Source organism: Agelaius phoeniceus, chromosome 10 (assembly GCF_051311805.1).
Source record: "Agelaius phoeniceus isolate bAgePho1 chromosome 10, bAgePho1.hap1, whole genome shotgun sequence".
NCBI classification, from domain to species: Eukaryota; Metazoa; Chordata; class Aves; order Passeriformes; family Icteridae; genus Agelaius; species Agelaius phoeniceus.
In genome coordinates, this window is record NC_135274.1 from 22,812,376 (window position 1) to 23,096,319 (window position 283,944).

Consider the following 283,944-nt stretch of genomic DNA (forward strand, 5'->3'; position numbering starts at 1 on the left):
TCCAAGCTCTCTTGCAAACTGAAAACATATTAACTTCTCCATTTCTTAGGTTTCATCTCCTTCCTCAGATGCCAGAGGGCTCTCTGCATCTTCAGAACTTCCAAATTCAATCTGTGTCCTCGACAGACACAATAAACCAAGACAGCAGAGCCAGAGGGTGAGGTAGGGCTTGGGAAGGGACATCAGGCACTGATGAGTGCCACTCCTGAGTGACACTGTCAGCTTCTGCTGCCACTCCAGCATCCCCCTGCTGATATGTGCCTGCTGAATCCCACTTTTGGGCTCCTGAAGAGGAGATAGCAGCAAGCAGGAGCCATGTGGGAGCTGACAGTCACTGCTGGGTGCACGGTGCTGAGCCCAGGCGTGCTGGGTGGCAGCAGGGTCCCTGTGGGGTCACACAGGGCAGCCACAGCTGAGGCTGGCAGTGTCCTGCTGGCATTGCTTGCTTTCCCTGCCAGCAGCAGGAGAGCCCTGGGATCACAGCTGAGACTATCTTGGTGTGAAATTAATGTGAGACTGGTCCTGAACCTAGGGAGTTCAGGTATGGGTTTGTAGGAAGGATCCTTTCCCTCCTCTCCGTGGTTGTCCAGGTTTGGGGGGATAGAGTTCATTTCCCTCAGTAGCTGGTGGGATCTGTTTTGGATTCAAGTAGGGGCCCAGCTCAAGGGCACTGTTGCTGCCTTTGTTGTTTTCCCTCTCCTACAGGACCTGCCTTCATTCCCATCCATCCCTGGAAGCAGAAGTGGATGGCAGCCCATGGCTCTGGCTGGCACTGACTGAGGGGGAGGCAGGAACGCGATGGCAAAGCTGCCCCTGCCCAGAATGTTCCTGTTTGCACAGCCCCATTTGATGGCTCCTTGCTGAGCAGCCCACACCTACCCTGTACACAAAGTGCCCTTGCCAGAGTCTTTAACAACCTGTTCTTCCCAGGCTGGATTTCTCCAGCCATTTTTTGTGCCGAGGCTGTTCCTGCCTCCTCCCACAGGTCAGCTCCTCCATTGTGGATGTGTCCATAGGAATCCCATTCCAGGGGCAGGATTCTCTCTCTCTCTCATGCACCCCAGCACCCACACATCTGCTCTCTGGCCCTTTGCTGGCATTTATGCACTGAGCTCTCAATAACACATCAACTTTAATGAGTGCCAGCCCTTTGCGTGCATGAAATCATTAATATGCTGTAGTTATTTTTGTTCTGAGGAGGAAAACAGGGAAGAAAGGAAAAAAGAAAAGGTTTTGTGACTCTGGTCTAAGGGTACATGAAGAAACAGGTTTCTCCTCACTGCTAAAAATCAATTTATTTTCGTTTCTCTGCAATTGTGCCGGCTCTTCACATTTTCAAGTACAGCTCTGAAGCGCTGATGCAGTGGAGCAAAGGTTTGGAGAGCTTGAATCACAACAGCACTGTGAGTGAAATGCTAGATTTTTTTCTTATTGGAAAAATTAAAAGTGACAGCCTCAAAATTGGTTCCACTGCTTTGATTGATTAGACAGAATATTTAGCTCAAAATGATTATGGCAAGATTTTCTACAGAGGCTCATGGCTGGGATGGAAATTAATTTGGAGAAAAGGGGAGGGGGAGTTGTTAAAAAGAAATTATTCTGCAAAGGAAACCATTTATCCCTGGAATCTGAGATGAGTAATCTCTCCATATTCAGCCTGATCTCAATAATTAGATACTCTGTGAGTTCCTATTTGAGGACAAAGGAAAGGGGGACAGGGAGATAGTGTCAGTGAGGCTTCACAGGTGTGTATGCCCTGGAGATGCTGCCAGTGTGCAGCTCAGTGCCCAGCAGGGAATATCCTGACTGGGAAACCTGCCCTGGGTGAGGGCTGGTGTTGAGCTGAGGGCCACTGAAGGTGCTGTGGCACAAGGGAAGTTCAGGTAAGAGCTGGAGCCACCTCTCCAGCTGGAGAGCCAGGGCCAATCACAGCTTAAAGCAGACTCACACAAGGCTGCTCCCGTGTCTCCAGCTGCTCCCTTGCTCTGGATCCATCCTGGAATGGGAGAGCTGGGCACACCTGGGAGGGAGGGGACAGGCAGGCTGGGCTGTCACCCCCGGAGACACCAACAGGAGAATCCCAGAATGGTTTGGGTTGGAAGGGACCATAAAGCTCATCTTGTTCCACCCCCTGCCATGGGCAGGGACACCTTCCACTATCCCAGGTCACTCCAAGCCCATCCAGCCTGGCCTTGGGCACTTCCAGGGCTGGGGCAGCCACAGCTCCTCTGGGCACCTTGTGCCAGAGCCTTAACCCTGCACAGGGAAGAAATTTTCCCCCATATCCAGTCTAAACCAACTCTCAGTTAGAAGAGATTCCCCCTTGTCCTGTAACTCCAGGCCCTTTTAAAAAGTTTCTCTCCATCTTTGTTACAGGCTCCCTTTTCAGGTACTGAAATGCCATAATTAGGTGACTCCAAAGCCTTCTCCTTTCCAGGCTGAACATTCCCAATTCTCCAGCTTTATAGCAGAGGTGCTCCATACCTCTGTTCCATCTCGTGGCTCTGTCCTGCTGCTGGTGTCCTGCCTTTGGCATTTACCTGATTCCTCCTTGTTCCTTTCACTAAACAGGCAGAAGAGTGTTTCTACTCTCTTCATTGGGTTATCTTCCTTATTCCATTCTTTATCAGACAAATGCACATTAAAGAGCCCAGCCAAGCCCAGCAGACTCACAGGCTGGGCATTGTGCACATTGTGCATCCAAGACAGAAACAGAAAATGGGTCCTTCAGGAGAGGACTCAGGCTGCTGGCCGAGCATTTTAAAATTTCAACTTGAAAAACAGATTGGAGACTTTGGGTAGTGCTTTTTCGGTTTTGGGTTTTTTTACATTTTAGGTTTTCACATTTCAGACATGCTTCCTCTTGAAATAGGTACATGATTTATGAAATAAAATATAAAAGGACTGTAACTGCAGAAATATGAAGTAGGTACTGTATATGGAAGTAATTTAAAGTAGAGTTAATGGTTTTCTTTATACAGAAAAGCTCCATTTTGACCAGAATCAGATATGCAACAAGGAAACTCCAGAAGCAAAGACAGTTGTAGCCACAAGCCACAGCTGTAGCCACAGACCAGCACAGCACTTAGAGGATGTTTTTCCATGGTGTCTCCTGTCTCATGCACAGTGAATCCCAGATAATCCCCACATCCTGGCTGGAAAGAGTCATGCAGATGTAACCTGGGCATTTAATCACATGTAGGAATTTAGGCTGTGCTGGGGCCACGTTACAGCAGCCCCAAGGTCACTTTTAGGTAATAATCCACCTAATCCACAATTTTCACAGATGGGTCACTCTAAGGTAACAATCCACCTGACTCCTCCAGGCCTGGCAGCTGCTCTGCCCAGGTGTAGGGGGGGACAGAGCCCATGGCTGAGGGAGGCCATCCCTACAGCTCTGGGCTAAACTGAGCTGCATCTTACAGGGATCACATGTTGTGAGTGACACGTTCATCTCTTCACCTGCACCTCCAGTTTGGGTCAAACCTGCCACCGAGACAATGCTGACTGCAGCTGGGGACACGCCTGGAGCCCTGCAGGGAAGGACCCTGGAGGATTTGCCCACGGTGCTGCTTCCCGGGCTGCTGGGGAGCCTCTGCTCCACCTCGCCCTGTCCTGCAGCTCTGCTCGCCTCCATCCCCTCCAGCACCAGGGAGGATCACCGGGAATGCTGGTGCTGCTCGGGCTCAGCACTGCCGGGGCTCGGTATTGCGCTGCTGCACAGCGATGGGTTAAACATACCCAAGGAAATAAAAAAATCCTTTTTGGAGAGATTCCTTCCAGTGGATAAGCCCTCCCTGCAGCCGCGGGCTGGGTTCCTCTAGAGGGTGCTGCGGGCTCAGCCTGCGCTGCCCCGGGAGGGATGCGGGGTGCGGGGAGCCTGCGAGCCCCATCCCGCTCTGCCCGGTCCCTGCAGATCCCCGCAGGTGCCCAGGGCCACAGCCCAGCTGCGGATAACCCACAGAGCCCCGCCGGGCTCCCTGCTCCAGCCTGGTCCTGCCGGCTGTCCCCACATCTGGCCTTGCTGCAGGGCAGCATCTCCCCCTCCCTCTGAGCACGGTCACGCTGAGACATTTTTAAATGAAGCACTACGTGTACCGTGACTGTTCGGGCTTAAATGCATTCCCTGCCTGCCATGTCCTTCCCAGAAGGCTGCCTCGGCTCTCCAGCGACTCGCTGCAATGTGTATCTCCACTTTGTTTCCTTGCAGACCATATCTGTACGACATCGATTGTACCGGCTAAGAATGCTTACAAACCTATTTCCTGCTGCAGGATGATCACATTATACACAATTACACACTCTAGGAATTTCTCCTGAGATCCAGCTGGGTACAGGCTGGAGTGGCGGAGGAGCCGGAGCGTGTGTGGAATAATGAATCACTCATTCAAGCTGACTCCAAGCTCTTGGGTTGTGCTAGCATGCAGTGAGCTGATCTAGCTGCTTACTGCCCCCCCAAAAAGAAGCCTGAATCACCTAAATCGTCCCAAATTTGGTTTCCACTGTGTGTGCACTTTCTGCGTCTTGCCACTTCATTATTATTATTTTTACCCTACCAGAAAGGTTTGTGCAGAATTTATTCTGAATGTCTCAGCAGGAGAAGTCTCCATGAGCTGAGACATGCTGTTCCAAACAGAGACTTTCTCAGCAGGAGCAAAATCCACGTCCACAAGGTTCCTACCCTCAGGAGAGACACAGTATTGCTTGTCCTGTGTTACTGGTGGTGATGGCAGCAGCAGCACTGTGATGATGCATTTGCATTGCAGCTCCATGGGGCACCTTCCTAGGATCCTGGGATGCCAAGGGATCTAAAACCTCAGCATTTCCCTGGCCTGGAAATCTCACAGCCTAAGATGGGACAGAGCTGCCTGGAAATCATGGAGATGCTCTTTGCCCTCGAGAAGGGCAGGGATATCTCATGCAGAGTTTTTCTATAAACAAGGAAGCTGATGCTTTTTTTGACCCACTGTTGGATCTGTCTAGCAAAGCCATGTGCTGTAGTGCCAGGGGAGGGACATTGGGATGACCATGATGAAGTCCCCAGTGAGCAGCACAGAGCCCATCAAGCTGTGCTGGCTGTCCCTGAGAGCAGCACTGGCACAGCCACAGTGCCGGGGCTGCAGGACTGCAACACCCAAATGCCTGACCCTCCACCTTCCTCTTCCTCTTCCTGGCCAAGCTGCCCCAGGAGCAGCTCCACACTGTTTCCTCTGGCCTGGTGAAACACCTCCCTGCACAGTGCCACCTCCCTGGTATCCAGCTATGTTTTATCCACTGTTCCATCGTTATCTGCCAGCTCAAAAGGCTGCAGTATGTTTGTTAGCTAAAGATTTCCTTTTAGGGAGTTGGAGGCAGATTATCCTGGCTGTTTCTAACGATGTGTAATCTAAGCTGTCACCCACATTTCCAATATTTTACTCCTGGCAAGGCTACAGCAAGGCTGGAGTGGAGCTGAGGGGCTGGAGAGCCGTCCTCACACTGGATGGATGATCTCTTTGACCTAGGACCTCACCAATCCCATCACCTCCACCCTCAGGTCACCTGAACCTCAGTTTCTTTAACCCTCTCAGGGATCATACTCTATTGCTTTCCTAAGGCTACGACTTCCAGTTGTTTATTTTAAAATAAGAGCTAAAATTCATATATGGAGGTTCCAAGCCCTGCAAAAGTACTGAATCTTGTGAGAGCTGGGAGAAGAATCAAGCAAAATGTCTCCACAGAAACACTTCAGACACGCTGTTTGGAAGACCCACCCTTGCCAAACAGGCTTGTGTACTCCCCTTTTGTTCATCATAACTTTTGTTTATATCAACCTCTGCAAAGAGAATTTAGCAGAGGATTTACTGGCTCACAGAATTTCTTTACAGTTTTCCGACGTGGCACATCCGCCCACCCGGCTGTGTTTTAGAAAGTGCCCAGCCTCTTGTGAGGATCTGAAGGGACATTTCCCTCCAGTGCCATGTGAGATAATGTCACCTTGACCCCATATGCTTCTTTCTTTCTGACTAAATGGCTGCTGCACTGGTGGTTTTGCTGTGCTCAATCTGAGCTCAGTATAAGGCTGATGTGCTCGTTATGTTCTCACATTCCTTTATCTACAGAGCCAGGACCTGAAACAAAACCCAGGCAGTTCTGTAAGGGCAAACACAACTGTTTTGCATGCCTGGAAGAAATTGTTGTCTTACAGTTGTCTTACAGGTTTTTTCATTATTTTAATGGGTAATCCCAGGCCAGCTGCATCTCAGCTCTAACACTAGATCAAGTTAGAGACTGAAAAGTAATGAAAAACCAGGCTGAAAGAGGGCCTGCATGTTTCAGGAGCTCAAGTCCTATTTTTCACAAGCAACCTGGGCTTTTAGCAGCCTAATTGCCATTTACTAGCAGCTGGACTAGCTCTTAATGCTCAGTTTTGCAGAGGAAAAGGCTAATTCTCTTTCAGTGAACAGCGTGTGTCAGCTACAGCAAATGCAAAACTCAGCCTTGCTGTGTGTGTCATCTGGTGCTTCTGAGAGCTCACAAAGGGCTGAACCCACCACCTGCCTGTGCGGAGGATGGTGGATTTTCTGTCAGGATATGGCTAACTTGCTTCTTAAGATGTTGTGTAAAGCACTGAAAGCTTCTATAGCAACTAAATAATTCAGAGAAATTTTGCAGAGAGGTCTCTTGTGGGGCTGTCAGCACCTCCCCTCTGTGCATTTTGGTGGGATGATGTGGTACAGAATGGCTTTATCCCCTCTGTCCAAGCATGTGGTGGAAGGGAACCAACAGGACACAACTCACCTCAACCAGCTTTGGTCAAGTAGGATTTGAAAGTGGGCTGGACCACTAGCTCATTTTTACATCTCCCCTGGCAGGCACCAGGGAGGAGGATTCTTACTGTCAGGACAGGTTGGAGCTCTTCCAGTGTCCAAGGGCACAAAACCACCTCCTGCCTTTGCCACTACCCCAAGCCTTTCAGCTGACTCACCGGCAAAGAGGGTTAGAGAAGCACCAGTAACAAAGCAGCAGTACCAGAGCAGTGCATGTAACAAACGATGTGTTTGGTATGTGGAGATGACTCAGCTTGCCAGAGCCCTGCACTGAACGGGGCTGGAGCACCACTCTGACAGCCTCAGACAGCAGTGATGGACAAAGAAGTCAGTCTTCAATCTCTGTCATCTGTGCTGTGCCTCTTCCCAGTCATCTCCATGTGCTTTTGAGAGGCTTGTAACTCTTGGGGGTGACAAAGGTCTTGGCAACCTCTGTGCAGGCTGCAGTACTGCATGTGCTAGGAGCCACAAACTGAGAAACACAAGTTTCTGAGTTAATTAAATATATAATGACACTTTTTAAAGTCTCTCTAATACTGTGGTTGCTTTGAGCCTGTAGGGGACAGAATTTCAAAGGAAATTTTCCGGTTTATCCCTCCCACTCAGAACTGGTGCACAGAGGAACCGGGTCTCAGGCATGTCTTTGTCGTTTGGGGTTGATGTAATTTTCTTACCAAGGTTCTCCTGAGTGTCCTGCCTATTCCCAGCTGATGGTTCCCTTGTAGTAACCTACTCATGAGAGCCCAGACTGCAGGCTCAGATGTGGGCAGGGTTTCCCCCTGCTCCGAGGATCAGCCCACTCTTTTCTGCTTTCTTAACTGAAGATGGAGGCACTCCAGTGAACATGCAGAACGCCTTCATCAGATATTTTCAAAACCACACGGTTTCCTGCCTGGTGTTTTGGTAGTTATTCAGAAATCACATGTTAACACTAAAGTCATCAGCTTGTTTAAATGTACCCGTTTTATTTTGATCTGTATATCCTTGTGCTGACAGGATATATAGATCACACAAGTGTGACAGTGCTTTTCCCATCTCAGATGCTCCTTCATTCCCAGCTTCCTGCTGACCAGGAGAAGGTCCCCTTGTCCTTCCTCCTGGGTTTGCCTCCCATGGGTACAGATGTGTCAATCAGTGTATATAAACTCTACAGGACCTCCTGGGCCCAGAGCCAGCCTCCATCCACATCCCTGCAGCAGAAGGCCTTCCATATATAAATCCAGACTCGAGTGCCTCCTCTCTGAGATGGTGAAGTGGTATTTTTGGGTGCTCTGGTTATGATTTTCTCTTTCAGCAAGTCAGAAAGCCCATGCCTTGATATTCTCCACCCGTTTCCAAAGCGTACAGCATGTCTTACCTTTGGTGAATATTTGGGTGAGCTTTTTAAAGCTTTTCCTTGTTATGACATGACCTAGAACATCCCCCTCCTTCTTTTATTTTTTTTTTTAAACCATTTTCATCTAATTCCAGGAGGAGTGCTTTCATAGACTGCCACATCTCCATGAAGGCATGAGGAAGTAAACACCTCTGAGCGAAGCCTCCCCAGAAAGGCAACAGCAGTTGGCTCAAACGCCGTCTTCCTACTCAAACCTCACACTTTACTCAGACGATTTCTTTGAGTTCCTTTAAGTACCTCCAGTTGTTTTCTGACTTGCTTCTGCTTTGGGCATTGATGATGAGTGGGAAGCCTGAAAACACGAAGTCTATTCTGTAGTTTAACTCTTTTAAATTTAATTTAATTTAATTTTATTTTATTTTATTTTATTTGTGTGTGTGTGTGTGTGTGTGTGTGTGTAAAAGACTTATGCCTTTTGCAGGGGAAAGTGGCAAGTATTCAACGTGCTCCCAACAAGGCAGAAGCATCATGTATTTGTGGCCCTATCTTTGCAGAACAACAAATCTCACAAGCCATGGTGAAGACACAGATAATTTTAAAAAAAAGGGGGAATCTGGAAAAATAAATGTGCCCAGGAGGTTTTGGACTGTATTGCCTCCAGTCTCATGGGTCTCAGAGAGCCCTCTATGCCCGGCTGCCACGGAAGCCCTTGGGACCTTTGTTATCAGCACGTTTGCCAACTGCAGTTCCAGTTTTGTAACCCCTTTCCCGAGGAGAGATGTTGAACCCTACCCACACCTCAGGATAGATTATAATTTAAAAAAAACCAAACCTCACTGTTCCTGAAATGTGTCTTAATTAACTCTCAGCAATTTGCATTTGACAAAAGATAGAAGCCAGTTTCTCTTGTTCTACTGATCTGTGCTTCATGCCAGATGGGGGTGGCTTCGGGTCAGGTGTTTCCCAGACCTGGGGCTGTCTTTGGGATGCAAGGCAACCCAGGAGAGAAAAGGGAAAGAGAGAAAACAAATACTGGTTGGCTTAGGGTAGCTCAGCTCCAGACTGAGCCGCATTAAAAAAACCATATTGGGATGATAAATAATTTTGATAAAAGGCCCTTGACAAATGGAGCAGCTGTTCCACCCCGTGGATGGGGCTGTAAATCCAGTATTTACAGGCAGGGGCTCCCAAAGGACTTCCCTGCTGTGGCAGGTGGGTCCTGGGGAACGTCCCTATTCTGGCAGCTCATGCATTGTGGATCTTACACATAGTGGTACCATCCCTGAGATGCAGGCAAAGAAAGGAGACATTAGTATTCCTCAGCAGGACTGTGGGGACATGGTTTGCTGGGGGCAAGGCCACGTTAGGTTTTCTGCAAGCAGTGCAAAAATGAGGTTTTGATTGGTTTCTAACCAGTCACAATTGGCACATTTTAAATGACTTTAAAAGACCTGACACCCTCCTGAAGAATAGGGTCACCCTTTAATGTATTTTTTTCTTTGTAGAGGAGGCACAAAGGAAAGAGGTTAATTGACAAACCAAAGTCCCGCATCTCTAGTGTATAGTGTTCTCCAAGAGCAGCATAAAAACATATTGCCAAAATGACATGTTAAAGCCCTGATCCTATAGCCAGGCTGAGGGGAGAGACCTCAGCTCCTGCTGCATCTGCTGGGGAGGCACACACATTATTACATACAGCTCTGCTTTAGCTAAAACCTGAAAATTTACATTTAAATTTTAGCATTCTGGTAAATGATACAGAGGTGCCTCAAAGGATGTGGGTGCTTGCTACCCTGGAGAAGCCTCCTTGAGCTCAGGCCAGACACAGAGTGAGTCTGAGCTACACCAACCAGGCACGGGCACAGCAAGCACTGCTGCTGCTTCTGGCAACATGCTGGGGGTGGCTTTGGCCCACAGTGGCAGCTCTCAAGAGAAGACAAATGCAATGGCAACAGAAGGGGCATAAAGAAAACCCTGTGCTGGTTCTCAGTGTCAGGTATTTCGGGGAAGAACAGCAGCCTGGAGGGGTGCTGTGGGTGAGTTAACCTCCTGGTAGTGAACCATCCCCTGTCTCTTTCCCCGTGGTGCCCCAGGAATTTGCTGTTTGAGTGTACCACTCTGTTCCCTGGGATGAATCTGTAGAGGAAGGGTTTTCCAAAGAGCTCCTGCTGATTTTCCATTTACTCCCCCATCACAGTGATTACAGAGGTTTGTACTTCACAATGCTTAAGTAAGGGAGTGATGAACTATTTACAGGGGGTTTTTCTTTTGTATAGAGCTATAGGAAAAAATCCTGACAGCAGGGTTCACTCACATAGTCCTGCTCTGCTCCAAGGATGCAATGGAAAAACACTTCTGTCCCTGGAGAGGAACCCACATCAGCAGGAGGACGAGCAATCAGTAAGTGATAATGAATCAGTTAAAGTGCATTTGAGATCAATAGATGTAGGTTAGGACACATGTAGCCAGTCATTTCTGAGTCTCTTTTAACACAGCTGCATGTTAGCCTAAACCCCAATTATTATGCATTTTACAGAGTATAAATTTTTCAGCGTTCTCTGTTCAGTTTGTTCAGTACTGTCTTACATGGGCTAACAGTGGGGTAAACCAACCTGGATTTGGAAAAATTGGGGCCACATGGTCACAGAATTATTGTGGAATAAATCATATGTTGGGGCCCAAATGTGCTTCCTTGTTTGCTTCATTCCTCTTCTTGATGATCTTTTGAAGAATGATCCAAAGCCCAAAGCACCTGAAGCTGTTGCTAATTGGGCAATGGCTTATGTGTCACTTAGATTTACTCATTCTACAATATAATTAACAGTGATGGCACTGTTAGATAATTAAATTTAGTTTAAGGCAGAGGTCAAATGACCTGGATAGTTTATATGGGGGCTGATGCCCTTCAATGAGTAAATCAAAAATAGTGATTTCAGGGTCCCCCACTCAGGGCTGACAGCAGAGCTTTGGGTCACTAAGGTGCTCATTGCTCACCAAGGCCTGTGGGAAATATGGAATTTTCACATTTCCCCACTTTCCAAATGGAAATTAAATAGGAAAAACAATGACCTGTCATAGAATGATCCCAGTGTGTGGCAGAAGAAATGGAAATGGAGCTGATGAGGGATGTGGGGACTGAGCTGGGAGGGCTGTGTGCTTCTTCCATGGTTACTGTTGAATGAAGGATGGGATGTGGTAACTCCATTCCTTTATCTGGCTTGGTGGTGCCCTGCCCGTGCTGCATCTCAGCCATAGCTGTGCCAGGGCTGGCTGGAGCTGCTGTGACACAGCAGGGTCTGGCTGCCATGCCCAGGGGGGACCTGCCAGGTGGAAACTCAATCTTGTGCTGAAATGACTCACAGCAAAATATTTTGAGCCAGTTCAACTGAGTACTTTGTTTGGAGTCATGGTGACTGTAACTTCAAGGTTTGTTTAGATGCTCCTGGCAGAAAAAAAAACCCAGTGTACAGAGAGACACAGATAGATTGGTAAATGTATAACTAAAATATTAACATATTGGAAACATTTTTGTAATGGAAAAAGCTTCCTGCAAAAAATGACTGCTCAGTTTAAGCTTTTCCTGCAGCCTGGCTGGGCAGTAGCACAGCCCACGTAGCAGCCCTGGCATCTCCGGAGGTCACCGGGTGTTCATCTGCCCTCAAGGCTCTGAATTTGCTCCAAGCAGCCTGGAAACAGCAGCCCTCTCTGGGATTTTCCTGTCACTTCCCCCTATCACTTTATGCATTTCTTATTTCAGTGATAACAGGAGGGTCCTCTACATTTTTCGCATCTCTATAGGCAGTGGATAGATCGTAATTAAATCACAGCTTAGTTTAGGAGTTGGCACTCATGCTGAGGATCAGGGCAATCTGCCTATTTGCAGGATTAGACACACATAGATATATCTATATATGCATATATTAATCCTTATGTTTTTCACTAATAATCCTGTGTATTCTTGGATGGAAAGCACATTAGAGCAAGCCAGCATCCTCTCTCATCCTGTTTGTTCCTCCCTTCTCTGCCTGAGAACAATGACAGCAGGAGGAAGTCTCGCATTGGTTTGTTACCAGTTTCCAGGCAGTTTTGCTTCCAGCTCCCCAACTACAAGCGCAACATTGCAATCCCTGGGCTGGAACAGACACAGACAACATCTGGTCTAGAAAAACACCACGAAAGACTGGGGAGTTTGTTGAATTTAGCATTTAGATCAAATTTACCTCTTTATACGTGACTGAGGGCTATTGACTGGGCACGACATTAAGGAGGGATGATGTGTAGCTTGGGAAAAGGGGTTAAATCCAGGCAGGCTGCCGTCACTGCGGGTGATGCGCAGCCCCGTGCGCCTTCCGCTACCTGCCACTTGGGCAGTTCATTACCAAAAAAATCACATTCTGCTGCACCCTCGCAGCCCTGCAAGCTGAAACACACACAGCCAGCGCTGCAATCGGGATTAGTAAGTGATAAGGCAGGGATGCAGCCCCCCGGGCAGAGCCGGGGGCAGAGGCAGCACCAACCCTGCTGTTTCTGGGGAGGTTTCAGCAGCTCCTTCTGGCCCTTGGTCCATCCGTGTCCCGCAGCCCTGCCTGGTGATGCTGCACCTCCCGCACCAGCAGCAGCCTCCCCACAACTGCACGACCGTTTGTCATACCATTTATTATTACTTTTTTGGAGCACATCTCCAATCAGAGAGTGTAAGAAAATCCCATCCGCCTGCCAGTTGACTCATGTGTAGGGTTTCCGCTTCCCAGATCTGCATATTGTAAGCTCCTGACACAAGTTGATGTTGTAAGTACAGCTTCCATACGGTTCTCTCAAAGGCAACAGATTTTTTTATACATATATATTTATATACGGCACCTGGTTTGGCAGGAACCACATCCGAAAAGGGGAAATAAGGAAAACTAAAAGCTGACTCTACCTAGCTATTGCTGGCTTGGGAGGCGGTTTGGCCAATTCCAAACACAGCATCCATCCCTTATTCCTACTGAGGATCAGCCTGGGAGTTGGTAGGGCTGGGAGTGCTGAGGGAACGGGTCGACAACCGGTCAGCAGAGCCAGCTGTGACATCTGGATCCAGCTGCAGAAGGGCCAAACCTCACTGAGCATCTCGAGGAACACCAAGCAGGTTCCTCTGGCCTTGGTGCTCCCACCTCCTGCCTGCAGGATTTGGGTTCAGCACCTGAAACTGGGCAGCTTTCCCACCGCACCTGACAGGCACCGCTGCCGGGTCCTTGCGTGAGGGAACCCACGCGGCCTGGAGCCCTGCGCCTTTCCGCCCAGCCCCAGCCCGGATTCCGGGACCTTTCCGCATCGGGGGGGATCTGCGCGCTGAACGAGCCCGTCTGTGCACCCCGGAGGGTCCCGACGCCCGTTCCCTCCGCGGGTGCCGCTGCCCCACACGCCGCGTCCCCCTCCGTGCCCTCGCTCGCCACCGCGGCGCTCCCGGCGCAGCCCCCGCCCGCCCCTGAGGGGGCTCTGCCCGCCCCCGCGCGGCGCCGCCCCCTGGCGGCGGGTCGGGCGCCGCCCCCGCGGTGACAGACAGGGGCGGCGCGGGGCCGTGCGGGCGCGGTGCGGGGCGGGCGCGGCGATGCGCCGCCGCCGCCGCCATCCCGGCGCAGCCCGCGGCGAGCCCTGCCTGCCTGGCCGCCCCTAGGCAGCCGCGCTGCGGGCGGAAGGACAGGGGCGGCGGCGGCGGCTTCTCCTTCCCGGCGCCCCGCATGAGGAGAGGCGTTAAATAGCGCCAGCGCCGCGGCGGCCGCCACTGCCCGGTCGGTGGCGGCGGGGCCGCCTGGCCGGCGGCGGAAATATGGCGAGCGACTCCCCGGCGCGGAGCCTGGACGAGATAGACCTCTCGGCGCTGCGGGTGAGGCGCAGGGCCGGGGATGGCGGGGAGGCATGCGGGAGCGGCACCCCTCCCATCCATCTATCCATCCATCCGTCCATCCATCCACCCATCCACCTATGCATCCATCCATCCATCCATCCTTTCCCCGGTGGCGGGGAGATGGGGCTGGGGGTCCGCGGGGCTCGGTGTGTGTGTGTGTGTGTGTGTGTAATGTGCGCCTGCACGTATGTAAATGCGGGTAAGATAACCGTGTGCGCGTGCATGTGCGCGCCCGCCGCCGCGCGTGTGCGCGCATCCACACGTGTGTGCATCCGCACATGTGTGCGCGTATCCGCGCGTGTGCGCATCCGCACATGTGTGTGTCTGTGTGTGTGTATGTGTGAGTGTGCCCGCCCCGCAGGTGTGTGCGTGTCCGTGTGTGCGTGTCCGTGTGTGCGCACCCGCGCAGCGCCGCGGGGACGCGGGTGCGGGCGGCCGGGCGGGTCCCCGCGGCGGGGAGCGGGGCCGGTCCCACCCGGACACCCCCGCGCACCGATCCCCCGCGGGCAGCACGCGTGGGCACGCAGGGATGGCGGGGCCGGGCACCGCCGGGGTGCGGAGCTGAGCCCCAGACCCCGCTTTCCCCGCCCCGGCCCCGCAGCCTCTCTCCATCCCTCTCTCCATCCCTCTCTCCATCCCTCTCTCCATCCCTCTCTCCATCCCTCTCCCGCTGTGTTCCTGCGCGCTGCCTCCTCCTCGCCCCCCTGGAAAATGAAGCCCAGCATGTACCCTTGAAATGTCAGGCTCGTCAGACGTGTCAGCCTCGGCGTGGGCTGTGGCCTGATGTCCCCCCTGGTCCATTTCTCTTGTAACTTTCTTCCTTTTCCCCATCTTCCTGGCCGTAAGAACGGCTCGTTGGAAACGAGCATGGGGAGTCATTGAGAGAAACAGCATTTATGCGGGAGGCAGCAGCCAGGCTGCTCCACACAACCCGCTGCATAGACAAATAAATAAAATCAAGCAGAATCTGCTGAAGACTTGAACAAGTGTATTTTTAGAAATATTATTTGCTTCAGCGCAAGAAAAAAAAAAAAGAGAAGTCTATCTTTATTCACTTGCCCTACTTTCTTTCTGGTGAGTTTCTGGTTGATTAATAGTGTAAATGATTGCTCAGCAATACACAGTGTAGATGAGATTAGAATGGGGGAACCATCTGCCTTAAAAACAGACCTGGAGCTGGTTTCCCCTCTTAGGTGGAAGGTGCCTTGGGAGAAAGGTTGCTGAAGCTGGTGGAGTTAATCCAGGAGAACAGTATAATTTGGGGGGGAGGGGGCTGTCTCCTTCTCCACCCTCTGTTGTTTTTTTTTTTTTTAATTTTTTGTTTTAACATCTGTGCTGGGAAATGTATTTGAACTAGGATATAATGTCTTTTTAAAACCATATCCACACGTGCTTAGGTTGGGGTTTTTTTGGTTTTTTTTCTGTTTGTGGCTTTTTAATAGCAACGCACAGCAGCCTCAGTCAGGGTTTTGTTTTCGCTTTGGGAGGAAATGTATATTCCCTCCCTCCCCCTGAGACGCAGCGGCAGCGCCTGGCTGGTGAGCAGAGCAGTGCTGGCATTTCAGGGTAACCGGAGACAAGGGGACCCAAAATCCTGCCTGTCACCAGGGTGGGACAGCAAAACCCTGCCCTCCTGCCCAGCAGTGTCCACTCCCTGCTCTCCTGCCCAGCAGTGGCCACTCTGCCAGCACAGGGCTGCTGCCACTCAGCTCTCTGTCCCCTCTCAGAGGGACAGACCTGCTGTGGCACTTTCCTGTAAATGATGGGAGATGTGGTGGTTTGCAAGCGAGACAAGAATAGGAGCTTAATTTGCCAAGGAATAGATCTTCTTCTAAACTGAGCTCCTCCAGCACTTAGAATAATTGTTAAAGGTCGTAAATTCAGCAGATAGGGCACGAGGCGTGAATCATTCCATGGGGTCTGAATCAGAAATCGATAGTAAATTTGCTGCCTGAGCACAAAACATGGCAGGGAGGAGTAATTCCCCAAGCCTTGCAAAATTTTTATGTATCAGAAAAGAGGTGTCACATTGCAGTGGGTTTGTGGATGAGTCTGGGTGGAGGAGTTGTTGCTCTTGTGCTGCTTGTGCGTTTAAAGGGGGGAGAGGTGACTCTGTGAAATGCTGGGAGCAGGTAGTGACTCAAAAATCTGGCGATTTGTTCCCAGCAGCGGGGAAAGGAAGTGCTCCGGACACTTATCTCTGAGTTTGAGTCACTGAAATGTTCCAGGAGGCTGGGGCTTATGAGCCACGGGCAAATGTGTGTGAGAAAGGTGGAATTCTGACTGCCAGTTTGCCCAGTGCTTTGCTTTGGCTTGCCTCCTGCTGTCCCAAGGAAGGGAGGTGTATTTGCAGGATGGCAGCGTGCTGTTGAAGGCTGAGCACAAGCAGAACCCTGCACACCATCATTCAGTTCAGTTTGCCACTGCCCACGGCCTTGTGGGGTGGGATTTATAGATCTGGGCTGGAAGGTGACATAGGAGGTGGCAGGAGCTCTGGTTTTTGCCACACTGTGGAGTTTATTTTGGCCCCACAGTCGGGCTCCACCGCAGCAGTGCATCTGCTTGATGTGCTGGAGGCTGGGCAGGAACAAAGCACTGAATTCTGATTAAAATGCACGGCCTGGTGCACTTGGGGTTGGCTCCTGCCTTCTCTGTGACATGTTTCTATCCATCACTGGGCACCGTGCTCATTGCCCTGGTACCCAGGAGTGCCCCTGTGGGGCACTGAGTGTGCCAGGATAGGAAGGATTCTCAAACCAGAGATCCTCCAGTGGTGGTGCTGGTAATGAGGATCGTTAATGTTGCAGAAAACTGTAATTTAAAACAATGAGGCCATGGAAACAGGTAGCACTGCATATTATACGGACAAGGGGATAAGATAAACTACATTATAATGTTCTTTTGTGTGGGCAAGGTGATATTTTTGCTAGTCCACTCAACATGTTTAATAGCCAGATGACCTGGCAGTGTTATTAACAGAATAATGATTGACACTGGGATTCACACAGGCTGTTGACAGGCATGTTGGAGAAGCAGATTTTTGCAATAAAATGAAAAAGTGTGAGAAGGGATGCAGTGGGCCATGGTCTGTGGTGGGAAATGCACAGCTGATCCCAATAGGAGAGAGCAGGAAGATAGGGCTGGATTTGGTGTTTTTCCCCCCCTTTTTTTGTCTCAGCGAATGCAAGAGCCTGTCATCTCTTGCTGAAGGCAGTGGCCTTGATCTTTCTCAAATATTCAGGTCAGTAGCTTTTCCTCTGCTGCATCCATCTGCAGGGCTGGGCCTCTGGCTGATGCACTCAGCAGTGGTGCTGGGCTCTTCTGCAGTAGCTGCCACAGCTGGATTCATCTCAGTTGCTTTGCAAGGTGTGTGGGAGGTTATGAAAGATCTCGGGGAGGAAAAACCTTTCCCAGGGAGCTGATAACCCCTGGGCTGGGTCTGGCTTGGGGCCAGCAATCCCCCCTGCTCACAGCTGCTCCTTGGCTTGCGGGCAGGGGCTTGCCCTGGGCATAGGGCACCAGGGATGTACAGCTTGGCTGGGGGTTTCCTGCAAGGCAGGGAGTTTAAAAAGAGCCTTTCTGGGGAAGAAGCAATTGTATTCTTCATGTACCTGGATGTTGCTTTTGTTTTGAGCTCATTAAGGAACCCCAGGCTTTTGTTGTTTACTTTAGTGAAGTGCTGACCGTGTGGTCTTTGGAAACTGTACCCTAAAATCGTTTATTGTTTTGGAAAAGCCTGGCCTTTAATGCTCAGGCTTGGAGAGGAGACAGCACAGAATTTAAGGAGCCGGTGAGTATTAGCTGTTGCTGGGAAGAATTGGATGAAACCCAAAAATGTCACTACTCTTCCTTTAGCTTGCTTTGTGTAGAAGTGAAGTTTCAGTGGCCCTTTGTTTGCATTTGTTGATCACTGTCAATGAAGATAAAAGCTGACATGTTAAAAACCCACAAAACTCAAACATGCTGGCATTGTCCTGTTTCTAGAACTTTGTCAGTTTATGGCATATTTCAGCATCATTAAAGATTTAGGAGAAGCTCTATTGTGGGATAAGCACTGCAAGCCACCACTCAGGAGCATCACTCTGGCAGCATTATTTTAGGTTTCTTCTTCCAGTATACCTTTTAAAAAAAAATTCTGTAGCTCAACAGAATTTGGGCAGTGTTTGTAAAGGTCACCTTCCTAAATAGAAAGAGGAACAAACTTGACTGGAGATGACTTCTAGAGATTAAAAAAAAAAAAACAAACAAAAAGACATGAAAAGCTTATTTTGCTGTATTTACATGATAATTCTATATTTGCAAATAACTTTGCAAATTAATATATAATTTAAAACTAAAATAATTTAATATTATTTTTGCAAATATATTTGCAGAATTTGGGGCAGATGTTCAACAAATAAATATATATATTACCAGTTCCTGAGGAAGGACACTCTCAAGAGTATTCCATCAGGGACTTAATCTGTCCTCTTCCACTGTCATTCAGTGCACATGTAAGCTGTGGAACATGACAGTATCCATGTGCTTTGTCTATTTTGGAGTCCTTTGAGTTCTAAACCATAAAACTGCAGCAGAATACTGGTCTCTGAATCACAGAATCATGGAATGGTTTGAGTTTGAAGGGACCTCAGAGCTTATCTAGTTCTAAAACCCCTTCCCTTAGACCAGGTTGCTCCAAGCACTGTCCAACCTGGCCTTGAACAATTCCAGGGATGAGGCATCCACAGCTTCTCTGGGTTTTGTGTTGCAGTGCCTTACTATTCTCTAAGAAAATAATTTATTCCAAACACCTCATCTAAATCTTTCCTCTAATTTAAATCATCCCAAAGGGATGGCAATGTCCAGCCCTATTCCTTGAGCCATTGGTGCAGATGTATCCTCTATGCAGCTATGCACGTTCTTGTGTGTACTCATGAAAAGTTACCATGGAAAAGGGTCTGTCTTCTGCCAGATCTTTCTCTGGGGTTGATTGTGTTCTTTTCTCTGCCCTTTGGACTTGTGCAGCCCAGCTGCTGCTCCTCTGCAGTTACTCTTCAGCAATGGTCTTCCTCATTGTTGCAGTTCTTCCACAGCACAGCAGTGTATGGCCTTTTTGAAGGCATGGAGAGTTCTCTGTTCTCACTAATGCTCTTTTGCTGGGCAGCCATAAAAATTAATAATTTGGAGTGAATTTATGGCAAAATATATGCTTGAGCAGGCTGAGGTTTGAGTGCAAGGTTGTGAGGTTGAAACAAGCTTTGAAGCAACAAAGAACATTTTGTTGGTGTGCATATTTAAAATAAAGGGTCTGTTTTTAATCCATGTGACAAGGAGGAGTTAGAGGAGGTTTTTAACCTTGCTACCTGAAGGTAGTTTTTATATGCCAGGCTTGTAGATGTAGTGGCACAGTCTGTATGGGATGAGTTTCCATTTGATCTGTGTGTAAATCCCCATGGATGAATCACCCAGCTGTGGAAGAGGTGTCCTTGGAAATCATCATTCAAGTGAGGCCAGGTCAGGGGAAAGCTCCTGGGCTCAGGCTCTGAGCTGCTCCCTGCAGCCCCTTGCCTGACTCCTCCTGATGCACCCTCACCCTTGGCAAGGGTAATTACAGACACCAGTGGGAGTTGTGTGACTCTGACCTGCAAACCAAGGACAGGCTATTGATCCCTGTCTCGTTTCTTCATGCCTCATCTGTAAAGGGGTAGAATCCTGCTGGATTTCCCATGCTTCCCCAGGGAAAGCTACCAGCAGGCAAAAGGGTGCTTGGTGTGGAGAAACAGCTTTGGCAAAAACTCTTGTGCCTCGGGGTGTGGAGGATGGCTGAGGGTTCAGGACCTACCCCCTGAAGGCAGCTGGCTGCCAGGGGAGCACACATATTGTTTTCCCTTGCTGCCAGCTACAGACGAGACCAGGAGCCTCATGGAGTGAAGGGCATCCTGCATCTGCTCTCCCAGGATTTTGGCTGATCCTTTCTCCCTTCTGGTGGCCTTTTTGGCCCTGACTGCTCTGCAGGTGTAGAGCCTCTATCACATGAGGTTTCTGTTTGCTGATGCTCAGGTGCCTTCTTTGTTACCTTTCACACAGCCATTAAAGCAGGGTGCAGACTGAATCCCACAAGCCTAAGTCATGGGTAGCTCCATTGGGTGAGAGGTTGTGTTTCCCACTGAGAAAGCCAGTTGCTTTAATTTCCTTCTCCCCAGCCCCCTTCCCCTGTCCTGTTTTGTCACTTTGAAATGTGGCTGCACATTGAAAGTGATGGTCAGTCTGCTCTGGGCTCAGGAATACAACTTATGTAAGTGAGATTTGATGTTTTCCATGTAAATAGTTTATGATTTCTAAAGGAGTGCTGGCCAAGGAACATGGTCCTTGGAAAATGGATACTCCCCCTCTCCCTGTGTTCCTCCTCCATGGCTGTTTCTACATGAGCCCTGCAAAGGGCTGAGCATCCCCTTCCTGCCCTGGGATGAGGATGCCCAGCACATCAGCCCCCAGCCCTGGGGAGCTCCTGCAGTGGCTCATTAGTGAAAGGAGAGGAAAAGCCACCAAGGTTGGGAAGCACTGATAAGAAGTTTAGTTGGCACTCAGATCTATCTCTCTGCATGCTTGATTTTTATTTTGTAATGTCCAATCAAAAAACCTTCCCTGTCACTTTTCTGTGTTAATTTGCTGCGGTGCTTGCCAGAAGTTCAAGGTTGTGTGTTGGTAATAAATGATGGTAATCAGGCAGGCAGCACTGGAATGGCCAGGTTGGATAGCAGCTCCTGCTTCCATCCAAGGGCAGCCAGCAGCCTGTCCTGCTTCCCACTCAGAAACTGAGTTACCCTGGCCAGCAGAAGGTGTTCCCTTTGCTCTGCTGTGGGTAACCAGCTCTGCTCTGCCACAGGAGCTCTGTCAGATGTTCATGGCTTTGTGCAAACACCATCCACTGCCAGTCAGTGAGGTGCCACCTGGGTGGGTGACACGGTCCCATCCTTCCTATAGATGCACTCAGGTGAAAACAGCCCTACCCTGTGGCAGGCACTGTCCCTGCCTGGTTTGTGCTGCTGTGAGCAGTGAGCTGCTCCTCTGAGCAAAGCCTGAGCAGTGCAAGCTCAACATCCTCCTGGTTCTGAGTGCTCCTGCTGCAGCGAGGGTGGGTGTTTCTGCTTGCCTGAGTACACGTGTGGTTTTCAGCCTCAGAGTGCACACAACCTTTTGTTACAGATTTTGCTTGTTCCCGCCAGCAGTGGCATTTCAGGGTGCAGAAAGTGTTGCTTTCAGAACAGCAAATTGTTCTAAAAGCAGTGCTCTTTAAAAGCCAGGGATATTGGGATATTGCCTCACATGCATATTCCTTTATAAGCTAACAAGAAAAGTAAAAAATTTATATGGCTGACAGTTTTCCCTCCCCTTCCTTTTAAAAATTCCTTTTTCTCCTAATTTTGAAACTCAGCAGGAAAAAGCCTACTGCCAGCTGAGTCATGTGTTTAGTGCATGACAGAAGTGACTGTTTGGGATCATGCCCTTAATCTGCTGGATGGTGACTTTAGGATGCATTGGAGGTGGTAGAGCCTTTGCTGAGGAAAAGATCGCACAGCTTGAGCCTAATAAAATGTGTCTAATAACTGCTGTAGCATGCTATAGAAATACAAGAGATCAAAGCTTCAGAGGCATTTATTTTCATAATTTGTGGGTCAGATCCTTGCAGGACTAATTGGGTACTGTTTGATGTCCAGGCAACAATAGAAATCTCCCTGTACATCAGAATATATTTGTCTCTTCCTCTTTCTTTCATACAAAAGCATAAAAGCTTTTTGTGTGATTTTGAGATAAACTGGCAAAAGGGAAAGAGCAGATCTCCTCCCTACCTCACTGCAGTCTTTCTTAGCAGTATTAGGAGGGTAGTGAGGCAGTGGGACAAGTGCCCAGAGAAATGACAGATAATCCATGCATGGAAGTGTTCAAGGCCAGGTTGGATGGGGCTTGGAGCAGCCTGGTTTAGTGGGTGGCATCTCTGCCCATGGTGGAGGATGAGCTTAAGGGTCACTTCCAACCCAAACCATTCTATACTTCTATTACACTGGGGCCATACAGCTCATACAGTGACCAAACCAAATGTGTCTACTTGCCAGATGTTGATTGTTTTAATTACCATCAGTGCTTCAGGAGCACTAAGCCTCATGGCTGTTGCTTACCAGGCTTCTACTCCCCAGAACATGAGCCCAGATGAAACCAGAGAATGAGATTTTGCTGGTGCAGCTCAGTGCATTTCCCCAGCTGTGGCTCACTAGTTGTGAATCTCTGGTGGTTTCTCAGCATGGTGGGTGGTCAACCCCAAAACACAGCAGGTCAGATGTGCTTTGGGCTTTGCAGGGCACTTACAAAGCTCTTTTATTTATATATATTAACAGAAAGTATACAAATATAAATAAAAATAAGCGTGGGTCTAACTGTTCCCTCTTGAGTGGAACAGGACAGCACAGCTTGTGTCCCTGTACCTGGCAAAGAGACCTTCTTCAAAACAGGCCAGGATTTTCCAGGCTACTCACTCAGATGGGAGATCCCAAAACAGTCATGAAACATGGCTGGAAAGGAAGGTGCAGTGCCCTTAAACTTGTGGGTTTGTGTTTTATATTCCCACTGAATACTCATGGTAGGTGTTTGAGGAAGGGGCATCTCTCAGGTGTCTGCAGGTGCCACCATCTGGGGAGGAAAGAAAGATGGCAAATGCAAGGCAAATGTTTCTGGAGAAGAACCAGAGGCCAAAGCAACAAAATGAAAAGGACTTTAAATGCATTTTCTGGCCATGCAGACAGGCTGTCTTCAGTGCAATAAATCTTCAGCCTTTATGTATTGATTAGCTTCAGTAAATAGTGTGATGACTCTGCTCTTCCCATTGCTATTCTGTGGGGATCTGTGTGTTAGTATGGCTGAAGAGGCTATAATAGCTAAATGGGATTCCAGTAGTGAGAGCAGTTTACAAATGCTCTCCAAAGTGATCCTCACAGCCAGTGGGACTGTGTTTGACTGCTGTAAATGTAAACAGAATGCTCCACTGGCGACCAGGCTCGTAATGGCTGTGATTTCTAATGGGCAAAACTCTGTTCTCTGAGCCAAGTGTCCTCCAGTGGCTGTGTCCTGCCCTGGCAGGGATGCTGTCTGCCCCTGGTCCCCTGGCTGGGGACCTGTGATGGACACATTCTGAAGAGGAGGCTGAAATATGGGTCTGCCTGGTTAGAAAACAGAAAATGGCTGAAAATGCCCCTTTTTACACTAGCCATGTAGTAACTTCTTCAATATTTGTATGATGCTGGGCATGGTTTGAAGTGATTTTGCTTGTTGAGCTTTTCCCCTGCTCTTGGAGCCAGGTATGTGATGTGGCAGCCTGAAGGTGGTTGTGTTTGAGCTCTGGGCAAGCCCAAGGGCCCTGGGGATTTGCTACAAAAAAGCATGAACAGAGCAGGAAGATGGCAGGAACAGCAGCTCATTGTCCTTGTGGAGCAGGGATGGATGGATGGATGGATGGATGGATGGATGGATGGATGGATGGATGGATGGATGGATGGATGGATGGAGAGCTGCTTTACCTCTTAGTTGCCATAGCTGGAAGCCCATCCAGAAGTCTTTCCATTGGCATCCCCCTGTTTTGTGAACACCTGTAACAGCAGCCTGGTGAAAGAGCTCTTCCAGAGGTAGTTTGGACCATGAGCTGAAATCCCAGGTTGCTCTGGAGACAGTTGAAGGAAAGATAGGATAGAGCAGATATAAAATTAGCATAACAATACACCTTTAATTCAGCTTGAAGGAAATAATTGAAGACTAGTTGTCACTTACGTTTGTGACCTCTACCAAGATGACTCACACTGCAATATAATATGAGTCACTTGTTAATGATGGCCTGTTAAGGAGAAAGTGCCAAATCCCTGTAACTTCTTCGCTGTGCTCTGTAAAAGCCAGGATGGGTGTTCAGGATGTTATTGCCTAGAAGTAACTGATACTCAAGAGCATTGAACACCTTTACTTGGCTCTGGGTGACTTGGGCGTGAAAAGGCAAAGGTCCTGGGCAGAAATGCTGCTTCTTCTTTGGCCTTGGTTTAAAAGAGCCACAAAACACCACGTAGCTCTCCTCCCCAGTGCTGCCTTGACATGCTGTTTGTTACATGAGGGTGGGGACCCTGATAACTTTCCTTCCTGCCAGATGGCCCAGCTGGCCAGAGGGCAAGTGCCTGCTGGTGGGACAGAGGGTGGGAGGAAGGGGAGGGGGTTAATGGGTGCTCAGCTGTGCGTAGGTCTTTTATTTATATGTATTATGACTTGAAACCTCTACAGAGCATGGGGAGGGAGGTCTTGGAGGCATCCTGGCTGATGGGAGAATGTGAAAGGAGCAATAAAACACTCTGTGGGAAGGTCCCTGGGTACCACTGATGTAGAGACCTGCAGCCAGGAGGCTGGGGGAGGAAGGTGAGGAGCTGCAGGCTGGGGTCCCATGCAGTGAGGGCTTGGCCAGGCACAGCTTCCCCGTGAACTCCTCGCCTCTGACGTGTGAGAAGTTTTTTATGGCCTTAGGAACTCGCGGTGCTCCTGCAGCAATTGACTTGAGCACTCACTTGTTAATCATCTACTAGCTGTATTAAATGCTTCCTCTTACTGAGCTAGTGTTTTTCCTCAATAAATGAGATTTCACAATCCACAGAAGAAGTGAGAGGCTGGTGTGGAGGTGTTTGTGACCAGGGGCAGGAGCTCACCAAGAAGTGACCAGCTCCTGTGCTTGGGAGGGGGTTTCTCAATTGACAGAAGCCTCATGATTTTTGTCTGTAGTCAGGAAATTCTATGAAGTGCTGACACCAGAAGTTAACTTGGAAGGGGGAGTATTTTTCCCTAGATCTCATAATTGTAGAGAAGCGTGGAGAAAGGTCTTCTTGAAAGACTATAATCCAAAGGGCAAATAGAGGACTTCAAGTAGCTTATTGAAAATTCAGAAGAAAAAATGAAGATAAATGTGTGAGGCTTTGCCTGCCTTCTTCTCTGAGTGATAAAACAGAGATCCCTGAGCTGCTTGTGCCATGCTTTCATCTTCCAGGTGAGAAGCTGCCTTCCCTCTCTTCTGCCACCTGTTCCAAGGTGTATCTTGCCCTCTGGACTTTGCCTCTTGGCAGTCCAGACAGGACTGGTGTCCATACAGGATCTTGCTGCCTTAGGCAGCACCAGTGTGGGCACAAGGAGACAGGAGGGTGGTGGTGAAGGGCTGTGGAGGAAGGGGATGAGGAGGAATGCACCTGAAGGAAGAGAACTTTACTCTTGGATGTTCCTATCAAGGCAGTCTGAGGCAAGCAAAGGACCTTGAATGTACAAATTGGTTGCATGGCAGAAAATTGTGTGTAGTACCTTAGGAATAGCTCTCTCTGAGGGGTGGAGGAATGAGACTTCCTGAAGAGAAGCTGCCAGCACAGTGGAACCCAGATCTTGAGCACATCTGTTTTTGGCTTGCTCGTTTGATAATGATCACCCAGTTCTTTATTAGTTCCTGCTTTAGCATAGTGCTCCTGCTGCTGTGGGAGCTCTCAGGAGCTCTCATTGTGCCTCTTGAATAGGCAAAAGTTTATCATCTGATGGAACTGGAGGCACACCTTGCAGGTGGGCAGACCCTACCCCCCCAAAAATGGAGCAGTGTGGTTGGCCAGCGAGAAAGGGCAGAAGTTCAAAGCTGAAGTTGGTTTCTCAAGGCCCTTTCACAATAAATGGTGGGTTTGTTTTTTGCCCGTTGATGTGACCTCTTCCATGCTGCCAGTGTACAGCAAAGAGCCTGCACAGATGAAATGTCCTCGAGAGAAGATGCAAAAGCTCTGCTCATTATCAGAAACGAGTAAAACTGCTCCAAGCTAATATGGCTGCCTAAAAATAGAAGTGGTGTTAGGGGGAGGGGCTGTCTTCTGTGTTCATTTGCCCTTGATTTTCATGACATTTTGCTGCTCTATATTGTGTGTCTTGTTCAGGAGACTGTGTGTCCTGGTCACGCTGGAGTAATTCACAAGAATGTGGTGCTTGTGTCAAAAAGACATCATGAAGAGGCTGAAGAGCTTGTTGGGGGTTTAGCAGTTAACTGGCAGAATGCAGTTATTCAGGTTTATTCCCTGTCCTCCTGCCCCTCTCAGGTTCACAGCGTGAACCTTGCTGTGATCTTGAAGCCTCTCCTACAGGAGTGGGAGGCCTGAAGAAAGGATGTGACTGGCAGGGAGGCTCTGGGATGGGATGGATCCCTGGTGCTGTGAGGTGGTGGGAGCAGAGGACATCCATCATGTGCAAACCTTGCCAGAGAGGACAGTCATGCCTCAGTTGAAGGTTGCAGCATCTACTTTGCAGTTAAGGGAAAAAAAAAAGAAGAAAAAATTACTTATGAGACTTAATTACTGAGTTATTGTTATTCAGTATTTAAAGCCCAAGTTTCATAACTGCCTTGTGATATCAGCATTCATGTTCTTTGTCAGTATTATGCAAGCAGCTCACCTTGTGATCATGAAATACTGAAAAGTGCTTTCTAATGCTCACCCTCATTTCTCAACGAGTCCATAAAACCTCTTCTGCTTTCCATTAATTATGGAACAATGGAACATTTTCCTCTTAAAGAGAGCTGAGCCTTTTTTGTTTTTTCTTCAAGTTCTTGAGCCAGCTGCTCCTCTGAGACCTGTCTGTTCCACATGGCTAGACCAGAGTGGACATACCTTCTGTCCTTCACTGCATTGTCTTTTGCCACTTGGGAGAGAGCAGGAGGTTTGTGCACCAATCTTAGGGGCAGAGGTCTTGCTCTACTGAAGCAGTTCCAGCTGGTGCTTGGCTGTTTCTGGCACTGCTGTGGTTGGTCTGATCTGCCTTCAAGGTTAACCGAGGCAGCTGGCAAAGATGGGAGCAAATCCAATGGGGATAACTCCATTTCCTTCCTAAAAAGAGCTGAAATACTAGCTTGCTTGTTGATATTCAGTTGTTTTCCAAGTGGGAGTTTGTTTAAAACCAGAAGAAGCCCTTTCTGGCCCCCAGCAGGAGCTGTGCTGTGAGACCCTGGCAGTGCAGCTCTGGTTTCACCTGTGCCAGGTCTGGATTTTCCCCACCCTCCAGACTTTGCAGAGCACTGAGAGTAGACCTCTAGTCTTCCTCCTGATCAGTCCAGTTCTGCCACTCAGTGGCATCCAGAGAAAGGCTGGGACAGGGAGGGTTGTCCTGTTCTCTGGGGGTTGCCTGTGAGGTGGTTCTGCAGGTGGCTCTCCAGAGGTAGTGGGGGTCTCTTGATATTCTTGGGAGAATCTTGAATGATTTCCTTGACTTAAGAGATGCAAAATTTAATCTTTCCTCTGAGCTTTCTCAAGAAAAAGGAAATGATTGTTTTTTTCCTTCCCTATAGGGGGAAAGGGTTCAGATGTTTCTCTGAGCACAGATGTGGAGTGCTGAAGGGGATGTGTCTCCAGGCTCCCTGGCCAGTGCTGCTTCTCCACTCCTCCAGACTTTTCCTTAAGTACACATCTGGAGATCCATAACTCTTTTCACATGCTAATGAGGACTTTATAGATAAGATCCCCTGTGAGGAAAGGAATGCTAGGAGAGTCTCATAGCAGGCGAAATCAAGGTGAGGAGTGGTCAAGCATCTTCCTTAGATTCACTTATGAGCCATGCAGCCCCAGCACAGCTCAGACTAAAGTCAGACCCTTTGGCCTCTCATGTTGTGGCCATTAAACTATGCTCTCCTAAGATTAGATAACCTGTGGTTTTACTGTCTGCAAGTCTTGATGAGCAAATTCCTTTGGATAAATGCTTTTCTTGTATACTTGCCAACTCTGAGTGATGTTTGGGACATGAGGGAAGGGAAATAACTTGCAGGCGTCAATTTTCAGGAGATGAATCAGATGAAGAGATAATACCCAACAGGTTAGAGCTGTTGGAGTGGCTCAGTGGTGAGGATCACATTCTGTGTCTCTGGTTTAGACTAAGTGATATGGGAAACCCAGGGTGCAACTGTGCTGCCAGCAGCTTACCATGAGTTTGGATATTGCTGAACAATCTGGGTCTCTGGCAGGGATGAGAAATGGCACTGGAGTTTGAGCCTTGGGATGGATGCTAAGGGATTGGAGTTGCATACTTGGTGTTTCCCTCAACAAAAAGCCCATCCTGGCTTTGCATCACTTGCAGTTTGGGAAAGCTGATAGTTGAGTTGGTTTCCCTACATAATGAATATTCCTTTTCAACATAGGTCTTCAGAGAAGCTTTGCAAAAACGTCTTGGTGCTGTGGTAGTTTGTCTTTCTTGCTGTAGCCTGAGGCTGTAAGGTGGAGCATAGCTCAGCTGAGCACATGCTGCTTTTGGCTTACAATGAAACTGCAGCATCTCCCCTCCCTTCTGACCAGGAGAGACAGTGATGGGCCAGCTGGGTCTGCAAGGAGGGATGAAGTGATGCTTTCTGAGGATTTAGGGTGGCCTGGCAGAGTTTGTTGTACTGTGTATTTTGCTTTCTGTGGCGGTGTGTTCTTGCTGGAACACGTGGGTTTGATTTCTGGTTATGAGCATCCTTATCTGCCTCTGTAGCCATTAGCTCTCTGTCTTGCCCATGTGGGAAGCTGTGAGCTGCTTCATCCGATAAGGCTTTTCTTATCTGTTCTGCTGTTTATTGTGTAGAATTGAAATTACTCTAGGAACTATAAAAAAGAGGATGGAGCCTGGGAATTGCAGCTGAGGAGTTGTTTTTCTCTTCCCTGCACAGACCAACAAGATGTCAATAGAAAGTATCAATGTCTCCAAGCATCAGCCGAAGCTGAGTTCTTGGTCATGTATTATGTTAAGAACAAAACATATGTCCTGAGATTTCCTCTCCTTACTTTGTGCAGCATCATCAGAACACCCCGTTTGGCCTTCTAAACTCATCAGCCTGCTTGTGAAATACTCAGTATTTGTATCGCTGTCAGTGGGCTGCATCTTTTCGGAGTGACTTTGATCTTGTTTACTCCGTGCTGAGTAATTTACAGTCCTCTCCCTCTGAGAGTCTGGCCCTTGCAGGCTCTCTTGTTTCTCCTAATCGTAAGCATTTAAGTGGTATTAAAGCTGCTTATCCCCGTCTTGTTCTCTTTTAGAGTCATTAACACCTCTGCAAAGAAAGTGCCAAACTCTAGTAAAGTCAGCTGGTGGCACTTTGCAGTGGTTCGAGTGGTTCCAGAGGGAGCAGAGGGCTGAGCAGGGTGTTTGGGGGGGATGCTGGTGGTGGGGAGCGCCCAGGCATGGTGGGTTCACCCTTGGGAGGTGGTGTTCCCCTTCAGCCTGGGGTCAGGGCTCCTTTTGGGGTATGAGAACAGCCACCTCAAGCTTTTTTTGAGTTCTTCCCCCAGCCCAATTCCCTAGAGGCCAGAAACATCCATCTCTCTGTGTTAGCTGTGCCTCATTCAAGGGCATGTCTCTCATGATGTCAGCAATTTTCTTTTCTATTCTGTTACCTCTACAAAGAGATGTTCAAGGGTGATCCCACCAGGAAGTCATCTAAGAAAACCCAAAGCTGGTTTTGTTCTTCACCTTGTTTGTGTTCCTGTGCAGCAGCTGTGCCAGAGTGGTCTGATCTGCCTCATGGCCACGGACAAGTCCCACTCATTGCTTGGTCCTTCGAGCCAGTTGAGCTCTGCACTAATTAATAGGAAATTGTCATGACTTAGGCTGGCAGGAAAAAATAATGGGGGTGAATAATAGCACAAGATACATGGGAATCAACGTTTTTCTCCTTGGAGGCTGTAGATGTAATCCACTTAATATTCTGTGGAACACAAGATTAATATTCTTCAGCAAAATATATTTGAGGGCTTTTCTTTTGAGTTTGCTGGCAGAGGCATTGCTGCATTGCTAAAGCTGAGGGCAGGGGATTAGGAGGGAGGGGAAGGATGCTGACCCAACTTCCAGAGGATTCAGAAACAGAGAAATCTGGCTAGAGCAGATTAAACTTCTTCCTTGCTAGCAGGACTTTTATGCAAGAAGTGTGCCTCACACTGGGACAGCCCCTGTTGAAACCTGGTAGGGTGCCTTTCAACTCTTTGGATGCCTGCATTATTGGGGAATAGATCTGATTTGCTTGGACTGTGTGGTGTGACTCTGCTGGTGGGCTCCCAGTGCAAAGCTGGTGCCTGCAGAGTATGGAAACCAGCTCCAGCCTTGCACTTGTCCTCCTTCACAACATAGTTTTGCCATGATTTAAACTCATAGAACTACTGAGCTTCGTAGAGGTTCCTTTAAAATAATAATAAAGCAAAGCTCCTGTTCTTTTTCTTTCACAGGATGGAAAGAATGCAATGAGTTGCCAAGCTTAAAGAGGAGTAGATACAGCAGAAATAAATAAATCAAGACCATTTATTTTAAGTTGATTAATCTGATATGTTCATAGTTTTCTAAAATAAAATCTAGCCCCAGAGAGTTTAGCAAATCAAATAACAATAACGGCAATTAATTTAGAAGCAGTTACTAATGTTTCTCATCCCCTTTTCAGATCCTTTAACACTCATGATTAATCTCACATCTTATGACAGTGGGCCAAACCCTCGTGGGGAAGTGCAGTGTCTCTCTTGGTTGAAGGAGGTGGGCCTGAAGAGCTGACCCCATTCCTGATTATGGGGAAGGACTATGGGCAGGGCTGAGATGAGTGGCTGCTGGTTGCTGGCACCTTGTGCCTCCAGGAGGAATAGGTCTGATTTTTCAGTTGAAATTCTAATTATTATGGGCTTCCCCACTGCTTTGTTTTCCTGTCTTGTACTGGTCTTCAGCAGGCTGGTCCCTGTGGTCTTACAGGGCTTGCTTAGCTGCTGTGTGTGTGTTTATATTAATGTTTCCAGCCTGCTTGTGTGAACTAATAAAAAATTGTGGAGCTCTGCAAAAAGCCAGATAATGCCACAGCTGGTTCCAGGGACCAGAGCTAGCAGAGAGCTCCCAAGGCAGGGAGGTGTCACAGGGCTCCAGTTTGACAGGGAGCACAATGGGTCCCATAAAGCAAAATGTGGTGATTGGATTTATGGGACATCAAGATGATTTGCAAAGCAGAACCTGCACATCTTCTGGGATGTCTGGGAGAATGGTCCCTCACCTTGTCTCATCCAAAGAGTTGTAATGCAGATATCAAATGAACTAAACTAAATAATCTGTGTGCCCCTGCCAAGTTTAGTAGTTCAGGGCATTGGGGTTTGAAATAAAAAGCATCTCCCTCAATTTCTGAGAGTGTTTCACAATGTAGGAAGCCACCAAGAAATGCAGAAGACTTGCTATAGGAAATACTTCACACCCTGGCAAAAAAAAAAAAAAAATCTTGCAAATCGTTTCAGCAACTGTGGACCAACCCTGATTTTAGACTTTTTTTTTGGCATGGATCAGGCAGGAGCTTGCTTTTTGCTGTGGAACCTTGTTTTCCACCCAGTTTGAGTGTCTGTCATAACCAACCTTTGGGACTTCCTTCTGGGTCATTTCACAGCCTGTGAAATGTAGGAAAAAAGGTGAGAAGCCTTCCTTTGCCCTTCCCCACATCTTGTTAACTCTTGGGTGAGCCATGTATTTCTAAATTGAAACATGCAAATTAGTATATATTTGATAATATTTTAAATAATTCTGCCGATTTGTCAAGACAATTCAATGTAAAAGTGAGTTTATAATACAAGGTTTTGGCATCTTGTTGGTATAGTTGTGGAGCTTGGGATTTTTCTACAGTCTATCCTGCAGAGTTCTGCTCCATAATTTAAAGTGATTTGTTCCCTGTATTGTCCTCGCTTGAAACTGCTGCCACTGGAGAGTTATCTGCCTTTCTTGCTAGCCAGCCCTTGTAGAGCCAAGTGTGAGGAGCTGATGACAAGTGACAGGCTGTGGGTAAACTCTTTGAAAAGCACAAAACCAGCAGATAACTCCATCTCCAGATGATCTGTGAAAACTGGGCTGATGTGAGAAACTCCCGACTGAATCCAGCAGGGAGGTGGTGTTTCTCCAGACATGTGGATAGGGACAGGAAAATGTTGAAAAGTAATGGCAGCTGCTTTAATCTGGGATTCAGGGATTTCTGGAATGCTTGCCTACATGCCTGGCTGTGTGTTGGTTGTTGCACAGATCCCTGCTGTTGAAGGCTGTAGTCCATGGGTTGTTGATGCTACAGCCCTTTCATCTCTGACAGGTTTTCTGGTCAGCTCAGCCCACAACCATGACTGAAAAATAGACATTGGAGGTGCAAAACCATCCTGGTTTAAAAAAGCAAAATGTTTTAACATTGCTTTTCTTTTCTTGCTCCAAAATGCATCTGTGAGCGAGACATTCTCCTGTTTTACACCATCCCTCTGGCCACAACTCTCACTGCAAGGAGGGAGCAAGGCTGTCATTTCTTGGCAAAGCTGGTCCCAGAGGGTGACCCCAGCCCTCCTGTGAGGGCTGCAGGAGCTGGAGTGTCCAGCAGTGCCTCAGGAAGGGGCAGACTGGCTTCTGTCACCCCTGCAGACTCACACAGACGGAGCCACAAGCGTGACCTGCTGTTGGAGGCTGAATGTTTGGTTGCCTGTGTGTGTGAGAGGGTGCTCCCTTCTCTTGGCACGAGCTTGGCAGCAGCCATGCTTTACACAGTGCATCTCCAGGAGTGGGATGTTAAGAGGCTACAGCTCCCAAAACAGCTGCCTTGGTAAGTAATTAAACCAACTCCTCCAAGAGCCCATAAACCTTTGACAGCGTTTAGTGGCAGGTAATGACTTCAGCTTGATGCAAACATTTGCTGGCCAAGGTTGAAACTCTCTTTCTCAGAGGGGTGAGATCTAACCATTTAGGAATAATATCTTATTGGTCTGAAACTACATGAATGACTTCCAGTGAGGAGAGTGTCCAGCTGCTGTGCTCTAATTGATGTGTGCATCTGAAGAAGCGTGGTACAATACTGGTAGTGACTTCAGATCTTCTGGGGGCTATAGATGTGATTTATAATTGGCACTGCAGCTTTTTAGAGACACTGAGCTCAGCCAAGCCTTTTATATATTGCCTTGTTGAAGTTGTGTGCTTGAATTAGGCATATGTTGAAGGGGTTGATGGCGCTGAGGCTGCATTCATCTAGCAAGGCATTGAGAACCTTGGGGTTCACTTAGCAGTTGTGCTTTTGCTGATGCTTCTGGTGTGATTGGTTTCTGGCTCTTCTGGATGAACAGTCTGCTGTGAACTGGAAGGTGGGCTTGTCATGCAGCTGCAGACAATTCATGGAGTCTGTCCTGGTGATCTGTGGAATGTGCTGTAGAGCTTTAAAAGGGGTGAAAGGAATGGCTGCCTTGGAGGGAAACTAACTTCAAATGAAGAAGAAGTGTAATTGTGTTGTCTTGAGGGTTATTGAATATCTCAGCATTTCCTTACTGTGCTGAGGCTCACAGAGGCCACATGTTCATTTTCATTAGCCTCAAGTCAAAACTCACTGCCTTTTGCTCAAATGACATCAGGAGAGTTGAACTCACCATGTTGCTAGCCATGCCTTTGAAGGATGGGAAGGAGGCTTGGACCCTTGTTTTGATTAGTGTAAATGTGTAGCTTGTGGGTGGCTTTTCCTTAGCCTGGACTGCTCTGACATGCTGGAGGAAGGTTAGTTTTATATGCGTCATTGTTGTCCTCTCCTGGTATCACTAGTGCATCTTGGTCTGTGGGACCCACCATTTGCAGTGCTATAACTGCATCATTTTGGTTGGAGAAAACCATTTTTTTCCAGGTCAGTATATGTGTTCCTTACAGGCTTAGAGCTCCCACATTTCATATTTGTGGAGAGGGTACAGAATGGCTGCTTTTTCTTTTGACGTGCTAGAAAGGAGAAACTAGGTCAGAAGAACTCTAATTTTGTGTGTGCAAGTTTGAGTCTGTGAGCAGGAAATCTGGAATACTCAGTTTATTGTAGCTTCAGTGGCTTGGCCTCTGCAGAACCAAGTGGGAATGAACTGTCTATGTGCATAAGGGATTTTGTATTTTTCTTCCCTAAGCACTGATGTTGGCTATTCCTTTACTGGCTGGGGGCTACAAATCTACACTTACATCCTAAATTGAACAGGTAATAGTTGAAGAAGTAATACAGTTTTATTGACTGAAAAGCCCAATGTGGTGATTAGTTCTTATTTAATTTTGCTGCTGCCAGCTATTGGCAGGTCTTAACATTCTGGAAAGGAAAGAGACGCTCACATGGTGGCTGGAGCTTTATTGCAGTGAGAAGCTGGAGAGGAGAGTGCTGGAGACCTGGGAGAGTGGATTTATGGTTCAGAAAGGGGGAATGGACAGAGCACAGACGTGGCTCTCAGTAGGGCCTGGAAGAGCATCTCCTGGTAAGATGCTGCAGAGGAGTGGCTCAAATAGATTTGTAAACAGGCTTCTCAGCTGTCCAGGGGAGAAATGTTTCTTCTGTTAATAACTTAGCCTTGAGAGCAGTTTTTCTTACGCTGTGTAGTAATGCTGTTTCTTGACTAACATCTTCTTTTAAGTTACGGAGCTGGTGTTTGGGGGTGAGAGAGGACAAACTGCTTCTCCAAAACGAAAACAAAGCCCTTGGGGAGTTCATTATTACTCTTCCAAGTAGAGCAGCTTGTATTGCTTGAGTAGGCAGGAGGTGCAGTGGTAGATGGCATTGATGATAGCTTGTTTTGTGAGTCTCTGGATGGGTGGGCGAAGGAGGGGAAGGTACCAGAGCTAGCAGGAGAAGGCGTGAGATTAAACAATCCCTCTGAGGGCTGAGTAACATCCAGTAGTCCAGCATGGTTCTGCTTCACTGCTTGGCTTTTATCTCAAAAATACCTGTGCAGCCTTTTGAGGTTTTTTGCACTGCTTTAATTAATGGGCAGCCTTAGGGCTATGTCTCTGTGATTGAAACTTGAAAACGTCATGTCCCCAGCATCTTTTTTAGAAAGTTCCCAGTGACTCAGTCAGTATTTTGTTGCCTTGGCCTTTGCCTTCCTGCTTTGTTTGCGGCTGTATTAACAATCCTCTCCTGGCTTGTGCAGTCCATCTTCACATTACTCACAGGGCTGTTAACTAGAAGTGCCTTGGAGATGGAGACAGCCAGCTGATTACTAAAAAGCAGCTGTGTCTTCAAGTGCTCTTCAAACCCCTCCATTTTTCTGTGAACTGCGTGTCATTTGGGGTAACTTCCCCAAGGTGATCCAGACCTTGTTTTGTCACACTGCACAAGTGCTTCAGTTCTGCTGTAGAAGCCAGTGCAGAAAGTGCTGCAAAAGGAGTGAACTGATGCCCCTTCAGAAGGAATAGCAGGGGACTTTGGAGAGCTTGAGGTTACTCAGGTCCTGATGGCTGGGAGATTTATGGCTGTTTACAGAGCTTCTAGAGCTTCCTGCTAACATGAGAGTTGGCCTCACAGAGTATGGCCCAGCCACCATTTGGCCTTGGGGAAATGAAATCTGGGCAGGTATACAGTGTGAGAACAAAAGGCTTCATCCTTGTACTCATTCCTTGCAGTGGTGCTTTGCATAATCAGGAATTTTACTCTGATGACAGTTTTGCCTATTGAGCTCAACTGCTGAAAGGCTTTTCTGTCTCCTCTGCACTCCTTGCAAAACCTTTCTCACATTCTGAATCAATGATCTTTCACTTCTGGTTGGAGCTTGGTAGGGTTGGAAAACCCAACTTTCTCCAGGCAATTGACACCTCAAGGCAACTTGGGTTGGAAAACCCAACTTTCTCCAGGCAATTGACACCTGACTACCTCTTGGGTTGGCAGTGCTGCCATGCCAAGCTGTGTGATGCCAGGTGGGATTATGGCTTTCCCATAATGGGCTGTCTGGCATTGCCATTGGTTTACAAGAGCCAGCTTTTTGGGAAGAACGACCCTCTGGTGCTTCCCAGTGCCAAAATTTCTCTTTGTAACTCCCAGGACTTGTCTAGGCAGAGGCACCTGCACACACACAGAGCTCCCTGGGTCTTGTGTTGAGGATGATCAGTAAATGGCTTTGTAAGCCTGCTTTGTTTTTTGTGGGATCTCCTGTTGAGGCTGTTTTAATATGGAGATGTAAGGCAGAGGCTCACAATATCCTGATGCTTGGGAGCATTAGTGCACAGGCTTTACATTTTGGTGGAGATTAAAAAAACTCTTCTGATGCCACAGAGCTGCTTTAGCTGATTGGAGCCTGGGGACACTCCTCAGTTACTGACCCAGAACTGTGCTGCCTCTGGTTACACAGTGCTTTTTCCTTCTCTAGGGCTGTAACATTTGCTTAATGACTGGGTAGCTCCATGATTTTTGGCTGGAAGTTGTCATTAGCTGCTAGAATTGGGGGACTAAGTGCACAACGATTACAGAGGCTCCAATCTCTGATTTCCCCTCCTGTGCATCCACAGCAATCGTGGTTTAATTGGCGTGCCCCTGGGTTCCCCTCTCCTGAGCATCTTTCCACTGTCTCCTCATGTAACCCTTCCTGTTACATCCCTTTTGTGTGGGCTAGAAGGGAGAGAAATGAGTCTCCTTCAAGGAAAACAAGTAGATTTGGTGTACAGGCTGTGTATAAATATTTCTCGTGTTTATGGACACCTGCATAGTGGTATTTAAAGATGGCAAACTTGTGTTCTGCTCACTAAGAGCACTCGTGTTCTGTTCACCATAGGCAGCACTGATACACACCTGCAGCCCTTGGCCCTCAGGTGACTCAGCCCTGGCTGTGGATGTTGCTCTCTGAATAGTCTCCTCCAGCAAAGTGTTGGCTCTTTTGTGCCTTGGACTTGTTGAGGCATTGTGGTGTGGGCAAGGACATCTTTCAGCTTTAGTTCTGTGGGTTAGGCAGAAGGGAGGGAGCAGTTTTAACCAGGAGCCTGCCAGCCCCACTGTGTGCTCTGTGCTGATAAGTCTTCAAAAGGGAGGCCTGTTTTGTTACTGAAATTTTAATATATCCTGCTTTATCATCCACACCCAGAAGTCCCTTTTCTGATAATGCACCAGTTTCAAATACACTGTTTTCTGAAATAAAGTGGCCTTTTTGTCCTTACCCATGATATTGCTGGAAAGGATGATGCCTCTGTGTTCTTCTGTGTCTCAGACTGGTTTTAGCCACTGAAACGTTAGTACCACTGATTTTCTTGAGGGGTTAGGAGAAACATAACAATTTCCCACTTGAATTTGAGTCTGTCCTGGCTTTACCTGTGGCAGCATGGTCATATCCTGGCACAAGAGGCAGGTCCAGGCAGGTCCCAACCCCTGTCTGCCTGGAGGAACACTGGCTCTGCACAGCCCTCGCTGCAGGTGCTACTCTGTGAACATTTCCCATCCCATGGGCAGATGAAAAGTCCTCTTGAGTGTTTTGTTGCTTTACAGAGAGAATACTTTATGGAGAGCCTGAGCTTGCTCCTGTGTTTTCGTGCACAAGCTCTGAGTAGCAGGGAGAAGGGAGGGACCCTACCTTAGTTCAAGGGATCTTGGCAAAGTCCCGGTGCTACTACAGCTGTAAAAATCCTTTTCTAGTTAGAGTGAAGCTAATGTAGAGCTGAGAATTATTTGTGGGCTTGTCTCAAATGCTGTCTCTCTCCCCCTGTTTTAAACAATGCACCTTCTTTGCCTAAACTAACAACTCACCTCATTTTTTCCTTGTGTTTGTGGGCTTGTTATTCAGTGCAGCTGTTTGCAGTTACACGAGGTACAGTAGCTCTTGTGAAGGCATTCTGGGCTGTGGGAAGAGCAGGCTGCAGCAGCCTTATCACCTGTGTGTCCCTCCTGGACTGAGGAGAGGGCATCAGCAGGCTGGAAGCAGCTGTGTGGGATGAGCTTTGCAGCCACCCCCAGCCAAGTGCAGCCCGGCGCTGCTGTGAGCCCTGATCTGCAGCACAGGCTATATTTGGTCTGAGATTATTCCCTGCTTGGCCTGGATTGGTCCTGGCTGGGGCTCTGCAGAGTGGATTTCTTTTTTCCCTGGCTAACATCACCCATGCTGTGTGCCTCTCTGTTTTTCTCCCTCTCTGCCCACCCCAGCCTGCCCGAGCTGCTCTGGTCCCTCCTGCAGCCTCTCAGCAGGGGCTTTGTGGGGTGTGCAGGATGTGCCCCTGCTACCGGGGACAGCCTATTCCCCAGCAGCCATTAAGATGCAAATCTCTTTTCTGTGTATCAGTCGGTCCAGGGGAGGCCAGTGGGAAATAGGGCTATTTTTTTTTCCTTGCCCACACCATCTTTGCTGTGTGTTTTCTGGAAAGGCCATTAATAGCCTATTATTCCTGTTTCTTGGGGAGAAGCTTTTCCCTTCGACTGCCTGCTGCATGGGAGGAGGGCAAGCCAAGGAGGGCAGTGGGTCTGGGAGGAGAGATCCAGCCCCCTGTGCTCCCTGACAGTGCTGGTGCTCCCAGAGTGTTGGCTGTGCTGAGGTGGAGCAGTGTCACTCCTGGCTGTGCTGAGAGATGCCCAGTTACCTTGGCAATGCTTCTGGAAAAATGCAGGGAGAAAACAGGATGGAACAGCAGAGAAGCTGCCTGGCTGGTGGGAGACAGGATGGGATGGCAGGAGCGGAAGGTGTGGGTGATGGGAGCGATGGGGAAAAGCCCTCCTGGCACAGAGCTGCCCTGGGCACAGCAACAGCTGAGGCAGTTGTGGGACTGGCATCACAAACAAGTGATGGATGGACTCAGGCAAACCTGTTGGAGCCACACATGTGACATTTACACACATAAGACCAGTGAACCTGGGATGGTGGGATGGGGTGCTCTTGGGTTTTAGGATTTGTAGAAAGCAGTTGGAAAACATATTGCAAAAAAGAGTTTTTTATCAGAAATGGCCAGATGCATCCCTGGATGTTTCTCCAAACCTCCTAAGCATATGCCCTAGGCACGGCTTTCTTCTGCCTTAATCTCCTAGTGAATATTCAAAAATAGATATACTTGTAGCACTGGAAAAGCCTCTTTCAGAGTTGTTTCAGCACTGCAGAGAACAACCCTTAGGAAAGAAACTGAAAAAATAAACAGCAGCTGCTGCCATGTTTCCCTCTCCCCCACCTCCTCACCCAGTGTGGAGCCCTGGTGTCAGTTCCCTTTCCCATCCATTCCTGGCATTTCCCTGCCTGGTACCAAGGCAGCAAAACCCACAGGCTATCCACACCCAGCTGAGATGCTGCATGCTGGAAACCTGTTGTGCTGCAGCTTCACCTGGGTCCAGCCCAAGTGTGTGCATGCAGATGTGTTTTTACCAGGGCAGATGTGTTCTCAGTGGTCTCCTCCAGCACAGCTTCCCTGCCCTTTGCTGCAGATTTGCTGCAGCTTCTGAAGGCTGAGTGTTGTTCCCACCCTGGAGTACCCCAGGGTTTCCCAGGCAGCCCGAGGAAGCTGCTGATACATGATGGAGGAGCAGGCAGGAGGGGGATGTGGCATTTCTGAATGATCAGAGTCATTCTGTCACCCTGTCCTGGAGCTGTGCCAAACCCTGGCTGCACGAGTTCCTGGCTGGGTGGAAACTGCCCCAGCCACGTCAGGACTCACATTAATTTACTTTTGTGGCACTGTTAACTGGATGAACCTTGCTTCTCAGCTTCTCACAAAGATCCAGTGTTTGACTTTTGGATCCACAAGCATCTTGAGTTCATGCAGCTTCATAATGAATGAAACCTCTGTGTCTGTAACGGGGTGGTGGGTGTCCATCTCCTCCTCAGGAGTGCTGCTGGCTGATCCTCCGTGGGAAGTATCCCTGGGAGCTGGTATCCCTGGGCTCAATGGGATGCCAAGTCATCCAGCAGCTCAAGTAAACCCAGCAGGGAGGATGAGGATGGGTGGTGGTGTGGGAGACAAGGTCAGCCCTTGGCTGGGTGGGCTCAGGGACACACAGACCCCTGGGATGTCAGGATGCCTCCACATCTGCCAGCTTCCAGGGGGACTGTGCTCTCCAGAATTGGAGTGATGAGTACAGGAAAAGGAAGAGGAGCAGGAGAGTATAAATAAAGCTTCTGGAAGGGGAAAACCCACCCAGAGGAGAAAATAGCAGCACTGGTTATTCCTTCTTTCTTTCTTTCCCCACCCTCCCTCGTACCTCACTGCTCGTATCATCTCTGGGTTGTGCTGGTGGGTGCACGTGTGTGTGTCAGTGCACTTCCCCTGGCTGGGCACATGTCAAGTGCAGGGGGACCTGGGGACAGGATTTTGTGCTTTGTTGCCACTTTTACAAGCTATTGTGTCCTCATATAGTAGTGGCTTGGAGCTGCTCATCTCAACTGGCAAACTGGGGTATCAACAGCCAAAAATGGCCTTTAGACCAAGTAACACTAATGCCTCAGGAACAGACCTGGAAACCCCTTTGAGCCCCAGAATGGCATCCTGCCAGTTGGATTGTTTTATTCCAAAGCTGATGCATAAGAAAAAAATCTAACTTCAAATAGCAAATGTTTGCTGTTGCATTTAAAGCATGCCCTGAGTGTTCGTAGATGGAGCAGATGACATTCAAACGGATGGATGCTCACTCTCAGGCACCTGCCTGGCATCTCCCAGCCCAGGTGCTGGAGGTGGGCAGCACCTGGCAGGTCTGTGCTGCCCAAAGTGCTGGGGCTGCCCACACAGAGCTGTCACCTGGACAGTGCCACGCTTCTGCTCATTGTCCCTGTAATTCCCATCCCTGGTCTGCCTGAAAACCTTAAACCACTCAAACCCCTTGTCAGAGAAATGCTGATCTTCATCAAACATTTATTTTTTCAGAAGTCTATAAATAGTGCTTATTTAACATTCTTTTTCTTTTCTCCTAGGATCCTGCAGGAATCTTTGAATTGGTAGAGCTCGTTGGCAATGGTACCTACGGGCAGGTCTATAAGGTAAGAGTTCCAGCTGAAGTGATGCTGTTTGCCTTGGCTGTGTGTTGAACATGGAGCATCCCAGCACATCACCTTGACTAGGCCTTGACCATTTCCAACCTGACAAGAAGCCTTGCTGAACTCTGACCCTTTGGTCTTGTGTGCAAGTACCGTGTAGCACACAGAGCTCTTACTATAAGCAATTCACATTAGCTCTGAAACTGTCATAAGAAAACGAATTGCTTTTTTTTCTCCCCCTTTCCCCCCAGTTGCTTTTTATTGATTAGATGATGAGGAGGGAGTGAGAAGTCTGTGCTTTAATAGCTGAATCTCGGTCTCGTCTAAGAGCTGAGTTTACGGCTGCGATAGGCTGCCAAATGAGTTTGCTACAGTCTAGTGCTCTGCTTGCACACAGGCTGGCTGCCATCCTTTCCACTGGCAGCAACCTGCTACAGGATTAAAAACACTATTAAAATGTTTTTATTAAAGTGCCTGTTACAGTCAGTAGGATTGCTTTAAATTTTTCTAAACATCTAGAAGCAGCATTCCAGATGAGAATAGTGAAGGGACTGTGGAGGGCAGGATTTTAAAAGCATGAACTTCTTTACAAGAATATTTAAAATGCCCTTCTTCTGTATTATATCACCTGTCCCAAACACTTCTTAGCTTGGGGGATTTCCAGATTTTATTATCTTGGTGGGGTCTTTTTATGGACTGTTCTTGTGCATTTGGGGTGGGACTGAATTATTTCAAAGTCTGGGGTTATCTGTGTTTGTACGTGGTGGGGAGATGTTTCTTGTCATGGTTGCATGAGGAATTTGCCAACTTTTATGGTTCTGCTGGGAGTCAGTTCCTCCCCTGGGCCTCATTCTCCAAGAAACTCCTGTGTGTGTGGGCACAAGTGCTGTGTACACGTGTACTCATGCGTGTGTGGGCACACACAGATCCTGTTTACCCGTCGTGCCCGTCTTTCATTTTGACTATAGAAAAGAATATACTCGTGTGCTCTTACTCTGTGGTTTTGGAGACACAGCTCTTGCTTGTCATGCTCTAAAAGACAGCGAGCTGCCCCTGCTGAAGAGAATGGTGTTCAAAGAGCCAAGATTCCCCCATCCTCCTGCTGCTGTAGACTAATCCTGTCAGCAGAAGGATCAAGGGATTGAAGTGAACCGAAGATGAACTGGAACTTCTGGAGTTTTAAATGTGTGAATTTTTGAACTGAAACAGATTTTTAAAAAATAACAAAAACAAAGGAAAAGCTGCCCCACCCCAAAGTTGTTCTTATCAAGGTTATATTCCAGGGAGCCTTCCCCTCTGGTATTCATTGTTTTCCCACTATGTGCTCCCTGCCACGGGAGCTCCCATCTGAACTGTTTTTCTTCTCAGCTGCTAAAATAACGGTGGAAGGTGACCTAATTTTAACTGGTTCATATTTCTAACAATCCGTGGAAACTATGTGCCTGTAACAGCCTTTTCAAAGCGTCGTGTGTTTTTGTGGAGAGCAAAAAAAGGAAATAAGCTGGTGCTGCTGGTTGTGTGGCTCAGCTGATCGGGTTTCCTCTTGCTGGGTTCAGTTCTTTCTGTATGTTACCTCAAAGGGGAAAAAAACCACCCAGAAATGTCCCAAGTGTAGGCTGAACGTTTCTGTGTTCCTTTTTCCCGTGCTGTACAAGGGGAAAATCCTCCTCCTAACTGTTTTTAACGTGCTGGAGTAACTGGATTGTCCTCAGTGTGATTCACGTGGTGCCGGTGCCAGACGGGATGGTGCTGGGGGTGGAGGGGAAAACGTGGCTGTCCAAACCAAATTAGTAAGTATTGAGGTATGAGCTCAGGCTAAGCCTGGCTTCACAGCTCTCTTAAACTGGAGTCCTGGAGTAGCACACACGCTCTATAAACAAAAGGAGACTTTGATATAAAACATACATAACTGTTTATGGTGTCCCACCCTAAAACCCAGTGTGGAAATAAGATCTCTGCCATTCTTTTTCTCCAGATACCACCGCTGTATTTATCTCTTGCAGCAAAACAAATGGATCAACTTTCAAGACACACAGACCTTCTGGCTCCATTCTAAATCAGCCCTTAGAAGTGATCCATACCTAGGAGCAGCGTCCTCTGTAATTAGATGGTTGTTCCATTGCCATTTCCCAACCCCTCTCAGGCAGGGCTGGACTGTTCACAGAACCATTCAGTTTGGAAAAGGTCTTTAAGATTGAGTTCAGACAATAACCCACACTGCCAAGCCCACCATGTCCCTAAGTGCCACATCTACACATCTGTTAAGTCCCTGCAGGGGTGGTGACCTCCCCCTCTGTGCTGTGTTACCTGAGGTGCTCCATTGCTGCTCTCCTAGAGGCTGCTGCACCTCTGGTTGTGTTTTGGGGTTCTGGTGCTGGCTGCCAGCCCGAGCTCTGCAGGTCCAACCCCTTTGCTCTCAGCCAGGAGCAGTCACCTGGTGAGCATCACCCCTCCCTTCTCATGGCTGGTCCCTCTCTGGAGCAAGAAAAGCAGCTTTGCTGTTGGAAAGAGGCAGAAGTGAGATATTTATTCCAGGCAGGGGATGATGTTTTATGTCTCTGTGCTGCAGCCTTGATGTTTCCCCTAGAAAATCTGATATGGCAGCAATGTCTGACACTGCTGCATGGCCACGTTTGTGCTGGAGACTGCAGGTGTCCTGGTGAGAACCAGCTGGCCTGCACAGGACCTGGGGGGAAAACGTGCAAGATGCAAACTTCCCATTGATCCCATGGGATAAAGGGCATGGTTATGTTCTTACAGCTGAATAATCTCACAGCCCAGAAGGTTGAGGAGCCTTGAGAAGTGCCTGGGAGTAGCACAGTAACAGGAGGCCTCAGAGAGCAGGGATTCATGGAGCCATCCTCAGCATCTGCTGTGTTGGAGAGGCTGGGGAGCCCCTGGCACAGCACATGCCTTCTTCTTGCTGGTGGGAGGAGAGTCAGGTTGGCCAAGCCTGGAGCACCCTGAGAGCTCCCAGAAGGAGGGCACCACTGCCAGAGCCTGTGCATTGGGATGCAGCTGCTGCTGCTGCTTTGATCCTGCTTTCTGGATCATGGTTTGAAGATCCCTTTCAGGTGGTTCACTGTGCTCCTGTGAATCAAAGCCTTGTTTTCTGAGCCTTGGGCTCAAGGCAAAGGCCACAGGTTCTGTTTGACATCTGTATTTTCAAGTAAAGGTCTTCCTTTGCTCAGAGCAGCAGGTTATAATATCCCTTTGGTTCTTCGCAGCTCTGGCCATACCCCAGTGACACCTGGGCACTGCAGGAGCCTCAGCACAGTCCTGCTCTACTCTCACTTCTCTAACCCCAACCACAAGCTCCTCACTTTGGAAAATTGCAGAGAGAAATAACATTCCTTGTTCGCTGCTTAACAATCTCTTGTGAATAGCTCAATTTTTATTTTAATGAGGGACTGCACTGGTGATGATTTATCTCTCTAATTGAATCGGAAGCTTTTCTTTATTTTCTAATAATCCTGCATCTAATGTTACAGATTGTAAACTGGTTTTGATGAAAGACTGAGAACTTGCTAGCTTCTGTGCCAGACATTGTTGCAGTAGTGAATTTTTGTGTCCTTGGATTTTATTTCTGTTATAGGTATTTAAGGAAATGACTATCAGGAATACAATGAGTTGGACTTGGGGAATTAAGCCTTTGCCTCACTGGTTTTTAGCTGATGGCTGAAAGCAACTCTAAACACAAAACTCACTAGGACTCTTCAGAGCATTATATAAACTGTGAGGAAATGCTGCTTTTATGTCCCAGAACATTATTATTGCTGTTTATTTCTGCTCTGCATGAGAGCAAACAAATACTCCTTAAAATACTGCGTGTGCTTAGATTGCCTGGATAGATCAGGTCCATAACCAGTGGGGTGCACCAATAAATAGAGGGGTTCAAAGGAAAAGGACACTGGGCTACTCAGAAATACCTGTCCAGTAGATGGGTGCAGAGCTTGGGGACACATGCAGTGGGCTACTTACTGTGCACTAAGTGGAAAACCAGAGCAACCCCCCAGTGTTTTTATGGGCTTAGCCATGGCTATTCACACAGTAGCCCATGGATGGTATGGGGAAGGATTTTGATGCAAACCTTCACAGTAGTGAGAAAAAACAATCAGGAAATAGATCAGATGGTAACCTTTGTGCCTCTCATCTCGTGTGTTTTACAACATGGAAGTAAATGATGTTGAGATTACATATTCACGTGCTTCTTCCCCACTGTGCCAGGAGGACAGTGGTCATTAATGCCAAGTGCTGCTTTGCCTGGTGCCCTGGGGATGTGGCTCTCCATTAACAGCTCCAGCAAGGTTTTATTTTACACGGCACAAGATAGAGTATGTGGGCACCTCTGTAACTGCACAATAACTATTGATTGCTTAATTATCTGGTAAATGCCATATAATCAGCGAGCTATTACCCAGCAATAGTCTGTGCTCTAATTTAGAGCATGTGGGATCCATGTGCCGCCCGTGTCAGCTGTGCCCCTCCAAGAAGCTCCTTTACCATCACCACCTGATGGGGCAGGGCAGGGGAATCACCCCTGGGAGCCACCCCAGGGCAGGTGGAGCCCCTTTACAGCCCTCTGCCAGCCCAAGTGAGGCAGCTGTTTGAAGGGAATGTGGTTTTTGCAATTTCTTTTTGTTGTACTATGTTTGTCTGTCTGTCTGGGGTTCAATACACGTGGGAAAATACTGAAGAAATGCATCCCAGAGTCTTTAGTCAGGACTTACTTATTGCCCAGCTGGTATTTGCCAGAAGTCAGGGCCAATCCACCTGGAGGCAAATGCCCAGGTTTGACCTAGTAGGTGGGGATGTTGAGGTGTGTGGGTATTAGAAATTAATAAAATATTTGAAATCCAAGTCACCTGTTGCTGGAGAGCTGGGAGCAGCAGGACTGCTGGGACAATTTGGTTGCTGAGACAAACCTGTGGGAATGTCCCAGGCACAAGCCTGTGTTTGATAATGTTATCTTGGAGTTTGCAGGTGCCAGAGGAGGAGGGATAATGCATGTCCTGTACTCCTGGGTGCTGTTTGTGCACTTCATGCACAGTGGCATCCTTCCTCCTGGCATCCCTGGGCATTCCACCAGTGCAGGCTGGTGGGGTAGCAGGTAAATATCCTAAAGAAAAACTTTTAGAAGACTCCTTTTTCCTTTAACTATTTTTGAGGGTGGATATGAGATAATAGAGTGGAGTCTGTGGCGTGTTTAACTTGCCTGACATCTGTCTCAGTCTGGCTGCTGCTGATGAAGTGCTGGGCCCTTGCATCAGCCCTGGTGAGAACAGAAACTCTACAGGTTCCTGGGTCATTAATAGGAGTTCAGATAATTAGCCTGAGTGAAGAATGACAGTAATTGTTTTTAATCATCAGTTGGTTTATTGTCTCCCTTTCTGAAAGGCTGATGGTCAATAGCTCGATAATTAATCACTGCTGCTTTATCTGTGTGGAAGAAGCTACCATGCTGCACACAATTAATATTTCCTGGGGATTGTTGCTGTAAAGAATTAACTGTAGTTTACATACACAGCTTTTATAGCTGCAGACTGACTGCTGTGCCTTGCTTGAGAGGCCAGACTGAAGTGTGCACACCAGTGCCTGCAGAGCAGGTCATGCTGCCACACACCCTTGTCCCAACACCTGGGCTGCTGTGCTGGTCCTGAGCGTACCAAGGGCACCTGGTGCCCCCATTCACAGGCTGCTGAAGGAATTCAGAGCCCCATCATCTTGCAGTCTGAACAAGCAGCTCTAACCCTAGACAGCTGTTGTATCTGAGGGAGCACTGTGAGCATTTATCTTTTCCCACCTTCATGTTAATAAAATGAACTGTGATGTTGCAAGGTTGGGTGTGACTTGGGCATTGGTGGTTCTGGTGTTGTATCCTCAGCTTTGGGTCTTTTTTTTTTATGATTTCAAGCTCTTCAGAGGTTGCTTTTGGTGCAGGGCAGGCTGAGTGTAACCACACGTGTGTGAATGTGTGTAGCCATCCCTCCTCATGCTCTGATGGTCCCTCTGGTTTGGGAAACTTCTGGCTTTCCCCATGGTTTGGTGCTGCTCTCAGAGCCTGCTCCGGGGGACTGAGGCAGGGAAGCACTTTGTGTCTGTCCATCCTGCCCTGTCCCAGGCTCTTCCTTCCACTGGGATGGTTTTGGTGTTGGCTGGAATGCTCACATCCACGTCCAGACACACACCCTTGTGGCCAGGCCCTGGCTGCTCATCACCTTCAAGGTCAGGGATGGCCTGAGTGTGGAATGGATTTACAAGATTTACAAGCTGCTTTATAATCCTTCTGTATGACAAGCACAGTATTAAATATTAAGCCATTGTTTCTGCTGGGATGGCTCCATGTGCTGGCAGAGAGGATGGTGCTGCTGTGTGGGGATGCTTGCCAGGGCTGGGGTCTCACTGCTTCCACAGGCACCACCTCACTGGTGGTGCTGGGCTTTTACCAGCTCTTTCTGGCTTGCAGGAAGGTGCTGGGCTGGAGTACTGGTGTGTGATAACTCCTGTAGCCTTATCAGAAGGAAAATGGGCAACCTCAATGTATCAGCTTCCCCACGATGTTATAGTAGCTCTGGAGGAGAAGGTCCTTTCCATGCTGACTCAAATGGAGTGTGTGTGTTTCTGAAATGCAGATTTGTTTTTGCCATGCAGGCAAGGAAGTCTAAACTGAAAAATGCTTAAAATTATGCTTCATTCTTATTTAAAAAAAAAAAAAAAGGCAAAAGCTTTGTTACCAGAGCAACTGGTACATCTTGTGCTGCTTCATTTCTCTGAAACACAGAGCGAGCCCTCAGCCCTCCCTCCCCCCCGACAAGAAACCAGCCCCCACACACCTACACACCAATATGTCACATTAGCTTTGCTGCTTTCTGAATAATGTAAGGGAAAGGTGCTTTTTCAGGCCTGGAGAATGCAGGTTATAAAAGGTGATTAAAAATGTCTCTGTATTGCCTCCCTTTAAATCTCTGTTCCCTTTCCCTCCCTGCTGAGTTTGTGAAGGGAAAGGGCAGGGTGAAGGTCAGGAGCAGATTGATGTGTCTGTGGAGTGACATTTGTCCACTCTGCCTTGCATTGCTGGATGCTCTGATTCTGGAAATACTGCACAGCTTTGCAGGACCAAAAAAAAATATATCTGCTATGTCTTAGGGTTAAAAAAGCTGCTTTTGAAGATGCCAAGTAAAGTCAGTGGTGCTGCAGAGCGTGGGGAATGTGGTGGTTGGGTCTGCAGTGCCATTTGTGTGGGTGCCAGGCATGGATAGGGACAGAGGAGAGCCCTCTCCCTGGCTTGTGGCATTAGAAGATGCTCTGTGCAAGCAGCTGCTTTGCTGATAATTGGAGCAAGCACCATGTCCAGTGCCACATTCTCCTGTCCCAGAGGAATGGCTGGGCTGGGAACTCAGACTTGGCTTTTGTCAGATCTTTTGTGAGGGCACTGAGAGTCAGAGGTGAGGGTGCAGTGTGTGAGAGAGGTGTTTAGAAAAGAACCAGCTTTCAGAATTGGGGTTACTGTGTGTGAAAGCTGCACTCTCTGTTTTGGGAGGGGTGGCTTCTCCTCTGCTGAAGCTCCCATTGCTCTGCTCACTGTAGTATCTCACCAGCAGTGTTGTACAGGGGTGTGGCTGTGGCTGATGGGTGCTGTAAGGCTTGGGTGGGTTACAAAACACATTTCCTTTTGGGTTATATCCCTCTAATGGGAACCTTGGGCTGTAGGGCACAGGTTACCCTTCTCGCAGAAGCTGGTGCCTGCTGTTTTTTGCAGTTGTAAACTTGGATATTGTATTTAGGAAGTAACAGGCTCTTCTGGTGAATTGGAGCCTGGTGCAGTGCACAGGGAGCTGGGGGCCAGGACCTCTCTGCTGTGGACCTCTCCAGTGACCTTTGCTAAGTGCCTCCTCTCTTCTCCTTTCCCATCTTTCTTTCCCATCCCTCTCCTTACCCCTTTCCCAATACAATCAGAAACAGAGCAACGCTGGGGTGGTTTGGGGGGCAGAGCTGGGAGCTGCTGGGTGGGATCAGCATTGGAAATCCATCTCTGAGGCCATGGGGAGCCTGGGTGCCCCTGCACCAGCATTTTGGAAACGAAATGCTGGGAGCAAGGCTGATTCCCAGAGGAGCAAGTAGAGCAGCTGCTGCTAGGTCAGCTGAGGAAAACAACCGAGAGAAGCACTGGAAAATAGGTTTTGGAGCTGGGAGGTGTTTTGTTCCTCCCAGCTCTGGAGGTGCCACTCTCAGCTAGGAAGACACTTTTCAGAGAAGGGGATGGGAGGAGCAGCAAGCTGTAAACGCTGGTCCAGGCTGTGGATTTGAAGCTTTTGCAAATGCTGTGGTGTTTGTCTTCAGAGACGTTTCGCGCTTGTCACTTTTTTGTGTCGCTCCCAGTTTTGATGCAGCTTGACTCATGGCTGACCCTGAGGACTGGGAGGCAAGTGATGCCTACAGGGAGCTGGCTGGAGCTCTGCAGCTTCTCCTGGTTCTGCTTTGAAGGCTCACTGCAGAGAGAATGGTGCCTCTCTTCAAATCTGCTCTTTATTCTTAGGTTTACCTGGGAAGCCCTTTACACTAATTACCTAAAGATGGAAAGTGCCAAGCAAACACAGCCTGCTTCCAAATGTTGTGGGGTTTTTTTTCCTCTTCTTGCATAAGAATGGCAGATTGGTGTAATTTTTGTTTTGTTTTGTTTAAGTCTTCATATTTTTTGTGTGTATCTTTAGGTGTCTTAAATTCTTGTGTTGAAATGTGCACAAGGAAGTGTGTGGCTAGAAGCCCATCTCCATCCCCACATGCCCTTGTCTCCAGCCCATCTCAGCCTGTGTGTAGGTGGCTGGGAAGGAGGTCAGTTTGGGCTGCAGACAGAGCTGCAATTAGCTGGAGAGGGCTGTGGGGGAACCTGAGCCTTTGTTAGCACCAGCTGAGGTGATCCAGCCCAGAGAGTCCCGTCAGGTGCCACAGACTGGGCACCCTGGGGTGTGCAGCATCCCAGCCCACATTCACCTGCCTTGGGCTGGGCTCCAGACCTGTGCACTGATGTCCCACTCATTGCTGGAATTCTCTGACTCCCCTCCCCAAGCTTTTTTTGCTCTCCACTGGAGCAGGGCAGTGCTTTTAAAGAAGCGTAGGTAAATGCTCCTTTTTCTTTTTTCTCTGGCTGGTGGGGCTTTGTGCCTGCATTCAGGTCAGGGTCTCGTGTGGCAGTGTTGATTTGCATTTAAAAGCCCCAAACTTGTGGTGGGTGTTGCTGAGGAAAGGTTGAAGGTGTCAGCCTCAGTGGCAAAGGAAACAGAGGTAAGCAGATGTGCTGGGAGAGATGACCATCTCTCCTGCCCTGGTCTCTGGGGCCAGCAGAGTGAGATGTGGACAGGGAGCCATTTCATCCTTCCAGCTTAACTCTTTTCTTCTTGCTTTGCATCCCCCTTTGAAAAGATGGGAGATTTCCAGCATATCTTGCTGTTTATAAGGCTTTCCTTGGTGTTGTAATTTCTCCCTGAGCAAAACCATTATTTGAGGATAAGATGCCTCATTCAGTAACTTGAGCATTCAGAAGTCTCCAGCCAACCTCTCCTGTCCCCACCTGGGACATAAAAAGAGTTGGAAGCTCTCACAGACAACAGAAAAGGCTAGAAATGCATCTTTGTTTTCCAGAGGTAGAAATTCAATATAGGCAGTCATCAGGGCTTAGGAAAAATTGCAGATTCCACTGGACTTGCCATTAGTCTCTTGTTTTTTTAGAGCAGTTATGGCTGTAGTTGAAGTGGGCAGCACCAGTGGAAATGCCTCTGCATTCCTGGACTCCAGAGATTTTCCCTTTCACACTTTAATTCAGCAGGTCCAGGATCAAGGCCAAACCTTTTCTACGTAACTAATAGAAAGACAGCCAGTTCAGCAGAATTTCTGTAAATAGCCTGTTCCAGATGAGTTGTGAATTGTGTATGTGAATGCCAATAAGGCTAACACAAGGGGTAGTTTGCCAAAGAAGATGGAAATCTTGTGTTAGAGAAACAGGCTTCTGAAACACAATGTCAGATTACATTTTTGGACTCTGCAGAAACATTGTTTGCTCTAGTCGTGAAACTGCCCAAAATGCAGCAGAGTTTTTGACCTGTGCCACTGAAGGACAGCATCCAGGGGGTGAGCCCTGGTCACACAGAAAACACTCAGCATCAGCTGAAAATCCTGCAGCAGCCCAGCAGTGAGCTGGGCCCTTGAACACCTGCTGAAAGAACTCCTCCAGTATTTTTAATGTTTTTTTTTAACTGACAAAAGCCAGCATCTTTTGGGATAGTCATGGTGTGGTTTGGAGGTACTCTGCCTTTAGCATCCACACCGATTTGGGGGCTGGAGGGAGGAGTGGTGGGCATCTCAGGGAGGTCACTCACCTAGGCAGTGGTCCAGGGCATGGCTGTCCCTCAGCAGTGATGCTGTCCATGGAGTTCAGCCCCCACAGGAGCAGCTGGATTCAAGGTCTGTCACTGTTCAACCATTGAAACTCACCATGGATTGAGGGGGAGGGTACATTGTTCCTCCATGCTGGCTGCTTTGTAACTCCTTGCACTGCAGATGGATTTGCTGTGCTGGCTTGCTGGATTGTGCTGTCCCAGGAGAGCCAGGTTAGAGCTCTTTGCTTGAGGAAGAGGCTGGTTCTCAAGCCATTCGTGTGTCTTTGGCCTGGGCTGACTTGGGCTCTGTCAATCATTGGCATTTATCCTTGTGCAGAGAAAGCACAACACATCTGCTCACCCAAGTTAAGCACTACAGCACCACCTCCATCTTCCATCCTTTTTCTCCCTTGTGGCAATCTTGGGGATATGGTTTGGTTTAGGTCTTTTTTACTTGCATCTGCCCACAGTAGCTAAAACTTGGCATGGCCAAGGAAATTCAGTGCTATTCCCATGCTGTTCCACAGCAGCTACAGGATTGCAGAGTGGTGCCAACAGCTCCAGAGGGCACCTAGCAGGGGATTAGCCAAAGGGCTCACAGCGAGCACAATTTTGGGCTATGCCATGTGTCGCAGACATCTTTTCATTAAAAATCCTTTCCTTAGGATTTTTCCCTTCTGAGAAGCTGAGAGGCCTCAGAAACAAAATGCAAACAATGGTTATCTGCTGCTGTGGAATGCAGCAGGTGCATCTGTGATTGGTCTCATGTGGATGTTTGGAATTAATGGCCAATCACGGCAGACCTGGCTCTCTCTCTGTCCGAGCCACAGACCTTTGTTGATTCTTTTCTTTTCTATTCTTAGCTTAGCTAGCCTTCTGAGATGAAACCTTTCCTTCTATTCTTTAGGATAGTTTTAATGTAATATATATCATAAAATAATAAATCAAGCCTTCTGAAACATGGAGTCAGATCTACATCTCTTCCCTCATCCTAAGACCCCTGTGACCACCGTCACAGCCATGTGTCTAAGATCACTCTTCTTCCTCCAAATCTGTCATCTTCCTTCTAGAAAGAGTCCTAAACGTGTGTGTTACGGTGCCTGGGGTTGTGTTTAGAGGACTCTGCATCAGCAGTTGGGTTTAAACCCAGTGGGGGCAGTGTGTGAGCCCCAGCCTCAGCTGGCTGAGCCCCTGGCAGTGCAGTGAGCCTGCCTGTGAGGGTGCAAGAGGCCCCAGCCAGCTGTGAGAGCATCCCTCATCCCTGGGGAGGGGATGCAGCTCCTGGCACAGCCACAGCAGTGTGTGCCTTTGCCTCTGCTGGGTACTGCCTGCAGCACTATCCCAGGGCTAGGGAATGTTCCTTGGGCTCGGGGAGCCCACAGCTGAGCTGGCATGGGGAGAAATCCAGTGGCAGGCAGCAGCAAATGCTCTTGAAAGCTCCAACAGATGCTCCCAGTATTGAGTTTTCTTCCTCCCTCACTGGTGACTGTCTACAACCTGCTTGGGAAGGCACTTGAGAAGAAATAAGGTAATTGCATAATTTAATAACAGGTGTGAGAGTGGCATTCTGAGCACAGCAGCAGCGTGGAGGAGCTGGGGCTGTGGAACGTGACTCGTCTTGCATGGCAGAGATTAATCACGTTGGCTCCTGGGAGACAGGTCTGCCAGAGAGGTGCTTGTGCTGGATGCACTGTTCATATCACTCAAATTAGGCTGTGTACAAGAACGAAGAAAAACAGGAGGAGAGAATTCCAGCAGAAGGGGTCAATGACTTGAAAGTGTTTTAATTCAAAACTAGAAAAATGAGAGAGGTTATGGGCAAGGAGAGTGTGTTAATAAAGGAAAATGAGTATTTGTTATTGCTGGTGTGAAATGAGATAATTTAAGAGATGTTCTAAGTGCCTTTTGTCACAGTTAATGCCTTTTGTTAGGTTTCCAAGCAAAATGGAGCCTGCGACTTTCAATTTCAGGGTTCTCAGATGATCAAAATACCGTGGGGCAGCTTGATCATCTCATGCTTTACTGGAATGAGGTCATCAATAACTTTTGCCTGGGTGTGATTTACACAGTTGTCAGTGTCTGAATTGCCATAATATGTCTCTGCCCAGGAAAAATGCTGCATTTGGAGGGGGGGGAAAAAAACAACAAAGCAGAAGCTCTCTGGGTAGTTGGTTCATTGCTAATAATGGATACAGAAAAGTGATTACTTGTGATCCATTCAAATAGGAAGGCTCAGCCTCCAAAGCTGGAGGCATGGAAGCTGTTACAAGGTCAAGCAGTGTCCTTTAAGGAGAAGTAGGTGGAAAATACTGTCAGTGGCAGATAACACATCTGCAGCATCATGAGAAGTACATCTGAAATTAAGATTAAAGGTGCTTTGCACTCGTATGGAGAGGGGGAAAAGAGAAGATAGAGATGAAATCAGAAAAAAGAGGATTAGCTTTTGGTGGGTGACAGGCAATAGCTCTGGCCAGGGAGAGATTTAAGCAGCAAAGTGCTCAGTAACCCAGGGAATTATCAAAGGTTTCTGCAGCTGCTTCCAACTGATGGTCTTCAAGAGCCCGAAATTCTTTGTGTTTGAACCTTTCTCTCACCCTAAGCTTGTGTGTGTGTGTGTGTGTGCATATGCAAAATCTCATCTGCAGCCCCGTATGTCGAGCTGGGAATGCAAAGCCCAGAGGCCCTGGTCATCCTCACTTGCAGGAGTCTGCTTTAATTTTAGAGGCCTTATTTACACTGAGGCACAAGGGGACCTGACCTGCAGCTATGGTGGCAGACCTCATTCTTTTCTTGACTTACACTGCAGGTTAGGGCACCAAGAGCTTCTAAAAATGAAGTCATTGTGTCTGGGCAGATGTTTTCAAGTCTCTCCTTTCATAAATGGGGCTGGGAGGCTTTGCTGAAGGTCCTGCAGGAGAAAGTGGATCTGTTGACTGATGGGTAGGAGGTAAAATTAGCTTAATTGAGGTGTTGAAGAGGGTGGCACTAATTTTTGTCAGTCTCACAATGCTGAGAAACCCTAATATTTGAAGATAGGTTTTGGCTGTAACCTCTTTGAGAAGTAGAAATACTTTGACCCTTAATAACTATGGTATGGCAGTGGCTTCACAGGTGGGAAATTTGGATTTATGTTCCCAAAGGAAAACACCTTCCTTGAAGCAGAAGGAGAAAGATCCAAGGCATCAAATGTGCTTCTCCTGCACCTTGGGAAAACACCACAGCCCACCAAAACCTATGAGGTTTTCATTCAAATTGAACCCCTTGGTGCAAATCTTGTTTTTGCAAAAACTTAGGAATGTTTGGGGTTTATTCCATTGTGGGGAAAAAAGAGTGTTTGAAGATCTCAGACATTTGGGGGAATGTTGTTGGTTTCCTGGTGGTGATCAGTGGTGCCCAGGGCTGCTGGCCTGCAGTTCTGCTTGTTTCCTCTGTGGCAAGATGCTCACTGACATCCAGATTATCAGGTCCATAAATACCCAGGCATCTGGGAGGCCTTGCTGGTGTCTGGTCTGTAGCTGACCTTTCATTTTGCTGGCAGAAAACGAAGATTAGCCTTGAGATCAGCAGACTACAGTGGAGATTGCACATCCATGCTGTCAGATAAAAATAGAAACAGAAACTGGAAAGGGGAAATATCATATCTGTTAAAGATCATCTGTGTGCTATTAATGTACCAGTGACCAGGCCTCTCCCTGAGCTTGTGAGAGCTTTACCTGCATAAAAACGTTGTGTCTGAACTACAACAACCTCCCAAGTTTGTGTCCTTCTTGTACATATGTGGACCTTGCCTCCTCCATTTTCTCATGTGTCCAGCCCAGTCCTATCAAAGGAGCATAGTGTTTAATCCAAGGCAAGCCTCAGAAGAATAAACTGCTTTGGTTTTCATAGTCTGGTACAAAATTCTTTCTGCATTTCTTGGCACTTAGTTATTAATGAGGCATTTGTTCTGTTTGCTTGAAAACCTCCCAGCAGCCAGCACGTGTGTGCTATGCAAATTATTTGTGGTTTGGTTAAATACTGTTTTACCAGGAAGGGGAATAACTGAAATTAGTAGAGGAAAAATAAGTAATATTAACCCTCTGTAGGCTGTTCCCTTGTTAATTGTTTTGGTGATTTGGCTCTTGAACTGAGTGTGCCACTGTTGTTAATGGCAATTTGGGATGTGGGCTTGAATAGTCACGTACCCCTGAGTGCTTATTTTGTGTGGCAGTAGTCCAAAAAACTGCCAGCATCCTAATTAACACACTTTTTCAATGGACAATATTAATATTCATACTATTATAATGTAAAATGAGTAATTTGAATAGACAGAATACCTTGCACTCTCTTGCTCTCTTGTGGATTAACCTACAAAAGGCCACTGGCACTCATCCTTTCAGGCCTTAATGGGTACAAAGGCTTCTAATAAAACTGTTTGGAGCAGAGGTGCCTAGAAATGTGTAGCAGATATAGTGCATGTGGTCGGGATGGTGATAATTTGTTAGAGTGGTGAAGGGAAATGTGAAGGGAAATGGTTGTAATAGATGAGCACCTCCAAATGATGGAGGAGTGAGGCAGCTCTCGGGGGTGACTGGCCCCACAACATCCATCTAAATGGTGTCAGCCTGGCAGCAGTGATGCAGGAGTCCCTCAGCTGAGCTGGTGCTTAGAGGAAAATAGTACTGAGGGGGAGAAAGCAGATATATGTCTGACTGGAAAACAAAGGACTCGCAAGGCTGCTCTGTTTTATTGATGCCCACCATTAGAGGCTACCACAAGATCTACTGCTGAGTGTAGAAAAAGGAATGGAAGTGCAGAGAATGCTGTGAAAGAAAAGGGGATTCACCCAGGGGAAAAAGCAGAAGTGCAACTGAAGCAGGAAACAATGGATTTAGCCAAGAGGTTCAGCTGTGAGGATTGTGGGGTGTGTTTGGGTAAGCCCAAGTCAGTTACTGGAGGATCCAGGTTACTCCATCCACCTGAGATATGTGCCCTGTATCTGCACAAACCATCCTATAGCAGACACCCTCTGCCTCTCCCAAGGTCTGACTCACCTTGAATCCTCAAAGAAAAACTGGCTTTGGGGTCAGTATTGAGGGAAACTGCTGCTGAAAAACCCAGAGAGGTCTCAGCACATCTTCAGCACTCGGTGCAGAGAAGGCTGTTAGCTGGGGGAATGAGCTTTGCAGATGCTCCATCCTCTAAAGAGCCCTTGCTGGTGCAAAGGAAGCTTTGGTAGCTGCAGGTTTGGCTGTGGTCCCTGCAGGCCTTGGGATCCTGCAGAGAAGCTGGTCTGTCTTCAGCAGCAGAGGAGAAAACCTGTGTGAGTGCAGAATTGATGACAACAAATTCGAGTGGCGCGGTGCGGGAACGAGATCACTTTTAGAAGCATCAGGGGAGACTTTGAAGAATGGATGAAAGGGAGCTGAGTGAGCAGGCAGCTGTGGACACAGATTACCTGGACCCAGGGTAGTTTTTGGTGGCGTCACACACAATCTGTGCATTCCCAGGGCCTGACACTGCTCATGGTCTCTTATGGAGGATGCAGACACACTTTAGAGCTCAACAAGCCGAAGGCATCTGTGAGGAGCAGTGTTTTCAGCAGAGGAAGGAGACTCTGTAGTGCCACAGGGTTCAGTGTTGTAGCTGATTTAGTTCACTTTGTGTATGGGTAGCTTTGGCTTCTGAATGAAAACAACCATGGAAACTGTAGCTGCTCAGTCAGAGCAGGAAACCCCTTTCTGCAGAGCCTGGCCTGATTCTGCTCTGCTGGTGGCATCCTTGTGTCTGTCTCTTGGCCTTCCAAGTTGTTGGAATGGGGCAAACCACTTTTCCTGAAGGTTACTTATCAGCCCCTCTGCCAGCAGCCAAGATGGGGAGACAAGACTGAATTACCCAGCTGACTTCAGGTGCTGCCTTCTGCCTGGGGGTAGGACCTAAAGCCTTTGTGTGTGCCTGCCCAGGCTGCATTTCTTGACTGGTCAAAGATGGGTGGCATCTCCTCTTCTCAAACAGCTTCAAATACCTCTGTCTATGGTGTGTTCAGGATGAGCTCTTACCTTTGGTACCACCTGTGGGCTCTTCCCATAACCTGGGATTTGGTGCATCCCATGCAAACCCTGAACATGGGTGATTTACACTCCATTGCACTTTCAAACCCCAGCACGTTTGTGCATCCAACCAACACCAGTGGCCACGTTAGTGATCACTTGGTGCATCGTGTTCCAGTGGAGCACATCCCCATCTTCATTAAATAATCATCCTGACAAATGGACTCAGCCCAAAGATCTGCACTGAGCTCTGGTACCTGGAGAGCAGCTCTGTGGGTCTGTTCCCATCAACTTCTGGGTAGGCACATTCCCATGGATATCAGCAGGACTGCCACTTGGTCCTCCCCACTCTGTTAACTCAGTTTAATATTAATTATTATAGATCTTAGGGTTTTTTAAAGGTGAAAGGAGACAAGAAGCATGCTTTCAGGCTGTGACAGAGATTTCTTGAGTCTCTAAACAAAGAACCCACTGGAAAGGTTGGAGAAATCCCATTAGCCAGGAGCTCATGGAAAAACTAGAAGCTTTTAGAGCCCAGGTTAGTGTTGTGAATTAAACACAGGTGAAAACCTGGTTTGTTATTGCAGCGTTACGTGAACTAGCAAACCTCCTACAAGGAGTTTGTGATTTAATGATGCAAAATAAAAGTCCACATCCCAGATGCTTCTCCAGGGTGGCTGTGGGGGCTGGCTGGGGCTGGGGCTGGCAGGCTCCCTGTCAGCCCCAGCTTTCACCCTCTGCAGTTCCCTCCCTTGAGCAGAAGATATTTTGGTGAGCAGTGAAACAGCCAGTGAGGCAAAAAAAAAAAAAACCCAAAGAAAGGAGAAGGGAATAATAATACATCTAATAGTGAAGCCAGTTGGGAGGGGAGGGAAGCAGGGCCGAGTGGTGCAGAGCTGTGAGTCACAGGCAGCTCCGCTCCCGGGCGAGCGCAATCCTGCAGCAGCGCTGCTGCCAGCCTTGGCAGCTCCCCTGCCACGGGGCTGCCCTCTTCCCACACCCCTCATCCTCCTCCACGCTCCTTTCCAGCCCCGTCTCTCCCACCACGGGCACTGGGATGCTCATGCCAGTGCCCTTTGCTCCAGTGAGCTCCAGGAATGGGAATTGTGTGTGTGGAGCGAGGTGCCCGGTGCTGGTGGCACTGCTGGGCATCCTCCTGCTGGGCACAGGCTCTGCTCAGCTGAGCTCCCTCGCTGCTGCTTCCATCTGCCCGTGTCTTTGCTGCCAGAGTTCATAGAAGTACCGAAATCTATTTTCCTGCCCACACTTGCTTGTCCTTAGGTGTCCTCTTTTCGTAGAGCAGTTTCATTTAATTGATTATTTTTCGGAACTTTTGGGAAGAAGCCTCAGAGAAGGCCTTAAAATAGAGAAATCATGTAAGTTTAAATCTTTTTGAGGAAGGCTGGGAAAATATTCTGCAGCCTGCTCTGTGACCTTTCCGTATCTCCTAGGAGGCTGAGATCAACTTATTTTTGAATAATCTCCTATTTGCATTGAAAATATGGAAAAACTCATTTGTATAGCTGCATGTTTTGCTTCAAGGTGAACAGAAATCCCAGATGTACTGACTGGTGGCAAGCCAGGGCTGATGCCAGGAGGGTGTGTCCATCAGAACACCAAAGCACAGGGCATGATATTTTTATTTTTATTTAATCTCAAGAGAAGGCTACAGTTAGCCAGGCCAGGCTTAAGGTCAGGCTCAGCTCCACCTAAAAGCTCTCATGGTATTTTATTCAGTTGAGCTTTAGAGGGTTTATTTCTTCATTTTTTAGCCTCAAGCCAGAAATTGTTTTCCCCCTTTTTTGCAGGAAGGACGTTTTCTCACAGATCCTTTGCTTTTCTGATGACGGAAGGAAATTCTTCTGAGCCAAAATATTCAAATGATGGTTTCCTTCTAGAAAAACATAATATCCCTTTTTCTTTTTTTTTTTTTTCCTCTCCACTGTAAAATGTGTGTATAACACAATACCTGTCTGGGAAATGTGCTGCATTTTTAAGCTTTGGTTCCCATTCTGGGGTTTTGCTTTGTTTTTAACACATCTTTGCAGCATGAGCAGCTGCTGTTTCAGCTAGCTCTGCTCACTCCACATAGAGAAATTTAATGAGAGGTCTTCCAAGGCTCCCCTTTCTTAGTCACATGCCTTTTCCTGCCCTGGCCCGAGGTGAAGCGTGGCTGCTCCTGGAGGAGCCCAGAGTGCCCTTTGTGGGAGCAGCTCGTGGCAGTGGCTGCTGAGGTGACAGTGCCCTCCATTCCAGCTGCAGCAAAGCTGCCAGCCAGCAGCCTGAGAGGAGCACAGGAATGAACTCTTTATTTCCTAATTACTGTTATTTTGGCAGATTGTTCTGAAGGGTCTGTAACTGATCTCTGCTGCGGTGACTTTGGCAAGGGGTGGCTCGCTCCAGCCTCGCCTGCAGAGCTGTGTTGTCCTGGTACAGCATTCTCAGCCTTTGTCAAAGCACTGTTCCTTGCTAATTTTCTGTAATGGTGGGGGTACTTCAAGCTGGGGCTGAGCAGGCAGTGAGAACTGCAGTGGAGGGATCTGTATGTTCATCCATCCTTCCTTGCCCCCAGGCTCCCTGGCTGCCCCATAGGGATGCTGTTCTGGAATGGCCACCCTGATGTCAGGACACATATTGTTTTGAACAGAATGAGGTATCTGCTTACAAAGCAAATGACTTCTCTTGGTTAGGTTGAGATCCTCACAAATTTGCAAATTCTGGGCTGTGTAGGGATGAGGCACCCAGCTTGCTTGGTGTTGCAATGAGGAGAGGAGATCACCTCTGTGGTTATTTAAGGATAAATCAATCAATGCTCATTCTCATCCATATTTGCTCCTAATGTGTTTATTTACGTGCTCAGCCCAGGCCTATGAACAGCCCTTTTAAAATCAGGGGGGAGAAGATGCTCCAGTCAAAATGGAAAATTACTTTCTGCAGCATTTTATCTTAAATCCCATCTCAGTTATTGCTCCAGGACTAGCTGGGTGTGATGAAGAGCCAGGAGCCAGCAGATTACTTCAAATTCTTTTTTTTTTTTTTCTCCCAGGAGACAGAGGAGGGGGAAAAAGCTATCAGGGTTCTTAGACCAAGAGGGAAGGGAAGGGTAAGAGGGAAGCCCCAAGGGGTTTGCTGCTGCCAGGGTGGAGGCACAGGGGTCCCAGCCCTGCACCTTGGGGTCACATCCTGGCCTGTCAGAGGAAGCAGTCGCTGTTCCTTCCTAGGGACAGGGGGATGCATGGTGGCAGGACACATTGAGGCAGGCAGCTGAGTCATGGCTGCAGCAAGGGGATGCTTGGGGAGCAGGGACCATCACCCTGGTGCCCCCAGAACATCCCTGCTGCCCTGCAGGGCTTCACATGGGCCCCAGCACAGTGGAGCAGGCATCACCTCCAGCAATTAAGTTTTTCTTCATTCCCATCATCTTTCAGTTCTGAAGCAGCATTTACATTCATATCCATTTTTTCCCTGGCTGCTGCTGCTGCGTTTGTGCCGGGGGAACCTTTTTGGAGAATGCCTTTGACAGAAATGTGTTTTCTTATCCCTTGAAGCTGAAAGCCATAAAGAAAGAATGAGTTTAATGAACAGACCTTGCCGAATCACCACCTTGAAGCTCTAGCTGCTCATGTGAATCAAAACTGGCTGAAAGTAGGTCATATAGTAAAAATGAATTAGGCTTACTTCACATTTTATTGACTCTGCCAGTTTTTCATTCATAGAGGTCTATAGTTTGGATTGTATCTTGTCTTTTTCATGCTAGGCTGAGGTAAAAGGGGAGAGCACTGTTCCTTATTCCCTCCTTTTTGCATTGCATGTTTCTGGTGGTTGATTTTATGATGGCTGGACTTTCTCTTTCCTATTTATTCTTTTGTTCTCCTGCACTCAAGAACTGCTTAAATTATGACCATAATATATTCACAAGTGGGAATTCAGCCTGGTCCCAAAAGTTTGTGAAACATCCAAATTAGTCTTAAAGCTTCTGAGAAGGGTTGAAGAGGTGAGGTGGTGGTGGGGGCAGAGGGGTTACACTGGCATCTTCTCCTTGGGGCTGGGCTCGGCAGCAGGATGGCACAGGGAGGAGCCAGTGCTCTGCTGCCAGCCTCTGCCCTGTGAGAAATCCTGGATTTCAGGGTAGGTCAGACCTACCTCACCATCTGGCAGGTGATGGGCTCCACCTGTTAATTCATGCAGTGTGGCTCAGCTGCATCTTGGGCAGCTTATTCGGATCAAACTTTTAATTTTGGTGTAAATCCTTCAAATATCAGTGGTTCCACTGCTCGTCCATCCATCCCTGCTCGTGACTAATTACTCTCACTCATAAATGGTGCTCTTTATTTCCCATTAGTCTTTGTCTATTTTCAGTTTCAGCAAGGAGTCATTTGGTCTTGTGGTCTTTGTCTGCAATTTTCTGCCTCTGTCTGGAATTGTGATTTTTCCTGAAGTTTCTGCTGGAGTTAAACAATCTGGTCTTGGCTTTAACAAGAAGCTGGGAGAAAGAGAATGGAGAGAAGGCAGAAACATTGCAGTGATGGGATCCCTGACTCTATGCATGCAGTGTTCATTTAAAAGACATTTTTAAAGGGAGACACATAATACACAGTGCTGAGATCTTGTGTTCAGGATTTCTGTTGTGGCTGATGGCAAAACAGGGAATGAGGGCAGCTTCTGTAATGATGGATGATTTTTTCCTGCCTTCCTGTCTCTGTTGCCTACTCTAGATGGCACCTACTTTAAGGAGGTGAAAAATCCCTACTGATAAATTAGGATTTGTTTTGCACCCTTTTCTCTGCAATTACAGCTAAGTGCTTTGATCTCAGCTGAAGACCTTTATCCAATGACAGAATATAAATCTTCTCTACCTGTGGTTTCATAACTTAAAGAAATATAGCCAGAAACTGTCTGGCTAGGAAGAGAAAGTCCCTGCTGGTAGCCCTGTACCAGCTGACTGGGGAGGGCACAGCAGATTGTACAAGTACCCTCTGTCCTTATAATTACTGCTGGACAATCCACACATTACCTAAAATCCCAGCTTGAAAAAATTAAACCATTTAATCTTGTATAATACAATGTGAGACATAGATGAAGGCCTGTAAGTAAGCCACTATTCTACTCCAGAAAAGACCTTCATTGACTATTATGTGAACAATAAATCTTCCATTTTCTGTTAAGAAACAGTAATTACAGAATCTTCAGCTGCGATGGGTATCTCCTGCTGACAATAAAAGTCTGTCCTCCAGCACATCATCAGCATCTTGGTGATGGATGCTGTGGACTACACTGTAAAGATAATATAAAATACTGTCTGTAGTATGTGCTGGCAGCCCTTTTTTAAGCCTTGTGAGTACAGATTGGGAAGGTGCTCTGTGTATCCAGGAACACTTCTTGTTTGTCACACTTTTCTGTTTTTAACGGTTCCAGGATATTTTTGCTGTTTGGCTCGGTTGCTAGCAAGGAGCTCCAAGGAGGTAAGCTCTGCTCTTTGGTGGGTAGGAAGCTGCCTCAGCAGACAGGGGCAGAGAGAGATGACCTCTTTCACTGCTTCACCAGCAAAATCGAAGTGGAAAGCTGAGTGGATCAATGGAGCCATAATCCAGTTTCCCAGCATGGAACTGGGTCATGGGAGGCATTGGCTGTGACCAGGAACCTGCCTGTGGGCGCAGCTCCAGCACTCAGGGGCACCTCAAGGTGACATCCAGCTGTTGTTCCTGTTCAATCTGATGGGCACTGGCTGCCCTACAACAGGTATTGGTATGGGAACCAGGTGAGGGGATCAAAAGGAATTGTCTTCTATATCCATCATCATTAGGCTGATGTGGGCACTGCTGGAAGGCAGAGGTGGAGTCTCTGGCTCAGGATCTACAGCTGGAGGCAGCTCTGCTGCCCAGGCTGTCCCTGGAAGGTTCTGCTGCACCTTGTCATGACTGGTTGCAGGGGATCTTGGCTCCACATATCACAGACCCAGCAGGACCATGGAGCTCCTGGTAGAAGCTGTTGTGATGAGTTGGGCAGAAATGGAAGAATAATTGCGACGAGGTCAACATGAAAAAGGAAATGCTGCCAAAACCTTGCAAAGAGCGCATTTTAAAAGTACACTCAGCACTAGCTTGATGACCACCAGGCTTTGGCTCTGCTTCCAGGCCATCCATAGCCACTGAGGGCTCTCTAGCTTTAAAAGTGGATTCTATTTTTTTGGTATTGAGGAAGACAAGAGCTAGATGGACTCTGAGCTATTTTTAATTCTCAAACTGTTTCTTGAAAAATATTTCTTAAAAAGAGTTGCAATCTTATTAAATGGCTGTACATCTAAATTTATGGACAATTTTGAGATTTTTTAGTTTACTTCTCTTTTCATGGCCTAATGTTTTATAATCTTGCAGGAGTTGGGTGGCAGCAGAGACTTGGCCTCTGTTTTGGAGAATGCTGAGGTAGATCTGATTTTCCAGGAGTCTCATTACAGAGCCTCTTTGATTCCCCTGGAATTCAGAGTGAATCAGGTGTCAGGCTGTTGCCTGCTTTGGCTGTCATGTCACAGCATAGACTTTTTCCATGCAGGGTTCACATGCTTGAGACTTGAAATGATCTCCATAAACATTGGGAGGTACGTGTGTGCCTCCAGCAGTGCTGCTGGGGGCTTTGGCCAAGTCCTAGCTGGGGTTCTTTTAAAAAGACTTCAATTAGACAAGCAGGTGCTGTGCTCTGACCCTCAATTTTCTCTCTTTTCTTCCCCCTACCAGTCTGTTCTTAAGCCATTGTGCATCAGGCATGGGAGAAACAAATAATGGTTTGAAGAGAGCATTAAATAGACAAATAGCCAACTTTCGTCTTTAGTAGCTTCATTTCTTTTTCCCCCTTTCCCTCCTGTAATGTATTGTTTCTCTGTTATTTCTTTTTTTCCCCATTTCCTCATTTATTTATATCTTTCCCTGACTGAAATTGCCCTAGTTACAGCTGTCACATCCTCACTTTGTGGTGGTCTGATTTGGCAGCCCTGTTCCCTCGTAAAACTTACAGACAAATGACGGCGTTTAACTCGCGGCATCCTCTGGTTGCTCTGCACTGTCACAACAAGATTAGAGCAATTCACATAAAAGTAGAAAAACCCAGCTGTCTCCTAGGAGGAAAGTCTATTCCTCCATTCCTTCACAGGGTGTGAAGATGGAGCAGTTTTTTGTGGAGAGCTGCGGGCCCTGTAGTTGCATTTCTGTGTTTAAGCCACGTTAAGCGTGTGCTGCATCCTCCTCTGTTGGTGGTGGTTTTGTGGTGTTCTCTGTCCATCCTCTGCTTGTTTTCTGGACTTGGAGTCAACTGGGCACCATTTCATTGCTGATGGTTTAAATCCCAGGCTGAGGCGTATTGTTCCTCAGAAATGAGCAGAAATAACTGGCTGAGATGACTGCCTAAATAATTCACTCTTGGAGGAGCATTCTTTGTGGGCTCTCTGAAGCAGTGATGAGGAAGGAAGTAGAATGCTTCTCCTGCACAGCAGCACATTGAAAAACATCTCCACTTCTTTTCCAGTGACATGAACAGATTTTGCAGGCCATCCTAATGTTCTGCTACCTCCTGTCCGGTGACTGATGTGATCCATTTCAGATTATACAGTATTTTTCTTCCCGTCAGGCGCAAAAATTGGCCTTGCTTTGTGGCTGGTGACAGAGGAGCTCCTGGCATTTCCTGGGATGACTCATCTCTCGCCATGTTGATACATTTGGAATTACTTTGAACTCTGTGGTGCTTGGTAATTAATTTGGCATCTTCCTGAAAGGGCTTTCAACAGTGACTCCTTGTGACTTCTTTTGCTGTGTAAGTCATTGAGAAACTTTGTGGAAAGGGGAACTTTTTTGGGTTTCCTTGCTGCAGGATTAGTCAGATAACGCCCAGTGGGCTACAGCCTGGAAAGGATCAGATGTGTGTGGTCAAAGCACAGGACTAGGATTGAAGAGCTGAATGTTTCTGCTGTGAGAGTGGTTTTGGTATTTTGAGGGCTGTCGACCTTTCTGTGCGTCACTTGGCTCATCAGTGCCATCAGCCCAATGGGGATATTCCTCACTTTGTTGCAGTTCTTGGGTAACTGATGCCAAAACCACATTTTCTAGCCAGTCCTTCTGACTCCTAGGGCATGCTGAATGGGTTTGTCAGCCTTGAGAAGCTCTAGGGGGGTCCTTGGTGTGGTCTGTGGGTTAGGAGAGGGGTCATGGGGGACCCAGGTCCTGTGCTGCAGGAGGGCTCCCAAGCCATGGATCTGGGTTTTTTGACCAAATACCAGGGATCTAGCTGTGATCTTCACAGAATGACTTTTGTACAGACAGTTTGATAAGAGCCTCGGCTGTGCCACTATGAAAAAGCTGGGATTTTTACAAAGGCTGCTGTTCATGGAAATAATGTAAAAATTTCATTTGTTGTCAATACATGAAAGCCCACGCTGAAGATGAAAACTCATCTTACAAACTGCTCTCTAAATTATACCCATGTGGTGTTTGGAACATTCTGCTCAACCCTTTTAATTAAAGACTAAACTCTATGAGACAATTGCTTTGCATCCCTCCCCTCATCCCCCTTTGCTTTTTTGGCTGTTTCCTTAAAACATATTCCCTCTGTTGGGAGGAATGACTGAATTCTGTTGCTCCCTCTTCTCCCAAATGTCCAAAGGTATGTTACTTTCTGATTATATGCAGTGGGATGGGCTTGCTGTGGGAGCAGCAGGACTTGTGGTCCCTTTTTCCCAGCGAGCAGCAAAGCCCAGTGGATACCATGCCCTGACCCCAACCTGTGGGTGAGCTGCCATGGCCAGATAATGTGTCACCCAAAAAGCCTTGGCTGTTACACACCCTGCTTTTCTGCTTTTACTGGCAAAGTGGTCCCTTTTGGTCCATGGAGAGCTGATGGTCACCTCAGGGAGAACCATCACAGCATTTTAGTGCCCTGTTGTGCCAGAAACCTCCTCTTCGGTGAGTGTCACTTTTGGTGGTTTCTTTTGCCTTCCCATCTGTGATGTGGGGTTGTTAGTGGTATTGTACATCCTGGTGCTTCTGCAAGTGCTGTCAGTGCTGGGAAAGCAGTCAGAGGCTTTGATGTGTCAGGTCAGCTGAGCTCAGCCTAGCGTGAGGCTTCGATTGTGCCACCTAAATAAACAGCATTTCACCCAGTCAGCTCTGCCCTTCCTGCCTGCTTTGAGAACAGCCAGAGGTGGGGTATCTGAGAACAAAAAGGCAGCAGGGATGTGAAGAGATGAGTGAGGGACTTCTCTGATAGACAAGTGACCATCACAAAAGGGCCTGGTGCTGGACCTTGCTGGTTCCCGCTGCCTGTGCAAGGAGCAAGGCTCTCTCTGTAATCTGTTCTTGTTCCTCTTAATCTCTTAATGTCTATTTTCTTCTTGACACCTTGTGAATAAATGGCATCAGTCCTGGGATTAAAGTTCAGATAAGAATCTCCTGTAAGATTGAGACCATTTTCTCTTGTGAAGTCTGTGCATCAACACTAAATGGCTTAGGAGTCAGGGAGCAAACGACTGTAATGAAAAAATTGCTCTTATGAACCACTGTGTTCTCACACCCTGTTATAGGAGAATCCCAGAGCGTGTTCAGTGGTGTATTTGCAAGAAATAGATGGGCAGAAGGGACTGTAAGTGGGACAGGTGCTCTTATATCACACAGAAGGAGAGAGCAATCTCATTCTTGCTGTTCAGAGGAGCAGAATGCACCTATATCACAGCAGCAAATTGAAAAGTCGTGGGTAGAAGATTAGGTTTACTAGCTGTAGAATGCCTCCTGGAATTCAAATGGAGCTGTGCCATTAATAGAGCATTAAAATTTGATAGCTCTTGGCTTTGTTGGAAGTCTGAATTTACAGCTAGTTACTGGGGTGCGCTGTGGACCTGGAGGAGGTGGTGGAGGTTGACCATGGTGGCTGATGGAGTGTCCATCAGCATTTCTGTGCTGTGGCCCTGTACCCTCCTGTGAGTCAGCCCCAGCACCTGGGTGGTCATCATCTGTGGTGGCCCTGCCTTGGACAGGGCTTGGACCAGATGGAGGTCACTTCCAAGCCATACCTTTGCACGTTCAAAAAAGTCAGGGTGCTGTTTTTGTCTGTGAGGAACTGGCTGAGCTGAGCAAGTCTTGGTTTAGCTGTGCTGCTTCCTGACTGTCCCCTCACGTGAAGTGTGGGGACATCCCCACCAACAGGCCAGATTAATGTCTGATTTCTGCACCATCAGTACCGGGATGTGGCGCATGTTCCTTTTGCCTGTGGAAAATGGCTATCACTGGGAAGCCAAGGGAACATCCCACTGAGCACCATCACCTTTTTCTGGCAGCACTGGCTGGACACCACTCCTGGTTGAAGGCACTGGTGTTTCCCAGGCAGGCAGGGCTGGGGGTGGGAGCAGCAGGGCTGGCTGGGCACACTGCATGCCTGAGCACAGCACACATCATCCCCACTGCTCGCTTCGCAAGGTTTATTATTTTTAGACGAAGCAGGAGATGGGAATGTGCTGAGCTGGCTCATAAGACCTGCCAAAAAAAGAACATCTTTCAGGACTTAAACTTCCATCCCTGTGTTGCCAGAAGAGCAATCTACCTGGAATTGATAAGTGATATTGCTTAGAGTCAGTAAGACTTTTGTAACACCTCCATAAGGTATGAAATCTTTTACACGGCTGTTGGAGGAAATCTGTCAGGGTAAACATTAGGCTTTAAAAATAAAGCAGGTGTTTTTCACCCAGAAAAATTTAATTACTAGATTTTTAATACTAGTGCTAAGAAAGGCTGAAGTACTTTGTGGGACAAATCATGGCAGCCCTGTCTGCACTGGGGCTGTTGGTGCTCATGGCATGCTGTCAGGCACACAGCCCTCTGCTTGAGAAAAGCAGTGGAAAACGCCAGAGTCCTGATGCAAGGACAGGCAGAGCTGCTGGCTCTGACATCCATGGGGTCAGGCTTTTTTCCATCTGTACTTCCCCAGTTTCATGAGTTGCAGCTTTTGAGTTTCTTCATGAGTTTGTAAGTGATCCTCTCAGCTTTCGGAGGGCTGTGATGCTCTGAGGTGGTGCCAGTCCTGCTGGGCAGTGTGAGCTCCTGGGGACACCCTGGCTGTGGGGTTTGCCCCTGTCCCAGCGTGTGCCACAGCCCAGCAGCAACTGCAGAGCAGTTTGTGTGACGGGAGGAATGCGAGGCCTCCCGCATGACGTGCACCTTCAAATATGCTCCTTTATTCTTGGCCCTTGCAGCCAGCAGATAAACCCGTGACTTATAGGGTAAAGACAAACAGCAGAAGCACACCCTTGAGTTATCTTGGGTGACATTATTACTGTGATGAAGTACCTTGCAAGGACACTATCACATTGTTTTGCTCCATTATAAGGTCAGCAATCGAGGGCTGAGTCAAGGAGGGATATGGCATTTTTGTTTTGCACACTGAGCTTGATAGGGATAACTCGTTTTTTTTCCCAGACTGATGAAATGCATTAAAAGTTTTCGAGACCTGTAAAATTAGGAGTAAATTTAAACTGTATGGAGTAGAGGTAGCTTTTTTATTTAAATCTTTTTGTGAACTTAGTCAGCAAAACATTTAGAGCTAGTGTTGGCTGTAGCTTCAGTGAGCCAGGGACAGAAGGACCCCAGGTTTGTAGTGAGAGGGTAATGTCTTTTATTAGAACAGCAGTTTTTAGCCAGCCTGGAGGAGCTGCCTGAGCCTTGGGGCATGCTCAGCCTGGGAAAAGACGATGGAAATATTTTCAGCAGTCTGTTGACTGTGTTAATCAGGATCTAAATCAGCTTCCTGGGGCAGTGATTCAGGTAGGGTGGGAAAGGCTGGTCCATCTCCATGCAGAATGGATGAGATTTGTCTGCTGCCATAAGGAGATCCAAGATCCTTGGGTCAGTGGCTGATGTGAAACCCACTGAGATCGATTGGAAGGCATTAGGGATCACTTGTGTTTGGGGCCAGGGCCCAGGCAGCCTTATTTATGTCCCCATCCAGCTGCTCCCACAGAAGACAACTTGCAGGTGTCCCCAGGAGCGGGAGAGCTGGCTCAGCCAGCTCAGCTTTCTCCTTGGCTATCAGTGCTTTGCTTCCATAAGTGAATGTTTTCTGCCAGAAAAATGTTCCCAGCTATATTTTTTTTTTCCACTGGCTTTATTGAAACACTGTGCCTTTCTTCTCCTGGCGTCCCAGCTGGTGCCTGCCCTTCCTTTGGTGCATACCAAGTCCTCCCTTCGTCACAGAGAGGGGATGCCCAGACACTCTTGCTCAAAACTGGTTTACATTAGGAAAAAAAACCCCAAAAACTTTTCTGCAGATTAAAAGTTTGTTTTCCATGTAGAGGCTTGGATTTATTTTCACATAGTATCTTGGCAGTTTTGGGGGTATTTCTTTTCTTTTGTTATGGGGTTTTGGGGGTTTTTAAACTATCTTTACTTGGTGCCAGCCTGGAATTGAGCATGGAAGCAATGGTATGCTTTTCAGCTGAATTTCCCAAAGAAATGAAGCTGCTGCCAATGGCATGCTTATCAGTGAGTCTCCTCTGTCTCAGAGTCAGGGAAATTTCCAACCTCCCAACTCATCCCAGCCAGATTTAGCAAGAGTAGAGGTCCCTGGGACCAGTGAGTGTCCCTAAGACAGGTAGTTGGAATAAACAAGAGACCCTCCATGCTGCTGAGGGAACAGCTGCAAACACTGACATTACTGAGCATCCAAGAATTTATATTTATGAGTGGCAAAAAATAGTTTTCATAAACTGCAGTGCTTGTTTCTCTTCTCCTTTTTTTAATGAACAGAATGGCTCGTTTATACAAGATGCTTAAAGGGCCTTGTGTGCACCACTTATTTAACGGCTTGTAGTGGAGCCTTCCTGGGAAAGTGACCTAGTTCAAGTCCCTGGAGGCTACTGCAATAAAAATGATTATGAATAAAACTGCTCTTATCACCATATGGCAGTTTCAGGCATTGCACATCCAGAGTCTGCAGTGGTTTTGTCCAGAAATGGTGAGCCTTTTCTGAAATAAATCTCTCCAGCAAAGGCAGCAGAGGAGGGGTTGCCATTATTATTCGTGTTCCTCCCTGTGAACCGGCAGCAAAATCCTCGGTGGCCGGAGAGGGGAGGATGGGTTTTGTTCTGCAGGCTGCCCTGGATAATGTGCTTTGGGGAGCTGAAATCCTCCCATGGAACAGAATCTGTTCTGCAGGTGCAGAGCACTTTACTTTTTCCTTATAAGCCCAAGCAGAGATTTAATTGCTGCTCTTCAGAAGTGCAAAACAAGAGAATGTAATAATTAGAGCTGTCAGGGTGTCCTTTCTTTCATGCTGATGCTGACATTAGCTGGTTTAAAGCCTATTTTTAACCTCTGCAACATTGAAGACTGACTGTGTATTTTCAGTCTGGCTTTATTTGTTTCAAACTTTGTAAATTTTAAGGAGTGTAAACTAAAAGAGGTGAGGAGAAAGAGGAAAAACTGGATGAAAAAAGGAAGGAAAGAGGAAAAACAAATAGAATGAAAAATGCATTGGTAAATTATGTTCATCTTACAGTGACTTTTTTTCTTTTTATGATCCTGCAAAATTCCTTCTAACTGGAAGTTGAAAAATCTCAAAACATAAAACCACAAGTGCCTGGTAAGATAAATATTGTGTTTAATGTACCTTGAGGCAGTGCCCTGGATACAGCAGGCAGCACAGGGACTGTTTTTCTTCTTCAGTAGTCATGGCTTTATCCAGCTTCATCCCTGACTCCTCTGGGGGTTATCCTGATGAGCCAACAGCAACAATAGGAAACCATGATGTGCTGATGCAGCACTTTGCATATCTTGTATATAGGTATATACATGTGAGTGGATATCTATGTACATGTATTTAAAAAAAAAAAAAATTATATATATATATATATATGATAAGTGTTAAAAGTGAGCCACTGCTCCCCGACAGCTTTGCTGGGGCAATGGGGATCCACTGGATTTTACTGGAGGCTTAGAAAAGGTTGAGCTGATGGAGATGCCCCCATGCAGGGCACTGAAGACTTTGCCATTTTGTACTAAAGGGTCTCTCCTTATCCTGGAGGAACGAACCCAAAGGACCCATTGAAACTGGGACTTGTTGGGATGTCAGAAAGGTCACGGTCCTCTGGTGCTGGTTAAATACCTCATTTAAAGTGAGTCAGGGATGGAAGAAGAGCAGTGTGGTTGTGTGGTCTCAGTCTTGCTAAATTAGTGCCAGAATGGGATGTTCAGACAGTCTCACCACATGGCTTCCCATATATGTTCTCATATATTTTTCTCTGTCTGGCATTTAATTATCATTTTTTTTGGTACCTGTCAGTGCTGCCAGCAGTAACTGGGGGCTGTTGGGAGAGGTGGGGATGGTTGTGTGGTGGAGGACTCCTCTTGGATCCATTTGATGGTGGCATGAACTTTGTCACATTATTGATTAGGCACTGAAATCTTGTGGCTGTAGCTGGACAGTCCCAGTGAAGACAGTGGATGCCTGCAGAGGTATATGTTACCCCCTTGTTGTTACAGGAGAGCACAGAACGTGGTGTTGGCAGTGGATTTATTGTATTTTTTTGGTGACTCTTGGCATGGATGGCTCATTCCTTGCTTGCCCTCTTGGTTCCCTGCAGATGGATTAGAGCATCATCATGCCACTGCCTCTGGCCTCTTGTCATGCAAAGTATTGACATCCAAAATACAGATTCCTAATCCTAAATTTACAACCTGCTCTTTCATAACATGAAATCAGTTAGTTAACCTCCAAATAGTTCCCCAGCCCCTTGTTAGTCACTTTGCACTTTTGAACTCTGAGGCATTAAAGCACAAATGTTACACACACCCACTGGCTCTGAACCTGCCAGCCCCACATCAGGATGGGGTAGCAAAGGATGGAGCTTTCCAGCTCGAGTGGGCTCAGTGCTGCCCTGGGAGTTGGTGTCCTCACCTTTCCCTCTCAAAGCCTCTTGGAGTGCATTGTGACACCCAGTGATCCTGACTTTGCTCTTACACTGGGGAAAGTGAGATACTGGAATTGCTGGGAAGCACTGATTAAATCCGACCTGAGAACTGGGGTTGAAAACTTCTTCCCATAAGGCTGGTCCAGCTGTAGTTTGTGTTCTGTAACCAGAGTTCAGCCAGAACCTGATTCCCTCCATAATGAGCTCAGTCACTTGCCCATGAGCACCATGGTTCTAGAAGCTCTTGAGTTTTGGTTGGTTTTGTAATTAACTTTTTCTGAAAGATCAAACCAGGACTGTGCTGTTAAGATTACTGATCTGTTTTATCCCTCCCCCAGTAATCAGGAACAAAATGGGCATTTCTGCCAGCACCAGAAGTAATAAACCTGGTTTCCTTTGTATTTATGTCTCTTGGTTGATTGAGTACTTCCCTAATTAAATTAGGATTCTATTATGTCTGCTTATACCTATAGTCTCTCACTCCCATTACTTTTTTGGCAACACTGAGGCTGCTATAATTGACTGGAGAAAGGGGCCAGCAGGATTAAAAGCTGTTGGAGATAAACCTCGTGAAAGGCTGCATCCAGCATCGTTTGCCACCCAGCTGCCTGTTGCCATGAAGTTGGTAGAAAATAATTATCTTTGATGTCTTTGAAGTTAGCTAATATTGTTAAAGCTCCCAGGTGCACACATGCGTGCACCCACGTGAGTCGAATCCCAGCTTTTCCTGAGGAAGCTGGGATAAAATGGAGGAGGGATGGTGTCTTTTCCAAGCTGAGCTTGGAGGGTTTTGCTCTGGAAGGTGAGGAATGTGTGTGGCCAGCATGTTCAAGTGTGGTTTGGCAGGCGTGGAATGGCACGATGAGTTGTGCACTTGTGCCGTGGTAGCACAGTGTGAGAGGGAGAATTGGGCTTGCAAGTGAGCACTGAGGAGGTTTTGTGTAAGCAACAGCTATTGCCAAATGTGGTCTGTACTCAGAAAACCAGGCTGTACCTAGGAAATCATGTGCCAGAGCGTTGGGGTAACTCTTACTGGTTTTGGGACAGGTGGGAAATGGTTGAGCGTGTCTGAAAGTGTTTCTCTGGGAGTGTCACAGTGCAGACATCAGTAGGAATAACTGGAGTGGAATAGCCCCTGGAAGGCTCACTGCCCTCATTCCTGCCTGGGAAGGGGTGACATGACACCCTCTGAGCAGGAGACCCTCCAGGCTGGGTCCTTCCTCACAGGATCCCTGCAGGATCCTGGGATGCATTTCAGGAGTGCTGCAAGAGCTTCCCATTGAAATGTGCCTGAGATGTGACAGTGGGACCTCTGTCCTGTGGCAAGGTTGAGAAAACAAGTTAGTAGGTTGAAAGGTGGTGTGATAGCTTCCTCCATATGTTATGAAAATCATGGAATGATGGTAATCCTTGCTGGAAATCCGTCTTTAGGCTGAAATGTTTATGTCAGGTTTAGTAGTGTAGAAAATATGTGAAAATCAAGGCCTTGCATGGCAGGTACCCATTTGTGAATAATTACATGGCAGCAGAGCTCAATTAACAGGGTTTTTTTTAAAAAGAAACAAAACAAATTTGCAGAAATACAACCTTAAGACTGCAGTAAAAAAGTGAGTTACCTGAGAAATGTGAATCTTTTTGTTTTCCTGTATGACGAGAAGGGGGAAATGCTAAATACTGGCGTGGCATCACAGCCAGGTCTTACAAAAGTAATTACATAAATGTTCTCGGCCCACCTTCCCACCTTTTTTTGCCCTTTTTGAAAAGTATGTATATTCTTTTACAACATGGAACACTTTTGCATCCTTGGAATTGCCATTTATTCATTTACCCGTAACTAAATTAGATGTACTTCTGCTTTTCTGAATTAGCCTGTTTCATTTTCCATGCTTTTAGGTGCTTTTAGCTCTAATTTGTATGGTGTCCAGGTACCACAGTCAGAGAAGAATGGATGGGGGAAGGAGAAACCCTCCCATCAGTCCTGTCCCTGCACCCTTCTCCAGATGAAGCTGTGGGGTCAGTGGCTTTTTTACCAAGTCCTCCAACTTCTTTTTCAGATGGATGCCAGGTACCAGGGGAATAGCTGGTGTCAGTTGGATGCCTTGCCAACCTTAGCAGGACTGTAGTGGAAATGAAAGAGAGAAAAGCAGAGTGTGAAAACCAGAGGAAAATGGAAAGACTGAAAATAAAGGGGTAAGAGGAGGAAGGCAGTGAGGAGGCAGTAGAGGCTCGTAGGACTTGGATAAGCTGCTGTCAGACGATGCCACAGAAAGCCTGAACTTGTATTTTTAGGGACACTTGGGTTTATACTTTACTGTAAATAATGGGTTTGGGGGAGAAGAAGAGAAATGACTGTTCTTCCTGCCATCTGCCCCACTAGGCTTTGTTTCACTTCTGCTTTCCTTCCTTGGAACCACAGCATTTGCAGAGAGAGAGGTGTTGGCATCCTCCCACCCATTGCTCCTGGGACTTGCCCCAGCACAGCAGAGAATTTCCAGGTGGCACATGGGCCAGGGAACCACCATGTGCCACCCACCTCCTGGAAATCTTTGCCCACTCATTCAATAGCAATTTACCACCTCTTGCCATCCAGGACCAGGTTTGCTGTATGTTGGAAGATTTCCCCTAAGTGTTTGTATTTCAAGTGGCTCTGGGCTCAGAGCAGAAAAGCAAGGGCTGGGTAATCTAATTTGCATAAAATCATCGAGGAGAATGGGATGCTTGTTTTGGAAAGACAGGTATATTTTTGACCTGTTTACTGAGCTTTCAGAAAGAGGAAATGATTTGAGATTTCCTCAAAGGGATTTCAAGCTGTCCAGGAATTTCAGGGGAGAGCAAGATCTGCTTTTCTGTTGTCACATGGGGTGTTTTTCACTTCTTCTTTCTGCTTTGTATTTTCACAGAAATGGGGCACATTTCTGCTAAATCACAACATTGTGCATCACTGATAGTTCAGGCAGGTTTTATGAGCACTTTTAAAAGACTCTTCCCCCATCATCATTTAAGACAGAGAATTACTTTTATTTATCATCAGCATAAACCCTTTCAGGAGGGAAAGGACCATGGTTTTGTAGCACATTAATAGGCTGCTACAGATGGTGTCCTGAGCAGGTGTAAGGAGCTTTTCCCAGGCTGCGAGTGCTGCTGAAATCCCTCACTCTTAACAACTGTCCACGACCACAAAACCCAGCTTGCTATTAGGGGACAGCTTGGCTTGGCCATCATTCAGGGCAACTAGTGGTGACTGATCTCCTTGCATGGCTTTACATCTACATCAAGGCAGTTTATCCCCTCTATATTTACATTTATCTTCAGGGTAGGTTTTATTTGCTGAATTCCATTTCTTTCTGGTCCAGCACATAAGTGCTTTGAGAGCCTGAAAAGACAAGGAAAAATACTGCAACAGAAATTTATGGGGTGCTTGTGCGTGAAAAGAAATAAGATTTATTGAATTCTCTGGTTCTTCTTGATCTGGAAAGTACTGGGAACAGCAGCCTTCAGGGAATACTTCAGCTCAGCTCTTTCAGAGACAGGAATTTGGAGATCTGGAGGAAGGAAACAAAATGTTAAAAGCTTAAAAAAGATTAATAGAAAAAAGAAAGAGACTTGTAGCACAGGTACCTAATCCAATTGAGATACTTGTGTCAGAAGTTTTGATGATGGCTCATTCTTTTGTCTGAAATTACTCATCTTCCTCCTTTGTTTGAAGCACTGGAGGCTCATGGCTTGTAGGCAGCAAGGATGAGTTGTGGCTTCTGCAGTCACCTCCTGTGCAGTCCTGATGCTGCTGCCAGTGACTTCTCAATCACATCACTGCTGTGAGCATTAATAATCACAGTTATTCACTTGCAGTTAAATAGCCAGGATGGATTTCAGTGGCCTTGCAGGCTCCCTGGAGTGAGCTTGGTTGGAGGCACCATCTAGAGAAGTGATGCTGGGGGTCAGCAAACCTGCTCAAGTGAGAGGCAGGAGCAGGGTGCTGGAAAGGAGGGTCTGAGCTAGGGGGAGCATCTGTCCAACTGTGCTTTTTCCCAGTAAAAAGATTTCTCTCCACACTTGTTGTTTCATTAGTGAGAACTGGCTCATGCAGCTTCTAAACCCCCAAATAGTGGGAAGGGGAGGGAGGAGGATTAAAGGCCAGACTGATGGGTGGGTGCTGAGGAGCACTTCCATCTCTCCTGGAGGGACTTTGAATGTGTTTTGTTTAAGGGCAGTGCTGCTGGGACTGTAAACATCTGTAGGGAAGGAAAACAGCCACATCAGCCACACAGAGTGCCCAAAGTGTTGCAGTGGTGTTCATCTAATCTTTACTGACCTGAGAGCTTTGGCTCTGAGGGAGAGGTGTAAATACCAGTGCTCAGCTGGTGGCTGGTCGCTCCATCCCACCTGCTTTCTGCTTGCAGTTACCCTGATTTCCACCAGGGAACACCTCATTGGGAACTCTTGCTCCTGGTGTCTTGCTTCTAAAGGGTGGTGATTTGATGGAGACAAGTTGGGCATTGGGAGGGAGCAAAAATGGTCTGCCACATTTGTTGTCCCACTGTCTAATCTTCCATTTTTGTATGACTGATTGAATGGGAGAGGACTTCAGGGGAGCAGGGATCTTCTCTATCACACCCTGAACACAGGTTTTCCATCTCAAGACTGATGCTTGAGTGGCCCTTGGTCTGGCTCTGGGTGCAGCTCTGCAGCACTTGTGGCAGAAATCTTCCACCCGTTTCCCTGTGCTGCCCTTTCCATGTTAGTAACGCATCTTCCTGTTCAGCCAGCACTTCCTTTTGTGATACAAAACAAGCTCTTCTCCTAAGGAGCTTTTTTTGTTCAAAGGGATCTGTGTGTGCTTTTGTGAGGTGAGGGAAGGAAAATCTTTTCTCTCTGGAGAGGAGCCAGGTGGCAAACATGCACCCAGGAGAAGAACAGCACAAAGCAGAGACACATCCAGAGGTTTAAGTTCATGGCCCCGTGGTGCCTTTGCTGTAAAAACCCTCTGCTTCTCACAGTGCTGCTCCTGTCTGAGCAGATGCAGCCCTGGCATTCCATTATCCTCTGGGAGTCTCCCAGGTTCACCTCTTGCAGAATGTGAGGAGCACCAGGACATCTCTGCCTCATCTCAGCCCATCACCTGCATCGTTAGGGACAAGAGGAAATGGCTTCAAGCTGCATCAGGAGAAGTTTAGATTGGCTATTAGGGAAAATTTCTTCACAGAAAGAGTTGTCAGGCACTGGAACAGGCTGCCTAAGGAAGCAGTTGAGTCACCCCCCCCAAGGGATTTAAAGGATGAGTAGATGTGGTGCTCGGGGATGTGGTTTAGTGCTGGCCTTGGCAGTGAAAGGTTTACAGTTGGGCTTGTTCATCCTAAAGGTCTTTTCCAACCTAAACGATGCTGTGATTACTGAAACAACAACATCAACAACAAAAGAAGAGCCAAGCACATCTTGTAGCTCCCTCTGGGAAATGTGGTGTCCGTGGAAATATTAGAAACTGAATCCCAGGGTGATATTTCTGCAGCCAGTGTGTCCTGCTGAGCTACAGCTGCAGGAGGGATGAGAAATACCAGGCAATCTGATTTCAGTGTTCTGCTCCAAAGGCAAAGGAGCAGGTTACATTTATGATGGCATTTGTACAGAAAAACACATCTGTCCAAGGGCTTTGTGTTGTCTTTTTTGGGCATTAGAAAAAGGGGTTGATCTTTTGCTCTCACAGGCTGCTCGTTTCCCCTCTGATGCTGGTCAGAAATTGGGTGATAGTAACTGAATTTTATCTTTTACCCTTCACATTTAAGGAAACCCTGTGTTCTCTCCTAAATGCTGGCAGCTCACTGTGTGCTGATTGGAAACAGTCAGTGCTGCACTGGCAGAGCTGGCTGAGGCCAGGGTTGAAGCTGCAGAAGCCTGAGTCATCTCGTGAAGCAGATCAGCTTTTAATTACAATTTCTAGTGCACTTTTTAAGCAGTCTTGTGGAAATGCTGCGTAGAAGCATTTGAATTAAAAATGTAAAGAAATTTTGTTGACTTTTTTTTCCTTGTTAAGTCTTCTGGGAAAACAAAAGCCCTTTGCTTTAGGAAAAAATAATTAAGAATTTATAGACCGCTGTTGTTTGAAGGTGTGAATGCAGGGTATGGCTGTGTGAGGAACAATTCCTGATATTCTCTAACATGTCACTACACTTAAGCAAGGCTTTGGAGGCTTTTTGCAATATGGCATCACCCACTGCATCATCTTTATGGGGTAACTGTAGTACTATTTTGCCCATTTTTACCAGGGGAAACCATTGAACAGCAAAGAGCCCAGACTCTCACCCAAGGTTGAGAGCACTTGGTGGGGATCCAGGAATAGCACCCAGCTGCTTGCCTTGGCCTTGGTCTTGCATCCCAGGAAATTGTCTCACACCACACATCACTGGCTGTGCTTTCTATCTTCCTTGGAGTTTAAGACTCCACAGTGCACTAAAAAATCAGCATTAACTCAATCAATGCTCCAATGTAAAGGGTATTTATACACCCTAGTAAGTGTATACAAAACTTACCCCTGAATGTGAGTGTTTGAAGGATTGGGCAAACTGACAGGTTGGGGTTTTTTTCTCCCCTGGAAAATGCAGGGAGGTCCTTCCCTGTTCTTGCATGTTGGTGGCTTCTACAAATGATCTTTGCCCAGGTGAGCAGTCCCTGAATACCAAGCAGCATCACCAAACCAGCATTTTGTCTGACAGCCAGCTCTTGCTGAGGGGAAAGACCTTGAATATGAAAGAGCTTTTTAATATGAATCTGCCTGTAACTATTGGTGATTTCTAGTGCTTAGCAAACATTGCTCCTGCTGGGCAAGGGTTAAAAAAAAAAGGGTTAACAGCCTGAGGTGGGCTGGGAGGAATGGCATGTTGTCCTGGCTCTAGGAAATGGGATTTCTGGGTGGCCTGAGCTGCCTTTAGGTAGGAGCAGGGTGCAGCTGGTCCAGAGTGGTGCTTCTAAAGCTGTACCTTACCAATTTCTTTCTCTTAGTACAGCTGAAATTGCAGGTTTGTGGCGTGACTCAGTGCAGTCCCTGGCCTTGGTTCCTTCCTGGCGTGCCTGCAGCACGGCATAGTCTGTGTGGATTAGCTGTGGATAAGGTCTCACACTGAGCTTTTCAGATTTTCACTAAGATCTTTATCCACTGGAATAAAAGGCCATCACCCCCTGCCCATATGTGTTCTCCCTGCAAAGCTGCAGGCAGCCTTCGTGAGCTGCCCACGTTCCTGCAGGCAGCTTTTTGGGCTGCTTTGAGAGCTTTTTGTCTGCTTTGTTTCACTTTGCAAATAACTCTGAGTAAAATCCATAGCCTTCAGTCGGTTCCTTCAAACTGTACAGCATTGATTTGTGTCTGTACATGTTACTGCTCTCTAATGGCTGCAGAGCCCTCCTGCCTTGATAACCACATCAGGCAGTGGCTGCAGTCCCAGAATTGCCAAACAGTGACCTGCTGTGCCAGTGCTGGGCTCAGCCCTCCTGTCCCCAAGTGCTGAAGGTGGCAGGGACACACGGTCCTTTCTGGCTTCCTCCCACTCATTCCTGAGCTGTACTGTTCCCATGCAATCCCTGGTACTGATTTAACCTTCCCCTGCTAATCCCAAGTCCTCCTCCTCCTCTTCTCCCTGCTTTCAAATCCCTGGCTAAAGCCCCTCTCTGCTGTGCTGCCTTGTGGCAAGGCTGGATGGGGGGGTTGTGTGCAGGGCTGGGGAGGGTCTTCTGGTTGGTGGGGTCTTTAGGGCTCACTCCTTTCCTAGAGGAGGCCTTGTACCCCAGTTTAATTAGCAGAGAAATGAGGACCAGTGAGGAGCCCTAGGTGTCCTGGGAGAAGGGTCCATTGGCACGCAAGGGCACCCTGTAGTGGCATCAGGTCTGTTTTGGAGTGACCTGGCTGCCTTACTGCTTCACAGAAAAGCTTTTCCTTGCCAGTGTGAGGGTAGGAAATTCCTGCTTGAGAGAGGAGACTTGGAGATGGAGAAGCTGTAGGAGCAGAGTAGTTTAATCTGCTGATCGACGCTGTTGATCCCAACCCGCAAGGCTGGCTTAGAGGGTGAGCCACAGAGGGGCTGTTCTGCAGCACAGTCAGAAATCCCATCTTTATCCCACACAAAGCAGCAAGTGCCCGTGTGACAGACACAAAGCAAATACAAGAGTGAAGGGGTCTGCATGTCATTCATCAGCCTCCCTTTTCCAATAAGCAGTTCTAAAATTTTGCTGCTCGATACCTGACTTGCCTGAAACATTGGACAACACGAAAGCTTTGATGCCTCCCCGTGCAGCCAGATTAGTATGTATATCACAGAGGATTGCTCTAGGCATGGCTGGGTCTTTTAAATCAGTAAAACACAGGCACTGCAAAACGTTTATTGACTCCTGACAGTAAGTGACTCAGGGTAGGATGGGATGGACAATAAGTTGTCAAGGCTGCTCAAGGCAGACAAAGAGCCTGGAGGCAAGTCTGGATGAAAGGGAGTGTGATGTCCATCTGCCTTCAACTGTGTGAGGTCTAAAATTGATATTTGAGCTGACATAGATAGAGAAATGTGCAACACAGGGTCTGCAGTATCTTGAGTTACAGAGTCATTGGGATTAGGGGAGCACCTCAGCCCTCCACAGAAGATGATCTGGGGTTATTTATGTCATTGTTACACTCATTTTCCTCATGCTATGACCTCAGTCACCCAAGAGATATAAGTGAGACTTTCTGGCAGCTGTGGCATTTTCTCCTAAGCCCCATAAAGTGTAAGTACCTTTATCAGCTTGTTCTTGTTACTTCTGCCACCCTGAGACAGGGACTTGGAGTCAGCTCAGGACTGATGAATGAGTGAAGCCTGAGTGTGTGAATTGGCTCAGGTGCCAGTCAGCCTTGCCACGTGGGCAGGAATCAAGGGGGTTAGATCTGTGCTGATCCAAGGGTTTGCAGGACTGGAAAGGCTCAAAAAGAGAGGCAGTGGAAGGGTTGGAAGGATGGCTTGCTGAGAAGGTGGTTCAGGGTGACTGGACGTGAATCCTGGCTTGTGATGGGCATGTTCAGCTGTTACCAGCATTGGGACTGGACCTCAGAAGTCCCCAAATTTCTGCTGGATTTGGAGCGTTAGGGTTGGTGCACAAATGAACCTGGTGGATTTGTGTTCAGGCTCCTTTCTACAAGCAGAGAGCCGTGGAGCGGGTGGGGGTGACAGAGATAAGAGCCTGTGTGATAACCTCTGCTGAGGTGTCCAGAGAGATCCATGGTGGGATCTCATCCTGGGCCATTGTGTCTGCAGAGAAACAGGGCCATGGGGGCATGGGGGGCAGCTGTGCTATGCTGTGAGCTGAGATAAAAGAGCACTGCCCTGCAGTCACATGGAGAAACACAGGGAACAGGACAGACATGGCTGGGAGAGCAGGCTGGGCTGCTCAGTCAGCTGTGGTGATTCATGGGAACATGGACACGCTTGGTTTGTGCCATTGGCAAGTCAATGAAATGCAGTGGAATCCCTTCATGAAAAGCCATTGACAGCCATAGACTTAAATTTCCTGAATTAAATGGCCGGGGAAACACCACAAATATTGGGCTTTCCTTCTTACTCAGTTTTCTTTACACAGCCACAAAAAAAAGAGCACAAAACCCTCAAGCAGCTTTGGATAACAGATGCCTCTGTGTTACCTGGTTCTCCTGTTGCTGTCTCCTGCCACCAGTGCTGTCCATCCCTGCTGCCAGAGAGGATGCCAAGCACTCAGGGTCACAGAAGGTGGTTCTGCCTTGCTGTTGTTGGTTGAAAAATCACCTTGCACTTCACATACCACCTCCAAAATTGGATCTTGCTACTACGAAACTAGAGCCGAAGTCAAGCAGATGGCACTGCAGAGGTGTTTCCAGAAACTCCATTTCCATCACTGTGTGTAGTGTTTTTTTCCAGAAGGGCCATTTTTAAAACTCAGTTTGCAAGACAGTTACTGATTTGGGGAATGGCTTAAAGAGCAGGTGACAGTTTGGATGTTGAAAAGCAGCTGTTTAATGTGGGGCACAAATAACTGGGGTACCTGTGTCCTTCGGTGTTCTGGGATGGATTGTCATGGGAGGCAGCAGCACACGCTTGCAGGCATTAAGCCCTGTCTGCCCTGCAGCAGGGAGCAGGTTAGGAACAATCTCTTTTGAAGGGAATTGTTTTTCTTACAAGTACAGAAGACATAGCAGCAACTGCCAGAGCACACAGTGTTGTAGAGACCACGCTGGTGCCCCTGAGCTCTGGACACAGCAGCTCATTCTCATGCTGAGCTTTTGGTCTGAAGTCATGAGCAGCCCCAGTCATTAAATTACATCCCTGGTGCCCTGGGATTCCTTTTCCTGTGTCCTGCACAGAGCCTGCTTCATCTGTGATGGGAGCTGGTGCCTAAAGCTGCTGGGTTCGTGCTGGAGTTTGAATGTTGAAGCGGTTCTGGCCCCAGTAAAGCCAAGGTGCCCTGGGGCCAGGCAGGAATGGGTGGCTGTGGGTTGCAGACAGCAAAAGCCTGTGGAGATGGGGATGTGTGTGGCATTCAGCAGATGTGACAGCTCCCTGCTGCAGCCCAGGCCTGGCCAGGTCTGTGGTGGCACCCTGTCCCATGCCAGGCAGCAGTGCTCTGGTGGAAGGACCCAGCTGGGGGACAGCCTGGCTCCTTCTTGGGCCACCCTTGAGAGCCAGGGGTCTCCTTGGGAATGCTGGCTGGTCACTGCTTCCCGCTGGGAGGAAACCTGGTGCTGCTGTCAGGACATGGCCTCTGTGGAAGGGTGCCTTGTGGGTCTCCTAAAGGCAGATTTAATTTTAGTTGTGAGCACTGCAGCGTTGAATAGGCAGCGACGTGGAACAGAAGCACAGTGGGGGTGTTAAGGGGTGGTAATAACATGGCTGTCATGAACTAATGCTGTTGGGAACAGGCTGTGCTGCCTCCTTTTAGCTGTGAAAATGTGCACTTGCAGAGGAGCTGGGGCAAAGGGAGGACAGGCTGTGTGGGAGGGGAAGGAGCACCCCAAGGCCTGGCTGCTGCCCTCCTTGCTGCTCCCCTTGGCAGGGACCTGTGGGGATTGCCCCATGATGGATCTGGGAATGCTGGGGAAGGCAGCAAAGCTCCCAGAGGGCCTGGGGAGGCTGCATGGGGTTCAGTGATAAATGGTGGCATCCCTTTCCTTCATCCCACTGATATGTTCTTGAATCTTGCTGCCTTCAGTGTGGGATCAACTCAGTGAACATTGTCCTGAGACACTGCTTGTCCTTCTGCTTTTTCTTATATATACATTACTCTTTGTCAGGAACAGCTCTCCTTAGTCCTTTGGTGCCTCAGGTTTCCATAGGCTGCTCCTAAAATCCACTTTTGGGGTATATTCTGTCTGTTGATGATCTCCATCTCTCTCTGCTTCCTGCTGTGGTGCTCAGCCCACTCCTCTTCCTGCCCAGACCTGCTCTTGTTGTGGCTTTGACTTCCCTTTACCAGAGCAAGGTTTGTTCCTGGGCCCTGACAAATGCAGAAACACCTTGAAATCTGCTCTGTTGCAGGTTTTGCTGTGACCATGAAGTGCAGACCTTCAAAACCTGCATCTTCAAACACTTGTGGGCAAAACCTGTCACAGTCCTTGGTGTGACCATGGAGGAGATGCACAGCCTGACTTGCCCAGTGGGCTGGTGCTGAGTGGTGCCACAGAGAGGGGGGACAGTGTTCCAACCAGTGTTCTTCCCTGGGTGGAAATTAAAAATGGGGCAGGCCATATCTAGAGGAACCATCTGCAGAAGCTTCTGGAAGGATTCAGCTCTCTGATGCTGATTTTGGACTATTTAAGGCAATGGTTTTATCCATGGAAGAAGGAAACCTGGTTCCTCCTGAGCTGGAGGTGGGAGTCTCCAGCCTCATTTGAACTACAGGAGGGACAGAGGATGGAATAAGTACAAGCCTGAGAGATGTGTTTCTATTATATTGGGAATATAAAACTGTAGTCTTGCTCACCTATAGGCTGCAGTGCATGTTATTTCTGGAGATGAATAATATGCTAATTTAACAATTTAGTTTGTTAATCTAATAATCCTGCCTTCTTTACTTAACGTCAGAGCTATTGTGGAGCTGCAGTAATGGAATTGCAGCTCTCAGAGCTGCAGGGTCCTGATCAGAGCTTGGATTGATACAGAGGGCTGGAAAACACTTCAGTCCAAAGGCCAGCTCTGTTGGGTCAGCACAGAGCATTAGCTTGGCTCTGTGCAATTAGAGGTGTCTGTGCTGGGAGCAGATTTAGGCTTTTCCAAGGGGAAGCTCTGGTTGTTCAGTCCAAACTGAAGTATTAATAAAAATGCCCAACTGAGCACCAAAAGAGAAAAAAAAATCCATTATGTTTAGTTTCTCTTTGAGTTTTTTAATGTTTTTCAATATTTTACTCTTTAAAACCTTGGAAAAGATGAGAGGTGTAAGGAGAGGATTGGCTGTGAATGAAATTTGTGTTTGTCCCTCCCAGTGAAAGGTGTGCTCTCCAGAAATAGCCCAAAGGAAGGCAGCAAGTTGGGCAGAGGTGCAGGTCTGTGCTCAAGTGAGCAACCAGTGTTCTGAGAGCTCAGGAGAGAGAGGAGAGCCTCACCTGGCCACCCAGTGAGATGTCAAACACTGGATCCAGCTCTTTTTGTTTTTCCTTGGTTTTCCATTTCTTGGAGTTTCAGGTGTGCCATGTTCATTGGAGGATGCCATTTGCAGTGTTGAAGTCTGGGGAAACAGGGGCTGGTTTAAGTGGGGTTTGCCCCAAATGGAAAGGAACTGCAGCAAGTCAGTCACGTTCCTTTGGTGCCTCGAGGCAGTGGGATCGCTCTGAAGCTCTGCAAATCTGTTTATGTGAGCCCAGGAAAGGATGGAGAGATGGAAGGGTGTGGAGGGAAGGAAGGACACTGCCATTGTGGCCAGCTCCTGCTGTAGGAAAGCAGAGAGATGGGACTGAACCCCTGGGCAGGGTGAGGGCTTGGTCCCCAGCCTGCCCTGGCTTGAAATCCCTCTCCCATACTGGAGTTAAGCGCAGGCAGCAACAATTAGGTTTGGCCCATGATGGTTCTGTTTTAATCAAAGAGATCTGTTACTCCTTGTTAAAATAAGCATTTTCCCCATCCTGTTACATGACTCAGTTTTTCTTATGCTGGCCTCCAGTGTTTTAACTGCCTTCTCAGATACATGGATTTATTTCAGATGTATTTGAAGAGATCTGTAAACCAAGTGCAAAGCTTGGGTACGTCATTTTTAGCCAGCTTGTTTTGGAGATTGCTGAATTTTCACACTAAAATAAGCCTATTTTTTACATCAGTAAGTATTTTAGCCCCTCAGACTAGCTGGAGAGGGGATTTTGGCACCCTCAAGATTGCTTTCAATAGGAAACCTAGTACATAAATGTGCCTGTACTCTGTAAAAGCTGAGAATAAATCATGCCAGGTGCTATAAAATGGTCTAATGTACAGCAGGATGGCAGTTCAGCTTCACAGCTCCTGTCGGAAGTCAAAGCTCCTTCTCCCAGGAAAAATTGGATGCAGTTTTCAGTGCATTAGTGCTGAAGTGCCTGCATGCTAAAAATCTTGGACTGAGTCCCTGGATTGGAGCTACAGGAAAAGAAAGAACTGGCAGGGCCTAGACCATGGAGCTGTGAGAGGTTCTGGCCCATCCCAGGAGATCTTAACTGCAGAAGGTCTTGGATGCTGAAGCAGAATCTGGAGGAGATGAGACTCACCAGTGGCACCTTGAATGGTGTGTGTGCAGAAGTGGGGCTGGGCAAACAGGTTTTTTGTAGCACTTGGCAAAAATTATGTGTGGACACAGAAAAGTGAACTGGTGGCTTCTAACCTGGTAAAATCTCTGGTGAGATTCTTTTAGGAAGAACATGCAGGATGTGGTGGAGCTGAGGATGTGCTGGGTTTGGAGGCAGGGGTTGGACAGTAGAAAGGGTGGTGGTTGGGCTGCTGGCACCAGGGTTAGGGTTAGGGTTTGAAGAAATTGAAGAAATTTCTATGGGAGGCTTCTCTGCTGCCAAAGTGGTGATATTTGGACTTTTATGAGAGTTTTTGTTGTTTGTCTCACTGAGATTTCTGTATGAGACACAGTGTTCCTCAGCATTGTGGCCTGGTCCCAGCAGGGCTGTGCATGTTGAAATCTCAGCAGTGCTTTGCAAGAGCACTCTAATCCCACTCAATTGAATATTTACATGCCTCATTACTAAGGGCAGTGCAAAATGGTTGGATTTTAAGTGTTTTGCTGTAAAGCATCAGGCATACAACATGGTTACTCCATTGAGTGGCTGCAGTGGGGATTTTGTATGCATGGGGCATTGGAGGCTGCATGTCCAGGCTGGGAAGTGTGAAAGATGTTGCTCTGCCTGGCAGAAGGAAATAGGAGCTCTGCATTTCCCAGCAAAGTGACAATTCTGGCTGTGTCCCACTGGCTGCAGCAGGTGGTGGGTCATTTATTTTGCTGGATGAATAAAAGCCGACAGCACAAGTTAAGTAAATATGATGGAATTCATTTCTGGGTACAGAAACTGCAGTTTTTGCTTAGAGGTGAAATTCATGCTTGTGCAAGGAAAAAATTTAAAAAGCAACAATCAATCATCCTCTTTCTGTCCTTAAAATGTGGACTTCAATTTTGGGCCAGGATATGCAGTTGTTGTCTGCAAAGGCTGGTATTGAGGCCAGGGTTTATTTGTTTAGTAAACATAATGCCTGAATGCATCAATTGATGTTTGAAAGCATTTACCAATGTTCTGATTGTGTGCTGGTCCATTACACTTTATGGAGTGTGAGGACCACAACCTTTGAAGAAAAAACTTGTGGTGCTTGCTTCATTTGTAGAAATTAGTCTTAATACTTGACATTATCAAGTTAGTGATAGTTGATATAACATTTTGAGAGTAATTAGGAGCATGAATTTATGCTCAGATGGATGTTCAATTAAAAACTGTGGCAGCTTTGAAGATCATGCTTGAATAATCCTGAGGCTGAAATGTGGGTTTGTGCCCAAGTGAACCTTGACAGCAAATCTGGAGAGGGGGAAATGCTTTAGTAGCTCAGTTTTCCTCCTGTATGTTTTATGCCTTTGTAGCCCTCTCCAGCATGCCCATGGGGGCACCAAAATGGAGACTGTTGAAAAAGTGGAGATTTTCTGTTGAACCACAACACTTCTTGCCCGTTTTGAGCCACATCTTTGGTGTCAAGAAGGCAAAATTGAGCAAGGGAGCAGGAGTAGGGCTCAGTCTTAATGTGGTTTTTGGACAGATGATGGCTGATGGTGTGTGATGGTTTAAAGGAAAAAAACACTGCTGTGGTGATGGTTTAAAGGAAAAAACCAACAAGTTTTGGTGGGCGGAGAACACGCAGGAGGTAGAAGCATCACAACAAAGCTTTTTGGTGCTTTTCTTGTATTGATACCCCAGTCCTCTTTTGTAGCTTCCTTACAGCAGCACAGATTAACACTGGACAACTTAACACTTGACATTAATTAATTAATTCCCAATTTCAGCTTGCCTTGGCTTTGGCAGAGGTGGTTCTACTTTCTGGTCCAACTGGATACTTTGGAGAGACTGCAGGGGCATGGGTGCTTCTGGACTTGCTTCCAGGCTTTGGGCACAGGCACTGGAATCTGCATGGCCAAGGTATCAGAGGTGGCTGATGCTGTGAGAGGGGTTTATTGCTGCCGTGGCATCTTTTGATGGGTACAGGTTGGATGTTGATTTATTTCCTCTGTTACATCTCCCACTTCCAGTTCTTGGCGTCTTCCTCCAGCCTGTCTGTATCTTTATTGCAAATTCAAGGACATCTGCAGTAGGGTAAAAATCAACTGGGTTTTCTAAACTGTTTATGAAGGTTTCACAGCAAGCCTCAGTGCTGAGCAGTAGGTTGAATTAAAAGGGATGGTTGACTGCTGAGGAGATGCCTGTTTTCCCTGGATGGCTTCATCTGCCAGGGTGAAGCTCTGCAATCCATTGTTGTGAACAAACTTCAGAAAAAGCAAACCTTTGCTACAATATCCCAGGGTGAGCACTTACTGGTTCTACTCCACCTGATTTTTGCGTGACTAAGTGCCCCTCATGGCTTACATTAACATATGTTTCCAAGTGGTTTATTTTGTTTTGGTAAATGTTTACACGATATTAAGTTCTTACCATTGTCTGTGAATGTTTGGGAGGCGTGCAAGGAGGCAGCAGATTCCTGGGAGAAGGATGCTGTGGGCACACAGGGATCTTTTTCCCCTTGGCTGGTACTGAGGGAAGCAGGAGCACTTCACCACGGCAAAGCTGGGGCATTTCTTTAAAATACAAAATGAGGTGGTGGTGCATCACATGAAGGAGGTATAACTCCTAAACCCATGGTTTGGAATGCCCCAGCTTGCTTCCCCCTCCTCCTCCTCCAGCTCATGGGAGATGGGGCGTGCCATGGTCCAAGTGTGTTTACCCTGCTGGTGCTCTGTGGGCTTTAATTAAAGTGTCAGTACACATGGGGACTTCCTAGGCAAGCCAACAAGGACAAATTTAGGAAGAGGAGGGTTTGTTTCTACAGATCATGCTGTCTAAATAGATGGTGTCTAGTGATGTGCCCCTCCTTCCCCACGGCCACATCCAGGGGATGCTTCAACCACAGCCTGGGGCTGCTGGGCTGTGCTTGCTTTTATTACTTTTTATGTTGCACACTCCTTAAAGTAAAGCTCTTTTTCTGCTGCTAGAACATGGGCTTGCTCAGGACGTATAAATTGTGTTAATAAATGAGCGAGGAGCCCTGGTGGGTGAATTGGCTTCCTGGTGAAGTCATAAATTTGGAGAGGATGATGCTGCCTTGCTCCACAGCCGGCGCGTGGGTTTGCTTCCCAGCGCCGTGCCTGGAAACCTCAGGGACCAGGGAGAGGTTCCCATGTCTGGTAATTTAGGGCTCTTGAGCTGAGATGGTGTGAAAGATCATCTCCAGTCTGCAGGAGGGCTGGGAGACCTGACACAAACCCCAGCTCATCAACACACACACTGCTGTGGGGGCAGGAGGAGCCTCCCATTTAGGAAAAGCTTCTATTTTTCCCTGTTTCTGCCACACTGCAGCTTGACCCCTCTTTGCTTCTATTGCTGGTTCTGTCCTAGGTGTGTTAATTATCAATGCTGCAGGGCAGGAGCTGCCACTGCCTCTGTGTCTTCCACACCACATCTACAAGATGGGGCCTTGGGCAGCTCCCACAGTAAATGGATATGTAAACTGGGAAATGAGAATGCTTCCCTTTGCCTCCTGTCAGGATCAGCATTTGCTGGCTTTCCTGGAGGAAAAACATCTTTTCCTCAGGCTGCCTGGTTTGGAAGCAGAGCACATGTCCTGCAGTTGGGGGTGGGAATGATTTGATACGAGCAATTTGGATGTGATGTTGGGTGATCAGTTTCTCAGGAAAGGAGGAAAGGCTGAGAATTGCCTTGCTTGATAGCAGTTGTGTTGGTTTTAAGACCTCATAAATAGTTGGAGCTCTTTTATATTTTCACCATCTCTCCCAGGCATTTTCCCATTAGGATTAATGTAGTCAAGCTCTGTGCAACAAACAGTTCATTGCAATGATTTGCTGGTTTTTTCAGTGGCTGAAAACTGTAAAAACCTCTCTGGCCTGCTCACCAAGTCTTTCTGAAAAGAAATAAATTACTGGGCAGAGTGAATATGGTGCCCTGGTGTGTGCCCAGGGAGCTGGGATGGGACCCAGGTGGGCTGAAGGCAGTGTGGGTACCCAGCCAGCACATTCCCATCATCTCAGCTCCAGCAGCCCCTTTCCAGCAGAGTCATGCTCTGTGCTCAGGAGAGGCCCCAAGCTGGTTTTTTGTGCATGGCTGAGCATTAAAGGGTAATTCCAGCACTTGTTTGCCAGGCAAATACAGCACTGAAGGCCCTGTACTAATTAATTGTAGTGGCAGGAGGAAGGGGAGGGAATTGCTTTCTCATCATGGCTGCTGTGAAGATGCTCTTGAAAAAGCAACAAATAACGTGTGGATGCTGCCAGGGCGAGGAGATTGTTTAAGGATATTGTTCACTTTGAGGAAAACATTGTCACTGAGCAAAACCAAACAAATTTCTCCCTTTTCTTTTGCAGGGTCGTCATGTTAAAACAGGCCAGCTTGCTGCTATTAAGGTTATGGACGTCACCGGGGTAATGTATCCTCCTCCTCCTCCTGCATCCCTAAATTACAGATAAGAGGGGAAAGGGGATGGGGTGTGATAGTGTGTGGGGGTGGGTGGAAGGCTGATGTTTCCTGGGATGTAAATTGCCTTTGTCTTAATGTGATGTGTGCCATTAAGAGGTTTTAGTTTTAATAAATATGTGAGGAAAAAATACATCTGGAAGAGTTTTGGAGATTAAGTACTTCATGCTGAAACAAAGCAGCATCCAGTTCCAGCAGTGGCTCTTATAAATACCCTACTAAATTCTGAAGAAAATCATAGAATTATTTGGGTTGGAAGGGACCTTAAAGATCATCCAGTTCCAATCCCTGCCATGGGACACCTTCCATTGTCCCAGGCTGCTCCAAGCCCCATCCAGCCTGGCCTTGGACACTTCCAGGGATGGGGCAGTCACAGCTTCTCTGGGCAACCTGTGCCAGGCCCTCAGGACCCTCACAGGGAAGAATTTCCTCCCAATATCCCATTTTACCCTGCCCCCTTCAGTTTGAAGCCATTCCCTCTTGTCCTATTGTACATGACTTTGTCAAAAGTAGCAACAGGATCGTGTGTTCATAATTCATTTCTGTTTCTCTGCATCCATGATTTTCACTGAAGAGCTTTTGTTCACCAAAAATATGTTGCAATTATTGTAATGAGTAACTTCACGAGGCAAGTCAAATAATTCCTGTGCATCCTACTGATAAAGAGGAAAAAACCCACACCACCCTGGTCTCAAAGGTGGCTCTTTTGAAACTTGTGTCAGACTGAGAACCACGAATTTACAAATCATTAAATTAATAACAAAATTATGGGGAAAGGATGCTTTCACCATTTCCCTGTTGCCACAAAAGAAAAAATTATTTAAAAACAGAGATTCATTTAGGAGCGTGGCATAAAGATCCTTTTTCTTGAGTATTTTTTTTTTCTAAGTGCAGTACTATCCCTCCCAAAGTTCCTGCACTAGAAACAATGCCAGGCTTGGAAGTAAGAATGTGTTTTGTTGTGTTTTTGGTTTTTTTTTTTTTTTTTTTTTTGACTGGAATAACACATTTCAAAATTAGGACTCGATCACAATCTACCCACCCTAATTTTTGAGTTAATGTAGCTTTCAGGAGCTCAGCACATGCAGAAATGACTCCCCATGAAAGCAGTCAGCTGGCCTTGGGAATCTGTTTTGAAATACCTTAGATAATGTGGTGTGGTATTAATATCTATGGGACCTTCATCCAAGTTATTTTTGGTGCTAACAGGTGAAATGGTGTGTGGAAATAAGTCTGTAAATGTGAATGAGATTTGTTCCTGTTTACTTGTAGTATGTACAAGTGCCATTTATCTTGTTCTCGTGGGAAGCAGGCTCCAAGGGAATAGGCAAACTCACCAAGCATAAACCCATGGCATAAATAGCAGTGAAATTCCCATGGGATGAAGCCTGATGTTAGAATGAATTTTAGCTGAGAAATCAAAATATAACTCTGAGGCCAAACACAGGTTTAGATTTGAATCCACCCTTAATTCAGTTGTTTTAAAATACTCCCAAGGAAAGATATTGGAGAAGAGTACCTGAAATCTGATACTGCCCAGTAATAATTTCATACACATCTTTAAGTAGATGTCCCTGATGTAAGACTTTGCCTTGTAAAGCTGGGCCTCATGTCTGAATGTACAGGGTGTAAATCAGGTATTTGTCATGGGATGTGGCTTTTGGATATTCAGGTATTTTTCCCTTAGGCTGCTTTTAGATGGGGAAGGCTCGTTCAGGGCAGGAGCAGGCTCAGGCAGGATGGGCAGTGACCACAATGCAGGCAGTGCTGACCTGTGCTCTGCCAAGGGCTGTCTGGGCTTCATAGCTCTTGGTGCTGAAGGCACTTCTAGAGCCTGCAGGAGTGGTCCTGGGCATTGCTTCTGGAGGAGTTTCTAAAGCTGGTCCCTGCATTGTGCCTGCAGCCATGCTTGGCACCTGCTCCAGGCTCAGTGCTGCTGAAAACCCAAACTCAGTCCTTGGCCTCCTCCTCACACACAGTGTCAGAGCTGCCACTGCTCCATTTGATCCTGACCTTCCATCCCACCTGTTTTTGCAGGAAGAACATCCCTGGTGACAGTGTGTCTTTCAGAAGTCAGCAGAGAGCAGAATTAGTGGGGTCATCCCAGCCTTAGCCATCTGCAGCTTTGGAGTGTGAAGCCCAGGCTGGATGGGGCTCTGAGCAACCTGGTCTGGTGGAAGGTGTTCCTGTCCATGGTGGGGGGGTGGAACCAGGTGATCTTTAAGGTCTCTTCCAGCCCCCAAACCACGGTGATTCTGTGTTCAGTGAGCTCCCAGGCAGCATTTCATCCTGGCCATGTGCTTTGCGCTGAACCCCAACAGGCTCCTGACAATGATGCTTTGTTTAACTCATCTCTGCTCTTACTAATTATCTCTTTGGGAAGATTGCAGAATAGAGGTCCTCAAGTTGCAGCACTTCATCAGTTTGGGCAGCTGCTCTCTCTGAATTAAGGTTCAGATTCATTTTCCAGGGGCTGGTCCTGCTGTGTGCTGCATGACCTACATCCAGCAATGGATGTCACAGAATCAGCTGATGGAGGCAAAGTGAGGCAGCAAAGCCTGGGCTGTGGCTTTTGTTGGGTTTGGGATTGGAGTAGTTGCAGCAGCTTGCTGTAATGATTCCATCTTCTTCCCTACTGGAAGGAATTTGCTGAGGATTTGCTGCATTTGCTGAGGATGACTGCTCTCAGTACTCCTGCTTGGACCAGGAGTTTGGGCTGGAGCCCCCAAGCCTGGCCGTGCAGACACCTGGCATCCCCAGGTGCCATCCACAGTTCTTATGCTTTGGAGGCTTTTCCCACCCATTTTGAGTTCTTCAGCTTGAAGATGGAGTCAAAATACAACTTTAGACCAAGTGTCCCTCTGGCTTGCCTCCATGTATTTCCTAGAGAGCCAGGCATGAATGGAGGGATGAGTGAAAAGCTGGATGGGTGCTCAGAGCTGGAGGGATTTTGTGCTGAGTGCTGCTTCTTGCTCTCAGCACTGCTGAGCATCCAGCTGCCTTTTAGTTCTTGTTGCAAAGGGCTTCAATTAATAGAACCATCTCTGATAACCTTCATGTTATATGCCCTGGTTTCCTGGACAAATGAAAACAAGCAAAGTTGTGTTGACTGCTTGAAGAGAGGTGATAAAGGTTCTTCCAGGATGGTCCCCTGGTTTCCTTTGTAATGTTTGAACCTGTTCCTCCTCCTCTTTGGTGCTTATACCCTCCGTGTTCTTACCAAAAATAAAACTGGAGGTTGTTTATGCAAGCTCCATCCAGATATTTCTTGTACTTGTTCTTCCTGTCTTCACCTTTGCTGTTCTTCCCTGAATGGTATTTTGGGAAGAGAGATGTGTTTCTGTCCGTGTTAGGTGACACCTGGTCAGGGGGCACTGCTCCTTGAGAAAAGCTGCTCCTGCAGCTCTCTGCTCTCTGGGTGCCTTGTCCTTTGCCCATTTGTAAAACTGAGGTCAGGAGAGGCAGGTGAGGGACACGGGAATAAAGGAAAATAAAGAACAAGCAGCCCTTTCTGGTCCTTTATAACAAAGCTTGCTGACATCAAGGTGCTGAGTGCTTCCTGTGGAAATACGGGGGGCTGGAATTCAGTCAGCTTAAAATAAAACCAGGGCACCTTTGATGGGTGTGAGAACAAAGAGGTGGGACATCAAAACAGGTATTGGTGTGGCTCCTCTGCCCCTGCTGCTTCAGCTAAAGCCACTCTGCAGGTGGGACAGAGAGGGGCTGGGACAGCCCATGGGAATGGTGCATGTCACCAGGACTGAGTTATTCTGATGGAGTTTGTGGGCCTGCAGCCCCTGCCTGCTCCCCATGTGGTGCCACCCCACCATCAGCAGCTCCTGGTGTCTCCAGAGGGCTTCAGGGTGGGCAGGAGTGATGTGCCAGAGAGCTGGGAGCACAGGAGCCCTTCTGCCATGCAGTGGTTTGTAGAAAAACGCCTTCTCTGGTGTGTCTGTGAGGGTGTGTTAATGCATCACTGGGGTAACACAGGTGTGGTTGAGCCTCAGAGCAACATGAGTCTCCAGAGCAGCTCTCATGCTCCCAGGATCTGCTGCAAAAGTGGCTGTAAAAAATGGTGCAAAAAAACCTGGGAGGTCAGTCAGGAATGGGGTGCTTGGAAGTTCACCCATGTACAAAGACAGCTCAGACCCTGTGAAGTGCAGTCTCCTAATGCCTCTGGTTTTGTCTTTCTTTTCTTTTCTTTTCACCTCATCCCAGGATGAAGAGGAAGAGATCAAACAAGAAATTAACATGCTGAAGAAGTATTCTCATCACCGAAATATTGCTACATATTATGGTGCTTTTATTAAAAAGAACCCACCAGGAATGGATGATCAGCTCTGGGTAAGTTGCTTTCTTTTCTTCAAAATAACTGGGATCTAATAGAGATTTTTTTTACTCTGAATTGTCCTCTTACCAGCACCCAGCTTACACAGAACCCCTTATTTTGCATTCATCTTCTTTAAAGCCATGGCTTTGATCAGGCTCTTACTGCACTGCAAAACACATCTCCATTTTGCCATCAAATCTTTGCAGGCTGATTGTAAACCCATTTTTATCCTGAAGTGTCATTAGCAATATCTTTATTACAATAGTCAGTTGGAAATCATTCCATCTTCTGGCAGCTGGAGGGAGCTGGGAACATCTCTGGGAAGATGGAGGCTGAGGGTGATTCCTGCCAGCTCTTGGTGGTACCTCTTGTGCTTCACGTTTCATGGAGCCTGTGCAGGCACATAAAGAGGAGGGGACAGTGAGGTCAGGGGGCTCTGTGGCTGCTCAGCCACTTTGGTGGAGATGCCTGATGTTGCTGAAGGGCACCGAGCTGCTCTGCATCTCCACAAATCCTTGGCTGCCTCCTCCTGCTGCTTCCCTTGTCAGGGACTTCTTGGTTATTAATTCAGCATTCCCAGAGCAGGGAGGATGGAGTTTAAATCTGCTCTATCCCTGGGGAGAGACAGAGCATCAGAGCCCACTCCCACAGCAGCAGCTGGTGCTCAGGGCAGGGCAGTGGCACCACAAGTCAGGACTCCAGTCGTTGCTGTAAAATTAATTAAAGTTGTTGTGCTGTGTTCTGAGCTTGGCTGTGCTGGTTGGAGTCTCTGGAGCAGCAGCCTGCAGTGCCTCTGGCCATCAGAGCAGCAGTGTAGGACCCTGCTTTCCTTAGAGGTCTCTTGGAGAGAAGGCTGCGTTATCAGTACAAGGACCTGCATGTTGTCCTGTGGTTGAAAAAGTCTTTATTTCCTCCCAGTCTTGTAAATCCAGTAAATTCTGCCTTACCCATGTGAGGGGCTTTTTTAAGTCTGTGCCCAGTGTTGGGACTGGTGGAGGCATTCCTGGGAAAGCTCCCCAGCTGTCGTGGTGTGACAGGAAGTAGGTTTCCTGGGATATGCTGTGGTCACCAATAGGTATTCAGATTTTAATACTGGCACCTGGTGTGGCCACTGGGGACAATGGATACCCCTCTGAGAACACAGGGGTTAAAAATCATGTCCTGGCAGCACATGAGAAGCGGGGGGTGCAGGGAGAAGGTGTCCAGCCACTTGTGGGAGTCTCCAGGCGGGCAGAGCCTGAGTTTTTAACCCCTTTTTGGACAATGAAAACTTTACAGAACATTAACCTTTCCCAGAAGAGAGATAGAGTGGAAAATTAAGAAGGAAACAGGCAAGTGTGATGAAGTCTGGGCAAGTGAAAGATGTCGGGAGAGAAGAATCTTAGGTGGGAAGAGATGATGGAGTAGCTTAACTGGACTCTTCTTGTTATAGCCATGGACAGAACCATGTTTCCTGTGACATAAAGACTGCATCCAGGGGGAGGCAATGGCTCAGAGCCAAGAGGGTTCAGTGTTGGTGCCCCTCGGCCCCAGGGGGTGAAATATGGGGGGACAGGTGTCCCAAAAGTGAGACTGTGCTCTTTTTGGAACGGGACAAAGCATCCTTAAAAGACAACCCTAGAAGCAGCTCTGGTCCATGTGCAGTGATGAGAGCACTGGACATGGAAGGAAGAGGTCAGAATAGCAAATGTTCTCCAGGCAGTGCCATGAGTGACATGGAAACACACGAGGTTTCAACAGTGTTTCCAGGGGAAGCCCATGGCACAAGAAGGACTCCTCTTGATGAATTGAGAATTGATTGTCTGAAGAGTGGTGATGGACCGAGAGTTGAAATTTGGGGGATAGACATATTGGAAATTTGCTGAGGGGAGGAGGAAATACATTTGTAAGGTTTTCATTTTTCCTGTGTGTTCCTTTTTACATAGAGTTGTAGTGTAGTTAATAAAGTTTTCTTTTCTTTATTTCTAAGTAGGATCCTGCTTTGCTTATTCCTGGTCACATCTCACAGCAGAAACCAGGGAGAGGGTATTTTCATGGAGCACTGGCATTGCACCAGCATCAAACCATGACACCAGCCATGGAGGAGAGGTGTGCTGGTGCCACTGTGTTAAATAGCTGTTGTTTCAGGATCTGATTGAATTAGGACTCGTGTGAACTCTATCAGTCTTGCCTCACAGATAAAGGCTTGTTTATTTTTCATTGGCTCTTTGTTGGAATAAAACGGTTTCTGATAATGCCCAAGTAATTCTTTTTATCGACACTCGGGAGGCTGATACGGAAATAAAAAATAGGGAACTCTTTCAGTGGAGATTAAAATCTCTCAGAAACGTGGCAGGCTTCCGACATGAGGTATTGTCAGTGCTGCTGCTCCGTTCCACAGCAGCCACTTGCCCTGAAAGATGAGCTCAAGCTCACTAAACAACCCTGTTGTCAGAAATTAGGGAGCTGTGCAGAAGGTGTTATAGCAGATGCATCACAAATCTGCTATGTTAGGCAAAAAAAAAAAAAAAGGAAGCAAAAGTCATAGGGACAACCTTTATGGAACATTTAAAAAGAAATTTTAAGATATGAGGTAGGTTTATTCTTGTGTTGGATAATGTGTTGCATTCTGGGGTGCTGTGGGTTTTCAGGAGGGTTTGTGCATCTCTAACTGAGGCGAGGGAATCCTCCTCTGGTGCAAAGGGACAGGGTGAGGGTGTGCTGCAGAAACTGGGGAAATTCCCGGGGATGTGAGGATCCAGATAATCAGTAAACTGCTGCTTCTCAGAGTTAAACTCATTAAATTCCCCTTGCTCTTCTCAAATCTGAGCTATGGGATACCAGGCTATGCATAACCCAGAAAGGTTGTTGAGATATTTTGGAGTGGGTGATTTTTAAATGGTGGGGGATGAGGCATTCATTTAGAAGTGAACTTAGCATTTATTTTAGAGCTGGATGGGGGAGGTGACCCCATCCCAAAGGACCCCTGCCCTGAGCACTGCTGGAAGCTGCAGGCACTGTGACCCCTGTGCCCCTGTGCAGGGTCGTGGAGGTGCCACTCAGCTGGACACTTGTCATCTGCCCTTGCTGTCCCCTGTGCACTGAGGCCAGGGACAGAGCAGCCCCCCCACCACGTGCAGCAGGCCCAGGGTCTGTGCAGAGTGTGGGGGCTGAGCAAAGGCTGGCACAACCCAGAGCCCACCCAGGGCAGGGCAGAGCCTGCATGGTCCCCAGGGCCAGCGCTGGCTCCAATGGATGGGCTGCCATGGCAACCCTGCCCGCAGCTGCATCTGTCACCAAGGGGGACAAATTGCTAATAGGCAGGTTGCCAGATAGCCACGTGGTGGGGTGTCCTCTGCAGCAGATAATCTGGGCCAGTGTGGGGGAGAAAGGAGTGAGGGTGATGTGGGAGCAGCCCCTGGGTCAGGGTGGCACTGCTGCAGCTGTGCAGTGCTCAGGGCTGTGATTGTGTGATTGCAATGTGTTTTTTCACTCTGTTGAGCTCTAGGGGCCCATTGAATTGCTTTAGGGTGATGTGAGCAGAGTCACACCAGGGATCAGCAGAGCAGAAATGGGGGCAGCCAGGCTCTGTTGAAAACTGAGCATGAGCTGTCAAAGCACTGGGTTACACCTGTGCAGCTCTGAGCAAGATTGCTCTTAATATGTTTATATACCCTGAAAAATATTTTTGGGCAGTTGCTGATTCTTTGCATTACAGAAATTAGATCATGAAACATTTGAGAGGGGTCAGTTTTGGGTTGAGCTGTATCTCTCTTTAGTCTCTCCGAGCTCTGCAGTCCCAGGGGAGTGTGAGAGGATCAGGGCTGCTCCTCTGGCCCCTGACTGAGAGCTCAGGGTTACCAGAGCAGATTTCTTCTGCTGTCTGGCAGAGTAATCCAGCACTATTTAACTCTCACTGCTCTTCAGAGCAATGTCAGTGCTGTAAACACTGCAGGACTGTGAGCACAGCTCCTTCTGCTGCCATCCCTAACCCAAAGACATCAGCCTGCTCAGGACCCCTGATGGTGTCAACTGCCTCCCTAAGGGGCATGGCTTGCTTGGCTGCCTTGACATCCAGGGAGATGCAGGCAAGTCATTTATTGAGGAACTCATGTGGGAGCACTTGGATGCTGCAGCTGGAGAGGAGAGAGCAGAGCAGTGCTGGCCCCGTGCTCCCACCTGGGTGTGTGGCTGCAGTGTCAGCCTGCTCCCACCCCAGCACCAATAGAAACAATGAAAACCTGGCCATGTCTCACTGCTGAATATTTTAGTTGCTGCTCAACACCAATTTGATTGCTATTTCTGTTTCTGAAAGGGGCATCAGCTTTTCTGCTGATCCCCCAAGGGAAGTTCTCTGTGTTTTTAATGCTCCATCCCTGCCTCCAGGTGCCACCATGTGGGGCATGAGGGACTCCTTTGCATGGGAGCCAGGCTGAGGAATTTGAGTGGCCTGGGCATATGGGACCATGTTGCACCCAAGTTCTGTTTACACACACAGCAGAAGGATTGATTTCCAGCAGCATTTAGCCTGAGGGTGTTGTGTGCTTGTTTTCTGTAACTTCAAAGAAGTCAAATTGTTCCTGAGCTGAGGCATAGGAGCACAGGAGGATTTGTCTTGTGTAGTAAAATATTTAATTTGGGGAGTTTCTCTGGACAAGCTGGAGCAGTTCACTGCAGGATGAATTGGGGTTGGTGTTCTGGAGATGCTTGGGTTTGAGCTTTTCCAGGTAATACACAGCAGTGATTGGAACAGAGGTCTTGCCATTCCCAAACTGAGGAAAGTAGTGGTTGATTTGAAAGCTGAAAAGGCTCTTTAAACAAAAAATTCATGAGACAGCAGGACACAGAGATTTACAGCTGCAGCTTCTGAATTTGCCTTGCTTATGAAGTTTGCTGTCACTCTGGTATGAAGAGCTAAGTAAATGCTAAATGAACTGTATTTAAAAATACTTCTTCAATAAATGTCCTTGCAAATTAAATTTCAGAAGATGATCTTACCTTTAGCCCATCTTGATAATTTTAATTATGGTTAATATAAATTCAATATGTATTTCCAGTTTATTGTCTTACTCCATCATGGCTTCATCCCTTAAGAAAATTGGTAATGATGCAGGTGTGTGAGGGCAAAGCACTCACCCAGAGCTATGAGATTTGTGAGAAAGTATTTTAGTATCCAAGTGCCCTTTGAAGCCTTTTCTGAGTGTATTAAGCTCTGCCCTAAAATCAGCAAGAACTTCTGCTCATTTTAATTTTTCTCCTGTAAGACTGTTGGTTTCCAACCTAAACATACCCATAGTGTTCATAAATTAATATTATGGTAATATCTGCATTGTTCTTCTCCCTCTCTGGTGCTTACCTGTCCTTATTGTTGGCAATATACACAGGTAGCCCATAGCCATCCATTCTCTGCATGGCTGAACAAGCCCTCAGCTCCTCTGAGAAGACCTGGTCATGTTCCTGTACCCACTCCAGTGTGCATTTCTTGTTCTTGGGCTCCATCACCCAGCAGGACATCAGTGCCTGGCCTGTTGGGTGTCCCCTTGGCCTGCCAGCATCTGTGGTTCCTCTCCTTGGAGGCTGCACTGTTTGAACTGTGGGTGGCAATTCTGTAGCATCCTTCCTTCCACCTGAGGAGCGTGAGAAGCCATGAAAGCAAAAGGGGATCCCAGTGCTGCACACAGCAGCCACCCACACATGGGAATGGGGCTGTTCACATGAGGTGTCCATCAAGGACAAGGGTACTCAGCCTTGTCTCCTTTCTGCTGTTGGATTTCTTAGAGAACTCATGGCAGAGCTTTCAGGCTGTTCATGGTGCTCAGCCCCCTTGGATCTGGAGCCTGTTGGTGCTGGCAGAGATCTGCCAGTGCTGGATATTTCCCTGTGGATGTTACGGGAATATGCACCTCTTAAAGAAATTCATTAGAAACACCCCTTCTTGACTTTCTCTTTTTCTCTCTGTTAATTTAATCTCCAGCAGGTTCCACAGTTACAGATTTGGGATACATCAGCAGGTGGCTGTATGATTCCCCTCCTGATGCAAAGTTAATCTTTGCTCTGTGGAAATCAAGGGCAGGGTAGATGGCCAAGCAGACTGCCAGCTCCATTAAGATAATCTGGCAAATGGATGTACTGTGTACTTTTAATGGGATTTCTTCCATATTCTTTTAAGCATTTTGTTTGCCATGCACAGCATAGCAAGCCCTTCCTCTTCCTCTTGCTCCAAACTCTGGTTAGAGCCTGTGGAGGAGTTTCCCTGGAAGAAGACTGGCAAGGGCAGCATTTTGTATTGCAAGATGTTTGTGGCTGGCTCAGCTATCAGGATTTTGCTTTCCAAATTTGCTGCTGTGGTATCCCAGATGTTAGTTTAATCAGACACACATGAAGACACTTATATGCACCATGTATCGATGGTCCAAAGGGAAGAGAAGAAAAACAACTTTGAAACCAGTTGCTCCATTATTCCCCATTCAGTGAGCCATGAGTAACCAGGACTTAGGCCATGTCAGTGACCCAACTGGATGGCTTGGTTGCTGCTGGGGGGGGAAGAGCTGTAGGTGCATTCCTTGCTTTTGCATGGGGCAGATTTTAGCCAGTGACCCATCCATTTCTGCCATTTTTTCCATTTCTTGAAGCCACTTTCATGACTTAACAGGGATATTCAAAGAATTTTTCAGCAGCAGTTCAGGAAGAAAAGAGAAACTTAACATCAAAACCAAAGATAGCAGCGTGGTCAAAGCCAAGTAAGGTATAGTCTGCTCAAGTATTTTATTTAGCCTGAAGGTTTATGGCAGTCCTGTGTCTGGATTTTATGATCATTATAATTTATGATAGTCTTAAATCAATGCATTTGTGCAATTTGGTCAGGAGTAACCCTTCTGCTGTTTTAATTCTCTTCTTGGCCTGTGCTTTTAATCATGATGTCACTGGCTTGGAGAACGTTAAATGCCATGTAAGCCTCATGTGATAAGAAACTTGAAACATGCACATTGAAGAATCTGGCAAAGGAATATCTTCAAGTAGGAAGCAGATCTAATTGGAAAAGATGGTTTCACATCAGAGAGGAAGGCACTTGCCCAGGCCTTGGAGGAGGCTTGTTGCACACACGGGCTGTGCTCACTTTCTGGAGCACGCTGATGGCTCCTGCACACCCTGGGATCTGCGAAATCCCAGGGAGGCAGACTCACATCCCGTGCTATTTTTGTAATGTTTATTTCACAGTTGTTCAATGACAAGATAAGGTTGGGCTGGGTTAGATCATTACACTTCTATATTTGATATTCTGAAACTTTGGAAGGTGTACAAGTGGTGGTGGCCAGTCATGTTGGAACCAGCCTGAGCAGTGGGACAGCAGCTCTCTCCTGGGAAGTGTGACACTGCTTGGTAACCTTCCCCTCAAAGGAGGTTTCCTGCTCAAAGACATGGTCGGAACCAAAGTTTGTCTGGTTAAATAAAAAATAAAAATTGAAAAGTTCACCTGGTTTCTAAATCATAGGAGGCTTTCAAATATCTGCCTCAGTGCCTTTGTATTTTCAGGTTTGAAGAACTTGCATGCGAGAGGCAGAGTTTTGTTTTATGGCTGTTGATACTAAACATTGATCAGAAGTAGAAAGTAGGGTGTGTAGAGGTAGGGTTTGAGATTCTGATCTCCTCCACTGATTTATAGCAGTGGACTGATTCCTGTTTCTTGCTCCCAATCTTCTGGAGGGCCACAAGCCTTCCAGCCTTTTACTGTTTCATTTTCTCTCAAACCCCAAATCGATTATAAGCTGATAGGTCCAGGATGACATTCCAATGGCTCTGTGTAGCACTGGGGGGTCCCCACAGAAGCAGTGCCAGTGTCAGGATGCTGCTGCTGGTGTCACTGCACGACATTGATGGCATTAATGACACTCCTGTTCCCTCTGGCAGCTGGTGATGGAGTTCTGCGGCGCGGGCTCCGTCACCGACCTCATCAAGAACACCAAGGGGAACACCTTGAAGGAGGAGTGGATTGCCTACATCTGCAGAGAGATTTTGCGGGTACGTGTCCAGGGGGAGCTGGATGTGGTTGGGAATGTGGCTGTTCAGGGCTCAGGGGACACAGGAAGCCTTTGGCTCCACAGATTTCGTGGATGCTGTGCTGCCATGGGCTGGAGCCTCTGTGCTGCCAGCGGGCATGAATGATTCATGTGCCTGTATGATGCATAATAAATAAGCCCTGCTTAATGCCCTTTAGCTCTGTTAGCTGCCTGAATTTTAACCCTCTTTTTCCTTCAACAAAAATATAATCTCCTATTAGTATTAAAAGGGCAAAGATTTATTTCTGTTTAAATTATGTTTTTATTTAACAGAAAGGTGAGGACTAATAAAGTCTGTGGAAAGAAGAGTCTTCATGATTAAAAAGCATCCTCTGTTTTATTAAATCCACATGTCTGATTTTAATGAGGATGCTGTAGCTTTTATACTCACAATATAAATGTTTGACTGAAATGTCATAAAATGGGCCATGCCAGAGTTTCATGTACTGAGAGCTGGCAGAGTCTTCAGCAAAGACTTTCCTGCATTTTGCATTGCTGAGCTTAGAGGATGGGGTTGTAATGGTTGCCCTACATTAAAATCTATTGCTCTGTGAGCCAAAGACTTGTTCAAGAGGAAACAGGAATATTTGGCATGTGAAGAAAATCTGCACAAGAGCTATCAAGTGATAGGATGAGAGGAAAGGCCTCAAGTCACACTAGGGGAGATTTAGGAAAAATTTCTTCATAAAGGGGTTGTTAAGCACTGGAACAGGCTGTCTAGGGAGGAATGGATCCCCATTCCTGGGGGGATTTAAAAGAGATGTGGCTGTGCCACTTAGGGACATGGTTTTGTGGTGGCCTTGGCAGCTGTCAGGGTTGGACTCTGTGGTCTTAAAAGTATTTTCCAACCTGGACAATTGTTTGATTCTATGAATGAAAATGAGGCAGAATGATCACTCCAAATGGATGTGGCTGACACTGAGGCTGCCACGGGTGTCCAGAGGTGACACAGCATTTCTGCATTGACCCTGAATGCCACTGCCCACACCACAGTGATGTGCAGAACATGCTTGGCACTGTAGCTCATCAGCTTTTGTATGGACACTGCTTTCAGTGCCAGGAGGGCACAGTTACATGGGCTTATTTTTAGTGTATGAGCTCCATGGGCCTGCTCCTTAAAATAGTCCCTGGCAGTGAGTCAAAACCCAGCCTCTGACTCATGTCCCAGGGCCAGCATGGGGTAGTGTCACCTACTGCATTTTGGCCACACATTGGGGTGGTGGTGGGTGACCTCTGTGGGGTTTGGGGTGAGGAAAGGCTCCCAGCTTCACACTGCAGAACGTGGCTCAGGCTTGGTTCAGACAGTGATGGACAGTTGGAATTCTAACACGAGGCTCAATCCCACATTGTTAAAGGATTTATTGAAATCATGTGGAATTTTTGTTTTGCCTCAAATGCTCAAAGGTGCCTGTAATCAAGTATAATATGGCTAAAAAAAGGACTCCTATACAGATATAATCTGTTCCACAGTTTTCCCAAGGTAATGAGCATAAAATGACTAATAACTACCAGAAACGATAGCAGAAATCCTTTTCTTCCTCAAATATGAATGTTTAATGTGAAATGCAAACCTAGTGCAAAATTAGTTTTTGAAGTAATCCATATTTTTCCTAAGCTGGCAATCTGGGTGGATTTTGCTTTAAAACTGAAATAATAAACAAATGAAATAAAAATGTGGGTTGCAAAAAGAAATTAATGAGCTAATAAACCAGCACAACAGCAAAGTTAGTTTACCTTTAGCCTTTGAGACAGGCTTTTCACTTGAGCTATATCTCTATTAGGGATATGTGCAAGTTATAATATTTGTATTTTCATGGTAGCTTTTTTAATACAAGTTTCTCAGTGTACTGAAATCCAGTTTATTGGACCGATATAACAAGAGAATTGTTTTCTTCAGTTTCTGGATGATGGAAATGGAGAAAGGAGACAAACCCATTCTATTATTTCTGCCACAGAAATGGCTCCCTGAGGCAAGGAAGCACATGGGGGAAATCATGTCTGGAGTGACAGAAGAATTTGGGTTAATACAGGCTCCTGCTGGAATGGGAAAGATTGGGTTAAAACCCCTCAGAATGGGCAGGCTCCTTGCCAGGCATGTCCTCCCAGCATGGGACATGGGACATGGGACAGTGTTTGGAGCATGTGATAAACAAAAGCATTCTCAAGTGCTTAACTCCAACTGTGAACCTTTCATTTCTGGAGCATAATTGGTTGAGGAGGAATGTCAGAAAATAACATGCTTTGAACTTGGGTTCCTCTAACCTTTCTCTGAATTCTCCAGGGCTTGAGTCATCTACACCAGCACAAAGTAATTCACCGAGACATCAAGGGACAGAATGTGTTGCTGACAGAAAATGCAGAAGTGAAACTAGGTAAGAGTGGGTTAGAGCTCCTGGAAACTGCAGTTGGGCTGGCTGGGGAGAAGCAGCAAAACTGGCTTGCACATGACCTGAAGAAAGAGGATGGGTACCAAGAGCTGCTCTCTGGGTTTTGTTATCTTGCTTTGATGCATGACCTTGGGTGCTGACCAAGTGCTGTGCCTCAGACTGCCAGGGGTTGATGGCCAGGTTCTGCTTGCAGAGATGCACCTGCAGTGGTGTTTCTGCTCAGACAGCTCTGCCACCAGGTACAGGTTAAGCAACCAACACCAATTTTTCATGCCCTGGATTGAAAATTGCCCTATGATCACCGCCAGAAGTTGTCAGTGGCTGTTCCCCCACAGCTGCATAGCAGTGTCCTAGAGAATAATCCATTTTCAGTTTAGCATGACATAATCCAGACTCCTTTTCCAAGCTAACCTGATGGAGGGGTTTAATTTGCAAGAACTACTCTGAATTTTGTGCACTCTGTTAGTCACCCTGGAGAGGAGGAGGCATTGGTGTGGAGATCAGCAGATCAGTGCAGATGATGTGCTCACATCCTCACTTGTCCAGTACTGATGTTATTGAGGCTGTCTTTGCACAATTAATTTATGTTGGTGATGTAAGGTCCCTTACACTGGTCATGTGTGGTGCAGGTCTGGTTTTCCCAAGCCTCCTCTCTCCCTCTACAGCAGAATAAACCCCTGGCTTAACAGATGGCACCACCAGCTCGTTGGGCTTTATGCTGGTGAGGATTCCTCTCCAAGGGGAAATTCTCCAGGGCAAATCTCTAGCCATTGTGTTGTGCAAAGTGCAGTTAGTGGACCATAGAGTATTCTCTCATTGGTTTGATTTCATCATTTTTTGCTTCATTTTGCAGCTCTCTGCCTGACATTTCCCATGGGCCTTTGTCCTTGGTCCTTAGCTCCTTAAGTCTTTTGCATTTCTGCCATTTGCAGCAAGAATTTAGGTAGAAAAATGAGGCTTCCACCAGTATTTGGCAGGCTTCAATTCAAATGAGCAAGCATAGAACAAAGGCTGCTGCTTATTCATGTAGCTAACCCTGTTTCTCATTAGTATGAGGAGCTGTGATTTCTTTTCATTGCCTCCTGGCAAGGAGGAGAAGGCACAGGGTTTTGTACAAAACCTGGACATCAGATGATGAGGTTTGTCCTTGGCTGACCTCTGTTGATGCCAGCAGAGATCAAACAGGAATGTCTTCAGCCACGTCCCCCTTTCCTGGCAGTGCAGGGCTGTTCGGAATGAGCACAATGTTTTACATGGAGCAGCAGAGCATTGCTCAGGTTTGTCTCTGACCTTACCATGCCCTGCTGTCTCCCTGCTGCAGTGGATTTTGGTGTCAGTGCCCAGCTGGACAGGACTGTGGGCAGGAGGAACACCTTCATTGGCACGCCTTACTGGATGGCCCCCGAGGTCATCGCCTGCGACGAAAACCCCGATGCCACCTACGACTTCAAGGTACCTAAACCAGCATCTCCCTGCTCAGGGAATCATTGCAGCACTGAAAAACACATTGGCAGGCAGCACAGGCTCCTCCTGCTTTCTTTCTGGCTGTGGGATTTTGGGATGCCAGTTCAGGTCCAACCTGAATCTTGGTTGTGCTGTTCACGTATCCAAATTTACTGTGAGGAGTCCTTCCCCGTGTGGAGAAAGGTGTCAGACTCAGGCTTCCTACCTGCTACCCTGCTTTTTGGTGCTTTGTGTTTAAATACTCCAGTCAAACAAGCTGTATTTGCTCTATTTACTCTGGAGAGGAGTCAGGTCAGGTTTAGAAAGGGTAAAATCACATCCTCTGGCCTGCAGGCTGATATTCACAGGGAGATGTGAAGGCTGCCACACAATCAGACATTTAGGGGACTGACCTACTTTTCACATGTCTCTCCAGCCTGTTTGAAGTTTATTTTTGGATCAGTGGCAGCACAACATCGCTGCTGAGTTATAATGTGGCACATAGCCCTGTGCCATGCAGCAGATCCACAGCAAGGTTAGGAGTCCCACCTGCCCATTCAAACTACAGTGAGGTCTGATGTTTAAAGCAAGGAGAGCTTATTATAGTTTATCTATTATAGTTTATCCTGTTTCTGCCTTACTACAAGTTTCTGGACACACATCTGTAGAAATATCCCTTGGTTTTTTGTCCCTTGGTTTTTTGAAGTGTCCCAGAACTTGAATTTCTAGCTCCAAACCTCCTGAGGTCCACTGAGTGTGTCCAGAGAGGAGGGCAGGGCATTGCCTCATGAACTCTGGGGGGGAAGCTCAGGCATATGTGAAGCTTGCTGTACTTCTGTTCATGTGCCTGCTGAGAGGTCACTTCACAAGGTGATGTTTAAAAAGGACTTTGAGACCCTCTGGTGTGAGCTGCTTTCTAAAAGTAGAACACTCCAATGTAACAGAGCCACAGCCCACCATTGTGATACAATTTTGGCTGCAATTACTGATTATTCAGAGAAATTTTTGAGAAATGAATGATTTTAAAGAAGCCAAATGATGCTTTGCTCTTGCAGCCATTTAAGTGCATCAGTCAACTTCTGAACTGAGGCTTTTCCAGAGAGCAGCTCTCCAGTCTGAGTTCAGACTCTGGGTTACAGAAATTGTTAATGATGGGGACATGTAGAAATAGTTTAATCTCCAATTACTTATTACTCTTTGATTAAGCAATTACAACAAGCATTTCCTCAGCTCTGCTGAGGGCAATGCTTCATGACAGGGCTGCACCCTGCACTGGCTGCTCTCACCACTGCTCCACCGACAGCTGCCTGTGCAAGGCTCTCATTAATCACAGCTTTTTGTTATTATTTCTTTTTAAAAGGGCTGATATCTTCATAGGCTACTTCTACCCTCTGAAATCCCTGAGGATTTTCCTCCTGCCAGAATAACTGGGGCACTTAATATGCCATGGACTGATGCACAGGCTCCAGGAGCAGAATCCCTCTATTGTCCCCGAGGATCAGATGCTCACAGCGAGCCTCTGAAGTTGGCTCTGGCCATTTTCCCGTGGCTGGGGGTGTGGAACAGGAGCTGATTGCTGCTGACACGCTCCTTGCAGGGTGCTTTCAGAGCTCCTGGTGATGGGGGAGCCACTGGACATGAGTCCACACCCCGGATCACAGCCTTGCACCTGATGCTCCTGCTTTGAAGTAGGGTGGGGAGGATGTAAATGGTAATTATTTCTTTTAAAAAGGATGCAAATCAGATGCTCTCAGGTTTGGCTGACTGGCTTAAAATACTGAATACAAAAAATGAGATTTATAGGGTGAGAAAAGCAATCCTCACAGGCTTAATCTCTTGGACAAAAAGCCTCTGATCTCACTGTTTTCTTAGCCAGAAAGAGATGCCTGTGTAATCTATGGAAGGAGGCAGTAAATACCTCCTCACATAAATAAACCACTTTAAAAAAGAACAAATAGAACCCCCCCCAGCTGTTGAGGTTATTTGTTGTTTTTTTCCCCAGCCAGTCTTCCTTTTTTCTTTAGAGATATCTTGTCAATAAGCTTAGAATCAAAAGGAGGAGGAGAAGGGAGCCTGCTTCCCTTCCCAAGTCAAGGCAATGCAAATACATTAGCACAGCATCCCTTTGCTGGATGGACTGAAAGGCTTTTCAGTCTTAAAAATAAAAAAAAAACATTCAAAAAAAATCCTGAATTCCAGATCATTATAAAATGTGTGCTTCCTGCTGAGCTTTCTGCTTTCTCTGGGAGACTTAGAGAGATGATAATCCCTCTCTGTATTCCTCCAGCTTTAAGATCACTTGGCATCTTGCATATAATACTGGGCACCTCAATATGGAAAGGAGGAGTGGATGGAATTTGGAAGGAGTTCAGTGGCAACCCAGAGGGAAGGGGTCATGTGTGCTGAATCATGTGGAAAGACTGTGATAATTAGGTATGCAGCAGAAATCCCAGCTGACCAGAAACAAAGAATGGATGAGACTGTGCTGTGAAAGGGCTGAAAATAAGATTTGAGAGAGAATTTTTAAGCAGGTTCAGAGATGTGTAACAAGGACAGCAGTTGTTGAGGGACAACTTGAGCTAAAAAAGAGGAAAAGTGCCCTGAAATTGGAAATCCAAGTTGCCTTTCCTGGAGGGTGTATGTGAAAAGGTGCTTGTGGCTCCTGGAGGCTCTCTCTGGCTCTGGCTGGGCTTTTGGGACTCTGTAGTGGGAAAAACAACCTGTCTGGGATTTATTCACTAAATGGTAGATTTAGAGGCTTGAGGCAGTTTAGAAAGAGCAGCTCTTGAACTGGAGAGGAGAAAAGTGAAGCGGGACTGCAGGGACATGGCAGAAAGCAGGACAAGGGAGAGCTGGGTGTACAAGAGGAGGGGTGGAAGGCAGAGTCCATCCCTTCCAGCCTTGGTGGAAGCAGCAGCATTGGTCTGAGTCCCAGTCCAGCAGATGGGTTCTGCTCATTTTCTCTCCCTGGGCACGTCCAGCCTCTGCCTCCTGCACTGCCAGGAGAGCCAGTCCCTCCCCTGGGGCTCCTTCCAGGGCTGGGGGTGCAGCCACAGCTCAGTAGTGATGGTGGGGTGGGGAGGAGGCACTGGAGGGCAGAGAGCTGGGGCTTTGGGTGATCCTGCTGGCAAGGGAGAGGATGGAAGGAAGAGTGTTAGAGGCATGAAATCAGAGTTTCCCAGATAGGTGCATCGTCTCTGCTCTGATCCTTCTGGAGACTCAGGGCTGAGCTAGGCTTGGGAACAGGGGGGTAAATAAATGTGTGCATTCCTCCTTGCACTGGCAATGTCCCTCTGCTTTCTTCCACAGAGTGACTTGTGGTCTCTGGGGATAACAGCCATCGAGATGGCCGAAGGTGCTCCCCGTGAGTACATCATGGCTCTCTTCTTTACCCCTGGGTTAAGGTGACTGCTGGGCTTTGCTGAGCACCAGCCAGAGCTCAGCTCTGTGCAGGGAACACCACCCCAAGGATTCCCCTGGGATTGCTGAGGTGGAGCTCACAGCACCCATGGGGACAAAGCTGCCAGGGCAGCATGGCCCAGGGGCAGGGTGGGCAGGGAGCAAAGGCACCTGTGTGACACCTGATACATCTTGGAGCACTCTGGGACATGGTTTCCTCAAATAAAACACAGATGAAGAAGGGGTGGAGGACTGGAAGCAGGTAAAACACCTCAGAGCTGGTGTGACACTGGTAGTGACACCCTGGTTCACCTGGGTGCAGCTGCACAGGTCACACTGCCACAGTTTCAGTGTTGTCCTCAAACTGTCATTGCTGGAAAATGCAAGTCAATAAAGCAGAGCATCATGCCATGTGGTGTGGCTGTCCCATGCTGTGGCCCACTGATGTCAGCACCTGTTGGGTGCTGAGGACCTGGAACTGCAGGAGCAGAGATGTCCCCAGCCAACCCCTGCAGTGACCCTGGCAGTGCTGGGGACACTCATAGCCCTGGGATGGGGACCCCAGACCCTGAACTCAGAGCCCTGGGATGGGGACACCAGCCCCTGAACTCAGAGCCCATGGATGGGGACACCAGACCCTGAACTCAGACCCCTGGGATGGGGACACCAGACCCTGAACTCAGAGCCCTGGGATGGGGACACCAGACCCTGAACTCAGAGCCCTGGGATGGGGACACCAGACCCTGAACTCAGAGCCCTGGGATGGGGACACCAGCCCTCACCTGAGCCCTGGGATGGGGACACCAGCCCTCACCTGAGCCCCAGGGCTGGGGGTGTCTCTGGGGGGTTGTTGCTGCACTCATCCAGCCACAAGGGTCTGGCAGGCTCAGAGGAAGCTGGGATCTCCCAGTTGGATCTCCCAGCTGGATGTGTGTGCTGTATTTAATGCCTCCTCTTACAAATTGCAGCTCTGTGTGACATGCATCCCATGAGAGCCCTCTTCCTCATCCCCCGCAACCCGGCCCCGAGGTTGAAATCAAAGAAGTGGTGAGTTTCTTTCTCCATCTTTAGGGACTGTAAAAACATTGCTGGAGCAGTCTTTTTCTGCAGCTGGGCACGCTGGGGACATGGTGTTGATATTTATGTAGTTTTGGGGGTTGGTGGTGGTCTCCAGCATCTCGCTGGTGAGTGCAGGTTTGGGTTTTGGTCTTCCATGGAGAGGAAGTTTGTTCTGGAGGATCCACAAGGGGATGGAGGCCTTCCTTGGTATGCAGAGAGAGCAACACACTCACCCTGCCATTTCACAGTGCAGAATTGGCTTTTCCTGGGCAGTTTGTGCAGCCTGAAGTCTGATGACACTTTGCTTGGCTCCCCTTTCATTCCAGTCAGGTTCTTTTCTCAAGTGGAAACATTTATCCAGGCCAAAGAAAAAAAAAAGAGGATGGTTTATCTTGAAGGCCCAGGAATGCAGAGATTTGTACTTTGTTTGGGCTTTATTTTAAAATTTTGCAGGAAAAGATACATCACTGTTTTGGAAAAAAAAAAAAAAGCCAAAAAGGAAAGAAAGTGAGGCATGCCAGTAAAAACCCACAGGAAAAATATTCCTGAAGCTCAGCCAGATGTTGTTTTGTTACTGTATGTTCTGTATTGATGGAAGTGGAGTCCTTAAAAACACTTGTATTTGGTTTGTGCTGTTTTCCTGCCCCATGTTCAGCAGTGTTTTAGTCAGGAAAGATCTGCCACATGTTGGAGAGACAGCACTGCCCCCTGTTCCCAGATGGGCTGAGCTCACAGAGGGAAGCTTTGCCTTAATCCTTTAAATTTTGCTTAATATCTTATTGATTGTACACCCCTAAAAAGGAGAAGAGCCCGTGGTATGTACTGACAGCACTTGGGGAAGGAGCAGCAAATATTTAATTGCTGACAGAGGAGTGAGAGGGAATTGGAGACCTCTGTTTTGGATGCATGGTGTTGGGCTCTTAGGACCAGCCTAAAAACTCACCCAGGCTTTGGCAGGAGGCATCTCACTTTGGTCAGCCTGATCAGCTGCTCCAGTACCAAACCAGGAGGAGAAGGGACCATTCCCAGCTGGCTCTGCAGAGGGTGTCAGATATTCTTGCTCTCTTTGCATGACCTTTTGAGGATACAATTAGTCAGCTGAGAAAATAGTGTAGGTGCTTGTTTTCTGCCAGATCACCAGTCTGCTCCTTTGTTATCCTCACTCCTACAGCACAAAGAGGGTTGTGAGACTTGAGAGTTTATTTTTCATACAAAAGTGCTGTTTATTCAGCAAAGACTCCCTCAGCCTCCAGGCAGAGGGGAGCTGATGAAAGCAGATTTTGAGCATGATGTTTCCCCATGTCCTTAAGGTAAAAATGGAGCTGGGATGGAATTTGTATTATAGTCCCTGCCCTGCCACTGCAGGATGTGCTCAGTGCAAGGTGGCATGTTCCTGGGCACCCCCTTGCCACACACATGTGGCAGCTGTGCCAGGTTTGCACATCCTGTGGGGTCTGCCTGGGGTCCTTTGGTCTGCCCAGAGTTGTGCCAGGGGTGGCATCCTGGGTGCTTTGATGGAAGATCTCCTGGGAAACCACGGTGTAATGAAACTCCAGCTTCCAGAGGCAGCTTGGTGCTCCCTTTCCATGCTCAAGCTGGCATCCCTGGTGTTCATCAGAGCTGGGACATGCTTGCTAGCTCAGACCTCTGTTCATCTTCCAGGCTGTCATTGCAGTGGAAAGCTCCAAAGGGATCCAGATAAAGCTCCACCAGCTCCTTGAAAGCAAATTCTTGCAGCATTTTCAGTGTGGCCCTGGGCAGATTTGCTGTCCTTGGCTCATCTCTCAGCTGGAGGTGTTTGGGCCTTGCCAGGATGAGTCCTGGAATTCTGCAAGCCCATCCCAGGAAGAGTGGAGATGTTTGACCAGGCTTTTGGGCTGGTTTTCACAAGCACAGATCACAAGAACAAAGCAAAATGGAGAAAGGTTCAACTTGGGTTTGTCCTTGCTTTTGTGCACAGCAACACATAAATAAAAGCACACTACATGGGCAGACCATCTTCTTCCTTGCATGCAAAAGTAGTGGAGGGACTCCAGTCCCTTTGAGGGTAAGCAGGAAAGCCAAGAGAGAACACTGGCATGGGAGCCTGCCCTCAATTAAAAATTGCAGAGAGGAAAATAATTTTGTTGCTTGCTAAATCCTCAAACTAGCTTTTGAAACAGCGCTGTGTTCCAATGAAATTAAAGTCTTTGGTGTATCATTTTCTTTCCCAATTAAAGGCAGCCAGCAATGAAGCTTTATTTTCCTCCTCCCCTGTTTGCAGGCAAAATGAACTCAAACTTTAGTGATTTTGTTCCCATAAACCTTCTCTAGCCCTGCATTGTAAAAGACATGAAACCTCTTTGTTAATGAGGTGATATTTGCACTGTGGTACCACTTTTCATCCAAGCAGCTGCAAAAGCTTTGCAAACATTGATTTAAGCTTTACAAAGCCCAGGAGCTGGAGGAAAGTGTGTTTCTCCAGGAAGGTGGGCTGGCCCGGGCCTGGGAGGGGGTGAAATGTGTGCTGGAGTCCTCCTGGATCAGAGCCAGGGAGAAAGCCCTGCTCCTCAGCCCCAGTGAGGGCTGAACTGTGCCACTGGAAAGGCTGGCTTTGAGAGAGGAAGATTTTGGGAAATGCAGCAGCCTGAGCTGGAAAATGGATGGGAAATCCCTGTCCATAGCTGCTCAGGCAGCAAAGGTGTCTTAGGGCATCACAGGGCACAGGGACCCCCATCCCATCACTTCCAGGAGGACAACTTTTCAGCTGCATCACCTGTACTCTATTTGCCCATGCTCTGGACCACACATCCAGGACTGGAGTCTCTCCAGCTTCACACCAGCAAAGGAGAATCGTATTTTAAAAGTGTATTTGTTTTTTTTTTTTTTGAGACTCACATTGATTGTGCGTTCTAGGTACACTGAAACACTGAGTTTCTCAAGGCAAGGTGGGGAAGGCAGATTTGCTCATTAGCAGAGCTGGAGGGAAGATTTAATTGGATCCAGTAGGATATTTTATTTTTGCATCTCAATTTGTATGGATTAGCACTTGAAAGATAAATCACTTTTAGTCTGACAGCTTAAAAGTAAAATCCCTGAAAGCTTATTGTTTTACTTCTAATGTAATTCTGTAGTATCTGTTGGCTTCTGACATTAATTTATATTCATTTTCTTATTTGCTAAAGCAACATAGACTACAGTAGCCTGTCAACATTTTCCTTTCTTGTAAATCCCTGTTCTCTTGAGTTTATAATGTGGTGAAATTAGTTCCAGGAAAACTTTGGATATGCAGCACTTGAGACTAAGACAAATTTGTTTATTAAAGATCTGGCTGAAACTGTTTTAGCTGAGATTGAATGTGACTTTGTGGGCAAGGAGGAGGGCAGGGCTCTGTTCCCATCTCTATCAAAAGAGCATGTCCCAGTTCCAGTCTCCCAGTCCTCCTGTCCCAGTCTGTTGGATCAGGGGGCCTGGGGCTTGCTGCCCCCCCAGCCCTGGTGGGTTGTGATGCTGAGAGAGCAGGGAGGGGCTGTAGGCAGCAGGATCATCCAAAAGTTGTCTGAGATCTACCAAGCCCTGCAATGTTGACACTTAAATCCAAAAAAAAAAAAAAAAAAAAAAATTTACCTAGCTTGTCCCACTCAGCTTCACAAAGATTCATCTCTTGAAACACTGCCTGGGAGCTATAAAATATGAGAAACAATCCACTCAGGCACTGTGCTTATATCTGTGTGTGTTGTATCTCGTTTCTACCTGCAGTTTCACAGGTTCAGAGGGAAGGGAGCAGGAGCTTTTTCTTGGGTGCCATTGGTGACATCTTGCTTTGGTGATTCTCTGGTCATACTGATGGTTCCCAGCTTTCTGGGATAACGAGCGAGACCTGGGAAAAATCATCTCAAACTTTCTAACATGAGAATCAATATATTAACCTATTATTTCTGTACCTTCCTTCCCTGTTCTTGACCAGGTCTAAAAAGTTTCAGTCCTTCATTGAGAGCTGCCTAGTGAAGAACCACAGCCAGAGACCAACCACGGAGCAGCTGATGAAGCATCCCTTCATCCGGGACCAGCCCAACGAGAGGCAGGTCCGCATCCAGCTCAAGGACCACATCGACAGGACTAAAAAGAAGCGAGGAGAGAAAGGTCAGTGGGCAAGAGAGGAGGGTTACTGGAGAAGAAACAGCACTCTGAGCAATCCTTGACCTCTGCCATGTGCTCAAATATCTCTGTCTGGGCAACCTGTGACCTCTGCTTGGGGATCCCTAGTGCAGACCAGGGCACGTCCAGGCAGGTGAAGCTTATGGGTAAAGGAGGGAACACAAACAGGACTGGGTTGCCCAGTACTGGTTCCCCTTACTCAGATGGCTGAGATTGTTTGCAATCTCATTAAATTCAATAGATGTGAGCCTTCATGTGGTTTTGGGGACAGATTGTTTTGTGTGGTTTGGTTCCTCTCAGTCGTTGAAACGAAAATAAATACCTGTAACTAAACAATGCGTGTTCATGCAAAGCAGACAGGTGACTGTCATTAGAGTTAATCAGTGTTTTTAAATATATTTCTTTTCCTAATGAAAAATGATGCCATTTTTTAGGCCAGGTGGTAATTTCCACATGGAACATCTAAGCCTTGATTCATTAAAGCGTGTGTATAAAATTTACGTTTGCATAGATCCGTGCTGGCGTGTGGGAGGGTGAAGCTGTTAAGCTGAATTTTCCCCAGCTCACGTATTTCATGCCAAGTGTGTTGATCTACGTGACATCCCTGCAGCACCAGCGATGAGCAGAGCTGTGCAAACCAACATCCAGATAAGACCCTTGCCCCAAAGCAATTCTGCTGACTAGGAATAACCCATTAAACTGAATGTTTTCAGTGAACTCTCCAGGCCCTATCAAAGCCCTCTGCAAGAAAGATCAGATAGCAGAAGAAACTTGTTAAAGTATTCAGCTGCTTGTGAACTGAATTTTAATTTGAAAGCTCATTTGTAGGATCCAGCAAATTAATATGTTGCTATTTCTCTTCTTATTGGTAGCGGAATTAATTTTTCATGCGTACCTTCCAGCCCCTTGTAATAGATTTCACTACAATCAAAACAATAAAATGGGATCCCAGTGAAGTATTAAATGTGTTTAGTCTGGCAAATGAAGGTTGGACCCTAGAGATGGAGAGTAATTGGATAAATGCAAGCCTTTCTTTGACTATAATTCCCTTCATCCGATAAAGATGATATCCCAGCAGAAATTGCAGTATGTAACACAACATTGCAGTGAGCTTTTATGTAGATATCTTCATTGCCTGGAAATTACATGGATTTGCATAGGAAAAGCATATGTTTAGGGAAAGAAGAGCTGGTGCCTTCAGAGCCTTGGTTAAATCCCACCTTCCTGTGGCTGTGGCTCCAGTGGCTGGTGGTGCACCTCCTGTTGCAGAGCCATCCTGAAGAAGGGGGTCTCTCGCTGTCCTATAGAGATAAATTCTTATTTTGTGGACGCCCCCATCTTTACATCAAGGGGCTGTGGTTGTCAGGGCTGTTGCCCACTGTGCTGGTGCTTCCCTGGCCTTGTGGCCCCCATAAAACCACAAAATGCAGAGCAGTAATGCTGCTTATTCTTGGTCATGCAAGGTAAAGAGAATTGGCTGTTCTGCCTTCAGAGCTCTTGGGTTTTCAGCCACTGGAAAAACAAATGAGTCCAGCAAAGGGCACTGATGAGCAATTCTGTTCCTAGATGAGACAGAGTACGAGTACAGTGGAAGTGAGGAGGAGGAGGAGGAAAATGACTCTGGAGAGCCAAGGTAAGAATCAGCATTTCATTTGTGCCCTTACATCCCTTTAGCTGGGTATAAAATCAGCTTGGATCGTGGGCTCATGTGAACTGGAAATGGAAAAAGGACATTCTGAGCACAGAGTCCTGTTCCCTGGCAGAACAGAGGGAATTCTTGCTGCCGGGTGGTGCGTGGGTATGAACTGATGCTCTGGATCACCTTAACCAAAAGCTGGGGAAGAAAAACCCCATTGCCTGTGGGATCTGCAGCACAACATGGTACTGTCATGGGAATGTGGATATTGAGATGTGGAAAAATGTGAGGTGAAATAAAAAAATTCTTTAAAATGTGGTTCCTTCCATCCAAGTGTAACTAACTCCCTATTTCCATGTAATTTTTCACCATGAAACCTCCCAGGTGCTGCTGCAAGCACCGTGGGGCTGGAACTTTCTTTGCTGACATTTTTCAGAGCCGTTGTAATTAGTATCAGGTTATTCCATTATTTCTCTGAGATAATGTAGTATTTTAATAGCTGGCAATGATTCATGCTAAATGTGCTTTGTGCACAGCTAAATATAGTGCGTGCCAGCCGCTGCAGCACCAGAGGCTTTGGTTAGAAACTTAATGTAAAGGAAACCTTGCCATTCCCAGTGAGTAAATGACCGATGAGCCAAGAGCAAAGAAAAACTAATTGCCATCCTCCACCTACACAACCTGCCCTGACACCTGCAGGTCCCCATCCCTCCACCCCTGCTGCCCGAGCTCTGTCGGATGCTCGGATGCTGCTGGGATGGAGGGGAGAAGGGCCACGCTGGAAAACCCTACAGGGACAAGAGCTTCAAGTCCGCAGGGAGGGGATCTTTAATGCTTTTCCTGCGTGCAGCTCCATCCTGAACCTGCCCGGGGAGTCGACGCTGCGGCGGGATTTCCTGCGGCTGCAGCTGGCCAACAAGGAGCGCTCGGAGGCGCTGCGGCGGCAGCAGCTGGAGCAGCAGCAGCGCGAGAACGAGGAGCACAAGCGGCAGCTCCTGGCCGAGCGGCAGAAGCGCATCGAGGAGCAGAAGGAGCAGAGGAGAAGGCTGGAGGAGGTAATAACTGGCCAGGGCCGAGCTTGGCTTTGGGTGGAGCAGCAGGGTTTCTGCTGGCAGATCCCAAAGGACTGTTGGTAATAGTTTGCCTCCTTGAGCCGCGTCTCATAAGTTCTTGGAGGTGTATTACTCACCCAAGTTAGCTCAGCTGCCTTTGGAGGCATGAAATCAGCAGGATGGCTTCTGGTGCAGTGTTGGAAACACAAAAGTTTAATAAAAGGCAAAATAACAAATAGAGAAAAACCGAGCCAGGTGCAAGAGGTTCTTGCTCCTGGTAAAACACATCACAAAAGCCATTAGGTTCTTTGTTCACTTCTTTTTTTAGTAAATTGACTTTTTGGCTCCTGTCCAATTAGCTGTCCTTAAGTTTGAGGTGAAGTCCCCTAGGCCTGTGAAGTGGTTTTTTCACCTAATGGAGGAGAGAAACTTCTGGGCTTCTTTCCTTTTTGAGGGGACAAAGGATAATTTTGTCACTCTGTCAGCAAGGGGCACATTCCTGTGACTGTTCTCAGGTGGTTTAATGTCACGTGCTGACCTCTCCAGTCAGTAACCCCAAACATTTTGTCACACTGGTCAAGTCCCTCTGCTCATCCTTTTGGTGTAGCCACCTCCAGCCACTCTCCCCACCATAGCCAAGTGTTGCCAACTTTTGTGAAGGTAATAGAACTGGTTTGTTGTAAATAAACCTTTGGAATTCCAAACCTAAAGGGGTCCCTGGAACTACTGAGCAGAGTTAGCCCATGACTGGGGTGACAGCTGTGTTCAGTCAAGGTGTGCAATCCAGCATCTGTCAAGTTCATTATCATTATTTGCTCCTGTGGACTGTTACAGTTGAAAAGAAGCTGAAAAGCTCAATTTGCCCTGTCCCTGGATCCATGTGCCATTTGTGTCCCATTTAATCCATAATTTCAACTGCAGTCTTACAGTCCCTGCCAATTACAATTTCTCTTGCAGGGGAGGGGCAGATGCCTGCCTGACTTGTGCAATGATCCATATGTGCCCTGAAGGATAAGATTTCATTACCCTTGTCTTAACATACCAGCCACAAATGCAATTGGTCTTAAAATTATCCACCCCATTTAAAATCCAGCTGCAGGATTTGACCTTGTGACTTTGGGTGTCCCTGAGCTGCTCAGCCTGGCCATGTGCTCTGGAGGAAGTGCTTGCTTTTGTTTTAGCTCCTGGTTCTTGTATTGAAGAAGTTCACCAAAAAATAAAGGGTTTTTTCCCCATCTCTTGGGGTTTTGATGGGGTTTTTCAAAAAGGCTCCCATTGCCTTGCTCTGAACTCAGCCCAAGTGACTCATTGTAGGGCTCATACAGTTGAGGGTCATTAAATTAGCTTTCTGAAGAGGTCACCATGTGTCTGATAAAAGGGTTTGCAGTAAATGGACTATTAAAGCATCCACCCCCTTAATTTGCACAAGCAAGAGGTCTCCAGTCTCTCCCTGTACTGGGTAATGCCTCAGGCCAGGGGCACAGACAGGAAGGAATTTCAGGCAGCTGATGGTGATGATGGTGATGGTGTGGCCCCTCTTCGAGGTGGTCCTCCGAGCCCCTCCAGGGCAAAAATCAACACAGGCAAATCCCAGGCAAAGCATTTTTTCAGTCTGGTAAATATGTAGGTCTGTGGTGTTGTGAGAGCACAGAGTGTTCAATACTTTGTAGGTCAGGCTTTGCTAGAGCCCTGCACCCATCCCAAGGCTGGCAAGCTGCTTTGGGAGAGGACAAGGTTGGCACATAGATGCACCCCAAAATCCCCTGCCCCAGTGGGTGTTTGTGAGGACTGCTGTAAGGAAGCCTGGTTCTGCCTTTGTCTCAGCCTGCTTGCTGCAAGCAGTACAGGAGCAGAACAACAGCAGAATAAAAGCAGACACCAGATTAGCTGCAATCCTGTAATGAATACAATGCTTGCTGCTGTATTAATATGTTCTCTTCACATAGAAGAAAATTGTTCTCTCTTTGCTGCTTCCCAGGCAGGTTTTGAATGGAGGACTAATCCCTTTGCTAAGCAGGAGAGCTCTGCCCTGAGCTACAGAGTTGCTGCCTTGCTGGGCTGGGCTGTGCTCAGTCCCCTGGGCTCTGCAGTTCCCTTCTGTTGTGTCCCCAAGTCATTAAAAGTTAATGCCACCATAGCCAGGATTTAAACCCAATGCCTTTTTTAATGGCTTGAAACAGCCCCTTCACCCACTGCCTTCTTCCCAGCTGCCTCACAGCTTTTGGACCTCAGCTGAAAGGGGAATGTGCTGTGGCAAAGCTGGCCAAGAGGTGTTGGCAAGCTCGTGCCACGTCAGAGGAGTGGGGAAAGGCAGGGGGGCTGTGGCTGAAGAGCATCCTCTGCCCCCTTGATGTGACTTGTCCCACAGGCTCAGCCAGGATCAGGGCAGATGCTGGGGCCAGCTGGCAGCCGTGGTAGCCCCAGCACCTTCTCAGGTGCCCATTTCCTCAGGTCCAGCTGGCCAGGTTTAGCTTCACCTGCGTCCAGCCACAGAGTGAAATGAGCTCTGCTCTCTATTAGACACTGTTTGTGTGGTGAGCAAGGAGCAGCTGAGTTGCTATGGTGAGGATTAAAGCTGGAGTCCTTGAAAGAGGCACAGACCTTCTGTTGCAAACGTGGTGGGCTGTGGCAGTGGTGAGGACAGATGCTCCCCAGCATGGCTGGCTGTGGCTTTGCCAGCTGCAAGGTGCCCTGAATCTGCAAAACCAGAAAATCTGGGAGTGCAGAGATGAGCAACTTAAGTTTCATGGCTACTGCAGGGATATAGTTTGGATATAGTTTGGTCTTTGCCCTTGCTGGGTATTTAGGGGCAGGAAGCCTCTGATGGGCAGCCACCAGCAGCTGTCACAGTTGTGCTGAGTTTGGTGTGGCTGAGGCTCCCAGCACACTGCATGGCTGTGGAGTGCTGCTCCAGCCAGGCTGCTGCTGTTGGGCCTCTCTGCTTTTTCCTACACCAGCTTTGCACTAGCTTTCATTAATGACTCTTGGCCAGAGATTTATTTTGGTTAATGGGAGCAGGATTTCTTCCATGCTCCTTTATGGTTTGAGTAAGATGGGGTGTGCCTCCAGCAGGCAGCAGTGGTACCAGCAGATCTCTGGGGGAACAGACCAGTGGAAGACTCAGATTACTGTGTTTTCAAAATAAATTTGACCTTTAAAACACAGCAGAGCAGCCGGGACAAATAAACCCTTGGAGCTGGTGGCTTTTGGGTCTCCAAAGTCAGCCTGTTGAAGCTGCCAAACACATTACTGTGTTTACAGAAAGAGCTCCTACTCATCATAAGATGCCGTGGAGGTGTCCAGGCTGAGGGAGTGAGTTGGCATTTGGGACCAAGTGCAGCTCCAAAAAGATTGATGTAGAAGGATGCCAAGCTCAGAAATGCCTGGAGTTAATTTGTACTGGAGATGCACAGCAAAAGAGCTGAAGAAAGGCCTTAGTGGGATAGCTGGCCCATTCCCCCGTCAGTGAAGACCTTCAGGAGGTTTGCTTGGTGGTTTTCCAGTGCTATCTTTAAATACTGGCAGAGGTAGAGCTCCTACCCTTTCTCATGTCTCATTTAACAGAGCTCAAAATGAAAGAATCACAATTTTTCTGTCACCTTGATCTTCCTAAATGGGGATTTCTGAACCTCTCACAAAGTACCTCCCACGTCAGGGCTTTTTTGGGGAAATCCACCATCTCCTGATGTTGCTCTGACAATACCATCAAATGCATATAGAAAAAAAGTCAAGTGAGGAAGTCTGGTGGTGTCTTTATGGCCTTCTGGGTGCCCTTGAGACCTTGCTGCCATCCTTTGCGTGTCTCCTTGCATCTGTTGGACACTTGGGTCTCCTTTTTCAGGAGCTGACCAATTTCCTTCTCTGAGGCTGAATCTTCTTCCAGGCAGCCAAAGAGATTTAGATTTGCAGCTGTCTTTAATTGCAGTGGAAGTAAAAATGCCCAAGCCAGCTTTGAAACCGGGGCTTTCATGGGAGCAGAGTTGCAGCTTTGTTTCCCTCATACAGAAAGTTGGTCTCATGAATTCAAAATGTGCACCAGAACTAACCCTCCAATTAGGAAATTAAATATCAATAGATCCAACAGCACTGCAGAAAATGTTTGTGTCATGCAGAAGGGTGAATAGGCTTGAATATATTTTAATTTTTCCCTATATATACATATATTAGATATATATAGTTCCCTAATCAGCCTTCCATTTGTTGCTGGCACAGAATGAGCCTTGATGCACTGGTTTAACCACCAAAACTCCAGCTGAGCTGTAGGAATAACACATCCTGGGGTCAGGAGCTTTAGGGATCCTGCAAGACAAATCTCTGTGCAGACCCCTTGGCAGCAGTGGGCAGATGGAGTCAGAGAGGGCTTTACATAACCTCATTTTTCTGCCAAATTGTGGATTTTTCTCCATTCTAGGTATAAAATGAAGGTCAGATCATTACAGGGAATGTACCAGGCAGATCTAAGCATCTTGCTGTTTTCATTTGAGGTTCCAGTTAGTGCACTTACAGAGCTGGATGTTCAAGGGATAAAAAATTGCTCCTGTAAATGTTAGCCAGCAGAACACCACCAACTAGAGGCTCTTATAAAGCAATTAAAAAAAAAGCATTTAGTTACAGGTAAATTTAGGTTATCTAAAATGGTAGTTTGTTATCTTCTTCTTCTTGTGCAGTTGTCCTATAGCTTGTAGGACCCTTGTCATTAAGATGGCAGCCCCCTCATAGTTGTGGGGTCCATGGGGACACTGCAGGGGTCCCAGCAGCATTCCTGCACCCATTTCCAGGGAGAGCTGTGTTACAGCAGCTCCTGTAGTACAGGTATGAGCTAAACCTCATGTCCCTCTCATTTTCCTTTGGTCAGGAAGCATGTAGGGCTCATAGTTCCTGAAGCATGAGATTCCTCCTGCATGGGGCACCCATCCCTTCATGGTGATCCCGAGCAAAAGCTCTGCAGTGGTTCAGAGCAAATCAGATCCCTGTTTGCCATGGTGGGAAGTTCTGACCCAGTTTCTCTACCAGTGGGAAACACCTCTCCATGCTCCAGTGCTTGGTGTGTCAGAAAAGATGATGTTCCAGCCACAGCCACTCTTTCCCTGGTGGCTCAGATAAATGAGCCTGTCACAACAACGCAACCACCTAGAATATTTGTTTTCATTTGTCACTTGGAATTCCCCTTCCACTTCTTTCCTGGCTCGTGCTGGTGTTTGGGAGCAGCAAGCCAGGGTTTCCAGGAGCTTCTTCTTGCAAGTGTCATTGCCTCTCTGAGCTCCCAGGGTTCAAGGGGCAGCTGCAGCTCTCCCATTGCTCATAGCCCAGGATGTGTCTGATGTAGCAAAGTGAGCTTGCTCTTTGAAGTCCTTGTTTCATGCCAGGCCTCCAAGGGCCTCCCCACCAGAGGTTTTGCCTTTGTGTGTCTTCTCTCATCAATATTTAAAACCTGTCATATCTGGTGCAGTGCAAATAAGATCCCGTTCTGGCTTACAAGCAGCTACATATAGCTTTACCTGCAGAGTTATATAAATGCAGCCCTAATTAATTGGTGCTCTTGCCTTGCATGAAAAATGGATCTGGATAGTGTAAATACACACAGTAGTTTTAGGCTTGGAGAAATGTGGGAAGTGTGCTCTTGCAGTGGGAGAGGGAGGTCAGAAAACAGGGAGAAAAGGAGGCAAGGAAAGAGAGATCTTTGAATCTTTGAGGGGTTTTTTGGTTGTTTTTTTTTAATTTTGGGGTTTTTTTGGGTTTTTTTGTTTGTTTTGTTGGTTTTGGTTTTTTTTGTTGGGTTTTTTTTTGTTTTGTTTTGGGGTTTGTTGCTTGTTTCTGTTGTTTTTTTTTTTTCTGTTTCTACATGCGCTTGTTTTCAGCTGCATCTCCCTGATCCAAATCCTTCTTTCAAAAATGGTCCACATCATCCTTCAGGAATGGAGAAATGGTCCACATCATCCTAATACTGGGGAGACTGGGGTTTTGCCCACTGCAGTGCCAGGTCCTCTCCAGATGTTTGCCAGCTGCTGCAGCGGGGCCATACAGGGATGGCAGCTGATTCAGCCCTGCTCTGCTGGGCTGCAGTGTTCAGCTGAAGGTGCTGGTAGTGCTACCAATGGTGACAAATGACCTGCTTATAATGTGACCTGACAAATGTGATGTGGAGCTGCAGGGCAGTGCTGCCCTGCTGGCCTCCATAAATGTGTGTGTTGGATCCTGCTCAGAGCCTCAGCCCCAAGAGCCTGCCTGCAGTAGGGTGCAGGGGGCCCTGAAGTATCCAAAAGAGCATCAGGCTCTTTGGCTTTGAAGGGAAGTGGTCCCTGTGGGCCTCAATTCTCATTCCTGGAGTTAAATGGGCTTTTAGAAGGCTGCTGGTGAGATGCTGCCTGGAAAGAAAGGGGCCAGAAGTGGGGCAAGCTCACTGGGGCACATGGTACCCAGGAAGGATGGTGTGCTACTCCCTCCTTGAGAAAATTGCTTTTGTCTCCTTGTTTGGAAGGATTTGGATTTGTTCACCTACTAGATTGGAAATGAAGACCATTTGGGTGATTTTTATTTAAGAAATAGCTGTGGTATTCAGGGCCTTGCCTCCTGCCAGCCAAGCCCAGCCGACACAAGCATAATGTGCTTTATTCAGCAGCGTGATAGTTTATCTAAAAAAGCCAACCATTAAAGCCCACCCCCAAACCAGTGTGGCACAGCTGGGACTGGAAACTCAAAGTAACATTTATTCAACACTTTAGTCTGAAGATCTGTGCTTCAGAGGTCATGGGAGCAGTGACTATCACCAAAGGAGGTCAGGGAGCACTGGCAAAGCCAAGAAATCCAGTATATCACCAGGATGCTGCAGAGTGCTTGTGTCCTGGTGGTGAACCCTCTGCAGTTTCTAGTGCAGAGTCCCAAAAGCTGCAGCCAGACCCACATTGCCCTGTTGCCAGCGAGGACAGGAGTGCACACAGGGCAGCACATGCATCCCCTGCCCACGTGGGCAGTGCCAGTGGCTGTGCCCGGTGTGGGACACGCCGCTGTCTGCAGCTGGCAGGTTATTTCAGGTTGGAGACAGATTTTCCTTGCCTGAGGCAAGTGGAGCAGCTCTGATAAATATTGCTATAGGTGGCACTAAAGCTGTGCTGCAGCTCAAGGAAATCATTGGAGTCCATGTGGATGTTACCTGTGGGTGAGGAGGCAGCAGCAGGACAAGCTCTGGCTCCTGATGGAAATGTTGGGGTCTTTAAATGTTTGTCACAACATCTGTAGATAGATTTATCTCCATGGATATCTATCTGTAAAGATATCCTTGGATGTGTATCTCCACAGAATATGGAGGAAAATACAGTATCTCTATAGGTATCTACGGATGGATACAGATTTTAAATCAGTCTGTGCAGTGCAGGTTCCTGCAGAGCAGCAGTTTCACACGGAGGCATCTTGGTCTCTGGAATGCTCAGCCAGCTCTTCAGCTGCTGGCTCCAGCCCTCCCCAGGGTTTAGTGAAGGCATGGCAGTGCCAGCTTCTCCAGTGCCAGCATTCCCATGCACTGCTCAGCCACTGTGCTCGGCAAGGGAGAGGAAAAAAGAGGAGAAGGAAGGGCCAGGTTTCTGCTTCAGCGGGTGCCTTCCCGCTGGCGTGAGGCTGCACCGAGGGGATGATGGGGATGATGGAGTCAGGGCAGGCAGCTCCAGAGCCAATCCCGGCATTTGAGTGCCCTCTGCCGATGCTGCATGTGGTGCTGCATGTGGTGCTGCAGTGAGGGGCTGCCCTGGCCAGCAGCCTGTGCAGCACTGCAGCACTTTGCTGCCAGCCCCTGCTCCCAGCATGGTTCAGGCAGCTGGAGGAGTTAGGCTGGGTTAAAAGCAGGCATGTGGGGGCTGCAGGTGCACCCAGGGTGACTCACAGCAGGCTGTGGGTTGTCATCACCCCAACAGTCTCTGTCAGCAAAGGTGCTACAGAGTGGAGCATGCAGGAATGCACCCAGGATGGAGTGGGGCAGGTAGGACCTGACAATAGCAAGGGAAGTCCCAGCTCATTTGGTGCTTCAAAAAGGGAAAACCCTTGGATTTTGAGTCTTTCCTGTTGGTTTCTGGTCTCAGCAAACATAAAGAGGGATGCATTTCCCTCTCAGTAGGCAGTAAGTCCCCTGGCTCTGTCCCTCATCCTCATGGGTGGGTTTGGGACTGAGATGTGTTACCTGGAGGCAATGGGCTCATGTAGCTCCCAGGTGTCCAAGGCCTCATTAACCCCCTGGTTGGCCATGCTGGGGCATGGGGACCATGCACTGCCCCCATGGCTTCATCTGCAGGTGGGAGAAGAAATGATCTGGTTCTGGCCAGGAGGATGCTGTGGGTTCTCCACAGCCAGTGCCAAGCACCAGAGCGTGTGAGGATGGAGTGGCATCAAGGAGTCCCTCTACCACCCAGTGATCTGCTTGGATGGGTGGGAGCCCTCTGGGTCTGTGGGCAAGGCAACACCCCAAAAACAATGAGAAAAAGGACTTTGAGCTCCTGGGGAGAGGGATGGGGATGCTGACCGGTTCCTCCTGCCCCCCACAGCAACAGAGGCGGGAGAAGGAGCTGCGGAAGCAGCAGGAGCGGGAGCAGCGCCGGCACTACGAGGAGCAGATGCGGCGGGAGGAGGAGCGGCGGCGCGCGGAGCACGAGCAGGTACCGGGCTGGGAGCACGCCTTCCTCTGCCTCTCATCAGAGATCTTCCTGTAAACACTCGGTTTTTACCACTTGAGAGCAAATTGCTTAATTGTTAACGCTGCGTGTGTCGCTTTCACTGCTGTTGTTTATTTCTGTGTGGATCCACTCGCTGGCCCGCAGATGTGAAGGCGCTTGGTGCAGGTTTTCCACGCCCGCTTGTTCTTGGGGTCAAGTTTTTTTGTTATTCTTGGGTAATGTCTGCCATTCCCCAGCGGTTTCCATTCTTGTAGAGTGGTGGACACCCTGGGCTCTTTGGGCAGGGCTGGAGGGTGCCAGGGCTGATTGATGAGATCACTTGGGCGGGGTGGGTATGGGTGCCCACCTCATTCTCCTTCCTCTCTGGAAATACTGGCTCTTTTACCTTCTCTCTCTTTTTCCTTTGATCCTTGCTGCCCATGCCTCCAGGAGTACATCAGGCGACAGTTAGAGGAGGAGCAGAGGCAGTTAGAGATCCTGCAGCAGCAGTTGTTGCAGGAGCAGGCGCTACTTCTGGTAAATGGGAGGCCACGGCCACGCTTGCCGCTTCCTGCCCGTGTCGTGTCCGCATGCATCCGTGTCCCCCCAGTGCCTCCTGGCATGCCCAGACATGGGGGACACAGCTGTCACCACCCTACCTGGAGCCTCCTGTCCTGCTCCATGGCTGCAGCATGCCTGGATGCCCCGTTCTGCTCGGGGCTGGCTCCCCTCATGGTGCACGGCTCTCATCGCGTCCCTCTGCAGCATTGGCGTGTGTGTGCGTGTGTCCTCCTGAGAGGAGCAGTCCTGGTTGCTGCTGAAGGTTTGGAGGCTGTTTGCAGCATGTTGGGGTGTGTTTGAACTGTTGTATGCCTGTATCCATCAAACCCACCCTGCCATGTTGTTCTTCATGTTCTGAGTGAAGGCTTTTGTTTCAATTTCCTCGCAGGAACACTGTCTATTCCCTTGTGTGCTGTTTGCATTCTTGATGTCCTCTTTTTTATTTAATTTGGGTTTGAGTTATCCTTTTTACTGCTGGTAGCTGTTACTCTTACTGCATTTTCTTTTAATCTACAGGGTTGTTTGTTTGGGGTTTTTTTCTCTTGCTATTTTATTTAGGAAAAACAAAATCCCTGACACAAACCATTACCTTTTAAAAGGACTTCTCAAAATTATTTACTCCTTTAAACTCATAGAGCTGTAGGGATTCAGAAAGATCACACAGTTGGCTTTGCAGTCTGGCTCTTCTCGGGATCAATTAATTGGTCCTGCAGAGGAGTTGGCTTCAGTTGAGTTTTGTCTGACCATAAAATCATGAAATGGTTTGGCTTGGAAGGGACATTAAAGACTGTCTCTTTCCAACCCCCTGCCATGGGCAGGGACACCTTCCACTAGACCAGGTTACTCTGAGCCCCATCTTGACCAGGTGATGTTTGGCTCCTCATTGAATTGATCCTTCTTTTCTCTATCCAGAAAAACTTGGGCAAAGCCAGTGGTAACTCCTAAGCAAACATCAGCCCTCAGTGGGTCTTGCAGGGTTTCCCTGACAAGGCAGCACTCACATCCCCCATTCCTCCCAAACAGGGCAAAGCATCACTGGCAGAGTCACAACTCTGAATTTGCTGGCTCTGCTGTCTCTCCTTGGGGATGCTTTACAGCTCAGCCCCCAGCGTCCTCCAAATCAGTGAGCTCTGCCAGAAAACAGCCTTTCAGATGCTCAGGCCCCATTGTTGACCCAAACAGATAAATCTGCAGGTTGCAGGCTGGCTGGGCACCTTGTGACTGTGTTTTCTCCTGGGCAGGAGTACAAGCGCAAGCAGCTGGAGGAGCAGCGGCAGGCGGAGAGGCTGCAGAGGCAGCTCCAGCAGGAGAGGGACTACCTGGTGTCCCTGCAGCAGCAGCAGCAGCAGCAGAGGCAGGACCAGAGGCCAGCAGAGAAGAAACCCCTGTACCATTACAAAGAAGGGATAAATGCCAGCGAGAAGCCAGCGTGGGCCAAGGAGGTAAGGGAGAGCAGGGAGGATGGTGGTGCTCGTGTGCATCTGCAGGGCTGGGTCTGAAATACACCCAGCAGGTCGTGCTGCACAGGGTGGGGATCCAGGAGATGCCATCAGCTGTGCTGGGAACACTCCCAGCTCTGTGCAGTGTGTCTGGGTTTGTACAAACAGGGGAGGTTTTTCCATGAGGGCATGTGAGAAGGAGAGTGAATCCCTCCTGGAGGGGTTCAGCCTGTCTGGGGGCTTGTGGACATAGAATCATACAATTCAATTAAGGGGTTGGAATGGACCTTGAAGATCATCTCCTCATTCTCCTTCCTGGCATGTCCACAAGTCTGCAGGGGTCAGGGGTGAATGCGCAGAGGGTGATGGTTGTGAGGTTCTTTGCTGAGCCCTAATTCTGCATAGGCAGGGGTTGGACAGCTTTTCCCCAGGCTCAGGGCTGTATCCCTTGGGGTTGCTCTTTCCTGATTTTTTTCTCTCAGGCAAAAAGAGGGGATTGTAATAGTTGTGAGATCTTGAATCTTAATTATTGCTAGTCTGAATAGTCTTGAAAAGATTGACATGCATTGTCTGCAGTGCAGATTCAGGACCATGTGCAAATTCTTTCTCCTTAATCTCTTTGTGGTGACTCCAGTAAAACTGGTGCCTGCTCTTGCTATTAATTTTTCTAAAGTTGCATCATCATTCTCCAGCCCTTTCAGTGAAAGAAGAGGTTTGATAAGTGGGATTGCAGATGAGGTGTTCCAGATGTGCTGAGCTGCCTCTGATGAGAGAGGCACCTGGGTGGTGCCTCTGCAGCTTTCTGCAGAACTGGGTCACTCTTGTCCATCTGCTGGGGTGCTGAGAGTAGGTAGTGGGCAGGGAAAAGGGAATAAACTCTGTCTTTTATTGCCTGGTTTTAAGTAAACCCTCTAGAACATTGCTTAAGTACTTCTGGCACTGTCTGCAAAACTTTAGCAAAGATATGTAAAAAAGGAATATTATTTTTTTCTCTGAGGTGAAGGAGAAGAGTGCTGGATTTAGCTTTCCCTTTCAAACACAAAGGCCCATTTCTTCTGTTTCATGGGGCTGGCATCTTTTTGATGCTGTCCCTGGAAGCAGGACATTGGGAACTGCACAATGTTAATAAGAGCAGCAGAACATGGCCTCTTCCCCTTTGCCAAAATCATAGGGAAGATGAGGTTTCCTATAGTTGGGGAACTTCTCCAGCTTCCACCAATTAGCTCTCCAAACCATTTATTCCTTACCTGTGTCACTCTGTCTGGTTTCTAATTAAATGCTCCAAGCTGTGGCATCTTTCTGCTGTTGGGAGCAGTAGTTTGATGAACTGTCTCAGCAAAGCACCCTTGGGAATCTCCCAGAATGACTCCTCTTGCCTCCATCCTGTTTTATCTTCTGTTTAGTCCTACTTTTAACACAATTCAGGTACTTTGCTGCATATATTGAAGGCCCACCTTTGCTGGCTCCACAGATAGATTTGTGCTGATACTTAATGAGCCCACCATGGATTTTGTTATAGTTTAGCAATTTCCATACCCAGCCCATGCATGCTAATTTAACAGAAATATTGAGACTTTGTTTTCCTGTGGGAACAATGAAAAGACAAGTCTGGTGCTCAGCCTACAGTTTCTGGAGGCTGTGCAAAGCTTATTTGGATATTTCCTGAGGATTTTGCATTATATCCCATACCATCCTTGTTTTTATGCTTTTTTGGTCTCAAGTCTTCTCTCGCAGGAGCTTGATCACCACAGCTGAGCCCTCCTCATGCTGTGCCTGTCTTTGCTTTTCCCACCTCTCCTTAATGCACACATTTTCCCACCTCACTGGTTTTCACAGGGTGACCCCAAGACCCTGCAGGAATGGGATAAAGCATCAGAGTGAGGCCGTGGTCACTCACCTTGTGGTTGTGCCCCTGCATCCCCTGGTTAAAGGACTGGCCTGTTGGTGATGACAAAGCTCTGGGTGAGGAACCAGCCTGTGCTGCATCTCTCACAGCTTCCCCAGAGCACAGACAAGGATTTCTCTTGATGCTGAACGAAACAGTCTGAGCAGATAGTCCTGCCAAAACGCATGGATGCACATTCCCTTCTGCTGCCCCTTCTACTCATCTTCTTGTTACCCAGGGTTATCCACTGGAAGCTAACTTGGGATGTAGCTTGGATGCTGTCCCAGACCTGTCCTCTTTTTCCAGACACATCTCTTATAATTATGGACTATTTGGGCCTTTTTGGAGATCATGTTGGGACCCTCTGGTGATCCAGCCAGGGGTGTGGCATTAGCACTCTGAGCTGTGGTCCTGTAATTAGCAGCTCCCTATGTTACTGACTTTTTTGTTATGGATCAGTATTTGCTGAACAAGGTGTTGCAGATAGCCAGGAAAATCTTGGTCAGCTAAAGGATGGGTTTGGGCAGGAATATATCACACATCATTGTGCAGAAAGGAGGGGACAACTTTCCACATCTTCCACGTGGTGGCTGGCCCCTGTGGTGCTTTCCCAGTGTTCAGAGCTTCCTCGAGAGAACTCAGGGCTCAGCTGTGCATCACGAGCTGTTCTGTTCTCTGCAGCAGCCAACACCCACAATCAGCCCCTCCTTCAGTCCCCGTGGCTTTTATCCTGCTCTCACTTTGAAGTGATGTATTAAAACATTAGCAGCCTTCTGCTGGGACTGCAGACACTGCTAAGGAGGTTTCCTGTTTGGGGAACCTTGAGTTCAATTAGAGGTGGTCTGTACTTGAGCAATGATGAACTCCTGAAGGGTTTTGCTGCCTTTCCCCCCTTTCTGCCTAACAGTGGAATCAGCAGGGCCCCACCAAGCACAGCTGGACAGTCCCAAGAGCATCTTCTGCTGTGCTGGTCCCACAAGGTGCAAGTGAGGAGCTACTGGCAGTGGGAAATCAAGCACCTTCCCAGTACCCAGACATCCCCATTTGATCCCTCTCCTGCCTTCTCCTGCACACCAGCTTGGAGATCCTTCACCATCAGCTGCACCTCGGGGCCTGGCGTTGTGCCGGGAGCAGCTGGCGCGCGGCGGCTCCGTCTCTGCCTGTCGCTGTCACTGCCAGGGCTTGGCTGAGGAGGAGAGGGACTGGAGCAGCCGTGACCCAGCACTCAGGCTGCTGCTCCCTTTGCAGAGGCAGTTCTCCTTCCCACCCTGCTGCCCTTCTCATCCCTGTGTCCCCTTCCTTGGGCACTGCCGAGCAGAGCTTTGCATGGCTTCTGCTCTCTGGTGGGCCTGGGGAAGTTGTGGTGACCTTCTAGGACACAGCAGTAGCCCAGGATACTTAAACTCAAGAAATAGTCCATAACACAAATTTCTTACCTAGACTTAACTCTGTCTCATGCTCTGTCTCTGAAAAGGATTCATTTTTATTCATATAATAATTCTTTTGTTTCATGAGTATTTATTTAAAGAAGAGCTGTGGTTCTTTCTGAGCAAACCTGTTGTAAAGATTGCCTTTTACTGTGGCATCATCCACGGTGGAATCGAGACATGCTAGGGGCATTTAACTCTTTAATGACACATAAATAAAATACACATCAGATCTCGAGGTATCAAAAATTCTGCATAGCATATGCTGCCTGAATATCAATGCACAGCCTAACTGCAGGATGGCACGGCCAGGTGAGCTGAAACCCCCGTGTTCCCATCAAGGGTAGCTGAAAGCAGTGGGCTTTGGGTTGATGTTCTCTCTCAGTAAAAGAGGTTTTTCCCCTCCCATACATGACAAGGTGCCAGACTCGGTAAATTCAGATCAAAGCCAACATTTTTCTGGCTGCCATGTTTATTCTTTTATTCAGATCAAACAAAACTACCTGTTGTGGTGTTTATAACAGCAAAGGAAAATGGTCCCCTTGCTCAAAGATCCATTTGAGAAGAAGCAAGAGCTTCTCGGGAGTCATCTCCTAGGAACATCTCTCTGAGGCTTGCTGCCTTTTCTTTATGTTTTCTTTTTAGTTTCTTTATTTTTTCCATTTCATATTCAGAAACTAATTAAGCATATAAATTCAAGCAGTCCTTTTCATACCTTTAAAATGCATTTATTGCATTTGATAATCCAAGTTTTGGTCCAAGTTTGATGGAAAACTTGGATTCCGCGATCACAGAATCACTTAGGTTGGGAAACACCTCCAAGATCATAAAGTCCAACCTGTGACTGATCACCACCTTGATCAAGCAATAGATATGATACACCTAAGGAGAAAAGAGCTCCCTGTATGTTTTTGCCTACCTCGGATTCCATGGGAATGGGTTCTGGGGGCTCTGACTGTCCCGGTGTCGCGCAGGTGGAGGAGCGCTCGCGGCTCAACCGGCAGAGCTCGCCGGCCATGCCCCACAAGGTGGCCAACAGGATTTCTGACCCCAACCTGCCTCCTCGCTCCGAGTCCTTCAGCATCAGCGGCGTGCAGCCAGCCCGGACCCCACCCCTGCTCCGGCCCGTGGACCCGCAGGTAATGGTGCTCCCCCCTTGCCAGGGTGCTGGGGGTGCTGGTAAGGAAACAAGGAATGATGGATGGAAGGGAAATAGCAACTGGCTCCCTGGATTCTCAGCCTTAAGCATGTTCATGAGTAAGAGCAGCATCTACATGCATGAGTGTGTTCCTCTTGTCACCTCCATGTGTTAGCAACATCACGCTGGTTTATACCTTCCTTTGAAGCATCACGTACTGGTTACTGCTAGAAACAAGCTGGAGGACCAGGAGGAACTGCTGCTCTGGTCCAGTGCAGCTGTTGCTCTGATCCTCTTTGGATCTGGTTTATGTAAAGGGCTAAAACCACAGAGCCTGGTACAAAAGACCCGGGATGCTTTGATGCTGAGGATCATCAGAAAGAGGTTTTGCTTTCTTTGCTGCTTTAATTCAAGGTTTTGTTTTGGTTTTCCATTGAGTTGACATCAGTCACAAACACATCTGGAGAGGGCATAGATCACCATGACTGTCACAGAGGAGGGGCATCGTTATTTTAGAAGTTTCTCCCAGCCATGAGGTCTGCAAGAACTCTGCCACCAAAAGCTGTAGGAGTGTCAGTGGTGGCTCTGGTCCAGCCCCTGGAATTCCTCCCACAGATCCACAGACTCCAGCAGGGATTTCAGAGGGAAGTACAAAGCCTTTGCTCCAGGTTCAGCTGGGCTTTCTATGGAATATGTGCCAACTAAGTGCCAGCCACATGTGGCACCTCCAGAACAGAGCCAGCTTTAAACAAAACTGTGCAGGAAAGCCCTGAAACATACTTTTTTTGTATGCATTGGGAAAGTGGGCAAAACCCCACTTCACTGTCATCCCTCTGACTGACCAAATAATTTTCAGTGACCTTCTTGGTGTCCTATACCATCAGCAGCTACAGAGACTTTTGTTTGGCAATAAGATACTCATGAAACAGTTGCTTGAAGCCCAGAGCCCCATGTCAGTGTGTGTGTGCATACTCTTGTACCCGTGAGACATGGACACATACAGAGATCTGTATGTGGAAATTTCAAATAAAAGTCACAATCCTGTTGTATCAAAGGAGTGCAGCTTCACAGAGTCCTGGGAAGAAGCTCTGATTTCACAAACTGTAACCTTGTGATTTTTTCAGATTTCCCAGAACAGATGTCAGTATTCCTTAAACTTGCAACCTGTAGGGCTAATCCTTGGGAGCCACCGAGACCTATAGAAGCTCATGCCTCAAGATATTTTTTTAGCCATCTATGCCTCAGAATTCCTGATGATTTTTTTAATCAATTATTATTTATTATCGTTTCCTTCTTTTTGTTTTTTTTTTTCATTTTTAACATGGAAAATCCATGCCAAACCTCATTAGTACAACCACAGAGGTGCAGGTGTAGGAGCTGGACTTTGGGCCAGCAGCAGCAGAGCCTGGGGCGGGCACGGCGTGTGCGGGAGTGTGATTTTTAACAGATCTTGCCTTGAAGTGATGTAAGTCAGAAGTTCCTGAAACCAAGGCAGTGCTGATCTCAGACCAAGGGGGCTTTTCAGTGCATCCAAAGTGCTAATCAAAATCTTTTTTTTTCTAAATCAAATTTTAAAATTTTTTTAATTCCTTTTTTTTTTTTTACCCTCCATTTTGACTGATAGTTCTGTTTTGGCTTGGTGCTTAGATTCCACATCTGGTCACTGTGAAATCCCAAGGAAGCTCCTTGTCTGGGTCTCAGTCACTGCATGAACAGCCTGCAAAGGGACTGGCTGGGTTTCAGGAGGCTCTGACGGTGACCTCTCACCGCACTGAGATGCCAAGGCAGAACTCGGACCCCACCTCAGAAAACCCTCCTCTGCCCCCTCGCATTGAAAAGTTTGACCGAAGTTCTTGGTTACGGCAGGAGGAAGACATTCCACCAAAGGTAACACAACCACTCCTCACTTTCAGCACCTCAGAGCTGAGTCCCTCTGGCAAAGCAGAGTGGGCAGGACTGAGCCCACCCCAAGGCTCTGCAGCGGGGGCTGACCCACCCAGGGGCTGCATTTCCTCAGGCAGGGTTTGCAGGACGTGCTGGGAGCTGCTCTTGGCTGCAAAATAGCTGCAAAACAGCACTGCCCTCCAGCAAAGAAAGTTCTAGAGCTCAGACAGAGGCCAAAACAAATTAATCTCTTTTTTCCCTTGGATAAAAAACAACCTTCTGCTTAAATAGAATTATAGGAACATAAAATTTGTCATACTCAATAAGACGGGTCCTTTTTAGTCCAGTACCGTGCCTCCAGTTGCAATCAATATTGATGGAAGACTTGTAAGGGCTCCAGCAGCTTTATACATTCATTGACATTTTGGCAGTGTCTGGCAGTACCTCTTTAATTAGGATTCTTCTGGACCAGTATTTCGATTGTGTTGTTTATACACCTTCACTTGGGAAGAATTATAACCTGGCCATTAAAGTTGCCCTTACAGTGAATCAGTGCTCAGCCAGGAGGATTTTTACAGAGGAGGAATGATTATAAATTGATTAGTGACAGGGAGGCAGTATTTGTCCCTGATTGAGAGGCAATTTTTCTATGTATTTACAAAGTCAGTGACTTGCCTTTTGAAGAGCAAAGTGGCAGTCACCAGGTAAGCCTCCCTGTGCAGGGGATCTGTGGTGGTGTCATGGGTGTTAATAATGCTCCTATTTCTGCTGTCACCAAGCAAGAGGAGCCATCAGTGCTCTGCTGAAGGCAACAGCAAGCCAACAGCTCCTGGAACTGTCTCTGTGCTTGGCTCCTCCATAGTGCAGGAGGGTGGCTGCCTGGTTTTAACCTAATTAAGAAAAAGCCCTGCAATTTAATGTTGGCTTTTGCCATGAGTCCTTCGAGAAGGACACTCAGCCGCAGCGATGCCCTGCGTGGTGAGACCATGGCTGCTGGGAGAAAAGCTGTTCTCCAACACTCTGCAGTATTTTCCCCCTTGGCTGAGGGAAAATGGACTCTGGAAGGGATCCCACCAGATCACATTTAGGGCTGGTGTGTTGGCAGTACCACCCCTGAGGAGCCTGACTGCACACTTGGCTGCCTGAGGTGGGTTTGAGGTGTTTGGAGGCAGGAGAGAAAGAACTGCCCCAAGAGGCAGGACTGGCTGTCTCCGTGGTCCAGGGTCTTGTTTCTGCCAGTGCTTGTGGCTGGATGCTTCAGAGGAAGGTGGAAAACTCCCCAAGTCCTGACTGCAGAGTACCCTACCTGGAGGGGAGACTGCTTTGTACTGGGACGAGCTGCAGCTGGTGATGCTGCAGTCCAAGCTCACTAAATCTTCACTTACCTTGCCTAATGGAACCGTGTGTTTGTTCTTTAAAAAAGCCAAGCCTAATCCTTTTTCTTGCTAATCCTGACAAGCCCTTGGCCTTTCTGTTACCTGGTGCAAGGTGTTGAACCAGGTGAGTATTGTCTTGCCTCTCCACATCACTGAGGTGCTGGGGGATGAGGCCACTGCACCTGTGACCATGCAGTGATGCCTGAGCTCCCATGGGATGGGGCAGAGTTCCAGGGTTACCTGTCACTGCCCCTCTAGCCTGTGGCTGGCTTTGGGTGCTTGTGCTGAGCCCTCCTGCCAGCAGCAAGGTTTTGGCAGTGGCATCTGAAGCTCAGTGAAGGTCACAGTGTTTAATCCCAGTGTTAGGTGGGTCAGTCTGGATCTTCCCACTGTCAACCCTCTTGTTTGTCCACCAGTCAATACCTTCTGTCTGCTGGCATGTGTCATATCTGAGCTAGATAGAAAACCTCTGTTGTGGCTGTTGAAATGCACTTCAGTCTGAATTTTACCTTAAGTCCTTTGTGGGTTTTGTTAGATTTAAATTATATATATATTTGTGTGTGTATATGTGCATACATTTCTTCTAGATGTAAGTGCCCTTTTTGGTGGTAGCCAGGCTGCTCAGGGGGCTCCTGTGCCAGGAGCATCCCTGAGAGCACCTTTGCTGCTTGCTGCTGCCTCACACTCCAGTGATTCCTTCTAAAAGCTGAGAGCCTTGTCTTTTATAATTGCCCTAAATACTGCCTTTCTCTCACTGGGAAGTCAGTTGTAAATCAGAGCTGGAAGGTGATCTGTGATGGCTCAGGTGGGTGACTGCAGATGTCTCCATTCTTTTCCAGGTGCCTCAACGAACCACTTCCATATCCCCTGCCCTGGCAAGGAAGAACTCCCCGGGCAATGGCAGCGCCCTGGGGCCACGGCTGGGCTCCCAGCCCATCAGGGCAAGGTGAGGGCATGCAGAGGACAAGGTGAGGACATGCAGGGGACAGGCAGTGTGGAGGTTCCAGTCACTGGATTGAAGTTGCTTGAGACAGTGTTTCATGTTCAGGCTCAAGTGTTTATTATATCTTATCAGTAACACAGCCTCACTACTGTGAGTTTGGCAGCTTTTCATTAGAAGGCACAAAATGGCCAACAATCTCTTGGTACAAGGTCTTTTAAGACTAAACTGTCCAATTAAGAACTGACACCTGGATTATTTTCCCTTTTAACCCAATAACTGATCCCAAAGAGCTGCAATGGGGACTTTTCTGCCCAATTACAAAATGCCACCCAAACCCATGAAGAAGGAGGAAGAATCAGCATGAAGAAGAAACCGACGACAACACCCTGTGCCCTCCATCTTGCTGCCATCCACAACATACTAAAAATCCCAAAACCTCAATTTCTCACCAAGTGACACACCTACATTGCTCTCTATAATCTGTTCCACACTTTAGTGGATTCCAGTCTATCCTGAAGTCTGGGAACCTTTCTCCATGAATGAGGGTCAGAGTCAGTGCTCCCCTGGGGGTCAGGGCACCCCAGAGCAGACAGGGAAATATTCCCAGTGCCCTGGGTTTCCACAGGGCAGGAGTGACCCTGGTGTGCCACTGCTGCACTGCCTGGCATCGCCCAGCTGGCAGCACAGACAGAGGCTGGGCTCCAGCCCTGCTTTAGCTGATAGAACACCACAGCATCTGCAAGGCTTCTCTTGTGTCTGGGATGAATTTTTGCATCCATTAGTGATTTGTACTGACAAGGCTTGGAGCATCCCTGGAGGCTTTGCTCCCTTGGCTGAATGAATTCCTGAGCATTGCAGGGTTTGGAGGTGGATGCTGCATCTGCTGCTGTGGAAGCAAACAGGACTTTGGATGCTCCCCTTCGTGGAATTAGGTCCTGGTTCTCACCTCCTGCATATCAGTGGATCCCTATAAGCCAGTGGGGAGGTCTCAGTGGTACATTCCATACATTTCTTATGCATCAGAGTGGTTTTTCACAGATAATGACTGAGGAATGTGCTGCAGGACAGACACCCATACAGCTTGCTGAGATCTTCTCTAGATGTAGATCAAGGATTAAATTCCTTTCAGCTTCCTAGGACTGGGCCTTCATCTCAGCCAGATCCAGCTGTGGCACAGCAGTGAGCCCCTGGGAAGGTGCTGTGCCACTGCTGTGGTCCCTTCTCTGCCGTGTCACAGCTGTCCCTGGGCATGTTTAAAAGGAGCAGGGAAGCTGACAGGCTCTGCTCAGAGCTGGATGTTAAAAACACAGCTTAGTCATGCGAGAGCTTGTCTGTGATTCACAGAACAGACCTCAGACAGGCAGATCCTGGGAGAAACTGGAGCTCCAATTAGCCTTGCGTGAGGGAGCTCCTTGGCTGCTTCCTCCTGCCTTGTCCTCAGAGGGTGAGGTCAAAAAGTGACTGTGGGGATGTTCATGGTGTGTGCTGTCACCAGTGTGAGCATGCACCTCCCTTTCCAGCTCAGTGCCCCCTCTGTGCTTCAGCAAACTCACAGGCAGCAGCCCCAAGTCGCTGCCAGGGACAGCAGTAGGAGGATGAGATTTTTTATTGTTCTTTTCTTTTTTTTTAATTAGAGAAAAAGCATATCATGGTTTGTTGCTCTTCTTTGCCAAAGGCCGAAACATTTTGAATTCTTGAAAATGTTGCTATTTTAATTAGCTGTTGCTTGAAGGACAGTTTAAAATGCAGAGGGGTTTTGGACTGCGTAATCTTTGTAAGTGATGGGATTGAAAGTAAAAAGGATAATGGAAAGCTGGGATTCAAGTTCAGGGTTGCCCAGTGTTTCCTGCACCCTCACTGTCCCAGTCCTCATCAGTGCAGGTAAATACATCAGTTGCCAGAGTTTTCAAATATGCTTCATTAGTTAATTTAGCTAAGGATTTCAGCTGTAGAGCATGAGCTGAAAGTCTTCAGTTTGATGAAAATTGGAAATTATTAGGATGCTACCATATGTCCATTAAACTTAAGTTTTCATTGAAATTATTTCCTACTTTATTTCTCTCACAGTAATGTAATGTTTTTCCTTTTTCCCCATTTCTCCTATTGGTTCTTGATTCTCCCCATGCATAAATGCAAATATTACAAAAATACCCCTTCTTTTATTTGTCACCCTATTGTGACAAATGAGGGAATATTTACTATACATTTTAAAGAGGCCTTTGAATAAGATCACTTCCAGAAACATTGTATAAAGCCAAATTGCCTAACTCTGCATGAACATCTCTTCTGATGTCATTTCAATGCCAAATAAGAATTAATTTCCTAAAGGCATCTGATACCCAGAGAGATATTAGTCACTCCTTGTGTATCAAAGGCACTTTTTATTCTAGATTTATCTGTATTCACAAGGGTGAGAGAAATCAAGGAGGAAAAGTGGATATCTGATGCAAGTTTGAAGTGACGCCATGAAAATTTGGGGACTGTGAATTAAGTGGTACAAGAGATCTGCAGCCTTGCTGCAAATTTGAGATCCTTGCTTTGCTGAAATCTTTGTCTAACAGCACATCACAAATTCCTGCTTTTATGAAGAATTTTGGTGGCTAATTAGGTAACTTCAGCTTTGCAAATCTACGGACAGGGGATCGAGAGCAAGGAATCTTTTAATGGTGGCCAAATTTTACAAAATAAGAGCAGAAAGCTTCTCCAGGCCCTTTTTTTTGTTGTTGTTGTTGTGGTCATAGTGCACCCAACATTGGTGACCTCAGCCCTGTCTCTTCCCTGTCCAGAGGAGGCTCTGGGGGCCTTTGCAGCCGCCCCTGTCAGTGTGGGCAGGGTCTGCAGCCCTGGGGTGGGTGGGTGTGACCCTGGCTGATGGTGCCCCTCTGTTCTGTCCTCCTGCAGCAACCCAGACCTGAGGAGGACAGAGACCATCGTGGAGAGCCCCTTGCAGAGGACCAGCAGTGGCAGCTCCTCCAGCTCCAGCACTCCCAGCTCCCAGCCCAGCTCCCAGGGTGGATCCCAGCCTGGCTCCCAGGCTGGCTCCAGCGAGCGCAACAGAGTCAGAGGTGAGCTTGGGAACATCCCTCAGCACCAGGCACACTTTGGGAGCCTTCCTGGCAAGCAGCAAGGGCAAGAGGCCTGTGATCTCATGCTTGTTTTTTTTTAAAAAAATTAAAGGATCCATCATTTCTGATGTGCTTTTGTGACCTGCTGGCCTCCTTGCAAACAGAGTTGCCAACAGCTCCATTTCCCTGGAGACTGATAGAAGATGGCCACAGCATCTCACTGCCAAATAGCTCTGGCAAAAGGAGATGGCAGTTATGCTTTAGGGTAAACAAAGAAAACAACCAGTGTGCTTCCTGTCTTCATCCACCCAGGTGCACCTCTTCTGATGTGCTTTCCTTAGGAGTGTGTTTCACTTTTAATTGATATATATATTTTTGGGGGCTTCATCTTTGTGCCTGAGATGGGATCAGAGGACTGACATAACCTATAAGGTTTCTCTCAAATGCTTTCACCAGGCAGCCGTGCTGACATGAGATTTATGTGTGTAGTCAAATTGTTCCCTCTCACCCTAGAGCCCCTCTTAAAGATATTCCATTCCCCTGTTTGATGGCAGTGGGGTAGTGGAGTTGCCACAGCCCATACACCCACTCATCTGCATTCTGGCACAGCCCCACACTTCCATTCCCCAGGGCTGAAGAGCTTTAAGACAAATGCTGCCTCCATGCCTTGAATATTTTATGACTTGGCCATAAGATGATGGTGTCTGTTGTTGAAACCATCAGTCCTCTAGGTACTCAATAAAAGGAGTTTGTAACCCATTGTCATTTCGGGTTTGGTTTTGTTTTTACTAATGAGGAGTCCTGTGACAAATATTGTCCTAGCGATGTCAGATGCTGCAGAGCTTTTCATTTATCACATGCCCTGCTCTTCTGCAAAGTAAATTTGTTTCTTTGGTAGAAGAGGAGCAGTAACTCTGTGAGAGGGCTGTTGGTGGAGGCTGGGCAGGATTATGGCTTCTCTTGCTCTCTTGGTGAAGAAGCAGAAAGGAGCAGGAGTGTTTTTCAAGACAGCAGAAGCAAAGTGATGATGCTGTCCCAGGTGACAGGATGCAGTGGTGGCTTTTGGCAGCGTTTTAATTCCCACTCTCTCCACCTGCCTTTCACCAGGGAATGCCAAGCCCGAAGGGTCCCCTGTGCTCTCCCATGAGCCTGCCAAGGTCAAGCAGGAGGACAACAGGGACGTGACACGACCGAGCCGACCCGCTGTGAGTCCTCAATTCCTTCCCACGGGAATGCTGCCAGCTGGCTTGGCCGCGTTTCCCTTCGGTGCGGTGGCACAACCGCGGGGACCCCAAAAACGAGGCTAGCACTGCTGCTGCTCCAGCTGAGGGACTGGAAAGCAGCAGTACAGCAAGAGCCCCTGGGAGATTTGAATGCTTAAGAGAGTGCATGAGTTTTTACCAGGAGCCCAAGCCTAGGGGAAAGCACTTAAGCCTGTGTTTCCAGGCGAAGCAGAGGCTTAAGGGCTTTGCTAGCTTGGGCGCGGCGGTGGCCGATGGCACATGGTTGTGTTCCGTGCTGCATGTCCCCCGCAGCACCCGCCCAGGGATGCTCTGCTCATGAAGGCTGGGCAACCAACCAGCCCCCGACAGCCTTCCCAGCTTAAAACCCCACCTGGTAGTGGTCTCTGTACAATCCCCTTCTATTATTCTGAGCAAAATCTCATCCGAAGTGTTTCCTCCTGGTTTAATGCTGTTGACATTTGTATCTTAAAACTGCAGAGTCGGCCTAAAAACTATATGAATTTCCACTGCTTCTCTATTTTAATGTGTATTAATGTTTTGTTGATGATGTTTTTTTTCTCTACACTCCACAGCGTTGAGCTAACAATTCTAATTTTATTTCTAACCTGCTTGCCCTTCCTCTGGCTTTTTCCTGTCCCGATCTGTTTCCTCTGATGCTGATTATTCTTCCTTTACCCACAGAGCTATAAGAAAGCTATAGATGAGGTTAGTGATATCTTTTCTCAGTGGGTCATGCCTGTGCAAGGTTGACTAGTTAGTGCTTAATTCCAAGCTGGGTTTTCTTGGTGCTGTTGATAAAGGTGGTGATGCGATCTCGGGTCGGACGGGAGCGCGAACCGGTGGCGTTCCGGTGTCGGGAGGGGACAGCACTGCTGGTGTGCTCTGCTCAGCCCTGGGCTGCCCAAAACCTGCTGGCCACACCACTTGCATGGAGGCCAGGGCAGAGGCATCCCAGTGTTCACGTGGGGGAGCAGGTGGTGCTGCTGTTGTTGGAAAGGAGAAGGAGTGAGAGCGAAGGTTTCTCGTGCCGGTGGAGGAGGTCGGGCAGCCTGGACCCCTCATCACATTCTGCTCTCAGCCACAGCCCCTGGCCACCTGCTGATTTCAGTGGGGCCATCAAGTGCTTTTAGAAATGTGTTCTAAGCCTAATTCAAAAGAAGGCACTTGAAACATAGGAGTGGGTTGTTCATTCTTATGGACCAGCATCCACTGCAAAGGCTGTCAGCAGAGCCATCTCGGATGTTGATGGCAGTGCTGGTCCTCATTCATCCTCTTAAAAATTAAGAGTCCTGAAGTACACCCTTTTCACTTAGGATAATATTTTAAATGTGCATCTGGCAGTGGTGAATGTTTAAACATTCATGGGAAAAGACCCAGCATTCCTGATTTAACATTTAACTTGCCTCACACACGCATCGCTGTGCACACTGCAGATACTGGTAACTGCAGGGCTGTAGCAGAAAGCACTGGTTTCAGCAGCCTCTTCTGCAGCCTCTTTCCTCTAAAAATAGAAGATATGAAAGAAGGAAGATGTGCTGGTTAGTTAACTTGTTCTCTTGGATAAAATATGAGCAATACATTTTGTTTAATGAGGTGCTTTGTTAAGCAAAAAGCACATAAATCAGTGTCTAAATAGAGGCAGCGTGTGTGCCGAATTCAAGCTCAAGGAGCTGTGTGATTTTGGAAACCAATCTGACTTGATTCCAGCAAATATTAAATCTAAAGAAGGCTTTGTAATTAAAAGTAATTAAAGAGCACCAACACTGCTGACTTATGTATTATGTCACCCTCAGTAATAACACTTGGAACATGTGTGGAACTACAGAGCACTTTCTCTCTGGTTGTCAGATTGTTTTTGGTCCAGGAGCAACTTGGTGAAGCCGTTTAATCCTACAAAGTGCTCATTACTTAAACAAAATTATAGCATCAAAGAATTAACCATCCCGAGGCAAAGCTTTAACTAGGAAATATGAGTTATCTGATGATATTGTCTGGGAGTATTACTGTTCTTATAACTTTCAAATTAGTTATTAAAAAGTAGTTAAGCTGATTTTTAAAATACTTGACTATCTTCTAGTGATGGCCAAAAAAGACTGATAGGGTGCCTTGAAGCATGTTAGAAGTGGAAGGTGCAAAAAAGAAATAATTTTCACAGTCCAGTGCTGTGACAGGGAGGAGATCAGTGCTAGTCCTGCGCTGCAGAAGTCCAGCTGCAGTTTTAATAGGCTCTTACACAGTCCTAAAATCCCTTTTAAAGTGAGAGGCTCTAATTCAATTCAAAGGCAAGTGCTCAATAAAGAGCATGTTTGATACTCTAAATGGAAAGCATTGTTAAGCTGCTCAAATTGTCACTGATTCTTATTTAGGAAAAGAAGCAGTCGTATCATAGAAGCTGCTACAGCGCTAATTAAAATAATTAGTTGTCGTGACTGCAGATTTGACTCTATTTCAATCTCAAACACGTTGGCATCGAAAAGGAGCTCTTGAAATACCACAATCTCTCTTTAATCATGGTAAAGAGCCTTTCTTTAAAGGTACAGGGACCATTTGGAGGGACACAGAACTACAGAATCAGAGAATGGTTTGGGTTGGAAGGGACCTTAAAGTTCATCTTGTTCCCACCCCACCCAGTCCATAAGCAGGGACACCTTCCACTATCCCAGGTTGCTCCAAGCCCCATCCATCCTGGCCTTGAACATTTTCAGGGGTAGGGCAGCCACAGCTTCCCTGGGCCACCTGTGCCAGGGCCTCACCACAGTCTGAATAAGGAATTTCTTCCAAATATCTAATCTAAACTTGCTCTCTGTCAGTTTGAAGCCATTCCCCTTTGTCCTGTCACTCCATACACTTGTCCAAAGTCCCTCTCCAACTCTACTGGAGCCTCTTTAGGTGCTGGAAGATGCTCTGAGGTCTCCCTGGGGGGCCTTCTCTTCACCAGGCTGAACAACCCATATAAAACCCATCACAGGTACCCGCTGTGAAACAGGGATTGACCAATTTAAAAAAAAAAAAAAAAAGGCCTTTTTTGGGATGCTTATACTTCTGGGTCTGATGCAAAGCTCTCCAATATCCAGGGGAGTCTCTCTGTCAGAGCCTGGGCAGGGCAGACCTGGGAGCAGAATGTGTGGCTGTCACCGGTGGGAGCCCGCCGGGAGGTGTGGGTCATCAGCAACCAAAGCGCAGATTGCTTACAAAACATTCCTCCCTCACCATTAAAATCCAAACTGGGTTTGCATCTCAGCCATAGAGCTTCTCCATCCTTTTCTTCACATGTCAACTGGATAGATTTTAGGAGCTCCTTTTGCCACAATAATTAATATTGCCGTAGTCGCCCTGCTGGAACGGTAAACTGGAAATGCAGTGAATGAGAGTATGGCCGTAAGACAATTGTGGAATTTAGTCTTTTTCAATGAGTTTCTTTCTCCCTGATCCTTTATCTCTGACCGAATGCACTGATGCCTACCTCGGTCACTAATATAGGGAGAAATGGTAAGACTGACAATTGCAATGCTTTGTTCGTCATGTGCATGTCTTGTGCAACAGAGTTCTCTAACCCATTCTAATTCGAGCTCTCATGCTTTTCTGCCCTACTGCTTCCCCCTGCATTGCTATAAAAGCATGTAAGATAACAAAAAGTCTCTTTTCTACACGGTGCCTGCCATGTTCCTTGTTTTGAAATAGCAGTGTCTATTTTATATGACTGTCGGGTCTGAGACCTCATCAAAGTCATGGTAAACTGAAAAATTATGACTAGGCTTTGGGACTGCTCCTATCTTTTTTCTTGTTTCAAGGCTTTTTGGTTGTTTGGTTTTTTTTTTTTAGTTTTCTTTCTCCCTTAGCTTGTAGGCTGCCACATTTCACATAAACTGCTTAATGGGTCCCGCTGAGGGATTTTTTTTTTATTATTATTATTATTTTTGATCGTGTGGCTGACTCAGAGCTGTGACTCCAAAGTCTGGCTGAGCTGGGCGCTTCTCCTCGTGCTCCTCACCGCCTCTCGGCAGCCGCCCGACAGCGGAGACTCACCATGGAAGCAGCTCTTGACGTGGGGATTGCACCACTCCATGGGAGATGCTGTCATTGCTTCCTTCCCAAATGCATTTATTACAGAATAAATACCATTACGGGGTCTCTTTGAGAAGTTTGAAAGAAGAGAAAACCCTGCAGGAGAAATTCTCCGAGCCAATCTTTGAAGTGACGTTGTTTTCCAGTTTACTATGATGGTGACTGAACTTCACCTTTTCCAACAAATATAATTTTGTCGTGTATATACATATAAGTGTGTGTATATATATGCACATACACGTTCCAAAGAGAAAAAGAAGAGGTTGGCTATTGACTTTTCAGTGAGCGTAAATCAGTTTTGTTTTGTTTAATAAATGCTACATGCTACAAACATTGTCTTACGTTTGTCTCATGTTTGTAACGACTGTAAAGCTATTTCTCGTTGCTCGTGCTGTTAGCATTGGCTTTTGGAGAGATGTATGTGACCTTCTCCTCGCTCTGAATGTAACAGCCATCGCTTCCTTGTTTCCTTGCCCCCATCCCCCTTAGGACCTGACGGCTTTAGCCAAAGAGTTGAGGGAGCTGCGCATCGAGGAAACCAATCGGCCCCTGAAGAAGGTGACAGACTATTCCTCCTCCAGCGAGGAGTCGGAGAGCAGCGAGGAGGAGGAGGAGGATGGGGAGAACGAGACGCACGACGGGACCGTGCCTGTCAGTGACATCCCACGGCTCATGTGAGCAACGCTTTCTTTTGGGGGAGCAGGCCATGAAACCCCGGTGTGTGTTTTTCTGGAGGTCAAACCCCAGCACATCTTGGCCTGGAGGAGAAACCCTGGTGTGTCCTGGCCTGGAGGAGCAGTAGCTGTGATAAAGGACATGGCCAAAGCGTGTCCATGTTTGGTGGCTGGCACTGGGAACAGCCTCATGGTTGCAAGGGATGATGTACTCGTATGAGTGTTCTTCCTGTTCCAAACTAGAGAGAATTAATGGGGAAAACTGAGCTATTTCTGCTGCATATTCAGTGAATGTTGGCTCAAAGCTGATGGAGCTGTACCTGCTGATGAGCCAGGCAGGTTTTTGGCCAGAGTGGGCACAGCTGACCTCATCCACACCGTGGGTCCTGCCCATGGGATGGATGTGTTAAAACTCTGCCTGCTCTTGAGTCTGGTCTTGCCCCAAATTAAGCCATGCTTAAGTGTCAGTACTTGGTGTCCTGCCCAGTGCCAACTGGTAGAGCCAGGATTATAATAATCCTGAATCTTTGTCTTGGATTTCTGCCCTTGGCACAGTCAGTCTTGGTGGGTTGAAGTGGTGAAATGAAGAGATCAGCAGACTGTTGTGTCCCATGGGACACTTGTGCTTTTGAGTCCCTCCAGATCAGGGCAGCACAGCTTCAACACTCCCAGGGAGCTGTTGCCATTCAGAGAGAGTTCCTGGAGCATCTCTGCTCAGGCTTCCCACCCAGTGCTTTGCAGGGGCATTTCTGGAGGGCTCTGCCTGGCAGCAGGATCTGAATCCTGCCCCTTTGAATTCACAGAGGAGCTGTAGGAAAGTTTCAGGGGATTATTTGTTTTAATCAGTTCATTTCCATTTTTCCTGCTAAATGAGTTAGAGTTGACACAGGCATACCTGGCTTCAGGAACATGGTTTAGCAGTGAACATGATGGTGCTGGGTGAATGGTTGGACTCAAGGAATTTAGAGATCTTTTCCAAGATAAACAATTCTTTGATTCTCTGATTCATGGTGGTGGGGCATGGAGCAGCATAGAAGCCCTCTAAGTGGCAGGGAGACATGTCTGCTTGGGTCCATGTTATTCAGAGTGCCAAGCTCCTGGGCTGAAGCTTCCTTCCAGCAGAAGAATTAAAATCAGAGCTCTTGAGTTGGTTGGAGCAGGTCAGGAGGCAGAGGGATGGCTCTGAATGTGCAGCAGAGGCATGGGCGGTCAGGCGTGCCAGAAGGGGCCTCAAGCTGCTCATGGAAAAGGAATTTAATCAGGAGTGGTTAATTTGTGCTGACATCCTTCTTCAGACACCTTGGGTTTGACACAGCACTTCCCAGTGGATAAATATCCCACTGGATGCCTTGCAGCCACATGTGTGGGATGGCAGCAGTGAGCTGGATGCCCCCAGCCCCTGCCAGCCCAATGCCACATGTCCCATGATGTCCTGTCTCTGAGTGTCCCAGAGACACAGGGTGGAGATGCAGGGGTGTCTGCAGGCAGAGCTGCACTGCCCCATGTCTGGGGGAAAAGAAAGCAAATCCTCTGAGTTAAACCCTTATTTCACAAAAGGGAATTTAGCTCGAGTTCAGCCTCAATGTACTTTGGTGCTTTTTCTAACAGAGATTTATTTTCCTATGTTCAGTGTTTTTCATTGGAAAGTGGGACCAAGAGAGATCACTTTTTGTCTTCTGCTGCACCCTCTGAGTGATCTTTGTGTAGCCCATGTTTAAACTTCCCTGGGTATCCTCCCTGAGCCCTGGCTGCTCCTCATTCCAGCTCTATCCAGGTCTCTTCTGCTGCAGGATAAACCAACCTATCCATTTTTGCTCTGTGGATAGGAGGGATCGTTTATTCCATCTATCTCTGGAGACAGCATTTCTCCATCCCTCTCCTTGAGCTGTGCAAGCCAGCTCTTGCCCATGGCCAGGGAATTCTTGCAGGATGACATGGCAACTGTGCACTGATGAAATTTGGGACCCCAGGGCTGCCTCAGCCATTCATTCACTGGCTGTACAGTCTCAAAATTAACATGACCTCCTCTGGCCCTGTTTTCTTATTTTAAAACTAATAACTGTGCTATTTTCTCATCCTTTGGTGAAAAGCTGATGGTAGGGAGGTGTTATCTCCTCACATGGAAGGTGCTGTAGGAGTCTGGTGGGCTGCTGTCTGGAGTGCCTTTGTGCTGCCTGTCCAGTTGTAGGTTTGATAGGATGCAGGCAAGGAGCCAGTCCCACCTCGGGGTCCCCAGGGCTCAGGTCCCACCCCGGACCAGTAACCCCATGATTAATCCGGGTTGTTTTGGCTTTTCACCGACTAGGCTCCCTCACAAGCCTCCAGGCCTGTTGGTGTGCACAGGAGTTCAAGGTTGTATTGCCTCACACCGCTGGAAGCAATTGGTCTGTGAGGCTTTTAAATGCAAAGTAATGGGTCTGATCATCCAGGGGTGCTTGTTGTTTGCTTGTGGATTTGCTCCAGTTATATTTAAGCAGCCAGGCTGCCAAGTGAAGTAATGGGGGCTGCTCAGCACCTGTGACATCCAATCTCAGGCAGTCCTAAAATTTAATAAATTCCAGCCCCCTTCTTCAAATGGGATCATGGAAATTTCAAAGTGAAACCACAGGTTAGGGCTACATTTTCACCTGGAAAACAGCAGAAAGCCACAGAACACAACTTGTCCCTCTGCCCACATCTTCTCCAGACCCCATCCCCTCCCTTATCATTTGCCATCAGACACTCTGGTGTTTCCTTTTCAGGGGTTGAGGTGGGAATTCAAGGGAGTAAATTTTGCTTTTCTGCAGCTTTTTTAGGTAGAAAAAAATTATATAAAGTAGAACAGGAGTGCCACTTCTTGTTACCTGTTCCTCAGTGCTCCTCTCAGGACACCTGGGGATAAGGAAGAGAATGGTCTCTCTTCAGTATCTGTCGTTTATCAACGTGACCCTGGCCCTGTATTCCTGGCAGCGTCTATCATTTCCCCATAAACCTAAGTGGATACATTTTTCTAACTTTTCTTCCTGTGAGATACAGAGCCTTACCCTTATTGAAATAATACTGTACTAGAGGAATTTTTTCACCTAGTTTAACAATGGGAATATTGGCCGTTAATGCTTTTCCCCTCTGTCCCCAGACCCACAGGAATTCCTGGAAGCAACGAGCCGTACAACCTGGGAATGGTGACAACCCACGGGCTCGAGACTTCCCACGCAGATACGTTTAGCAATATTTCAAGGGAAGGGACTTTAATGGTGAGGGAGGTAAGTTGTAAAACAAATACTTCCATGGAGCATCTTCAGGAGGTTTTGCCCATGTAAGCACAAAAACTAACAGTGCTGTGTGTCCGGAACACAAAATGAGGAGTAAATTGTGCTCGTTAGCGCTCTCGTTAATGCAATTTACGCTCGGAGCAAATGCGACAAGTGCAAATGTTTCTCAGAACTACAAACAGCAGTGAATGGCAGTGCCAGGGCACGGCGGGGAGGAGGCTCCTGCAAACGGCTCTGCTGTAACCCCACCACGGCTGCAGGCAGCAGGAGTTATCATCCATTATCACAGCATTCAGTGAATTCACTCGGAACTGGCCCAAAGTTTGCCCCTTTCTTCCCAGCCTTTGCCACTTGGGACTGTTGGAGCCGTGCAGTGTTTGTAGAGCACTCGGGGGCTTTCAGCAGAGGCTGGTGCTGTGGGAGGCACTGGGCATCCCAGATGGATGTGAGCCCTCATCCAAGGGCTGTGGAGGTGAGGCTGTGGTGGGAGCAAGGCTGAGGGATGGTTCTGCAGCAGTGAGGCAGAGGAGGCACCTTCAGTGGCTGTGGAGGATCTCCCTCGGTGTTTCTTGACTTCCCAGCTGCTGGAACGTTCTGGTGATGCTGGTGGAAGTGCAGATGGGTAGCTGGACTCCTGGACCCCTGGTGGTAGGGAACAGGGGAGTCACTCTCCCACCAGCACATCACAGGGGCGTGGATGGGAGAGGAGAAGGAGGGAGGGGAGCTTGGAGTCTGCAGTTGTACAGGATGGATGTTTAGATCACACAAGACTTGAGCTGCATTTTAGTTCTTAATCCCATTTATCTAATACCTTCACATACGAAGGAAAAGATAAATGCAAGTTTGAAAGAGAGGAATGAGTTGGCAAAAGAAGTCACAGCATGTTTGCTGTCTTTCTCCATCAGTTTTGGAGGGGGTGGTGATACAGTCCACCCCATACCTCACTGGGATGGAGCTGTTCAGAGCAGGGATCCCCACAGCTCTGCACATCCCTAAATCAGGGAGGGTGCTGTGGGTGAGTGGGAGAACCAGGCCCTGTGTAACAGGCAGCTGTTCCTGAAATGAGCTTGTGTTCAGCATCACAACAGTAAAACCTGTGCTGTGCCAGAAGGGCTGGATGGGAATTGGGATGCAGAAGGGTTTAAAAGGCATGGGCAAGAGAAGCAGCTGGGAAACCCCACTGGGAGGAGAAAGCATGATAAGAAATCCAAACTGCAGCCTTGTGCTGGGTGCTTACTGTTTTTCCCCCCACACCACAGCCATCAGAGGATGGGCTCACTGAGGTCAGTGGGCTTTGAGCAAAGAGCTTTTCACTCTTTGGTGGGATGGCAAGGTGTGGTCCAAGGTGATGATAATGAGCAATCAAAAGATGAATGCCATCAGGACTAGTCAGGCTTGGTGAGCCCAGTTAAAGTTTTCACAAATCCCAGTATATGGGTAAATCTCTGTAACAATCTCATTGATGTGCTCCAGGTAGGTGAGGTCCATCAAAATGGCAAAATAAATTAGGGAGAAACTTCCCAGTACCTGCCTTGCCCAGGGAGGTGATGGAAAGGAAGGGGAACCCTGTGGAAACCCAAGGAACCTCCTGTGCAGGACGAGCTGCTGGTGGTTCTGCCCCTCCTCCCCCACTGCTGCTGCTGTTCACTGCTGGTTTGGGTCACAGAAACATGGGACAGGGCTGTGCTGGCACTTGCAGTCAGGCTGCTCTTTGCCATAGCTGTGCAAAGCTGTCCAGGCTAAGGCTGGCTGAGGGCTCAGGTTCTGCTGTCAGCAGTGGCCATGAGGGAGGAGAGCTGGCCATGGAGTTTGCACCCATGGGGGCAAGCACAGAATCTGCCCTGCATTCCTCGTCTCCAACCAACAGTGACCAGGCCTCTCTCGCTGTTTCGTGGCTAATTACTCTGTATTGACTTTGTCATTAATCCTGTCTAATTCTCTGGAGTGGGGGGGTGGTTTGCTGCTTGCCAGGCTGCATGGGGATGGAACAGAGAGGGTCCTTCTCCTGCGCTTGCTCTGGGAACCGCGGGACTGCCGACAACTTCGTTTGGTTTGGTTTTTTTCTCTTCTTTTTCTCTTCCCTCCCCCCTCCCTTCTCCTTCTTCCTCATGCCTTGTGTCTCTGCAGACCTCTGGTGAAAAAAAGCGTTCTGGCCACGCAGCCAGCAATGGCTTTGCAGGTCACATCAATCTGCCTGACCTGGTGCAGCAAAGCCACTCGCCGGCGGGCACGCCGACCGAGGCCCTGGGGCGAGTCTCCACGCATGCGCAGGACATGGACTCGGTGCCTGAAGTAGGTGCTGGGGGGCTCCTCTTTCTCCTTTGCACTGCTTTTAAATCAAGTATTAACATCTCTGCCCCCTGATGGGCTCTTCTTCTTTCCCCCCTGCCTTTCTTGGCTCTTCCCTCTCTCTTTTCTGGTCCCCGTGGGTGAGTGTAGTGGAAATGCGAGGGAATCGGATGGGTTACTGCTATAGGGGTCTGTGGCTGATGTGAGAAGGATTTATTGGGTCTTTCAAGGCCACCAGCTGGAGTTCTGGTGGTGTGACACCAGTGCTGCCAACTGGTAAGAAAGCCCCATTTTTTTTTTGCACACTTGGATATAAAAGGAAGTGGTGAGAGCCAGTGATGCCATTAGCTTCAACTGGGCCCAGCTTCCATCTGTGCAACCTCTAATAATTATCATGACTGAAAAGGTTACCAAAAACCAAAGCCAACAAAATTCCAGATTGTTCTTCAGAGTAGAAGAAGCCTGCACACTTTCAGAGTCGTGTGTTTCCTGTCACGGCAAAATATTTCTCTCTGGTAGGTGTTTTATGGGCACATGATTGAACATTAAAATTGAATAAAGTGTAAAAAGTCTTAGTACTGTGTGACAAATGTGTCACAAGATGTGACAAATAAACCAAGGGAATTGATGTGTCCAGCTTACCATCCTTAGCTGTGGGAACCAAACAGTTCATTTTTCTCATGAGAAATTAACCCATTTGGTGCTAATTAAGCTATTGTATTTGATGTTTTTGTTTCATTTGGTAGGTCGTACATCAGAAGTTCTGCCATCCTATGTTCTTTCATAGAAATGGTGTTCTCACTCTATGGTGTACTTTTACTAGCAGTATAAAAATAAAAATTTCTTGGAATTGGGCATTGATAAAACGTAAGAACAGATGGTGCCTGACTTGACCTCAAGTTTTTATCTGTTTCCTCATTGGCATTAAAAGCAGGAATGAGAGAGTGGATCCTGAAAGTAACACCTTCCACAGTCATCCTGGGGCTGAAATGCAGCCTAGGATTGAGTTTAAATGTATTCATTTATAGAATATCAACCAAAAAGATCTTCTCCATTTCTAAAATTGTATTTTTAGAGTTGACTGAGCAGGGAGTGGGTGTGAGTGGAAACTTGGGGATTTTGTTCATGGGCTTCCAGGTGACTCATGCAAGCACAACCTCAGCCTGCAGCTTGATGCTCTTTGTAAGCCACCACACAGGTTTATAGGCTGTTGAACAGGACCTGGGGGAAGATGAAGTCTTAATATTTAAATATCAGCCTTGGAAGCTATTAAAATGTCATCTTCTGAGGAGAATAACTGAATATGAGCAAGGAAAAATGCTCGGTGCATTGGGATGAGGGGTTTCTTTGTAATTCATTTGCTGGAAAGCACCTGGCTCTCAGCTGGAAATCCCTGCAAAAACTGAAATCTTCTCTTCCTTAAATTGCTATTGTTTTATGGAAAAGACATTCAGCACAGGGAAAGAATCTGTGTATTTCTTGGATAGGAGACAAGCACAAAGCAGAGGTATCTGTGCCCACAGCCTTCCCCGCTGCAGGCTGTTAACTCCTTCAGTTACCGTGTTCAGTTTAGAAATCCATCCTGTTTCTATGGAAACAGCCAGGCTGTCAGGGAATAGGGCTGGGAGGGAGGCAGGATGCACAGCCTGATTTTGGCATGGATGCTGGCTCGCCCATGGATACCAGCTCCAAAATGCTGGGAAAAGTCACGAGCCACGAAGCTGCTCCTACACCTGGATTTTTTGTGTCCTTGAATCCCTTTGTGGCCCACTGGAGGACAGGCACAGGCCCAGCCTGGTTTCAGTGGGGATGTGCCAGGAGGGTGGTGTTCCCCATGGCACCTCTCCCAGGCAGGGGGGACTTGTCCCCATGGCAGCTGTCACACAGGGACTGTGGAGCAGCCAGGGCTTGGTGACTGGGTGAAAGCTGAGGAAGATTTATTTCACAAGAAGGACAATGAATGTCCCAGAGAAGAAAAACATGAGCTGTAGTGGTGCTGCAGAGTGAGCTGGGTTTGCTGCTATTGCAGCTCTAAACTGAGCTCATCCATAAAGCGTGTCCTGGGTAAATGCTGGAGTAGGGAGGATAAGCTGCTCAAAGAAGAGGGAATTCACGTCACTTTGACTCCAAAGACAAGGATTTCCTTTTGCTTGGAAGGAGGTCTTAGCCTCGTTTTCTGCCTTAAAGCAATGGTTTTAAAAAGAAAGCAGTGTGACACTGCAGTTTGTTCATCCCCAGATTCCCTCAGCAAAGTATTGGCTCTGACATTTCCTGTGATACCCTCAGGTTAAGTTTTGTTAACTTAGAAATGCCCCTTTCTGCAGTCCCACTTGAAGTGCTGGGGATAATTTAAAACTGTGCCAGGGCTGCCCCAGGGCAAGGCTTCACAGGGACTCCCTGCACCATCCTGCCAACCTCAGCAGGAATGGGAAAGTGGGAAAAGCAAACCCTCACCTGCCTGACATCCCAGAGAAGGTTTAAGGCATGTGTGTGACATGCAGAGAAGTAAACAGGTGGATTGATGATCTTAAAGGTCTGCTCCAGTCTAAATGATTCTGTGATTCTGGGTTGGATTTTACCTGCCTTGGCTTCTGCCTCTGGCCCTGTGGCTTCTCTGCTGACTGTCCTCATGGCTGTGCTTCTGCCTGTGAGGAGAGAGCAGAGCCAGGCCCTGCTCCTCCCATTTTCTGTTGCTCACAAACACTCAGAAATCCAATTTAATGTTTGCTTCTGATTAGTTATGGAGAGGAGGAGCAGATGTGCATAGAGGGCTCAAAAAGGGCACTGCAGAGGCAGGCACCATTTGCTAATTAGAAAGTCTTAGATGTACACAGGTGTTATTTCTGTGCACTGAGCCCTCTCTTGCTCTTCATTTTCCAGTATGGTATGGGAAGTAGCACCAAAGCCTCTTTCACACCCTTTGTGGACACCAGAGTGTATCAGACCTCACCTACCGATGAAGATGAAGATGAGGATGAAGAGTCATCTGCTAATCGTAAGAGCCAGTGTGGCCAGTTTGAGATGGGAGGGAAAGCAGCTCAGGGATCCTGAATAACCCCAGTGAACTCTCACATTTCACTCACTCCAGACATAGCTGGTGTCTGTATCCTTGCCCTCTCCAGCTCCCATCCAGCTTCTTCTCCCCCCCAGCAAAATGCCCCCAGGAAGATCTGGGAGGAAACAGGGAGCAGCAGAAATCCACCCTGCTGTCTGCTTGGGCAGACTTAGATCTGGTAACACAGCGATGACTCCCCCATGGAGAAATAAACCAAATATTGTCACTCTGTCACAAAAAAGAGGTGACAGAGCATTTAACCTCTCCCTGTCCTGCTGTGTTGCCTTGCCAGCCCTGTTCACCAGCGAGCTGCTGAGGCAGGAGCAGGCCAAGCTGAACGAGGCGCGCAAGATCTCGGTGGTGAACGTGAACCCCACCAACATCCGCCCGCACAGCGACACCCCCGAGATCCGCAAGTACAAGAAGCGCTTCAACTCTGAGATCCTCTGTGCTGCTCTCTGGGGTAAGCTCCAGGCACACCCCCCTGTGGCTCCCAGGTGTGTGGGAATGTGTGGGAATGTGCCTCTGCCTCTGCTTGGCCCCTTCTCTGTGGTGGTGTTCACAGGGGTCCCAGCATGAGGGAAGAGACAAGGATCTGACTCCATGATTCAGAAGGCTTGATTTATTATTTTATGATATATATATATTATATTAAAACCATATTAAAAGATTAGAAGAAGGGATTTCATCAGAAGGCTAGCAAGCAAGAAGAAAGAATGGAATGATAACAAAATCCTGTGACTGACCGAGACAGTCCGGACAGCCAGACTGTGATTGGCCATTAATTAGAAACAACCACATGAGACCAATCACAGATGCACCTGTTGCATTCCACAGCAGCAGATAACCATTGTTTACATTTTGTTCCTGAGGCCTCTCAGTTTCTCAGGAGAAAAATCCTAGCAAAGGGGTTTTTCAGAAAATATCATGGCTGCACTCCTCCATGCCCCAAGGGTCGCGTCCCCGCATGCTGCAGAGTGACCCTTCCTGTCCATGGGAAGGTCCCAGCCTCAGCTGGGTCAGTCACACTTCTGGTGGCAGCAGAGACGAGCTCAGGGTGTTGTCCTTGGGAGCAGCCATGGCTCCTGGCACCCATGGCTCTCTGCTCTGCTCTCCTCTCCAGGTGTGAATCTGCTGGTGGGCACGGAGAATGGCCTGATGCTGCTGGACCGCAGCGGGCAGGGCAAGGTCTACAACCTCATCAACAGGCGGCGCTTCCAGCAGATGGACGTCCTCGAGGGCCTCAACGTCCTCGTGACAATATCAGGTGCTCCTCTCGTGCTTTCACCCTGGCACTCACCTGCTGGGCCTTGTACAAGCCCTGAGAGTGGTCCCAGCTCAGACAGAACCTGCTCACTGGTGTCTGAGGGAAGCTCCCAGGGGAGCTGGAGGTGGTTTATTCTGGAATCAAATCAGTTTAATCTGCTTTCAGCAGTTTGCTTCCTTTACCTGCTGACTGCACTTCAGTCTCCTTGAGCAGGAAGGGGAGGTGCAGGGTACAGGCAGGTGGCCCAGCAGAGGAGACAGTCCCAGCTTGAGGGGACAGAGAGCTCTGTTTGGCTCTGGCTGAGGGAGCCCTGATCCATGGCTTTGGATTTCCAGCTCAGACCACAGATGTGCTTGGGCTGTCCCAAGCATTGTGAGGGCCACAGGCTTTTCACTGTCCCCGTGTTTAGCTGGGAGCTCCAGAGTGCTCATATCAGGCTCATGGGGTGATTTCTGGCAAAAAACCCCAAAACCTCTGTAGTGCAGTCTCTGAGGAGAGCATCCAGCATCCTCCTGCAAGCAGCCCTGAGGAGCACATGGGTGACAACCAGGGCAGAGCCTTCTCCTGCTGATTCCTGTCCAACAAAGCTCACAGAGGGCAGCAAGAGAAGTGCTCATGAGGAAATTGATAGCATCTTTTTGTTTCCTTTCTGGCCTCACTCTGCATTCACCTGCAAATTCCTGCTCCCTCCATTCAGCCAGAGCTCCAAATTCACTGCTCCATCCTTTACCTGCTCTGCAGCTCCCCTGTGGTTTTGGGATCCAGCTGTAGGGATAAGGGGTTTAAGCTGGAATGGGAATAGCACCAGACTCCAGGATGATGCTGAGAGTGAGTCCTGGGGACTTGTGGAGCTGACAGGGTCTATCCTTTGGGTCTCATCTCACCAGGCTCAGTGTGAGCTCTGTCCTGTCCCTGTCATGGGGGCTCTGCAGCCACAGGGATTTTGCAGCCTTGTCACAGCCATCCAAGAGCAGGCAGCAGTGCAGAAATTTGGCAGCCCCTCAGCATTGCAGAACCCAGGCTTGCTGTTAGCAGTGCCTGTCGCAGGCCAAGGAGCTCCTATCTCATCTCCAGGGTGGAGTTAATGTTGTATGAAGGAGAGGGAAGGAAAGAAATGAGGTAGCTGAGTGGCTGTATAAGCTCTGAGCTGTAGGAGGGTTGGGGCCACTGCCCCACTTAGCCCCACTGTCCCTCTGTGAGCACTGATTTATAGGAAAAGGAATATTTCCAGCCTGTGGGAAGAAAAAGCCTGGTTTTTCCAGTATCTGCCTGCAGCCTGCAAGACAGAGCTCTGGGCTTCACTTCCCATATATTTCTTCCCAAAGAAAAATCTCAACACAACAACTAAATTACTATTTTCAATTACTATTTATATTACTTTTATCATTAAATGGACTTAAATTCTATCATGTTGTGACTGAAAATAAGCACTGAAACCTCAGGATGGTCCATGCAAATGTGCTCTGCTCTGACAGGGACATTTCCTTTGCCAACAGGAAAGAAGAACAAGCTGCGTGTGTATTACCTGTCCTGGCTGAGAAACAGGATTCTACACAATGACCCTGAGGTGGAGAAGAAGCAGGGCTGGATCACAGTTGGGGACCTGGAGGGATGCATCCACTACAAAGTTGGTGAGTGGAAAAAAATGTCTGAAGAGATGTGGTTTTGTTCTCTGGTCTTAGGTCTGACCTGACAATTTGATATTAAAAGTATGGGTAGACCATAGCCACAAGTAAATTTGGAATTCATCTTTATGCATTAGGTGGACTCTGTGTAATGAGAACCAACAGAAGGATGGCCTGAGAAGCTGTTCCTGGAGGTTTGTTGGAAAGAGAGTGAATGTTTTTAAAATTGGGTTTGTTTTTATTTTAGTGAAATATGAAAGAATCAAGTTCTTGGTGATTGCCTTAAAGAACGCTGTAGAGATCTACGCTTGGGCTCCTAAACCATATCACAAGTTTATGGCATTTAAGGTATGTTTGTCTTTTACACTCTGTAATTGTAAATACATGAGGTCTCTGTACTCTGCAGAGCAGAAAAGCATCTTGCCTATGTAGCTAAGCTCCTCAGGATGCCTGGCAGGCATGGGAGATGGGATCCTTGCTGGCTGAAGAGATTGGATATGTTCTGCTTACAGCCAACAATGAAATGTTATTATTAGTTTATGCTAGCAGGCTTTACTTGAGGAATTTGCAGAAAGCTAATCAAATGCATATGAGTAAAATTGAGTTGGGGATTTTGGTGAGTGCTTTTTGTGAGGTTTTTGTGTTTGGTGTTTTTTTTTTCCCCTCTAACTAATTTTTAACGTGCAGTACAAAAATAGGCTGGCATGATTTTCTCTTTTCATTTTGCAAGGTCCTCTCCCCTTCTGCAATTTGGATTCTGTTTCAAGACAAAAAGTTTGGGAGAGTGACCCACTCTTTCTCTTTTTTCCTCTCTTTTCACCTGCCTGGGTTTCCTCAGTGAGACCTTCCTCCTCTCCAACCTGCCAGTGGGGATTTTGTGCTTATTCCTTCAGAGCACTTTTCATCCCAAGCTCTGTGCAGAGAAGAGTCACAAGGGCAATGCCTTGTGGAGATGTTCATGCTGAGTAATCTCATTTTACATCTTTCCAACACACGTGGACTTACGCAGTATTAGGTCACATTTGCTTTTTCTGAACAGAAGCCAGAGTAAATGGGCTCAGTGACATGGAGAGCTCAGCAGCATCAAAATGGTCTGGGATCCAGCTTCCCACAGGTGTTTGTGTCACTCTCCTGCTGAGCACCTAAGCCATGGTGCTTGATCTGGACATGGCTGGGGGTTGGTCCCAGCCTTGCTGCAGAGGTTAGATGGAGCAGGGATAAGTAGGTCTTTGCTAAACTGACTCATTTCAGCTGCCCAAAGCAGAGCAGTGATCTCTGCCAAGACAGGAGGTGGGTGGTCACGGATCTCTGCTGAGAGAGTCTGAACACACATTCATGTAAAATTGAGCTGTCTCCTTCCTTTAGAGACCAAATCCTTGTGTTAGCCTCAGGCTCCTGTGAGAGAGAGCTGGGCTTGGCAAGGGTGGGCACTTATCTGCTGGGATGACTGAATACCCTCTGAGGCATCTGACAGGGGAACAGAGAGGCAGGAGTATAAATAACCATGTATTTAGTAGGAAACAAACACAGTCAAACAAATATGATTTCAAAAGCGTATCAGGCTGCTGCAATGGGGATTTGTTGGTTTTCTGTGATGCTCATGGAAGGGATTATAAAAGTCTTTTGCAGATCTCCAGCACAAGCCGTTGCTCGTGGATCTCACTGTAGAAGAAGGTCAGAGGCTGAAGGTTATCTTTGGATCCCACACTGGTTTCCATGTGATTGATGTAGATTCTGGGAACTCCTATGATATCTATATACCATCTCACGTGAGTACCTGGCAGTGCTGCTGCCTGAGGAACACGGGTCACCAGTGAGGGTTGGGCAGGCTCCCAGGGGCTCACAAGTGGGGACCAGTGATGGGTGTGACATTCCCCAGTGCTGCACTCACTCAAAGAGGACTCAGGGCTGCCACATACTTCATGCTCATCTGCACAGGCTGTTTCTGTCCTCGTGCAGGAGCAGTAAAGTTTAAAGTAAAGGTTTTTTTATGTCCCACAAAAAGGACAATCTGTCTGTACACTGGATGGAGCAGTAACGGAGCTCTCTGTAGGATTTTCTTGTTGGGTCATTTAAAACTCCATCTATACTGTTGGCCCACAGTAAACTGGTCAAGGAGAAACTGTGTCACTAAGGAAATGTAGGAATTGTTGCATCTGATCCAAGCAGCACTCTCCTCTGTGAGAACTGGCAAGAGCAGAGGGAGAAATACTGGGACAGTTTGGGATGGTTTTGTGTCGTCTTAGCTATGGAAGGGCAGACGTGGGTGGAAAGTCAGTGCAGCTGCCCTTGGAGCTAGAGGGTGATTGCTAAAAAATAGAATATTTCCTCCCTAGGGCTGCCTGTAAAACTCTGAGTTGATTTACCTTGATTTGAACTGGTGATGGATTCATTGGCTCAGTCTCTTATTTGTGTTCCAGCCAAGTGTCAGCCATCAGTCTTGGGGGCGTGTATGTTGTGATCTGTCTGTAATTGCTGAACCTGTTTATCCTTGCTGTGTCAGACTGCTTTGATGCTGGGGTAAACATGACAGTCTATTCCCCTTCAGGCTTATCTCTGAAACCCAGTGCCTGTGTGGGGAATGCAGGGAGGGCTTTGTTCTCTGGCTGGTTTGGGCTTTTTCCCTGCAGTGCTCTGCTGCCTTCCCCTTTCTCCATTCAGGGTAATTGTGACTCTCTGTGTTCCTGCAGATTCAGGGCAATATCACTCCTCACGCCATTGTCATCCTGCCCAAGACGGACGGGATGGAGATGCTGGTGTGCTATGAGGACGAGGGTGTCTATGTGAACACCTATGGGCGGATCACTAAAGACGTGGTGCTCCAGTGGGGAGAAATGCCTACTTCCGTGGGTAGGTCAGCCCTTCCTCTTCACCTGCTTAACATATGAGCCACAAGCAAGATGAGGAGTTGAGAATGCTGGGATGGAGTCATTTGGGATGAAGGGGATTTCCCTCTTTTATCAAAGGGGATTTCCCTTAGCCAGCTATGAGATGCAATTGCTAAGTTTCTGCAGTTTGGTCCGCCATAATAAAAGCAAGTAATTTCTTGAAGATTTGAACTTTTTGAGTGTAAGATAAATGTGAGATAATGCAAGCTGTTGAACACTGGTGGAATACTGTACTGAGTGGAGGGGGCCTGGGTGTGGAGCTGGGAGCCCTTGAGTTGCTCTTCTGGCTCTGCTGTTGCTCAGCTCCACAGCCCATGGAGGCAAAACACTGCCCAGCTCCTCACCTTGCGAAACTGGAAGAAGTGATGCTGCTTCTGTTTAAATTTCTCAGCAATTTCTGGATGAAAAGTGCTCTGAAAAGGCTGCTGTCCCTGCAGGCCATCAGAGCTCTGCCATTGATCTGCTTGGGCTTTGAGTAACAGCTTATGAGAGCTTTTCTGCCAATTGCATAATATTTAACTGAGCACAAGTTGTAACACCTGCCAAACGCTTCCTTTTGACAGCCTACATTCATTCCAATCAAATAATGGGCTGGGGAGAGAAAGCGATTGAAATCCGGTCAGTGGAGACAGGACATTTGGATGGAGTATTTATGCACAAGAGAGCTCAAAGGTTAAAGTTTCTATGTGAAAGAAATGATAAGGTGAGTCCACTTCAAAGCTTCTATCTGTGCTGCGTGCTACAAGGTGCTTTTAGAGCTTAGGTCTGGTTTGTCTTGAGATTAATAATTAATCTGAAGGTTCTGTTCAATAAGCAGTGCCCTTAAGCCTATTCCCAGTTAATTTTCTCCAGTGGATGGAGACCTCAGCCTGCAAGATCTCTTCTCCATCTAGCTGAGATCTGTGTTGACTTGGCTTGACTTTCTCCCAGTTCTTTCATCTGAACATTAAACTGAGGCTGCCAAGTGAACTCAAAGAGTTGAGTATTAGCAAGGGTGTGTGACCCTGATTTGAGCTCTGATGCAGAAACATTTTGATGCATCTTTCAATGCATTTTGAAATTATTTTCCTCTTACAGTCTCATCCATTTCTGTGGACAGCAGTGATAGATACTGCTCTGGAGGGTCCCCAGAGTTGCATGGCTGTCATGCAGATGCCCCCTGCCACAGGTGTTGCAAGGGGGGCAGGGACAAGGAGAAATTGCTGGAGGAAAAGGCATTTTTGCGTGGGAGAGATGGTTGAATGTCGAGGTCTTTCTGCAGGTGGTGTTCCCTCCTCTCACAAGGTTTCAGTAAGATAAGTCAGGGGCAAACAGCAGGGAGATCTTTCATAATGGATATGATCACAAAGCCAGTGAAGAAACCAGTTGCTGTGTCCCCAGAGCAGGATTTAATAACGTGCAGTAAATGAGCTTTGAGGCCATGATCACTGTAGTGAACAGCTGCTCATTAGCTGAGCTCTGCCCTTCCTGGGGCATGGAGGTAGGCTGAAGCTCTGCAGGAAAATGTATCCTAATTTTGCAGTTGAGTATGAGAAGTTATGAGAAGCTGTCCAAGAAGCTGAATTTCAGTTCAATTTTAGTGTAATCTAATTCTAACAAAGCTGGAAAAAAACCACCACGATCTTTCTAAAATACTGGAACCAGCTGATCATGGATGGGTTTGAAGTACTAAATTCAGATGTTTCTTTCTGGAGAACTGGTTAAACTGGTAAGATTAAGTAATTTTGGTTTTACTAAAGTCAGAGGCTTCAGATAGTTCCCTTCAATATTTGCAAATTATAACTTACTTATTTTTTAAGACTCCCCTTGGAATCAAATGCTGGTGGATTGTGCCAGGAGCACCAAAACCCCTGTTCTTCATACAGAACCCTGATATGTTTCTGCACTTCGAGCTAATTGAAGGGCAGTCGTTTTTCTGGGCTTTACTTTCAGGAATAGCTGAAATACCAGGACTCACTTTTCCAAAAAAAAGACATTTCAGACTGAGGCAGATATCAACCAAATGGTAAATGTTTAGCAAGATCCAAACCACTGACAGCAGTTCTTTGTTAGTACTTCATAATAAATGATGCTGTGGCAGTAAAATGTGATAAACCTGGTATTTTTAAGGCATTCCAAACTCTTTTCAGCAGTGAGGGAGAAGGAGGTTTAATTACTGCATTTACTAATGAGTAGCTCTATTTAATCCCAGTCTGGCATGGGTTAGCTCCATCCCCTGAGTATTACTAAGTGCTTTTTCCTTCCAAACAGGTATTTTTTGCATCGGTGAGATCCGGAGGAAGCAGCCAAGTGTTTTTCATGACCCTCAACAGAAACTCCATGATGAACTGGTAACAGAGGAGCACTTGGCACTCACCGCCATGGCATTATTTCTAATTTAAAGGACATTAAACACGTGGACTAACACTGTAGAGGCAGGTGGAGGGCGCCGAGGAACCCCCTCCCCACGCTCCCCCGGCGCCGCCAGCCCCGGGGCAGGGACTGCAGCCAGGGATGGACTTTTCACGCTTGGACCCCCCGAGGTCTCCTGATTACGCTGTGTTATAGTGGGTTACGAGTTTTCCTTTATTTTATTTTATTTTATTTTTTAGTTTTCCTTTTTCTTTGTCCCCTACTTTGTAAGAACGGGGAAAGAAACAGTGTCAAAAAGTCTGTTTTTAATTCTGTCTGCCTGCTAGCATCAAATATATAGTATGTTGTAAAGTTACCAATTAAATCTGGTGAGAGACAGCACAATAAATGTACCTTTTATCTTTGTGATGAAGGCCATAACCATATAGCTGGGTAATTTTAGAAATCTTTTGCCTTCACCAACATTTACATGTTGCTTTTGGCAGCAACGGCTTAACGGATTTTTAAAGAAGAGAAAAAATAATAGGTTTTTTTCCCCTCTTTTGGGAAATGGATTTTAAATGGCTAAACTACTAGCCTTAGACTAATAAAAATCAGCTACCATTTTTGTCAAGTCTGTCAATCCATATTTCTATATGGATCTTCACATAATGGTGTGTCTTGATAGGGACAGAGGTGCCATTTCTTGTTGCTCCGGAGGTGCCCGCCTGCCCCTGGGCTTGGCCACGGGCACCGGGACAGGGGATCGGAGGAGGAGAGGACAGAGGAGCAGTCAGAGGAGCCCTGTGCTCACCCCTGAGGGGGATTTGTGACCACAGAGGCTCCCGGGATGCTGTGGGCACCGGACCCTGCTGCTGAAGGTTGTGGGTGTTCATTCCCCCCAGTCCAGAGCCGGGCACTGGCGTGCGGGAGCAGCCGGCACAGGGATGGGGACCATGGAACAAGCTGCCTGTCCCCCATGTTCTGGATTGGGCTTGTAAAGAGCTTAAAAAAATATATATATGTGTGGTTTCTTCGGCCAAGGGTCTGAATCTACTCGTTTTCCACCCCCTCCACTCCCTAGGAATTACCCAACATACAGTGAAAGACAACATCTGTGCCGAACTGTGTGTGTGTGTTTAGTTCAGGTTGAATCGTGTCCTTATAAACCTTGCTCAGTTGATTTCTGTTTTCAGTGCGTATCTGGGGTTTTCTTTCTCAGTAGCTGCAAGCATGGCCGCCTGTGGTGTTGGGGTGTCGCATAACAAGGTCTGTGTTGCTGGTTTTAACCTACCTCGTTTCGGTTGGGGTTTGTTTTTTGGTTTTGGTTTCGTTTTATTTTTTTTCCGTTCCGCTGTCGATCACAGCGCTGTTACCTCCAGCGACATATAGAGAGCTTAACTGGCAATCTTGGTGTACTCAGTAACGATGGCTTTATTAAAAAATGATTAAATCAACAGGACTTGGTCAAACTTGAATCTTTATCAAGGGTAAGAGGTGATGTGGGCTGGCGGGGATGGGATGGGCCGCGCCACCCTCACCTGAAGCGTTCTGTGGGCACGGTGTCAGGGTTTGGTACCGCAGGGATTGCCAGCAGTGGGACTCCTAGGATGTGGAGTTCAGGGAAAAACAGGTGGGATGTGCTTTGTGGTGCCTCCTTTGAGCACCAGACACCCTTCTGTTGGGCTGGTGCAGCCTGGAGAGTGTAGGGATGGCCACAGGATCAAATACTGGTATTCAAATCCCATCACAAACACTGATTGCCACCAGCTCTTTGTATTTTCATTGTGGTTAAAATAAAAATCAAATAAAGCCCAGAGCTTTTATTGTGTTGCAAACTGATAACTGTTTTGGGGTGTTTTTTGTTCTACTTCAAGTGACAAATGCACAGCTTTGGATGATTTTTGTTATTATGGGTTTTTGCATACAGTGATGAAATAGCAGGCAGTCATTGAGTTTAAACGACTCGGATGGTTTGTGAATGTATTTTTTTAAATTTCAGAATAATTTGAAACAAAAATCACAGAAGCCAATATTACCGCAGTCTTGTCTCTGGCATGTGTGTATGGAGATAACACAGAGCAAATGCTTTTCTGGTGCCAACCACAATAAAACACAAAACTTCACCATTAAGCCATGCTTTTTATGTTTGGGTAAATAAAACCTGGGGTGTTGGAGGACATGGAGGTACAGGGATTTTCAGGGCTTCCAATGCTCTCTGTCTGGAGACTCTTGGGAAGGTGGTTTTGGAACAGGATGAGTGCAGGGAGGTGGGACATGTCCTTTGTGATGCTGCCCAGCAGTGGCCAGGGATGTCTTGATGGACCATCACCATCTGAAACCTCCTCTTCTACAAAATCAACCTATGATTATTATAAAGACATTTCCCCTCCAAATGTTACTAACTTTGATTTGCTTTTTTGCTGAAAGTAAAATGTGCTTATGGTTGATTAATGCCCTCAGAAACTATTTATTAGTAGTGTTTAAAGAAATAAAACCTGCAGCTCATTTTAAAATCCTGTTTCTGGGACTTTTTGCCCAGGAAATGAAATTTTTTCAGCTGTGTAGTGCTGCAGGAGGAAGAAGCAGTAATGTCTGTGCATGGCAGGGGTCGCTTGAGCCTGTTGCAGATTCAATTATTTACAGAGTTGCTATGGAATTGTGTAACTTCAAGGATGAGTCATGGTATATGGAAGAAAAGCCCTGCGAGCTGGCATGAGGCCATGCAAGGGCCATGGTTAGCCCCACCACCCTGAGGAGATGCTGGGTACCAGTGCCAGCTGAAGGATGCTCAGAGGTAAGGCTGTAGCAGCTACTTGTGGGAACTGAATCTTTTCAAACCTGTCTCAGAATTACTATCAAATGGCCTTTTTCTTGTTGTGAGATGGTTTGGGGGTTGACACTACGTATTTTGGGATAGAACAGGGATGCCTGAGGTGACCCTGGCCCCAGCCCCAGGGCTGGACTGGTTGCTGGAAATGGTTGAAGTTAAGCTGCAGTTCATTGTCTCAATGTGAGCCCACTTTAAGTTCTTTTCCTGCTTGTGCAACAATTTGATGCTCTGTAATTGGGGCCAGCATGGGCATCGTGCAGGCCAGCAGGGACTGGACCTGCCTGTTCCCAAAGGTGTGGGGTGGAGCTCCATGTCACACCCTGCCTGTGTCTGGCTAAGCCACCCACCTGGCAGGGCTCTGAGGACATCCAGCAGAGATTCCTTAGCAATCAGGATGCATTTCCTGGCACAGGACACCTGCCACAGCCACTGCTGTCCTGCAGCATCCTGCCCTGCCCTGTGCTGCAGTTGGGACTGCAGCTGGAGAGGTTTGCTGGGATTGCTTCCCAGTTTGTTTCTTCTGGGAGATTCTGCACCACCCAGAGCTGGGGGTGGGAAGGGGCTCATTAACCTCTGGTATCTTTACAGCAGTGCTGTAAATGCACTGAATTCTCTCTCCTAAATGTGTTTTATCAGCCTCAGCTGCTGTCTCTCATGTGGCCTCAGCACTGCTGCCCGCCCCAGCTGATGTGCTTAGAGAGGAGAAATGAAAGAACCTAATTTTGTGTTTTGTGCCAGCCACTGATGTGCTACATCAGCTTGCTCTTTGAGAGCCAGTGTCTTGCAGACCCAATCTACCTTTTTTCCTTTGTTTTGTTTTGGTTTATGGCATACTGTTCCTTTTTTTTTAACATCAAAGCTGTCTCTGAATTACCCAGAGCAGTAAAATGGATGTGCAAATTGCCCCAGCACCTGGGTATAGCCTCACAGCCCCTCTGGAATCTTTGAATTCCTTCCACTGAGGTGACAAGTGTGTTCAGCTGTTCCAAAGCAGAGCCCCACCATAAACTGAAGCCCATTGCTTTTATCACACATAGATTATCAACACCACCAATTACACTACACACAACACAGAGTAGGCAATAAGCGTGGCAATTCTGTCTAACATTATGCACAGTTCTTGCACTTTATTATTTAACTAAAGCATTAGCAATAAATGCAGACCCTGTTATTTGCCAATCACCTAAACACTGCCTGGCCAGGCTCTCCAGCCATGGGATGGGTCAGTGTTGCTTTGGGCTGTGCTGTGCCACTCTCTGCACCCTCTGGACTGGGATCACAACTGGCTCTCATGTGTGCAAGAGATTTGATGGGTTGGTCATTCATCCTGGTTCTTTATCCTGTAGGAACACTCTGCTTCTCTCTACCAAGCTAACAATTAGCCCCTTTGGAAAGTGATTGCAGTGAGAGGAAGATCTACACACCAACCTTTCCCATCCATGAGCCTCAGGACCAGCTTAAAGCTGGCCTCTGCTAGTCACCACATCCACATCCCTGTGCAGAGAATTACAGAGTCTGGAGTCTGTTAGTGCCACTGAGAGTTCAGTATGTTAAACACTAAATTGCCTGGGGCCAAGCTGAGGAGGAGTGTGTCACAGCCCAGCTGGCACCACCTCAGAGGCAGAGGTGAGGCAGCCCTGGCACTGGGTTGCAGCATCTTGCCTGGCAGGGAGGGGAAGAGGGGCCAGGAAAACCCCAGGATAGCTCCATGCCTTTTGCCAGCAGACCTGGCCAAGGGATATGTGTGGCTGTGGGGCTTCCAGCCTTTGGCATCCCAAGTTTCCATGGAAGTGGAAGGGCAGCTCCTGGGGAGGTGAGCGATGTTCACCCAGCCTCCCAGCACTGTCCAGCTGCTCCACACCCCATCCCCAGGAAGCTGGATTCCAGGAAGGCTCTGCTCTAAGCAGCACTGGGCAGGACATGGAAAGGCCACCCTGCTCATGGTTTGTTGGTGCCTTTGATCCCTCCAGTTCCAGTAGCCTGGGAAGAATAGGGAGGGAAAGCTCTTTGTGCCAGGCACCTGCAACAGGATGGGGATCCCTGAGGGGTACATGGGAATCCTGGAGGGGGACACGTGTCCTGGCAGGGTTTTCACAGTGCCTGAAGGTTTGGTCTTGGGTCAGGGCCCCCATTTGTTTTCTGACTCAAGCCTTAGCAGCCTGGTAATTGTCAAATCCTGACAGTTCCATTGTGAAGGTATTTAACTGCAATGCAAAGAAACTGCTTGTAAATGCCGGGGTATCCACACACGGCGAGCAAACAAACACCATTGGCAGAGATCTCAGCAGGAAGGACAAATATTGGGGAAAACTAAAAAGCTCAGACTTGGGGCCCTTCCTGTCACAGCTACACCAGCCCTAGAGGGGAATGCAGGCACTGTGGCTGGAATCAAAGCCTGCTTAATGTAATGAACTTTCCTCTCCCAGTTAAAGTTTTACCTTTCTGGAGACCAGTGCAAAGATTAGTGGTCTTACACTCATCTTTGTTGTTTTTTCTCTTGCTCTTCCTCTGTAGAAAGTACATTTTGTGCCCATGTGAAGCCTGGCTGACTGAGAGCATCATCCAATGAGTGCTGCAGCTTGGCTGCTGAACCCATCGGGGCTGATCTGGAAGATAATGACTTTAATCAGCATTAATCACTTTCCCGGCTGACTCAGACTTTGGCACGGTCTGCTGCCGCTAAGGATGCCACCGTACCCCCCCACCCCGGCCCTGCAGCTCCTCTCTCTGACCATGTCAAGGACAGCAAATCCCAAGCCCGAGCAAGACCAGCTCAGACCAGCTTGGGCAGATGTGCAAAGTTCGTGAAAGCCGAGTGAGCTAACGCAAAAGTATTTGGCAGCATCAGTAGTATTTGGCAGCATTTCCCAGAATCCACAATATTTGACAGCACAGCCATCAGCTGGTGGTGCTGAAAGGCTCACTGTTCACACCACTGTAGGATTTTTAATGAAAGCATCTTTTAATGTAATATTCTGGGTAATTTTGTTGTGTTCTATATCCATATCCACACACAGCTATCTCCTCTGATAGCCTTAGAGCTGCCTGCTGAGGGGGCTCTGTGTATGCAGGTGTCTGTGTATGGATCCACAGAGAGACCTGTATACATCTGTGTTTATATGTGGCTCTGAATGTGATATACACACGTGAATATATTTTAAAGCAGGTGCTATTAAAATAAAACTCTTAGTCATTTTCTAGCTGCTTTCCTACATGTGCTGGAGAGGTTTCTTCTCCCCAGTTCAGCAAAAGGATTGTGATGTGACATGCACGCCCAGCACAAAAACTGAGGTAGGTGTTGAGCATCTCAAAAGAGGCTCAAGCCCCTGGCACGTCACATTCCAACTGTTCAGCTGAGGGACAGCCCCAAACCACCCCTGTGACTGGATCATTTGAATTTTCCAGATCCACTCTATGTCCTTACAGGTCTCTCATTGTTTCGTGTGTGTCCCAAACACGGGGATTGGTGGTGGCTGCTTTGAGCTGAGCAGTGGCCAAATAATGCGTGGAAGACTTGGGTTTCTCATTAACTCCAGAGTTGATATAGTCCCATCTCTCCAAGCACCAGCCCGTTTTCCTGCCTCCATCCCAGCTCTGCTGTCCTTCCTTCCCTGCCCAAGCCCTCACCTCGCTCTGCAGCCCAGGACAGTGACTGTTCCCAGAAGGAGAGCGGAGGAGCTGCGGGGTGGATGAGAAAAGGAAAATGCAGACAGAGAAGGTAATCATGGCTTGCTGGTATTTTTGCACTAGACTTTCCAGTGAAATGACTAGAATTTCTGCAGGACCCCAGCACTGAGCAATCCCTTGCCAAAACCAAAACCAACCGAAAAAAAAAATCCCCTCCACTAATTAATTGTGCACAGAGGCAAAGGGGAAAAGGGCCAAGGGGCTATTTTTTATTTTTAAGAGCTCTGTTAGCTCATTGGATAACTTTAACTGTGATGGGAGAAAAAAATGCTTTAAACAGCGCTGCTGAAAAACACCCTTTCAGTGTTTTTTACCCCAGCTGTTGTGCTCCAGGGATGGGAATGGGGAACAACATGCTGCTGCTGCTGCTGCTGCTGCTGCTGCTGCTGCTGCTTCTTGCACCTCTGTACTGAGCAGAGCTTTGGCTCCCACGAGCTCCAGGGCCAGGACGGGCAGTGCAGCAGGGAGAGCTGGAGTGTCATTGTGGGGCAACACCACTCTGCCCTGGGGGCCTGATCTTGCCTGTCCCCATGGGCTTTCCTTCTCCTTTAGAGCAAGCCAAGCACCTGTGCTGCTGCAGCAGCATCCCTGGATGCCACTGTCCCAGCCCACTGGGCAGCAGGGTCCCCTGGGACAGGGGTAGGATGCAGACCTCCCCCAGTTCTGGCACTACTAGGACAGTATGATGAGGTTGTTGTTTGCTTCCAGCACCTCACGGGAACATTGATCCTCTCCGTCTTCACTGCAGTGTTGGGCTTCTTCCAGTATGGCTACAGCCTGGGGGTCATCAATGCCCCCCAGAAGGTAAGTTGAGCCCCTCAAGCTGTGCATGGCCAAGGAACTACAGCTTCAGGGCAGCCACGGCCAGTTTGTCCCTTGCAGAAACCCTCAGGGGGCTCTGTCCCTTCCCAGGCAGTTTCTCCCACAGAACAGGGGACAGGGCAGTGGGGTGAGAACATGGCCAGGACCCTCCGTTGGCACTTCCTCAGGGAAAGGAGTGGGGTTCTGCATGGAGCTGTCCCCACTGCAACATGGTCCCTGTGCCTGAGCCAAGGGACTGCACCCCTGCACCAAATCCAGTGCCAAATCCAAACACCAGCTCAGCCCAGCCCCAGGAGGGGGAATGCTTTGTGCCTACCCTCGTGGCCCCTCCCTCTGTGGTCTGGGTGTTTTGGAGCTGGAGGACCCCAGGATTTTACCCCTGCAGAGCCTGCAATGCAAATCTTTTTCTGAGGCAGAAAAAAATCCAAAACAGGGGCTGGGGTGGTTATAGATCTCAGCTGACAGCGTTTTTCTTCTTGACCTGTCACAGGTGATAGAAGCACATTACGGGCGCGTGCTGGGCATTGTCTCCCCAGACAGATACGCTGTCAATGGCTCTGGGGAGGATGGCACGGTCCTCCAGGCTGGCACAGAGGGCACACTCCCACCCCCAGCTGACATCAGCGAGGACCTCGCTGCCACCCCACACATCCTGACCATGTACTGGTCCCTGTCTGTGTCCGTGTTCGCCATCGGGGGCATGGTCTCCTCCTTCACCGTGGGCTGGATCGGCGACCGGCTCGGGAGGTGAGAGGCTCGTGTGTGCTCTGACCCTGGGCCACAGCCCAAACCCTTCTGATTGATTTTTTTCTCATAGAACCATTTCCCCCCTGTAGAAATATCATTTGAGTTATTTTCAGCAATTTAGGAAAAAAAGGAAAAATACCCTCTCAACTTCCAAAATACTGTTTAAACCATCACAGAGGTTGGGCTCTCCAAATCCTCAGTTACAATTCAGATATGTTATTGCAACTTGAGCATTTTAGAGTGCAGCTGATTAGCGGCCTTGATTAAGCTCTGAATTCCCCCTTCTCTTTCCATGGCAAAAAGAAAAGGAGGACATCTGCATGGTATTTGCACAGGATGTAAAGTATCATTTATAATATCATTTTACCTACTCTGATTGTACCCTGGTCCCTGTATTTTGCAGCGCCTGCTATCATTGTTTTTCCCCTGTAGTACTGATTAAGTGACTTCACAGTTCCTCTTGTGTGTTGCAATGGCTGCTTTGGCTGAGTGAGGTGCCAGAGGAGCTGTGCTGCTGCTGCCTTGCAGAGTGAAAGCCATGCTGGTGGTGAACGTGCTCTCCATTGCTGGGAACCTCCTCATGGGGCTGGCGAAATTTGGGCCATCCCATATCCTCATCATCTCCGGGAGAGCGGTCACGGGGCTGTACTGCGGTGAGTCCCCGCTGGCTCAGCCACTGAAAGCAGCTCCCTGCTAGCATGTCCATGGCTGCAGTTCACAGTATCCCAGATTTTTTAGTCCTTTTCTTAGTTCAGAAGGGTTTTCACAGGTGGGAATTTCCCTCTTCTCCCTACATCTGCCCTTCTTGATCTAGGATCTTTCCCAAAGTGTTTGGGTTGGCTCTATAGTATCTTCATTTTACACATCCTGAAAGGAGCAGGTCCCTCTGTATCTCAAGGATCTCTTGCTGGTGGCCTCTGCAAGAGCACACCACAAGCCAGGCTGGTTAACATGTTCCCTAGGCAGACAGCACAGGACCACTGTGCATTGAGAGGCTATAGCCAGCAAATAATTGGGAATTACATTAGAATTAGCTTGGAAATAACAGCTCTCTATACTGTTACTGGTATGCAAATACAATACTCCACTCTGAGGTTTCAAGGCAAGTTTTAAGAAGGATCTTTGCCCTGTGATAACTACAGCAGGTAATCCCTGCCCTGTGTTCTGATGTGTGTGTTCAAGTAAAAAGGCTTCCCAGTTTGGGGCTCTGAATGCAGGGACATCCCAGCACCTTTCCAAGGTGCAGGTGGTTCCCAGCCAGGTGTGAGGGGCTTGGTGGGGTGTGGGGTGCAGCACACGGGCTCCATCCTCCTTTCCCATTTGGGAAGTGGTTTCTGCTGGTTGCTGAGCTGTGTCTAGAAGAGGTGACAGCCCCATGTGCTCGGTGCAGGGCTCTCCTCTGGACTTGTGCCCATGTATGTCAGCGAGGTCTCTCCCACGGCCCTTCGAGGAGCGCTGGGGACGCTGCACCAGCTCGCAATCGTCACAGGCATCCTCTTCAGCCAGGTAAGCAGGAAAACACACACATCCAGACAGGGTGCTTCAGAGAATAGGAGGACCATAGTGATATACTGGGCTATTGTTCACCATTCCACCCCAAAACTGAAGGAGTGTGCAAAACAATCTGTTTTAATGGGATTAAGCCCTTGCCTTCAGTAAGAGGTGTCTTAACAAACTTCTCAAGAAATAAAAAAATGCTTCTGCAAACAATTTCTCCTCTCCCTGAAGAATTTTTTTCAGCATCTCATCAGTGTCAGGCTGAATCCTGAGCATGAGGCCCCTGATAATCAGGTTCTCAAAAATGGCTTCATCAGGGAAGTAGGGAGCCCGAAGCCCCCATCAGCCCACCATGGCACAAGTCCCAGCTACAAAGGTGGGCACATAAATGTACAGAAAACAAACACATCCAGAAAATGAGTTGGTATTTGCTTCTAGTTTTCCCCCAGCTTGTCACTTCAAAACGCCATAGTGGTCAATTGCTTTCTCTTCTTAGGGTGCAAAATGATCCATTCAAATATGACTCAATTATTCCAGATCCTTGGACTGGACTTTCTGCTGGGCAATGACGAGATGTGGCCCCTGCTCCTCGGTCTGTCTGGTGTGGCTGCCCTGCTGCAGTTCTTCCTGCTCTTACTGTGCCCTGAGAGCCCCCGATATCTTTACATCAAACTGGGGAAGGTGGAGGAAGCTAAAAAAAGTAAGAAAGACATTCTGGGCTTGTCTAGAGTTGTTTTTATAATTTACATAGTACAAAACAGAGAGGGAAAATCCTGGCTGAGGACTCACATGTGACTGTGGTTGCTCCATCTCATGCTCTGAGCTGCTGAGATACAAACTAGCTCTGGATCAAAAACTATTGAGACATTTGCATGGGACTAAGCAGCACTGCTGAGGGATGAGGCTTGAGAGTGATCTCAGGGCTGTTGCAGAGCTGATGTGCTGCTGCTCCTGACTGAGCAGATGCATCCTGGATCCTTGGCTTACCTTGAGTTTTGCCTAAAGAGATTCTTGTCCTTACATATACAACTTATCTACCGCTGAAAATAAAATGTCAATCTTTTTTTTCCCTAAGATTTGAAAAGGCTTAGAGGAAACTGTGATCCAATGAAAGAGATTGAAGAGATGGAAAAGGAAAAGCAAGAAGCTGCTAGTGAAAAGAAAGTGTCCATAAGACAGCTTTTCACCTCTTCCAAGTACAGGCAGGCTGTCATTGTGGCGCTGATGGTGCAAATATCCCAGCAGTTCTCGGGAATCAATGCGGTGAGTCTCCCCAAAATGTTTGCCTCTCAAGAGATCCATGCTGAGCATGAAAAGGCAGCTCTGGCCCCATCCAAGCCATGCAGGGATAGAAGAAGGATTTCCCATGGCCACAGTGGGCTCCTGAGTCCCTTCCAAGCAGGAGGGGAGAAGGGTGGGAGGGAGTCCAGCACAAAAGCAGCTGGCACAGCAGGCCCATGCTGAGCCCTCCCATGACCCTCCTCTACCCAAGTTTGTCAACAATTTGCTCTCTTTAATGACATCATGCTCACCCCAGAATCACTATTTTATAGCCATTTTTAACTAAATAACTTTTACATTACCTCCTGGAATACCAGAAATCCATTTGATACCCAGAAGCATTAAGGAGCACAGAGGGATGTCCAGCCTACCTGGCTCCAGGCCATGCCCATCCCATCCACCAGCCACCCTTTACCTCCTGCCCTTAACTTTCACTAAAAAGGAATCACCTTATTCTTGGAGAGAAGAAAGAAATGGGAGTCATTGCAATGAGAATATTTTAAAATTAATGTAAAACTTGGTCATACTAAGATATTTGTCTTGAGTGCTCAGTGCTGGTGATCTGGATTTTAAGATTAAACAGACTAGACAGAAGAAAACAGATTTAATGTGCAAATGCAGTAGTTCAAGTGGAGAATTTCAACAGGATTTTAACTCCCTCAGGCTCCTATGAAATTTTCAGCTTTAATCATAACAAGCCATTAAAAGTTGAAAAATTAATCATAATTAAATTGCGCCACATCTCAGCCAAGCAAGTGCAACTCTTTCCTCATGAGAACAAAAAGTTTCAACAGCCCTGTTGCCTAATCCTTCATCCTGATGTATTCCGATAGATCTTTTACTACTCCACAAACATTTTCGAGAGAGCTGGGGTTGACCAACCAGTTTATGCAACCATCGGTGTTGGAGTGGTGAACACGGTCTTCACTGTTATCTCTGTAAGTAAATACTGCTGCCCCCTGGACTACAAAGACACATAAGGTACAACGTGGTTTTGAAACATGATTTTATCCTGGAGCTGGGATTTGCAGTGTTGCTGGACTGACCCTGAACACCTTACAGGGAAAAATCATTCCCTGGGAAAGTTGAATTTGAAAATTCAAGCCTTGACATAGAGCATGTGGCTATTGATCTGCACTGCTAAATGCCTCGTGAGTGGAAACTGCACTACTCTGTTCAGGGCAGCTCTAAAAACTCTGCATTTCCCCCTAAAGGAAAAGCTGCCCTTGAGACTGCAATTCTGCAGGTCCTATTTCCCCAGGAAGCAGGCAGGGGATGGGGGCTCCGATGGGGAAGTCACCAGCTCCCAGTCTGCTCTTACCTGTTATCTTTCAAACTGTTTTCTGTATGTACATAGCACCTGCACCAGTGATATCCAAAGGCTATTCCACAGCAATAAAAGTAATCCAGCACCTATCCTCATCCTATCTATGCAGGGCTCTGCAGCAATAAAAGGAGGGTTCTGTTTCCACAGACCTTCCCTTCATTTGTCTCTCTCTTGAGAGGATTAACACAATTCCTATCAGCTGGCAATTAGTTTTATAATGTGGCCATTAATATAAGATCAGGAAATGCCAGGCCTATTTCCCTCATATCTCTCTAGAGATTTAGGGACTAAAGAACTTTCACCAACATGATGCAGGACTGGCTGCAAGGCAGAATTACACAGCTCCAAGAGATTTAGGACAAGGAGACAATTTTAAACTGATGGAGAGGAAGATTTGATTAGATATTAGAAAGAAATTCTTGTCTGTGAGGGTGGTGAGGCACTGGCACAGGTTTCTTAGAGAGGTTGTGGATGCCCCATCCCTGAACTGTCCAAGACCAGGCTTGGTCTTGTGGAAGGTGTCCCTGCCTATGACAGAGGGTTGAAATTGGATGATCTTTAAGGTCTCTTCCAACCTAAACCACTTGTACTCCAGTATGTGTGAGAGAGGACATCCTGGAGTAAACCTGCCTTAGAGAAAGTCCATTGTAGTCTTCAGAAAAAGTCCATTTTGTCTATGGGGACAAAATGGGATGTTTATTATGAAAGGAGGCACAGAGGTGTGCAGCTGGAAGAAGCCTTTCTTCAGCATGGAGTGCCCTGCTTAAGCTGGGTGCCCTGCAGCTCGATCCCCAGGGCTGTGGTACTTGCAGCCTTGGGCATTTGCTCTTTGCTTCTTTTGTCCACGAGCACTTAAAAATTACCTGCTTTTGTCAATAAATGACAGACCCGATCAAAAGGCAGAAGTGCTGACAGCTGGGTGGACCTTGGCAAGGGGAGAAGGGAGCAGAGACTCATCCTCTGCAACTTCACATGTCAGCACATGAACTGCCTTCAGCAACAGAGACGGTCTCTGGGAAGTGTAAATCATGGCTGTAATGGCAGCAAAGGTGGGGCTGCTGGCCAGAGGTGTCCTTTCAAGCAGAGGGGAAGGAGCAGGCAGCCTCAGAGGCTGCAGCATGGTTAGGCCAGGACAGCTGCACTGTCCTCTGGAGGGACCTACAGCTCCCCGTTGGGTGAGGTGTCTGGTACAGACTTAGGTAAAAGCTGGGTGACATGGCTGGAGCCCACCAAGAGGAGCTGAGAAGGAGCAAACTAAGCTTTGTGACTACCAGTGAAGCAAAAAAAGTTTGGGAGTGATTGGAGGAAAAATCCTGACTACAGCTGCTACACAACTATCCCTGCCTTAGGACAGGCAAGGTGCAATGGCCCGTGATGTGACCTGAATTGTGCTACATTTTGAAGCCTGATTTCAAACTAATGCAGACCTAGTAAGTTTTTAGTTCCTGGAAGAAAAAATGAAAAGGGAGAGAAAGAGAGAAAGTCCACAGTCAGCAATTCATGTGTAGGAGCAGTGGGAAGTCTTGAGAGCTTGGAAAAGCATGGGCTCTGAGTGTGTGTGCCTTTGCCTTGCCCTTGGCAGGGTGACTGCTCAGTCAGGCTCCCCAGCAGCTGCCAGCAGAGTTTCTGACACTTGGAAACCAGCACATAAATCTGTACCACTAGAGCTAAAAGAGCAAAAGAACAAAAGAGCAAAAATGTGGCAGTGGTAACAGGTTGGTTATTGCTAATGGATCTGACACTGAGAGTGGTGGTGCTGGACACTGAGCTCCTGCATGTGTTTCCACAGGTCTTTCTGGTGGAGAAGGCGGGCAGGCGGTCCCTGTTCCTGGCAGGTTTGATGGGCATGTTAGTCAGTGCCGTGGCCATGACAGTTGGGCTTGTGCTCCTGGTAAGGATTTCTCTCCATTTTTTCTCCCTGGTTTGAAAACAAGAAAAGATCCCATCAAAATCAGTCCAAACTATCGCTGCAAGCCCCGTCAAGATGAAAAAGCAAATAAGGGGTGGCCTCCTTTGCTGGACACCCTGGTTATTAAAGGGTGCCATTCTGCCTCATTTTGCTGAGCTGCAGGCAAGGAGAGGGCTCAAAGTAACAGCTGAGCTGATGGCTGTGAGCTCCTCCAGGCAGCAATGCTGGCACCACATGCCCAGACAGCACCTGGCACAAGAGTTTAAAACCTTAATTATTCATGTCCAGTTCCCCTTTGTCTGAATAGAAAGAAATTTCTGAAAAACAAACCTAAATAAAGTAATTGGTGATAATTAATGAGAGTTACTTGGGGACTGTAACACCAACCTCTTGCAGAGCAAGTTTGCCTGGATGAGCTACGTCAGCATGGTCGCAATCTTCCTCTTCGTCATCTTCTTCGAAGTGGGGCCTGGGCCCATCCCCTGGTTTATCGTAGCCGAGCTGTTCAGCCAGGGCCCGCGCCCTGCCGCCATTGCTGTCGCCGGCTTCTGCAACTGGGCCTGCAACTTCATCGTGGGAATGTGCTTCCAGTACATAGCAGTAAGAAATCTCTTAACCCATACAAATAAACGACTGGCACGATCCCATGTGAATGTGCCTCCCAGATTTCCATCCCCTAGTCTGGCTGGGCACACCTCAGCCAGCTGGGGTGGGAAGGGGAAGCCATGCCTGTGGTGCTGATGGTGGGTCTCCCTGTTCCCACTTTCCCACTGCAGGATCTGTGTGGACCATACGTGTTTGCAATCTTCGCGGGTCTGCTCCTCATCTTCTTCCTGTTTGCGCACTTCAGAGTGCCGGAGACGAAAGGAAAGTCCTTTGAGGAGATTGCAGCTGTGTTCCGCCGCAAGAAGCTCTCAGCCAAAGCCATGACTGAGCTGCAAGACCTGCGACGCAGCGAGGAGGCATAGACATCCCATGCACCCAGAAAGGAGGGACTGGGCGTGCACCTCCTTCAGGCACCATAGGAAGAATGTTGGGCAAAAGTCTCATTTCACAAAATCCTTGCAGCTGGCAGACCAGGAGGACCCATCCATTGGATTTCTTCTGGCTGCTGCGGTTCACACCTGCCAGCCACAGGTGCTAACCTGGAATTTTACTCTGAGACATTTGGGACAACTGGGCTGCAGGAAGAGCTAGGGAAAGGACAGGAGGAGTGCGATACATGTCCATCTCAATGCCCTACTGGAAGATCCCAGTGGGACAGTGATCTTACTAGACAGCATTGAGCAGGGCTGTCTCTTAGCTGAAATGAAGGACAGAGGGGCTGGCTGATGCTGCAGCCTCATGTCTTCACTTTTTTATCCCCATCTCTGCTTCATTCTGCTGAGTGACGTGGTGCCTTTAAAATCCAACTGCTCATGCAGTTGTGCCACCAGCACACAGCACTGGTCACCCCAGGTGCTAAGGAAAACAACTGGAGTAAACACCCCCTACTCTTGCTTCTGCAGAGGAAGACGGGGATCCCACCTGAACTGGTTGGGATGTACTTCCCTTGCTTTTCTATCTGTGCATTATGGAAATGCTGTCTGATCTCATAAGGATTTCTCAGTTGCAATATTTTTTTCGAGAATCTTAGAAACTGTGGCTGGGCTGATGGGCACTTTTCCTACCTTTCAGCCAAATTATTTAGCTCTCTCTTTCCTCCCAGGAAGGCTCTCCTCTCCCCCTTCTCACTGCTACAGCACAAGGCACAGCACAACACTGACCACACAAAAGACCTGGGCACTCTTGGCCTCCATGTGAGGAGACTCCAGCCCTATTGCCACCCCTTCCATGGTGTGACCATTGCCAGGGCACCTCCTTCCCCATCTGCACCTTTCTTCCCTTCCTTTCATACAGCACTCAAGACCCACAGGCTCCAGGTCCAGCCAAGGGCTCAGGCTGCTCACAGAGCAACAATTAATGATGACCCAAAGCAGAAATGGGTATTGGAAGGTTAACTGGAGGGTGCCACTTACCTAACTCCCATTTTGCATCACTTAGCATTTTGCTGGCTGGATGTGCTTCAGCCAAGATAGTGTGCAAGCAGGAGGTCATGCTGTTTCCATAGCCTTGTTTTTGCTCCTTTTGCTTCTTTATGAGACATTTTTATGTGTCAGAATCAAACTCCAAGGATTTTTCTTCCTTTTTTAGGGGCATATTTTGGAACCATAGTAAAAGCCTGCTCTCTGCTTGACTTTTAAGATTTGCATGTTCCGTGTTGTGATACCAGGTTACTTTTTTAGCAACTTTCTCAGGGTAGAAACCCATTATTTATTTACAGATGAAACACCAGCATTTCTTGGTCACTGTGTGCTCACCATGGCTGCTGGTGAAGCAGTGGCCAAAATGTAACAGAGGATTGAGCATAATGAAAAACACAAAATGGATGGGATGAAGAGGATCACACTGCTGCTATAGGTTTGGTTTTAGGGGAGGTTCATGCTCCTTTCCATGTGCCTGAACTTTTTTTCCTTTGTAGACTTTACTGTCTTGGTATTAAGACCCTACAGCAAACTCTGGTCACTTCCAAGTGATGAGAAGAGCAACCACAAGGCCCACTGGCAGAAATGCCTGGCCCTGGTGTGTGCACTGAAGCAGTAAGATTGCACCAAAGGTTTTGCTGGAGTGACTGCTGGGATTTAACTAGAGGAGAACTGGGTCAGTGCTGTCATGTGCTGCTGTGGTGGGTGACCTGGGTCTGACACGGGGCGTGCAGGGATGCTGGAACCAGATCCCAGGGATGAGAAGAGAGCAGCAGAGTTGGGGCACAGGTCTGTGTGGAGCTGTCCATCTGTGTGCTGCACACAGGTCCCCCCAGGTGAGACCAATGCCCACGGCAGGCTCAGAAGCTCTCCACTGGCTGTGTTTACTGTAAGTTAAATATAATGGATTATCTGAATGTACAAAAAGGAGAAAAAAAAGAGGACTCTTGCTATCAGCATTGTTATCTAGGTCTGTTAGATAAAAGATAACAACATCTATGTCATGTGATGGCTTGTACTGCTGTTTTTCCCCCGCTGTACATCTCAGACATACATCCAATCCCAGATGGGAGCTATTTTCCTAGCAGGACACATTTGCTCCACAGGTGGTAAAAGCTGCGCAAGCCCTCAGCTAAATCCCTTTGAAACAGGTGGTTCAGAGGTGAGACTTGGTGTTGGAGGCAGCCCTGGAGCCAGTGGCAGCTGGCTTTGGGTGGGATGGACCCTGACTGGAGGGGTACCAGTGTCTGGCCCAGCTGTCCACACTGCCCCCTTCACCCCACTGTGAAGCACCTCTGCTTGCATGGGGCTGGTACAGCCTAAAACCTGGCACTGGGGCCTCTGTACGCACAAGAGGTAGGAGGAGCATTTGGGGAGAAATGAGGTTTCAAAGCAGATTTGCTGCTGCTCTGAGGGCCCAGCCAGGCTGGGTTCCCTGTGATCAGGGGGTACGAAATTATTTCCTAAACTTCTGCTAAGTTTTGTCCTATTGTCTGGGGGGGCATTGGTGACTGCCAGCAGCTCAGCAGTGAGGGGCCTTACTGATCAACACTGAGCAGTCAGTCCTGGTTTTCCTGTGTCACTGGTGAATGACAATAGAAAGCCCAGTCCAGTTACTGTAGCGCAGCACATAAATCAGTTTAACAAAGCCCACAGCATTAACACTGCCCACAGCTACAACACTGAACTTCCCAGAAGAGCTGCCTGGGGGTTCAGAGGCACCAAGGAAAATGGAGTGTCAGGCTGTGTTTCCTTGCAGCAGCTGCTATGTGGAAGGTAAGGGAGTTTTCTCCTTCCAGCCTGGGACAGGATGAGCGGAGTAAGGCATTGCTGGCCCTTTGTCCTCCCCATGGCTGCAGTGAAGGATCAAGCTGGGCTTTACTACCAGAAGAGCACTTTAGCCATATGCCAGCACAGGACGGGGTCATTAGAGTTAGTTAAATCTGACGATATGTTTACTTTTGTCTCGTCCCATCAGGCTGATAATTAGGACTGTACACTTTATCTGTCCTTGCTACATGCAAGTTCCAGTTAAAACTTGTTCTTGAGACACAGCTTGTTGAATCATTATTTTTATCTCTCACCATTACAGATTTACTAAGTTGCTAATCATTAAGAAAATTTAAAAGACCAAGTCAAACTTATTAGCTAAATGGTCACTGCATTTTAGTAACATGCTAAATATGTTCTCATACCATGCCTGGATAATAATGCAATATAATTAATAATCCCTGAGAAAGCATCTTGTCAGCAAGAGCTTTGACAGTGTTTTCCTAATGTGCTGAGACAACAGCCATTAGGACTTTTCTGTTGTGCCAACGGTATCTAGTCTCCCACTCTCTAAGCTTAATTTTAAAATTAGTTTGACTTCCCTAATTCAATAAACTCAGGACATTTGGCCCCATTAACACTCTCCACACTAATTTATCACAGGTTTTTCTGCCTCACTTCAACTTGTTTTTCATCACTGAGAAGCACTACCCTCTATCTCTGGAGTCAAACAGCTATAATGATGAAGCTAACCCAAGCACTATGTATGCAGGGACAAAGTCTTTGAGGTATGATGAATTTTCTGAGGTGTTCAATGTCCTTATCTTTCACCGGAAATCTATGGGAGCTGAGGAATTTAAAGGGAGGATATCAGGTCTGGATCCAGCCAAATGTGTAAGCATCAGATTAAATTTAAGGTAACTGAGTGTGCTCAAGTATTTCACTAAACCCTGAAGCAACAGTGGCAAATTTCACCCAGAGGCACAGCCTGAGTAGCTGTGCTGAAAGGGAAGGAATCTCCTCCCCAGCACTGGGGCAATAAATCCTGGCTGCAGATCAGCAGTCCTTAAATTTTACAGCTGTAGATACAACTGCAGACCCGAGGCTTGGGTAGTGCCCTGCATTTTGCCTCCCTGCACTCTGTTCAGGACAGCAGCTCTGTGACTCTGGAAAACTTCAGGCAACCACAGATCAGGGTGGAATATCACTGCTGCAGCACTGTTGCAGCCCCAGGAGGAGGGAACAGCTGGAGTTACTTTGTGCTTTCCTCCTTCCCTGTGGGGAAGTTACAATTACAGCGGTTCCTGCTAGCTCACAGTGTCACCGTGCTGTCACCGCTTGTCTCTGATCCCCAGCCTGTGCCCAGGGTGATTCCCTGGGTGTTCCCACATGGGCTCAGCACTGGAAGCAGTTGGTGAATGCCAGGAATAAAGCAGTGCCCAGAGCGGAGTGGGTGCCTATGGCAAGGTCACTACAGAGCATCCCTGACCCCATGTACCCAGGAGCTCTGAGGGCCTGCTGAGTGGGGCACTGCCCTGTGGAGGGGGGGCCACTGATCCACAGCTTCTCTCAGGTCCTCCTGCTCAAGGCTCTGCCCACAAGCCAGCGTGAACCCTCATCCCAACATCAGGACATGGTGGGGTCCCAGGAAAGTCAGCTCAGCAGCTGAAACAGAGACACTGCTCAGGTTGGAACAGGGCTGTTTACACCACTCTGCTCATGACCTGGTATTTCTAATCGTGTGACTTGACCCTACGGCCCAGAGGTGTAAACACCTCCTCCTGCCTTCCATGGGCCGCCTGGAAACAGGTGGGATGTTTCTGGAAACAAGGTGGGATGTTTACCCCAGCACTGGCTGACATGCATATTCTCAAGGCTGGGCTTTGATGAGGTGCTTTAGGGCATCAGACATTTCTCCAGGACATAACTGAGAACAGACACAACTCAGTTTAAATCTTCCTGAGGTTTTCTAGACCCTCTTCACTTCTTAAAGACATAAATAAGAGAAGAAAAACTTGATAACATTCTGAGCCTACTTGAGAGAAAAGGTGTGTGATCCAGGTGTGCAACACTGGAAAGAAAACACCTTTAAATGTGAAAGGCCATGGTATTTCATTTACAAATATGCTTTGAATCAAATTGCTGTTCTTGTATAGAAAAGTGGAATAATCACATTAATACTATCAAGAACTGCACTTTAGAAAATTAATGTCGATCTAGACAAAGGAACGATGCCTGCAGGCAATAACTGATGGATTGGATTTCCAATGTTTTTTATTGAATCTCAAATAAAAGCTGTCTTGGAATATTTGTTTTCGGTCTGAAAAAATTAATATCATCTACAGCACACTTCAATAAAAAGACTTGATTTAGCCCAGAAGATCTCTCAAGTAATTCAAAATGAATCTGTTAATTGTGGAAAATCAGCCAAATTTATCAACTGATACTTGAGGAAAAAAAAGTCATGAGTAGTGTTTAGCTCCAGGCTGCTGCAGTTTGGGTTCAGAACAGTTGGTCGTTTTCTCACAAAATGGTTTTTTTAGAAGATAAGAAGCCCTGGAGCATGTGCAACTCATCACACACTTGCAGGTAAACAAACACACACTGCACTTGTTAAAATACTTAACAGGATGCCCCAGATTCTGCTTATCGACTGAGACAGCAGTAAAACGGGCAGGATAAAGTGTATCATCTCCAGAGCAGGCTGGGTGAGGCAGCATCCAGGGAAAGCCCAAGTTAAGGGCAGAGACAATGCTGGGGCCTCATGAAGTGGCCCCACGTAAATGAGAGCCAAACTTAAGTCCTTGGCTGTACAATTTGGAGTGTGTAACCAAGAGCAGGACCACAGGCAAACAAATCACAAAAATTAACACAGATGAAGTAAAACATCTCATGGTGAACCATTTAAAAATGTGGTGTTAAAAGTGACTTATGTAGCTACCCCATTAGAGCACAGGTGACAAAGGCAGGGTCTCAGGGCAAAAAACATAGGATAGCACACAGCAGCCTGTGGTGGTGATGGCTGAGGCAGGTGCTGCCATTACTGCCACTGAACCTGCATTTTCCTGTTTTTGTTGTGTTTGTAGGTGATCTGCAGGGTGCCCTATAGAGCTGGGGCTCATCCACCAGCAGCTCACAGGAAAGCTCCGGGTGAATTTGTTCAAACAGCTCAAAGTATGATGACATCTGATTAGGAGAGATTTAGTAAAAACAGTCCTTTGGCCTCAGGACCCCTGATCAAGCTTCCATGGCCACAGACGTCTCCTGAGGCAGTGCAGGGAATGGTTGTTGGACAGGATGAGGGCTGTGTCATAGTTTAGAATACTTTGGATTGGAAAATCTCTTTAAAGATCATCTATTCCAAACCCCTACCATGGGTACAGACATCTTTCACTAGATCAGATTGCTCTAAACCCTATCCACTCTGGCCTGGAACATTTCCAAGGGTGGGATATCCTCAGTTTTTCTGAACACGGTTTTTCCAAACCTTCCCTCTTTTCAGTTTGAAACCATTGGCTCCTATCCTGCCACTACAGGCCCTGGTAAAAAGTCTCTATCTTACACATAATCCTCCTTTATACATGGAAATAGTGCAACAACATCTCCTTGGAACCTTGTCTTTTCCAGGCTGAACAACCCCAATTCCGACTTTCTTTACAGAGGATCACCTTCATGGTCCTCCCCTGGATCTGCTCCAACAGATCAATTTGTTTCATATGGTCGGGATTACCACATAGGGGTGGCCACAGTATTCCAGTACTAATAATTCCACCATTACTAGAGTATCAAACAGAAGCCCTCGGTAGGGATCTCAGCCATCTCCGTCCCTTTAGACTGATTATAATGGTCTCAAACCGCTCGTTTCTGATTATTCTGAGTGGGGGCACACGAGGCAGACAAAGGAGTTTTGTGTGTACAGTCATACGCGGCTCACACGGCTTTGGGGATATTTTAGGGACACTTTAGGGACACACATTTCCCCCAGTGTTGGTGTAACTCGCACCGCCGCACCCAAGCGGCTCTCAGGCACCCGCGGCCGCCTCAGCGGCCCAAGATGGCGGCGAGGCGTGTGGGCTGTGGGGAGGCGCCCCCTGGCGGCCGATGAGCGCCGCCTCCCCAGCGCCCTGGGCCCGCCCGCCGGAGGAGGCGTGGCCAGCGCGCGCGAGTGGGCGGGAGCGGGAAGCGCAGCCGGCACGCGGTTCGGGGGAGGGGCTGGAAGGCTACGCCCGCCCCCCCCCCGCGGTATCGCCGCGGGCCAATCAGCGGCGGCGGAAGTGGAGGGGCGGGGCCGGACCGTGCGCGCGCTGCCCGCGCCGCCCCTTCCCGCCGGCCGCCGCAGTGGTGTCGGGCGCGAGTGCGCCGCGCCCGCCGCTCCCGCCCCGGTCCCCCGGCACCGCCGCGACCCCCGGCACCCCCCGATCCTCCTCACAAGGTAACAGGGGCCGCGGGGACGGGAAGGGAGGGGGGGCGAAGCAGGCCCGGGGGCGGGAGGCCGGGGGCCCGCGGCACGTGGCGGGTCCCGCCCGCCGCGCACGTGTGCGGGGCGGGGGAGCCCGGCCCGCGCTCCCCGCGGTGCGTGGTTGGGTCCGTGTCCGTCCCCCTCTCCCCCTCCGAGCGCCGGGACTCCGAGCCGACCCTCTCTCGTTGTCGCGCAGCCCCCCCCCGCCGCCAGCCCTCCCCCTCTCACCGCCATGGCCGACGAGCTCGACTTCACCACGGGCGATGCCGGCGCCTCCTCCACCTACCCCATGCAGTGCTCGGCGCTGCGCAAGAACGGCTTCGTGGTGCTCAAGGGGCGCCCCTGCAAGATCGTGGAGATGTCCACCTCCAAGACCGGCAAGCACGGCCACGCCAAGGTGAGCGCTGCCGGCCCGGCTGTCGCCCAGCCCGCAGTGTGCGCTCCTGCGGATCCCGGCTGGCCCACAGGGGAGGGTGTAGCATTTCATTTGGCTCCGTGTCCCGCCTTTGCCTTTCTCGCACGGTGTCTCATCACTCCAGAGCAGGCTCAAGGGGTTTCAGTCCTGTAAAGCAGAAAGGATTGAGGGCGGGGGGTTGTTTTTTTTCTCCCAACTTTAACTCGTTAACGCTTTTTTAAAAAAAAGTCTTAACGCTCATAGGGACACAATCAGTTTCTGTAGTGGGGGTAGAGTAAGTTCTGGAAGGGGGGCTGATGAAATCACTAGGGCGTGGTTGGGTTGTGCTGCCGCTACCCACCAGAGCACTTCTGTGTCTGCCCGTGCCGGCAGACTTTTACAATTGCGGTGTTAGAGCAGGAGTGCCCGTGCTGCGTTACATAATCCAGAGCTCGGCGGACACGCGTTACTCTGAGGGCCTGCTCTGGCCCTGTTCTGCCGCTTTTGCCTCGCAGCTTCTTTCTTTATTCCAGCACTGGGAGAGGAGCGCCCGTGTCCCAGCAGGGACGTTCTCAGCCGCTGTCTGGGGCTGCAGCCCTGCTGCCCAAGCAGTTGGCTCGTGCAGCTGTCCAGAGCTTGGAGCAAGGCTGAAATCACCATTCATTCATTCATTCATTCAGCCACACTTTGGGGTGGGTGTATCAGAGTTTAGAGACAGATCTGTTACAAGCACAGAGAGATTCGTAAGTTTCCACAACCTTGTGCAATACGTGCAGGGGAAGTAGAGTATTTGGGTTTGTCCACGCTCTTCCTAGTTTTTTCTTTTATCCTTTCTCTTTTTTTATGGCTTGTTTTAATAGATGGTTCCAAATTTCTTAAATACAGAAACAGCTGTTAGAGGGAAAGGACGTGAAAAGAACTGGTTAAACTGGTCATCTAAGCTCTAGCTGCAGCAAGCAGTGCAGCTGGCATAAAGGGAGGTGGGAGCTGCTATGATCTCTGTGCATGACCACCTATTTTCCCCTTAACTGCCTGTTTCTTAGAACAGCTAGATCTTAAAATAAACATGTTCTTAACCACTGTGAACTCTTAACTTGCTGCTTTAAATCTACAGAAGGCAGTGGAAGATAACAGTGGCTGGTCTTGCTCTCATGTAGTGTGCTGTGGAAGGGAGTGAGAGGCCCCCTCTCCATGTGAGGGATGTTTTCATACCACAAGCAGAGGGTTGAGGCACAATCTGGGATTGCACATGATCTCATAGGAAACTGAGTAGAACCAGCAGCACTGATGGCAATAACATCTTGCTTCTCTAGGACCAGCAGTAACTGAAGCGTTTTTTCTACTCTTACAGGTCCATTTGGTTGGTATTGATATCTTCACTGGTAAAAAATATGAAGATATTTGCCCATCAACTCATAACATGGATGTCCCAAATATCAAGAGGAATGATTACCAGGTGAGTTAAGAGTCATACAAGGCTTTATACTCTTAGTACCACACACAAACTCTCTTCATCCCCAAATTAGCCTCTCAGTAAAGTGCTGTTGTCAAAATTAATGGGACTTGCCTGTCTAGACATGACATAGCTGAACTCATAGCATTTACTGACTTGCTAAAACTGTCAAAACTCACTGATGGAGAGAGAGCTCCTTAGTGTATAAACAACCTCAGGTCAGAGTAGCAGTCTCTAAGCATGACAGGTAATAGACGTAATTCATACCATGCTTTTTCTAGCTATTGTTATAAGACCACTTCTGGATTCTTTGTGGTACTGGCATCCTTTAGAATATGGAGACTTTCCCTGCTGCAAGTTAATATTAGTTAAAAGAGAACCAAGATGTCCTGTAACTAAATATGAATCTAAGCATAAATTGTCATTTATAGTTTCACTATTACATGTGGTAGATGAATCCCCAAGACAGTCCTAAATGGCATCGGATGTGAATTTTAACTTGCTAAAGTTCTCTGCTCCTTGTGTGGAAAGTGGCTTTAGGTGGTATCAAATAGTTTTGAAGTTCCTGAACTCTGCACTGAAATACATGTATGAAAGGGGCAACTTCTGTAATGCCTTCTGTGGTTGGTGAGCTGTTAAAAGCACAGTTCAGTTGAGTTGTAAAATGTTTGCTATCTTCTCATTTCTTTGGGAATAGTTCTGGTCAGGAGCTGACACATCCCCATAATCTGGAAAGCTGCAATTGCTTGACAAAGGCCAAGTTCAGTGTTCTAGCAAACATTCTTTAGTGTCTTCAGGACAGCTGATGCTGTTGAAATAAAGTGTGACCAGCCTGTCTTAGGGCTCAGACCTTCCAAGAAATTCTTAGTGTTATCTTGGTGGTCTTTGTCTATTGTTCTGGGATTCTAATTCTTTGGATTTACATGTTCCAAATTCCCCAACCTGTTCTGTCAAAATAGCCATTCCCCTTAGCCCAGGCTTTTGGTTAGGCTGAAAACAGCATTATAAAAGGGGTCCAGGGTTTGGTGGATGTTCCCTAATTTATTAGTGTTTATTGTAAATGACAGTATCTCACTGTAGAGATGCAGGTAGAGAAGTGTATAGTTGCACTATTGTGTGTTTTGTACACTTTATACAAGCAGTGCTGTTGAGTGAATACCATTCCAGTTATTGTTTCTAATTCAGTGATAAAGAAAGCTGAACCACTGACCTGGAAGCAGTACATTTCCTAAATCACACAGATAGGATTTCTAGTGTCTCACCTACTAGGAAGTAACCAGCAGAATTCTCTTGGTTCTTGATAGCAGAATGCCTTTTGCTACAGTTGCCCGAACTCTCAGCCCCCTGAACTTCTGTTAAAAATGGATTTAAATAAGGTTTTTAACTGTTACAGAGTACTAAAGAATTATTGTAACAGGTAGAGTTCACTGCCTTCTGCTTACATTAAGCTACTTACTACCTGCTGGTGAGTGCTGATGTTAAACTTGTGAAAATGAACTTCTCTTTGCAGCTGATAGGCATTCAGGATGGGTATCTCTCCCTGCTGACAGAAAGTGGTGAAGTTCGTGAGGATCTAAAGTTGCCAGAAGGGGATCTTGGCAAAGAAATAGAAGGAAAATTCAATGCCAATGAAGATGTGCAGGTAAGTAGGGAGGGCAGACAAGAACAGTTATGGTTAATCCCACTTAATGATACAACAAAGAAGTCTTACTCTGATATTGACTGCTTGTATCTTTTTGTGAAGGGTGGGCTTGAGGGGTGGGAATTGGTCCTTTGAGATGTAGGAGAACATTTGGCCTGGAGCACTCAAAGGAGATGGGATAGATAATAAAATATGAAAGTTTGTAACTTCTAGAAGCACTTGCTGTATGTAGGCTGGAGCTCACCTATGTGTCTTCTCTTCCAGATATCTGTCATAAGTGCAATGAATGAAGAATGTGCTGTAGCCATAAAGCCTTGCAAGTAAAGAAGATCGCCAGGCTCGGGCACCTGCTCAGGTCTGGACAAACCACAGATCTATAAATTTGGTCCTTATTGTCACCAAAGCTCTGGCCTTCACAAGCAACCTCATTTCCTTTTTGAATTGTTAAAAAGCAGTGCTGGATTCTGGATTAGTGTTGCAGGCTAACTGGCAGTTTTCAAAATCACTGAGATTTTAATTCCTTAATTGTAACTATTTTAACATTCCTGTGGGTTTCAGCTATGGATCTAAGAAACCAATCAGGTGTTACTAGTGGATATATTTTTATTTGCTTGAGCAAAACAGTGTTTGTCTGTATGAACAGACAAAATACAGTATTCAGGGGCTTTTAGATAAGCTGGTAGGTATCTAGGATTATAAAGTGACCTAGAGCACAAATAGTATTTTTCTTGACATCTTTAGGTAGAACTGACAATAAAAGTAGCTTTTTTTTTTTTTTCCTTTTTTTAAAGCTTAAGTACTTTGTGGATTGGGACTCTTGCAGAACTGTAGGTGCCAATCACAACTTTTAGACCAAGAAACTCAAGTGATCAGAAATGCCAGCTGGCTTGACCAAGCCCCAGTGGCCATGTGCAACTAAACTGTATTACCTCTGTTTTCTTCTTTGCCAACTTGTTGGCTTATTGTAACGATAAAATGGTTTAAAAAAAAAGCCTACCTGTGGTTTAGGCAGGCCTTTGGAATATTGAGTGGATAAGACATAGATAGGTCAAGGGGACACAAAGGTGAGAATGGATGTTAAAGCTATAGACTTTCACTCGAGGCCTTTGTCAGACTTGAAAAATAAAATAGAAAAATGCAGTTCAATTGCTTTCCTTTATTATATTTATCTTAAACTATAAAAGGGTGACAAAATCCATGGGAATCTGTTGCAGTGCTTCCAGCTTTAGGTTTTAACCTTCAGGTTCAGACCATATTTTTGTAGCACAGGGACCACACATTTTTCAGAAAGTGGGACAAACTGTAGCATTGAGCCTAAACTAAATGCATGTGATTCTTTTTTTTTTTTTTAATAAAACTATTGTATTTTCAAAACATAAACTTGATAGACGATACCGAACAACCATGGCTTCACTATAAAAGTAAATAACTTGCTACCTAGTTAGGGAAGCTGGCTCCTGTCCTGGGGAGTTCTGAGTCATAGCAACATGCATGCATGCCTCTGACTATTTAGTAGCTTAACAAGGCTTCACAGCAATAGTTATGGAAGGATAATTAGCCTGCTCCTCTCTGAGGTGTTCAGCTTGAATTCTAAAACTTGGTGACTCTTTATGAGTGGGGGAAACTTCCTTAGTCCCTGGCTCAGGCCTCTCTTCACAGCTGATAAATTGTTTCATGAACTTGCCTTAATGCTCAGTGGCTGATGGAGGATGACACAGAAGCTGCCCCGGACAGCACGCACAACTCACACTACTGGCAGCCAGGGTTGGACTCCATGCTGCTCTTAACTGCTTCAGATGTTTTCAGCTTCATAGTTTGTACTCTCTAGTCCCCAAAGGGCTCATGGCAACTGTCCTGAGCTGCCTTTGGCCACCCTGGGGCAGGGCTTAGCAAACCTTGGAGGTGTAATGCAGGTGGCAGAAGCATGCATTGTCCACAGGCTTCCCACAGCAGTACCAGTGAAGGTAAAGACAGCAATAAATACACTCTGGTAATAAAGCACAGCTACCTGGGACACCTGGCAGAGGTAGGACCTGCCACACACTCTCACCTAGCACAAAACATGTTGCAGGTGAGCTCTATAAATAGCACCTTGACTGAAATGGCAAAGCCGCTTTTGAAAGAAGCTCTAGATTGAAATGCGTTCAGAATAGTTCTGAAGTGGAGGAGGAATAGTTCAGGCCAGTCTGCACTGTGCTCCTGTCTGCCTCTCCATCAAGCTGGTACCTGGAAGTCAGGCTTTGTTGGCTTTGGGGGTGACTGTAACCATTGCTGGCGATGCTGGCAGCGAGCTGAGCTGTGTGGTGTCACATGGGAGGTCACAGGTTGCTATGTCAAACTAATGCAAGTTCACCACATTACAAATACTTCCAATATGCTTGAAAACTACAAGACTTGAATTTGTCCTTGCTCTGGTAATGCTATTTTCAGGTTCCTGTCTGTCCTCTAAAACCTTGTTGGAAGACAGGTTCTTGATGTCACTGGCCCACAATCTGAGCAGTTACTCGGACTGAGCTCTCTGAGACCAGGGCTGGCTTAAGCCCTGCTCCTGCAAGTGCAGTCCTGGCCTGACTGGAGTTTTCAGGTACTACAGCAATCTGAAGAGAGAGGTTTCATGACCTCCAGCTTGCTGGAAGAGCCCTCCTGGGGACTTCCAGATGTCCATCTATTGCAACCTTCAGTTCTGCAAGATTTAAATGATTAAGTACTTCATTATAGGTTTGTTCTTATATACTTAGTTGTCTTTGTGAAGCACTTCAGACACCATGGAAGTGCAGAGCATCATGCATGAAGTTTCCCATAGGTACATAAGCATGTCTTAAAACATAATCTCCAAGTTTCAGTAAGGTTAAAAGTTGCTTCTAAATAAAAACATGTATTTGAAGCATTTTTTTTTTTCCAAAGTAAGACGCTTCAGTTTCCTGTCAGAATCGTTGCAACAAACTTTGTGATCAGTAGTCCATAGAGGTGTATTTTTAATATCCATAACCAAGTGCTTAGGGAAGTTCTCCTTTCATAGCTTTACTTTAAAACAGATCTTACTGGTGTATCTGTTCTGTATTACTGTCTTAACACTTAAATTGTGTCAAAACCATAAACTTATAGCTGATGGCAATTGCTTAGAGTAAAGCCTGTGAACACAGGGAGGTGGTGAGAGGTATTTCCACTCCAAATAATGCTTTTTTTATGGCTCCTGTTCATTGAGTTTCTCTTACTACTTCACACAATTGGAAAGACTGCAGTGTTTCCTGCCTCAAGTGTTGGCAAATAATACTTTGAGAATTCAGTAGATCCTTCTAATTTTTGCTTATAATGGTGGTTTTTCAACTGGGCTCTTGCTGGTTGAGCCATGTTCTCAGGGCTGTTTTTTTTTAAGCTGAAGTTCATTGTTTCTCTTGCAGGTTTTTCTAATCTGAAGTGTACCCAGAAAACGGTGCACGGTCTGTAGTTTCACAATACAGATAATTTTACATAGTCTGTAAAGAAGTCAAGTTTGTTGACAGTTCTAACTCTTATGGTTACTGCAGGTCAGTCTCACAGAATTCAAAATTCAATAAATCCCACTATTTTTTTTTTTTTTTGGTTGAGTAATTAGAACGTAGTTTGTTACAGTAGAACTAAACTTCAGGCTATAAAGAGACCTTGTTGAGGATATTTCGAGTATCCACGGGAATGTCACTGAAGGTGTGGATCTGGAGCGATCACAGCTCGGCTGGAGGTGGGCGGAGGCTCTCCAGCACCTGCACCGTGGCCCTGCAGTATTTGGCATCCGAGAGTGACTTGGTTTGTTGAACTCCAAGGAAATGTTTGCTGTGCTTTGCTGTATCGCAGACCCCTTTGTCCTGTGCTGTGTGTTGTAAGCGAACCTGGCTGCTGCTGCTCCCGGGGCCTCTCACTGCTCCTGGGGCAAACCCGGCCCTGCAGCCGCGAGATCCGGGCGTGGCGGCAGCTCCGGTGTCTGTTCGGGAAGCTCTGTTACTGTTCTCAACACCATGGAAACGATCAGGGGAAAGATTTGTACGTGTGTGTGTGTTTTGCTCCAGAAATAATAAAGGTGTCAGTGCTGTGGGGACATGGTGCTCGTTACAGTCACGGGAGCGCGGTGGGGCTGCCAGGGGGCTTCGCGGCCACTTCCAGGGGCGGGGGCCGGGCGGTTGCGGTTCGTGCGGGAGGAGGAGGAGGGCGTGGGGCCGCGTCCCCTCCCGCGGGAGTAACACAAGGAAATTCCACACGGGATTAAATTCCACATGGGATTCCCTTCGCCGGGGCCGCCATCTTCCCGGGAGCGCCGGCGCTTCCCGGCGTGCCCCGCGCGTCGCCCGGCGCGCTGACGTCACTGCCGCGGGTATAAAAGCGCTGCGTGGCCCAGCGCACTTCCTTTCTGCAGCAGCGGCGCGGCGGGAGCGCTATGGCGCCGGTGAGAGCGGGAGGGAGGCGGCGGCGGCGGCGGCGGGGCCGGCTGGGGAACCGCGGGGCGGATGAGGAAGGGGCGGCTGCCCGGTGCGAGCGGGGCTTTCCCGGGAGGGTTTCGTGTGGGAGGCGGCCGCGTCGGGCCGCGCCGGGCCGGCTGCAGTGAACCGCGCTGGCCGGGAGGTGGCGCTCCCGCCGCCATGTGGGTCCCTCCTTGGGTCGGGAAGTTTGTTAATGGTGAGAAATTCTTTAATGTTCCAGCAAAAGGACCGAAAGTCCAAAAAGTCAACCTGGAAGTTTTGCCTTGACCTGACCCATCCTGTGGAAGATGGAATCTTTGATTCCGGGAATTTTGTAAGTCGTGGTTTCGCTCATACTTGTGACGCATAGTTTAATAATAACCTTAGTGCAGTAACTGAGTAACAGTTGAAAAGCTACATTCTAAATGACTGAAATCATAAACTGTTCTCTAAAAAACTGCCATTAAAAAAAAAAGATTTTATAGCATGTTTCATACCTGTCCATTAATAGAACTGTTTTAAATTAATTTCTGGCTGAGCACGGGGGGATTTTTTTTATAATTACGTGTTGTAAAATATTTTTGTGTTGTAAATACTTCTGTCAGGACATAAGTAAATGGTGGTTTTTAATGTTGCTTCCTGACTAGGGTCCCTTCCCTAGTTCATACCTAGGGTGCCATTCCCTAGTGTTCTATGTCTTTAATGTTGAAACAGGAGCAGTTCCTAAAGGAGAAGGTTAAGGTCAATGGGAAAACTGGAAACTTGGGCAACACCGTTCACATTGAACGTCTGAAGAACAAGATCACAGTAACGTCAGAGAAGCAGTTTTCTAAAAGGTTGGCATGGGTTTCATTCTGCTCTGTTTGTGGGGTTTGAACTGTGGGATGTTGGGTGTAAAACTAGAGTAATTTAGCTTGGAATGGGTCCTTACAATCAGCAAGTCCAGCCATAAACCTTACACTGCTAAATCCACCACTAATCCATGTCCCATAAATACACATTAATATTCAGCTCTTGCCTGCAAAATGAATTCCAATTAGTGCACTTCTGATACTTGGAGAGGTGTTAGCTCTAACTGTCATGGCACTTGTAAATATTAGTGAAACGTGTAATTGAAACAGATTTATTATATCAGATATTTAAAAATCTCATTTTGAAACTCAAGGCTTGATTGCTAATTAATGTTGACTCTAAGCATATTAATAGAGATACTTTATATAGGTCCTTGGCAGTGTATCCGTGTAAGATGGACCTTTAAAATAACACTGAATTAATATAGTGGGTGGCTGTTTGATTATTTAATCGGTTATATTATAACAGATGTGTGCTTCATGTGGGTTGCTGCAAACAAACCCTTCAGGCCTGGAACTGTTGAGTTTGTTAGGACAAACAAGAGCTGAGTGCACTGATGGGAGGTACAAATCCTCCCCTTTGTTTGCTGATACAGGTGCAGCAGAATCTGTTATGTTAGACCAAGGTTTAGAACCAGTTACCAGTGCTGTCTAGTTATTGGCATTTTGCTGGTATTAGTTCATTCAGCTATTTATTATTCATTATGTCAAATGAATGATAAATTCCTGCATATCTGTAGTGAAAATAGGCTTTTATTGCCTGCTACATGTGAAATTTTCCTGTTTCTGGGTATAATCACTGTGGTACTGCCCTGCTCAAGACATTGTCTGGGATGGCATGCAGACAGCAACAGGGGGTGTCCAGTGAGAAGCTTCTAAGGTGAAATTGCTGCTTTCAGGTACCTGAAATACCTGACCAAGAAGTACCTGAAGAAGAACAACCTGCGGGACTGGCTGCGCGTGGTGGCGTCCGACAAGGAGACGTACGAGCTGCGCTACTTCCAGATCAGCCAGGACGAGGAGGGCTCCGAGTCCGAGGAGTGACCCAGCCTGGCCTCAGGCTCGCTGCAGAGTACAAAAGACTACAACATCTATTTATAAGAACACTTTTAACTTATTGGTGAATAAAGGTTTTGTACCCTGTTGGACAGAGCATGGTTGGTTTGCTGGTATTTTTCTGGAGGTCTGATTAGAAAACAGCACGGGAATTGTTTGGTTTGCAGTTTTCCTCTCACTGCCAGGAATCAGCTGTTCAGTTGGCACCAGTGAAAGTCCCAGTAATAAAAAACTGAGCCCTTTGCCCAGTACATGTCTAGGACAGTTAAATCAATTTTTAATCATATTGGTACAAATAGTTCTAGAGCTTGTGACTAAAAGTACCTCCTCCTGTGAATTTATGTGAAGGTAATGGTATAAAAATACTTAATACAACTTTACTTCTATTTTTTTTAGTTCAAAAATAAGCTTGCAATGGTAAATATTTTTTTTCTGTGTGATTTACCTCATTCCCTAATTGATTGTGGTATTCCTGTGTGTAACCACAAGTCAAACTGAAGATAAACAAAGATTTGATAGTTTTATATTTGATGGATAAGTAAAGAGGTGGAGACAAACCCGATCATCAGCAACCAGCTAAAACATCTTAAAAAAAGGACCGAGATATTTTTCAACATTGACAGTGCCTGAATCCTATAAAATCTCTGCAGATGTTTTTATGGTGTATTTTACAGTTCTTGCATTTGGGTTCTGGGATTATTTCTTTAAAACAGGTCTTTCTCTACTACAAGTGGGGTGTTACTGAAATAATTCAAAAACTATGAACTAGTTCTTCATATATTGCCAAGAGAGATTTGTGTTTTCATTATGAAAAAAGTATTGGTGAGACTGCACTTGCAGTAGCTGGCATGTAGATGCATCTTAGTGCCATGTAGTCTTCTCTGTATGATTAATCAGAATATTTACTCAGGTTCCAGTGTGCTGGTGAACTCTGGAATAAGTAATGCCATATTCACTATCATAAACCAGGGATCCTTCTAGACTCTGATACTGAACTTTGTGCTTGGACAAGTCTGGTAGTTGAGGCTGAAGTGTGCTCAATAAATTGTTTGATCTCCCGATTATTTTTTTTTTAATTATATCAGCATTGTTTTTTGCTGGAAAACCTCTGAGAGAGTTTTTAGAGACTTGACAAAGCACAGAACAATGCGTTACAGTCAAATGATACTCAGCTTTTGTTACCTAAATCTAAATGAGAATTACAGAAGGAGAAATGAATTTTGTCTACAGGCTTTTGGGTATCATTTGTCATTTTCCAATGTGTTGGAGCAGCTGTTCTTGGAGCAGGGAGAGGAGAAGCAGCAGCAGTGGAGTAACAGCTACTTGTGCCATGTCTGCCTCACTGGTGCTCATTTTGCTGCTTCAGAGGTAGCAAAAGGAAGGGAGCAGTGTGTGTAACTGGCTGTAAGAGAGGCTGTGTTGGACTTTGTATGCTTCAGTGGAAATAAAACAGCACAAGTCCTGCCCCAGTCTGGGGCACTGGGTACTCCTGCCTTGGAATTTCCCTTTGGAGGAAAACCAGGCAGTGGTGGAGCAACAATTCAGGGTGGTTTTCTTTTTCTGAAAATCCCAAAGATTACAAATGCTGTTACAAACTTTTACAGCTGTCACAAATGCTGTTACAAAACATTTACAAGACCAGTAATTGATGCTGTGTTGAACAAGCCCCGTTTTTCATGGTAAAGCTGCAAGTATTTCTAAAACTCACCTGTTTCCTTTGCAAAGGGCCTGACTTTACAGTTCCATTTCAAAACCCAGCCCCACCTGGTGTTTCAGAGCTGTGCTTTTATGTGCCAACATACCCTTTACACCACACTGACACAACAAACCTGTTGGGATTAAAGGGAACAAGCACCAACAAAAATCGGAGCTAATGGGATCACTCTGCCTTGTTATCCTTCCTTTCAAAGCAGGCTGCCAGCCACGTGTGTGGTTGTACAGCCTAGCAGACACAGATTGTCACCAGCCAGAGGAAAACAAGGCCTGGGATTGCAAGAAAAAGCAATTTATTTCAGAGCTGGGTTTGGAGGAAAACCACCAAAGTGCTCCTGCAGGTTTGTGTTACTCCCTGAGTTTAACTGCAGTGAGGATGGAGGGAAGGAATTCATTTTCCCAATGCTTGAAAATGTTAAACTTTGAAAAAGCAAAATTCTGATAACAACTGTGGATCTAGAGTACTTAATAAATAGAGTAAAATTTTCCTTTAGATCCAGCCAGGCATTTTTCTTTTGTCCTTCTGTTGCTGCCCAGGCTCCACTGGGCATAGCCAGAGCTTCCCCTCCTGAGTGTGGGTGCTTTTACAGCATTTCTGCAGGTAGGACTTTTATCAGGTCATGGTGCATGTATGTGTTAGCATAGAAACCACAAAAGAGGGTTTTAAATGTAAATGGAGCTTTTACAATATTATTGTTAAATAATTATTATTTTATTAGAAAATATATTATTATATTTTATAATATATTTAAAAATACAATATATTTTTATTATTATAAAATAATATTGTTATAAACTAATTTATTATTTTATTATTATAAAAAATGTTTAATGGGGAAAATAGCTGGAGTCTACAGATGAGACTCCAAGCAACACCTGAGAAAAATGGTGATTCTTCCATAATATGTTTTTGCAGCTGAAGTGGCCAGGTGTGATGCAGGTGGCAGGCAGGAAACAAAGCCTGTTATTGTTCCAATGTAAATTTATGCAAATTACCCAGATTCGAGTTGAAGCAAGGTTTTTTAAAAGCCAGAGGTCAGTGTTTCTGTGATTTTAGACAGGCAGTAACTCAGCCAGGTATCTGCTTTGCCAGTTGTTTCTTTCCACCAGAGTCTGCTGTAAAGTCACCAGTTTTGTTCACATTTGTTTTGAAAGTTAAAAGATCCCAAACAGATTGACTGTTGGAATTTTCCGTGTTTAGTGCTGGACAAGAGCCCAGAAAAGCCCTGCTCATGTGAGGGCTGGGCTCTCCTCAGAGCAGCAGGAATGTGCTCCTGTGCCAGCCACGGGATGAAGCTGTTGGGACAAATAATGCACCCACAGCAGGGAGACTGCTGCACAGGTGACACAGCTGCACAGGTGACAGAGCTGCACAGGTGAGACAGCTGCACAGGTGACAGCAGCTGCACAGGTGACACAGCTGCACAGGTGACAGAGCTGCACAGGTGACACAGCTGCTGCCACGTTTGGCAGCCACAGAAATGCCCCAGGCCCAGATGATGCTTGGGCTGTTTTAGAATTTTCAGAAGGGATAAACACAAAATCCAGCAGGAGTGAGTGCTCCAGGAGCTCCACTTTGTCTCCACCCAGCTGAGAGACCTGGTCCATCAAGCCAGAGGTTTAATTTGGGAAGAGGGATGATCATTGCATGTCAAATCTTAACTTCTTTTTGCCAGGGTTGGGATTAAATGCATGAGATGGTGTTTCTTGTTGGGACTCAGATGTTTATTAATTCTAATCTATGTCACAGTCTCACAAACTGGGAGTTGTACAGCACTTCACTCCCAACAAACCAAAAATGGAGCCCCATTTCTCTCTGCAAGGCCTTTTAAGGGTAAACTGTCCAATTAAGAAATGACACCTGAATTATTTTTACTTTTAACCCAATAACCAACCATCCATGGTCCCACAATGGGGACTTTTTATCCAATTACACAAAACCACCCAAACCCATGGACAAGAAGGTGAAGAAGAAGATGAAGAAGAAGAAGAAGGAGGAGAAGAAGGAGAAGGTGGAGAAGAAGGTGAAGAAGGACCAGCCTCCGCCCTAAAACCTCCATCTTGCTTTATACATTACTATATTCTAAACCCTTAAACTCTTAAGTTTTCCACCCTGTGATGTTACACATTTCTATTCAAACTCCATGCCCACAATCCCAGTTCTATCATTCCATTTTGGAAGCTTCTCCACAGCCTCAGGTCAATGCAGTGTTCTCTTGGGGGTCAGTGCCTGCCTGCACCAGAAAGTCTAAAATTCTCATTAACCAGGGTTAAAACAATTACAAAGCACCAATTGCACTGGTAGCACAGCAGATGGGCCAGGGCCAGCACCTGAGCCAGCTCAGGGCTCAGCAGGCACCATAATTCTTACAGGGCTTTAATACAGCCGAGATACTTACATAAATATATTTTATAAATATATATAAATAAAAAATCAGATATGTTCTTCCCTTTTTAATAGTTTTCCCCTTCATTTCTCAAAAAATGGTTTCGCTGCTGTCTTCCAAATAAAATCAGTTTATGAGAGACATCCCACACATGTGAAATTCTGATGTCTGTCAAATAAGAAGAAACAGATTTTAGGCAAAAGTGGCTGTTGCCAGAGCAGCAGTAGCAGCACCACATAGGCTATTTATGTGTGAGCATACAGAGATATTATTTTTCTTCACTGCCAGTCTTTTATCACTTTTGCTGCAGTAAAACTCTCACTGTCTTCCATTAAAAAAAGAGCAACAAGCCCCACAAGATTTCACCAATTTTAAGCATCACTAATAAAGTTATTTCCAATGTATCTGAATGCTTTCTGTCTGCTTGCCCTCTTGGCCAATAACCCCACCAGAAAACAGCTTCATTAAATCTCCAGAAATAGTAAGATCAGAAATAAAGAGGTAAATAATAGCAGGAAATAGCTGAAAATGTGTTGTTTACAATGCACTCAGCATGTGGCAGGTATTAAAGGAGGTGCAGACTCAACATTGTCACATAATATCAGCACAAAGTAATTAGAAACAGAGAGGCCCACGGAAAAATAAATACACAATAATAGCTTGTATGTACCCAGCAGCAGGAAATGAGGTTCAGTGGTGGAGGGATCTGATTACACCAAATATAGACAAAAATAAGGAACAATTCTTGTTTCTTTTTACAGGCAAAAAACAAAGCAAAGGCTTCTTATTGGGCAGATCAGAAGGAATCAAGTTACCTCCTCATTTTGGATGAGTATAATATTTACATATGCTCTACACAGGTATCTATTTTATTTATCTATTATTTATTGGAGTGCTCTGGGGCTGCCTCAGGTGTCCTGGTGGGGCTTGGCAGGGATTCATGTCAGCCCCATCCTATTGCAGCAACTAAATCCACCCAGTAAATCCATCCTGCTGCCTCTGGTTGCTGCCCTGCAGACACAGGAATAACTAAATTCCTGTGGGGTGTGCATTTTTGGCAGGGTGCTGGCATGAAGCCCCTTTTGGGCTTGCCTTGGCTGCTATTTGAGCCCTACCTCCTGCTGGAGCAACGCTGGCTGGGATAACTGGGACAGTAACGTGTCCCAGATTGGAGGCAGCTGGATGCTGGGAAGTCCTCATGGAGGAGATGGAGGGAGGGATTCCAAGGAGGGTTTCTGTGACCACTCTGAGCCTGGAAACTGCCCTGAGCAGCATTTAGTACCTGAATCCCTTTGGTCTGGCCATAAATAAACTCACAAAGCACTAAGGAGCCAACAGCTGGGAAAGATTTTCCATTGCTGTCCATCCATTCTGGATTTAAATGAGAAATTAAGAGAGAAATGCTTTAATAGATCAATAACTTTTTTTTTTTTTAATTATATAGCTTGAAGTATCAAGGCAGTTCCTACACCCCATCCCAGCAAGCATTAAAGCATGATTTAAGCCTCACATTTGTTATATGGTTTTTGCTGTCAGGTTGGGGGTTTAGCAGGGATTTTAAATGAGAACATGGGACAACAGAAATCTTTTTTTAGTGGACACTGTGGCTCAATCACCACACTGATGTTCCCTGCACACCATCAGGATGCTCTGGGCCTGGCCTCCAGGTGCCAAAGCCCACAACAGCATCAGCATCTTCTTAATCACTGGCACAGGGGACAGGGAGAGGACAGAAGGCACTGAAAAATAAACACAGCAAAGTGCACAAACAGCAGAATTGGAACCACATAGCTAAACCTCTTCAGTTTGATACAGCAGAGTAAAATGCTTCTGGCACCTGTGCTGCCACTGAGTTGGGCTGGAGAGACCCCAGTTATCCCCCACTTCCCATCCAGGACAGATAAGAGAGTGTTCAGCCACCCCTGTTCCCAACCTGATAACATTTCCAGCAAAACTGCATTCATCACTCTCCCTCCTTCCAGCTCATTTAGAAATTATTTACACTGCTGGCAGATAAGGGTCCTGAGATAGGGGTGGTTTTGCTGACACAACAGGCTGGGAGCTGTAAAGCCTCTGTGCTTCTGCCCCAGCAGCTGGTTCAGGGCTCTCCCCCCTGCCCCAGCCATGCTGGGACCCCTGGGGGGTAAAACCCTCCCCATGGCCCCAGCTGCAGTGGGGCACAGTGTGGGGCTGCCAGGAGAAACTTGCAGAGGCTGGGGGTGGGCAGCAAGGAGCAGCTGACTGGGGTGAGGAGCTGGAGCCCAAAGCAGGATGAATTCTCTCTCTCTCTCTCTAAATATGTAAAAACAAATATAATATAATAAATATAATATAACCATATAATAATATAATAAATAAATAATGACACATCTATATTTATATATTTATTTATATATATATAACTATAGTTATATTTTATAGTTATATTTTATAATATATAACTATATATATAAAATATAACTATTATATTTAATAGTTATATTTTATAACTATTTTTATAGTTATATTGATATTTATTATTATGTATTTCTATAATAAATATAAATTTATACATATATAAATATATAAATATATAAATATAAATATATTTTTATATATGAATATATATAAAATAGATATATAAAAATATATAAATTTATATAATAATTATAATAAAATATAACATAATAATATAATAAATATAATATAAATATGTATAATTCCCAGGGAAAGTGCCTCTCAGGGGACAGGGATCACAGCAGCAGGTGCTGACAGTGCTGCCCCCCCATCTGAGCTTGCACTGAGTACTCAAGTTCCAAACTCCATTAGGATACCTCCATAATTACACACTGCAGCCATAGAAGTGTAACTGACTATTTGGTGTCAATCCTGAGCACCAGGGACTGGGATGAGCTGGATGGCCCTTGCAGGTTAGCAGGGAGAGGAAATCTGCTTATTCTCAGTGACTTCTGACCTTCACATCCACCCTGGAAAGCTCAGGAGGGCTCTTTTCCTCTCCCCCCCAACATAATAAAGAGGAACGAAGCAACCAATGTTTTTGCAGGTGCAGAATTATCTGTTGGGAGAACAAAGTGCAGAGATTGTGACATAAAGCTGCAACTTTCCTGCTCACCTTTAGCAGGGAGCCTGTTTCCCACATCAGCCCCTAAAAAACCAAACCAAACAAAACAAAACAAAACAAAAGAACAAAAACCAAAACCAAATCAAAGCCCAGGAAACCAGAAATGTTCCAGTATATTTTGGGGATTTTGTCTGTCAGCGCCAGTGGCAGGGGTGTCTCCCTGCCCCAGCTCTGATGCTCTGTGCCAGGTGGGATTGCTGGACCCAGTGCACAAAGGGCATTATGCTGCTGTACACAAAACCTCAGGGAGGTTTTTGTTTGCAGGTCAAGAAGCTGCTGCTTCTGCTTGCCTGATTCCCCTGGGTGTTTTGTATTGCACACAGCCAAGTAAAAAGTGTTATGATTATAAAAGTGTTTATGTGTTCTGTCCTGAGCTTTGCTAAGCCCCAGAAGCAGCTGGGATGCCCAATTCCCTTTAAAACAAATGGCACTCCTGTGCCAGACCTTTCAAGATAGTTTTACAAATAGACCTTAGAGATATGAGCTCAGAAAATGAATCTTCCAGGGTGGCTCCATCCAGCACTGTTACTCAGAGATATGAGTCAGAATCAGTGCTGATATTAGGCCAGATTGGACTGACAGAGTGAACACAGGGTGCAATCAAAGTCCTTCCCAGGTTGCCCATTTTTGACAGTCTTGTTTGCAGGGAAATGCCTTGCTGAAACCCAAGGCTGCTGCAACATCATATCAGCCTTGGTATGGGCTGCAAATGGAGCAAGGTGGTGATGAACTGGTCACAAACCCCCCATGAGCTCTTGCTGAAGTGCTGGAGGGAATAATACCCAAACAATGCACTTGGAGAGCTGCACTGGGCAATCCACATGAGGCAGCAAGAACTGTTCATTCATTATTTACCCAATACCTGGGACAGCTCTGTGGTTTATTCTTTTAATTTGAAATTCGCTGCACAGGTGTTTATCTGGACTTGGAAGCAGAGGTTAAGCAATGCTGCACTGATTTTTCATAAAGCTTCCCCAGGCTGTGACAGGGAATCAGATCCATTGCTCATGTCAGGGGGTGATAGCAGGAGAGCTCACTTCCAAAATGGAAATACAGCAGCAAACTCCATCTCAGCTGCACAGGGGAAAGATCAGGGCAGAAGATCATAATTGCCCCAAATAGCTGCAGCCATGCTCTGCCCAGGACCCACTGCAGGCAGGACATGGCCCAGGACATGGCCCAGCTCCAGCCTGGGTGGGCAGCAGCAGCCAGGGGCTGATGGTCCAGGCTGGATTGTGTGAACCAGGATTATTTTGTGTTCTGTCACACAGTCTGGAAAATAATTGGAAATTCGAGTTGAGTAATTAAAAGTTCTAAAGTGAGTTCAGGATTATGGAAAAGAGCTGCTTGCCCAGCTGGTGCACAATTCAGCTGCATTCATTATCCATAAGCAATTTTACAAATTTTACATTTCCCTGGGTATTTTTCTCAATGAACTTCAAGAATCAACATGTTGGCATGCTCATGCACATCCACATCCACTTTTAGATTCCTCCTTTGGTTTTACTTCTAAGGCAGTGCATTAATGTCACCATTTAGGTACTATTTACAATATCCTGAAGACAAAAATTGAAGCTAAAATGCTTGAAGACCCTACTATCAATGCAACCACATTGTGATTCACTGCAGATGCAAAATAGCAACCAAATAGGCAAGAGAGAAGCAGAGCTGGGATGCAAATCAGCATCCACATCATGAAATGTGGGTCTGTTGGCTGTGACAGCCCTGGCTGACACAGGAAGAACCACAACTACCTCATGCCAAGCCTCTAAAAACATGGAATCATCTGGAAGAGATGAGATATAGGAAAGCTAGATCCCAAGTGACGTTGGAAACTTGTAGTCTAGATCTGAGAAATATGCTGAGAACAGGCTGAGGGGATGCTCCAAATAACTTGCTACAAAATCAATAATTTATATGAAAGTGAACACTAGCACAGCCCAGGAACAGACAGTGGATTTCCAGGAACAAGAGTTGGGGGTAATTGTTGCCAGATTAGTTCTTAATTGATTAGCCAAAATAGAAACATTCTTTAGAAACCCGTTGATTTGGGTAAAATGTTTGCCAGGTCTGGAAGATTTTCTCCCATGTCTGTTTCCATTAGCAGTTTCTCTCACTGACTGGAAATGAGTATTTTTCCTGGAATTTTAAGGACCCAGCAGAGGTGGAACTGAAGGTGACTCCTGGGAGCAAAGAGGAGCAAAGGAAAGAATTGTGACCCAGAGAGGCTGCTCTGACTGCAGCTACATCCTGGCCATCTGCTAGACTCAAACACCCAGCCAGAATAATGCTCAGGGATTTTGCTGTCCTGTCTGGCAGACTAAATGCCTTGAAAAAGCCACAGTCAGGTCACACCAGTTCTGTTTGCCACCTCTCCAGCACAGAGCTGCTGACATCCTGTGCCAGCTGCTGCCCAAAGGGGAGCACAGATGCCAGAAGATGCTTCAGCGCCTCCTGAGGCAGTTTTTGCATCCCTGCTGTTGGTTCACAGCCCCAGGACCAACAGAGTGTCCCATGACAGTGACAACAAGCAGGACAAGCAGCCCTGGCTGGTGGGCAGAGCCTGGAGGGCAGCACTCGTTGGCTTTGCAGAGGACAAATTCCTGTCTCTCCCCACCCCAAAGAGGTGCTGAGGCTTCCTCACACAGGTTCATGGTCATGCAGGGAGAGCTGTGTCCAGCAGACACCATCACTGTGTCCAGCAAACACCATCACATCCAGCTGGGATGCTTCTGGTTCCCCAAAGCCAGGTAAGATCCACCAAGAAACCTCCTTGACTTTCTTATGGGAAATAATTGAACGCCAGCTTTTGTTCGCTGTAGAGATATCAAAATATCGTAATTTCATGAAAGAGATGAAAGAAATTCTTCCCTGTGAGGGTGGTGAGGCCTAGCACAGGATGCCCAGGGAAGCTGTGGCTGCCCCATCCCTGAAATGTCCAAGGCCAGGTTGGATGGGGCTTGGAGCAGCCTGAGATGGTGGAAGGTCTCCCTGCCCATGGCAAGATGATCTTCAAGGTCTCTTCCAACCCAAACCCCTCTAGGATTCTATGATTTTACTCTCATGCCTCTCTCCTTTGATCCTGAATCAGAAGAACCAGGACAAATGAAAGTTGATCACCAAACAGAGGAAATTTCTCAATGACTCCCTTCAAGGTCTCTGCTGGCACAATTTAGATGGATGCATCAACATGTACAAACTAAAATGCACTGTGAATTAAGAAACATTGCCCTGATGAGGGAATATTTGCTGTAATTTGTTTTGCAGGCACTTAGCAAAAACAGAATAAGAAGAAATGGGGAGTGCACCCAACAAAGTAATATGAAAATGGAGCCTCTGGCAGCCTCTGAAATGCACACTTTTAATGCAATTAGAGCATGGAGTGGATGAGGGACCCCACACACAAAGTAGCCAAACTCTAGTTGTGCTTTTTTTACCCTGCTGCAAGTCTGAGCACAATCTGTTCCACAAGTGACTGGAAAATACATTACAGCTGTGAGGAAAATGGATTTTTCTTTTCTTCTAAACCTACTGTGAAATATGAATTGGGAATTCATTAGCTATGAGCTGCTGCAAAGTATTGTTGCTCTTAAAATATTCTCCTGGTTCCAGAGGACCTTGGTTAACTGCAGACAGAGAACAGACAGGGGTCTTTCATTTCATAAAATGTCCTGGGGAGGATCATTAGAAATTACTTACAGATTCTTTCAGAGGCTTTTTAATTTCCATTTGCAGACTCTAAGTGATGACAAAACAGAAGGGCTTTAAGCTGGAGGAGGGTAGATTAGATTAGATTAGATATTGGGAAGAAATTCTTCCCAATGAGGGTGGTGAGGCCCTGGCACAGGGTGCCCAGAGAAGCTGTGGCTGCCCCATCCCTGGAAGTGTCCAAGGTTTGGTTGGATGAGGCTTAGAGCAACCTGGGATAGTGGAAAGTGTCCCTGCCAGGGCAGGGGGTTGGAACTGGATGAGCTTTAAAGTCTCTTCAAACCCAAACCATTCCCTGATTCCATGTGAACAGTGGATGTGCAGCTGTTGAGGGGTGAAGGAGAGGGTGCCACAGGCTCTGCTGCTCACAGAGACAGGAGTGGGGAGCCAGAAGGAAGAGCTTTGGGCAAAGCAGGCTGTGGCTGTGGTTTATCCATGTCCCAACACCCTCCTGTGGGATGCTCAACAGCTTTGGATGCAACGAGCAGTATTGGTCCTTGGGGCCTGCTCAGGCTCCTGCAGGTCCACCCAAGGTCCATTCAAGGACAGGCACAGCTGGGACACTGTCAGAGCTGTGGGGCCACTGCCCCAGATGTGTGTGCCCAGCTGGGTTCCATCACTGCAACATCTGAGCAAGGTTCTGGAGGTAGTGGGACCACCAAGATCTACCAGTAATGAACACAGGCAGCAGGGGTGGGATGGATGCCCTGAAACTCTAAAGCCTTGGTAGCAGAAGAGTTTGATTTCCACAGCCTCAGCAATATCTGATATCCTGCCAAGAGACCACTCATCCTGCTGAGGGCTGCATGTCAATAAATGAACAGTCCTGCTCCCCCCAAGGTCTGCTCAGGGACTGCTGTGAGCCATGCAAAGTACATGTCTGTAATCCCTCTGCTCTGCTCAGAAATTGCTGTGAGCCATGGAAAGTACATGTCTGTACATCCCTCTGCTCTGCTCAGGGACTGCTGTGAGCCATGGAAAGTACATGTCTGTAATCCCTCTGCTCTGCTCTGCTCAGGGACTGCTGTGAGCCATGGAATGTACATGTCTGTACATCCCCCTGCTCTGCTCTGCTCAGGGACTGCTGTGAGCCATGGAAAGTACATGTCTGTACATTTCTCTGCTCTGCCCAGAGCTGGGGCATAGTCTGCCTTTGTGGTCAGGTCCCAGCTATGCTTTGATTCCAAAGTGCCCAGAGGACCATGCCCACAGCTTTGGCTCCTCACTGTGTCAGAGATCAGTGGGTTTGTTATCCAGAGAGCCCAGTGGATGTGATGGGCAGGCTCCCAGCACCATCATGCAGCTCTGGTTAAACAGCCAGAGCATGGAAGTGGATCCTGCAGCAGTAGCTCCACACCACCAGAGTGGGAGCAGCTTTTGAAGTCAGCCCTTATCACCTCAGTCCATCACCTGCACAACTGAACCTTTCTTCCCTCCCCAAAACAGCAGATGCCAACACAAACAGCATAACCCTGACTCCCCTAATCACTGAACAAACCCACTACAAAGGTGACCCCAAGCCCCTGGGGAGCAGAGTGGGGACAGGGATGCTCTGGGGGATCTCAGAGGGGGAAGTCTGTTTTTGGGAATGGCTGTGCTGTGCTCTACAAACCAAGGGAAACAGTGGCTGTCCACACTGACAGAGGCAAAGGGCCCCTGCCTGCCCTGCCCTCCCACCACTCTTCTAACAGGTTTTGAGCCCATTTTCCAGCATTGTTCCACGTTTGGCATGGCAGTGATGCTCTCAGAGTGCTGCATTTGCTCAGGTTTCAAGAAAGTGAGGGAAGTGGCAGGGAAATGGAGAGAGGCAAGAGCACCTCCTGCCTGAGGTCCCTGATGGCACTGGGGACCCATGGGGACCTGGGCAGGGCAGGACAGAGCACACACAGAACCAGGCAGAGCACAAGCTGCCAGCTTGTCTGCTCATGGAACAATTGATTTTCAAGGGCTTTGAATGAAAACTCAGAGGAGTAACATGATGCTTTTACAAGTACCTAAAAGAGGAGCTGGAATCTCCTTTCTCCTGGCTGCAGGCACGCTGATTCTCCTTGAGCTTTAGAGGCAAAATGTCTTCAATGTCCAGAACCTCTTGAGAAGCAAGAAGACATAGGCTGAGAATTAGGAAAAAGAATTGTGTGAGGTCCTCTTCAAAGCCAGAAATATCTTCAAAGCTGTAAAGACAAGATCTTCTTGAACAAAAGAGCCACTTCCACCTCCACTGTCACTTACCTGACCTTTTCATTTGTCTGGAAGCTGATAAAGTTCACATGACAAGATATGCCTGGAGAAAAATCCTTGCTTACAGGTTTTTAGTAGAAAAAATATGCTTTCCCCCCAAAAAATTCAAATCCAACCAATTAAAAAGAGGTTTCAAAAGAATACAAAAGCAATTTGAATTTTGCTTGTCCAGTTTTTCCATTTCATTCCAAAAGGAAAATATCTAAGTAAGTGAGATATTAACTCCTGTCAGTATGGATATTTATTTCTGCTGGCATGGTACCTTCATGCCAGTCATTTGAAAGTGGTGAATAAATCCCTGCCTGGAGAGCTTACAGCGAGAAAAGTGAGAGCCTGAAGGAAGAACTGACAGCAGATAACAATAAAAACAACAATCACTTTTTCTTTTTTTCCTCTTTTTTCTCCGGAGCTAACGTTTTCCCGTGGAAATGTGAAATGAAAAATGTCTTGTTCAGTGGGAAAGCAACTCAAGACAGGCAGTCCTTGCCCAGGATCCATCCCACCTGCCCAGGAGCAGAGCAGGTAGGGGTGAGCTGAGCGCTCTGATGCTCAGCCACCCAGCCCAGCTCTGCTGCTTCCCCATCCCTTTTCTTTTTTCTTCCTATTTTTCTTCCTATTTCCACTGCTTGCCTGGGGCTCTCCTCCCAGGAGCAGGAACATTTCACAGCAGCATGCTGATAGTTATTAAAGTCCCACCAGGACCTCCCTGCCAGCAGCCGTCACGGCTGATCCAGCACCGGGACCATCCCACTCCCCCTGCAGAGCTCTGGGATGTCTCTGAGCTCTCTGAAGCCCCAGCACCAACCCCCTCATGTGCTCACAGCTTTCCTGCAAGGCTTTTCTCCAGATTCTCCCCTTTTGCCAGCGCGGGTTCAGTTTTCCCAGTGTGAAACGCTTCGTTTCCCACCCTCTCCCACTGCCAGGCTCCAGGGACCACCACAGCGCTGAGCTTGGCTTCCCTCAGGGCCACTCTGCATCCCTAGCAATCAACAACTGGGATCCTTGACATTCAATCCATCTCCCTCACACATATTCATCAGCAGATGCTGCATCTCAACACACATTCAGCCAAAGGAAGATCCCAGCAGCAGCTCTGAGTCTGCAGATGCCAGCGCAGAGGTGACTCCTCCTGCTTGCTGCCCCAGCCAAAGGGGATGATTGATTTTATACAGTGTCACAGACAGCAGCTCTGGGGAAGACTTCTCTGCCAGCTCCTTGGGAGCTTTGAAAGATCCGTAGTAATTATTTTTCCTGAAGAAAACAGATGAATTAATCCCTCTGCTAGGGTTGCCGTTAGTTTTCCTAAAATTGTTTTTTTTTTTTCCCAAAGATTTCAGAAAGCAAACAAGGCTGCCTAGCACCATTTTTCAAAACCATTCCCTGTCGTGCAGTTCAAACACTCCATCAGATTTCCAGAAGAAAATAGATCAGATTTCTGAAGTGCTCAGTGGGTGCTGCTGCCTGCTACCAAACTGGGGACGTTGTCTTGTGCCTCAGAAGAGAGCAGCAGATTTGGCACAGATCTCTCTTGTTGGAGATGGGTGCCAAATACGTGCTCTCCCTGAGTTTTGGCTGCATTCTCTCCTCTGAAATGATTCATTTGTAGCCTTCAAATATGAAATACAGATAACCCAGGAGAGAAAACAGGGGGATCCAGCAATGGATGTGGTTCCTGTGCACAGTCTTGCTCCTCATGCTAACAACACTGCTCTAAGCCCCAGGAAAATAGGTGAAAACCCTAAATTTTGCAACATGGACACCTCATGACACAGATAAGGAGGTTTGCTAAAGGGGTTTGATGAGGCAGCCAAGCAAAAACCTTATTTTTCAGGTGGAATTGCCTTCTGTGAAAGGCACTGGAGAAGTAGATCTCAGAAAATTCACTCCTATTTCTTACAATTTGCTGGAAATTAGTTTCATCGGTGACAATTAAGCAGAAATGCCACCTGAAAGACCTCTGACCTTTGAATGTCAGACTTGGACGTCAGCAATGCAGATGGCTGTTCTCTGCAACTGCTCTGCAGATAATCACAGTATCATCAAATGTTTTGGGTTGGAAAGGACCTAAAGACCATCTGATTCCAACCCCTGCCATTGGCAGGGACAATTTCCACTAGAGCAGTTGCTGGATTAAACATTCAAACCTTCTTTTCTGTGGCTATACATAAATAAACCCCACTTTAAAACCAGTTTATTTATCCAGCTCCTCTGTATGACTTTACAAACACTTAGATTTTCAGGAGAGGTTGTGATCATGTTAAAATCGGTGGAGATTTGCTCAGCAGCCCCACACAGCAGCATTTCACCTGCTGAGCAAAGATAAACTGGGGCAGCTGGTCAGGATACTAACTGGGTCTTCATTTATAGATTTAATAATTTTTTTACCTGAAATAAGAGAGCACAACTTTATGAGAATAGAGAATTCTGGCTTTACTTAGCTCTTAAACAAAGGCAGGTTGAGAGAGGATACAACTGCTGTTTATAAGTAAATAAGGAATATCAGCAGGAAAAGAAAATAATTAGGCTAACAACCCTTAGTTAGAACTAGTGGGAATGAGCTGCCCATAAATTATTCAGGATGGAAATGAGAAGTTTCACCCCATTAAAGAAATCTTCATGACAACATCAATTCTTGCCTCCAGTTAGTCTAAAATATGGAGATGGAAGGGGGGGGGGGGGGGGGGGGGCAGAGGAGAGAACTTACCAGAATTTCATTCTGGAAGAGAAGAATGGCAGCAGCAGAAGGGAAAAGGCCCCTTTACACAGGGCAGCAAATTCACAACCACAATCCAACAGAAATATACACACTACAGATTAACTAACACCCTTGGGGAAGAAATGGCCAATATCCCTGGCTCCTCTTACTTTGTGATTTCTTTATTGTTGCCATTAAGAACCTTTTTGGCATTTTATAGGATGGTCTGAATGCAAATTACAGGAAGGTCAGTGTAAAAGCACATTTGTTAAATAAACTAGTATTTTTTTAACTTCCCTATGAAATGTCTCTGTGGATCTTTAATGAGACAGCACTGTGGCCCTTGTCTAAACCCAGGGTCAGGGCATGAGAAAGACTGGGCTGGCTAATTGCAGTCTGACTCTTATTTAACTCCCCAAAATAGAAGAAAACACTTGGGGAGTGAAGAGTTCATTAGAATTTTTTTCTCTCACTGTCTTGAAAGCAAGCAGCGATGGTGACCTGTGATCTTCTGACCAGAGAAAATTCATAGAAAGCTAAAAATAAGCATAATTGTCAGGTAGAGGGCAGTTTTGAGCAACACCCCTTCTGCCATAGTGCCGTGGGCATGCCATTGTCCCCTCCCAGGACAGAGGGGACATCCCCTTCACCCCAGGGGCCTGAATCCTGACAGAGGCACTGGCAGACACATCTCTCTTTGGTCTCCAGCATTTGAGGGACAACACCACCAGCCTGCAATGCATTCCCAAGCTGGCTGGTTGCAATTCCTTGAACTTGCAATTTGTCTCTAATTGTAACACTCATTAAAGCTGTTTATAGCCATTAATCCTCCCAAAGCCCTCACAAGGCTGTAACACCCAGCAAAAAGCAAAGCAGGCAGAGATGAACTGATCAGCACAGGGCATGTCACAGCTCAGCAGGAGGAGCCCTGTCCTGACCCAGATCACTGCAGTTTTATAGCAAAAAATGAAAGGAAAATCACTCCAGGCTAGGCCTGAATCTGTGCTCTGTCAAAGTGCTGAGTGCCAGGCTCTGCTGGGCCACCAGCTCATGCCTCAACACCACTGCCTCACAGGGGGACACTGCAGAAGGCAGAGGTGCAACATGAGACAGGAAAATTAATATCCAAAGTTTTGGAGCTCGATCTGCCTCTTTCTGAGGCGGTTTGTTCCTAATAAGTCCCAACAAGCAGTTCCTGGTTTGGTCCTAGCAGGTAATTGTGACCCTTTGGGTGTCCCTAAGGACCTGGGGTCTCTCTGGGCACTCCCTCCTCACCACCACCATGAAGTCTCTTCTAAAACCAGGTCCCACCAAATGAGTCCACCAGCTTCTCCACACAGAAAAAACAGCATGGCCAGATTTCTCTACAGCCACCCCAAACCTTTCCCACTTTCACCACCCCAAATTTGGAGTACCGGGGTTACAGGGCACATCCCATCCCACCTGCCACTGATGCTTGACCGTGGAACTTTCACTGATGATAAATCCCTCCTCACACACCTGGATCATCCTTTAATAAGCTGCCATGGATCATCCCCAGGTCTGGTTAAGCCCAGCCTTGGCAGAGCCACCTTCACCCACTCGATGTCAGAGCTGGCCCGTGGAAACGCCAGGCTTGCTTAGCTCAACACATCCCTTATCAACAGGGACACTCCTCACAGGGCTTTCTGTTCCTCTTGCCTAAACAAGAAACATTTCTGAGCAAGCCAGGGGCTGTGCCTGGGAGAGACAATTCCAGCCTGGAGATAACACAGATCCAGCTGCCTTTGTTCCCTGGGAAATCTGCTGACAGGAGGGAGGCAGGGAGGGTCCCACAGGGGAGCTGCTCTTTGGAGCCAGCCAAACAGATGCTGCTGATGGTTTGATACAAGGTGCTGTGGGCCAGGCTGGCTTTCCCAGAGTGCTGGAGCAGCGAGGTTGCAGGAAACCAGAGTTTTGTGCTGCTCCAGGCAGGGTTTATCTCAGGAAAAGGCACCAAGGACGGGCTGCAGCCACGCACGGATGGACAGCGGGAGGAGAACAGCCAAGCACGGTGATATCACAGCTCTGAGGGTGATACCACAGCTCTGAGTCATTAGCTGAGGCTCAGAGCTCTGCCCGGGGTTAGAGACAAGGGGCTGTAAATAGATGCCATGAATAAATGCCAGGAGAAAAAGGAGTTTCAATTTTACTGAGGAAGGTACTCTTGATTAACTATTCTGCAGCTTGGTCTATGCTGAGGGCCAGATCTGAACATCAAATGCCCAAGCATGGGCAGCCAGGGAAGCTTGAACTGTTCAGCAGAGATCTCATCCCCCTCCAAGTCTTTAGTGCCCAGCTGCATCAACCCCAGAGCTGGTTTTGAATGGTTTTCTACACCAGAGAAGCAAAGGCACACATTATATGTTGGCAGAAGCTAATTAGTTCTACAAATATCTTCTCCTTCTGAAGATATCCAAAGTTATTAGGATTTTTCATAGCTAAATGGTTTTGACAGGCTTTTCAAAATGATGGAAATCTGTTTAACTGAGGAGTAAACACATTCATGCAGATCCAAGGACAGAAAGCTGAGGATGCATCCTCAAGATGAGCTCCTCTGCAAACTCAGACCCTGAACGTTCCAGAACCCATCAAGCAGCAATAAAGGAGTAAATAATAAAAGTAATAATCCATAGAGCAAAATGCTGCATTTCCTCTCTGTAACAGCCCTGGTGCCCAGCTTGCTGTGCCATGGCAGCTGAGCATGATTTCTGCTAAGCACACACATCTCTCCCTCCTTAGGTATCACACACCGTGACGTTCTCTCCAAATCATTTTCCCTGAGCATTGCTTAGCAACTAATTTCTAGTTATCTGACTCCAAGCAGTTCATCCTAATGACCATGCTGGGATTTTCTTTTTCTTTTTTTTTTTTCCTTTTCAGCTCTTCCCATGCTGTTTCTTCTGGTAAGGAACTGCAAGTGGCAGCAATTTGAGAGCTCTGGGCAGGGAAGGCCATGGTGTGCCTGCTCTCCTTGCTGTGACTGGGGACCTGCAGGATGCTCCTGGCAACCAGCACAGCTCCTGTGGCCCAAAATGCACAAAAGGCCCCACTCTCCTTCAAAGCTCTTCCTCTGCATCTCTCCATCTTGAAATATCCAATCTTTTCCATCTTTTTAAAAATTTGTTTGAGCACTAAATGCCAAAACATCCCTTGCTGGTGGAATCAAAGGTTGCAAAACGAGATTTCTCTGGCTGCCGTCCCCCCACAGCCCAAGGTGCTGGAAGAGCTGCCCTGTAGTGCAGGCAGCAGGTCCCTCACCTTCCACCTCTGAGGAAGGGTTCCTTTATAGGCTTCTACATTTTTCCATTCTATAGCAGGCATTAATTAATGTGCACAGCAAATTATGCTGGAGAGTTGTGTGAGAAGAGACTGTCATCCAAAAGAGAAGGAAAAGTAGGAGATGTCAGTAATTACATGCATTTATTCCATCACAGTGTGCTTCTGGTCAGATCATTAACTGCAAAGCAGCACTCAGGGTGCAATCTGGTGTTTGGAGGAGTCAAACGTCTCATGCCTCCTCGTGCCAGACGAACATTTCAGCTCCTGCATCAATCTCTCTCTCTCTCACCTTTCTCATCACCACCACAGTGACAAGTCCCTTTTCATGGCTTGTAGCATCTTGCCAGTTTCCTTAGGCAGAAAATTTCCCTTTCTGAGTCACTGTAGAATTTCTCAGGCTGGAGAGCAGCCAAAGCCTCCCCCTGCTTTTTAACTCGCTGTACAATTTGACAAAATATTCACCCCCAGCCTGAGGACAGAACTGCAGCCCCATGAACAGCCCAAGCATTGGGGGATGTCTGCTAAAGCCTGAGCTTTGCAAGCTACAGGTGAATTTATCTACATGGTGAGGGGTGTCTGCAGAGGCCAAGGCAGGTCATAGGGGCTGTGGCCCCTGTTTGGTGATGGACACCTCACTCAGTGGCCTGCAGGTCTGGAGGACACAACTGGAGCTCAAATGTTGAATTTCAGGATGGATCTAGGCACCTCTGGAACTGATCATCTCCATCCTGAAGCTCAGATTTTACACACACACCTACTGCTAAAATTCCATTTCACTGGGACCGACAGATCAAAACAAACCCTACTTATTTGAGAATGACTCTGCCTAAAACCCACAGGGATGTGGTGGAGGAAAGCTGACTTTCCTGGGCAGGAATATTGTGGCACCAAGCAAGCAAGGGCTGTGCCAGAACTTCCATCCTGCCCAGGGGAGCCTGTGCTGTGCAGTAATGGTGCTTTGAGTGCAAACCCAGCGGGACAAGGCTGATAAAATAACACTGGGAGATTCCACACAGCCCAGCACCACATGACTGGAGTGATGAAAGCTGGAGATTTCCTTCCTGTGTGTGACCAGGCTCCACTGTGCATTAAAATCAGGGCATAACATGGAAAGGAGGGTGAGGGGACCTGGCAGGTCACACTCCATCATCATCAGCAGCTGCTGGTCCTGCCCAGCCTTGACCTGCAGCATTGTTTAGAGGGGAATGATTCCTAGGCAGGATCTGGGGTCCAATGGCTGTGGATGCAATCTGAGGCAAATGACTTGGTTTTCTTGTTTCCAGTACACCAGTTCTTGTATAAATCAGAGATATTTTGAAGATGAAGGCAAGAGAAATGACCCTTGGGGAATATAAGGAGTTTGGTACCCACTAATATTTAAGTATAACTGGCATCTGGAGAGAACAGAAGAGAGGAAAACAGCTAAAATTCATCTTAAATTATCCCTTTCTCCTTTAAATAGCGTCCTTCCTTGGTTTGGTGGGGTTTTTTGCTTTGGTTTGGTTTTTTTGGGTTTGGTGGTTTTTTTTTTGGTTTTTTTTGGGGTTTTTTTTGTGTGCAGGTACCTTGCAGCAGTGCCCACATTGCCCTGGCTGGCAGCAAACAGAGGGGCACAGCCAGTTCTGGGCCACAAACACCAACCCCTAGAGAAGGAGGCCAAAGTACAGGTCAAAAGCTGCAGCCATTTGGTGAGTAGCTGCAGTTTGTGGTTATTTCAGCTAATAAAATTGTAATCCTCTCAATGAGTGGTCCAAAAATAGGTTACAATTTTGGAGAGAGACAAAAAGGCATTCACGCTGCTGCTGGGGTCATTCCCTGCCCTGCAGCTTCACTCTGCTTTCCAAAATAAGGAGAAGCTGGGCTGGAAGGTAATTAGGGCAGGACACAAATATTCATGATGGGTGTGTGTCCCCTGCTGCCAGGGGCATCCTGGGACAAGGCATCTTTTAGTACAAAAATATTCCTGCAATCTCCCAGAGCTGCAGCTTAGTGTAATAACCTCTCTCCCAGGCACAGCACTGGCAGATGTGCAGCAGCTAAATGGGCTCTGCAGCCTGAAGCAGCCACCCAAAGAGCCAAAGGGAAAGTAAATTTCCCTCCAGCATCAGGGTGCAGTGGGGGTGGCAGCAGAGCCCAGCCTGGGAGGCTGGAGTGGCTCAGGGAGCACCAGGGATCCCATTACCCTTCATCCCACACCTTTTGGATGGGGCTCCCTGCTCCTTTCAAGGCCAGGGTGTCTCTCCTTTTCATCCTCATCTCCTCTCTGGCAGGAAAAAATTGTGGTGAAAATGCCTTAGCGTGATGAATTTATTTTAAATTTCTGCAAATTAAATAAATTCCAGCAGGATGGAACAAACCCTGAGCACAAAAGGTATTTCAGGATCACAGCATTTCCTGTGTGGGAAGACCCCAGACACTGACCCTGCACCCCCAGATGCTCCTGGTTTAGGCAGTAAAACACCCAGACCTGTGTTTCACCCTTCTCATTGCCTCAGGCTTTAGAGGGCTCAGCCAGTTTAAGGTCAGGAAAGGATTTAATGCAAGCAAAGAGTATCTTAGAGAGACTCTGAAAATATTAGCAACAGCATCATCCAAAAATGTTATATTCATTAACTGATTAAATCAAACAGCAGTGTAATAATTCATTTTAACTGTGAGCTCTAGCACAGTGCCTGGATTGCCAAGCCAATACATCTTTTCCAGGCTCAAAAGAACCCTTTCTACAGTGGACACTGGCATCAGCACAGAACTTAAGACTGATAATGCAGCTCTTAAGAGACTCCCCATGGACAGCCCATTCCTGAGAGTGTTCAAGCCAGGCTGGATGGGGCTCTGAGCAGCCTGACCAGGCTGAAGCTGTCCCTGCCCATGGCAGAGGGCAGAGTGAGCTGTTCTTTAAGGTTCCTGCCAGCCCAAACCCTTCTGACTCCATATTCCATCCCCTCTCAGCACCATCCAGCTTTTGCATTTAATTGGGGCCCATCAGCACTTGAGAGTTGTTTCACTCCTCATGTTCAGAGCAGGCACTTCCCAGCCATTGGGAAGGAGCCTGGAAGCTGCCAGTGTTTCTAGAGACACTGAAATGAGCAAAGGTGGATGGAGAGGGCAAAGAGCTACATCCCATGGGAAAAATGCTAAGCAACAGCAGGAGCAGCATCAGCTGCTTCCTGACAGTGGGGACAGAATAATCACATTTAAAACTACATTTCAAGCCAGTGTGGGGCACCAAGTAGAGAAGATACACTTCAGATGATGAATAAGAACCTCTTCCATCTCCTTCTCTTGTTTTTCTCTAATAAAATTGTTTTCTCTGAGCACTACAGAGGTTACAAGCACAGCCACACTTCATTGCAAGCCCCTCACCTACCCAGGCACAGAGGGGCTACTTGCCAGCCAGTTTTTCAGGTCCTTTTTGTGAGTCTAATTAAAACTTTCCTTTTTTTTTTTTTTTTTTTTTTTGTTTTATGTGAGAAGCAGAGCTGCTAATTAACTGCTGAAAATTATACTGGGGATCCAATATCTGCTGTGCAGCTACCTTAGTGCTCATCAGCTTCCCAGGGTGAGGGAAGCAGCAGCAGCAGAGATACAGAGGGGATGGGGGGAAAAGAAATCCAGCAACTTTTGTAAACAGTAGTGGATTGGAAATGCCTTTAACCTGAATTTCACAAGAAGCAATAATAAAAAATATATATTTATATATAAAGGTTGGATATCTAGAGGGATATAGTGCCAATCCACTAAGCATTATCCTCTCTTTGCATCCTTTCCAAATGCACAGGGGAGCATTTCCATTCTTCCTGATTTCTTGCAACTCTTTTTCATAAACATGAATAAGGAAAAAAGAAATCAGATGCTAAAAGCACTTTTAGTTCCCTGCTCCTTCAGTGTGTGACAGATCCTGACATGGAGGAACAGAACACTTGTTTAGATTAAACTTTATTTGACGTGGGAGTCATCCTGTTTGCAAGTAATCCTGAAATCCTGGGACTCGGAGTCTTTATTTCTGATTCAAGGGGTTATTTAGCAAAAAGATCGCTGTGGGAGTATAGGAAACACCCCAAAAATCCCTGTGGAGCAGGGATTACCATTACATGTGTAATGGTAACTGGCCCCTGAAAATGTGCTGCATTTATATGGTTTGTGTTCATTTGTCATCTTAAATAGAGCTGGCCACCAGGAGAGGATGGGGTCAGGGGGTAGCTAATAGCACATGCAGTGCTGCTGCTTGAGGAGCATTTCAGGGAGAGCTGCAGCCAGCCTGGGGGGTGCTTTCAATTAAGATATAACCTAAAAAGGCTTTTTTTGATGAAATGCCAAAAGCAGAAGCATGAGAGAATGAAGCAAGTGATTTGGGCAGATGTCTAACCAATGGAAATTATTTAATGTATTGCCCTTAAACCAGCAACAGAGCTACTGAGATGGTTTGCAGGTATCAGCAGAAAAGATGATTGCACTAAAATCCTGGTTTTTGTCTTCCCCTGGCTCTGATGACCCCTCTGGAAATCCCTGTGCAGCCTCTCCTGCAGCCTGAAGAGCCAAAGCTACCAACAAAGCTCCTTCCTGCCCCTTGGAGAGGAGCCACTGCTGTGCAGGCTGAAGCCAACCCTGGTGCTCCTTCTGGGTACATTTCACAGGAGCTTTGGATAACAAAAATTAGAAGATCTGACCATGGCTAACAAATAATATCTGCCTGAGCAGCAGCTCAATGCAGCACATCCCTCTGTGACTCTGGGAGAAACCCAGAGTGTGGGGATGCTGCCTGTGGTCCTCCTCTGGGAGCCCAGGGCTTTGGGATGGTCTTCCAAGGACAAAGAAAGCCTTTTCCTGCTCATGGCTTAGCTGGAGGGATCAATCACAGTCGAGCTGTTGCATGTTGTTTGTGCTTTGCCCACTGAGTGGAGCTGGGGACTCTCCCATCCTTCCCCTCCCGGGCATGGTGGCAATGGTTTCTCTCCCTCCCTGGACACCAAGGGACAGGGTATGTGCTGCCAGTGTGGCTGCATTCTCACAGACAGACCCGCTGGTGGTGTCACATCACTCAAGTTTGGGGCTTTCCCCCCAGTTTCTACACAGAGGTTGAGTTTTTGAACCCAACTGATGAAGCCTTGTGCAGGACAGGAACATCCACACCTTCAGAAGGTGAGGGATGACAGAACTTCCTCCTTCAGCACTTTCCTGCTTCAGCTTTTTGCACAAATTCCACTCATTCACCACTCAAACATCTACAGGTACTGACAGGAATGTCTAGTAACACCTGGAGGGTTTTCAGGAACCTCCTCATAACGTGGTCCCTGCTGTGTTTTTTACACCTGTTTTATATAAACCACCTGAAATACCAATAGATGAAACAGAAGGAGAGCAACAAAAATATTCCCATCATCCCATGGGGATCAATTCAATCATTAAAACAAACTATTTGAGAGTCCATCCAACACCTGCACAAGTTTATACATTCCCAGCAAAAATTCCCTGGGAATCTGGGAGAGCAGTGACGATGGATGAATTCATCCATCCACCACCACCTTTCCTGCTGCCAAAGATCACATCAGAAATAACCTCAGAGGAGAGCAGAGCACATCTCTGGGGAAAACAGAGGACATGGAAATAAACCAGGGTAAAATTACAGCTGTACAAAACTCATTGCATTACCCTGCAATGGAAGGATAATTAGGAAATTGGTTTTGTACCAATGATTCATATCTAGCTGGGCAGGAGCTATGTCAGGAACACGACTTTAATTTCACCTAATACTACAGTACAAAACATGGCTTGCAATATTTTTATGCCCAGAGCCTCCCAGGGTTGCTGCCTCTCCTCTCCCACCCTTTCTCCCCAAATCACTGTCCCAGACAATGACATTTGGGGACCACCTGCAAACCCAAATAGCAGCTAATAATTCTCCTTAATGTTCTTGCAATGAGGCAGGTGCAGTCTGAAATGGCTGGGCTGGTGGGATTGTTTTCCATGAACCTGATTATGATTTCTGAGTCAATTTATTACCAAATGATCTTCTAATTGGTGAGGCTGGATAAAATCCATGAGATCACTGAAACCTTATCCTAGGACTGGCCCACATGGTGCTCCTATGAGGAAGTATTTAAAAAAAACCCAAAATCTCTGAATGTCACATTCCTGGAAGTCAAGATTTTAGGATATGTTCAAGCCTTCCTATTCAAATATAACAAACTTTTCCTTGTCTTAAAAGAGATCATTCTATTCAAATCCTGTCAGCACATTGTCAGTGTTGACTGAAATAATCATAACTTGCAAAAACAATGTATTTATGCAGGAGATATATTAAGGTTGCATCTACAAGGGTTTTTCTTTGCAGACAAAAAATCTTTGCCTGACAAAAAATTACAATTTCCCAAGGAAACATTATCTGTGGAAACCATGCTACTGATGTGCAGTGAGGCACAAATGTCACCCACTCCTGCACAATAATCTGTGGATGAGGATTAGATTGATGTATAGTTCTTCAGTTTGTGAAAAAAAGTCTACAAGTTTTTCACCGATCACCCTACATTTATGTGGCAAACAATGAGTTCTCTTTGGTGTGCAATTAATTTAATTAATGTAGAAATGTTTAATGAACGGTAGATTTAATCTTTCCCCTTTTTCTTTGCATCCCAGATTTTAGAGTAACTCAATATCTGTTCCAAATTTGTAATGGGAGCTTCTTTCTCAATAGTGGCCTCAAGGCACAAGAATATGCTGAATTTTATGTACTTACATAAAGTAAAATGAGGAATATCCTATTAGTCAATTCCTTTTAATCTAAGAAAAGAGAAAAGGATTTCATAGCATGAAAAATTTTCTAATATATTGAACCATATTGCCATTATTGCTTTATTGCCTGCTATCACAGGGCTCTTATCAGCACATCCTCCTGGTAAATGAATAAACCCTTTCACAGCACAGCTCTGGCACAAATGGTAACCCTGGGGTGGGACAATGGAGGCAGAGGATTCTTGTCCTGCCCTAGGGACCCACCACTCATCCACGTGGGCAGCCCTGCTGTCCTTGGAGGCTTTGCACAAAGCAGAGATTTGGTGATTTAAAGGTGAACAGGACCATGCCCAGCTCCTAAACGCTTCCCATTGCAGCCAAAAGCAGGGCAGGAGCTGGTGCCACACCAGTCCTTGCTGGGGGGGACAGAGGGGACCCCCAGAGCTGGTTCTGCTCTTGGGCACCAGTGATTGACTGGGTAGAATTTGCCTCTGAGGGATTGTTTCAGTGAGTGTCTCACTCCAGAGAGGATTTCACACATTACTGAGTTAAAACGCTTAATAAGCACTGATGAGAGTGTCACAGGAGGCAAATGCACTGCTGGTGGGGGTGGGCTGTATTTTGGTGAATATATGTGACAAAAACCCCATTTGCTGACCCTTCCAAGATGCCTGAATGGGATTCTCCCAGTTAAATCTCTGCCTCTTTCACTCATACATATAAAACCAAAACACAAGTCTAAACTTCCACTGCAAAGCCAGTTCTGTGCCAAGTGACCAAAATATCACTTCACTGCATCAGTTTCCTAATTATTTACAGGCAGACTGGTGCTACCTTTCCTGTTAGATAGGGTTCCCATGGCAACATTACTTTTATCACATAAGAGGATTTGCCAGATTAAAACAGACGCCTTCAGGTAATTAAAATACACGAAATTTCTTTGTTATTTACATTTCTGCTAGTGAAGAACCACAATACTCAATTCAAACCAGGATGTTGAGGATCTCTGGGACAGAACAAACAAGAAATAAAGCTGTCAGTGTTTGTCTAGTACAAAATGGGGCCATGCCAGCTGCAGGAGGCATTGCACACAAAAAGCCTCCCAGTTTTGGAGCATGCAATGCTGAGAAGAGCAGGCTGTGCAACCTGGTATTTGCATTTGGAGACAGTGCCAGAAGGTTGGGATGAATGGCCTGGTTTATTTTCTGGAGTCAGTTTTCAAGAGAAGACATAATGCTTTGGATGTGTAGGAGCTTCATCCCTGGTGTCCTGGGCTCAGTGATGGTGAGGGCTGGATTTGAAGGAGGTCACCTGTTTCCCAGGTGATTTCAGCTGGAGATGGCATTTTCCACCTGTGCCTTGCAAGGTGTCAGACCTCCAGTTTATTAGAGACTGTGCAAAACTCATTCTTCCCAAAGCTGCAAAATTTGAGCTCTAAATTAAAGGGCTCAAGGATTAAAACCAACACATCTAATAATTTCCATCTTTCTCCAAAGGGTTTGCATTTTGGGTTTTGCTAAAGGGGCAACCTTTTAGCACTTCCAGAGGCTCTCTCCCACCTTTGCACCTGTGATGCTCCTGGATGCCCCAGCCCGTTTCAGGTGAAGGCAGAGACAGGGCTCAATGTCTCCTGTAAGGTGATGGGGATTAGAGCAGCTCTGGGAGCTCCACCACTAGAGTTGGAGCAAAAACAGAAAAGAGCAGGGAAAGTCAGATGTGGGATAAAAACAACCTTTCTTTGGGAGATGAAGGGCATTTTGCACAGAGGAGTTGCTTCTGCTGGTGCTGTGGCCATCAGGTAAATTCTGGGAGGATGGAAGCAGGTTTTGTCCTTGTCTGAGGAACTGAGACTCCAGCCAGTGAAAACACTTGGGTTAGAGGGCTGCAAGAACCTGCACATCAGCAACAGTGAAGACAGGTCATGCAGAAAGCTGAATCTCAAGCTGCTTCACTTGAAACTACATCCCACAGCACAGTATATTTGCATGGTTTCCAGTAAACTGAACTGCAGAAACTCCCTCTTGAATTCAATCTGTCATCGGTGTATTTCAAGATCTTTGTTTCTAATTAATGTACAATATGAGTGACTGCTGTGGAAATTTTTCTTGTTTGAAAGTATTGGGAGTATTAAATTCAATGTTGTTCTTCACTGTGAGCTGAGCTACACCACTTATTTACTCCTCAGCTGAAGTCTGGAGGAGTGAGGACTTAAATCACTCCATGTAGGAGGCAACTTCAACTTTAACAACAGAGACAGTTCAGGCTTGCATCCTTCTTCATGCCCACTTTGAGAGCTTCAGCAGGAATTTAGTGCATCTTGTCTAACCCTTGGGAAGCCTAAACTCCTCCCAGCAGCCACCTCTGCACAGACCAGAGGTGGATGAAAGCAAAAAGTCATTTAAATGCACAAGGGTGTCCTCATTGTTATCTCTGAGTCTCATCACAGCTTCTCATGGGGATGAGCAGAGCAGCTCACCCTCTCAGAAGTGAGATTTGCAGTCCCCACAATCCACACAGACCCACCACACTGAGTCATATCTCAAGCTTCTTTGCCAGACATTATAACCAGGAACTTTTAAAATTAACTTACAAAAGAAGAGCTAAGTTCCATTATTTGGTGCTACACACCATGTCCAGCTTTGCATGACGCAGAACTGCAATTAAAACCTGACTGCTCTGATGACAGGCAGAAGAAAGTAAATTGTACCTGGAACTACATCAGGCCCTGGAAGTGCAGTTTAGCCCCTGGAAATCCAATTTAGCCCCTGGAAAGCCAATCTAATGCTGTCTCAGATATTTCCATTTCAAATGGCTCATGACGCCCATATGTGACATCGTTGTGGCCTTGCAGTGTTCTTTTAATTGTCCTGGCATGGCTTCAAAAAGATATATTTGTTTTCAGGAAGATGAAATGGAAATAATTTTTAATGGAAAATGAGTACAGAAGGGATTACACAGAAGGAAATTAAACCAATACTGTTATGCCTGGCAAGTCTCCTCCCATCTTTGAATAATCTGGTTAATTCTTGATTAAAAAACCACAAAGAACTGGAAGACAGGATAGTGCCCATAAAGAAAAGATGTAAGCCCAGCCAACATCCTTCACTAATCTGGGAATAATATTGATCTGGGGTTATTTGGAGCAGATTTAGGTGCTACCACAGAGAATTAATGATGCCAACACTGCAGAGTAACCCAGTGGGCTGCTCAGCAGCTCCTTGCAAGGGCCTTGGGTTTCACTGGCTGAACTCTTTGTGGTGAATCACCTATTCCTGAGTGCTGCAGAATAAATCAAGCACCAAAGCAAATGGCTCACATGGCAGCCCACAGGCTCAGATGATCATCTGAACTCATGAAAGATTTCTAAATGGACAGAAAGGGACATGGTGCTGCTTTTGGAGGACAATGAAGATGCCAGGCGCGTTCTGTTCCTCACAGCCTTAAAACCTGAGGGTCATCCATAAATCCTCTGAGGAGGCTCTGACAACTTTTCACTCTCTTACAGCAGTGTTACACAAATGCCCAGGAGCTCCAACCTGACGTTATCACAAAAATAAGATGACACATTCCTACAGTCTGAGTGCAGGATGCTCACAGACCCACTCACAGAAGTGAAGGTCTCTTTTAAATTTACCAGCCTCAATCTTTTCTAGCTGTCCCTAAAGCATTCATCTACCTGAGGGCTCAGCCTTGCCAATCTTTACAGCACAAACATTACCTGCTTGGACTTATTTGGATTAAAATTGCAAACCACTTATTTTCTAGACATTAAATTTTAGTATAAGGTTTCAAACCCCATTGTGAGCACTCTCCATTCCCTGCTGTAGCCAAGCAGCAGCCACTAATGCTGCTGGCACACACTCTTGCCAGGCTACACCTAATCACTGCCCGCTGAGCCATGGCACAGATACAAGAGCAGGAATAAACAGAGCTGCTGTAGATCACAAGTGTGATCAGCTGGGAACCAACTGGGAACAGCAGCTGTAAAATGTGCCATTGTCAGAGAATTTGGAAGGGCAGGTGCCTGTACTCTGGTGGTCCTTCAGAGTGCTTTACCACTCCTAGGTGGAGTTTGGACTTCAGTTTGCCCCAGCCCTGTCCCCAGATTCCTCTCTGCCTGGGCAAAGTGTGATGTAGACCCATAGAATCCCCTAGGCTGGAATTCTAGGGTCACTGGGTCCAGCCATAAATCTGACACTGCCAATTCCAGCAGCTTCAGGGTGGCTTCACATCATAACAGGACAAGATGTGGCTGCCTGAAGGGTTCCTGCCAACTCTGAGGCTCATCCAGGTCCTCCACAGCCAGCAAGGGATGGAAGCACTTGATGAGGACAATGCACCTCCCCTGGCCCAGATGTCTGTTCAGGAACCCCAGGGATCTTCACAGAAATATCTTGGGTCAGACATGACTCATGGAGTGATTCAAGTACCTGTGACTCAGCTTTCAATTGATTGTTGTGGTCATGGCCCAGCTGGTAAAATCTAATGTGAAGGTCATTTGAATGAAATGAAACAGGCATCTTCCTAAGGATCATTGACTGGCTTTGACTCTTCCCTATGGATTTTCTAATTTCAGAAAACAGAGTGACAACATACAATCTCTTCCATCCAAAGCCTGACTCATTTATCCACACAAACACAAAAGGAGGCAGGGGGGTTAAAACAGTGATTTCTTACTCTGCCTTGGCTTTTCCCTTGGGCACAGCCAGTCTGTTCCTGTGATCCTGCTTCTCAAGCCCCTGGTGTTTGTGTGTTCCTGCTTTCCCCCAGACTGCCTGGACAACAACTCTCTTGTTTAAATTCAGTTTTTCAAATCATACAGTTTCTCATCTTCCCTCATAGGGGAAGCCATTTCCTACCTGGAAAGAATCATCCATTGTAAGTTAAGCAACAGTGGAAAGGAAACCCTGGGGTAACTTGGTGTTATCTTGCAGCAAGCAACATCACTTACAACAAACATTACACTGTGGTCCTGAACATATGACAAATATTTTCCTTTATATTTTTGAATTAAATCTGAACTGAAGCAATGAATGCCCCAATTCTAAAAGAAACCCCTGTAAACAATAGTTCAACTGGGCCTTCCCCAAGAGACAACTAATTTTATGCTTCATCAGAAAGAACACATTTTACTTCAAGAATAATTTTAATCCTTTCCCTAATTCGCATACGTTAACACTCAGAGGTGATTAGAGTTGGAAGACATGAAGTAATCAAGTTTAAGCACTGTACATAACAGTCAGCAGTTTCTGCACAAGGCAGAACATACCCTCAACAAATTTATTAGCAGAGTTACCCTTTCAAGGCTATCTGAGGATTCTCTGTTGACAAAAATATTTCCTTTATTCCCATGGTATTTGCCTAAAGAAATCCCTGGAACACCAAAAGAACAGGACAATAAAGAAGTTGCCTCCATAACTCTTCATGTTCAACTTTTGGTTTGTATGGGGCCCTCTGAGCTTTTTTTTTTTTTTTTTTCCTTGGCTTTTTGACTCATCTGAACCAATTTACTTTGGGTCAAATCCAGAAACCTTTATTGAGGCAAAGATTCATCACGTTCAAGTGACCAAATCTTTAAAGAAGCTTCAGTCCCAGAAATAAAGCCATCAATTCTATCAGGCTACCTTTCTGCTAATAAATTAAATAGCTTTGGGAGCATTCTCTCAGATATTGGCCAGCTGGCACAGGATGATCTGTGTCCATAATGCTTCACTCTCCCAATCTGCAGAACAAAAAGTTTTGTGAAAATTGTCTATGGGGAGCATTGACCCATCCTGGTGCACCCTGATCCCAACTCATCCCATCTGCACCATGCCTGGGGAGTGCCATGGACATCTCTAAAAACTGAATGGTATGAAGGACTGACCTCCTGCACTAAGAAATGAGACCCCAGAGTCCTTGAACATGAGCATAAATGTAGCCTCAAACTCCAGCCTGGGTCAGCACCTGTTGCTGGGTTTGCACAGTCCTTTATCACAGAAACTATCAGTGAATCCAAATGTAAAACTGAGCCAAGGCTCCTGAACTTAGCAAAACATGACACTCTGTGGGTTAATCTTGGTAGCTTGAACTTGCAGTTTTCCAGTTAAAATACCTTTCTGATACAGCTGATAGGAAAACCTGGATAATCCTTGTACAATCCACTGCATTACTGTATTTCTCCACTTTATCCCTCATGGATAAGAGTGAGAGGAATTATCAAGAGAACAGGATGAATTGACACTATTGACAGACCAATGTTGTGAAATATGCTCAGTACTGAACATATTGCTGCCCCTGAGCAGCAGTGAGGGAGGTCTGGGCCGTGGCTGCCTTGGCACTGCACAGAAACCATGGTGTGATGCCTTACTCTGCTTTTTCCCTCCTCCTCAGGCAGGGCCCTTGCCTAGGGAATGACTAATGCCATACTCAATTTCCTTAATATGGCTTTGTATTGCTTGTACTGCAATGGAAATTTATATTGGAGTTTGAACAGGGAGAACCTGCTCTGAAGGGAGGGGAAGGACAGCCAGAGCCAGAGCCAGGGGACGCTTGGGCTCCCCCCCAGCTCAATGCTCGTGGCTCAGGAGTCACCCTCCCTCAAGGGCACCACTGTCCTCTTCAGGGAGCACTCTTCATTGTAGTCAGTTATTTCAAAGGTTTCCTGCTTGCTCCAATGTCTGCTTTCTCCAGAGGCGTCAGAACAATGCCAAGGGAAACCCTAAACACGGAACCTGAGCTGGGTTTTGCACTGTAACCTGCATTTAGTACCGTTCCTCTGGTATTCATCCCCTCTGTCCAGTCCTTCCCTTCCTCAGGCCAAGCCTTAGGCTAAAGGATGTCTCAAAACCTCTGAGCATGTTCTTTCTTCTCTATTGCTTGAAATGCATACAAAAAAAAAAAAAAAAGCTAAATACCTTTTATTGTCTGTGTAATACAGGGAGTACTGCACCATCTGTGTTTCACATTCAGGGAGAGAGAGGCAGGAAGCCTCTTGCATACCCAAGGAAAGGCTATCAAATTAAATGGAACAATGGAGAAAAAAAAGCCATCCTGTAACCTAGTTTGTGTTCCTACACTGTTTATGGTGATATGAAAGTGCTACTTGATCAAAGAACAATTTCCAGGCTATTGTACAGTCAATTGGATTTTTCTTGGATACTGAGCTGTTTCCCGGTTCCCAAAGATATTTAACCTGGAAACATTGCAGCAGCCAGAGCAGAGGAGTTGGAAATTGTGTGCAGATGCACTAAATGCTCATCCATGGCTCACATGTGTTCAGTGCCCTCCCACACAGCCCGTGGGATGTGCCCTGAGTGTGGCACTGCGCTGCACATCCCACAGGGACCGGGAGGGCTGACAAAGGAAAAGGTAAAAGGAGGCCAGCAGCACAAAAGATGGAGGCAGGGAAACATCCATGGCAGTCTGGGATAAGGAGGGACCCAAGACCCCAATTTACCAAAGCTGCCATGCTGTTTCCCCACCCTCCCAGCAGCAGAGGCAGCTCTGTGGCATGAAGAGAAGCAGTTCAATCCCTCGCCCCCAGACACCACCGCAGGATCACACAGCGTGTGCTGCAACTTCAGCATGAAAATGAGAATCTCATCCACACCCAGCTCTTTTCAGACTTAAAGGGAAAAAAAAAAAAAAAAGAAAAGACATTATGGAAGAGTGGGAGAACCATGAGTAATAGTTGCTGACCCCATGCAGAGGTTGTTAGTTATGAGGAAAAGGTTCATTCTCTCCTCCTTTACCTTTTTAAGTGCTTTGGAGTTCTTCATTCCTCTCACAGAATCTCAGAGTTACTTTACCAACCTCCAGAACACTCCTAGCACAGCATGGTGTTACAAGCACTCAAGAACAGCTTTGTGTGTGCACCAGGTGGGGCTGGTGCAGGCTGGGCTTGCAAGGCCTGGGATATTCTGAATTGACATCAGTCAGGTCATTTACAATGTAAAATAGGAAAAGAAAAATAAAGAAAGTAAATTACTGCACTGTCAGGAAAAAAACATAACTCCAGGAGAAAACAGCAAGGCAGTCAAATATTCCATTCTAAAAATATTCAAATATTCCATTCCAGCTCAAAAAGAAAGTATTGGCTATTTCTGACAACGCTAGTACTATCACTAAATTTGTATTATTATTTCAGAGATTTAAGTCCATGCCCCAAAGGTGTCTCTGACCAGAGTCCAATAGACTGCAAAGAGAGTGATTAGGACAGCAAAGTGTTTTGTAAAATGCCTTCTGCCATCTGCCAGTCCTGTGCTGCTTTCCAGCACTCAGATATCACTGATAGCTTCCCATCTGCAAAGCCCCTACCTTGCTTCCAGCCACTCCATAAACATTTCTTGGTTTCCACTGCCCTACAGTCCTTCTGCATTTAGTTACTCCTATGGAGATGATGAGAAGCACAGAGACATTTTACTCAAAGTCACCCTGGAAAAGACATTTTACCAAAATCACCCAGCCCTTCTGTTCCAAACCTGTGCTCAAAGATGAGGCTCCATCTCCAGTTCTACCCAGCAGGGCCCCTTTCCCTGCAAGAGAGGATTCTGAGCCCAACCCTGACAGCCTGAGGGATTCCTTGAGCACAGGACTGAACAGGGATGGGGAGTAAAGCAATTGCATTAGACAAGAAAGACAGAAATTTTTCTTCTTTTTTTTTTATGTGCACTCAATAGAAGAAAAATAACTGCAGGGAGAGACTGTGGGTGAGTGATGGGTTCTCAGCTTAGCAATATCTCCAGAAGAAATTCTGTATATTATATTTTGCTCTTGAGAGCAGTGATGGAAGAGCTCTTCTCCTTCACATCTTCCCACAGTTAAACAGAGCAGACTCTCACCAAGCTGGCTTTGTCTTGCCTTGACCTTTCGGGAAGGAACAGGGTAAATCCTCTTGGGGATTCACAGCAGGCTGTGCAGACTGGGAAATGCCAGTGCCTCCCCAGCCCCTCCACAGCTTCTCTGGGCAACTTCTGCCAGGGCCTCACCCCCTCTGAACAAGGAATTTCTTCCTAACATTTAATCTCAATCTCTCCTCTTTTAGTTTAAAACCATTCCCCCTTGTCCTATCACTATCTGCCCGTGCAAAATGAGAAATGTTCAGCTGAAAACACCAAAATGAGAAATGTTCAGGTGGCAAAAATCACAGGGGAAGGTGAACGTTAAATACCCAGAAAAGAAAAACCAACAAAGTTGTTCTCCATAATACAAAATCTGAAAATGGGGACAGAGCACATCCCACTGCTCTGCTATTACGTACTGCAAATAAATTGTTTCTGCAAGAGAAATAGATCTTTCCTGAGCAAAGGAAGAAAAAAGCAGAGTGGGGACTAATCAAATTCCATGTTCCTCAGCAGTGTAAGACTAATGCCTCCCACTCCAAAGCCATTTCAATAATTTGAAAAGAGAAGTGAAACTTTTAATGTTTAATTTGCTTTTTGTGTGACGGTTTTAAGGAGCAGAGGACCTCAGTGTATCAGTTTCCCTCCACAAGCATTCCTGAGTCCATCTCCAAATCCTCTAAGTAAAAAGTTCATGATGAAGATGGGTCATTATGGGATGGTGACGCAGGCCTGAAGGTCTGGGGTCAGGGTCAGAAATCAGGAATGTTCTGCCATTCCCAGAGCAAAGTTTTCGCCAACCACTTGTTCCTGGCTCATGTTGATGGAATGAAAGCTCTGATTGCTTTGGCTACTGGAAAAGGCCTGGAACTCCCTGGCTGCTGCAGGCAGGGAACAGATATGTTCAGTTTGGGGGGGAAAAGCAAGCACGGATGTCAAAATGCCACTTTATCAGATTCATCAATCAATGTGATAAATAAATAAACAATCCCAAACCCAGAGGTTACTTTTCTTTTTCATTCCAATCTGTACTTATTGCTTCTCTTTCCTTCATTTCTGCCCACTGTTTGGCTGAACTTGAATCCACCTGAATCACACGACTCCCAGGGATCAGCCTCCCATGAGGCAGTGGAAAACGCGCATCCAGATCCAGGTCATGAGTTTGCATGCCCAAAAAGCGTTTCACACATTCTTAGCATATACCTCACCCTCACTGTTTAGAGCTTCCTTTTAGCTCATCCACTGGGTACTCAGGTGGGAAACCAGGAATAACATTAGATTTCAGAAAATTAAAGAAAATGTTCAATATTCTGGAACTGTTGAAGCTGGGAGGAAAATTAAAACTAAAACAACACCGCCTTTCCATACAGAAGAAATTACCACTGTCTAGCCATCTTTTATTTTTTAAATTTTATAAACCTCCCATTGCTATTAAGGATTATTTGCACTGACAAAAACGGATTTCTCTTGGCCAGCTCCTTCTTGTAGTCTATAGTCTCCTTTTTCCTATGGAGACAAAGCCAGAGTGAATAATAGCACTGCAGATTTACCAGATAAACAACAAAAGAAATGTTACTTTATACTCTAGACTTTGTCTTGAAAGCATCAAGTAGATGTGTACTTCCAGCATTAAAAAAAAAAAAAAGTGAAATCAATAAAATGCACTTCTTGGACTAGACATGACTTTTAATTTTAAAATACAAGTAACTCTGGCTCATGATGGTGCTGGGCTGGCATGGAGGGGGCTCTGCTCAGTTTTTCTCCTACATTTACAAATGAACCAAAGCTTTCTTATAGGAAAACACCCATCTCTAAAGAAAATTATTTTAAAATAAGTTGGTAAATCTTTGTGGGGTTCCTGAGTGCCAACAAAGGAGCAAACTGGAGCCGTTCCTTCAGATGGATTTGATGATGGCAACGTCTGCCCTGAGAATGCTGCCGAGCTGGATCCCTTCCCCAGCACATTCCACACCAACCACAAAAGCCAACATTTGCTTACAAAGCTATTGTTATAGAGCCAGCTCCTGACTTTTTAATTTATTGAATATTTGTTCCTCTTGACCGAAACTCCAGCAATCTCTCTGCCAGAACTAATATTTTAAATAGTGTATTTTAACATAATTTGAATAACTTTTTCAAAACAAGTTATTGCATGTCTTCTTATTTTACATCCTCCCTAATCACAAGGTCAAGGAACTCTAGAGGGGCTGCTTGATTTTTCTCGGCTTTGGACAAGAATTTCCAGACCCAACAAGAGCACTCTGCCAGCAAAGGGCTGCATTTGCCATGGGCTCTCTCTGGTGTGCAATGGGCACTTTACAGCTGGACCACTCTTGGTTTGTTTTTATTCTCTCTCTGCCATGTATTTTAAACTTTAGTCCTTGCTCAAAAAGCCAACAATTGCGCTTGCAACATTCTTTTGCAACATTCTTTTGTGGCTACCACAAAACTCTTCAATCAAAACTGGAGTGACAGCTGAAATTCATCTTTTCTAAAACATTCTTTTCCACCTTTAGTATTGTTATTATGGAAAAGTTTGGGTTGGTGCACTGTCCATACAGCCAAACAGGAATGTTTATCACAATGACAAGTTGACCTATTTTGGTTTAAAGAGGTGCCCTTTTGCAGACTGCTCTGTAATAACAGTTTTTATATAGAGTTCTTGGGGTAGATAGGTGACAAGAGTTACCACGAGTAGCAGATATATAGGAAGGTATTTTGAATCCCACATTACACAACAATTGCAACCTGTTGTATCCACAGTGATATTTTTCAATGGATCTATTCTGTCCTTGCAGTTCCTTCATGTAAGAATCTCTTGTTTTTCAGTTCAGGAGGGCAATGGGACCGAAACTGTTTCCCTTCAGCACCAAACAGCATGTTTGACAACCAGCCCAACACAAAGGCAAAGGAAATTCTGTTTCTATATTAATACCAAAAAACCCCATTTTTAATTGGTGATAGCTCAGCTGAGAGCTGCCTTCTGAGTCACACCCCACCCCCTGTACAGGGAGGTGCTGTGAGCCCAGAGGAAAACACACCACTCTGTAGGTGTCTTTGGTTCAGTTGGGTCTCCAGCCTGCCAGAAGCAATTTCTCCAGGAGAGGATTATTGACTCTGAGCTGCATCATCCAGGGGATGCAGCAAACTGATGAGATTTAGAGAATGGGAAGGAAAACACAGAACCCAGCTGAAAGAGCAAGAAAAATTGTGAAGTGTATGGACTAAATACATTGAAGGAATTGGAAAGCAACAGTGACAAATGGATAAAATAAATAAAAGTAGGAATCTTCCACAAAACAGCTGCTGGAAATATTATTTTTTTACTTGGTTTTCCCTGCGTTCTGACTGCCATCCTCACCCTCAATCCTTATAAAGAAAATAAATTTTATAGATGGCATTTTCTTCCTCTAATGTAAGATATTTGAACAGAAGAAGAAACTTGCTGCACAAGCCCACACTCACCACACTGCTGGACGAGGAGGACACCATTCATCCTGCTGGGATACACTGAGAACTATCAACAGAAAACTGTTTTTCCCAGATCCTTAAATAGAACAGGAAGACTTTTTTCTTTTTTTTCCCCATTTATCTCCATCCCAATTGCCCTGATCAGTGTCTCAGACCAGCTGCCCCGCGGGGATGGTGTCTGTGTGTGGGATGGCTGTGGGTAGGACCCTCTTCCACCAGCGTGAATCAGCCCAGCTGAGCCGGCTGCTGAGGCCATCAGCTGATCCCTGCCGGCTGAGCCTCTGTGGCTCATCCTCCTCCCAGCACAGAGCCCCAGAAAGCCAGGCTGAGTCACAGCTGCTCTGGAGGTGGCACTGGGGCGGCTCTCGTGTCCCTCCCTGCCCCAGGAGGGGATGCTGGCCAGGAGGTTGTCACTGTGGCAGCACACCTCGAGTCAGGGCTCTGACAATGACAGCAGGGGGGACAAGAGAGGGCTCTGAGGAGAACAGGACCCCCCTTGCAGCCACCTTCTGTGACAGCTCTTCAATCTGCCTCTCTCGGGGGGACAGGGAGGATGGCTGACGCAGGGATGACCGAGTTCCCCAGGACTGTAATTACATGGGATTAAAATGCAGAGCTCTGCAGTTCCATTTTGACAGAAATTACAACCTCAACAGGGGGAAAAGTCAGGGAAGGGCAGCAATAAAGCAGAACAAGCAGGCAAATCCAGCTCTGATTTAAGCACATCTCTGCTGCCAGATTTGGCCACTTGGCACCCACTGACAGCTGTGTATTACTCAGAGATCCTTCCTACCAGAGGCAAAATCACAAATTTCCTTAGGGATTGCTAAAATGGCTCGAGATTTCTGCTTCAGTGTTGGGCAGCATTTTTTCCTTCACGCAGATATTTTCCTTCCCCCACTGCTTTTCCTGCAGAGAGGAGCCAGTGATGTGTTCCCCTGCCTGTTCCCCTCCCTGGCCAGCAGCACCCTGGGCTGCCCATGCCCTGCTCCCCCCTGCCTTCGAGAATCATTAATTATCATAAGGGAGAACATTTCCTTTAGCTGCACAATGTCAAATGACTCTTCCATTTAAGAGCTCGTCTGTTTTCATCAATCCAGGGCCGAGCTGCTCTGTGGTGAGACCCACTGCTGGTGTTCCACTTGTGAGCATGCCCTGGCTGGGAAACACTCAGACAATCCAACTGCCAGCAGGAAATAATGTCTTGTAAGTCATGAAAAAAACCAGGAAAATAAAAATATAAAAAGGAGGATAGGCTTGAATAAGTGTTACAGATAGGGAACAGTGAGGGTGGGGTGGGTAGGGGCTGACATTGGTTACCTTTGAGGAGCCCATTTGGCTGAACATCTGCATTTCCAAGCAGGACTAAACTCCATCAGGAGACTGGGTTTGCTCTGATGCTGTTTTAATGTTTAATTTATTCAGAATAATTTAGCTTCATTTGGGGAGTTGCAAATGAACTGTTACTTGTTCTGTGTCAACAAATCACTGGGGTTTCTTGCTTAGAAAAATAAAAAGGAAAACAGACATATTGACAAAGCCAGTGCTGCTTGTTCATTATCCACCTTTCCAAAGACCAGCTGGTGGAGAGAGACAAGGGATAAGTCACCCAGCAGTGGCCAGTGATGCTCCACAGCAGCTCTGCTGAAGCACACCTCCAGACCAATGGCCAGCAGGAAAATGCAAATTACACTCCTAGACTGCTATTTCCAGAGTGGGCATTGGAAAGAATGGAATATCCAGCAAACCTCATCTTCCTGGCTCCCTCCTCTATGCTTGAACACCAGAAACTCCATAAAAGCCCCAGGATAAATTGACTTTCTGATTTGGTGTGGGCACAAGAGGATTAAAATTGCCTGCAGGTGTGTCCATCTGTAATGTGTTTGAGGAACTGGTGGTGTCAGGCCCTGTGTGTGGCACAGTGCAGGTCACCAAAATGCAGCTCAAATGCTGTGTTTTTCACAGAGCAAGCCAAACACAACGCCCACATGAGACAATGGTGGGTCCAGGATGTAAATGCCATCCCCAGCCCTGGGTGGTGAGCCCCACTGAGGGTTCACATCCCTCTCAAGGAGCTGGAGTGGAAGGAGGGGGTTTTCCCTCACCCCCTCCCCTGGCTGCAACAGGCAGCCTTTCCTAACCAGGAGTTGTATAAACCAGGAGAAACATGAGTGAATCATATGCTTCAGAGTCCCTGCTGGTCTCTGTTCTCATAAATCAGGAAGGTAAATATAGATCAGTCACTGCCTGGGTTTATCAGGGTGTGTTTGAGCAGAAGCTGGGCTGTGGATGCTTTATGTGGGCAGTGAGGACACACCCTGAGCATTAATCTGGTTTCTCTAATTGATGTGGTTTCTCTTTTGCTGACTGGATACATTAAGAAATCGTTCATTCATTCCTCCTGGTTTTTTTATTGAAATCTACTTTACTGTACCCAAAAGCATGAAACAAAGCAAACCATTTCATTTTCCCTTGTGCCCTGCACAGAAGAAATGGAACCAACTCCTGCTTCAGCTCTCATTTCCAGCTCTGATCACTGCTGGTTTCATGAGACTGAAAACATCACCCCACATTAGGTAAATCTTTTCATAAAAGCCATTAACTCCTTTGTGGAAAAGCCCAGTGGATTTTTCCATGAGATGTAATTTCTAAAAGCCTGTCGTTATAAATGCACAACATCAAAGGCCAGGAAAATAACAATAAATTTAAATAAAGAAAGCAGCAGAATGGGTCAATGCAAGCAGCATTTTATTTATGTACATTCCCCCTGATTTCAAGAGCTACATCACGTCTATACCTGGCCCACTCCAGAACCAATTCATCAAAACACTTGATGTTCTACTTGTACTTGTACTTTTAGCATCAGATCTCATGGAACCAGAAAAGAAAACAGTATTTGCTTTGCATTGATCAGCAGGGTTTTTTTCTGTGAAAAACATTTTTTCCATCAATTTTCCAGTCCTTTTCCTGCACTATGAGTCTTTTGCATGCTAGCTGGCACATCAGTGATGAAAAACACACTGTCCTAATATCCTCCTCCAGCTCTACAGAAGCTTGCTTGAAACCTATTTACTGCTGGGATGTGCATATTAATATCTTGTCTTGTTTGCCTCAACAAACAGAAAGGAGCTATTTTAAGTTAGTAGAAGATACACAAACTATTGAAAGTCCAATCTTTGTTTTCTAGAGAAGCCATCTGGCACCCGTTCCCTCTTTTGCATTGGTTTCAAAGCTTCTCTGGGGTGTGGACAGCACCTCCCCGTGTATCAACCAAAGGTCAGCAAGGGATGGCTGTCCAGGTCATGGGAGCTGTGCCAGGGACCTGACCCAGGGCAAGGCATTGCAGCAAAGCCAGGGGATGGGGCAGCCACAGCTGAGATCCAGCTCCTCATGAGCCAGGACCCTGATCGCTGATAGTGATATAATGAATACCAAACTAAAACCTAAAACTGTGCTACCCCAGGCTGTGATCTTATCAGCCTCCCTGGAAAGCTGAGCTGCACCAGCCCCTGCAGGCCTTGGATAGGAGATTTCAGCTAATGTGCTGCAGGTAATTCAATCCGTGCTGCTCTGCTCTCCCAAGCAGCGCTCAGCCAAGGCTGCATTACAATATTAAATCCACAGTGACTTCAGAGGTGTGGGCTTTGGCTCCTTGTCCTTCAGCTGACATGCAAAATCAGGCTGAACAGACCTGGAATGGCCCAGCTGAAATATCTTGGCTGAGCTTCAACTGAAAAGCTGTGTTTAGTCTGAGGCAAACTGCACTGTGGTGCACATCTGGATCAGGCTTTTGCCTTCAGTGCTGACCCTTCCCAGCACTGGCCTTTGCCTTTAGCAGCAAGGAATCATTGGGGAAGAGTAGATCAATAGAAATGTCAATGACAACAAACTATCAGATCAATGCCACCCTCTTTTGTTCTGCAGTGCTGTTGGTTTCAGAGCAGATGTGCTGTGCTCTGCTGCTGTTCAGCTGATGCTGCTGAGCTTCAAACCCTGGGATGCTTCTAAACCTTCCCTTTCCTGCAAGGCCTGCTCCTGGGACAGCAGCAGTTATTCTGAACACGCAAAAAAGCTGCACTTTTGGTGAAAAACAAACAACAGACAATAAACCCTCTTATTTGCATGCAAAGCAAATGCACTCAGGCAAACAGCAGCCTCTCATCAAACCCTGGGATGGGCAAAGCCCTGTCCATCATTATTAGCAAGATGGATAAATCACACAGCCAGCTATGATGCCCAGGATGCATTCACATAGCTTTCTTTTTCCCTTCACCAGAAAAAAAAAATGTTGTTTTCTTTTTTAATCAAGCAGAAACCATTCAGTCTCTGGGTCAAACTAGGCAAGCAAATGCTAAAATACTCTGCAGACCACTGGTTTAACCTGGTGTTCTCAGCAGTGGGGAGCAACCTTTTGTGTATGAACCCAAACAAATACTGTGGGTACACAAACAGCTTGTCCTGTGTGTGCACAGCCCAGCAGAGACTAAGCTGGGCCTGTCACCATGGTGTGTCACACTGGGGACAAGCAGCTCGTGGGTGCAGACTGCCCACCCAGAGCCTGGCTCTCCCAGCCATCTAAAACAAGGTGCAGGTGATGGGGAACTGAAATGAGTCCAAGGCAGGTGCCATGAGAGGCAGCAAGGGAAAACTGTGATCAGAAACAGTCTGGTGTGTGCAGCACCACAGCAGAGCAAGCCAGCCCTCAGCAGCCTCCCAGAGCTCCCCTGAGCTGCTCAAGGCCAAGCTGGATGGGGCTCTGGGCAGCCTGGTCTGTGGAAGGTGCTCCTGCCCATGGCAGGATCAGGAGGTGTTTAAGGTCTCCTCCAACCCAAACTATTCTGTGATTCTGTGAATAAGCCCTGTGGCAACAAGTCTTCCCTGCCCCTTGCTCATTGCAGGTGAACCAGGCTGGTGTCCCCCTGCCAAAGCCTTGTCCTCAGAGCATTCCCACACTGATAACAAAACCATTTACAGCACCTGGTCCTACAGCAAATTAAAAATAAGGTTTCCAAGCTCTTTACTGATAGGAGTTTCTACCTAAAAGTAGCCCAGCATGGCTCCTGCTAGAACCACAGCTTTACTGAGATGAGTAACCAGATAAGCCAAGCAACCCTCCCAGCTTCAGAGGCACCTCTTTAAGGGCACATGATGGGTGGCAAACACCAGGACCCACCCTCTGAACTGAGCACTGAACCACCAGACAAGTCAGTGTCAGCAGGTGCAGGCTCCATGTGGCACATCCCATCAAACCCAGTGTGACTGTAGCCTTTGGGGGCTGAAAGATATCAAATAAATGCTGCTTTTCTGGGGAGCATCCAAGGGGAGACACGGTCATGCCTAACACAGAGATGTTGCCCTGTGACAACTCTGTATCCAGACTCACAGCCTGAGTGTGATCTCCAAACAGATCCACTAAATGTCCCTGCACTGGAATCATCTTTGTGCTGATACTTTCTCTGTTACTCTCAGAACAGAGAACTAAGACCAAATCCTGCCATCAGCTTCACCCTGTGACTTTAATCAAAATCTGGATGAGCTAAACCCACCTGCAGGACAGCAGGAACTGGTCAAGTATCACTTGATTAATCCATAATCATCACAGCAGACATGGTGAGACCTGGATGGATGGGTCCCACTTAGCAGCTACACAGTGGCCCAAAACATTCATATTAACCCATGAGATGAAGCTGAGAAGGCAACAAAAATAAGACTTCTGTCTGGTTTGGTTGTTAAAAGCAGACTTCTCTGAATAAGAAAAAAATAGTTGTGTGGTTCTTTAAATAAGGCAGCAGCCTCCAAACACTGAATCGTTTAATCCCCTCTCCTGGCAGCTGCTTTATCCCAGCCTCCCCCCGGGTCTGCAGCCCCAGGGCAGCCCTGCTGGGGACTGCAGCTCCCAAAGGTGGGGTGTCCCCAAGGTGTCCCCACCCCGCACAGCCCCCAGCCCCATCACAAATCTCTTCCTGTGTCTGTGGTGAGGTTAAAGCTGCTCCTCCCCTTTAGGGATGGTGGTGGCACTATCCCCAAAGGGCATCACTTCTTCTGCATGCACCAGTGGCAGCCTCCAGCCAGGGGAGAGGCCACAGCTCATGCTGGAGCCAGGCTTGGACTGTGTGTTTGCATGGGGATTTGAAAGGGATTTATTTAATGCTCCATCACCCCGTGTGTCTCTGAACAGTGAATGTGTCTGATGGATGCATTACCCATCTTCTCTGCTCAGCCTGGCATGGATGACACAGAGCAAGAAAGAAAGGGGCTGGGAGAAATTTTAGCTGGATAACATCAAATGGCAAAGCACTCCCGGGGTTTGCTGTGCTGGGATTTTACCCATTTCTGTTTATGCCCACGCACTACTGATGCAGAGGGAAGCACCTGATATGGGTTTATACCACCTGATATGAGAAACATCCATGTGGATATTTCCTTTCAACCTGTCCAAGATGCCTCTTAGCAATGCAGAATAACCCCAGAATAATCCTTTCCACTGCTCTAAGCATAAATTAAACCCATGGCCAGTTCCCCTACAGACAAGTGATTTAAATAATGAAGAGGGTGCACTGTGAGTGCTGGGCTCATCCCTGCCCAGCAGTGTCAGGGCTGCAGTCCCTGTGCATCAGGGTAAGAGCTCATGGGGTCAGGAGGAGGCAGGCCCAGCTCACCACTCCAGGCACTTTCTTTCACCTGCCCAGCCAACTGCAAGTGAATTCCCCCAGCTGAACTGCCCCACTGAGGTCCCATAAGGAAAGCAAAGACAATCCCTCACCAAAAGAAATCACAGCAGCCAACTCACTCCCTGAGACTGGGCTGCACTTCCACTGTCATTTCATATGACTGGGATACAGAGAACTCTGAAATTCACCCAGGACTCCAACTGCAGAGCCAGTAACTCCAGTGAGGTTTTATAAGTCTCGAGTCAGGGCTTTAATAACAGGACTGCCCTTCCTCATGCTGGTATTCATCGTGGCACAAGTCATCAGATGAGACAGCAAGATTAATCCTTCTTCTTATCCTCCTACATGGATGCCTCTATCACTCTGACCCCTACAGGTACTCACTGAGGTTCCAGCTGATGCAAAAGGAAGAAGAAGAGGGGCCAAGCATCCTGGCAATGTTTCTAAAAATACCTTCTAGTACTTCTGCAGGGCTCCTCTGGGTCTCTGCTCAGAGACACTGTCAGCTGAACTTTGCAGTGGATGTCTGGGAGCTACTGCTGCTCTGAGAGATGGCTTGGGATGCTACAGAGCAAATCAAAGAGAGAACACTTGTCAGAGCCATGGACACGACTGTTGGACATGCAGAGTGAGCAGTGCAGGGGTGAGCAGCTCCCATCACTGCACCCATGTGGCTGCTCCCTGTGATGTCCCTGTGCAGCCTGGTGCCTGCAGACAGAAGTGCTTTTCTGTGAAATATCAATGGTTCCTAACAGACAGCTCACACTCTCCAACCACCTTCACTAAACCACAGGAGGGTGATGTGCTGTGCCTTCAGCCCTGCTTGTCAAACAGAGGCTGCTGAAGGGATGGCAGCCAGCACACCAATGGCACAGGAAAGGTGCTGCAGCTTCCCCCTCCTGGTCTCACATAGTTTTTTTTTCTATGGAAACACAACCTAAATCAGTGCACTTCTGTAAGACCAACAGAAATGTTTTGGGGTGACCAAGCACACACATTGGGACCCCAATGTAAATCCAAGGGGAACCCAAGCTGTTTGTCTTGAACATTTCATTAGTCAGTTTTGATGATGTCGAAACATTCTAAGAAACGGCACTGAAGAAAACTCATCAAAACAATGGAATTGGAGATGGGACTTTCCTCTCTGAGGAGTTTTCATGGAGGGAGAGAGGGCCCATAAGGTGAGGATGCTGGAAGCCCTAGCAGAATCTAGGGGTCAGCAGGCACCTAGGGATATTGATTGTTTTAACATGAAGCTGTGCAGATAAAGAGATAACCCAGAAAAGCAGGAACTGTGGTATTTAAATGGCATGATTAATTAGTCACGGATGAGACAAGTATGAGGGGATTATGAGAGGTAAACAAACATTTTAATAACAGTAAGAAAGAAAGTCAATAGGGCAGCTTTTTCTGACTTCTTCTTTTTCTGTATTTAGAGTCACAAAAAAAAAAAATTTATGTCCCATGAAACTGGAATGGCCAAATGTGATGGTGAGAAGAAAAACAGCCAGGATAATGAGATAGCAACTGGTGGAGATCCCTGCTACAAGGTGTTATTGAGGCCAAAGCCTTGGTCAAATTCAGAGTAGGATTAAGTATTTAAATGACCAGTCAGATGGCCACTTACTACAGAAAAGTGGGCAGAAATTAGCTTGGTCTAGAAATTGGACAGTGCCTGGGGACAGAGGAAATTCTGCTGCAAATGTACCATCATGTGCTTGGCTGCTATGGAAAATGTCACCTTAATCTGAGCATGACCTCACTGATGGGACTTGTTGAGAAAGTAACTTGTCCTCATTCAGTTCTTCATCTACACTTAATCAACCTGAAGGGAAACATTAGAGGGGTAGCTGTAAAAATTCAAGATTCAATTCCTGCAAGATTGGAAGTTACAAAACTCATGAGAACAGGGTAAAGATTAATGAGAAAGAGCTTAAGTGATCCTCTGACAAAATGTTTGTGACATTTATTACTCAAGGTGGTGGCAGGTTGTTGTGCATAGCTAACAGCAGGTGCCACTGGGTAAAAAGGAAGAAATCTTCTAAAAAAGGAGATTAAGGCTGGGATGAAACAGGGTCTAGAAAGCTACTAAACAGCAAAGTCCTCTGGAGAAAGATCTCTGAGCAGTAGAGGGAAGGTGGAAGATGGGGGTGGTGTCATGGTACTGCAAAATCATTTTTAACAGGACAAAAAAGCTGCTACCAAACAAACTGCCCATGCTCTGGTACACCAGCCCCAATTAATAAATACAAATCAAATTATTCTGAACCCACACACATAAATAAATCCCCCCAAAACTTGGCCACACTGCCAATCCTTTCAGAAACACACCAGCCCATGCCCTTTACCCACACACTCTGCAAGCACCACAGCTGTGGGTGTGAGCACAAAAGGCTGGTGCTGTCAGCTGGAGCTCACCACCGTCTTAAAAGTGATGCAAAACAAGAGGAAATGCCAAATGGAGAAGGTTTTCTCTTTCTGTTATCAGCCATCCACAGCTCCATCCAGTGTCCAGGGTCTGAGTGAAGCCAGTGGATGTGAAGAGAAACAACAACCAAATGGGAAGCATGAGGACCACAGACAAGGGCAGGAGAGCAGCTGCAGCTCTGAGTGTTGCTTTCAGGCAATCAAAGTATAAAGAAAATGATAAAAACAGGGTTTCAAAACTGCTGGTTGTGAGGAAGGTAATCAGCTGACTGTGCTTTGTCTCCGTGCTGTGCTGTGTGCTGGCCAGAGTGGCAGGAAGGGAACAGAGCATCCTGTCATCCTGTGATGACACCTTCTGCTGGCCAGCAGTAACCTGGAGAGGTCTTTTCTGTGCCTCTTTGGGAGGAGAGGGACTGCAAGGAGACTTCCATGAGGGAGGGAAGAGAGCAAGGTAAAGCTGTGCTGGAGAGAGGAAGGAGTCTGGTAATAAATTGGGAAGATTGTGGCACTCATCTGGAAAGACACAAAAACTGCCACAGGAGTCAAGGCTGGAAAGGAAATTGGAGATGACATGTGGTCTGCTCTCCTGGCCAAAAACAAGATCATGGATATGGAATCACGAATCATTTGGGTTGGAAGGGTAAAGGTCACCTAGTCCAGCCCCCACCCTGCCTGTGTTTATCTGTGCAATGTCACTGTATGTCCCCAGAAGGTCACTGCCATTGGTGCAGCTCCTGTCAGGGTCACTGGCTTCTGAACTGAACTGTTTGCACTGAAGGATCCCACCTTTAACTTTTATCAGAAGATATTTGTTTCAGTTTTTGGAGGATGAAAGGTCTCTCTCCACTGGAGACACAGCTCTCATAGGGAATAGGTCCTGTTAGAAGCTATAGAATGAAGCTGTAACAGATACTGAAACCAGATCCTCCCCAGGCATCAATGGAGATGAACCCAGTTTGCATTTGATGTCAAAATACAGATAGGGAGTATTTCTAGAGCAAACCAAACAGCAGAAACTGAGAAACAAAACTGCAAAAAGGAATAATCTTGATCATGGATTTGAGCTATCCTCTAAAGTAGCTACGGGTATAAAATATTAAATATACCTGCACCTGATACCTAATTCCTCCCAGCTGGGCTGTGCAGAGGGCTGGACAGCACAGCATGCTGCAATGCATGAGGCATTATTTTAGTCCTAATTCTGCCTGTTCCGGGATTACAGCATTAACACCCAAATCTCACAGTGCAGCTCAAGGAGAAAACAAAAACGCGATTCCCCACGCTCTGTCCGCGGGGTGAGGGAAGCCCTGCGCTGGAGGAGGCAGCCAGGAGAGTTAATTTTCACCAGCCAGACAGTTCGGGGGAGGCCACCCACAGCCCTCAGGACACTTGGACAGGCAGGGAGGACAGGCAGGGAGGGGAGGCGGCCATGGGGACGGCAGGGAGCTCTCCCGGGGCCGGCACGGCCCGTGGCTACTGCCGGCGGTCACATGCGGCAGGCGGGGAGGGGAAGCGCTGAATAATTGAGGAGCTGCAGCGCCCTCCTCCCTTCCTCCCTCCCTCCCTCCCTCCATCCCTCCTCCCTCCATCCATCCCTGTCTCCCCCTCCCTCCGCCCTGCGTGCTCGGCCGGCAGCCGGGGTCGGCGGTGCCGGCGCAGCCCCCCCGCCCCGCCGGCTGCAGCAGCGCCGCCGCCGCCCCCGCAGCGCCGCCCGCTGCCCTCCGCGCCCGCGGTGAGTGCCCGCTCCGCCGGGGGGGAGGCAGCGGGGTGCGGGGGGCGCCGCGGAGCCCCGCGGGGAGCGGGGGACGGGCGGCCAGCCCGGGAAGGTCTGTCCGGAGCCCCGCCGGGCAGCGCGGCCGCGGCCCCCCCGCCACGCAGACGGAGCCGGTTTCGAGCCCCGCTGGGCAAAGGGAGCGCACCGGATCCTCCGGGCCACGGAGCACCGGCCCCCGGGGATCCCAGCCCGCCTGAGCATCGCCTGCCCCGGCCCGGCGCGGCCCCGTGTTTGCGGAGCGTCGGGGCACTCCGCCGCGGGGAGGAGGAGGAGGCGGGGGCACCGGGGCTGACGGCGCGGGATTGATTGGAAACGGGGAAAAAACCGGAGTGACAGGAGGGACACCGGGTGGCCTGAGCGAAGCGACGGCTCTTGCTACAGGTGACCGCACGGAAGGCGGCGCGGGAAGGTCGGGACGCGGCGGGAGGGGGGCGGTGAGGGGAACAGAATGCGAGCAGAAGGGAGGCGGGAGCGGGCAGGGGGGATCCCCGGGGCCGGGGCCACCCTCGGGGCCGCTCTGGGGTCGGTCGGTCCCGCGTGTGGCCGCGGCTCCGGGCGGGCGCTGTCCGCGGTGCTGAAGCCCCGACGGAGCGGCCCCGGCCCCGCCGCGACCCCGCAGACGGGCCCCGGTTACGGCTCCGTCCTCCTCCCTTTTTGCGCCTGCAAAACTCCCTGCGACTTGGAGGCCGGGAATGGAGTTGGCTTCCTCTTTACGTCACCCCGGCTCGGTGCTGTTTGTTGATTCCGCACGGGTATTTTGGAGCTGCCTGGCACCAGGCGCTGCCCGGCGAGGTGCGCTCCAGCAGCGCTGCTCAAAATCCCCATCTCTGCTCTCACAGCTGCTCTGCAGCCCCGGTGTTGTGGCCTATTCCATGATAGTTTATACAGATCGACTTGGTGCCCTCCTGGCACAGGCTGAGCGCTCCAAAGCAGGGTAGCTGAAAGCAGCTGCGGCTCTGGAGAGGAGGGGGAAGCCCTGTCTGGCCGACCCCAGAGAAGATTTTTGTCTCAAAAGAGCCATGTCTGATTTAATCTGGTGTATTAAGTGATTAATTCTCCCAGTGTCCCTGAGTAGCAGGCAAATAGGTTTCAGCATGCCAAGGCATTTGTTTAACTGCCCAAAAACTGTCATGAGACTGAAAGTCTGATTGCTAAAGATATTTACATGTGTTTGTTTTATTGGTACACATTGCTAAGGCATGTGACTTAGCAGAGTTGAAAAACATATTGTAAATAAACAAAAACCCTCAAACAAGCCAAAAACAGCACTAGAGAGAAAAGTTACCTAGATTAAACTCAGCATCTGTTCTTAAAATGTACTGCTCCATGGGGAATGTCTGTTGCACGAGAACAGAGAATTAGGGGGTCTTGCAGAGGTCCAAGGTCTGATTTCCCATTTTCATCTATTAAAGGGGGTAAAATTTTCCAGCAAAACAGTTACTGATGAGTAGTAAATAGTGTCAACAAGGAATCTTGGGTCCTCTTGACATGAACTCAAATGTGCAGTACATATCTGAGAAGACAGCACAGATGCAAGAGCTGTGATAAGACAAGTCGTGGAACAAGAACAAGAAGGGGAAAAAAGGCTTGTTTAGTTGCTCTTCAGTAAGTGGAGATGAAGGAAGGAAATTTTACCTCAGCCCTTGAAAACAGACTGCTAGAGCACAGCAGACATCAACAAAAATGACAACAAAATTGGAAGTAAGAGGGAAAAAAAAAAAAGGAAAGAAAAGCCAAAACCTGTCAAGGGCTGGAGAAAAGCCCTTACAGAGGAGGAACTGCAGCACCTGAGAATTCACTTCATTAAAAAGCAGGGAGGGAAGTGATGTGAATCCTTGAATCTAAGAGCCTCTACAGAAAGAAATAACCAGGCACTGAGTTATTCCTCTGTCTGCCAAAGAGAGGCACAACGTGAGCTGGTGCCGAGATGCTAAAGCCAAAACATTCCAATTTAAGGGAGGGATCACATTTTTGAGCAGAGGAGTGCTGATGACCTGATGAAGGAGCCATCAGAAAATGTGCTGGATTCTCCATCTGTTTATGTCAAGGTTTGATGTCCTCCCAAAATATGCAACCCAGCCAAAGCAAGGCATTGGGCTCCCTGCAGCATAATTGCCTGGAAACTAACGGGCTGAGACTCAGACAGAATTAACTCTGAGGTCTTTATGGTACCTTTGATCCTTAATTCCCCAAATAAGGCACAGAGATGCTACAACTTTACTTCCAGGTGCCCCAGCTACCCCTGTAGATAAGTACTAACCCCTCAGTGGGTGGGATTTTTAACCACATGCCAAGAGCAGAGCTAATAAGTGACCAAATTCTATTTTGAATTCTCCAATTTTCCAATTGCTTTCATTAATTAACTCCCCCCAAAAATATCTTTCTTTGTGCATGTTGCAGGAAAGGGAAGCATTTTAAGACATAAAACATTCTCCTCAGGGAGTTATTCATGACTCTCAAGTCAAGACATATTTTATCCTTCTCTAATTTTTTTTGGATTATACAAAAATGATGAAAATTTATTCTTTGTGTAACTTCAGAGTCTCAGATGGGATCATATCAGGAAGGATTCCAGCCAAAATCATTTTAAAGGATATATTTGTAGGCTGATTTGACACTACTTCCTTCTGAAGACAGTCTGTTTTCTCAGTTCTGAAATCACGCACATATAATAAAATTTCTTCCCTGTTCCCTTAAAGGCAACAGGAGATTTTCTAGAAAATTCAACGAGAATGGGAAAACCTCCTAACAGCTAAATTAATGTTTTTTCTCTGAAGCCCTGCAATATTCAAGCAAATAGGATGGCAAGAACTTACACAAACATAAACACAATCCTGGGCTCTTCATGAAGCCAAGCAAAAAAAAAAAAAAGATAATAACAGAGCAGTCTGTAACTGATTTCTGAGTCCCCAAATAATCAAAATTTTGCTTTCTGAGCACCTGAGCTATTAAAATCATCATGATGTTTAAGCAACATATTGTTGTTTGGATTATTAAGACATTTTAAAAACAAGAATGCAAAAACAAAGTAAATACTTCTTCAGCTGTGGGTAGCAGTGGGATCTCTATGTCACACAAAAACAACATTAGCAGGGGGGCAGCATGTGTGACTCTCACATTAATTAAAAATTGAAACCCCCAAATCACTCCCAGATTTGTGCCCTCTATAATATATAAAACCATGGTTGGGTCTGAGCTTGTCAGCCTGTGAGAGACAGATCTGGGTATGTAAAGTATCCAGAGCCCAGAAACACAGCAGGCATTTTGCAGCTACTTCCTATGGATATGAAAACCTGGCCAGAGTCTCACCTCGGTCCAGGGTGAGTCTGCTGAACTCATTAAACCACCCACGTGTAAATGGGAGCAGACCCAGATCCACAGAGAGTCCCAAGACATTTTTCATTTACAAGGAATTAGACATAGCTAAGCTGTGGTTGTCAACGGGAAAATACTAAAATTGAAAGAAGTGGAAACTGTAATTTTTCTCTTGTATATTGAGAACATTTCTGTTGAGTTTCCCTGGCTCATTGAATAGCAGCCCTGCTTCCAGACTCTGCAGTCATCTTCAGGGGACTGGGTGCTCTGGCCAGCACTTATGCTCCCACCACAGCCCATCCCCTGCTGTCACCAGGCTGGAACATCTCTAAGAGAAAACTATTTTTTCCCACAATAAAACTGTGAGAGCAAAGCCCAGGCACTTATGAAACAAAGCCAGTGAGGTGGAGCCACACAGCACATGATTCCATTGTTTCTGTTCCTCTGCACAGTCACTGTACCCATAATTCATTGAAAGCCATGACACCATAAATTAAATCCACCTGGCAGGTGAACAGAAGAAGAGCTTTTGCAGCACATGTGTTTCCAGCACCACATCCTAATTCTGAGAGGACAGCATCAAAGTGGCTTGCTGCCCACAGGGAAATGGGTTTCTGTTGCCATGCTGCAACTGTCTGGGAGTGTATCTGTGCCAAAACTTTGGTAAAAATCTATTAAACCACACAGGGGCTCAGGGCAGCCCCTCTCAGCAGCCATTGGCTCTTGTTTATTGGTGACCATGACCTCAGTTAGTGGTTTGGGCCATTCCTCCTGCACATCCTCAGCTCCCTGAGCCTGGGCTGAGTCTTCCTCAACAAAATATTTTAAAGCTGAGGATAGAAACACCCCTTTGTGCACCACTTGCACACTTGGGCACATTCCACCTGCAGCAGTACAATTAAAACTTAGCTTTAAATGTGTGCCTGAGCATTACTGAACCAGGTCTTAATGATGGACTTGTTGAGCTGTGCTAGATGAGCACTGCCCCGTGGTGCTCAGCAATGCCAGGGTGGCTCAAGGTAGGATTTGGGCACCCTGGTCTGGTAGTGAAGGAAACATCTGCCTCTCCTGGCTGTCCTTCCCTCCCAGCAGGAAGCCCTGGGCACAGGTCTCACACCACTCCAGCCCTGGAGTGATGTGCTTGGGAAACATCTGGAATCTCCAGAGCCTTGTCTAAGACACCTGGGCACCAGCAGGTGTGTTCCACTCATTAAACAACTGGCTGGGAAGCAACAGGGGCTGGGAGATGTGCAATTAATAACCAGGGTCACCAGCTCTGCTCGAAGGAAATTAAGACAGAAGGAAGCAATATGTCCTTTGGCTGGGAGCTCTGGCACAAACAGCAGCAGCATTCCAGCAGCTCTCCTCTCACTCGTGGGCAGGCTCAGCAGTGGAATTATGCTTGCCAGGCAGGGCAGCACACTGTGGGGACACTCTACTGACTGTGGCTGGGAGACAAATGGCTCAGGGAAAGTGGTTGGGTTTGGGGTCTTGCTGCCAAGGGAGGCTAAGAGCAAGGAGGCAATTAGCTACTTTAATTTAGGCTAATCATGTTGGCTCACACTGATTCCCTTGCTGCAAAAGGACATCTCCAGGCAGTGCGTGTGCATTGCTCAGGAATATTATCATACTCTAACTTTTATGCTATTATCACTTTTAAGAACATATAATTCTTCATTTAATTCTGCTTCTCTAGTACCATCCTAGAGACTGATTTAGTTTTAAGTCTGCAGTAAGTTTGTAACTCACTGGGAAAAAAGCCCTCCTGCTACAGCACCAGGTATTACTCACATTACACTTCACTTAGGTGTTGCAGTGCCTTTGCCTGACTGATGGTGATAAATGACTAAACACATGAACTCCATTCTAAATCATCATCTTTGATCCACTTGTGATCACATTACTCATATAATCAGTTGTGCTGAAATGGAGCAGAATTACTCATGTAAGGGAAGGGTTTTTTGTCCTAGTGAATAAGAAGAATAAGCAGCAAAAGGTAATAAAATCAGCAGGAGCTGCTATTCACTGCCTTGGAAGTGCACTGAACCTACCTCAGGCTTCTGCTGAGGAATTTAGAGACACAAGTTACAACCAGCCAGATTCCCCCCAGCTCAAGGCTCCTATTTGCATATGCAAAAACCTCCCATTGATTTGCATATGCTACTACTGCTGCTTCTGGAACCTTTACTAGGCTTGGGATTGAAGAATGCATTTTTCCAGCTTCTTGTGAGGAAAGCAGTTGTTTGAGATCCTCTCCTGCATTAATTAGCTGATAGCCAAAATAGTGGAAGTGGGGCAGTGAGGCATAATCAATTACATTTGTGTAACTGCTGATGGAACACGATAAGTAATTAATGAGACCATGTGCACAAACAAAAGATAAATGCATTTGAAACTCGGCAAGAGCGAGTAATGGTGTAAGTTTGATGTGCTTACTGTGTAAAAGACCAGTTCAGACTCCTACTGAATTATTGCAGAAAGGTGGAAAGACTGCTGGTGAGTGAGAGGCAGCATTGAGAGGAAAAAGCCCAGCAGTATCTTAGTGGGGAATAAAGGAATCTCTATAAAACTAGCAATCTTCAAAATAAAACTAGAGGTTTAAAACCAGTGGATTTTCAGATCCTGTATTTGATATACAGGGGAATTTTTTCTTTGTTTGGATGACAAAGCCTTAGTGTTAAATCAGTTCTTTACTGAAAGATTCGTGTTTTCGTCACTGGGTTCAAAATGCTACCCAGAAATGAAATAAGTTGTCATAATGATGTATCAGCCAGACTCTCGCAAGAGTGAAAATCCATTTTGTTTAGAGAGCCTCACACATTAATAAATAACCTATTCTGTGAATTATGTCAAATGAAAAAAGCTCTCCTGTCTGGCCTGCAGCAAACCATAATGACTTTCATTCTGTGATGTAAAAGTATGGATCCACTGAGGAAAGGAAAACACAGCCCAGTAATTACAGAGATTTCCTCTTGTGTGTTGTTAAAGCAAAGACAGTTTTTAAAGAAGTATAATTCTAGAAGAAACCGTCTGGTAGCCCAGGTCTAGTGTTTCAGTGATACAAAGGCAGCTGTTGTCCATTCTCACTGTGAGATTTGGTACAGAAAATGTGTTATCTCATCAAAGTGGTAATTACTGAAAGTACAACCTACTGCCTAAAACCAGAGAAAAGCTCAGAGTCACAAACCCAAAGCTGCAACCATCCCACTGAAGCTGCTGGCAGTCGTACTGTCAGAGGAATCCATGCCCAGCATTGCAAATGGGCAACTCACTCTATTCCAGAAAAATCAGATCATGCTTCTCCTCTTGTCACAGCTCAGGGTCTGGAACTGCCACTCCCAAAAACCGAGGTAGCAGAAGGATGTGCCAGCCAGGATTTGCAAGGCCAGGCTGGATGGAGCCCTGGGCAATCTGGTCTAGTGGAAGGTGGCCCTGCACATGGCAGGTTGGGTTGGAATGGATTCTGTCCAACCCAAACCATTCTATGAATCTACGAGTCTGTGTGAGACAAATCTGCATTCCTGGGCACCCCTCCTGTGGTGTGTAAAATGCTTAAACCTCAGTGGACAGTACATTGAAACCCTGAGCACCCAGACCTGTGAACCCAAATTTCCTTTAGGAGTTTCATTGTTTGACATCACTGCAGTTTGTGACTGCAGAAAGGAGGGGGAGGCTGTGCTCAAAGAATTGGTATCAATATCTGCACTTGGAATGCAAAATCACACAGCACCACAAATGAGCATTTGAAAGTGCACAGAGCCTCCAGGGTGCTTCTGCAGACGAGCACGTGCAGGTACAAAACCAATATTGACTTCAACAAGGCACATCTAGGGGACTGTTAATCATTTTTAGCATCATTTCTCATCTGCTTCTGTAGAAAACCCAGACAGATTAACCACCACACACTTCTTTGAGGCAGTGAATTTCTCCATTTTACTGGTGGAGCAACAAATTTTACTCATTTCATGTGGTTTCACTAATCTCCTAGAGGGAGCCTGTCAGAACACCTCCAAGATGCTCCTGGTTCCCCACCTCTTGCTCAGCTCACCCATCTATTGATTTGCCATTTCCCTGCCTTGTTGCAGTTTTTTAGGCTTTTACCTTCCCACCTCAAGACAACAGTAACAAACGAGACCTTTTTGCAAATGTGCAAATTGATTATACCTCTTTCTCTGTAGTTCTCTCTTTTTTTTTCCCCTTCTGGTGGTTAAATAGCTTTGTTGCAAACCCAAACAGAGCACTTCATGCATATTGCATCATTTCATCTCGGCACGCAGAGACTCCTGTATCTGTCATGCCCTGCATCCATTCCTACACTGTTCTGCACCATGGCAGTGATTGGTAGCCATGCAAAAAGGGCAGAAAACAAGTGGAAAACCAAAATGGCAGACATTGGACTGGGGCAGGTGGATTTACCAGGGGGAGGGATGTGCCTGCAAGGATGTGCATGAGCATCTCCAAAGGGAATATTTCAGCTTCCATTCAGGCTGTAGGAACTGTAGGTGCTCCACATGCATCCAGCCCCTAGGAAGGAGGAAACACTGCTCCTTTCAGTCCCAGAGCTGTTTCTCACTAGATGGCTGCTCCAGAGGATCCCAAGGGAACCTGGACCAGCTGCTTGTGAAAGTGGCATGTAATTAATCCTGGCAAAGTTTAGAACAGCTCAATATCAAGGGATCTGCTGGCCCTCCCTGTGGCACGCTCCAATTTCACCTCTGAATGCATCACCTCATCTCCCACCTCATCCAGGCAGGAAGACGAGCCCTCAGCTACCAAAACCTTCTCATTGCTCACCTGCATGGGCACAGATCAGTGCTCAAATATTGATTTGCTATTTACTTAGGAAAAGGGAAACACCAGCTGCAAGACAGAAAGAAGCTTTGACTTCACTCCCATCCTTCCCTCTGCCTTCTCCCTGATTATCCAGGCAGTCCAGTCTCTCCCCAGCAAGGACAGCAGCTAAACCATCACACTGTATGTCCCCTGAAGGCTGGGAAGGGGGAGAAAGGGTGATCTCTATGTACATGCTAATTATATCACTGGATTACACATTTATGCTCTTTTAATACTTGCACTATTTTAGAATACAAAGTTTAGGAATTCCTGGGGGATGCCTTTGGGTGCATGGCACCCTTGCCTTGTGTCTTTGGTTAAAAATAAACATTTCCTCATTTATTTTGCTTATTTGTCAGAAGAAGATAATGATGTTTAGCCATCTTACAGCAGTGCTAAAGCACTCAGTATAACCTTGATGGAAGCACCATAGAAAAGTGCTGTTCAACCACTCCACTTCCATTTTGCCATGAAGACACACAGAGAAAATATCCCATTTTTTTCAGTTGATGCACAGAGAAAGCCAGTCTTAAACCTGAAGTGTTATCAGTGGTTTAATTTAGCAACTACTGTAGTTTAAATTAACCACAGCTCCACTTGAACTGCTCAAGCAGAGGTAAAAATGGAAAGATTAAAAATAAGAAAAGCCCAAAAATTACCAGCCAAGGCACAAGGCCAGATTGCTGGAGCTGGACCCACGTGAGCAGTGCTGGGACCGGCAGGGACCAGCCCTCGCTCTCGGCTCTGTGCCTGCCTTTAAATGGCTTTTGGGAGGGCTGGTGATGGAGACAGAGCCAGCTTGTACAGTGGCAGCCCAGCTGGGGATCACCGCTGTAAAAACAAGAGCCTAAAGCTCCAAATCGAGTGGCACTCGTAATGAAAACCTTCCGGGGAGCCCGGCATCCCTGCGCTCGGAGCTGCTGCCCGGCCAACGTCAGCCTCTCCCGGCTGCAGGGGCTGGGATGGATGGGATTCAGCCTCTCCTGGCTGCAGGGGCTGGGATGGATGGGATTCAGCCTCTCCCGGCTGCAGGAGCTGGGATGGATGGAATTCAGCCTCTCCCGGCTGCAGGAGCTGGGATGGATGGGATTCAGCCTCTCCCGGCTCCTGACAAACCCGCCCCGCCGCTACCGAGCTCACCGTTCAAGGGAAAACCGAGGGGCAGCAGGGAGGTCAGCCTAGCACGTTTGTTCCCTTTTTTCTTGTTCTTTTTCTGGGATTGCAGCGGGGTTTGCTGCCAGGAGATGGCTTTTCCATCATCTTGAGCTACCTCCAGCATCCCTTTGAGCCTTTGGGGCTCTGTTTGTCCGGGGGTGATGTTGGCACACAGTCCCCACTGCAGTGGATCTGAGGGCTGATGCTCCTGCACCATAAACCAGAACTAATATTCCTGGGGTCCACAGCAGGCACTGTCTTGGGGGTTCATAGGAACCTGCTCCAATCCCAGATTTCTGAAGCACAGCTCCCCTGGGCAAGGAGAAAGGGACTTTCCCCCTAAAAACCTCTGCAGCAAATGGGCACTGGTGTCCTGCATGGCAGGGCCAGACCCATGCTGTTCCAGCTGCTGGAGGCATCAGCAATCTTTCCTCTGCAGCAATTACTCTGTGAGCCATGGAAAACCAGGGAAAACCCAACCTTTTCCTCTTAATGAGTGTCCCTGCCTGGCTTTCCATCAATACAACAACAGGAGCTCTCTTTGTTCCATTTGCCACCATGGATATTCTGTTCCTTGCTGCATCCCCAGCAGATTTTAATAGAGATCTTTGCTCATGGATAACCCTACAGACTTCAGGACAGAGAGGAGTCATTAGCAGAAAATCAAAAGCCATCCCAAGGCACAAGTGTGATTTGGGGACAATTTTCTAGAGAAGCTGGAGCTATGGGGGGTGATGAGGATGGGAGATGCTGAGATGGGCACTGTGCTGCATCTCCCCAGCAGAACGAGTTTTATACAAGAAATAATTCAGCATCAACCCCGACACTACAGAAGATCCATGCCTGTAAACACCTATGTTCTCTCCTTCTGGCTTGATTGCAGTTTTAGTCAATTTACCCTGATGAAGAGGAGTGTTTTGGTACAAACAGTGGTGCTGACAGGCACATGGTGGCAGCAGCAAGTGCCAGCCAGTGAGGAAAACCAACCCCAACAGCCTGATGGTGGAAAGCTGAGCAGCTCCAAAACCCAGCTGCAGCTTGTCCCCTCTGAGCCACAGCTCCCTTCATCTTCCTGGGTTTATGGTGAGGACAGAAGATTAAAACAAAACAAGTAAAAATTCCTTTTGCTTCCCACTGTCTGCTTCTAGACAGGCAGGGTTAGTGGAGCAGAGCAGAAGTGAGCTGCCCCTGCCCCATGGAGGTGGTTGCCATCCATGACATATTTTCTTGTGGTTTCAAATGGAGAGAAAGGATGTTTTCCAAGCTACATAGCAGCAATATGCTGGTCTTGCTTAAACATCTGGAATAGTTTTGAATGACTGCTTTAATTGAGCAGAGCAGCAATTATAGAGTTATTTCATTTCAGAGGTTTTGAAAGGGTTTTTTTTTTTCCCCTTGATGACTTAAAGGAGAAGACTAAACCCCATGAATTGCAGGGCTCTGTTGGGCTGCCATGCAGGAGGACCTGGCCACAGCCCAGCCCCAGGCAGCTGGAACAGCTCAGCAGCCTAAATCTGGGTGCATCACTAATCCACCAGCCAGTTCCTGCTTTAAATTTAAACCATTTAAAATATTTACGGGTTTTTTTCATCATTTTAGCAGTTAAGATTATTCTAAGACAGGACTGCTCTGTCTTCTCTTGGGGTTCTTTGAGATGCTGATGAGAAAGTAATTTCTATACCATGATGTGGCTTGAGAGTGAACTGGGCTGTCCAAATCAGTCATCTCTCTTCAGGTTGAGGAATTCATTAATTTGTCCAGTGTGAATGTGAAATTCCTCCAGTAAGGAGCATATGCCACCCTTCCCAAAGCCTTCATCAGACACCCAGAGACAATGATGAAAAACTGGGGTCCCAATCCCCCTTAAAACACAGGACAGGTCTTCCCATGCCAGAGCATGACCTGGTGATGGCACCAAGGACCAGACTGAAGCTTTGGTGCCTTCATCCCACACCATCCTACCTCTTTTAAGACCCAGCTACTTGACTAGTTTAAGTCAATTTAGTGCAAACCCTAGCACAGAAATCCAAGTATTTCAAACTCAACTAAGAGAAGCCACAAAGCTCAAGGAAAATAATTAAATAAAGGATGGAAAGGGAGAAGCACAGTAAGACCTTTTCCAGCCCACACTCCAGAGGTGCCATGCTTTGGATAAAAGGATGGATTTTGAGTGGTTTTCCTTAGAGTTGTTCTTTTTCACATGGCTAAAACACAATCCTGGCAAAGCAGAGCCACTGTGGAGAGGCCAGGATAGGAGCATGCTGCCCTGAGGAGAAAAGGAGGCTCAGAGGGGACCTTATTGATCTCTACAACTGAAAGAATGTTGGAGTCAGGTGGGAATCAGTCTCTTCTCCCAAGTAAGAAGTGACACGATGAGAGGAAATGAGCTCAGGTTGTGCCAGGGGAGATTAGATTAATTATTATGGAAAATTTCTTCATGGAAGGGGATGTCAAGCACTGCAACACACTGCCCAGGGAATTGGTGCAGTCACCACCCTTGGGGGGATTTAACAGATGCAGAGATTTGGCACTTGGGAACATGGGTTGATGGTGGGAGTCGATAATCTCAGAGATCTTGTCAAAGCTGAACAATTCCATATTTATTCCATGAGAACAGGTCTGTTTCATCCTGGCTGGTGCAGACCTGCTGAGCTCTGGCTCAGCTGCCCTCTTCCAACAAAAACCTTCCTTTAAGCCAGAAAATAAAACCTCACCTGTGAGCCAGCCCACCCCTCAGCCAGCTGACTCCTTGAGCAACCCAAAAACCAAACCCAGGTTTTATTCTCAACCTAAAGATCCACACTTGCTCAGTAACAATTTCTCATTATTATTCCTAGCTAGAGCATGCAGCCTTTCAGCCTGTGGTTGCTCAAGGTAAAAAATCAGCACAATTTGAACAGTGATCAACCAAAACATGAAATGAATGCTGGGTTTCATTTAATAAACTTCAGCAACACTGAAGCTGCCTTGTGGACACAATGTAATTTGTTTGGGATGTAAAGATGGAAAAAAATGAGTGTTTTGTCTTCAAGGCAATTAAAATAAAAGAATATTTCTGTATTGACAGGAAAGAAGCTGCCAGGTAAAAATTAATATTTGATAAGCTATTTTTCCTGTTCCCTTGTATTAGCTTGCAGCTTGTCAATTCTTCTTGGTTTGCTCAAAGTCAAGAAGTCATTACATGTCACCTGGAAGTCCCTGCTGCTGGTATTATGAGAACCACACAGTTTGCTGAACAACAGCAGAAAGGGAGGAAGGGAGGAATGGCAGTTGCTGAATTGTTCTTGAAAATATGACTAGGGATGAAAAAAAGCACAGAGAAAGAGGAAACCAAGATAAAGCCACGATTTTTGAGACACTCCTAGAGCACATGGGTTCAGGCAAGGTAATTTTAAAGTATTAAAAATGGCTGCAGCTGGCCATGCTGATGGTCACTCACTCTCCAGTGGAGCCCACACTGCTCCTGCTGAGCTTCTCTCCCAGTTTGCCTTAACTGCAGGCTTGGAGTCACACTCTGTCCCCACCAGGGCCAGTGCGCCTCGGTGGCCACCCCCACCTCACAGTTACATGTGGCCATCATCACTTCACTAGCAATTAAACCACGTAATGAGAATTTGGAGGAAATCAGGTTCCTGCTGTTTGTAGCGCTGTAGTGATGACTGAGACTAAACCCATGTGAACACAAAGGAGGACAGTGCATTACTGTTGGACAAAACAACTGAGGGTGGAGAAAGGAGATTTCTCCACAGCAGCAGTCAAAGCAAAGCTCTACCAGTGCCAGAGCCCAGCAAAAAACAACTTAGTGTCGGAACCAGGAAATTCTTCTGGCTGCCCTGAGGACTCAAGACCCTGCCAAGGGGCTCAGAGACCTTGGCACAGAGCCCAAGACCCCTGTGCCTTTGCTTTGACCCATAGAAAAAAACAATTACCAACCTTTATATGAAGAATTACAAGTCAAGACAGTTTAAATAGAATAATAGTTAGTTCGTCACAAGGTGAAAAATAGATTTTTAGAGGTTTTAGAATGGGGGTTCAAGAAGAAGGATGGAAGAATCTAAGCATGTCCAGTCTTTCTCCTTCTTCTTCTTGGCCTCCATCTTCTGCTGTGATGGCACTTTAAAATTAGTTTAAAGTAGAAACTCACTGCCTAACATAAGTGATAAGTATTGAGAAGTTATAGTAAATAATATACATGTAGTTTTTAGTATAAAAAGATAACACTGCCCCAAAAACAGGCAGTGTACCTCAACCCGACCTGCCAGACAGACCTGCGGCGGGTCGGGGAACGAATGTTATAGGTAAGAAATAATAAACAACCTTGAGAACCAGAACAAAAAAATCCTGATTCCTTCTTCAACAGCCGGGCTAGGAAAAAGAAGCTTGTACGTATCCCGGAGTCACTCTGACCAGCAGAAATTATGAGAACTTAGGGGCCCTTTTGACTCTTCTTTCTTTCTTTGCTGTTTCAGTCAAAAACTCTGTTCCCGTCTCTTGCAGGGCTGCCAGCGCGGGATGGAGACGCAGCCACAGCCCTGAGTGGTGCTGCTGACCCTGTCTGTGCCCAGCTCTGCCCAGCCCAGCACCATGAGCGGGTTCGTGTCCCGGCTGGACCCGCGGCGGGTGCCCTGGGGGGCGGCGGGCCATGCCCTGCGCGCCCGCGTCCTGCGCACCAAGCCCGTGGAGTCCATGCTGGAGGGCACGGGGGCTGCAGCCACCCAGGGCGCCCGGCTGGCCAAGGTGCTCACCACGCTGGACCTCATCTCCCTGGGAGTGGGGAGCTGCGTGGGCACCGGCATGTACGTGGTGTCCGGCCTGGTGGCCAAGGAGATGGCGGGGCCCGGGGTCATCGTGTCCTTCATCATCGCTGCCGTCGCGTCCATCTTGTCAGGTGAGTTTTTGGGTAATGTGCTATGTCCTGCATCCTCTCCCTTCCTCTTACTACTCAGCACCACAAGCTACAAGGAGGTAGCACCCTCCCCATCAACTCAAAACAGTTTCCCACAGGTGTCACACAGATCATGGGGTGTGCTGTCCTTGTTGCCCAAAGATCAGATCAAACCTTGTACTGGGAGCCAGCAGCCAAGCACGATTATCCTGATCAGCTGCCAATGGCTTCTACAAGGATGGAGCCTGCAGGCAATATTTTTGAGATATTTGAGAGTTTTGCAGAGTGTGTTCTAGGCCAAGAGCATGGCCAAGCCACAAGACTGGAGCGAGAGCTTGTAGGAAACTCAGTTCCAACAGGAAGGATGTCAGTGGCTTGGGCAGTACCACGGCCAGGTTCTTTTGTTGGCATGGCTAAGAGTTAAAAAATTCCTCAATTAGTTCTGGAGTTGATTTCATTGGCTCCTATTCATGCAGGGTCAGCCTTTGAATTACCAAACAAAAAAACCCCAACAAACAAATGTGCAGGGAGAGAGAAATTATGTATTTTAGTGAAAACACAGTGAATTCTGTCTCCTCCGTAGGAACCCAGCTGAGCATATGGCTTGAGCTGCAGTTTCTCCATGAAGCCAGTACTGCTGGCATTTGTCCTTTCCAGATCAGTGCTAACACGATGATGTGATGTTCCTGCTCTCTCTGCTCAGAGGACTTTGCATGCTGTGTCAGTCTGGTATCCAGCTTTTGTCTGTGCATTGGATAAAGAAACACGAGCAAATGGCAAAGGGCTTTGATAGAAGACAGGAAGAGCCAACACAGCAAAGTGACCCAGATCAGCTTTTCAAAACTTTGGATTTTTGTCATGAGAGGTGGAAGCACATTATAGTCTTTCCCAGAGTTTGCAGTGCTCCTCCATGTAGATCCCACCAAAGTGAGTGGGAGTTTGTCCCTGATGTCCCTGCAGCCCAGAGGCACAACCTTGGCACAGCCCGGGGAAAATCCTCCGGCTCCCTCCAAAGCCCACAACAAGAGCTGCGAGCTTGCACTGAGATCCAATGCTTATTTGTGTGCCCAACACAGCAAATGAACCAAAATGCTTGTTTTTTATCCAAGGCAGTAGATAGCATCAGTGTCTCTCCTTCCCCGCTGCAAAGGTTTTGTTGGCAGAGATGCAAACCAAGAGCAAACGGAGTTTGGGTGGGTCTCTGCTAACAAAAACACCCTGTCCTCCAAAAGGGTTTTTTCACCCCAGACATGAGCCTTGCCCCGCAGCAGGAGCTCCTCCCGCCTTCGCCCACAGGAGCCCGCTCCGCTTTCATCTCCCCTTGCTTTTGTAGCCCTGGGAAAGTGTTTTGTGAGGGATGCAGTGTTTTGATAGTCTCCTTGGCTGCTTCCTCACTTCATCATTAGCACTGCTGTTGTTTGTAACAGCAACACTTCTTTGGCAAGTAAAACCAAGTAAGAATTCAGGAGCTGGATGGGCTGTTAGACCCCTTGGGGATGTGATTTCAGCTTTCCCATTGTGGTCATGCCGGGTTTGCCAGGCACTGAGTTTGGACATGTGCACAGGAACAGATTTTAAGGGACTTTTGCTCTGTCCATCCCAGATCCCTAAGTCAACCCCCACTGCTTGCAGAAGTGAGACCAGAAGGGTTTTGGATTTTAAAAAACTCCAAAAAGCAGACAAACCAAAACCATCCAGGTCATATGGCTTCCCAGGGGGACAGCCATAGGGAAGCCCTGCCATAGGGAAGCTTTTTTGCACTATTAAGCCTGGTTTCAGAAAGGGACTTCTCCAATTTCATCTACTCAACAAATTCCACTTATGCCTTCCATAGTTTTAAGCAACACATACCTTATCAGGGTACTCACAAACACACTATAATTGATTAAACTGATAAATTAAATCAATCTCTTCTGTTCTCTCACTAGAAGACTTTTCATTCATCTCTCAAGTAGAAATGCTTGCCCAGCTTCCCTCCACAAAGCCTCCAGTACACTTCAGACTCCTGCCATCAGCTGTGACCACCAGCATTCCCAACTTTCACCCCTGTTTATCCAAAACCCCTCCTCAGCAAAAATCAGCAGTTTGCATCTCACCCAACCCCATCACCCTCCCCACAGCCTTTCCCACCAGCCATTTCTTACCCCTTTAGTGATCTTCTGTCCTAAAGCAATAACCTACTTTGAAGCTCAGTGCCACACTCTTACCTGAGAGTGGTGCAGGAACAGGATCAGCAGCAGCCAGGATGGAGCAGGGCAGAGCTGAGCATGTGCCTCAGGTGCTGCTGGCTGCAGGATGAGGGCTGGGCTGAGGGGCTGCAGCTGCCTGGGTGGAGCTGGAGAGATGGGAGACCTTGCTCTGTGGGAGCTTTCCTTATGGAGCTGCCTTTTATATATCAGCACATGGTGATCATGAAATGCAATGGACAGGCTCAGTGACTTGATGAAAATAATATGCCTTCCTCAATAAGTTGGCTGCTCTTGGTTGATGAAAAATGGTCCCTCTGGGTTTCTTGTATGGTAGCATGAATTATTTGGAGTTACCTCCAGAGCAGCTGAAAGGCCCCTCTCAGAAGTTATTTTTCCCCTGAATCATCCCTGCCATCATGCCAGTGCCCTGTGGGATGTCTCATGGTTCCTGTGCAGCCTTGTGCCAAGTATCAGCGGCAGGGTCAGCACCCACATCACGGCCACCACCATGCCAGCACACCAAAAGCACCAGTTCTCATGCCACCAGTTGTGCTGCCCAGTGGCTGCTCTGTGGATGGGATCTTGGAAGGACCAAGACCACTCAGCTGTGTTTATGTCCTGCTGAACAATGTCAGTGACTGTATAATTACACAAGTGTAATGACTGCCACACCAACTGCACAAGGGTAGCAGACATTCAAGGAGAAGAAATTATCCTCTGTAGAATGCTCGCTCTTTCAAAAAAAACACTGTGTTGTCTTGTTTTCTTCAGAAATTGCAAACACTCTTGATTAGGGGGAAGAAGAGAAATCTGTCTCCAAATTAAACAGTTGTGACAGGGAGGATGTACCCAACCTCTCTCTGCAGTTCCAGAGCTGGGCTGGCTGTGCAGGAGCACTGGGAGAGCTGCATTCCTCTGGATAAAGGGGAACAAGGTGCTGAATAGCTTGAACTGCCAAGGAGTAACTGAGTAACACAGTTTTATTGTGCAGTCAGATTGTTAAAAAATAGTAATAATTTTAAAATATTAATAATAACAACAACAATAGTAATAATACAGTGTGAATGCAGCAGATACTAATATATATTATATATATGTTTGTGCATAATACATGCTGGCACCTAATGCTGATACTCTCAACCTATTGCTGTACCCAACCCCTAGTGAAAAACAGCTCTTCTATTTTGGGATCCAAGTAGAATAATCAAAAACTCCAACATTTTATACATATTCATTTCTTTGCTTTAGCATTATCATTGTGTATCAATAACCATCCTCTTCAATCATTATCTTGTCGTTGGCTAAAACAAGAGCTGCCTACAAGAAGAAGTGTATATATATATATGTATTTTTAAGGACATGAAAGAGAGAAACTAGATACTTGTCTTCGTCAGAGCACCAGTTTCATAAATCATTCAGGCCTGCAGTTATCTGTGAACGCCATACCTTTGCCGAGTGCATGCATTTTTCATCAGCTTTGAATAATGACTGTCGGTAGTGCTGGATGGATGATGGAAACCTCTTGTGGCTCCTGTTGGGCTGCTTTACAGAAATCAAGTTTTGAAGAGTCCCATTGCAAAGCAACCCACATTCAAGTGAAGCAGTGAATGGAATATAAAAATCCTCCAAAAGCAGGAAAACAAGCACCATCAAATTCAGCTTAAGAGATTCAACAACTCTGTGTTTGTACAGTGTAAAAACAGCACTTAAGGAAGAGCAGCCACCTCATAACATTTTTATAAATTATTCATTCCCCTCTCTGTACTAAACTGATTGCAAATTTGAAGTAATTATTATCTTCTAAATGGAGAATATTGGTTGATAGAGAGCTCAATAATTACTACGTGTTTACTCAGTGGTAGTATAACAGCCTTAACCAATTCACCCATATGAACTTTACTGGGGTCTTTGGGACAGGGGCCTAATCAGTGTTAAATATGCAGGACCCTTTCAGCACTTGTCCTGAGTAATATTTGGAGAATTTGAGACTAAGTACATCCATTCATTTTTTAAAAAAAGCTAATGGTTGTTTTAATAAATCAACGTGTCAGGGTCAGGTTTTTATTAAAAATTATCCTGACATAGTAAGTGCACAAGGAGTTCAAAAAGTATTGAAGTCTGATGAATCCTCCTCCCAAACATTTACAGTTAAATACTTTTTGCTTTTCTTTTCTTCTTCTGCACCGTTAGTTTTGCAAATATTCTTTAGAAGATTTAAATATAATATTTTTTAAGTGTTAAAATAAGTTATGTTCTCTATGTAAGACGTCTTCAAACTCCTCTTGCCTGGGTATGAACAAAAGCAGGGATGATCAGGACAGTGCTCATGCCTGGATCTGCAGAGCAATAATGCAGGATGAGTGTTTGGAGATTGGAAGTTTGGGGCAGGGAGAGGTGTAGCCTTCTGTGGCATCTTCCTCTGGGATGAAACTGTGCAGCACCGGTCCAGGATCCCACGTAAACGTCTGGCTGGTTTGAAATATTTCCTAGTGGAAATATTTCTGATTTTTAAGCCAAGAAACAGGGTAAGGAGGGTCACCATGCGATGTCTCTGTGTTTCTGATGTTGCCTGCAGTCCTGACACCTCCTAGCACCTCTGGGAAGGTGGCACCTAGGCAGCTTTACTTTTTCCATTTCCCAACCTCTTTTTCCTTACACCTCTTCCTCTTTTTCCAACCAGGCGTTTGCTACGCTGAATTCGGCGTGCGCGTCCCCAAGACCACGGGCTCTGCCTACACCTACAGCTACGTCACCGTGGGGGAGTTCGTGGCGTTCTTCATCGGCTGGAACCTGATCCTGGAGTACCTGATTGGGACAGCTGCAGGTGCCAGTGCCCTCAGCAGCATGTTTGACTCACTGGCCAACCACACCATCAGCCGCTGGATGATCAGCAGCGTCGGCACACTCAACGGCCTGGGTGCGTCCTGCTGGGCACAGACACCTCCATCAATTCGGGCAGGAAAAGTAATTGGAAGCTCGTCAGGAGTCAGACATGGATATTAGGCTTCATTCATTATTTACTGTCTGGCTGGCTCTGGTATTTTGCCTCAGCAGCCTGGCGCACAGGCAGGATTGGAGGGGATGGGATATGGGATATTTTGAGCCCCTTTGGGATGAGCTGGCATTTAGAATACGTGCACAGAAATAGTCAGTCGAATGTCAGAGGGTAGGGGCAGCACAGAAACCCTTCACCTGGTGCAAACACTCTGCTTGGTCCCCTTGAGGCACACAGAATTTTGTTAGAGGACACAAGCTGGTGTCTGTTGTATCCTGGGGACTGGGGGCTGTGGTGGTCCTGTATGACCAGGAGCTCCAGCAACAGTCCATGAACCCTACCAGTAAGCAAACCAGCCAGCTGTCCTGTACCTGTGTCATGAAAACTTCATGGCTGATTGATTTTTAATGAGTACTTGGCAGATACATGTTATGCAAATTGGGACACTGTCATTGGTCTGTTGCTCTCCCAAAAGTCTGCAGAGTGTCTTGAGACATCAAGATTTATCACCTTAATTAAACGGCTTTAGCTAGTGGAGACATGGGCCTCTGGAGACCACTTTTGCAATGAGACCAAAAGAGTTCTGCAAAAACTTCAAGGTCTGAAAAGTGTTTAAAACTCCCCCACAGAGATCCTGGATATTCTGTGGATGGAGAGTAGCACATCTCTTTTCTCTCACCTAGGGAAAGGAGAGGAGTCGTACCCTGACCTTCTTGCTCTGGTCATTGCTGTCATTGTCACCATCATTGTGGCCATGGGTGTGAAGAACTCGGTGGGACTGAACAACGTGCTCAATGTCATTAACTTGGCAGTTTGGGTCTTCATCATGATTGCTGGTCTGTTCTACATCAAAAGTGACAACTGGGCTGAAGGGCAATTCCTGCCGTTCGGATGGCCAGGGGTAAGTCCTGGGAGCACAGAGGGACACACAGAACCTAGGTGCTGCCACATACTCAGCCTTGCTCATGGTGTACACACCCCCATTCTGCTGCACCCTCCAGATCCCAGCCCTGCTAAATCCACCTGGGCTTTGGCCAGGGATCTTCAAATCCCAGGAGTGCAGGCTTGGATCCAGACCTGCTCTTTCCACCAAACCCAAAGAGTACAGCAATGCTTCATCTCCTAACTCCTCTTAGCATAAACACAGAACTTTTCCAAAATGTCCTTCTGCAGAGTCAAACTCCACATGGAAGTATCCCCAAGGAAATGCCACTAATTGCCAGGCAATGGAGCAAAATGCTGTGGCTATCTGAGACAGGGAGCTCCAGAGAGCTGGCTCAGCCTCTGCGGAGCGGGGAGATACTTTTGTTGGCTGGTTTTCAACAACAATGTTCTCAAGCATTTGTTTTGAGCACTTCATAATGCCACCTGCCAGCACTTATTTTATGGATGTTCCCTCAAAGCTTACTGAGAATTTGGACATATTTGGCTTTTTTAGCTTGCTTGCACTGGTTTTTATCCAAGGATGAACAGAGACTGAAAATATCTCAGCTGGCCTAAACCCAAGATAATTTCTCAGATTTACACTGCTCAATTCCATTGGGGTTTTGTGCCGAAAAATAAGCAAGAAAGTAAAGTAAACCACGAATCTTGATTATTGAAGGGGTCCCAAACCTGCATATAGTCCCTTCACCTTCATACAGTAAATCAATGCCTCTTTGCCAGAGAACAACAGTGGGGAGATGAACTCTAAGGCTCACTTGAGAACAGAGGTCATATTTACCTTTGGGTTGTGCTTGGGTTGTTATACCATACAATAGGAGTGAAAAAGAGAAAATGGAAAATATCTGTTTTGCTCCAATTCAATGTACCAAATATCTCTTGGCAAAAAAAAAAAAAAAAAAGTAGTTTAAAAGATATATGCAAGATATATGCATACCCAAAACACAAAAAGCCTCAGTAGGGTGGTCTCATCCTTTTCAGCTGGTTTATTGTCTCACAAGTTGTTTGTAAAAGTAAATCCACCACCAAGCACAAGTGTGACATCCCCAACAGTGTAAGGCATATTTTAAAAGGATCATTACAGACAGTCCCTGAAAAAGGGGAGTTTTACTGTGTGCAGTATCTCTTGACAGCTGAGATGACAGAGGTGTGATGGACAGGTGACACCCAGCAAGCTCCAAGGGTTTCACAGCTCCAGATCAGCCAGGCTGTCTTCACCCTGCTCCAATGTTCCTTTCCTATAAATGTCCTCACTAATATTGTATATTTTTAAAAATCACATTTAAAAAAAAAATAACCAAACAGTACAAATAATTCCTCATCCAAGTGCTCCAATGTGTGATCCTAACCTGTCTGCAGCTTCCAAGCAAAACAGAGGTTGTTTGGGAAGCGGTTCACATCTGACGGCTGCTGCTCTCTCCTGCTTCCTCTGCGAGCGGATCTTGCTGCCACATGAGACATCTTGCTAAGGCAGAACATGTAAACATGTTCCAGATCCCTACTCATAAAAATGGATTTGGGGTGGAGGATTGTTAAAGCAAACCTGACGTTGGTTGATTGTCTCCTCTGACAGTGGCAGGATCTCCCAGCGTATTCAGGCACTGCAGGTTTGTGGGGTGAGCTGCAGATGCCTCCATGGCTCAGGGCACAGGTTGAAATCTTTTCCCCAGTCAGATTGATGGGTTAGGGGTGCTCCCAGGGTCAGTCCCCAGAGCTACACCCCCTGACCTGTGGCCACTCACCCTTTAGCTCAGACAAGGCACAACAGCGCTGCTCCATTTTTGCTCAGCTCCCTCTCCCTGGCTGGGTGCCAGCCTCCCTCCTGGCACCCAGATGTTTGATCCTCCCCACAGGTGCTCAAGGGGGCTGCAACCTGTTTCTATGCCTTCATTGGCTTCGACATCATTGCTACCACGGGAGAGGAGGCCAAGAACCCCAACACCTCCATCCCCTACGCCATCACAGCCTCGCTCGTCACGTGCCTGACAGCTTATGTGTCTGTAAGTAGTCCCTGCACAGGTGTGAATGTGCATAAATATGTATGGATGCATGTAAATATATATATATATGTACCATGTGAATCCTTCTGGGCACCTGCACAGTGCCTGCCAAGGCTCCTCTCCGTTTGTCCCCAGGCTCCTGTCACCTGACAAGACCCCTCTGCCAGCTGCAGGGACATGGTGGCAGGCAGTTTTTTTCTTGTCCCCATCCACAGCTATTTTTGCACCCAGGAGAGAAGCAAAGAAGGAGCAGCAGCACTGCAGCATCCTTTCTCCGTGTTTCTGGGAAAAGCAGCACTGCCTCTGCTGGAGATATGGGAGAGGATCCAAGTGAGGGGAAGGATAGGCAGGGATGGCTGTGTGAGATTGCACTGCTCTGCACCCCAACAAAAGCATGCCTGTGCTCAGAGATTTTCCTTGCAAAAGAGCAAAAATTAGTTATGAAGGAGATAATTCTGATAATTTCAAAGAAACTCGCCTCTCCTGCATGGGAGTGGGCTTCTCATGAAAACAAATTCTTTGACTCAAATAGGGCCAGAGTGTTGCTCCAAGCAATGCAATCTGGATTTGGGGTCTGCCCCAGCATTATTTCCCACACAGGAATGCAGCCAAAGTTACTAACCCTGTTACTAAGCCTGCCAGTCCCACCAGCCTCACCAGTCCCACTTGACTCCTGCATCACCCCTGAACTGAGGTTCAAGCACCCCCTTCTTGCCTTTGAGTAGCAGACACTAAGACCCCACAGTTTTCTGGATTAACCACCCTACAGCAAAGTGTAAACAGACCTAATTCCAGCATTTTACATCCCCTCCACCCTGAGAATCCCCAGAAACCCCCAGTGCTGGTGCTGACAGCCCTGTCCTGCTCCTCTTGCCTTGCCAGGTGAGCATGATCCTCACACTGATGGTGCCCTATGATGCCATCGACACTGAGTCCCCACTGATGGAAATGTTCGTGGTCCACGGCTTCTATGCAGCCAAATTCATCGTTGCCATCGGCTCCGTGGCTGGCCTCACTGTCAGCTTGCTGGGCTCCCTCTTCCCAATGCCCAGAGTCATTTATGCCATGGCTGGTGATGGGCTGCTCTTCAGGTCAGTCATACCCACGCTGGCATTTATTTCTGGCCTCTTGGGATCTGAGGGGAAACTGTGCTGGGGGGTTTGGGGGTTTCACACTGTCACTACAGGGAGCAATGGGCATGCACAGGCATGGTGGGTGCAGAATGGGGCACAAGCCAAAGTGTTGTCCTGAGGGGAAGATATCAGGAGCAGTCTACCCTACAGTTTATCATTTGGTGCTGTTACCTTGAGATTCTGATTATGTGGGGATGAGTGTTTAATTCAAGAGCTACTTGAAAAGGAGAGCAGTTTACATGGATAAAATCTGTACTTATTTGCAAGTATCTGAGTGCTCATTGCAGAGCTGGTCAGACCCAGATCTAACTCCAAATTCAACCTCAGCAGTGTTGCCAGTCCCCACTTGTAATCAAAGTTCCAAAAAGCAACAAGACCTGAAGGGATCTCTGAGACTGTCCCCTGCAACCAGGGAAGGGTTATTGCAACAGGGACCCTCTGTGATTTTAACCTTCTGTAACTGTTCTGTGCTCCAGGTTTTTGTCCCACGTCAGCTCTTACACAGAAACCCCTGTCGTGGCTTGTATCGTGTCTGGGTTCCTGGCAGCCCTGCTCTCCTTGCTGGTCAGCCTGAGGGACCTGATTGAGATGATGTCCATTGGCACCCTGCTCGCCTACACGCTGGTGTCCGTCTGCGTCCTGCTCCTCCGCTACCAGCCTGAGAGCGACATCGACGGCTTTGTCAAATTCCTCTCCGAGGAGCACACCAAGAAGAAGGAGGGCATCCTGGCTGACTGTGAGAAGGAAGCTTGCTCCCCTGGCAGCGAAGGAGAGGAGTTCTCTGGCCCACCAACCAACACGTGCGGGGCAAAAAATCTGCCGTCGCTAGGAGACAACGAGATGCTAATCGGGAAATCCGATAAATCCGCCTACAACGTGAATCACCCCAACTACGGCACCGTGGACATGACCTCGGGGATAGAGGCAGATGAGTCTGAGAACATCTATCTCATCAAGCTGAAGAAGCTGATCGGCCCTCGGTACTACACGATGCGGATCCACCTCGGGCTGCCGGGCAAAATGGATCGCCCGACAGCGGCCACCGGCCACACCGTCACCACCTGTGTGCTCCTGCTCTTTGTCCTCATGTTCATCTTCTGCTCCTTCATCATTTTTGGGTCAGACTACATCTCTGAGCAGAGCTGGTGGGCTGTCCTCCTGGTGGTGCTGATGGTCCTGCTCATCGCTGTGCTGGTGTTTGTGATCTTGCAGCAGCCAGAAAACCCCAAGAAGCTGCCCTACATGGCCCCGTGTCTGCCCTTCGTCCCTGCCTTCGCCATGCTGGTCAATATCTATCTCATGCTGAAGCTCTCCACTGTCACGTGGATCCGATTTGCTGTCTGGTGTTTTGTGGGTGAGTACCAGGTTCATTTATTTTAATTTTTTCTCTGGCACTCTTTGGGAAGGGTGTTGGTAATAACAGCTTCCCTAATTAGAGTGCATAGGCTGATGCCTGGGAAATACCCAGTCCTTCTCATCTACCCCTTGCCATCCTGAAGTTTTTAGAAATCTCATTTTATCCAGCCCCTGAACCACAGCAAAATGGAAAATTACACCTCCAGAAAACATCAGTTTCATGGAAGAGAACGACTCCATGCAAAGGTGACTATTTTGATGGCTTTTTTGATGCAAAGTAGGCGGGTTCTGGAAATTGCCTCACAGGCAGGTTTTGTACAGAAATCAGTTTGATTTCTTGCTCTGTCACCCACTTGAGCTTTTCATCAGCCCACACCAGTATTTCAGCACTGCTTTCCAAAGTCCAGAGCTGCTCAATCCTAGAATCCCTGGGAAAGTCAGATCTGTAGACTGTAACTCCTTTTAGCTCAAGCTCTTAACTTCTGGGAGGAGCATCTAAGGACTCACAGACTCTGTTGTGGTTCCTTTTTTCCCAAATTTAGGCTTTCTGACACATAACCAGGAATCTAGCATATCCACAGTGCTTTACTTTGCAACCTACTTAGTCCACAAACCCAAGAGAGCAAAGTAGATCTCATAGCTCCTCCAAGCTGAGCCATTGGACAGGGGCTGTCATCTGCATTTTTGGGCCCAAGAAGACACACTCAGTGCTGTTTTGGCCCTTTAGGTCAATAGTCGAAGCTGCAAATCCAGGGAAAGCCCTTCTACCTGGAAGAAAAGATCACTCCAAAGCATCAATTTAATCTGCTGTGATTAAGCACTTTCTCCATGGGTACGACTAATACCTCTTGAGCTGCCAGCATTGAGTCAATTAAACCGCTGCATTAGGTGTGATGAGCTCCACCAGCCCATCCATGGCTGTTGGGGATGGGACATCCCATTGGTTTTTCTGGCACAGATGTGTGGTTCTGATGCAACCTCACATCAGTCCCCCATGGCTTGTCCATGGCATGTGGAGTCTGGATTGTCTATGCCATAGGTTAATCCCATGATCCACCGGAAATCAGATCTCTGGATGTATTTGCTGCCAGTGAAAGCATTTGTGCATGAAGGTGAAATCAGGTAGGGCTAGCAGGGCTAGTGAGTAGCTGGGCTCCAACCCTCTCCCTCTTGCCCACCGCAGGTCTGCTCATCTACTTTGGCTATGGGATGTGGAACAGCACGCTGGAGATCAGTGCCCGGGAGGAGGCCCTGCACCAGAGCACCTACCAGCGCTACGACGTGGACGTCGACCCCTTCTCCGTGGACGATGGCTTCTCCTTCGCCCCTGAGGGTGAGAGCTACCCGGCCTGGGGTCCTTCTGAGGACAAGAGCTTCTCGTACCAGCAAATGGCGGGCGCCAAGGAGAGCCATCGGACAAGTGGCAGGTCGAAAAGCAAAGGCCGGCACAAACCGCCGTCGGATGCTCTGATCGCCAATGACGAGCTGGACTACTCGCCCGAGTAGCAGGACAGGCGATGAGGAAGGGTCCCCGTGGCTCCCCCATCCTGCCCCATCCTCCCCGGGTCCTCCACCACCGCCCTGCTCACCTCTGGTACTCGGGACACGCTCTGCGATTGCCGCTGACCCCGAACCAACCCCGCCCGTGGCCCGTTCCAGCTCCACCAGTGGGGTCTTGCTCTGGTGAACGCTGGCTGATCCCCCAGCACCGGCTGATCTCCCAGCACCAGCTGCACCAGTGAGGCAGCGGAGTGGGAGATGTGCCAAACCAGGAGGGTGTTGAGAGGTGGAAGGAGCCGCAGGAGGGGACAAGTCAAATTGTCCCTGGGGAAAGTCCACCCAATGGCCGCAGTGGTGGGATGCCACTCTAAAATTTTTGGCACTTCCTTGGCATGTGTGTTTGTTTCCTTTGATCCACCTAGAAATGGTAGCTGAGCCAGAGGCACAGAGAGGTGGGTAGCTACAAAATGGAGATGGACACACTCTTCCCTGGGAGTAGCTCAGAGATGCATAGTTGGTTCCATCACACAGAGTTTCCCGTTCTGGCATGCTGCACAGAGCAGTGCTTCCCCCACACTCCAAATCCCAGTACTGTTATTCAAAATTAGTCCATGTCTCAGTCCAACCTTTAAGTCCCAGCATGGCCCAACGCCCCAAATCTGAGTCTGGGAGCCTGATTCCATTCCTGGTCGCAGTGAGGGCTGTGACCCACTCCTGGCTTAACCCTCTTTGTACAAATGGTCAACGAGGACCACACATTCCTCTGAGCATCACCAGTCTGAGGTTGGGCACTGCTTCCACCACCTTGTGTCTTTTACAAAAATGACTGTGCCGTCATTCCCTCACCGTGCTGGCCACCCTCCAGTGCTCACTCTGCCCTCAGTGCTCCAGACACCCATCCATGCCCTCACAAAACAGCAGCATCCATGGGTCAGCCACGTCTTAGCGGGGCTGGGCCATGGGTAGCAAGCAGAGAGGACTTGGCAACTGAAATCTGACTCCCTACTGCCATCTGCACCTTGTACAATATTCTCTGGTTTTGACCTTGGCTTGGTGAGTGCTGTATGAAAAACACTGAAATGCTGCTCATTCCGTAAGTGTCCGTATTTCAGTCTGAAACCAAACAGAGCTGGTGGCTTGCGGGGCAGAGGTGGTTAGCAGGTGGATGTTAAAGCCCCTGCACATGGCCATGGCCCCCAGAAGTGCCATCAGACTCCCTGCTGCCTGTGTCCCCACAGAACCGTCAGTCAGCACTGATGGGGTTTGGTCAGTGATTATCAGCAGGTGCAGTTGTGGAGCCCATCATGCTTCATATAAAACACTGTGGTGGAGGAACATTTTTTGAATAAACAGTAACAAAAACCCATCAGGCAACAATTCCCATCCTCCCCCCAGCTGCTGACTGCTGCAGATGGATCCATCCCAGGGGCTCCAGTGCAGCCCAGACCAACCCCCAGTACCACGGGCTGCTGCTGGCATCCCAGGGGACAATTTAACATCAACAGGGGCAGGATTTCCAATATGGAAATATCCTCGTGGATATTGAGAATTATTAATGCTTTGGTACACTGGATGAGGCTCAGGCTCCCAAAACACCTGCCTGGCACCCTCTGTGGGCAAGCAGGTGCAAAGGGTGCCTGGACCTGTGCTCATCCCCATCACTCCTGGGATGCAAAGGCTTGATGGAGACACTCTGCCTGGGGCTGCAAAAGTATCCCTCCAGCTCCTGTCCCAAGCAGTGGCAAACTACAGTCCTTCTCCCAGTGGAGAAGAACATCCAATTCTGCAGATCTTAACCTGGAGTGCTCCAGGCAAGCCAAGGGAAGTTTGGCTTCTGAAGCAGCTTCAGGGTGGGAGTGAGGATTTGGCTAAAGGACCTGTAAGCTTTGCTGTGGCATTGACTCCTGCTGCCCACCCTTACCTACCATGCTTCTACAAGGAGAAATCCTGAGTGTGTCCCACTGAAAAGCTGCTCACGGGCCAGCTCAGGAAACCTCTGCTGCAGCACTGAGCTCCTCTTGTGACAGTCACTGCCCACCCATGCTTGGCTGCTCTCGTCCTTGATGCCTTAGAAGTACCCAAGAGAGATGGCACCTCGCAGGTCTGGCTGTGTGTTTTCAGGGAGAAAGATTGATGCTATTTTCCTACCAGCTCTTGTACTATACCATATCCAAGGTAGTCATTTTCGTCCTGCTTCCACACGGTATTTGGGCATCTGTTGAGCCACAAACTCATGCCCAAGCACCCTGCTGGGTCAAAGCCTGCTCTTCTTGCAGCCTTAATCTCTTGTTATGGAGCAGTTCCCAGTACCAGTGTCTGTCGTCACGTCCGCTCGAGTCACGCTGTATAATTTGACAAGGGCTTGACCCCTTGCTCTTTGGTGTCTGTAGGAACTTCTCCATTAGATCTGAGCAGCCTTTTGGCTCTCCCCATTCCCAGTCACCTGTCCTCCTTCCCTTTCCTGGGGAAGATGGCTGTGCCCCATCCTGGGACCACCAGGGAACAGCTTTTGATGCCACCACGGCATGGTCAGATGTGGATTGGATGGGCTGCTGTCAGCCCTCGCCATGCTGGGGGTGGGAGCTGTTCCACATCCCACCCAACAGAGGTGTTTAAGGAGAAGGTGACCAAGCCACAGGTCTTGGGGGTTTGCCAGTGGCCAAAGGCTGGGTTTACAGGATCCCTGCTCCCAGTTCTGGGTGGCAGCTCCTGGGAGATGTGTGGGTTCAGCCTCTGGCAACTCCTGTGCTGGCTCTTGTAGCTGCATTGGGCTCTTCAGTGGGCCCAAGCAAAGGCTGAGAAGGCAAAATGTCCAGGTGTGCCCATCACCTCTGGGCACTGCTGGCCAGGGGCTGGGAAGAGGTGCAAGTGCTCCTTTTGCTGTAACCCCGATTCCAGCCCTTCCCCGGGGTGCCCTGAGGGAGGTTCTCACATCCCTGAGCCCTCAGGAGGATGTGGCAGAGCAGGACCATCCTGCTCTCACCTCTGGTGAGAGGCACAAAGCCCCTCCGTGCCTGCCTGCCCTCCACAGGGCACACACCCTGAGGGGCCAAATGCATGGTACAGGTGGAGCATAAATACCTCAAACCTTCCAGGCCGGCTCTGTAAGATCTCAGCCCCCTCCACAAATTCACTCCACAGTCACAACCCCTCAGTCCGAGGCCCAGCACTCCAGCATCCTCCACATGGCAGCGAAATCGCACCCCAGCAACATGGGATGTTGTAAATCCAGCTTGTAAATGACTTTCACTTCGTTTTGTTCAGTCTTTCTGATGTATATCTTGCTTTTTTTTTTTTTTTTTTTTTGCAGGTGGTACTTTCTGGTGTAACAATTCTCTGCAGTTCTGGTATGAAGTTGGTGTATTTGTTAAAAGCAGTTTGTTCTATCAATTTTTTTTTTTTTTTGTGGTTTCCAGAAGCCCATTGGTGCATTGTACAATGGGGTCTTGTAGTGTGTCATGAGAAAGAAAAAAAATATGCAGATATGTTATGGAGTGATTTTTATTTTCAAATGACTGTGGTGTTGACAACTATACATATAATACATATATATAATCAAGATACTAAGAAAAAAAATCTAAATTTACCAAAATCTGTATATTTTAATAAATGCATAAAGCTTTATTGTGTGCCTTTACATTTAAAAATCAAAGAGGAATTAAGGGATTTGTAAAGAAAGCCAGAGAAAAATGTGTCCTAGAATTAGTTTCCATAGTAATGTAAATCTTTTAAATGAAAGACTAAACCAAAAAGTAATAATAAAAAAAATTCCCATGTAAATTTTGTTTAGCCAATCAGTACCTGAAGTTCTGATATTTTTTCAGTGCTTAATTGAAGCTAGAAATTTACAAAATCTTTCTTTAGGTAATTCAAAAATTCCATTTTAGAAGATCCATTTCAGCTGGCTGACTTTGTCATTTACTTGTAGTGTTGTGAGAGAAAATGGTTATCTGTTTACACAATAAAAAAAGAAGAAAAAAAAAAAGAAGGAAAAACCTAAAGCCAATGACCACAGGTTGACCATTGCAGTGCAAAGGCCTGGGGTGCACCAATCTGCTGGCACTCACCTTTCCCCGGGAGGAGCTGGGGTGTCACAGCACTGTCCCCTCCCTGCACGGGCAGCAGGGCTGTGGAGAGGCAGACACAGCTGCCTGTCCCCTTTGGGGTGCTCAGGGCCACCAGTGTGCCCCCAAGGGCTCCTTCCCGCTGTCCCTGTTCTGTGGGGAGTGGGGAGCCTGCCAGGTGCTCTCCCCATCATGGGCATGGGATGAAGAGCTCCAGCTGGTCCTGTGGGGCTGCAGAGAGCTCTGCTGGGCATCAGGGACCTCCACACTGGGGTATCCACGAAGGCTCACAGCCACCACTCCGCACTTGGTGTTAGGAATGGTGTGGAGCAGTTTTTCGATTCAGGAGAATTATATTTGATCCTATTTTGAAGCTTTGGGTCAGCAAATGAGCACTAAAAGCCTTCATGAGCCAACAGGGCTGTGGCCAATCCAGACTAAGAGAGCCCCACAGGAGAGCAGGGTGTTTTGGGCAGGCACAAAGCAGGTGTTTCAGCTTTGATCCTTTAAAAACTAGAAAAGTTTAATGTTCTGTGTGCTTCCTCCAAACTCTTCCCCTCTGTGCCAGCACTAATTCCCCCTCACATTCCTGGCCCCATTCCTACTACCCCATGGTTGCAGACATGCATTTTCCCTGCAGCTGCTGTGGGGTTGCTTTGCTTTGTTTGGTTTTTAATTCTCTTCCCTGACATAAAACTTCCTCCTTCCTCTGAGCAGCACTCCCAGGGCCTTTCAAGACTTGGATTTGGGGTTGGATGCTGGCAACCTCTGGCTGCGGGCAGAGCACACAGAGCCCCAGCACCATCATCTGCCAAGGGTCCCCAGCACCACAAGGATCGTGGGATGGGTGAGATTGGAAGGGACCGGGTGCATCCTCACAGGGAGGGCAGCAAAAAAATCCCCAAAGCGCTGCCTGGCAGGGCTCATGCACCTCCCACAGCACCAAAACCCTGCCCCGGGCATCCGAGCCAGGTGTTCCTGTGCTTTTCCCTCCCAGTTTGCTCCAGGGTTGTCTGCAGGCAGCATTCCATCGGATCCCTGCTCCGCGGTGTCCCCGCCGCAGTCGGTCCCGGGGTTAGGAGGGTGAGCCCGCGGGCACAATCCACAATCCCCGGGCAGCCTGCACAAGCTGGCACGTCTGAGCCCCCCTCCGCCCGGGGCACCCGCACATCAATGGCAGCACTGACAGCGTCCCCGGGCTGTACAAGAACCGCCTGTGCCCTGCCTGTGATGTCATGGGCACAAGTGTCCTGCCACCGCCCGCCGCCCGCCCTGGGGACATTGCGCAGCGATGCGCGGCTCGCACAACAGAGCCGCCTTCAAGGCCGCTCGGTGTGAAAGGCAGACGCTCGGGCTGCTGCCCATCCCCGGGCCAGGCAGGCAGAGGGTCCCCGTGGAGCACAGCCAGCCTCCCTCTGGCTCCTTCTAAATGCTCCGGCTTCCCGCGTGGAGGAGGGGAGGTGGGGGCTGCAGCATCCTTGCCCGCGGCTGTGCCACTCAGTTTGGTTTCTCCAGCTGAGGGAGAAAGCAGGCCAAGGACAGTCCAGAATGCACTGACAGCTTTGTTTTACCATTATTCATCATCCCAAAAAACTTGGTTGCCCAGACCCTTCTCCTGCCACCTCTCCACTGGGCTCTCCTCTTGCCCATGTCTGAGCAGCAGCTATTCCTCTTTTCCTTCTCTTGGCTTACACAAATTGTTTGAACTGAGTTAACATCTCTGGGAACAGATGGGATTTTGTACCAGTGTAATTAAATTGCTGCAGCCTCTGGTAAGGACAGAGTTAGATCTTGATCTTACACAGTTTTGATCAGAGCAATGACCCCAGATCAGACCCCTACTTTAGCTGAGAGCACTTTCAGCAACATGAGGTCTCAACTTCATGGTGCTCAGGGTCATCTCCACCACTTCAGGGGCTTTCTAATTCTTCCCAATATAAAGAAACCCACTAGTGGGTACAACTGGTACAAGCTGCTACTGGGAGCATTGAAAGAACCAAAGGATAAGATAACAGACAGTCCCATGCAGGAGGATTACTCATATTTTAAATATTCTTCATTTAATGCCACAGCAGAGTGGTTTTTATCCTGAGCTGCTAGAAAACAAGAAAATCTTCAAAATCATTGGCAGTCCCTGTCATGGAAAAACTGGCTATGGAAACACACAGGAAGGAAGGAAAAAAAAAGTAGTCAGGGGTTGCAGGTACTCTGTTATTTATTGTACAGTATTTCACTGAAAGTACAAAGGCATCATCAGTACTCACCAGAATTGTATTGTAACGGGTACATTATACTGCATGTTAAAATGTGCTGCTTTAACGAGGCAAGACAGAACACAAACTTAGAGGAAGAAAGAAAGGAGTTTAAAAAAATGTAAAAATACATTTTTTAGTAACTGATCTGTACAAAAGAAAAAAACAAAAAGAAGAAACTGAACCAGAGGGCAGGGATTAGAGCCCCCAAAGTCATTTATAACTATTTAAAAAGGCACTGTTATCTACCATGTCATTAGGACCTTTGGGTTCTGTTTCCTTCATACTGATGACTGTGGGGGTGGGGGAAACACTGTTACTAAAATGATCAGACTTGTACAAAAGTATTTACAGAGAAAGGCAGAAAAATCCCCTCCTCTTGTTCCAAAAGAGAAACATTTGCCCGGTGGGAGAGGACAGCCTTTCTCCCTATCCTCTCTCCCCAGCCGTGCCAGACCTGTGACCTTGAGTGGGGGAAATCAAACAGTGAGGATGAGGGAGAAGCTGTCAGAGTCCTCCTAACAATGGGAAAGTGTCTCTCTCATTTCTGTTTTATTGCTTTAAACTCTCCTACAATCAGGGGAGCTAGAAGATAAACTAAAATCCCTAAACCCCACACCACATCCCCAAACCATCCTGGCTGCAAGAAGAAGATGGGGCAGGCGGTCGGGACAAAACGGTGAGGACCAAGAGGTAGGGCTGGCTGGAGCTGTCTTTCTAGAGAAAGGGGGGGAAGAGATGGGGAGAATAATGCTTCAAACTACCAGACATTTGTGCTGCTTTTCTAAATCTCCCCCTGGGAGCCTGACAGCGCGTCAGCAGAAGCAAACCCAGGGCGCGCGAACCCACCAGCCAAAGCATCCGACGGCAGCCGTGGGGCGTCCCCGCGGTGTCTACACGTGAGCGCTCTTGGCGTGGGTGGGCGAGCTGGAGCCCGAGCCGTAGTAGAAGCGGTTCTCGCCGAAGGTCTGCGCGTCCCCCGAGCAGCAGACGATGACACAGCCGCCGAAGAGGCAGAGGGCAGAGCCGATCCAGCCCGTGTAGAGCGAGTAGCCGAAGCTCATGATGGTGGTCTCGCGGTGCGCGCACACCGGGAACCAGATGGTGGCCACCACGCCGCACATGGCTGGGGACAGGGGGGAAAGACAGAGTTAGGGCTCTGAGCTGGAGGGAGGGACAGCAGAGTGTCACACGCATCTGGGGACAGGGGGAAAGCCATCCCTGCTCCCTTCCAGTCCCGCAGTGGGGTCCAGAAGCAGCAGCATCAGGGCTGGGTCCAGGAGATCTCCAAGCAGGAGGCAACATGGGAGCTTCAGGAGTGAGAGATGGAGAGAGAACAGCCATTGCTCTCAGGCACCAGTGAGAAGGAAACACAACTGCTGCCTGACACAATATAATGTATTTGTTAGAAGGGAAACAGATTTGTTCCCTAGAAATATCTTTAGAGGGAAAAATAAGAGTTACCCCTGAAATGAATATGCTGGAGAACTGCAGAATTAGGACTAGATTAGATATGAAGGGGCCATGAAAATCATATGGATCAGCAAGAGAATAAAATCTGTGGACCTGTGTGAACTGGTTTAAATCCCTATTTCCACATGACTCACATGCTGTGTCCTCAGCCCATGTCCCTCCTCATCATTGCAGTGGCTCTACTGAGTGGTCACATAAACTTCACCAAAATCTCCCAGAACTTTAACGCAGAGTTGGGTTTATAAAACACAAGCAGAAAATGAGGAGGGACAAAATAAGCAGCAGTTAGGATTGCTGGGGATTTTTCATGGAAAAGGAAATGTCTCGCAGCTCTGGAAAACAGATTCAGCTTCCCTGTGGAAAATTTCTATCAAGCGATGGGGGACAAACGTGGCAAGGCTCTCCAGACATTTACTGAATTGAATAAAAATGGGACCTGAAGAGTCTGCAGAAGCAAAAATGGGATCCCACCTAGGGACTACAGCAGGTCAAAAAATGACTGCAGGCTTCACCTTTTACTTGATATTCCATAGGGGGTTTTTCCACAAAAAGGCAGAGGCAGCTGCAGTGGTGCTGTGAGGTGGCATGTGAGGGAGACAGTCCCCACAGAGTCCCCACATGCACCGAGGGCAACGGGAGTTGATGGTGTTAATCACCTCCCAGGAGCAGGTCCTAAAACAATACTCCTTGATGGCCTGTACATCTGAGAAGAATTAATCTGTCAATATTTACTTGCCTCTGGGACAAGCTGTGCAGGACTCCATCCTTGTGGCTATCAGAGAATCAGAGCAAAACAATAACAGGACCATGGCAGCGTTACAGATTTCCACCGACCGTGTTAAAAGGTATCAGGAGGCAGTGTCAGAAAGTTAAGGTTGCAAGAGGGAAAAAGAAAGGGGTGAGAGTAAAAATAAAATTGTTTAGTTAAAGCAGAGAACAAACTGTAGCTCCTGGCCGGTACAGCAAAAAACCCATCCCCAAAGCTGCAGTTATTGTGAGAGAAAATATTTTCTTATGGAAAAGAGAAGAACATTTGAAGGATGCTTATAAAGCCAGAAATAATTTTGGGCCTCCTCAAAGGAAAGGCCCCGCAGCTTTGGAAGGAATTTTGGAGAAGGCAGGGAGGGGAGAAGAGCATTTCTCCTGCATGTGGAGTGGTCCTGCAAACAGCTCATGAACCTCCAAGGCTTTAAAACAAAAATGTATCAGTTGGGAATCCACAAAGCATTCTAATGGGCTCTGGGAACAAAGCTGCTTTGTTGTCCGAAAAAACACAATCATCTTTTCTTTCTCTGTCAGCAGTAAATATATATATATATATTTGTCTATAGACTATAAGAGCCTTATCTCTCCAGACCCTCCCCCACAAGACAGGACCGAAGAAAACACTTGCACTGGGGTGAGAAGAGCTCTCAGGGATGCTCACACAATAGCATCTCTTGTGCATGTGGCCCCACTACATGTAAAACCACCTTATTTTAATGCTGACAATAGCAGAAAGCTGTGAAACACAAGCCAAGGGCTTTGCATGGGTTCACTTGACCTCTCTGTGCTCAGAGGCTGCCAGCTGCCAGTGACCCTGCTGCTGAGCAAGAGGAATGCCCTGGAACAGGACTGGGCTTCATCGCCCTGCATAGATTAGGTTGGGCTGTAAATCCTCTGAGGAGATGGGAAAAGGACAGTCAGCAATTGCAACGTCTTTCTGTGGGCTCGGATTTTATTCTGGTTGTGCCACAGGGAAAGGCTGAAAAAAAAGGTGATTTGACAAGAAACCCAAAGAGATTGGAAAAGGAATTTTAGGGTTTAGGGCAAGTTTCAAGTTCTAAAATGGCTGCCCTTGTGGAAAAGATAGAAGTTGTTATCCTTTCTCTTGTGCTAATGTCAGGGCACCCTCTGCCTCTCTCTAAACAAGAAATCCTCAGACTCCAGAGCTGCCGTAGCCAATATAGTCCAGCAGAAAAATAAAAGAAGGTCTGAAAAGAGAAGGAATATTTTATATTAGAGCAACCAATTTAGTTGGGAAAACAAGCCTGTTTTGGTGTGGGAATCCTGCCTGCTTTTTGCAGCTGGAGTAGGCAATCTTGTAAAAGCCACTGTCTCTACCCAAAAAATCCTCTCAGCACTTCATGGCATGAATGTCCTTGCTCCATCAGATTGCTGTGAATCCACAGGGATACATCCCAGCTCCCATTGTTTCCAAGACTTTTTAAATTGTGGATTTGCAGTAGCTCAGTCTGCTGAGCTGAAACCCTCAATACTCAACATTTGAGATGTGTTGGAGTCAGAAGGACATGCTCAGAGACAAGAAGCACAGAAGGTGCTTGGGGAAGTGGGAGAGAGGGAACAGGATTGTTCTAACTCAAGGGACAGTGAGTCCCTGCCAAATTCCTTAACAGTAAGTTAAAGGCTTTTTGCAGAAAAAAGAATACTTTTATTTCACATCTAAATTTAACTATTCCGAATTGCTGACTCAAAGTCACACGGATTTCTCTTTCAAAGCATTTAGTTGAAAAAAAGAGATACTATATTTTTCTGTGTTCAAGGCAATCTTTTTATCTATGGTTTCACAAGTAAGCCTCATGCAGTCTTCAGAAAAACTCATTAACATCCTTTATTTAGTGCACAATGGCTCATTTTGTAGTAGCAATTCCCACTAACATATATTTAATCTATTTTCCAGTGTCTGACTCCTTCTCCTCCATTGGGAAAATGCCCCCTTGGTTACCAGCAAGGGGTGCTCCAAATTAGTATCAACAACACGGGCTGGGCCAGGGTTTTTCCATCGACACCAAAGTGTGAAATGTTTTCATACCAGCTCAGAGCAAACCTCTGCTGACGGTTGTTTTCAGCCATAAATCAATTCTCTCAGTCAGATAGGATCAAACAAAGCCATAAACACATCAGCAGCTGAATAGCAGGGCGTGCACACAGGTTGCACTCCGGCAGCCTGTGATTATCAGTGGAGAGAAAAATCAATGGAATATCTGAGCCCATTGTTTTCCTGGCAACTTTTCAGCTTTTTATATATTTTTGTTTTTCTTTTTGGCTCTGAGCTGTGTTTCAGTCCCTGTTCTCCCTTATACCAAATCTCAATGACAAACTGCTATCCCTTCCCTGAGCAGCAAGTGAAGTTTGCTTTGGGGCCAACTGCCCTGTTTGCATCCCCACTCCCTATTTCTGCTGCATTAGGGAGTGTTTTGGGGGCCATTTTCTTTTAACCAGAGCTCTGGGTGTTGCTTTCCCCTAAGAGGAAAAATCTGGAGCCTGTGAAGTTGTGGAAACCATGAGTGAGAGTTCAGTGGCTGAAGGGTGAATAAAAACAGTCCAGGGCATGTTACTTCTAGAATATAATGGATTTTAACTCAGCATTGTATCTTTCAGAGCCTGATCCATGCTTGTTAAATGCTCTGGAATGGTGACACCTCATCTTGCAGCTAACAGATCATTAATCAGCTTAAATAATGTCAAAGTCCTAAACTCTGTACATTATTCTTCTTCCAAATGTACTGTCTTGCTGATGAGCCTGGAAAAAAATGGGCTTTGTAAATATAAATGTGGGTTGGTTTACTCTTTCTCTTTTTTTAAAAAAAAGCAACCTAGGAGCAAAAGAAGCTTATTTATTCTTCATTTGTGATCTGACAAAAAGAGCATTATTGTAATTGTGACTAAAACATTGTGACCAGGCTGCTGATCCCAGCCCAGATCATTCAGGGCATCAGTGACACCAGTAAATCATTCACCTGTAGGTGCTTCAGAGCTCACAGAGGTGAAAATCAATAAGCTGTGGTCCAAATCTGACCCAAAGATCATTTGTCTGCCAATGTCTCCGTGACACAAATGTGAGAGATGTGATCTCTCACACTTCCTTTCCTCACAGATCTTACCTAGTTGGAAAACTGTTCTGAGGCAAAGGGCAGCCTGGTTTGTGGAGCACCACAACTCCCCATCATCCCCTCACATCTGCTCTCCTCCCTGATGTCCCACTGCAGTATGACTGGGGTGGGATAGTGGCACACCAGACACCAAACCCTGGTGGGGACACTGCAGCATAAAGGATTTCACTTGTTCTAACACAGTGATACCCAACACTGTCACTGCAATTTGTCATCTGTAAGCTGGTCCTGCCATCCTTCTGCCCTTTGGAATTTTTAGGGACAGTCCTCCTGCCTCCACACCTGCAGCCATGCAAGCAGGGCTGACCTGCAGCATATCTATCCTCGACTGGAACCAAAATCTTGTGGCTTTTGTGGCAAAGTGCAGCTCTGCTGGGCAGGGCAAATCCACCAGAGCAGACTACTGTGGCACTAAACTTTCATTCACAGGCAGAAAACCTCCACCTTCTCTTTCACTTCCCCAAGCCCAAATACGTGACTCAAGGTTCCAGGACAGGGATGAAGATCACATTCCTGTTCATGATTGGGATGTCCTAGACCAGCCCTATAAAGCTGATGTTAGGAATTCCAGCTGTGCTTTTAAACTTTATAGGCACCAATAGGACCCCTTGGACCAAATCCTCAGATTTGGGATGTATGGACTTGTGCTAACCACAGGGTGATGGAGGAGGGCTGACTTGCATGGAAGGAGCATCCAGAGGACAGCCCTTCTGAGTGTGCAGCTATATCCAGTGCCCACTTGAAAAAAAAGAAGAAGAAGAAGAAGAAAGAAGACGGGCATGATGTCAGTGCTGGCTGCCAGCGAGCAGCAGAGCCACACAAAGAGGTCACTTTGCCTCTCCCCTCCTCCTCTGCCACAGACGGGTGAAAACAAGGCCCCGCAGGCTGGTGCTGAGATGACGAGGCCTCAAGAACATGCAGGTGTTGCATGGGGGACAATGAGCTCCACAGTCTGTGCTGCTCAAAACAATCTCCTCCACAAGCACCAAGGATGGGAAGAAATTCCCAGAGGAGCTTGGAGGCCAAGGGGGAGGCTGGTCATGCCAGTCCTCTCCCTGTGCCAGTGCCATCCCTCTTGCCACGTCTGTGCCACCTCCACGCTCCTTCCCCTCTGGAGGCCACAGAACCAGCCCCATTCAGGAAGGGCTTTCCCTCCCACATGCCTCAGCTTACTTTCCCTGGATGTCCAGGGAAAATTTGGAGGTTCTGCCTTCCCTATAAGTAGCTTGGAAGCTTAGACCCTTTCCCAAAAAATCACTTCCACAGTGAACCAGGATGATCCATGCCTGCAGGCACTGCCTGTGTGCGACGGCCTGCCAAGAGAAGCCGTGACTGAGAACTCCACAAGGCAAAGACAGAGGGATTCCCTCTAACCCTGCTTCATCCCTGCCTCCTGTCCTTGTCCTCCCACTCCTGTCCCTGCCTTTTGCCCACCCACAGGCTGCAGCAATGCTGGAGAGCTCCAGGCCAGCCCAGCACAAACCCTTCCAGGAGAACGCGCCCCACCAGCCCGCAGGGGACGGGCTGCAGCCCCCCAGCTTGGCAGGTGCCTTACCCAGGAGGATGATGAGGATCCCTCCCAGCTGGGAGCGCCGGTACTTGGCTGCCCCGGGCTCGTGGCCCATGCGGATGCAGGGCAGCACCGTGATCAGCAGGAAGATGGCGGGCAGGCCCAGGACCGAGGCGGCGATCATCAGCGCTCGACACGCCTGGACATACCCTGCAGCAAGGCAAGGAGGAGGGTTTTGTTAGTTGGCACAAGAAAAGGAGAATTTGGAGGAAAGCTCCTGTTTGGTTAGAGCCCAAGACGTGCACGGAGTATGGGAAATGGGTTCATGCCTGTGTAAACTTTAAATCTTCACCAGGCACAGGGCAGTGAGGCTGCAGTGCAGTGGGGAGTGCGTGGACAGGATGGGATGTGCAGGCTCA

The 283,944-nt window shown here is 47.3% G+C and overlaps 6 protein-coding genes across 12 annotated transcripts in view; 5 read left to right on the top strand and 1 right to left on the bottom strand.

The window, feature by feature from the left end:
* Positions 1-13,691: 13,691 nt before the first annotated feature.
* TNIK (TRAF2 and NCK interacting kinase) lies at positions 13,692-164,249 on the top strand. Of its 5 annotated transcripts, XM_077184148.1 has the most exons (33): positions 13,693-14,011; positions 40,690-40,755; positions 90,162-90,218; positions 94,489-94,614; positions 102,488-102,598; positions 104,918-105,008; positions 106,345-106,475; positions 109,776-109,830; positions 110,834-110,912; positions 114,871-115,046; positions 116,628-116,694; positions 117,548-117,752; positions 126,278-126,388; positions 126,836-126,922; positions 128,188-128,388; positions 132,672-132,836; positions 134,483-134,722; positions 136,935-137,041; positions 139,940-140,103; positions 141,211-141,308; positions 142,029-142,052; positions 145,902-146,086; positions 149,202-149,328; positions 151,465-151,629; positions 154,507-154,621; positions 154,974-155,144; positions 155,805-155,948; positions 157,445-157,579; positions 157,821-157,921; positions 159,193-159,342; positions 160,264-160,423; positions 161,025-161,164; positions 162,712-164,249. In XM_077184148.1, exons 1-33 carry the CDS (start codon positions 13,955-13,957, stop codon positions 162,793-162,795), a joined length of 4,095 nt encoding a protein of 1,364 aa, XP_077040263.1. In that variant the 5' UTR covers positions 13,693-13,954; the 3' UTR covers positions 162,796-164,249. The 5 variants fall into 5 exon arrangements, with proteins under 5 accessions (XP_077040265.1, XP_054494841.1, XP_077040263.1 ...); XM_077184150.1 differs by lacking the exon at positions 126,836-126,922 and having other exon boundaries at positions 13,692-14,011; XM_054638865.2 differs by lacking the exon at positions 142,029-142,052.
* An 8,022-nt stretch (positions 164,250-172,271) lies between these two features.
* On the top strand, positions 172,272-182,989 carry SLC2A2 (solute carrier family 2 member 2). The gene is made up of 7 exons (XM_054639262.2): positions 172,272-172,387; positions 172,916-173,078; positions 173,454-173,641; positions 174,493-174,597; positions 176,776-176,877; positions 177,292-177,495; positions 177,672-182,989. Exons 1-7 carry the CDS (start codon positions 172,295-172,297, stop codon positions 177,861-177,863), a joined length of 1,047 nt encoding a protein of 348 aa, XP_054495237.2. The 5' UTR covers positions 172,272-172,294; the 3' UTR covers positions 177,864-182,989.
* Positions 182,990-184,962: 1,973 nt separating this feature from the next.
* EIF5A2 (eukaryotic translation initiation factor 5A2) lies at positions 184,963-192,709 on the top strand. 2 transcript variants are annotated; one of them, XM_054639147.2, is made up of 6 exons: positions 184,963-185,121; positions 185,345-185,545; positions 186,894-186,998; positions 188,506-188,637; positions 188,902-188,992; positions 192,039-192,709. In XM_054639147.2, the coding sequence occupies exons 2-5, from the start codon at positions 185,381-185,383 to the stop codon at positions 188,959-188,961; spliced, it is 462 nt and encodes a 153-aa protein (XP_054495122.1). In that variant the 5' UTR covers positions 184,963-185,121; positions 185,345-185,380; the 3' UTR covers positions 188,962-188,992; positions 192,039-192,709. The 2 variants fall into 2 exon arrangements, with proteins under 2 accessions (XP_054495122.1, XP_077040267.1); XM_077184152.1 differs by having other exon boundaries at positions 188,902-192,709.
* Positions 192,710-192,951: 242 nt separating this feature from the next.
* On the top strand, positions 192,952-195,071 carry RPL22L1 (ribosomal protein L22 like 1). Its single transcript, XM_054639478.2, has 4 exons — positions 192,952-193,054; positions 193,309-193,401; positions 193,782-193,903; positions 194,818-195,071. The coding sequence occupies exons 1-4, from the start codon at positions 193,046-193,048 to the stop codon at positions 194,960-194,962; spliced, it is 369 nt and encodes a 122-aa protein (XP_054495453.1). The 5' UTR covers positions 192,952-193,045; the 3' UTR covers positions 194,963-195,071.
* Positions 195,072-243,823: 48,752 nt separating this feature from the next.
* SLC7A14 (solute carrier family 7 member 14) lies at positions 243,824-273,957 on the top strand. Of its 2 annotated transcripts, none has more exons than XM_054639599.2 (8): positions 243,824-244,411; positions 257,831-258,221; positions 263,088-263,324; positions 264,086-264,303; positions 266,198-266,344; positions 267,227-267,435; positions 267,954-268,831; positions 270,017-273,957. In XM_054639599.2, exons 2-8 carry the CDS (start codon positions 257,918-257,920, stop codon positions 270,337-270,339), a joined length of 2,316 nt encoding a protein of 771 aa, XP_054495574.2. In that variant the 5' UTR covers positions 243,824-244,411; positions 257,831-257,917; the 3' UTR covers positions 270,340-273,957. The 2 variants fall into 2 exon arrangements, with proteins under 2 accessions (XP_054495574.2, XP_077040269.1); XM_077184154.1 differs by having other exon boundaries at positions 243,825-243,988.
* A 2,637-nt stretch (positions 273,958-276,594) lies between these two features.
* CLDN11 (claudin 11) overlaps positions 276,595-283,944 on the bottom strand; it is a 10,242-nt gene continuing 2,892 nt past the window's right edge. Inside the window, exons 2-3 of the mRNA XM_054639463.2 lie at positions 283,571-283,735; positions 276,595-277,775 (exon numbers count right to left, since the gene is read on the bottom strand). Of these exons, the coding sequence (XP_054495438.1) occupies positions 277,543-277,775; positions 283,571-283,735 (398 nt within the window). The 3' untranslated portion in view covers positions 276,595-277,542. The remainder of the gene's footprint in view (positions 277,776-283,570; positions 283,736-283,944) is intronic.

Coding starts and splice junctions, on each gene's coding strand:
- TNIK (XM_077184148.1), top strand. CDS start 13,955: ATGGCGAGCGACTCCCCGGCGCGGAGCCTGGACGAGATAGACCTCTCG. Junction 128,389..132,671: donor AGCCAGCGTGGGCCAAGGAG/GTAAGGGAGAGC, acceptor GGTGTCGCGCAG/GTGGAGGAGCGCTCGCGGCT. Junction 157,580..157,820: donor ATGCATCCACTACAAAGTTG/GTGAGTGGAAAA, acceptor TTTTTATTTTAG/TGAAATATGAAAGAATCAAG.
- SLC2A2 (XM_054639262.2), top strand. CDS start 172,295: ATGTATGTCAGCGAGGTCTCTCCCACGGCCCTTCGAGGAGCGCTGGGG. Junction 172,388..172,915: donor CAGGCATCCTCTTCAGCCAG/GTAAGCAGGAAA, acceptor CAATTATTCCAG/ATCCTTGGACTGGACTTTCT. Junction 173,079..173,453: donor GGTGGAGGAAGCTAAAAAAA/GTAAGAAAGACA, acceptor TTTTTCCCTAAG/ATTTGAAAAGGCTTAGAGGA.
- EIF5A2 (XM_077184152.1), top strand. CDS start 185,381: ATGGCCGACGAGCTCGACTTCACCACGGGCGATGCCGGCGCCTCCTCC. Junction 186,999..188,505: donor TCAAGAGGAATGATTACCAG/GTGAGTTAAGAG, acceptor TTCTCTTTGCAG/CTGATAGGCATTCAGGATGG. Junction 188,638..188,901: donor ATGCCAATGAAGATGTGCAG/GTAAGTAGGGAG, acceptor CTTCTCTTCCAG/ATATCTGTCATAAGTGCAAT.
- RPL22L1 (XM_054639478.2), top strand. Junction 193,402..193,781: donor TCTTTGATTCCGGGAATTTT/GTAAGTCGTGGT, acceptor ATGTTGAAACAG/GAGCAGTTCCTAAAGGAGAA. Junction 193,904..194,817: donor GAGAAGCAGTTTTCTAAAAG/GTTGGCATGGGT, acceptor TGCTGCTTTCAG/GTACCTGAAATACCTGACCA.
- SLC7A14 (XM_054639599.2), top strand. CDS start 257,918: ATGAGCGGGTTCGTGTCCCGGCTGGACCCGCGGCGGGTGCCCTGGGGG. Junction 263,325..264,085: donor CGGCACACTCAACGGCCTGG/GTGCGTCCTGCT, acceptor TCTCTCACCTAG/GGAAAGGAGAGGAGTCGTAC. Junction 266,345..267,226: donor GCCTGACAGCTTATGTGTCT/GTAAGTAGTCCC, acceptor TTGCCTTGCCAG/GTGAGCATGATCCTCACACT.